The sequence below is a fragment of the Pongo pygmaeus genome, chromosome 8, assembly GCF_028885625.2.
Source record: "Pongo pygmaeus isolate AG05252 chromosome 8, NHGRI_mPonPyg2-v2.0_pri, whole genome shotgun sequence".
NCBI classification, from domain to species: Eukaryota; Metazoa; Chordata; class Mammalia; order Primates; family Hominidae; genus Pongo; species Pongo pygmaeus.
Genome location: NC_072381.2, coordinates 7880641 through 8168998, shown reverse-complemented (window position 1 = coordinate 8168998; position 288358 = coordinate 7880641). Strand labels below are relative to the sequence as shown.

Below are 288358 nucleotides of genomic sequence, written 5' to 3'. Positions count from 1 at the left end.
TGAGACGGAGTCTCACTCTGTCACCCAGGCTGGAGTGCAATAGCACAATCTCGGCTCACTGCAATCGCCGCCTCCCAGGTTCAAGCGATTCTCCTGCCTCAGCCTGTTGAGTAGCCGGGATTACAGGTGCATGCCGCCACGCCCAGCTAAATTATTATTATGATGATTATTTTGAGACAGAGTCTCCCAGGCTCAAGCAATTCTCCTGCCTTAACCTCCCGAGTAGCTAATTTTTGTATTTTTAGTAGAGACGGGGTTTCACCATGTTGCCCAGACTGGTCGTGAACTCCAGACCTCAGGTGATCCACCTGCCTCAGCCTCCCAAAGTGCTGGGATTATAGGTGTGAGCCACCGCGCCCGACCTTTTTTTTTTTTTTTTTTGTATTTTTAGTAGAGACAGGGGTTTCTCCATGTTGGCCAGGCTGGACTCAAACTCCTGACCTCAAGTGATCTGCCTGCCTCGGCCTCCTAAAGTACTGGGACTACAAGTGTGAGCCACTGTGCATGGCCTGATTTTCAAAGGTATTAAATATGTTGATAGTCAGGCCTTTTTTTTTTTTTTTAATAGAGAGAGACAGAGTCTCACTCTGTATTGCCCAGGCTGGTCTCAAACTCCTGGGCTCAAGCAATCCACCCACCTTGGCCTCCCAAAGTGCTGGGATTACAGGCATGAGCCACTGCACCCAGGAGGGCCTATTCTAATAATAATAGTCACTATCTATGGAACATTTACTCTATGCCATGCACTAGGTTAAATGTTCTACCTATGTTATCTCATTTAATTCTCTTTGCAGCTCCCATTTTACTGGTAAGAAAATATATTTTCTACAGTCTAAAAGTATGTGACTCAGTGATCTTCCACCCCTGCCCCACTCCCAACCAGACCTCCATGGCCCTTTGCTCCACTTCAGCTCTGGAAGCTTGGGGAGTTAAGTGGCAATTAGCCTTGGTGCCTAATTTTAAGAATATCTGAGTTTATGCAGCCATTAATTCTCTTTATGAAGAGCCACTCATATAGAATCTGCCACTGCTGTTAATCAGCACTAGCCACGAGTCAGTATGATAACAGGCAGGAGAAGCAATCAGACCTGTTTGTCTTAATGTGTCTGAATCATTTCTACTTAAATACTGAAGTCTTATGCATCTTTCATACCACTGGGTCACCACCAAAGGTACAGCACAATGTCTGGGCACAGTGGACACTTTATATTTTTATTGAATTTTTTTCCTTTTTAGGGCGTAATTGAATTTTTGTACATGCACTGCTGTCATACATGCACTGCTGTACATACACACAAGTCTGCCTTACTCACATGGAAACACATCTCCAGAAAGTGCAGAAGAGAAAGTATTTCTCTCCTCTGCCTGCCCAGGATTCTAAAACCTTCATATTTTAAGAGAGTCAAGAGATCTGAGTCCTACGTGACGGCTGACTGCAGCCCTGGCCTGAATGCTTTGGGAGACTGGTCTAGGTAAGAGGTCAGGGCTTGCTTGATTGGCCCTGAAACAAGGACCTAAGGGCTCTTCCCAGTCTCTCTGAGCTCCATGGAAAGCATGAGGCCAGCACCAAACAGAACAGAAACCTGTCTACACAACAGACAGCACACTCCCTACACCTGCCTCACCAAGGAAGAACAGGGCCCTGAACTTTTGGGGACCTTGTCAAAGCTGGTCTCCAATCCAAACTTCAGTGAATCAGAGTGGATCTTACTGCCTTTTTCCTACTTAAAGAAAGGGCAATCCTAAAAAATATTCTCGGCCGGGGGTGGTGGTTCACGCCTGTAATCCCACCACTTTGGGAGGCCGAGGTGGGCGGATCACGAGGTCAGGAGCTTGAGATCAGCCTGGCAAACATGGTGAAACCCCATCTCTACTAAAAATACAAAAATTAGCCAGGTGTGGTGGTGGGCACCTGTAATCCCAGCTAGTCGGGAGACTGAGGCAGGAGAATCGCTTGAACCTGGGAGGCGGAGGTTGCAGTGAGCTGAGATTGCGCCATTGCACTCAAGCCTGGGTGACAGAGCAAGACTCCATCTCAAACATATATTCTCTTCCCCACCCAATATTGAGCTTCAGATATCTGCTCTGATGGAAGAAGGAAAAAAATACAGGTACTAAACTAATTTAAATTTGGATTTGGAATGTCAAGGTGAACACACAAACATGCAAGCACTTGCACATCCATTGAGAAAGACACAGGTACACATTCTCCAGACATAAATACTCACTTTTGTAGCCATCTGCCATGTGACTAACCTGATCCTATTATTGGGGCCCAACGCCTTGATCACATTAAGCTATGAACTTTCTCTTTTCTTTTTCTTTTTCTTTTTTTTAAAAGCCAGGATCTCTCTCTGTCACCCGGACTGGAGTACAGTGGTGTAATCATAGCACGCTACAGCCTTGATTTCCTGGGTTCAAGTGATCCTCTCACCTCCACCTCCCAAGTAGCTGGGACTACAGACACTACCATGCCTGACTATTTTTTTAATTTTTCTGTAGAGACACGGTCTCACTATATGTTTCCCAGGCTGTTCTCCAACTCGTGGCCTCAAGCAACCCTCCCATCTCGCCTTCCCAAAGTACTAGGATTACAGGCATGAACCACCACTCCTGGCCCAACATTTTCCTTTTCTGAGGATCCCCTGAGTTCATATGGGGCTGATGTCCACACCACTGATATTCCACTCTGGATGCCAAGAGTACATTTAGATGTTGAGTCGAATAGCACGTTGCGTTGTGACATTTTTCAAATACTGTCCAACTATTTGACCTCACCCTAGGCTGGAATAACAACTCTTGTGGGGGATGGTCACAAAATAGGCCGCCATGGACAACATATTCTTATCAATACTCCCTTCACCAAAGATCCCACAAGCTATAATTACCATCGTATTCCACCTTCTTGAAAGGAGAAAACTGTAGCGCGAAGAAAGTCAGCCCCTGGTCTGGTATTGTGTAACAAGTGAAAGTTAGGACAAGGACGGTGAATCTCTCACGTTCTGCATATTTTCATCACTTTCTTTCATAAACCCAGTGATTCCAAGAGGAAGAAAAGAGAACTTGAAGGATCAAATCCCAGCCCTTGGCGGGCATCCATTTCTCTTAATAAGGATGATTTTCCTTCTTGCCTTTTTATAGCACTGACAGGTGCTATTAAAAAAAAAAAAATGACTTGTACCCAGCATTTCCCTACTCATCCTTCCAACTCTAGGGATTTTTTTATATTTTTAAAAGGAATTTCAGACACTCAGAAATTTGACTTTATTGATCTCATAAGTGGGAGCTGAACAATGAGAACACATGGTCACAGGGAGGGGAATGACACACACTGGGGTCTGTCAGGGGGTTGAGGGAGGGAGAGCATTAGGAAAAATAGCTAATGCATGCAGGGCTTAATACATAGGTGATGGGTTGATAGGTGCAGCAAACCACCATGGCACACGTTTACCTATGTAACAAACCTGCATATCCTGCACATGTATCCCAGAACTTATTAAATTAAATTAAATTAAATTAAATTAAATTAAATTAAATTAGAAATTTGACTTTATTGTCCAATTCCTGGTGGGTAGCAGCATTCATATTCCTGTTTATTGCCTTCGTATGACTGGTTCTTTCATTGTCCAGTAAATGCCTTAATGAAGTCCAATAGCCACCTCTCAGAAGGTAAGTTGTTTTGATCTTCATTTAGTTTTGCTTTGCTATAAATGCTTCAGTTTGTTCTGCCATCCCCTGAAGGATGTTACGTATAGTAATGACAGAGTGGGGCCACCAATTTTATGCCACACGGGAATGTTTGGTTTCACAGGGTGTGCTAAGTGCAAGAGTAATTCAGGACAGTGACTCCTAATACCCAGCCTAACCTTGGATATCACAGAGAGTTCATAAGTCTCCTTCACAACCCCTAAGAAATATAATGGGGGGCCAGGCACAGTGGCTCATGCCTGTAATCCCAGCATTTTTGGAAGGCTGAGGTGGGAAGATCACTTGAGCCCAGGAGTTCATGATCAGCCTGAGCATCACAGCAAGTCCCCATCTCTAAAAAAAAAAAAAAAAAAATTAAAAACTAGCTTAGCATGGTGGCAAGTGTCTGTAGTCCCAGCTTCTCAGGAGGCTGAGGCAGGGAGATCTCTTGAGACCAGAAGTTCGAGGCTGCAGTGAGCTAGGATCAGTCCACTACACTCCTGCCTGGGTGCCAGAGCAAGTTCTCACCTGTAAAAAAATTATTTATTTATTTATTTATTTATTTATTTATTTATTTATTTTGAAATGGAGTCTCTCACTCTGTCACCCAGGCTGGAGTGCAGTGGCACAACCACAGCTCACTGCAACCTCCACCTCCCTGCAACCTCCGCCTCCCGGGTTCAAGCGATTCTCCTGCCTCAGCCTCCCGAGTAGTTGGGATTACAGGTGCCCACCAACACGCTATAGAATAGAAATAATTTTTCTATTTTTAGCAGAGATGAGGCTTCACCACGTTAACCAGGCTGGTCTCAAACTCCTGACCTCAAATGATCCACCTGCTTCGGCCTCCCAAAGTGCTGGGATTACCGGCATGAGCCACTGCGCATGGCCGAAAATTTAAATTTAAATTTAAATTTTCAAAAAAACTTCTGTCTTCCTATTAATTCTGTTCAACCTCCAAAAGGGGGAGTGAGCCATCTAAGCCCACCACTTCCACTCCCCAAGACAGAGAAAGTAGGATGGGGTTCGCAGCGAAAAACAGACAAACGAAACATCGCTGCTTCTTTTCCTAGATCCATGAATAGTTCTAACAGGGCCAGTCATGCTCACTAACATTAATTAAGCAGTCAGCCACTCTCAGATCTGGAATGAAAGGCAAGAGGCATGCAGAGTGTACCTCTATTAATATTATTATGGTTATAATTATATCTTATGGCAGTTTCCCTACCCTCTAATGCTCAACACTGGTTAATTTCTCCGTCATAAAAAGAGGGTTCTTTTATGGGACGAAGTGTTTTGTGATTAGTTTGGTTTGAGTTTTACCAGCCTAGACCTAATTCAGGGTAGCAAGCCTCCACGTGGGGCCTGAAATCCGTTATGTGCTTAAGTGTGTGGGCAGGCAGGCAGTCTGAAAGGAAATGGCCACTCCCTGCAGTCTGTCCAATAGGAAACCACATCCTCCTTCAGCCTTAGAAGGGGATTTTCTTTTTTTAATTTATTTTATTTTTTTTTTTCTTAAGAGACAGAGTGTTGCTCTGTCTCCAAGGCTGGAGTACAGTGGCACCATCACGGCTCACTGCAGCCTCAGACTCCTGGGCTCGAGTGATTCTCCTGCCTCAGCCTCCCAAGTAGCTGGGACTCCAGGCATGCACCACCATTGTCTTGTAATTTTTTAATTTTTTGGTAGAGATGGTGTCTCTCTATGTTGCCCAGGCTGGTCTTGAACTCTTGGGCTCAAGTGATCCTCTGGCCTCAGCCTGTAATCTCAAAGTGCTGGGATTACAGGCATGAGCCACTGCACCTGGCTATGGGAGGGGGATTTTTTTTTTTTTTTTTAGATGGAGTCTCACTCTGTTGCCAGGATGGAATGCAGTGACATGATCTCCACTCACTGCAACCTCCACCTCCCGGGTTTAAGTGATTCTCCTGCCTCAGCCTCCCGAGGAGCTGGGACTACAGGTGCATGCCACCACGCCCAGTTAATTTGTGTATTTTTAGTAGAGACAGGCTTTCACCATGTTGGCCAGGAGGTCTCCATCTCTTGACCTCATGCTCCACCAGCCTCGGCCTCCCAAAGTGCTGGAATTACAGGCATGAGCCACTGCACCCAGCCAGGAGGGGATTTTTTTAAACCAGAGCTTCCAAATTGGAGATGATGCTAGGCTCCTCAAGCCTATTAATGACCAACAAGAGATCAAATCTAAACTTAACCCACTTCTGCCAAGAACATTCCCCAAGTTATTGCCTCTTCACAATCCATCTCTCGGTAAAACTCATGGATCTTAAAGTCATCATCCCACACGTAAGTGCCTACAGGAAAATAACCAATTTTGTAAAGGTGGAAGATCAAGCGGGTGTGGTGGCTCACGCCTGTAATCCCAGCACTTTTGGAAGCCAAGGCAGGAAGATCACTTAAGCCCAGGACTTAGAGACCAGCCTGGGCAACATAGCGAGAGCTTGTCTCTACAAAAAGTCAGCCGGGCATAGTGGTGCATGCCTGCAGTCCCAGCTACTCAGGAGGACGCCCAGGCCTGAGCACCTGTGGGTGTAAGTTTTCACCCCAGTGCTGATTTGCTTGCGATGTTGGGCAAATAACCTCTTGGGATGAAGGGTTTAATGGTCATGCTGCCTCACAAGGGAGAAACTGCAAGGCAACCACTCAGCAGAAAGGACCAATGGAAAATTCTCTACGGAAATCCAGAAGCCTGGGGACATAGGGCCTCAGGCTCCTTTTTCAGTTTCTATTTGAGGTTGAGGAGGGATGGCCTCCCTCAGTAGAAAGTAAAGGTGGTGGTTGGGTGCAATGGCTGTAATCCCAGCACTTTGGGAGGCTGAGGCGGGCAGATCACTTGAGGCCAGGAGTTCGAGACCAGTCTGGCCAACATAGCAAAACGCCGTCTCTACTAAAAATACAAAAAAAATAGCTGGGCGTGGTAGCAGACGCCTGTAATCCCAACTACTTGGGAGGCTGAGGCAGGAGAATCACTTGAACTCAGGAGTTGGAGGTTGCAGTGAGCCGAAATCGCACCACTGCACTCCAGCTTGGGCGACACAGGGAGACTTCTTCTTAAAAAAAAAAAAAAAGAAAGAAAGAAAGAAAGAAAGGTAGCAACACAGCTCTTCGGTCAAAGCTGCAGTCCAGCAATGAGTTAATTACTCAGTTTAGCTTCTCTAAGCCTCTTTGTCCTCATATGTAAAACAGGGATGATAAATAATAATACTTACATCATAGGATTGTTGGGAAGATTAAGTGAGAGCACTTATGACAGCACATGGTAAATGCTCAGAATTCAGGGTGGCCACTAAGTCTAGAAACATCAGGGGTACAGAAATGCTGTACTGATATTAATTTCCTTACATGATAAAATCACTTCTGTGTTTCCAGACTTGCTGGTCACCCTGCACATCAGCTGACAATTATTATTCAACAAATTACACTCTGCTAGGTGTCGAAAGACATCTCTGCCCGAAACTATTGTATCTCCCCTGGTGCCCAGAATTCCCACAGGATTCACTTGCTTGGTATAAGTTTGAAGGCATTAAAGGCTTCTTTTACATGCAAAGCTCAACAAAGAAGGATAACATTAAGCCATTAAGAGTCATCAATACCTTAGCTCAAAAGAATGTATCAGCTCAGACTTAGCGTGGAGCAGGACTCTGAACAGCTCAGGTTTATTCTGAGGGGGAAGGATCAGTTGACGAGGGCCCAGGGTACGGGGTCCTATTTGCATCAGGGTTCTGCAGCTGAATGAGGAAACTGTACCAGGGCCCAGTACCATTATGACAAATACCAAAATTTGTCGCTATGTGGGGGCCAGAAACTGGAAGATGGAAGTAAATCTAACTTCATCTTCTTGAGTTATCGCCTCTTCACAATCCATCTCTTGGAAAAACTCACGGTTCTTTTTTTTCTTTTTCTTTTTTTTTTTTAGATGGAGTTTCATTCTGTCGCCAGACTGGAGTGCAGTGGCAAGATCTCGGCTCACTGCAACCTCCACCTCCCGGGTTCAAGCAATTCCTCTGCCTCAGCCTCCCGAGTAGCCAGGACTACAGGCACGCACCACCACGCCCAGCTAATTTTTGTATTTTTAGTAGACACAGGGTTTCACCATGTTTACCAGGATGGTCTCTATCTCTTGACCTCATGATCCACCTACCTCGGTCTTCCAAAGTGCTGGGATTACAGGCTTGAGCCACCACGGCCAGCCCAAAACTCATGGTTCTTAAGGTCTCCATTCCACAACATAAGTGCCTACTCTACCCTGTCCACCTGCAGGAAAACAACCAATTTGGTTAAAAAAAAAAAAAAAAAAAAAAAAAAAAAAAGGGAAGATCGGCCAGGCACAGTGGCTCACGCCTGTAATCCCAGCACTTTGGGAGGCCGAGGAGGGAAGATCACTTAAGCCCAGGAGTTTGAGACCAGCCTGGGCAACACAGCAAGACCTTGTCTCTATAAAAAGAACTTAAAAATTAGCCAGGCGCAGTGTGCACATCTGTGGTTCCAGCTACTCAGGAGGCTGAGGGGAGAGGATTGCTTGAGCCTGGAAGGTCAAGGCTGCAGTGAGCTATGATCACACCACTGCACTCCAGACTGTCTCCAAAAAAAAAAAAAAAAGGAAAGAAAGAAAGAAAGAGGAAGATCAAGTTCATCCCCCTCTTAGCACGGCAGTCCAATTTGACAGTGGCATCAGAAGCCTTGGTGAGATTTCTGCATTGTGGCAAAGTTGCATTATCACTGGGAACCCATCTCAGTTACAGAGAAGGATAATCCTCCCCCTCCTTTGCATAGACTGTTAAGTATTCTGTTTTGTTTAATTACCTAAGACTTCTTTAAAGGGTCCTCTAGATGTTCAGCCAGGCCACGCCTATGCAACAGCAATAGACAGGGTGGGATCCAACGTGAAGCTGGAGCCATGGTAATTACAGGGCAAAAAGGTTGGTCTGACGGGGTTCGTGGGGTTTCTGTATTAGACATTTCATATTTCATGTGGACAAGTTTGATCCTTTAAGCTCTGAAAACACCCAGAGGGCAAACTGTCAGCAACATGCACAAGAATTTTGCCCTGAACAAAATGACCTTTGAGTTCTTAACTGGTTTCATATTTTCCAGGTCTCTGCATACATATTCCTCTTTGGTCACTCCCTAACATCTTAAATGCATTTATTTGCTGGTAGGGTTTGGCCTCCCTGGCCAACAGCCACTGATTAACATCTAGTCTGCAAACCATGTAGAAATGTAATCCTTAACAAAATGAGGGAAGTTCCCAGCAAGCCAACACATTGTATTGATTTGCAAACTTCAGCTCAACTTGAGCATCCCCTCTTACTAAATTACAGCTGTCTGTCTTCAGCAAAAATTCATGTTTGCCATTCAGACTCTAGGATCAAGCTGGAACTCTTACTGGTCACACCTTCAACAGGCATTAAGTTCCATCATACAAAGCACAATTCAAAGAATTTTAATGGGCATCCATTGACAAAAATGGGACTTTTTCTTTTCTTTTTTTTTTTTTGAGACAGAGTCTCACACTGGCACCCGGGCTGGAGTGCAGGGGCAAGATCTCGGCTCACTGCAGCCTCTGCCTCCTGGGTTCCAGTGACTCGCCTGCCTCAGCCTCCTGGGTAGCTGGGATTACAGGCATGCACCAGGACACCCGGCTAATTTTTGTATTTTTAGTAGAGACAGGGTTTCACTGTGTTGGCCGGGCTGGTCTCGAACTCCTGACCTCAGGTGATCCGCTCACCTCAGCCTCCCAAAGTGCTGGGATTACAGGTGTGAGCCACTGCACCCAGCCCCAAAAAAAATGAGACTTTTTAAAATGACAAATCAAGGTGACAACTTTTATTTGGGATATTTCTACCTAGATGTCAAACATCTATTTCTCAGTCCTAAGCCAATACAGCATTCCCCTCAAATTTAAGACTTACACTGTGGGCTTTTCTTTTCTATTTTTTATTGTTAGTGCTGAGAGCAGATATACCAACAGTCTCACAATCTAGGACAGGCCCTTGGGGACAAGGCTTTCTGTGTCCTTGGGTAACTCTGACACATCCCAGAGCTTCAGTTTCCGGGGGCATGAGAGAGAGGCCAGCAGTCTACCTTAGAGGACCGTGCTGATGGAAAAAATGGATTGATAGACGCCTCTTTTTCTCCTCCTCTCCTTTCACCTTTGGCCAGCCAGCTGGCTCCGAGGGCAGACATTCTGCCAGCACAATTCTATCTGGGGTAATGGAAAGCAGAGACACCTAATCCCCAAACTTCATCTTAGACACAACTGTAGTTTAAAACCTCTGCCTTCATCGGAGCTGCTGGTGATCTGTCCATGGAGCGGGCAGCAATGCCGCTGCCTCTCCTTCCCCTCCTTCATGGATGTGTGATGTAATGGAGGAGTGAGCTGACTCTGAACTCTATAAGGAAACCGTGCAACAGGGCCTGTGTCATGAACAGCCTGGACAGCCAGCCTCGGATGGAACTGATGGTGTGGGGTGCTGGCCAGAGCAGCAGCAAAGTGAATTAAGCTCCAAGTTCCATCCCTTCATGCCACCCACAGTCACGTTCTGAGAGCCCAAGTGGCAGCTCCAAGCCCCCTGATCCAATTAAGAGGCACAGCCCTCCTGTCTTCTGTTAGAGGAAAGGGATTGAGTGTCCCCACTTCCTCAACCAGTGAGCCAGAGACACATTCATGACCTAATTGTTCTCAGGCACATCTTGTCACCCCAAGGAGATTGTAAACCTCTTAAGGGAAGGGTTGACTTCACACATAGCTGGATTAGTTGCTCACTTACTTGGTATAATTTATTGGGAACTGAGAGAAAGCTGTTTCCTGCTACTCACCCACCATAGTCTCTGAAGTTTCATTCTTTTTTTTTTTTTTTTTTTTTGAGATGGAGTCTTACTCTGTGGCCCAGGCTGGAGTGCAGTGGCGCAGTCTCAGCTCACTGCAAGCTCCACCTCCCAGGTTCACGCCATTCTCCTGCCTCAGCCTCCCAAGTAGCTGGGACTTCAGGTGCCTGCCACCACGCCCGGCTAATTTTTTGTATTTTTAGTAGAGACGGGGTTTCACCGTGTTAGCCAGGAAGGTCTCGATCTCCTGACCTCGTGATTCACCCGCCTCGGCCTCCCAAAGTGCTGGGATTACAGGTGTGAGCCACCGCGCCCAGCCTGAAGTTTCAGTCTTAAAAGAGCCTTTCATTGGGTAGAAATGGTGTCATGAAAACGACTTCGTTTATAATTTTACAATTAAAAGGGGCAGAACAGCAGAAGTCCCTGTCATTTTCCTACACTCCACCATTACAGAAAGTCCCCATGTAGCAAGAAGCAATATAGAAAGAGGGCTTTCCTCCCTGCCCTGCTGAGAGATCTTGCATGAAGCCCTCTCCCCAACACATCTCAGGATGTTCATCACACAGTGACAAAGATCACACTCTCACCTCACCTTGGGGTCCAAGGGACCAGAGTCATCCTGACTCTGAGATTAGAAGACATGTATGAAACTGCCCTGGGCTTAGGTAAAGGAATTTCTTCAGTTTCTTATGTCTTTAACCAATACTTTGGTATTGGGCACACCCACAGTCAGTGAGGCCAAGTTCAGTTGATAAATGCCCTCAGCAAATACAGCCAAGATTGAGGGCCCCATCTCCAGTTGGGGTTCACTAGTGAACTCTGCAGAGGAGAAAAACTCCCCAACTTCACCTATCTCATCTGACCCCAAGGGCCCTTCCCCTGCTGTAACCTCTAAGCTGTATCTTTCTCCAGAGCGAAGGACAGCCAGCCCCTCTTTTTTGACAAAAGATGAGCAGATGTGATGACAGAAGCAAGAGGTTGGCATGACGGCAGGAAAGGCCCTGCACCGAGGAATGCAGGCCGACTCCAGGCGAGAGAAGGCAAGGAAGCAGATTCTCCCCCTGGGGCCTCCTACAGAAACCAGCCCTGCCAACACCACGACTTTAGCCCAGTGACACTGATTGCGGGCTTCTGACCTCCAGAGCTGCAAGAGAATATGTGGGTGCTGTTGGAGGCAACCAAGTTCAAATAACCATTTGTGAATGACAAGTGTTATTTACATGTTAACATGTTATTTAAATGTTATTTACAAATAATATTTGTTATTTGGAAATAACAAATAACCATTTGTTACAGCAGCTACAGGCAACTAACGCAGATGCTGACTGCATCGAGGCCTGGGACTGGACATTCCAGAAGAGTGTGCCTAGAAGCTGAAGATCTCAGGTTCTGTGGGTCTGTCCCCAGGCCTCTGAGGGTCTTCAGACACATCCTGTCTGCCTCGCAGCTCCCCAGGACCTGCTATCTAACAAGACTCGGGGGAGACTGGAAGCCACTGTTTCTGATGTGTGATTTCAGTTTCTCCTCCGAGAAAGAGACCTATTTGTGTTCAAAGCAGCATAACACTGGCATTCATGTATTCAACCAATCCTATTGAGTGGGTCTTGCCTGCCGGTCACTGTGCTCCTAGCAGGATTCTGGGAGGAGCAAAAGGGACCTGGCACCCCTCCTTATGTTGAGCTCCCGTTGGGGGCAAATTACTTATCCTTTCTATCCCAAGATTTTCCTACACATAAAATAAGGGGAGTAATCTTTCCACATTCCAGAGCTTTTCTGAGTCAAGTGAGAAAATCTCCCCAAAGGGTTCAGCACTGAGCGGGTGCTCAATGGAAACACCTGCTGTCATTTGCCGGGGGTTTGATGTGTTACAAGCTTGGTTTGTTAGCCTCTGTGCACTGTGTGATGCCAGCCTCCCAGCCCATTTTCTCAGGTGGATTCCTCTCATGGTCCAGGCTGAGTGAGTCCCAACGGTTGCACTGAACAAATCCATTCCCTTGTCTTTCTAGGATGGCCCCACGGGTCTACACAGTTGTCAGGAGTCCGGAGGTCTGGTTTTCAGAAGAGTGAGTCCGATCTGGGAAATGGAGAATTTGCCACTGGAGACCCATCTTGCGTCAAGGCACTTCCGGTCACTCTGGCACAAGGGAACCCGAAGATGTTCAAAGTGAAGAACAGGGTGGTTTCACACACCTGGGTCTCGAATTTATCAAAGACAGGCCAGCTCGTGTGCCTGGCCTGGGAACGGTCTACCTGGAGTGGAGGAAAGTCACAGAGCTCCTGGCTCGGGATCATCAGGTTGGCGATGGCGGGAAAGCCAGGCAGCGTCTGCTCAGAGTTGGCTGTGACTGTGGGTGGAGGCTGTCTTGGAAGCTGCAGATGGTTGTGGGGCGGTGTGGGCCACTTGTTGCCACTGCTCAAGCAGTCCCTGGGCTATCCTTGGCATGGCTGTAGCCTAGTAGACCCAATAAAGAGGAACAGATACTCCCCAACAGTAAGAAGAGAGAGGGTGGCCACAGTTTACGAGGTGGCTTTTACTTAACGACCCCTTCCAGTTCATGAGATGAACTTTTAATGACCCTCAAAAAAACAAATGCTATACGCAAGCTTCCCCCAACCCCCCCCCCCCCCCCAGAGGCCGTCAGGTTCAAGACAGCACTCAGGATAAACCCTTCCTGAGACTGCACTGGACGTGGCCAATTCAACAGCAAGGAGGAAAACTCTGCAGCTTCTTCTTCTTTTATTTATTTATTTATTTATTTAGAGACAGACTCTCGCTCTGTCGCCCAGGCTGGAGTGCAGTGGCACGATTTCAGCTGACTCCAACCTCCGCCTCCTAAGTTCAAGCAATTCTTGTGCCTCAGCCTCCCGAGTAGCTGGGATTGTAGGCGTACACCATCACACCCAGCTAATTTTCATATTTTTAGTAGTGACAAGGTTTCACTACGTTAGCCAGGGTGGTCTTGAGCTCCTGACCTCAGGTGATCTTCCCGCCTTGGCCTCCCAAAGTGCTGGGATTACAGGTGAGAGCCACCACGCCCGGCCCTTCTGTTTCTTTTAAAAAACAGTTTGGTACTTTACAAGTTTGGTCAATAAATTATTAACTAATTTTATAATTTTTTAAAAAAAGGAAAGAAAACAAAACTTTAATTTTTTGGAAGTGTCTTATGCCCACAGGCAGCCCACACCCAATCCCCTCAAAACAAAAAAACAAAACCAGATTGGCTGGTTTCCTTGCAGAGCACACGGTAGTCTGGGCATTGTGCAGCCCGCATGTCTGCAGCAGGGTCCTCTTCAGACCTGTTCTCTGAATGAGGACCTGGTCCTGGGAACTTCAATTCCCCCCACAACATCCCTGAGTCACACAATCCCCGGCCCCAGCACAAAGCCTCCTCCAGGTGTTTACACATCTTTCAGGCTCTTGCTGGGGACCCGGCCCTCCCACCAAAGGCAGGGATGAGATGAGTGCTTTATACGGCATGGCTTTTGTTTAGCTTGAGACCTGTGGGGGTAGGGAAGGACGAGGGGAGAGGGCCCACTCTCTAAATCCCTGCTCCAATGTGCAGCCTGCCGAACTGCACACAGACATGACAGGGGATTGTAAAAATGCACCACAGACAATGTAGCTAATGGACCAGGGTCCCCAGCACCGGAGCTCAAGGGCGTGTCAGGAAGTGACTCGGGGACACCAGGATCCAAACAGAGCATCCTAAAAGGAACCACTTTTCTGAGCACTGATGCACTTCCTCCGTTGATCCCCTTCTCCAAAGAGAAAGAGAGACAGGCGGGACAAGGAAAAAAAAAAAAAAAAAAAGACTGGACTCTGGCTATAGCCCTACAATAGCCTGTAAGCAATTCAGGCAGAATTTCTTTACACAATGGATGAGAGAAATATGAACCAGGCTGCCAAAATCAGCAGGACAAGCAAGTCCTGTGTATTCAGCTCGAGAGGGGCCTGGACACATTTCAGAAAGAGCAGAGACTCCTAAGACTGAGGTGCTGACTCCTATCCCGGGTTGACAGTCATAAAATACAAGTTAATTTGCAGTTCACAAGATAGCACTAAGGGCAGATAGAAGTGAAATTCCCCCAACCCATCTGGAATCTTTTATTTATTTTATTTTATTTTATTTTATTTTATTTTATTTTATTTTATTTTTAGACCGAGTCTCACTCTGTCATCCAGGCTGAAGTGCAGTGGCGGGATCTTGCTCACTGCAATCTCTGCCTCCTGGTTTCAAGCGATTCTCCTGCCTCAGCCTCCTGAGTAGCTGGAATTACAGGCATGCACCACCACACCTGGCTAATTTTTGTATTTTTAGTAGAGACAGCATTTCACCATGTTGGCTAGGCTTGTCTCGAACCCCTGACCTCAGGTGATCCACCCGTCTCAGCCTCCCAAAATGTTAGAATTACAGGGGTGAGCCACCACGCCCAGCCTCCATCTGGAATCTTTAATAGGCTACTCTCCCTTCAGGCTTTTCAAATACCCTGGTCAAAATTGTGGGCCAGGCGTGGTGGCTCATGCCTGTAATCCCAAGCACTTTGGGAGGTCAAGATGAGTGGATCACTTGAGGCCAGGAGTTTGAGACCAGCCTGGCCAATATGGTGAAACTCCATCTCTACTAAAGATACAAAACTTAGCCGGGCATGGTGGTGGGTGCCTGTAATCCCAGCTATTCCGGAGGCTGAGGCACGAGAATTTCTTGAACCCAGGAGGCGGAGGTTGCAGTGAGCCGAGATTGTGCCACTGCACTCCAGCTTGGGCAACACGGTGAGACTCCATCTCAAAAAAATAAATAAATAGATTAAAATATGGCTGGGGGTGTGAAGAATCTTTTCCTCAGAAAAGTTATTCTTAAAAAAAAAAAAAAAAAAAATTCCAATAGGTCTTAGAGAGTATCTCATCTAATTACATAGATAAGAAGCGTGCTCCCAGAGAAATCAAACAGAGGGTCTCACATCATCCTGTTAACTGGCAGCACAGCCAAGAACGAAGCCCTAGTTTCCAGACTCCTAGGACAATAGTCACAACATGTTCAAATGATCAATGAGTGTCTCAGAATTCCAGGGTTTTCCCCTTCCTGGGCTCTTTGCAAAGCATATGGACAAGTCAAACCTGATGATGTCAAATCTGCTTGAGCTAGAGGGTACAAAGAAAAATGAAGATGTTTTCCAGAAGTTTGCTTCATTTTGAAGGGCAAAAGGTGTTGGTGTGTTTCTCTGCTGATTTAGATAATGGCTAGCATTTTTGTTCTATGGATAAGATTATATGCCATTGTTCAGATGTTTTCTTTTGGTCTTTTAATTTCTCCTTAGCTTGGAAGTTGCAGAGGGCTCACCAATGTCCTCTGTCCAGGCAGATCACAAAAATGGCTCTAGGGGTGGATTTGGGGTTAAGGATGTGGACAAGGGAATGGAACAAGAGAAAATGGAGTAATAATACCTCTACATCTCCAAAATGTAAATAGGACAATTTACCATGAGGAGAAAAACATCCAAGGCAGGCAATGGATTGCATTGGAGTTTGTGGTCTTGAATTTTGAGAACAGGTGTTTCACTAAACTCGAGTCACATATGCAGTATCTGGAAAGAATCTGCACCCTTCGCACATTTTTAAACTTATGAAATACCAAAATGAAGTCTTGTGATGAGGAGTACACTTTAAAAACAACTTTAAGACCTTAGAAAGCTTTAGAAAGCAAGGGTCGGGTGTGGTGGCTCATGCCTGTAATCCCAGCATTTTGGGAGGCCGAGATGGGTGGATCACCTGAGGTCACAAGTTCAAGACCAGCCTGGTCAACATGGAGAAACCCCATCTCTACTAAAAATACAAAAATTAGCTGGGTGCGGTGGCGCACGCCTGTTATCCCAGCTACTCAGGAGGTTGAGGCAAGAGAATCACTTGAACCTGGGAGGCGGAGGTTGCAGTGAGCCGAGATTGCACCATTGCGCTCCAGCCTGGGCAACAAAGCAAGACTCTGTCTCAAAAAAAAAAAAAAAGAAAGAAAAAAAGGTTTAGAAAGCAGACACTGATCTCAGAAAGCAAGCTCTGGGTAACCCTAGTTCCATCACAACCTGTCTGCTTAGGGACTAACCCAGAGGCCCAATGAGAAGCTCACCACAGTTCAAGCAGTTCATTTTAAAGGGGAACAACAATGTAAATGTCACAAAGTAAGAATGACATCACTGGAATCTTGATTTCTCTATTTCCTGATCTGTCTTTTAAAAAATTAAAAAAAAATAAAAAAGGTCAACTTAGACACTTGGGTATTTGTTGAACAAATGAAAAAAGTGCTTAAATCCAAAAGCACTCTAGAAGAGTTTATAAATAGCAAAACTGTTCAATTCATATGTAATTTTTTCTATTATGTTGGCTTTTTAAATGTTTCCAAGAAATAACCCAAATCCTCAGATATTTTCCAAAAAAAAACCCCATATTCTCCTATAGATGTGCTAATACAACAACTTCAAAAGTGAGGTGAAACAGATTGGAAATTAGGAATACAATTTACTCAAAAATTTTTTAGCAATATTTTAGATCTGCAATCTTGTTCTACTTTTCTAGATTAAACCCTCTTTAGTATTGCTCCTCTACTGTGTCTCATATTTTTGAAAAAAGAAAAAAGAACCAAACCATTCTGGCCATTAAAATATATGATAATATTCCAAAGAAGAAACTGAATCGGCCGGGCGCGGTGGCTCACGCCCCTAATCCCCAGCACTTTGGGAGGCTGAGGTCGGTGGATCATTTGAGATCAGGAAGTCGAGACCAGCCTGGCCAACATGGTGAAACCCTGTGTTTACTAAAAATACAAAAATTAGCTGGGCGTGGTGGTGGGCGCCTGTAGTCCCAGCTACTTGGGAGGCTGAGGCAGGAGAATCGCTTGAACCCAGGAGGCAGAGGTTGCAGGGAGCCGAGACTGCGCCACTGCACTCCAGCCTGGGTGACAGAACCAGACTCTGTCTGAAAAAAGAAAAAAAGAAAAAGGATCTGAATCACTGTTATTATATATATATTTATATTTTACAGCTGTTGCATCATCTGCTAGAAACATCTTAGAAGGTTCAATCAATGCCCACAACAATGAAATGACATTTCTTTGAAGAAGGAATGGGATGAAATGTACCTAAAACAAAACGTAGCTGAGATACTGAGTTTGGGATTTTTCCACGTGTCCCCCGCCCCTTGTCCAGCCCTAAGAATGTCAAGAATTTGAACTCCCTGTTCTTAAGGTGAAAGGGCATTAACTCAAATCTGTTCATGAAGCAAAGCGGTGGCAAACTTTAAGACATTGGAACTATATGACAAAACCTCCCAAGTTTACCACGGCCAGCAGTGATTCTTTCCTTCAGTGTTTCAAAAGCAATTGGAAACAACAGTCGAGTTGTAGGTCATTAATTAGGAGCCAGAGAGAGCTCCATTTGCATCTCAGTAATGCTCTACACCTTTATTTCAACATTTAGCTTTAGGTTTAAAATATTTGCTAAGATAGTGCAGAGGCGATTAACAGAGATTTCATTTAAATGTGTGCTGTAGTTACACACTTTGTCCACAGGAAAAGAAAACTACACAGCAGAAGTTACAAAATGGTTATTTTGCGTTTCGAAAACATTCCAATAATCCCTTCACTGTGGTGTTATTCATTCAACAGTAGAAAAGCAAAACAGAAATGAACACAAGAGCAGCCGGCTCGTTTCCATCTCAAAGAGAACCTCGAGGAACGCATCAGCTGCAGTTCACGCCTGGGAATCTCGGCGTGGAAATCTTCCCAGTCCTCCTTCGATGGCAGGAGGAGAGCAGGAAGACACACTGCCGCTCACTAGGGGTCCCCAGATGTCACCCCCGGCCCCAGGATAAATTCCTCCAGGCCGCATGTATAACTCCAAATACTCCCAGTTCCCCCTAAAATAGACGTTGACTCTCTGGGGTTAGCATCGGTTCCTAGTGAATAACTTAACATGTCTGGTTGTTGTTTCTTTTAACTCCTTTCTCTGAAATTAGCTAGAGCTACCAGATTCTAGAAGAGCTCGGCCACCACGTGCATACGATGTCATTTTGTAGTTTTAAAATATTTTCACTTTATTATTATGCTTATAATATTATTCCAACAGACTGTATTAAAGGCAGTGATCACTAACACAGAGCACGACAGGGCGAAGAGGCAGCCGGGCCGCTTGCAGGACATGGCCTGTCGGGCTGGGGTCGCTGACATGCACGCTGGTAGCTCATACACTGCTACCCTCAGCACAGGCTGCAGGAACAGGGACAAGACAGATGCTGCCAGACTCTTAGAAGCTATTTAATAAATATCATCCAAAAACAAAATGGAAAAGAAACAAGAAACCCTCTGAGCACAACCACCTTAGGCCAACTGAATGTAATCTAGTTTATTCAACCAAAAATTGAGAGAGAAGGAAAATATTGAAACAAACAAATGAAAGAAAGCAGTTCTTAAGACTAGCAGTAAATAAATTTATACAACAATTCGGTCTGTATAATATGATGAAATAAATCTACATCTTTTCTTATTTTGGTGCTTTGAATTATACATACAAACAACAATTACAGGGACTTGTTCACAAAGCATGTAGGCCTACAAAAATGCTCTCTGAAACCCTCAATGGCAGCTGGTGAACAGTAACACTGATTGCCCAGAACTGGTATTTCCTTTGCAGAGGCCAACAGCTTTGAACGAATGATTCGCCTACAACTTTTTTCTTTTTTTTTCTTTTCTCTTTTTTCTTTTTTTTTTTTTTCTTTTAATGCATCAAACAACTGTGGCCAGTGAAAGGAAACAAAACTGGCAGTTTGTCCATTTGAATATCAGACCTAGTTTCTTCTTAATTTCCACACTCTATTTCTCCCATATTCCTTAAACTTCTTGGCATCCTTCATGCCTTACAGCTACCCAGATGCAATAAAGTCATTGTACAGTATTTCTTACAATATAACTTATATGTAATGTTCAGCATTTTTTTTTTCACAGCACTAGAGACCCTGTTAAATAGGGGATATGAGTCAGAATGGCTTATTCACAGATGGGGTCCAGATTCAGTGGTTGGAACACAGACACCACAGTGAGCTCCTTTGCAAAGTGGCAAACATAATTTTGCTTTCTGCCTTCAAAAACATATATCCATCGCGTTTAGGCTTCATGATACTGCTCCTGCAAAAATGCAAGTCGAAAGGGACTGCAGGGACTCTCGCTGGGGGCCCTGTGAGCATCGAGCAGGGCTCTAACCCATGGCGGTGACCATGCTGGAGGGGTGGTGCGGTGCAAAGGACAGGCTGGATGGCGGGTGCATCGGCGTGGGCGTGGTCAGCATGTGGCTGGAGTGGCTGAAGGGCGAGATGTGGCTCAGGGAGGACATGTGTCTGGAGAGGGCGGCCGGGTTAAACGAGCTGTTCTTGGGGAAGTCCTCCAGTGAGTCATGCACTTTTTTGCACTTTTTGGATTTGCTAGACATTTTTCGGTTTCTGGTCTGGATGCCTTCCTTCTTCATAGTCAGGGGTCTGTTGATCTAAACAAAGATCAATTTTTTTTTTTTTTTTACTTTTTTGCTGCCTCTGAAATGCACAGGCTCTCGCACACCAAGAAGGGTTCCACCAGCCGCCCCGGATCAAGGATCTGTTTCCATTTCAGCCGGCCCGTTTCTCCCTCCCACTTTCTCCTGTGTCCTTCCCAGGGACTGAAGAACTAAAACACACACAGTTACCAGATTAAAGCCCCATCTAGTACGATTGTATTTCTCTGGTAACAAAAATAGAATTCACTTGTCTTATTTCTTTAGAACTTCCTTAGACTATTTCATAAGAATCAAGGTAGTGAAGAACCTTCAGGAGGGAAATGCCATTTTGTCTACTCTGACAAATCTGCTTCAGAACTTGAAAAGCGCTCCCCAGGTCATCAGCCTCTAGGTGGTTAAGGCTGTCTGCCTTGAAGAAATGAGGACTGTACTGCTCTACTGAGTCACTTGCGGTTGCCGCTCTTCTACCTGGCCTTTAAGAGGTGCCATACAATCTTCCCCTAGAATTTATATGTAGCCAGGTTGTATTTTATGAAACCATGCCTTTCTTAAAGGTGATCTTTTTTTTTTTTTTTTTTTGAGACTAAGTCTTGCTCTGTCGCCCAGGCTGGAGTGCAGTGGTGCGATCTCGGCTCACTGCAACCTCTGCCTACCGGGTTCAAGCAATTCTCCTGCCTCAGCCTCCTGAGTAGCTGGGACTAGAGGCACCCGCCACCACACCTGGCTAATTTTTGTATTTTTAGTAGAGACGGGGTTTCACCATATTGGGCAGGCTGGTCTCGAACTCCTGACATTGTGATCTGCCTGCCTCGGCCTCCCAAAGTGCTAGAATTACAGGCATGAGCCACCGCACCTGGCCCAAAAGTGATCTCTTGCCTGTGTCACTCCAACAGCAGCTGCAATGGTTGCAAGTGCTATTTCCATCTAGCTCTGACTCTCCCCTTCTAACCAGACAAACAGCCAACCAACCAATCAACAAGTATTTAATAACCACCTATGGGGTGCAAAGCACAAAAGGGCACTCATCTTGAAAAGGAAAGACCAAGAATGTGCTTGAGTAAAGAGACTGAGACTAGACCCTACTCTCAAGATCAAGAGACTTCAGTCTCGGAGACATCTACCATTTCTCTCTTCTTGATAAACCTCATTTGCCTTTTAAAAACACATTTGCTTTGGGGGCCCAGAATCAAGAAAGGAAACTTTACAAAGTAAACAGAAGCTACTCCCCACAGGGAGGCAGAAGCAGATTAACCCCAATAGCAGACATCTGCCCGGAAGAGCAAACTCCACATCTGGCCATGTTCCCAGGGGACGGTGGCAAACAGACTCAAGGAGTGAATGTCAGTGTCCTGGCCATTCCTGACTTCCCAGGCTGAAAGCATCACCTTCCGCCACAGTTCTCAAGGGTGGAGAACCCTTGGCTCTGGGTTTTACCTGTCTGTTCCCAAAGCCAGAAAATCACAGCTAAGAAAGGAAGAATTCAAATGGCCAACCTGCTGAAAGCAGCCAACACCCAGCTTCCCAAAGCTGAGCTGGGAGAGGTCACCAGGAGAAGGAAACAAAGCCCCACACTGGAGCTGAGACTTTATTTCCCCCGAGCCCAGGAAGGCAACGTGACCGATGGCAGGAGAGCCCAGAAAGGTCACTGCCAGAGGAACATCTCCAGGTTCTTTCTTCAAAGTTATCATCAAGATAAAGATGCAGCCTACAGAGATGACAGGAATCTACTCCCACATCAAATCTTCACCAAGATAATGTCCAGATACACAGCTCTGGATGCCGATATCTAGCTATACATAGCCAGGTATCTAAATATAATATCTAGTTACACCAGTAGCCACACAACCCCAGATAACCAGTCACAACACCACTGAGAGATGCTGATACCGAGGTAGGCAGTTATCTCAACACCTAGATAAGAAGAAAGAGCTTATGGCATCCATGTAGAGATGTCTGGAAGGGCAGAGCAAAATGCAACGTGATGACAATGTTAATAGATTATTATCTCTTATTGTTCAATACACATCAATCGCCTCCTTTTACAAATTCCTGGTAAACCAGAGAAGACAGAAAAACCACTCTTGAGGATGAGGGAGTTTCTGTCTCCCACTCACCGGAGCCCAGCCATGAATACCAAGCTCATTAAGATTGAGCAGTTAGAAGTGAGCCATGGAGAGGATTCCTCAGCTTTACTTTGATTAGAGAAATTCATATTCTTCAGAAATATATGTATATATGATCAAACACAAGTGAGATCATATCTCATCCCAGCTAACTATTCAAAAAAACATACAGCTAGTTAATCTCCTGTAATTCCTATACTTCCACGGATATAGGGATGAAATATACATACACACACAATTTTTACAATTTCGTTGTACTCTAAAAAAAGACAGCATTCCCTTTCCCCTGGTTCTCGTCTTAGTTCTGACACTGCCAACCTCCCAGGAAAGCCTCCTGACTCTGAAATGGGCCCTGACTTTTATGCTTTCTCAGCCACGTTACCTTGTGCAAGCGACTTGCTTTTCTGAGTCATAATTCCTTCAAGTAAAACTGAAATAAAAACAATTTCTGCCCTGTCTACATCATGGGACTATCTCAGGCTCAAATGTAATCAAGTAACATGAAAGTTCTTTGAAATCCATAAATTACAGCCCAAAAATAACTTCAGAGGCAGTGCTGATGACTGGATAGCTAATAAACCCTAATGCTAATAACCTAATAGCTTATAAGCCCAAGTCTTCCAGATTTTAGTCACGAATCTCTATCTCTACTGCAGTCAGCAAGCAAATTCCCTGAAGGGAAAACAGAACTTGGATTTAATTGCTGATAAATGTATATAGACCACAGTCCCAGGACCTAAGGGAGAATAAGGGATCGTAGTAAGACTCTAGTTTCATTCACTGCACCAGGACCACAGCGAGAGAGATGGCACAGGCAGGGAAATGAGCATACAGGGCTCCTCGGAATCACAGCAACTTGTTCCCAAGAAGTGAAAAAGAAGCAGGGTGCTGGGGTCACCCTGAGAAGTTCTCTATGACTCAAAAAATCCAACCAGAAAAGCTTCCTCCCCAATTCCCAGGTATTCCTGAGTAAGATGAGTTCATTGCCAGAACCGCCGCAAGCAAAAGTCCCTGTCTCCTCCCTGTTCAGCCCCAGACTTTGCCAAAGACAGGTTGGTCAAGAGAATTTAGGAGAATCAGAAAGAGCTAAAAAGGAAGGAGAGAGAGAGCAAGACAGAGAGAGACCAAAATGACCATATTTGTCTTTAGAATTAATGTAAACTCGAAGCCTCACTAGGGTCATGGCCTGTGAGCCAGAATGGTTTCAGGAAAAAAAAACTGAAAAAAAAATTTGTGAGATTAAGATATATTACAAAATGAGAGGACTCCAAATGGAAAGATCAGAAATGACACAGCTAAACTCAGGTGACTGGCAATTACCATTCTGCTAACATGATATAAAAGGAGAAAATGACGGTTTCTTTACCCTGGTATGATAACTTCCCCCAGGCCAGCCACCTTCCTCAGGAGCTAGCTCTCTGCACGTGAAAGTTGGTTCGGACAAAGACATCAGATGAAATCTCTCAGACATTTTTTTCCATGTCTTTATACAGAGGATTCATTTCAAATTTATAGCACAGATTTAGCCAAGACTTTTTACCTCTCAGTAACCAAATGGGTCCTCTTAGTTTCCAGACCCTCTGCCACACGTTACAATTCTATTTACCTTTCTCTTTCATTCTCTCTTTCTGCAGAGTTTAAAATGTAAGTAAAAAACAAAATAGGACCGGTGGCTTTTTTTGTTTTCCAAAAGGAAGATTTTTTTTTTTCCTTATAAACCAGACAGGCCCACTCAGCACATCGGATTGCTGCATGGTATGTGGAGTGTCCGATGCATACCAAGGGGGTCGTGTGGCTGCCAGGCTGTGAGCCCCCTCGGCCTCAACACGGCTATGCTAGACAAAGTAGTTTTCCAAGCTAGGTCCTACTGCACCAATTATTTGGAGCCTGTCATCTGCCCCCATGGTGGGCGATTCACTTGGAGAGGATGGTGGTGACGCTGTTTGCTGGTCACCATCAGGAAGTGAGCCCTGTTCTTGCTGGTCCCAGTCCACTTACATTGTGAAGCTTGTAGTAGAGCCCACAGGCATTGCAGACAGGGTCCCCATTGGCGTTCCTCCTCCAGAGTGTGGTTGTGGTGGTCTGACAGTTCGCACAGGACGTCCCTGCTCTCCTGGCTGCAGACTGAGAGTGGGGAGAGAGGAGAGGGTAAAATCAAAACAAATGTTAAATGTATTGTCATCACTATGAAGACAGGCTTGAAAAAAAAAAAAAAGGAAGGAAGAAATTATCATTGAAATCAAAACTAGCAAGTGGCCCACATGAAAGTAATATAGATCCCCAAAAGCTGCCTCGAGAAGAAAAATGTCGCCACTCCACTGGAGCATGTCAGGATTGCAGTAACGTGGTCAGAATTTCACCTGCCGCTTCCCAGTAGGAGCAGGAAGCCGGGGCCTCCTCCCTGGCAGTCTCAGCCTCCTACCCTCATCCCACAAAGTACACCAGAGGGTTAATTTTTATGGGTGCAATTTTGAATTAGCCAGCCTCATTTTGGAACTGGGCTTTCCGTTGCCTTTTTCACCAAGTCCAGGGCCACTCTTGGTTTTCAAACACAACTCCCAAGAATATCCATCCTCAAACAGGCGCCGGCCATCAGGATGCACTCACAGCAAAGGAGACACAAAACCAAGCACCAAAAACACTCTGGATCCCAAATAAAGAAATGCTGAGTTATACAGAGAACAGTGTGCCAACACAACAGCAAATTCTGCAAAGAATGTCTGTGCAAGTGTGTGGCACGCACACATGGGTGACACACCTGAGGAAGCACCTAGTAGGACATCCTAGGTCGACAAGACCTCCTAAATTTATACAGCCTGCACTTTCTTTTTTTCTCGTTTTGAGATGGAGTCTCGCTCTGTCACCCAGGCTGGAGTGCAGTGGTGCGATCTCAGCTCACTGCAACCTCCGCCTCATGGGTTGAAGCAATTCTCCTGCCTCACACTCCCGAGTAGCTGGGATTTATAGGCACCTGCCACCATGCCCTGCTAATTTTTCTATTTTTAGTAGAGACAGGGTTTTACTATGTTGGCCAGGCTGGTCTTGAACTCCTGACCTCAAGTGATCCACCTGCCTCGGCCTCCCAAAGTGCTGGGATTACAGGCGTGAGCCACCACAGCCTGTGCTTTCAAGCTTGGTCACTTCCCATTCACAAGACAGCCACCCTCACTCTCTTTAGCTGGCTGTCACCTAAATTTGATTCACCAATCAAACAAACTCAAAAGACCAAGGAATGTTGCCACTCATCAGGAACCCTGGATCCCTCGGCTCCTCCGATACCAGTTCACCTTCATGAAATCAGGCATTTCCTATTTGCTATTCATGGAGTAGCATAGTTGCAGGTCAAAGGTCAGCCTCAACTTGAATTTTGATTCCTTGGTTGTGTTACTGCCCTCATTTCCTTTAAAAGAGAGATTTTTCTTTCACTTTTTGACATATTTAAATTGATCAGGTGACTATTCTCTGTTCACGCTTTTAAAAATTAAAACTGAAAAAACCATTGGAAGAAAATGGAGTTGGGTCACTTCTAATATAAACCTCTCTCTCCTCCTCATCTTCCATCACAAAAAGAAAATTTTAACTGCAAAATTATCCCCGTTCCTGGATCAAAAATATTATCAAAGGAAAGGTAAGAGAAGAAAGAGTTTAGCCTCTGTCTGTGATGAAGAAAATTCTGGTATGGTTATAAGAACACAGAACAAGAACTATAGGGATCCTGGTACAGTTCTGTTTTTTGTTTTTTGTTTTGTTATGTTTTGTTTTGTTTTTGAGATGGAGTCTCGCTCTGTCACCCAGGCTGGAGTTCAGTGGCACGATCTTGGCTCACTGCAAGCTCCACCTCCCGGGTTCACACCATTCTCCTGCCTCAGCCTCCCGAGTAGCTGAGACTACAGGCGCGCGCCACTGCGCCTGGCTAATTTTTTTGTATTTTTAGTAGAGACGGGGCTTCACCTGTGTTAGCCAGGATGGTCTCCATCTCCTGACCTCGTGATCCACCCGCCTTGGCCTCCCAAAGTGCTGGGATTACAGGAGTGAGCCACCGCACCCGGCCTGGGATCCTGGTACAGTTTTATATCAATATTTTATCAAGCAAAAAGTTGAAGCCAACACCCAAAGCCACCAGATATGGAGAACCCAGTGACAATTTTGAATTAACCTGAGTGACCCTTTTTCTTTCAAAGTTGCTAAATTGTTTAACAAATATGCTCCTGTGGGATGTAAATAACAGAGTATATTATGACCTTTTTAAGCAAATTATTTCTTTTCTGTATTCTAAGGAACTGGAAACTAAAAACTGCCCTGACCTATCATAAGGGAGAAGATGGGAGTCTTTTGCTGTCCATCTTGAACGTAATTCACATTGTCCATGAGTGCTGATCTAACCCCATATGTCTCTGCCCGACTGCCTTTATGAAACGTGGTAATTTAATGCTTAAACAACTGTTTCATTTGTGTACTTTTTGGGAGAAAGTACTACATAAAACCAGTGCTTAATGATTTTGACAATTAAATTATATGTGATTATTATCTTCCTATAGTGTTTTTTTTTTTAGAAGAGCTACTCAGATATAGCAGATTAATATCACTCAGGCACCTGGGTTTCCCAGCCCAGCAATTCTGAATGTATACAGTACAAGCATATAATGCCAACTGGTAAAGTCAGAGCTCCAGATGACAAGGTGCAGCGTGTAATCTTTTGCAGTCTATTGACAGCAACCTAAATAAAAGCAAAGGAAGATGCTTCCAGCACTACAAACTTTATGGGAACTTAGGGTCTCTCAAAGCCACACTGTTTGGGTCACTAGCAGGAGGTGCAGTATTATTAAGGCAAGCAGCTCAGCCTCTCACTAGTGGTGAGATGTATGAAAATCCTGGCAATGCCAGGGGGAAAAGAATCTATGAGTCTTCCCTTCAGTCATCTCTCCTATTTCCTGCATTAGTTTATTCAGAGTTAAATATGCATCTCACAGAAGAGCTAGCTATATATGGGCTGGGTGGTCTTCAGTGAATCTGCAAATGTATCAAACAAAAATAGCAAGCTGGAACTGGAATAAAGGGTCAGGGAGTACAGGAAAGAAGAAAACAAAGGGTTCCAGGTGTTCAGAAGTCAAATACATCTCAGGGCTAAAAAAAAAAAAGAAAGAAAGAAAAAGAAATCTGAATGTGTCCTGTGTTGCATCTCCCTGTAGCTTATGAATTCTATAGAACTAAAAACATCAAACCACCCAAGACAGATGATTAAGAAAGAAAAGACAGATGAAAATGTGACAGTCATTGAACTCTAAAATTCAAAGCAATTATTACTCAGAGTTCTAGAGATTTCCTATGAAAGGTGAGTGGAGACAAAATTGCATAAAATGGAATTACGATCCTCCTCTGCAATCTGACCAGACAGAGGAAGAAGACCCAAGAAAATGTCAAGTAAACTTTTGCTCACCAATCAGCCCATGCCTTCAGACTTTTAATCCCTCTTTTTCCTTCTTTACTTTTATTAGAAAAAAAAAAAACTATAATGGTACCAAGACACATTTTAACAAGAAGGTTTTTGTTTGTTGTTTTTTTCCTCTCTCTCTCTTTTTTTTTTTTTTTACTAAGGCCAGGTTTTTGAGTGATTCAAAACATTCTTTTGTGGTGTGATCATATTCATTCTGCACTAACACCTCTAGCCTTTTTTTTTTTTTTTTTTTCAAACACTTCTTGTTCTGATACGTTCAAACATCTTGGTGTTTAGGTTGGGGAAGCTGAGTTGTTGTTTATGAGTTATCTCCAGTGCTCAGATATCCGGCAGCTTTTTCCTAGGAAGTCAGCTTTGCACATGAGAGAAAGGAAAAAAAAAAAAAACCAAACTGCAGGAGGAGAGGTGGGGGAAGTTTGAGAAAGTTGGAGAAGGGGGCAAAGATCAGAAAGAATAAAGCCTCGATATCCAGGATTGTCAAAGATTAAAGTCACGTGGACATTTCCATCCCTAGAAAGTTTTCCTTCTTTGGCCGGGAGCAGTGGCTCATGCCTGTAATCCCAGCACTCTGGGAGGCCAAGGTGGGTGGATCACCTGAGGTCAGGAGTTTGAGACCAGCCTGGCCAACAAGGCGAAACCCTGTCTCTACTGAAAATACAAAAATTTGCCAGGTGTGGGGGCAGGTGTCCCTAGTCCCAGCTATTCAGGAGGCTGAGACAGGAGGATTGCTTGAACCCGGGAGGTGGAGGTTGCAGTGAGCCGAGATCATGCCACTGCACTCCAGCCTGGGTGACAGAGTGAGACTCTGTCTCAAAAAAAAAAAAAAAAGAAAGTTTTTCCTTCTTCAAAATAGGATGTGAAAGGTGTTGAGTTGCACTACATTCTGATCGGGAGGGCAAATAATTCTTTAAAAAGAATACAGAGGTGTTCTTTTTCCTTCCTTAGAAATTGATGGATGCTAATTTATCCATTAATCTGCATGGGGAAATTCCCCTCCTCCCATCTCGACTTGGTGAATGTCAGCACCACATAAAGCATTTTGATCTCTTAGCTGTGGCTAGAGTTGTTATTTGTCTGTCACATACATTCACTATTCAAACTTCCAAAGAGGAGCTTGCAAATGAATGTCCCCTATGAGTCTTCCTTATAAATGCTTGACAGAGCCAGGTTTTCTCAAGGATCCCTCATGCTTAAAAAGTTTTTTAAAAGAATAATGAGAGAGGAGAGAAAAAACTGTCACCCTACTGGTAGTAGTTTAAAGAGAAAATAAGACCAAATGCCAGGTATGAGAGGACTCACACGACGTTTCCCATAGGAATTGCCTGTGGAAAGTTCTCAAATGCTGAGACCAAGAAAGGAGGAAAGTGGCATTAGGCTCACTGGTTGCTGGTGAAGCCTCTGAAATTCATTTAATCAGCTCCAACCATTTTGAAGCATTAGCATAACAAATCCATCCACTGCATTGAGTCTGTGATCCTTCCTGGGAAGCCACACGCCACAACTTCAGGAACCCATTCTGGATGGTTTCTGGAACATTCCATCCTCATACTAAATGTCTCTATCTGTGAAACAGTGCTCATCAGTGCACTTAAACCAGCTGCTCTGGTCCAGTTCATACCATTGTTCTATTGGGGAATACACTGCAGATTTGATAACCAAGAATTCAGTGTCCTTAAAATGTTCACAAGCGACTTAAGAAACATGGATGGGGAAAAAGAGGGGAAAAGAGCTGTTCTGTGTATCAAATTTGAAAAAAAAGAAAAAAAAGGAAAAAGAAAGAAAGAAAAAGGAAAAAAAAAAAAACTGTCCCAAGCCAGCTGACATGATTGGAGGCTATCCTGTCAATTTCCTGCAGAAAGCTGTCCTTCTGGAAGAGAGGAAATGAGAAACCCAGAATGGTCAGCGTGGAATCCATCCCTTCCCGAGAACTTACCAGCCTTCGCTTGGGCTTAATGAGGGGCCGGTTCTGTCCGTTCATTTTGTGGTAGAGCCCGCAGGCGTTGCACAAGTAGTGTCCCGTGCCATCTCGCCGCCACAGTGGGGTCGAGGTTGCCCCGCAGTTCACACACTCCCTGCCTTCTGGAAACAAAAGCACGAATAAGCCACTTAGGGAAGGAAAACATGCAGGAAAGCTGACAGCATTTGGAACTGGGGGAGAAAAGTAAAATGGAGAACTTTTTTCCTTCTCCCTCCTCTTTTGGGGAGCGTGTCCACCTCCACCTCTTTCCAAGATGCTCCAAAGTTGAGCTGGGGAATGCTGTCCTGGCATGACCATTCCCCCGACACACATGGAGGCGCCCGCAGAAGGGGCAGATGCATCGTTGCAACAGAACCCTGTTCTTGGCTTGCCCGACTTGATGGAGAAGATCGGGCAGGACCAAGAAGGAATGCAGATTCCAGCTACAAATACTTCCCTGAGAAAATCCTGAGCCCTGGATGGTGGCAAAAGGCAAACATTCCATTCATTTCCCTCAAAGGAAAAAAAGGAAGACAAAGGTGACCCATTATCATCATGGGTCTGTCTATAGAGATTGATTAAATAATGATTAGGATGGGGGAAAGGAAGGATTCATCAATGGCTAGATAGGTGAACAGATAATAAATAGATGCATAAGTTGATCAATTGGCTGATTGATTTCACTAGCTAGGGTTTTAGATTTTACTTCCAATCAAACTGTAAATGTCCCTGGCTGGAAAGGAAGTGATTAGGACCCAGCAGGGGTTTCCATAGCTTTCCAGCTGCTGTTACAGAGACTGAAGTTAAAGTATGACCCCAGCCAGGGGGTGTAAGGGGGAAATGCAAACTTTAGGCAGGGAACCTGGAAGAGGGGGAGGGAGGGAAAAAGGAAAAGGGAAGGTTTGGGAGGACAGAGTGAAGCCGATCAGAGGAAGATCAGAAGAAGAGGCAAGTTAACAAAGCGGGGTGGCTGCTCATTAACCAAGGCCTGCCTACAGTTTCTCTTTTCCCAAAAACACAAACAAACAAAATAAACGAAAAACCGGCCAGGCCGGTAGGAAGTTTGAGCAGCATTCACTCCCTCAGCCCAGGCTGGAAAGCGACCCAGACCCACCCAGAAAGCTCCTTGGAAGAATCCCTTAAATTACCATTTCCAGACATGGGGGAGTTGGTTAACTGATTTCAACTTCTGCAAGAGGAAGAGAAAGATGCTTTCTAGGAGAATCTCCTTGGTTTTGGGGGACCCAGGGACACACAGGTCTCTAGTGCCCAGTTCTCTGGGTGCCCAGAGAAAGCCAGGACTCCCCTTCCTTGCAGGAACAGGAGGCTCAACTCAAGTTGGTCTCCCAGAGAGCGGAGGCCCAGAGGAGGACCCCGGAAGGTAGGTAGGGAAGAAAAATGAGCTCTGAAGACTGTTTTGTTTTAAGAGAGTAATTAATGACCTCCAACCTGCCTGGACCACTGGGGTGGAAGAAGAGAACCCAGTAGGGTGCTTGAGAATTTTGATTCCCCTAAAAGGAGGAAAAATCTGCCTTGGCAGATATGGGACCTATGGGGCGTTTGGAAAGCCTCAGATCAGGTAGGAGGAAACTAGGGGGGTTCACACTTGGGGGCCTGTGATCCTCTCCAGGGATAAGTTCTTCAGGAAAGTTAAAGACTTTTGCAAATGGAAGAGGGTCTTGCACCCTTTTCCATGAAAGTCAGGGATGGTGCCCGCTAGTTTTTGTCTACTTTGTTTTTTCCAAAAAAAAAAAAAAAAAAAATGAGGATGTAAGAGAGGTTTTTTTTTGCTCCACATTCCAAATGGTTCTTAGCCTAGGGTCCCCAGACAGCCTTCGCTGTGCCCCAGAACTCCTGAGATTAAACACAAACACGCTGCAGTGCGTGCCAAAGGCGCCTTCCTAAGTACCCAACGGCTCTTCTCAGTTCTTGAAAAAGGCTCAGGCCTGAATCACACCCAGACACCTTTCAGTTGGGGTCAAAAGCCTGAGGGATGTGGCAGACTTGATGTGGGGGAGGCTGGGAGGAAAGAGTGAAGGGTGAGTGGGTGAGTAACCGGCTGAAGCCCAAGCCAGGAGGCCGCAGGCCTGCCTTTTTGTGTCCCCGGTGGCTGCTGGGTCAGCCCCTTCTGGGGCAACACTGGCCCTGTCCCAGCTAGGACTGCAGGCCCACTCCCCACCCTGCCCAGACAGGGGACCCCCTCGGGCTCCTCCCCTACTTGGGCACTGGACAGAGGGCAGTGTGAGGAGAGGCCACTCTGGTTGGAGGCGGGGAATCTGGTTGCCACCCGGCTCCTGGGCACCCTGGCACTGGGGGACCTCCCAGCCTGACATGATCAGTCTGATTTCCTCTCATTTGCAGGGTGGTGGGGAGGGTGATAGCTTCCTTTTCAGAAACACCTTGAAAGCTAGCAACGGTTACCTCTTCAACAAGGTTCTGCACACTAGGGTAATTTTCTGTCTTGATTCACTCGGCAAGTTTGCCATTGCCTCCTATGAGCTTTTCTTCTTCTTTTTTCCTTGCTGCCTCTGGTCTGTGACTTCAGCAAACAGCCAATTTTCCTAATGGAGGCCCTGACTCTCTCCTGCCTTCTTTCCTCGCCTCTCCTCACCCCTGCCTGTTGTGAGCTGCTCAGGCAGACACCTCTCTCTTAGGTGACAAGAACCACAGAGCGGCGAGGCCTCTTGACATTCAACAGCTGCTGGCAAATGCCTCTTGCTCCGCCTTGGCCTGAAACCCTTAAACCAGGCTGTGGGAGGGGGTAGGGAGCAGGGCAGGAGCTCGATCAGAGGACAGTGGAGGGAGATGCCCAACTGGAAAGGTGGCAGGGGAGCTAAGAAGCGGCCCTGGACACAAAGACTCTGTCTTTTGTTTGCAAAAGCTTCGTCCCAGCCCCGAAAGCCCAGGCGTTAAGGCAGCAATAGGTGCCCTAACCACAACTTCAACCGTTTCCAGCGACAACCCCAAAAACTCTTTCTTCTCTGTGTCCTCCTTCAGCAAATGCATTTGCAAAGAAGATGTTAAAGAGGGAAAAAAGAGAGAGAGAGAGAGAGAGAGCGCAACCACTAAAACCAAGAGAATCCCCTCCTCAAGAATTCCCACCACCTCCAACCCCTGCACAAGGAGGGGCTTCTCGAAACTTCCCCTCCACACTCCCAAAAGTCCCAGCTCGCTCGCCGCCCCCGCCAGGTGTGCTGTTCTTGGTTTTCATGACTGTGAGAAAGGAATTAAGAAGGAGGAAGTAAAAAGGCCAAATTGAAATGGCCTCCTCTCCTCCTCGCCAAAAAAACCAAAATCGGTGTATCGGTATTCCTAGCTCTGGCTTAGGGAAACCACGGCCCTCTCTTTCTCCCCTCCATGTTCACAGTCCTACGGAAAGAAATGAGAGGAAAGAAAAGACTAAACTTAACGCAGAAAGTGTGCACAAGAGGGGGAGAAATCAAACACGGAAATGAGGGTAAAGAAACCAGAGTATCTTGGAAAAGTCACTCTGTCCCCTCCCCCCACACAAACCACTACCCCGGCCTCAGATACCACGAGCTCTCCCCAACCTCATAGCCTTGCCAGAAAAGAGAACTTAAAAAAAAAAAGAAAGAAAAAGAAAAGAAATCCCATCACAACCTCAAAATGCACAGGTCTGCTCTCTTTAGATTCGGCGCCCCAGCCTGTGTTTCTGAGTCAAGCTGCACCCCACTTCTTAATACTTCCCTCCACCCCCAAGCCCAGCCCCTCCCAGGCACCGCGGCCACTTTGTGCCTCCAGCTCTCCCGGCCTCTTGCTTTCTTTTTGACTCCACCAGCTAGCCTGCCTCCCTCTCCCTCCTGCCTACTTTCATGTACTGAACATGCAGGTCTGAGTTCTTCTGTCAGCCTAACCGCATCCGGACTCTATTAAAGTTCCTGGCTCGGGATAAACAATGCAACTGTCGCGTGCAGCAGTCTGAAAATAATTGGATTAGCTAAAACATATCAACTAAATAGAGACAGTCCTGCTCAGGCAGTCGGAGTGAATGTCACCCTGGAAAAAAATCCTGAAAACTGATCTCATGGTCACTGGGCTCCCAGAGTACTCCCTCTGAAGTTTTTCAAACCGGAGCTTTGGGAGCTCAGTTTCAAGGCTGCTCATCTCATCCCTAAAAGACAAGTGATTTCCACGATTGCTTTCTATATAGGATCTAGAGAGAGAGACAGCGGAAGCAAGATACCTGGAGCCGATCAGAGAACAGATACCCACTCTGAAATGGACACGCCTAAGGAGACATCAAAATCTTCACCAAACCCTGTCTAAAAATACAGTTAAATCCATATCAGAGAATCCCTAGCTCTCTTTTGACTCAATTACTTTGTTTAGAAATGGAATTGGTGATGGATCGATTTATTTTTAAAGCCAAAGTATTTTGTGTGGGTTTTTTTTTTTCATGCAAGTAATGACACCAACTGAATAAAAATGCAGCGTGCTGCTAGGCAGCGTTTGCATTTTGGAAAGGAACAGAGCACAGGAAGCTGAGATACACACCTGGAGCACTTTTCCGTTCCTTTCTACCTCCTCTGGCTGCAGCTCAGCCAAGCAATATGTCCTAATACGGCTTCCCGCCCCTGACTGCACTGAGAGCTCTAGGAGATGCTGCAGGTAACTAACTGGGCCAGGCGACGTTTGATTTTCATTCAACTCTGCTTCCCCAATGCAAAGCCACCGCTTTCTCCCAGTTCAGCTGACAGCCCCCTTTTCCACGCAGAGAACATGCGTGCAGCTTTGGCCAGGCTCATGCACACACACTTTGTGTCTACATGTCTAATAAAGGACTGTCCTCACTGCGTGGTCCCCTTTGAGCTGAGCGAGAGGAACAGTCAGAATGACAGAGGCCAAAGGGGTCATAGAGGGACCTGTGTTTGTTTAGGCTTGAGGAGGTTTCGTTTTAGCATGAAACACTCAAGATTTATTCCCTCGGCCTTACATTTGGTCTTGGAAACTGACTAAAGGTTACCAGCCGAATCCAGAAGTCCTGCGACAGGCAGAAGAGGGCATGACTTTGTTTTTGTTTGTCTTTTTTCCTTTCCCAGCTCATTGGGGGGTTTTAAATCAGATCCCACTTCCTCTCTGCTTCCGAGGCCAGGCGCGAGCTAGGGTGGGAGGACATGCAGTGCCTTCCCGGCAGGAAGAATGGGAAGAAATGGCATCTCAGCAGGCTTTGGGACAACCCGGCTCCCCTGAGGGGTCCCTCTGGGTGCGGCCCTGGATTGAGGAAAAGGGGAGGAGGGAGGAGAAAAGGCTCCAGGAGAGAGTTGGCTCCTACCTGTGCTGGACCGGGCCTTGGGCCTGGACTTGCATCCGAAGCCAGTGGGGGAGCCGCCCAGCAGGCTGCTGGGGGGGAAGAGTCCGGAGCTGTACTCGGGCACGTAGGGCGGGTAGGTGGTGATGGGGTGGTGGGCCGACGAGGAGGCCCCACCCAGGGCGGTCATGCTGCCACGAGAGTGGGACGACTCCAGCTTCATGCTGTCGGGCAGCGGCACCTGGTACTTGAGGCACTCTTTCTCGTCCTGCCGGGCCGAGCCGGCCGAGCCCGGGGTGGACAGCGACGGGTCCGGGGAGACGTCCTTCGGCGGGGTGGGCGGGAAGGTGAAGAGGTGCGGGCTGGCGTGGCCCCCCGACAGGGAGGAGGACGAGGCCGGGGGGTAGACGGAGAGGGGCCCCGGGGAGCCGTGGTGGATGGAAGTCTTGGAGAAGGGGCTGAGATTCCAGGGGGAGGCGGTGTGGTGGCTGCCCAGGGCTTTGCCGCCGTCCAGCCAGGGCAGGGATCCATGAAGCAGAGGTGGGCGGCACACCTGGCTCCCTGTGGGGCAACGGGGAAAGGGCAGGAGAGAGAAGGAGGGTGAGCGTGACCCTGGGAGGCCGTCAGGGACACCTGGGGACTCTCTACCTCGCACTGGCCTCCCTTTCATCAAAAGCCCGAGCTCAGGCCCACTCTCTCATCCCAGCTGTCCCCGGAGTACCCGCCTGGCACACCTAGGGGTCAGGCTGGGCACAGAAACCTTCACCCATCTCTCCCACAGGGATATCCCATCAAATGCAGCAGAATGAAGGGCCTGTGGCTGACACCCGAGAGGTTGCTGCACAGGGGGAGAAGGGCCCCTTTGCTTATTTGGCCTCTCCAGATACACTGCCTAAATCACATTCCCCAAGGTCTCTCTCTAGAACCTGACTTGATTTATGGGTTTCCTTCAATGGCCCTGAGTTCCCTGACTCGGACTTAATCCCAGCCAGCCTGATAAGAGAGCCGGCTGTGGGTGACGAGGCCTGAAGGATGGAGCCCGACCCCACAACTGCTCCACACCAGAAAACGACCCTGGAGTCAGGCCCAGCTCCCAGCACCAAATGCAGGAAGGAGAGGCCTTGGGACAGAAGTCAGGAGACTTTCAGGGTTAGTTCCCGGAAACCCAACTCAGTGCTTGCTCAGAAACGGCCAGGCTGCCCGCAAAAGGCCTGAAATGGGATTTGCAGGGACATTTTCATTGCTCGGGCTGTTGGAGAAAGTTCCCAAGGCTGGACCCTGGGATAGCCATTTTCTCTGCTTTTCTCACCCTCCCAAATCCTAAAGGAGAAGGAGATAACGTAAGCCCCATGCACCCTCAATAAAACTATGATCCCACCAGTGCCATAGGTGAATTTTCACCTGAGCCCCTAAGACACAAAATTCCAGTTGATGTGTCTATTTTAAATGAAAGATGACTCAGACACAGAGTCTGTTTAGCCTTCATTTAAAACACACAATCTTAAGGTAGCTGTAACTCATACACTCTGAGGGGTACATTTAAAAAGCAAGTGCAAATCCACACACTTCTTGATCTTTAAATCCGGTACCTGCCTCAGCATTTGACATTCGATTCAACCATTAAGAACAATACTGAAACTAAAATCTTAAGAGAGAGGAAGGGGAGGGGAGTGGAGAGGGAAAGAGAGTTCTCTGAACACCAAGGGTCAAGATTCATATTATGCAGGAAGTAGTATAGTAAATAATATTAAGTCTGCCTCTACCGCATTTCCACTTAACTGTTGATCTGCACAGAACGTGGGCAAAGAGCGCCCCATCCGCAGAAACGATTGTTTAAAACCTGGCGACAGCAGGGTAGAGGACGCCTGCTGCCGGAGGGGCTATGTCATCGGTGCCAAGGCAGGCTCTGAGTAGGGGGATCAGGGCCGAATTCGGTCTGGCTGGGCTCAGAAAGCCCCATACTTTTTCTGCCCAATGTTTTACCCCTGTTTCTTCTTTAGGAACAAACTTAGAGCTGGAAAGTGTTCGATCTTTTTTCCTCAAACGACACAGGCCTGGTCTTTTTTTACATTTCAGAACTCTCCTAAACTTCTCCAGGTGAAAGGGGGAAAGAGGTGGTACTGGAATTGCCTCTATTTAAACGGGGGTGTATCCTACGTCTTAGGTGGGAGGCTAATGGAGGGCAGTACCCAGAGACAGAGTAAGGCAAGAGTTGTAGGCAAGGAGGCAACTTGAAAGCAAAGACGCAGGAAAATTCTGTGCAGCCGGGAATCTGGGAAATCTCAGATGTCTCAAACTTAAGACAGGGGTCTTCCCCCCCAAACCCCTTCAGCATCAGAACTCCATTCCTGAAGCCAGGAGGTAGGAGACCTGTCTAAAAACCAAAGGCACTAGCTTTGGGAAAAGGTCAAGGAGAAGCGTGTGAATAAATAGGTCTCTGGGGCCTTTCTGAAAATGTGCGAATTGAGGGACGCTGGCAGAGGGCCCCCCCGCCTAGAAAGAGCTAGCGGGTAACAGGGAACGCCAGGTTTTTTGAAAGAGCCGGGTTCCAGCCGGGCTTGGCCGGCGCCAGCTACCGGGCCCAGAGAGCCTGGACCCGCGGAGGCAGAGCCAGGGCACCCCGCGCCTGGGGACATCCCGAGACACCCCCTCCCCAAAACCTGCAGCCGCGCAGGGATGGAGGGCTGCGGCCTGGCGCCCGCCAGGTGAGCGCCAGGCCCCAGGGCCACCAGCCGGGAGAGGCGCCTGCTGCGACTCTTTCAAAACACACTCTTGCGACGAGCCAGAGGCCTTCCTCGCCCATTTCCGGGCCCCAATTTTTTTGTAAATGAACCAGGAACGGCAGATGGGGGCTTTCGCTTGACCTCTCCCCGCCCTCAGGTCCCTCGCGACCTCCCCGAGCCGGGACGGCTGACGCGGCCTGCGGGAGCCCCCGCACCCCGGGAGCACTCACCGTGGTGGGTCGGAGGGTACCTCTGCACCGTGGCTCTGACCGAGTTTCCGTAGTAGGGCGGGACGTGGTTGCCTTGACCGTCGATGTTAAAAAGCACATCCACCTCCTCCGGCAGCGGGTACTGCGCCGCGTCCATATAGGAGTGGCCGAGGCCCGGGTGGTGCGTGTCCGGGTGCTGCCCGTTGAGCACGGCGGGGTGGTGGTGGCTCACCCAGCGCGGCTGGTCCGCCGTCACCTCCATGGCCTCGGCTGCGCTCGCGCCCTCTCGCCGGGCCCGGAACCCGCGCGCGGGGAGGGAGGGCGGTCCGCCTGGGAGGTCGGGGGGCTCCTGCCGTCGGAGGGTCGGGGGTCGTTGAATGATTTGCTTTCGGTGGGGGGATGGGAAGGCTGGGAAGCAAAGGTGAGCAAAGGAGAAGGTTTTTAAAAAATAATCTTGGAGGGGTCGTTTAGCAAAGAGAAGAAGGGGAAGACAAAAATCCAAAAACTGGGTACGGCAGGATAAAATGGGACCAGGTTGTAAAAAGGGGCGACGACTCTGCAATTCTGCGAGCCAGGCTCCTCTGCACCGGGGTCCTCAGCCGCTCGGAGGCGGAGTCCCTCCTCGGGTCACCTGCAAGGGAGAGAAGGGGAGACCTGCATGAGCCCCTGAGTTGCTGGAGTGGCACCACCTCCCCTCGCGCCGCCCGCCAGCCCAGCGCACCCGAGACCCGCACAGGAACGCGGCGCCACGACCGCGGAGTCCGCAGGTCTCTCGGGGACGTCCCTGCAGCCCGGCTTGCGGGAGCCGGGCCTGGCTGAGCAACTTGGAGGGCAAGTCCCAGGGCTGACTGTTACAACTTGGAGGACAAGTCCCTCCCTCGGGGACACCGGTCCCGGGACCGTCCTCCCAGCCCCTAGAAAACCTCCAAAAGAGGAGAGTTGAGTTTTTAAAATTGATTTAGGTCCTCCCAAGTGGTTGGGGGCAAAAAATCAAACTTAAAAAAAAAAGAAAAGTCACCAGTACCAACCTGGGTAGCGAAGAGCAGAGAGGAGGAGGCGGCGGCGGCGTACGACCTGCTCGGTCAGATTGCGTTGCTCGCTCTGTCTCGCTCTCCCTCCGTCTCTCTCTCTTCTTCTCTCTCTCTCTCTCCCTCTCTCAGTATTTTTTTTTTTTTTTTTTTTTTTTTTTTTTTTACAGGGAATGCATTCTTTCTGAAAGTATCAAGACGGCGCCAGGCAGCTCAGTGTTCGCAGACAGCTGTGGCGCGACGCAACTTAAGGAGGTTCTAGTGTCATCCGCGCCGAGGGGGGAGGAGCCTGGCGCTGGCGAGTAGGGGACAGGATCCCCGGCACAAGGAAACTGCAACCCAAACCCGCTCCAGGACTTCTCCCCCCGCCCCGCGCACCCCCGCCCCTCCTCCCGCCCCTCCACTGACCGGAAAGGGGCGCCGCAGAGGGCGGCCGCGGGCGGAGGGGCGGCGGGCAGGGTGGGCGAGGCCCGCGGGGCTTGGGGGCGGACGGGAGGGAACGCGCGCTCTGGCCCTTTAAATGTGGCCGCGGCTCCTGCCGATTCATTCGGGTCGGGTGGACGATTCCTACCCGGTGCAGCCAGCCTGCCCCATTCATGAAGTTCATTTCAATGGGCAGACTTTTCTTTTTCAGACTTTTAAAAAATAGGTACGCATGGATCATTATTAGGATCCAATGCAGGGTGTTGGGAGAGCGTATCGATGTGGGGAAACGTGCGCGTTATTAAATTGATCAGAAAAACAAAATGTTTCATGTCAAAGTACTTTGAGAATTGCCTCTCGGGCCGACTTCCTAAGAGGGCGAGGCATCAGGTAAAGGGGAGATGCCTTTGACTGGAGCGTCCGCGTCAATTTTGTTGTCATTGTCACCTCTTTCCCGAGCCTTCTGCGCTCTCAAGCCCCCAGAGTGAACACGCTCCAGCTGTTGCAGCTGCCCTTTCCAGACCTAATATTTGTAATCAATGTGTGCTTTTGACTTGAGTGGCAACAGTGAGGGATGAGAAGGGGGGAGGGGAGGAAAAGACTGGCTCTAACTCATTCCCCGAGTACGCTCAGTGTAGACGGACAGAAAGAACTCGGTCTTCACTCCAGGGACCCAACTTTTCCTTTCGCCCCGCCCGGAGCCCCACTTACTCCGGCTCCCGGCGTTTCTCCCCCAGTCGAGGAAACCAGCCCTCGGTCTGCACCGACCCCAACCCCGGCCTCTGGTCGGGACTCCACGGCGACCTTCCCCGGCTCGCGGGTCTCCAGGCCACGCTCTGCGCAATGGGCACCCCGGGGCGGAGGGCACGCGGCTCGGAGGCGCCCCAGCGAGAGGGGCGGGGCGAGCAGGGGCGGGTCCTGGAGGGGCCAATCAGCGGGCGAGGCTGCGGCCTAGCCGCGATTGGCCCGCCCCGCGGGCTCCAACCTGTACGGCCTGCTCGGTCCTTTGAGCCACTGCATCCCCTAGCGGCGCCCGGGTGGCTGCAGCCGCTGGCCCGAAAATGCTGCTCGGGCGAGCAGGGGTCAGGCGGGAAAAGAAGACTCCAAATCCACTCTCTGCTCGCAGGGCAATGCTGCGAGGAGAGGGAGTGGGTTCCCCCGCAGGCTATCCCACCGATGGGGCTGAGAGCTTAATTTGGGGTTTTATTTGAATTGGCGACATTGTTCCCTCTTCGCTCCTCTACCCCATAAAATTCCCTACAAATGCAAAAATTCGAGATAGAAGAAGCCGTCCCTGAAAGTAACTTCTGAAGGATTCCTTTCATGCGGTGAAGGAACAACAACAATATTCAACTTCACCTTGGTGTGTGAGGGTTGTCGTGTTTTAAAACACTATCCCTGTAGAAAGATTAGTGAAATGTATTGGAAGAAGTAGTGGAAACGTGAATCTTCCTAATCTTGCGTTTGGATCTTCTTTGGAGTCCTCACCTTCTTAAATCAGATGTTTGTTTGAAATCAGGGCTGAATTTCCATATATAGGACAGAAAGAAAGAACCCCAATTTTTTTAAAGAAAGCTCCCCCCCCCCCACGTTTCTCTTGAGCCCACTTGGTCTCCTGTTATTAGGCGGCCCAGTTAAGAGGCATCGATTTTCCTTTCGTTCTCTGACCACTCGTCTCTCCTGGGCCAGCCAAGCTGCCCGCATCTTCTCCTGCTCACAGCGCTCCCTAAACCTTTTAATTATTTAGTTGCTGTCTAACATTCACCGGAAACCTCTCCATAAACAAGGAGAAACGAACGCACACGCATTTTTGCTAAGAAGCCCGGGATTAAGATTAAGGATAGAAGCTGAAAGAAAAATTGAAAAATGCTTCTCCGCGCGTCAATCGAGGGGTGGATGCGCCACGCAGCGTGAGCCCAGCTCACAGCCACGCGTAAGACCAAGAGCTGCCCTGGGTCCTGCGCGCGGAGACCTCAGAGCCGAAGAGAGAAGTCCCCGCGACAGAAACGCTGCGGATGCCAGGTCTTGAAAATGCTAACTTCTGAGGCTAAGAATTATTTCAGAGACAAAAAGAAAAGACTGGTGAGGAGGCCTTCCGGTGCAAGGGCGCCCATCCGCTAATTTTGGGTGGGGAAGTGGGGATTATTCGTTTAAATTCAATCGCCAGCACCAAGTCGGACTGGCCGGGGATGGAGAAGGGCAACCCCCACCTTTAGAAAAATAAAAGATCTCGAAGGCCCTTCTTGGTCTGCGTGGTTTGAGGCTGGCAGAGAGGGGTGGGGGGCCTGGGGCTGGATGCCCCGGGTAATGCAGCCAGCCGGTAGGGGGTATTTAACATTTAATTCCCAGCCGGTCCGCCCCTGTTCCCGGACTGACAGTGGGTAATTGGGAGAGAGGACGTTGCTCTTTTGATGGCCCGCGCCGGCCAGTCTCGCCGACGCCACACTGGGTTTGACGTCACGGGCCCAGCCCCGGAGCCCGGAGCACAGGGCAGCGGGGGAGGGAAAAGGATGGGAGGGGGATACCGAGGAGGGAGGGCCGAGGTCGGCCTCGGGACCCACGGGGAAGGAAGGGGGAAGGGAGCGAGGCTGGAGAGGCTGCGGCGCGTGGCCTGAGGCGGAGAGCCGGGCTGCGGGGGTCCGGGCCAGGCCAGGCGCCGGCCTGACCCGCCTCGCCCGCAAGAGCAGGCCGGGCTTGCTCCTCCCTTGGCGGGCGGGGGAGGGAAAGGGGGCTCTGGGCCGGGGGTAAGGGGGGAAAGGTGGTCCTGATTCTCCCAGTGCCACCGCCACAAAGCTGATCCTGGCCTCCTGCGGAGAAGCCTGAGCGCCTTCCCGCAGACCTGACGCGACCCCCTCCCAGGTACCTGGGCCTCGGCCTGGTCTAGCGAGTCCCCTTCCTCCCAAGGAGCAGCCGGCGGGGCTCGGGTGGAGGAAAGCGAGGAGGCGACCAGGAGGATGCCGCCGCCGCCGCCTCCGCCGCCGCCGCAGGGCCCGGGGCTTCTGTAGGGCACAAGGCCTCCCTCACCAGGGTAAGGGGCTGGCGATCAACCTGGACGCCTGGGACCCTGGGAACAAGCATCCCGCAGCCGAGCAGACGACGGCGCGGCCACCGCCTGGAGAGGAGCCGGGGCCCGGGGCGGCGTGCGGGCCGGCGGCTGCTGGCTTGGCCTATCCGAAACCCCAGGCCTGGAAGCGGCTGCTTTAGGCGTCAAGTTGAGCGGGGTATGTGTGTCCTCTTGGGGAAAAGGTGAGAAATGGAGCCGGACTTTCTCCGCTCGGTAGGGGTTAAGCTGGAACCTACACACACCCCCAAACACATGTCCACGTGCAAGTCCCTCCCACCTGCCCTCCCAGGGGCGAAGAGACCCTGTCCCAGTGGAAGTGGGGAAACCCAGTTGGGTACAGAAAGCAGAGGCCATGGCGCAGAGAGGAGGCGCGGTTTTCTGGGGCTCAGCCCTAGGGCTACAGACCCAGGGCGCGGAGATGCTCGCGGCCGGCGCCACCCACCCGAGCCAGGCAACCCGTGCTTCCAGGCGAGCTCCGCGGGGCCGAGGTGCCGGGAGAAGCGGCCCCGGGCGCCCGCGCGCTGCCCGACCTGGGTAACAGGCAAAGCGGAGCCCCGGGGTCGAAGTCCTAAAGTTACTAATCCCGCGGAGGGGGAGAGAGCGTGCCTCGGGACGCCCGGGGCGGTCATTTGAGCGTGTTTACTTAAAGACTTTGCAAGCAGAGCGCGCGCGAAATCGTCAGATTTCCAGCGAGGCAGCAAATATTTGCAGGCAGGAGAAAGAAGCGGAGCCGAGCCGAGCCGCCGAGTCCCTCCCCTCGGAGCCCCGGCGCCGGCCTGGGCGGTCCCGGCCGCGCAGTTAAAGACAGAAAAGCAGCCGGGAATCTGCGGGGCTCGGGGGGCGGGGAGCGACACCAAAGGCCAGAAACTGCAGCACGGCCCGAGGCCCTGGCGAGCCGGGCCTGGGGGAGGAGAAGTCCCTTCCCATTCCAGCTCGATCAATCTTGCTGGGCTGCGATCGGTCAATAAAAACGGTGTGAAGCGGCCGCTGTCGCTGTGAGTCTGGGGAGGAAGTGGAGGCCAAAGGTGTCGAGGCCGGCGCCAGCACCCCGCACCAGCCGGGTCCGCGGCCCCGCGGTCTGCACGACGCAGGCGGGGGGCCAGAGCTTTGCCGGCAGCCGAGAGCGACCCGGCGGGGCCTTTAATTGGGTGTCTCCATTTTAATAGAGGCCATTGTTCGAGCAATTAGCGAAAGACAATAACCGCCCAGAGGCGTTTAATTCGAATCCCTGCGCCCGCCGCAGTCCGCACCGGGGCGCTCTGGAAGAGTGGCGGAGGCTGCGCGGAAGGGTGGGTCCGCTTGGGGAGGCGCCGGCTTCTTTCCTTGCTTGCTTTGCCTTCGGTGTGGGAACTGTAAAGGGCGACTGGGGCAAGATGAAAGCGGGGCGAGGGCGACCTGAGCCAGACCAGGGCCGGCCTCGCTAGCCCACGCCGGGCGTCCGCGGGACCGCCGCGCCTTTCGCGGCGCGCGCCCAGCTGTGGCCGCCGCGCAAGTCCCCAGCGCCTGTTCAAACGAGAGAAGCCGGAGGACCGGGCCGTGAAAACTGGCCTCCTTCCTCCTTAGCCCCGGGTCCCCATTTCGGTCACCCGAACCATGTCCCTATTTTCTTCCCTGTGGTGGGAGGAGGGACAAAGGAGAAATCCAGGGCAGTGGCGCGCGCACACCTCCCTCTCCAACCCAGCCAGCCTCACCGCCCCCTCCTCCGCCTCGGCCCCTGGATTAGGTTACCCTGGCCGAGCGAGGGTTTTTACTGGATAGGACTATAGCACAGGTAAAGCTGTATAAACAGCTCGCCGGCTGCCGGGCGGGAGGGTTATGCCGGGGACACGGCTCCAGGCGCCGCCGCTGGCCCTGGCTGCGCGGGCCACACCGCGGGGAGCCCGCTGCGGCAGGGCGCCCCGGACCGCGCAGGTTAAATACATATTATCTCTGCCTCTGCCACTCGGGCCCCCGTTTTCTTTCTCTTGCGAGCTGAAATGCGGAGAGTGGGGAGCAAGATCTAAAGGGGAAGAAAAGGCAGCCGGGCAGTGGGCAATGCTGGTTGAGGATCCCGGCCCAGCAAGGCTGGCTCTCTTCAAACAAAACCCAGAGAGCAGGCAACTTGGGGGAAAGCGGAGAAAGAGGGACCCTAAAACTCACTGGCAACGGGAAGATGATGGAGGCGGATGCGTCCAAGGGGCAACTCTCCTCGCGGCTCCCACGCCCACGCGCCCCGGGCCAGGAGTCTACCTTCCCCGTGAAATGAGCCATCGTTTTGGGGATGGTATGTGATTTGATTTACCCTTTTTTCTTTTCCTTCCTTTAGTTCTTTTTTCTTTTTCTTTTTCCTTTTTTTTGTTTGTTTGTTTGTTTGTTTTGCTTATTCATCTATCACCGTTTAAAACTCGGAAGGAAACCCGCCCAGGCCAGGAGGAGCCGCGAGCCGTGGGGAGAGTCAAAAAAGAGGAGATGCGCTGGGAGATTCCCCCCGCCCCCGCACTCCGCCCCCAGCCCGGCCCCGGCCTCCACTTCGAGGGATCCTGACCCTCCCACCGCCACTACCACCTTTTCCCCGGTTGAGAAAACCCCTGATTGTAGCGAGATAAAAATTGGGTAGGTAGGGGTGCAGCGGAAAGGGGGAGACAGGAAGGGAGAAGGCAGGGGATTTCTGCTTTCGGGTTTAACAATGCACACGTGAGAGGGGTGGCAACTGGGGGGAGCCCTGGGTTGGGTGGGAGAGAAGGAACACGCCTTGAGGGTGAGTGGAAAGGAATTGGAGTCACCCTGGAGGAAAAGTGCCCTTTTCAGCTCTCTCCCTCCCTCCTGGCCTTGGCAGGTGGGGGGACAGGTGGGTGCCACGGGAGAAATGGACGGGATGGAGGCAGCCCAGCCGGCGGCCCTGGGTCTCCCGGGCTTTGGACCTCTTACCTTGCCCCCAGAGGCATCAGTGACTCTTAGCCAGGGGCTTGCTACTTCTAGACCCGACCTCTCCTCCCTCCCAGGGGGCCCCTCAGCCACGCCGCTATAGCACCCAGGACTCCGACCCCTGCACCAAGGAAAGGCTCCAGGCTGGCAGAAATTCAACCATTTCAAGCCTTGGCCCACCAGGCCTTAGCATTGCCGGGTGCGGTGGGGTGCACGCGGTGCTCAGGCCGGCCAGTCGGAGTCACCTGCTCCACTCCCCCGGCCTGGTCACCCACATCCTCACAGCCACCCAGCTCCTGAGCTCCCTGGCCAACCACAGCCCCAGACCCCAGCGCTGGCCTCAGCCGAGTCTCCTCCGTCTGCTTCAGTTTGGCCTTTTAGGAGGAGAAGGAGGGCTTTATCTGGGGACTATTGTGTTTTGACTCATCTAGATTAGCCTAGGAACTGAAGTGTGATTGTAGCGGGACAATCTGGCAGGGGGTGTGTTCACAGCAGGGATAGGAAAAAAGGGGGAGGGGGACTCCGTTCAGATCTTGGAGAGAGTAGAGGCGCGCTTTTAAAAGCACAAACCGTTCTTGTCTTCCTTTGGACATGCTAGAGACCCCCTGGTTAAAAAAAAAAAAAAAAAATCCATGTTTGTGCCTGACTCAGAGGTGCAAAGGAGGAAGTTTGGCATGCGCACCCTTCTCCCGGCCTCCCTTGGTCCCTGACTGCCCCCTACCCGCAGCCTCTCCCTCCGGGCAGCTCAGCTCTAGGCTGCCTACCACCTCGCGGACCCTAAGCAATTTGTTATGTAAAACAAAACAGCAACCAGACGCATGTTCCTGTTCTTCACTAACGCCAGCAGCGTTAGTGAAGTCCATCCAACGACCGGCAGCGATGGATACCCGGTGGACCTCAGCCGGGACGCCTCTGGCAGCAGCTTCTTGCTCGCTGCCGCACCCACCTCTGCACCCCAGCTCGGGTCAGCCCAGCAGCCAAAGCAAAAGGGAGATTCCTCAGTTTGTTCCCTTGGAGGCTACAAAGCCTCTCTCTGGTTATTCCAACCATTAAGTTAAAAAAGAGGTGATGGGAAAGATTTGGTCTGCACACAAAGATATACCAGGAGAAGAATGCATATTTATGTGTAAAATGGCTCAGGCACCAAGAACGAGACATCACTTCAGTGCAGCCTAGAAATAGTTAAAAATAACCGAATGCTAGAGGACAGAGGTGGTTTTGGGATCTGCCCCACACTCCTTATCAGGATCCCTAATTCCCTGCCACCTCCTGTGGTTCCAGGACACAAACTGCTTTAACCTCCAGAAGAGGGGTTTTCAGCCACCTGGCTTCCACCTTCCTGCCGGTCCCCCAGGCACTCTGTGTGGCCCGGGGCAGCTAGACAACCCAACAGAAAACCCCTACCAACAATGCTCAGAGCTTCCCACTCCCGTCCCTTCTCTGCGCCCCTGACTGTCCCCACCTCGTTTATCTTCTGCAAGAAGGCAGGGTGCAAATGTCAAATAAAGAAAAATGCAGCTTGCCAGGTCTCCTTGCTTTTGGTGGGGACAGAATAGCCCCAGTGCTGGGGCTGGCAGAGATCTCTTGTGCAGAGTGGAGGATGGGCCCGTGGATTGCAGCCGCTCCGCATTTTCTAAGCACTGCGGCTTCTTGGGCCTGGGACTTAGGGCTTTACGGGGCAGCTGGCTGGAAGCTGCAAGCAGGGCCTCCTGCTTGATCCCACCGAGAGACTCCATAATCAGACCCCCTATGCGACCCGACACCCAATGCGGTCTTGGTCTGAACTGACACCACGCCCCGACTGGGTTCAAATGGGTAGAAAACAATTCCGTTCTTCTGAATTGCACAAACATGTCATGGTAAGCCACACACACACACACACACACACACACACATACACACACACTGCCAGCCATTTGGGCCCCCAAACATCTCATTTACAGACGCCTGGATGGACTCAACCTGCCTGGCTAGACCCCCAACCCACCCACTGCCACTACTACTACGTTCTCGGCAGCAGCCGCTAGGCAGAGGAGGCTTCGGAAATGCTACTTCATCATGGATCCCTTTAAAATTCGTAATCTCCCATCTGCGACCCCAGCATCCTGGTGAGCATGGACAATGGGGAGGAGAGTAGGACCAGGAAATATGGAAACCAAGCCGAGGGAGATACCGCGCCATTGGACTCACTTTCCCCCTGCCCTTGCCAGAATCACCCGTGTCACTTTCCTCAGGCACCCTGTTGGTATCCGAGAGAAAGAAAAGGCGTGTATAGCAGCTGTCCTGCCCAGATTCACTCCACTTCCTTGACATTTTAACATTATCTGTCTTCAGGGGGGAACTGCCTCTGAGTGACTTTTTGGAGGTCTGTTGGTCTGATGTCCTGGGAGCTAAGTCCAAATCTTGTCCTCTCTGCCCCTTCCGCGTCAGATGCCCCTGGGCACCCTCTGGGGAGGCTGCGGTTTTCTCACCCACCTCAGGGTGCTCCTGGAAGCAAAGAAGCTTCGGACCCCTAGCTTCCCGGGGGTATGCCAGATGCAGACACATCTGGGTTCCAACTTTATCTTACAGCGCACAGCTGTTTCTTTAATTATATGCAGAGACAATGAGCCTCAACACACACTTTTAAACAGAGGAAAATAAACATGAAATTGACACTGAAGCCACCTTTAGGAGAAGGCTCCTGGGCACAGGGGTTGTTTTCCCCAATCCTCTGCCCTCCTTGCAGTGGGAAACGTCTCCGGCCCTTTCCAAGCATTCCCACGGGCTCTCATTCTTCCGTTGGGTTTTTCTTCACATCCCTACTTCTACCAGCTCTTTCCTGCAAACGAGGACATCCACACACTCACACACCGTGCCCGCCCAAGGTCACCACAGAAACCCAGAGATTTCCAGTGACCAAAAAGAACAATAAGAACTGGGTTCTAGTTTAGTTTCTTTCAGAGGCAGTCTGCCCTTTGGAGAGGAGGCCTCCTCCTAATTCTCTCCACGTGGAGCGGAGAGAGGGAGTGCGGAGTTAGAGAGGGAAGAGAGTGATATTCACTGACCTGGGCAGCTTGCTCCCGAGGGCCAGCTGTTTTTTATTTTTTTTTTTCCTGACTCGCCCGGAGATCTGAAGGCAGAAAGGACAGGCAGAGTTCGCCACTGTGGCCGCCGCTGCCGTCCTGGCCGCTGGAACTGCTCACCGCATCTCAGGCGGGCTTCCAGCGAGAGGTAAAACCTGGGCGATGTGCGTTCTTCCTGGGAGCCTCCTCCCCTCCGCCTTCTCCTGCTCACTGTAGAGAGCGGAGCTCTTCCGGGTTGCGAAGAGGGAAAGGGAGGGAGGGAAGGAGAAAGAGCGAGGGAATGAATTTCACCCCCTTTTGCAAACAGGCAAACCGCACATCAGGGGTGTGTGAAACTGACAGAGCTGGCGGGGGTGGGGAAAGGCGGCCTGAAATGTGACCGGCCCCTGGCGCCTGCACAGCCCGCTGTCTTCTGGCAAGTATGGAATTAACACTATACATGTCATCAGAAGTGTTGACTAGGTCATTACCATAGGCATAAACCCATGGGTGGCATTTTCCTTCCACTTTTGGGAGCAGTGGGGACCCACGGGGAGCTTGTCTTGGTCCGGCCAGTGGCATCCATTAGCAGGTCAAAGGAGCTAGGGTCTCTGCCCTCCAGGGCTCTCCCTCTCCCTTCCGACTATTTCTCCTGTTTCTGTCTATGCTGACGCCTCCAAAACGCCCCCATTCTACTTTCATCTCTCCTGAGCCGTAGTGGCCCCGTAAAAGTTAGGAGGTGCAGGATGCTGGGTGATTGGCTGCTACCCCCTGACCCTCCTCGGGGTAGACATGAGAATATTTGGAGATGGGGTATCCTTGGGCACACATACTAGAGGTTGGGGGCACTCTCTAGGGGTCTCAATTCTTTTTTAAGAAGACTTCTAGGGAAAATCTGCCTTCTAGGAGAGTGAGATAAGAAAGCAGGAATCAGAGATCGCGCTGGAGATAAAATGTCAGAAAGAAAATGATCCCGCTGGGCCACCCATAGGGCCATGTAAACTCCAGCCCTCCCTGCAAAACCACCTCTCTCCGGTACCATCCCTACCCCTGCTGGTGAGGAGATCAAAATAATCCACGGAGAGAGAATCTGTCATGAATAAATTTTGGCAAGAGTAAAATGAAACTCCATAAACATTGGGGTAGAAAGGCCAGAGTCCATTTGTTTTGACAGGTAGCGTTTTCCCTTCACAATATTTATACAATAAGAATATGGAGACTGACTTTAAAAATAAATAAATCTTTGGGGAGAAATAAAACAAAATTTGTCTGTGGCTGGGCGAGGAAGTTAAGAAGTTTCTTGTGCTCCAACCGGTTGGGTAGGAAGGAGTTGCTATCTTCATGGGGCAAAGGGCTTGGGGGTGGCCATTTCGTGGCGGGGAGGCCGAGGCACTTGGTCCCTAGAGTCGGGAGAACTGGGGTGTGGACCGAGGTGGAGGTGGTTTGAGAGCGAACCCTTGTGGAAATGGGCATCAGAGAGCAGTTGAGTGCGATGCCCAGGCTGGGGGCACCACGCTAGGAGCCGGGCCGCAGCTCTGAGCGGTGGGCCCTCCTGCCATCTCCTCTGGTTGCATGGCCTGCCTCCAGCCGCCAGAACCCCAAACCAGCCTCCACCCAGGCGCACCCCAGTCCGTCAGCCAACCCCTGTACGCCTCCGCTGCACACCCTGGGGGCAGGTTTAGGCCGAGGGTCCAGGAAGAGGGATTTATGATTTGCCAAACTGGCCAGGTCTGTCTGCCCTCTGGGGAGTCCCGAAGTCCTTCCCTCTCTGCCCCCCGTCGTCATGAATGCAGCCCCTCCTCCACCTTCCTGCCCCGTGCCTCCCGCTTTCCGCCACCAAGTGGCAGAGCCACGTTCTTGGCGCGTTTCGAGGACGCAGGGAGAAGACCATCTCTTGACAACTTGCACCCAACCTGTTGCCCTGACGAACGAGGTCGGGGGGATAGGGGCTACCTGGCCTGTCCCCCAGGAAGGCCTCCGCTGCTGGGAAGAGAAGTGTCGCTGGCATGCCGGACCCCCGGAGGGTCCCAACACCGCCTCCTCCCTTCCCGCGTGCTGGTCCCCCGTGAGGACTAGGGCGGGAGCCCAGGGAGGGGGCATCGGTCACGAAGGCGGCGACAGTTGTCTCCTTGGCCCGGGCATTAACTGTACCTCAACTCGCCGTCCACTAGGCCGGAGGGGCCACTTGCGTCTTTGTCCAAGCTCCCCTCTCCGGCTTCTGGTCCTCATTCTCCTGCTCCTCCTTCTCCCTTCCCTGCCTTTGGCTCGCCTCCCAGGGGAAAGCCCTTTTCCCTTAGAACCTGCAGCCCGCAACAGCACCCTCTGAGGCCCAGGGCGGGCTCTCCTATCCCTCCTCCGTCCCCCGGGCCACCCGGGCCCTGAGCGCCGGCGACCCTCTCTCCGCCTGTTTCCCGTCGATCTGGCGGCCTCCCTCCCCGTTCCGTTTCTGCTGACGCGGGCACTTGCTTTTCTCGGGTCTAAAGTGACTCCTTGGTGAGGGGTTGTGAACTCTGATGGCCTACACACATCTCCCCATCACCCCAATTCTATCTTTAAGGGAAGATGCCTTGAAGGAAGGAAATTTGACTGCCAAAGAGACTCACGTTTTAAAAAGAAAATCCAAAGGGCTTAATAAAAATACAGCTGTTTTCCAATTTAACGGTCAGACAGGGGCAAATGCTTCCAGATGAACATTTCTCGCTGTCTCGATGGGCTTAGGGGTGGAAATCCTGCTGATCAGGGCGAGGTATTCCAGGAGAGTTGGGGCAGGTTTGAGGGTGGGAAGGAAGTAGGGGAGGAAGGAGAGAATTTATTCCGAGATGGAAGCAAAGTGAGAGAAATCCTCCCTGGTCAGTAGCTTGGTCGGACTTCCTGGGCAGTAGGGCTGAAGATTTATTTCTGACGAGTGGACATTGGGCCAGGCACACGGCAAAGATACTGCTTTAATGAAGCCCCAAGTCGCTTCCTGAATTTTAAAAGCCACCACTCTGGCTCACTGATTCATGGCTCCGGTTTCTGTGCATGTAAATATACTTGGGGGTGACAGAGGGCGAGAAGAGAAGAGAGAGTAAATGACATTCTGTATACAGGGACAACTGTCTATAACTTACACACTAAGGAGCAATGGAGCCCAGTTGCTCAGAACCCGCCCTAACCCAACATGCCTGAGGGGACAGGGGTGGCTTTGCTCCGAGGTTTTAGGACTTTCTGGAGGCAATCTTTTCACTGAAAAATTTTTGAGTGAGGTGCATGCCTAGAGTCCCAGCCCAGGCACGGACCCACTCACAGCCACACACAGACACGAACACCCACTGCTGGTCACCTCTTCCTCGCACTCCATGATGCTGCACCCTGCTTCAGGCCTCCCTGGCTCCATTTACCCTCCCTGAAGCACCTACCACCAGCCTTTTACCCCTTTGTCCCTGGGCGGGTGTTCATGCTTCTCAGGTGTGGATTCAGAGCTGAACCAGCTAGAGAGACGGACCAGAGCCCTGGTCCTGGAGTCACAGCTTGGCTTTGGGACTCTTCCTGAAGGCAAGCGCCTCATCCTAATTGGCACCGGCACCAGCCACTTTCAATCCTGTGGTACATCCTGAGAGTTTTATGAGACCACATTTCTAGAAGCTAAGGCATTTGATTGGATTTTAAATATAAAGGGAAGTCACCGGACATGTGGAGGTAGAAGACGGATCAGTAAATGACTGATAGATAATAGAAACAGTGTGTCCAGTTCTCCACGATGGCCGCATAGATATGAAGTTCACCTGTTGGATAAAGAAAAAGGAGATCCTGTAGGAAGAGGTAATCAGTGGCAGAATCTCCAATCTTCCTAAGAACGTGTGGCCACATAGAGTAGCTGTGTGTAGAGCTGCAGAACCACATATTTATTCATCCAGGTTTCCAACATCTTGTTTCTTTTCCCTAAAACACATAATATTTTTCTTTCTGCCCATCAGTGTTCAGCGTCACCCTCCCTTTTCAATTGTTCTACCCTCCTACAAATACTCAGATTGGTTTAGTTCCTTAAAGTGCACTCTGCCACACAACAACACACACCACCGGGTTTGAAAGTTCTAATCTTCCAATTCCACTCATTGAGATTTATTTTATTATAAATATGCGTGGGGGTAGGAATTGAGAGGGCATAAAGGAGGTATCACATGGGAACAACCCAGTTTTCTGTTTCTTCTTATAAAAGAACAATTTTTGTTAAACTCAACTTTCAGGACCGTGACTACGACTACATTTCCGGGACCAAGAACTGTAGCCCGGGTGGGGCGGGTGGGTGGTGGGGGCCTAGGTGATCTGAAACTATGGACATCGCAAATGAAAGTTTCAAAAGCAATGACTGGAAATTAAAAAAAAAAATCAGACCTATTCCACCCAGGCGCCCTAAATAAATAGCCCCGTTTGCAAATTCCTATCAATTATTAAGTGATGGGAAAAAATCCTATCTGAAAATAAAGCACGTGGACGTGGAGAATTTTAATTAAATCTTACTGTGGATATAATAACATGGAAGTGATTTTTCATTCGGCGCTTGCCTGCTCACCAGTGTTTTATGGCGTTTTCTTGCCTCTGACTTTATTTTAAAATATTAGACGAGGTGGAGAATTATAAACGACTCTTTCCTTATCTGTGCTGCTCACATATCCAGGATCAGAGGAGCTGATTAAGAAAGAAGTCAGAGGCAACGTTGGATTCATAATGATTTGGAATAATGAATCCTTATCTCTGCTTTCCAGATTATCTGCCTTTCAGCTCCCAATGTTTTGTTACATGGGATAATTTATTGCATCTAATACATCACAATGAATCTGATGGTAGAAAGTGATGGCCCATGTTGTGAAAAGGGGGCCCTTATTTTTTATCCTGGGGCAATGAAACTGCTTTTTGCAGTTTTTAATTGGGAAAATATAAGGTAGATCTGATAAAAAATAAAAAAAGAGCTGGGTATAATCTTGCCTGCTCGTGCTTTACCACGCTGCTCTTTAATTAGTGTGTCAATTTCAGGCTGAAATTAACAAGATCGACCTGAAACTAGTGCTTAGTTTCTCCCCAGCGTGGAGATCCTAATTTTTAACATGATTTATTTTTATGAAAAAGGAGACAATTAATCATAAACACTGACTAAAGCACAGGGCCAAGTTAAGATAAAATGCCATTTGCATCTTTATATAGAAAGATACCAATAATGTTAATTTTTCTGAGATTTTCTCTCTCCTCACCAGAGTTTGCCCCCCCCAACAGCTCCCACCCTAACTGCTGCCCACTCCAGCCCCATTCCAAGTAAACAGGAAAAAAAAAAATCAATTCCTGATTCCTCTCCATGTTTATTGCTCTTTTTTATAAAAGTATGCGTGTGTGTGTGTGATATATATATATATATATATATATATATATATATATATATATATATCTCCTGGCTTTGTCTATTAACACAGGCAGAATATGTATACTTTTCCTCTAATTAGATCACAAGAGTGGGAGGGTGCTCCTAGACCCCACCCCACATCTAACCCCATTACCTTCCCTCCATTTTAGAGTTAGAGAGAAGAGGATACACATCTCATTTAATGATTAATTAGGTCCAATAATTGGCATTTTTGTTTCTTTTGTCTTTTACCCTAAAGCCAAAGAAACAAAAGCCACCTCAACGCAACAGGCTTTACTCGCTGCGTCTTACAGGATGGATTTCAGAATCCAAGGCTGTACGGGGAGTCCCCTCCCAACCACTGACAACACCAGAATCTCCCGGCTTCAGGAAGTGGAAGGGGGCAGGAGTCATTGGTAATTTGCTCTTTAAGCTTTTTGTGCCTGTTGATTACTTTCTGGTTGCTTGGATTAAACAATCGTTGCAAATATGCAAAGCAGTGAGAGGAGATTCATAAATATTCGTTCTCCAATTTTTCCTCCTGACGTCAGACCATAATTTCCTGGTAATTGGATGGCTTGCACCGACTAATGCTCTCGTCTGAAATTCTCCACCTTTCCCTAGGTTGCAGCAGATTTCGTACTGGGAGATGGGATGAGGACTTTTTTTTTTTTAAGAATTATTTTCTGTTCACTGTAGTTCCCATTGTCTCCCTTCTCCCCTATACTTAAGAACATTTATTCCTGAAGTGTAAGGATCTGGAATTTATTTCCTGGGAGTGTCATTTCCCAGATAGTTCTTGAGTAGTTTGAAGAAGGTTGACATGGGCCAGTAAAGATGGAGGAAATGGGTCTGGTTGGGGCAGAGGCAGGGGTGAGGTTCCATAGAGCAAAGCACCCTGCCCTCCCTCTGCTTGGATCCAAAAGAGCAGCCTGGAGTGGTCACACCCGTCAGCCACGCAGTTTTCCTCCCCTGGGGTAACCCAGGTTTCTCATCTAAGTAACTCACGAGTTGAGTTCAGATCTCAACTTCTGACCCTCTCCTACACTCTCAAGCCAAGCAGGCAGCCAGATAATTATCGATTTATTTTTTTTAAAGCTTGAATCTTGATCATAAAGATATTTCAGGTTTTAGGTGGTGATAGAGGGAGACCCAGAAAATATCCCAGATTTTCTGGGATGTTTTTTCCTTTGTCTTCCAGTTCCTTCTGGCCTCAGCACAGTGGACTTCAGACTTCAGATTCCAACTCTGTATTCAATAATATGTGACTTCCCTCTTCTTCCTCTCTCTTCTTTTCTCCCTTTCCCCTCTCCCTTTTCCCCCATTCCTCTCTTCCGTCTCTTTATGACACATCACTCCAAGAATTTCAAGTATCAATTATAAGTAATATTAATTTCTCAGCCCCAACCAGTGAAGTGCGAATGATCTGATAGGAGCATAAAAACGGTGCTTCCCTAGATGAAACAGACCAGTGGAGCCTACTGGGCCGTTTCCCATGCCCAGATGAACATTCAATTTTCCGGCATTATCTCCGCACTTAAACTCGCTTTCTCCATTGCTGTGCCAAGATAAATTTGCATAATATTTGCAGCTGTAATTAGCTGATGAGCATCTCCCGGCCTCCCCCTTTTGTTTCCCCCTGCATTTGGTCTTCCATTGATGCTACGTTTGATCTTTAATATCACAGGATTCCCGATAGAGGATTGCATATCTTATCTTCCCGGCTCCAAAATCTTTTAAGAAGGAGAGAGAAAGGGAGAGAGGGGGCTTGGGGGAAAAGCGTGAGTGAAGAGAATGAAGCTTCTACTAATCAGAGTTTGGAAAGGTTACATTGGAAGAAGCTATGGGGAGTGACAGAACAAATAAGATAAATGAAAAGGAGGGTGGAGTGGGGCTGGGAGAGGCTGGACCAGCCTTTTGGAATGAGAGAGGCTGGGATAAACATGTTATTATTTAGAGACTGCGGGAGTGGGGTTAAGGGCGATTGGGAGCAGGGACTGGGCAGTGGACAGATGAGGATGTGGGAAGTGGGGTTTGTGGCCAGCATCAACTGCGGGGCCAGCCTCCCTTTCTGGAGCAGCATAACTGCCACGCTCTGAGTGAGACGTCTCTGTCCTTTGCTCCCTTTAAGCAGAAACTGGAACTTTTGAAACCAGCTGACTACCTTATCTGCTCATCTGTTTGTCTCTCGTTAATAGAGAGCACAGCACTCCCGAATTCCTAATATGCTACGGACACTTTTCATTCTCTCTAGCCCAGTTAAAAGAAATAACCACCCCCCCCCAAAAAAAAAAAGTAGGAGAAGAGAAAAAGAAAAATGATACAAGGAACTGAAGAAGAGGAGGCAGTGAGTCGGTGGCAGATGAATGGTGTCGCTTCCAGGAGTGGAGCAAAACCAGAAGACGTTCCCCCCCATTGCCCCCTCCCCGCGGCCCCGGCCCCGGCCGGATTGTCATTGTTGTTTTCTTATTTTTCTCCAGATCGAGAGTTTTTCGGACTTGGGTGGCGCCTGGTAGGAGGGGAAGGTGCATTGGAGGAGCCACTGGTTGGATTAGTATTTGTGGGAATCCAGAGGGGGAGAGGGAGAAAGGAAAGGAAAGAGGGAGAAGGAGGAAAAAAAGAAGACAAGAAAGAGTCGATTTTCATGCCAATCATTGGAACAAACAGCTAACATTTAACGTTTACACCCTCACTGGCGGCGCCCTGGCGCTCCGCGGACCCGGAGCCGGGCTAAAATGTCCCGAAAGCCTTTGGAGAAAACGAGTTTCCAGCTATCAGGTTCTCCCCGTCTCCCCCCTTTCAAGAGGCTTCGGTTTCAGGCTGGACTTGTCCAATGTCTACGTTACCGCTGCGAGCTCCTAAATGAGTGTCAAGGAGGCAAATATCAAATAGCGCCGGGGTCAGGGCGATTGAGTTAACCATTGGGGCCTCAAGACTGGAAACCTGTGTGAGACTCCTCGGGGAAGGGGAGGCGGCGGAGGGAGCGCGAAGGAATACATGAATGAATGAATAAAGTGGCGGAGGGGAGCGCTGGACACCCGGAGAAGAGGGCCCAGACTAAACTGGCCTGAGCCACAAGCCAGCCCCCTCCTCCAGTCCTGGCCCCTCCCCGGGCAAACTTAAGGCTCTCATTTTGAGAAAAGTTTCCTTAAAACTTTTTTTGCTGTCTTTTAAATAGGGCCAATTTTCCCAACCGAAGTTTAGAAAATTGGGCTCTAACCTCGTCCTGTCAATGGGAGGTTAGTAATCTCATCATCTCCAGGCCTCAGTTTCCCCATCTGCTAATGGAGAGAATTGGACAAGAAGATGGCGAGGTCTCTTCCTTTTGGGAAAAAGAGCAGGCTGTGGGCTTTGGCAGGAAATAGGGAGTGCGGGTTCTGCTGCCCCGACCCCTGTCACCTCGGGCACCTAGTGCCACCCCCAGCCTGGCCCTCGGGGGCTGGCCAGAAACCCGGGCAGAGAGAGCCGCTGAGCTTCCCCACCTCCAGCTGAACCCAGTGCTCAGCAGCTGGGACCCAGTGATTATTCCGGGGTCACCCCCCAGGGAGGCCTCCTTTCCCCTATTCCAGCAGACCCAGGTACTTATGCGTCCCTTCCAGGGTCTTGTGCTTCTCAAGTATTTCCAAGAGAACCATCTCTCTCTTTTTGGGGGACTGGAAAAGGGGGAGACCCTCTCTTGGGGTGGGGGGGCGGAAGCGGATTGAGGTTTATGTCAAAATTCCTGATTCAAGCGCCAGAGCGGAAGTCCAAGCGGACTCAGCCTCTGCGCGGAGGGGGTCACTGAGCCGCACCGCAGGCGTGTTTGAAATCGATTAACTAAAGCCCGCTTCTTCGCGCTGTAAGGTCTTTTTTTTCTTTATTGTTGAGACCCCCATGTCACGTGTGCAAGGTCTGCGTGCTTGGGCATGTGTGTTGGGGGGGTGCAGTTGTGTTACAACCTGGGGGAGGGATGTGCACCAGGTTCGATTTATTTCCCCAGCGCTGAGCGGAACATCGAGACAACCAAGGCAGGGGACAGCCTACAGGGTTTGCTGCCAAGGCGGCTGCTGAGTCCTCCGGGCCCAGGACCGGCCCCTCACTGTCCTTCCTCACCCCCTCTCCCCGCACCTTCCGCGCCCCCGGGGCGCAGCTCTAGGTCCCTTTAGGGCCGAGCAACGGGCGCGTGCCCCGCAGTTGGGTGCCGGGGAGGAGACGGGCAGCGGAAGAGGGGTCCCCCCCCGCCGGGAGGCAGGAAGGACCGCAGGGAGGGACCGAGAGGGGCGCAAGAGCGAGGTGCCCAGACGTGCTGGGCTGGGGGCTCCTGTCTCCTTAAATACCCCTCCTTTTTGTGATCCCTTCCCTCCCTCAGTGTAATTCTCAATGATAGTCATGAAGAATAATCACGATGATACTTTCCCCTTCTTTCTCAAATTAAAAAAAGAGAGAGAGAGGAAAAAATACGCACCCAACTCCACTACCATGCGGGTTCCGGAGAAATTCTCAAATAGAGCAGTGTAATTTCTCAGTTGATTTTGATTGACACACTGTCCCTGGGATCATGTGTTAATCCCTTCTTCACTCAAGCCTTTTCATAACTCATTTCTCTCTTGCTAGATGGGGACTCTGATGGTTACCGAGGCAACGATGATAGCACTAAGCTATTTCCCTCTCTGCAAGGAGACCATTATTCCGCATGCATAGGCCATTTGCAACAGAGGTCGTCACAAAGTCATCCACAACACAGCACACGTTTATTAAACTTTTATTCGCTTTTTTTCCCCAACACAGAAACTAGTTTGCACTTGTACGGGGGGGAGGTGCGGGGTATCGTTGTCCTGCTCTGTGTTGGTAAGGATTGCCCTGAGTGTCACAGTCATTGACACAGCGACACAGCAGGCGCGAGGACCACGGGTCTCTCCACTGCCCGATCCGCCCGTCGGGGTCTTCTCTGACCACCTCGGGATGGCTGGGACCTTCGGGATGAGAAGAGGCGGTGGCCACGTCTGTGGTCAGAAGGGACCCGGCTCCCAGGCCGCGCCATCTCTGCTGCGCGGGACTTGGTGACCCACGCCCCTTTCCTGGCGTACCTTCTGAAATAAAGCCTTTTGTCCCACTTCCTCAGAGGTCCCCCCACGAACCCTCCCGCAACGCAGTTTTTCCCCTCCCCTGCTTCGGATCTGCCGCCCACCCCCACCCCCGCCGACGCCAAGGCCCTCCCCGGGCGCCCGCGGACGCCAGGCCGGGTCCCGAGGCGCCGCCCGGCCGCGCTGGCAGCCCTGGCTCCGCAGAAAGCCACCTGCCGGGATCGCGCGGTTCTTAGGTTTCTTTCACCAGTTTGTCCAGAAAACAGGGCCTGCTGGTGGGGGCGGGTTCCTGGGAAGCGGATGGATGTGGTCCTCGGCTTCTCTGCGGAGGGTAGGGCGGGAGGGGTGGGTTCCTGAACATCAGGGGACGGTCGACCAAGAGCTTGCCAAGAGGCCAGTCTGAAAGCGAACATGGCAGACTCGATTCCCAGCCTGCAAGGCCACCAAAACCAAAGGGCAGTTATGGACATAGGCCACTGGTGGCCGAGTCCCCTATTTCCCCTCCAGCTTCTCTCAGTCGCCCGCACTCCCTTTTCAATTTCTTTCCTTCCACATCCTCCCCCGCCCCCGTCTTTGTTTTTTATGGGAACAGAGGACCCCCTGGGGCTCTGGGGCGCAGCCCAGGCCCCTCCGCCTCTGTGAACTTGACCCGGGAGGGTCCCCCTCGTGCCAGACCCCCGCCCCCAGGGACCGCCTTCGACGCCGCAGCAGCCCCCGGAGCGCCCTGAGCGCCCTGCTGTCGCGTCGTCTCGCAGCCAGGGGCACGACCTCTGCAGGCCACCCCGGTCGCTTGTCTGTGTGCCACCCGCAAGCCAGGACCAAGCCGCGGAGCTGGCTGGGGCTCCGCAGACACCGATTGGGACCGGAGCTGGGCTGGCCTAGATGTGTGGCGCTGTAGAGATGCGAACTGGGCTCCTAGGTGGCAGGTGGAAGGACTCCTGAGAGCTCCCGGGATCAGCCTCCCTCCCTAAGCCCGGGACTGTCCGTCGCCTAGGCTGTCGTGACCCCGCAGGCGGAGGGGATGCCACGTGCCCAGGGCGATCCCATCCTGGTCCTACCCCAAGAGCGTGGGAACCCTGAGTTCCGCCATAGAAACGAAGTTGGCTGCCAGCTGGGAACTCGCTTGGCTCAGAAGAGCCGGGGGTAGGTCCCCAGGGCCTCCTTCGCGGCGCCCCACCCCAGAGGCAGTGGCCTAGAGCAGGGGAGTTGGGAGGGAAAGGGAGGCGGCGAGCCTTGCCCTGGGAGTTAGCCGGCTGCTCTCTTTCCCTCATCTACAACCGTCCCCGGGAAAATAAACCAGAAAACAACGCATCGCCTTGGGGTTCGGGTGTCTAGAGCCTCCAGATCAGGCAGGGCCAGGCAGAGAGGGCAGATGGGTGGTGCTGGCTGCACTGGTGGGCACAGGGACTAGTGGGGTGTGTTGGTTTCTGACTCAGCTTTTTTAAAAGAAGCCCCCAAGCCCCTGGAGTGCAGATTGAGAGCTGGATGTGGGACCCGGAGGAAGCAGAAAGAGTTGGCTGCTGGGGTTCAGAGGGTCAGAGCAATGTCAAGTTCCTAACTGCTGTTGAGAAGATCTAAGACAGAGGTTCTGGAGACCTGGGTCTGTGTGAGTGTGGCCTTTGGAGAGAGGCCATAGATCTAGGAGGGTGTTGGGGGTGTCCCCACCGTGCTGTCCAATGGAATTTGAGCTTATAGGTGAATGGAGGTAAAGCTAGAATTTTTTTTTTTTTTTTTTTGAGACAGGCTGGAGTGCAATGGTTCAATCTCGGCTCACCGCAACATCCGCTTCCTGGGTTCAAGCAATTTGTCCTGTCTCAGCCTCCTGAGTAGCTGGGATTACAGGTGCATGCCACCACAACCAGCTAATTTTTGTATTTTTAGTAGGGACGGGGTTTCATCACATTGGTCAGGTTGGTCTCGAACTCCTGACCTCAGGTGATCTGCCCACCTCGGCCTCCCAAAGTGCTGGGATTACAGATGTGAGTCACCGTGCCCGGCCAAAATATAAATATTAGGACTCTGGTCACCTGGTGTCTTTCCTGTCAGCTTTAGATCTGATCAATCTGCATTTTGTGAGGTTTTTTTTGTTGTTGTTGTTAGTTTGTCTTGTTTTGTTTTGTGTGAGACAGGGTCTTGCTCTGTCGCTCAGGCTGGACCAGTGGCACAATCGTGGCTCACTGCAGCCTCAACTTCCTAGGCTCAAGCAATTCTCCCACCTTAACTTCTTGAGTAGCTGGGACTTACAGGTATACGCCACCACGGGCCGGCTAATATTTTTTACTTTTAGCATTTTTTGTAGCGATGGGATCTTGCTCTGTTGCCCAGGCTCATCTTGAACTCCTGGCCTCAGCCTACCGAAGTGCTGGGATTACAGGCATGACCCACCAAGCTTGGCCAGAGCCAAATGTCTCAAATACAGGTCTCTCCTCTGTTAATATATTCATGACAGAAAACATGTCTAGCTTTCGGCTAAACGAGAAGATTTCAGCTCTCTCTCCTCCCATGTGCACCAAAGAAAATATCAAAGTGCTGGGATTACAGTGTAAGCCACCGTGCCAGGTCTGCATTTTGTGTTAAGGCATCATATGCCACATGATCCTTCACCAAACTGAGTTATAATCTCAAGGGAAAACAAACTGATGGAAATTCTGCCTTACAAGAAAAGACCACCCAAATTACTGGAAGCTTAGCCACTTGCACCAAAAGGCATAATCATATACATATATGTGTATATATATACATATATATATGTGTGTGTGTGTGTGTGTATGTATATAAAAGTGCTGGGATTACAGGCGTGAGCCACCGTGCTTGGCCAATCATATTATTATAGAATGACAGTAACTGCATTCATCATAAACTAAGTAGGTTACAAGCATCATCTCACCCAATACTCGGAACATCCCCTAAGATAGGTGGATCTCACCCCCCACCCCCGCCCCTGCCAGTTTTTTTTTTTTTTTTAATAAGTGACACAGTCTCTCTGTCCACAGCCCCAGCTCTCACCACCACTCCTTGGATTTCCTTCTTTCCTTCCAGCAGATCTCAGTGTACACCTAGGCATATGAGTAGATTCAAGAACGCTGGTATCTATTCATCCATGATCCTTTCCTTCCTTCATCATGGTGTTGAATAGGCCCCCTGCCAATCTCTGAGACTACCAAGTAGGCAACTTTCTCTGTCCTCAAGATGTCCCCCAGGTAGAGTGGCAAGAAAGACAAATAGATCATTTTTGATGCAATAACTATGTGAAAAGTCTGGCCCAATGATGTGTGAGCCCAGAGGGAGTGTGCCAAGAGGTGCCCTCAAATGTTCCACCAAAGGGGCAAGTGTAGTCTGGCCCACAGAGGAGGCCAAGGAGCTTACAGAGCAGAGCAGGGACAAAGAGCATTCCAGGAGGGAAAAGAAAGAAGCAGTGGCACAGGGCAGAGAAAGGGAGAATGTGGCAGACCCCAAGAATGCCGTGTGTCCTGAGTAGCGGACAAGCAAGGGAGGCAGATCCATGCCGCAGTGACTTGACTTCATAAGTCAAGCTAAGTGCCTTTATCCTGCGGGCTGCGGGGACCCAGGGATGGGCTTTATACAGAACAGCAGCATGCTCAGAAAGAGTTAAAGAGGTAGAGATTCTAAGCCAGCAGCAGTGGCTCACACCTGTAATCCCAGGGTATTGGGAGGCCAGGGAGGGAGGATTGCTTGAGTCCAGGAGTTTGAGACCAGCCTGGGCGACACAGCAAGATCCCATCTGTATGAAAAATTTAAAAATTAGTCAGGTACATGGCATGTGCCTGTAGTACCAGCTATTTGGGAGGATGAGGTGGGAGGATTCCTTGAGTCCAGAAGTCTGAGGCTGCAGTGAGCTATGATTGTGCCACTGTACCCCAGCCTGGGCAACAGTGTGAGACCCTGTTTCTCAAAAAGAACTTATACATTCTTGATGGCATTCTGGGAACTAGCGTCTCCCCTTCCCTCATGCACACACCCAGTGTTTGTCTTGGTGCTTAAATTTTGTAAAATAATGGGTGGTGACATTGTTTTTGCAAAATGCTTCATGACACCAAGGCTGTGTTTCTCTGTTTTTTCAAGAAGACCACGTGGTCCTACAGGGTTGTGTACATGTGATGAGAAGAACAGCCCTGTTCATTGACTTTGTTTCAAAGTCACAGCCTTGCCTGGACCAAATGTACCCTGACAGTTTCCCTATGGCAAGGGGGACAAAGCAAAGCCCGGAAGGTGAGCAGAGACGCCACCTGGGAAACCACATCACCGTCCACCTGTCCGTGATGGGAGAGAGAAAAGAGGGCAGCGCGCTCTCATGAATATATGGCAGGTATCTACAAACCCTCCTGCTAATTGATGAGCTCTCTATATATCATCCTAGATAAAGGGCCACTGTGCAGTAAACGCTGATGTTTAGAACATCCTGATAGGGCTTTGTTAACAAGAAGATAACAGAAGAGCAAGATATGTTTGTTTAGCTGCCTATAGATAAACCCAATAGGTCTTTGTTAACTTTCCATGACTGATGGCAACCACTAACCATGATAAATACTCCTGGAATGGCGAACTTTATTTAAAGGGCTAGAAAGGGGGCCTACATTTTTAGCTTTTCTGAAAGAGGAAGAAGTATTTTCTGAGTGTGACTATACATGTCATTGTACACCAACATCTGCTTTTCTGTTAATACTTTTATTTTTAATTTTTTTTAAACAGGATCTCTTTGTGTCACCCAGTCTGGAGTGTAGTGGCGTGATCACTGCTCACTGCAGCCTCTATCTCCCAGGCTCAAGCCATCCTCCCACCTCAGCCTCCTGAGTAGTAGGGACTAAAGGCATTCACCACCATGCCTGGCTAATTTTTAATTTTTTTGTAGAGACAGTCTTTCTACATTGCTTAGGCTGGTCTTGAACTCATGGGTTGAAGGGATCCTCCTGTCTTGGCCTCCCAAAGTGCTGGGATTACAGGTGTGAGTCACTGCATCCAGCCTCTCTTAATAATTTTAAACCATCAGCTGAACCTCTGAACCAGATTGGCCCTTGATAGTTTTTCAGGGTATGCTATGTGCCTGTCACATGGAACCTAAGCCAGTCTAAGAATGGCATTTTATAAACAAGTCTTCAAAAGATTGGCAGAACCTTGAGAAATTGATGCAAATGTTTTTCTAGCAACTAGAAACAGGTACAAATATAAAAATATGCTTTTTTAACATTTGTGAGGTATATGAGAGCCAGAGGTATTTGTCCCTGCAATGTGGGAAGTGTAGTCTTACACCAAACAGATTGCTGATTTTTTTTTTTTTTTTTTTTGCGATGGAGTCTTGCTTTGCCACCCAGGTTGGAGTCAGTGGCAAGATCTTGGCTCACTGCAACCTCCATCTCCCGGATTCATGCAATTCTCTTGCCTCAGCCTTCTGAGTAGCTGGGATTACAGGTATACGCCACCATGCCTGGCTAATTTTTGTTTTTGTTTTTTGTTTTTTGTTTTTTTTGAGACGGAGTCTTGCTCTGTCGCCCAGGCTGGAATGCAGTGGCATGATCTCAGCTCACTGCAACCTCCACCTCCCGGGTTCAGGCAATTCTCCTGCCTCAGCCTCCTGAGTAGCTGGGATTACAGGCAGGCGCCACCACACCCGGCTAATTTTTGTATTTTTAGTAGAGACAGGGTTTCACCATGCTGGCCATGCTGGTCTCAAACACCTGACCTTGTGATCCACCGGCCTCGGTCTCCCAAAGTGCTAGGATTACAGGTGTGAGCCACTGCACCTGGCCCAATTTTTGTATGTTTAGTAGAGACAGGGTTTCACCATATTGCTCAGGCTGGTCTTGAACTCCTGACCTCAAGTGATCCACCCATATCAGCCTCCCAAAGTGCTGGGATTACAGGCGTGAGCCAGTATGCCCAGCCCCGATTGCTGATTAAGGACTGATTTTTAAAAGCTGAGGAGAGGCGAGGCACGATGACTCACACCTGTAATCTGAGCACTTTGGGAGGCTGAGGTGGGCAGATCACTTGAGGTCAGGAGTTCGAAACCAGCCTGGCCAACATGGTGAGACCTCATTTCTACTAAAAATACAAAAATTAGCTGGGTATGATGGTGCACACCTGTAATCCCAGTTACTCAGGAGGCTGAGGCAGAAGAATTGCTTGAACCTGAGAGGCAGAGGTTGCAAGGAGCCAAGGTTGCACCACCGCACTCCAGCCTGGCAACAGAGTGAGACTCTGTCAAAAAAAAAAAAAAGCTGAGGAGGTAAGTTGTTTGTTTATTTTGTTGTTGCTGTTTGAAAGTGATGTCTTGTCTACGGAGGCATGTCATTCCTTTAATGAGATAGAGTGACAGAGTAAGGCCTGCTATGCCCAGAACCTACCCAAAACGAAAGTCTCAAAGCACAGTGGAGCCAGCTGTTTCATGAATCCAGTTACAGAGAGAGCAAACTTTTGTGCTGTTGAAAAAAGTATTATTATACTGTTATCTTTAATGCCATCTTTTAAAAGAAGGCAATCATTTTTACTAAAAACATCATTTGAATTTTATCTTTGCTAAAACACTCAGGAGGAGGGAGGGGTTTGACCCGACCTTATAATCTTTCTGAACCTGCAGACTAATCAATTTTGATGGAAGAAGTGATATTGGGCCTCCGAAGTTAACCAGATTTGCCACCAGTAAATGGAGGTCCTGGGTGAAATGATGTTTGAGTTAATAAAAAGAATATTAAAATAAATTCATTCTTTTTTTTTTTTTTTTTTTTTTTTGAGACGGAGTTTCACTCTTGTTACCCAGGCTGGAGTGCAATGGTGCAATCTCGGCTCACTGCAATCTCCATCACCCAGGTTCAAGCGATTCTCCTGCCTCAGCCTCCCAAGTAGCTGGGATTACAGGCGCCTGCCACCACGCCCAGCTAATTTTTGTATTTTTAGTAGAGATGGGGTTTCACCATGTTGGCCAGGCTGGTTTCAAACACCTGACCTAAGGTGATCCGCCCACCTCGGCCTCCCAAAGTGCTGGAATTACAGGCCTGAGCAGCTGTGACCGGCCTTTTTTTCTTCTTTTTTCCTTTTTTCTTTTTTGAGACATAATCTCACTCTGTTGCCCAGGCTGGAATGCAGTGGCCTGATCTCAGCTCACTGCAACCTCTGCCTCCCAGGTTCAAGCAATTCTCCTGCCTCAGCCTCCCGAGTAGCTGGGACTACAAGCGCGTGCCACCACACCTGGCTAATTTTTGTATTTTTAGTAGAGACGGGGTTTCACCATGTTGGCCAAGCTGGTCTTGAACTCCTGACCTTGTGATCCGCCCACCTCGGCCTCCCAAACTGCTGGGATTACCAAGCCCGGCCAATAAATTCATTCTTTTTTTTTTTTTTTTTGAGACGGAGTCTCGCTCTGTCGCCCAGGCTGGACTGCAGTGGCACTGTCTGGGCTTACTGCAAGCTCCGCCTCCCGGGTTCACGCCATTCTCCTGCCTCAGCCTCCAGAGTAGCTGAGACTACAGGCGCCTGCCACCACACCCGGCTAATTTTTTTTTTTTTTTGTATTTTTAGTAGAGATGGGGTTTCACCATGTTAGCCAGGATGGTCTCAATCTCCTGACCTCGTGATCCGCCCGCCTCGGCCTCCCAAAGTGCTGGGATTACAGGCGTGAGCCACCGCGCCCGGCCAAATTCATTCTTAATGTTGAAAAACTTCTATTCCGAAAAGCCACAGATTAAACATGTTCTAAAGTACTAGGAAAAGGGTGTGTGTGTGTGTGTGTGTGTGTGTGTGTGTGTTTGTGTGTGTTTAAATGTGTCACAAATTAGCGGGGTGTGGTAGCACACACCTGGAATCTCAGCTACTTGGGAGGCTGAGGCAGGAGAATTGCTTGAACCCGGGACGCGGAGGCTGCAGTGAGCCGAGATTACACCACTGCACTCCAGCCTGAGTGACAGAGCAAGACTCTGTCTCCAAAAAAAAAAAAAAAAAAAAAAGTGTCACAAATAAGAAACAGCTATTGTAATTCAGTTCCCTTTTTGGTTGTCAGAGAAAACTCCAGTTTGAGTCATTCTGTGGGGCAGCTTAGTCCTAAAAGCATCAGGTTTGACTTCCTAGACTCCCTGGAACCACAAGTTCACCTCCCAAAGGGGCTGGGCTCAACCCTTCCTTCTTCCTATGCAATAATAGCATGGAAACCAGGTTATCTCTGTGGCCAGCTTTCAGGAAAGACCTTGAAAACAGAGAGGAGGGCGGACCTTAGTGACCACGTGGAGCTTCCCATCACAGTGGGAGTTTGCTGCAGGGGTGGCTGGAACTACTGGGGCCGGGCCGCAACTAAATGCCACACTGATCCCAAGAGATACCTCAACTCAGCTTTTTAATAGAAGTCCATTTAAAAGGCTGCGCTAGACTGCCGAGGGGAGCCGGCTCCACTTACCTTGTGTAAAGACATTGGGTGGCTCCATCAGATTAGGTGTGAGAGAGTCGGGGAATTTGGAATGTTGACTTTCATGGCCAGGATTGGGCGGTAGTTCTATAGTGCCTTCCTATCTTAGCACTCTCTGTTTTCTATCCCTGGTTCGTGGGTTAGCTCGGGTAGAACACGATTAATGGCTTATTTTGGGTGTTTGATTTTTGGTTTTGGTTTTGTTTTTTTGGCTCAAAGATCTGTCGTCCTAGCCTGAGTCTAAAAATTGCTGAAATTCTAGCATGCTTTTTGAAACCTTGTGCTGTTTGTTTGCATAAAACTGTTTCCATTCGCCTTCACACACCGTTTGCCTAATTTTGACATCACTCCTCTTAATATGAAAGATCAGCTTTTCTTGTGGAAAAAAAAAATCAGACAACACCAGTGAAGACAAGCAGACAACTGTGTAAAGGTGTGTTTTCTTTAGTGACGTGGGCTGTCCCCACACCGGAGCAGTGACTGAAGGGAAGAGGGGAGGGACTCATCTGGGCCTTTCCTGAGTTTTGCTCCAAAACTTTAATTTTTCCTCTGATGTTTGAGCACTAACGAAACACGATGAAGAACTTAATGAAAATTATGAGCACACTCTTATCAACCACACCCTTGTTTCTGAGTGCATTATACACACTGTAAATTTAGACATGTCGGCCACGCATGGTGGCTCACACCTGTAATCCAAGCACTTTGGGAGGCTGAGGTGAGCAGATCACCTGAGGTCAGGAGTTTGAGACCAGCCTGGCCAACATGGTGAAACCATGTCTCTACTAAAAATATAAAAATTAGCCAGGCCTTGTGGCACACACCTATGATCCCAGCTACTCAGGAGGCTGAGGCAGGAGAATCGCTTGAACCTGGGAGTGGAGGTTGCAGTGAGCTGAGATCGTGCTATTGCACTCCAGCCTGGGTAACAGAGCCAGAGACTCTGTCTCACAAAAAAAAAAAAAAAAAAAAAAAAAATTACAACCGTGTCATGTGACTTCTGTATCTGGAAACCACACAACTGCAAGAATTTCCCATAAATGTATAGAATATGAAGTGATGTCAGCTATATTGAGTGATTACATTCTGCATTTTTACACAAACATCCTTCACATGAATCCATATACACAAACGTAGGTATGCTTCTGCAAGACCGAGTGGGCAAGTGTCAGACATCACTGTTACTTGGGAAAGGGGGTGAATAACCCCTTATGGCATAAATACTATCTTCTGAATTCAGCCAGAATTCCTACTGCATTAAATTACTGTATTGTCTGTGACTATACACTGAAACACGGGGCTCGCTTTGTTCGGGTAGTCTGGTAATTTGAAGCTCTCAAGCAGGTTTTGCTATTTTGTAATCCAAAGGCAAACCTTCTCTATTGTTTTTAGTGATTTGAAACAAAGTTTATTGACAATGATTTGCACATAAAAACATTTGGGAAAATAACTAGCCGTTCAAGAAATGGAGTAGATGTTGAAAAAGGGCTAAATTACTTCCTAAATGCTAGAAACAGCACGGAAGCAGTTGAGATGCCCGTAGCTTCAGTGTTCATATAGGAACAAGGCAATCTATGTACACATTAATGGTTAAATCAAGGCAATAGAGAATTTTCACTACCGTTGGATACAAATCACTGACAACTGATACTTTGTATATAAGTGCGGGCTCCTGGATACATAAAATACACACTTAATGAAAAGTTGTTAGTAAGTTGAAAATGTCACACTATCTGTCCATTTCCCTTCTTTCATTTTATTGACAATAAACCAACAGAAATGCCTCTGTCCTGTTTTGCCCAGCCTTTTGTAATTAGAGACATGCCGGGGTGGAGGGATTTTTTAAACGCCCTCACTCCCTCAGCAGCTCTCAGTCATTCCACTTCCACCCCCAAGACAGCCATTTCTACAGCTGGAGACATTTCCTTCTCCTACTCCTGTTTTTACCTTCTGCTCTTGCAAGAGGTAAACAACCTGGGAAGGATGGCATATGTGCCCCCTTTTTGGAACCTCATTTTCTTCTCTCTCTCTCTCTCTCTCTCCCCGCTTGCCCCCTCTTTCTTTCTTTTTTGAGACAGGGTCTTGTTCTGTGGCCCCAGGCTAGAGTGCAGTGGTATGATCACAGCTCACTGCAGCCCCAAACTCCTGGGCTCAAGTGCCCCTCCTGCCTCAACCTCTCCAGCTGGGACTACAGGTGTGCACCACCATGTTGGGTAATTTTTTGTTTTTTTTGTAGAGACAGGGTCTTGCCATGTTGCCCAGGCTGGTCTTGAACTCTTGGGCCCAAGTGATCCTCCCATCTTGGCCTCCCCAAGTCCTGGGATTATAGGTGTGAGCCACCGCACCCGACCCTTATTTCTTTTTCTTTTCTTCTTTTTTTTTTTTTTTTTTTTTTTTTTTTGAGATGGAGTCTCGCTCTGTCGCCCAGGCTGGAGTGCAGTGGTGCAATCTCGGCTCACTGCAGGCTCCGCCTCTCAGGTTCATGCCATTCTCCTGTCTCAGCCTCCCGAGTAGCTGGGACTACAGGCGCCTACCACCACGCCCGGCTAATTTTTTTTGTATTTTTAGTAGAGACGGGGTTTCACTGTGTTAGCGAGGAAGGTCTCGATCTCCTGACCTTGTGATCTGCCAGCCTTGGCCTCCCAAAGTGCTGGGATTACAGGCATGAGCCACCGTGCCCGGCCCCTTATTTCTTTTTTGACTTTAAGCCTATTCTTTAATTCAACCAAATTCACATTTTAAAAAATTCGGGTAAGTCGATTCTGTGGTTCCATTCACGCCACACGCTTATCCCTTCATCTCGATTCCAGTTGTAACAGGCATTGGAGTCACTTGCTCTGACACAGAACTGATTTATTTATAAGTTTTCAAATCTCAAACACAGAATGTTATAGCTACAAGAGCATGGAGAGCTCACGTGACCTCTTGGTTTCAGAATCTAAGTGCTGAGGCCATTGGGAGAGTGAGGGTTAAATCAAGGCAATAGAGAATTTTCACTACCATTGGGTACAAATCACTGACAACTGATATTTTGTATATAAGTGCAGTCTCCTGGATACATAAAATACACACTTAATGAAAAGTTGTTAGTAAGTTGAAAATGTCACACTATCTGTCCATTTCCCTTCTTTCATTTTATTGACAATAAACCACCATGTGAGTTCTTCCTGGACCAGCCTCCTTCCTGGCCATGGGAAAGATGAGGATGACAGTGAAGGAGAAGGTGTATCTACTTTTGTGGCTGCTCTAGTAGTGAACTGTGCAGTATGGTAGCTCCTAGCCACCAGTGGCTGTCAAAATTAAAGTTAGGCCAGGTGCGGTGGCTCATGTCTGTAATCCCAGCACTTTTGGAGACTATGGTGGGTGGTTTGCTTGAGCTCAGGAGTTTGAGATCAGTCTGGGCAACACGGAGAAATCCTGTCTCTACAAACAAACAAACAAAAAAAGAAAATCAGCTGGGCTTGGTGATGCACACCTGTAGTCTCAGCTACTCGGGAGACTGAAGTGGGAGGACTGCTTGAACCCAGGAGGTTGAGGTTGTGGTGAGCCATGATCGCACCTCTGTACTCCAGCATGGGCAACAGGCTGAGACCTTGTCTCAAAATAAATTCTTTTAAAAAGGATAAATAAATAATAAATTAAAATTTAAAAAATTAAAAATCGGTCTCTCAGTGGCAGTACAGTGGCCACATTTCAAAGGCTCAAATCATCACCTGTAGCAGTGGCTGCTGATGGGAAAGTGTTGAAATTGTAGAGCACTTCCATAATCACAGAAAGCTCTGTTGACCAGCCTGAGCCCCTGCAATGAGCACAATGATTCAAACATAAAGATTTGGGCCAGGCGCAGTGACTCACACCTGTAATCCCAGCACTTTGGGAGGCCGAAGGGGGCAGATCACAATGTCAGGTGATCGAGACCATCCTGGCCAACAAGGTGAAACCCTGTCTCTACTAAAATACAAAAAAATTAGTCAAGCATGGTGGTGCACGCCTGTAGTCCCAGCTACTCAGGAGGCTGAGGCAGGGGAATCGCTTGAACCCGGGAGGCGGAGATTGCAGTGAGCCAAGATCACGCCACTGCACTCCAGCCTGATGACAGAGTGAGACTCCGTCTAAAATATATATATATATATATATATGAACATTTGTATACTGAACAGATCCCTAAATATCTGTCAGGGAGAAGGAGTGCTGTGATATCTCCTCTACTCTATAAATGAATGCATTCCTACAACTGGCCTACATTGAGAATGCTTTGAAAATCTCTCCTCATTTTAAGCATAAGTTGGGTTCTTACTTTATCTGACGCATTTACTGTGTGGGTTGTTTGAGAATGGAAATGCAAGCATGGACCTGCAGAATGTAGGGGAGGCCTACCCCTGGCCTTTTCTCCGTGATTTATTATTCCGTTTAGTCCTCAGAGACTGTTGAGTGCAGTGCTTCAAAAACACCATAGCCAAATCCATTCCACATCAACCTGCTGCCTGTTCACATTGGTCATGAGTCCTGCTGTTGGCTGCATTTCCTAGGAGTGGGGCTGTGCCGTGTCTATCCCTCTGCTCTTCACCTCGGTACCACACTGACATGTGTCACATTCAACTGGTTGCCCACTCAGAAGTGCACTGGGAGAAAGCCTCTTTCTTCTGGCCATCTCCTGTATCAAATCAGTCATTTGTTCATACAGACTGCCTAGTGAATGAATGTCTTGTGCAGCTTCCCAATCCTTGATTGTATATTAAGATCACTTATTTTTATGAAATGTTGAAATCTAGAATTGAAGACTCATGGAAAACCCGGAATTCATGAAAACATGGGGAAAAAAGCCACAATAGATACTATAGCTATTAATACCATTTATCGAGCTTTTACCACATGTGAAAGGCTTTTTATACGGCCAGGCACAGGGGCTCATGCCTGTAATCCCAGCATTTTGGGAGGCCAAGGCAGGTCGATCACTTGAGGTTAGGACTTCGAGACCAGCCTGGCCAACATGGTGAAATCCCATCTCTACTTAAAAAAAAAAAAAAAAAAAAAAAGGGTTTTATATGACCAAAGCTTTTTTTTTTTTTTTTCTGAGATAGAGTCTCGCTCTGTCACCCAGGCTGGAGTGCAGTGGCGTCATCTTGGCTCACTGCAATCTCTGCCTCTTGGATTCAAGCGATTCCCCTGCCTCAGCTTCCCAAGCTGGGACTACAGGTGTGTGCTACCACGTCTGGCTAATTTTTTGTATTTTTAGTACAGATGGGGTTTCACCATGTTGGCCAGGATGGTCTTGATCTCCTGACCTCATGATCCACCCACCTTGGCCTCCCAAAGTGCTGGGATTACAGGTGTGAGCCACCTCACCTGGCCATATTTATTTATTTATTTATTTAGAGACAGGGTCTCGCCCTGTCACCCAGGCTGGAATGCAGTAGTATGATCATGGCTCACCTTCAACCTCCTGGGTTCAAGCCATCCTCCCACCTCAGCCTCCAGATGAGCTGGGACCACAGGCGCGTGCCACCTTGCCCAGCTGGTTTTTACTTTTACAATTTTTTTGTAGAGATGGGGTCTTGTTATGTTGCCCAGGCTAGTCTCAAACTCCTGAGCTCAAGTAATCCCTCCCAACTCCCAAAGTGTTGAGATTACAGGCATGAGTCACCACGCCTGGCTAGATTGTTTTAATTGTAAAACAGCAAGCAGAAAAATGGCTAAAACTGATATACACAGTTTTAAACAAACAGATATAAAGAGAATCCTGTATAACACTGCCCAGGTCAAGGGGCAAGATGTTCCCTGTCCCCGGGAAGCTGCCCTGAGCTTGCTCACTCCTTCCCCATCAAAACTCCGTTTCTTCCTAGAGGCAGCCGCCACCCTCAGTTTTATTAGGAACTCTTGCTTTGCCATCTTTGCACTCATCCCTAAACAAGACAGTGTGGTTCAGTCTCTTTCAAAACTTTCTATACAGGGAATCCTAGGTATTCTTTTTATTCTCAAGATGGAGTTTCACTCTTGTTGCCCAGGCTGGAGTGCAGTGGCACAATCTCAGCTCACTGCAACTTCCACCTCCTGGGTTCAAGCGATTCTCCTGCCTCAGCCTCCCAAGTAGCTGGGACTACAGGCACCCGCCACCATGCCTGGCTAATTTTTGTATTTTTAGTAGAGATAGGGTTTCACCATGTTGGTCAGGCTGATCTTGAACTCCTGACCTCAGGTGATCCACCTGCCTCAGCTTCCCAAAGTGCTGGGATTACAGGCGTGAGCCACCGCGCCCAGCTGGAATCCTATGTATCCTTATGTTTAATGTTGCTTTACATTTTGTGCTATATCCTTAGTCTCATTGACTTACAGCTGAACATTGGTCAAACTGAAGGGAGAAACAATCGCCTTTCAATGCACTTCTGGTTTGCACCCACTTCTGAGGTGTGTCCTGCCTTTGGGTACGTAGCCTGTGACGGCTCTCTGCAGCCCCGGGGCACGCTGTCTCCTCCACCGCTGTATCCCCACAGTGCACAATGTGTCTTGCTCAGCGGATGGCTGATGAACATTTTTTAGAGAAATGTATGAATATGGGCCGGGCGCGGTGGCTCACGCCTGTAATCCCAGTACTTTGGGAGGCCGAGGCGGGCGGATCACAAGGTCAGGAGATCGAGACCATCCTGGCTAACATGGTGAAACCCCGTCTCTCCTAAAAATACAAAAAATTAGCCTGGCGTGGTGGTGGGCACCTGTAGTCCCAGCTACTCAGGAGGCTGAGGCAGGAGAATGACGTGAACCCGGGAGATGGAGCTTGCAGTGAGCCGCGATCGCACCACTGCACTCCAGCCTAGGCAACAGAGCGAGACTCTGTCTCAAAAATAAAAATAAAAATAAAAATAAAAAAGAGAAATGTATGAATATGGCTGAGTGTGGGACATCCTGGGCCTAATATTTGTTTTTGTGAATGTTGTAAATAACAATGTCAAAAGAAATAAAATGAAGGAAAGATGAAGAATTGGCTATCAAGAAATCAGCTGTAAAATAATTCACTTTTTGGCTGGGCGCAGTGGTGCACGCCTGTAATCCCAGCACTTTGGGAGGCTGAGGCAGGCGGATTGCCTGAGCTCAGGAGTTTGAGACCACCCTGGACAACATGGTGAAACCTCATCTCTACCAAAATACAAAAAATTAGCCGGGTGTGGTGGCAGGTGCCTATAGTCCCAGCTACTGGGGAGGCTGAGGCAGGAGAATCACTTGAACCCAGAAGACAGAGGTTGCAGTGAGCCGAGATCATGCCACTGACTTCCATCCAGCCTGGGTGACAGAGGGAGACTCTGTCTCCAAAGAAAAAAAAAATTCACTTTTTGGCCTGGTGCAGTGGCTCATGCCTAATTCCAGTACTTTGGGTGGAGGAGGCAGGAGGATCACTTGAGCCTAGGAGTTCGACACGAATCTGGGCAACCCTGTCTCTACAAAAAAATAAAAAATTAGCAAGACGTGTGGCACATGCCTTTGGTCCCAGCTGCTCAGGAGGTCAAGGCTGCAGTGAGCTGTGATTACTCCACTGCATTCCAGCCTGGGTGACAGAGTAAGACCCTGTCTCATAAATAGATAAATAAATAAATATTCACTTTCTAAAAGCTAGCAGAAAAAAGTTTAATCAACATCCCAAACAGTATAATAAGAAATAATCAGAATATAACTTGATAATGTTTTTGGATGATTTGAACTTCCTCTGGTAAGTACTTCTGATGCTCTAAATGAGTTAACTAGATGAGAACAAACATTTTCTTCAAACCGTTTAACTTGGCAATAGTTAACTCATTAAGGATAATAACAATGACATTCTTCAAGTTTGTGGTTTTTTTTTTTTAAAAAAGATAGTCCTATTCTGAACGTTTCATTAATCAAAAACAAGACCAAACCAAAAAAAAAAAAAAAAAAAAAAACCCACGAAACTTCAAAAGGTGAAAATACTGACTAGGTTCTAAGGATATGGTAGGAAATGATTGCTTAGGGCTATGTACCTACAATGAACTTCTGAAAGCCCAGCACAAACTTTGTGGTATATGTATCTATCTACATATATTTTCTCATATCATGTCTACTCTGCTAATTCCTAGGATAGTTAATGCAAACATTTGCTAAGCTCTTATTTTGTTATGAATGTAAAATTTAAAAGCATGAAGCTCTAGTAACATTAACAAAGTTGCAGTCTCAGGTGGATAGAAAGATTATGTATGGAAAAATGGGAAAAGAGTTAACATGGAATACGCTTAGAATTTGATGCAATACACTTTAATACATAGTATACTTTGGGAACGATTCCAAAATCATGGAGCCAGAGGAAGGGCTAGAGCAGCTCAGAAACCAGACAACTGGAAATGAACTTGGTTCTGATACATCACTGCCATTTCTATAAAATGTGCGTAGTAAATGTGGACTAAATGAATGAAACCATTTAACAATGTTCTTCAAACTAAATTTAAAACTGAGTTGCCCAGAACGAAAAAAATAACCAGTAGCCATTTTAATAACCCATATGTAGATTAAATGAACAAGCTGTCCACCTAAATATCTCATTTCAATGTCATCTACTGGCCTGCACACATGGATTAATAGTTACTTTATACTTTTTAGGCTGCAATGAACGCAAGATTTTCAAAGAAATAGTTTCCTAACAGAATGACTGATACCATTGTGGAAAGAGACATTATTCAGGACATTATCTGTTTCATTCTTCGGTCAAGGTAACTCATCTACTTTTAGGCTTACACTTCTAAAGAAAACTGCTATGATCTAAAGAGATTGTCCATAAAACTATTTGTATTGAAAACGTAGCCAGTGTGGCTTTAGTGAACTTTCTTCATTAGCATTCTTAGTGGCAAGGTTTCCATATCTCAGTGTTCATTTTATACTTTAATTTGGTTAGTAGGTCTTTGTTTAATCATCCCATTGAAAGGAGAACAAAGGCGGTTTAGGTGATACAAGAGAGTAATGCACTATATTTTATCTCTGAAAAAAGCCCGACAAAGTCAGAAGACTCTGATAGCCTCTGGTTTTCTCCAGGACATTTGGAACCACAAATCAGTCCGGGGATAAAGATCCTCACTGTGCCTCACTGTAGACACCTTTGGAAGAGAAACACCTTGTCAGCCACAGAAATTAAGCTCTGCCAGTTCCATCTGGCTCTGACGGCAGATTATCACACCAGAAGAGCGTCTCGGTTTCATGAGGTGAGGGTCTGTTTCTCAAATACCATCTCCCTCAATAAAATCACTAGTCAGGACAATCCCCGCCCCCCCGCCCCCATTACTTCTCTTTATAAAGTATTGATGCTATTCAAATGATAGTGCTGGGCTAAATTAAAACCGGTCAGGATTTTGCTTCCAACTGGAAAACTGCAAACCCTCTAAAGGGAAATACTTCTCATTCCTTTGTGTCTAATTCTGCTACAGTAGTTCCTCAAATTGCTGCTGTTGCGATTTCCTTCTCCCTTCTCCCTCAAAAGTCAAAACCCATTTTTTCCTAATGTTTGGATCCCTCAACTTTTTCTTCTGATCAAATCATCCTCCCACTTAACCCTCTCCCCTCTCACCCAATATAGGCTTTTCTTTTCCGGTTTTGCTTGACTTCATTAAGGAAAGTAAATTAATCTCCGTTTGTCTGTGGTACTTGTTAAGTTGCTCTTTTTTCTTCAGTATTACTTTCTGGAGAATGACTACGCCCAACTTTCTAACTTTTTCTTTGTAATGTGGATGTTTTATTTTCTAATCCACATTTCTCTTTGCAGTTTCTTGAACTTCCTTTGGTTGGTGTCACAGCCAGCCACCCAGTAGAGACTGAGACCACCAGTTCATTTCACACAGGCCACTGAACAGTCATAAGATGGTGACAACTTTTGGTCTCTAGTGACCTGGACTGGATCCGACTCACTGACCTAGAGGTGAAAGGCTCTGTATTCCATTACTAATCCCTCGAGCTCTCTAGCCCCCTGAAAATGATTCTTTGGTTTTATTATTGCAAAGACCATTTATAAAATCATGAACTGGATTTAGGAAAGCAACCATGAAATAGCAAGGGACAACAAACTGATTGAAATTCCTTAAATGTAGCATGGGCTGAAGTCTCTCAGACAGTGAGATTGGGGCGAAAGTTATATATAGGCACCTCCATTCTGATTTCAGTAGCGTGACCTGCTCACTTAAACGTGGCAACTTTAGATCACGGACCATGCCTCAAGGAACTAAATCCTAAATAAAGAAAATGGAAAAGCAAACTATGAAATAGCCAATAATCTTTATTTTGCACTTCCCCCACCCCTCACCCCTCTCCAAAAACCACTAACGCGCATTTTTGTGCATGTGAAAATATTGTATAAAGTATTTAGAATGATCTCAAATTAATAAAACAAAAAAACACATATCTCAACATAGATGCTTTGTTTCTTTGCGGGGATAGAAAAATTCTGGCCTCTTGAACAAGGAGGGCAATGACACCCTGCACTCCGAAGAGGTCGACTCCATTTCCACTGATTTGCAACTTAACATTCATGGCAGAAAACCGCATTTCTCTAACCACATAATATTTTAAAATATGACTAATTCGTACACTAATATCAATTTACTTGGCATTTAAAAAAATCACATTTTCTAGTAATATATTTGTATTAGGTTCAAAGCCCATATTCTAGCATCCAAGAGATCCAGCACATGGGCCTACACTGGGATTATTTCAAAATCAAGTAAAAGTCCGTATTTATCCCAAAGCTGCTAAAATATGCTAATAAAGTTAAATTTGATGTTTTTTTAACATTAAAAATAAAATATTTGGTTTACCTCTCAGACATCTATAACATATAATAAATAGTGGGCAGTATAATAATATAATAAAGTTTTGTGATACCCTGAAATTTGATGAGTTTTCTTAAAAAAATTCATAATATACTTCATTTCAGCCTTAAAGCACAATATTAATGAACAGATTTGTAGAAATAAAACAATATAAAGACAAAATGCTACAGTATATGTGGGTTTTTTGTTTTTTTTTTTTTTTTACTTTCATGGAAACTACATGTCCTTTTAGTAAAAGTCTGTCAAAGAAATTTACAAAAACAAAACAGACAACAAACAAAACAACTTCAAATCATAAACTCTAAATTTAAATTGCCTTGTTTTCCTTCCAACTGCTCGGGCCCTTTCCCCCACGATATTTTCGGGCACTGCACAGGCTGAGCTCAAGGGAAATTTCTCTGAATGATGGCTTTTTCTCTAGCCTTCTTTGTTTCTGTCCAGCGTCATTACAGACCTGGCTGAAATCACAGTGGATTTCAGAGAAAGCCAGAATTAAACACGATAAAAATTTAAAAAATAACTACTTCATAAATATTTATTATTTACATTAGGGGCAATCTTTTAGTCTGAAGAGTTTTTATACAAGTTGATGAAATGTACAAGCAGTGAGAAGAGACTCCAGCAGTTTAAAGAAGGGCAAAATTAGAATGCAACGAAGATATAAAATACATTAAACAAAAATAATTTGCACAAAAGCAAACAGGACATGATAGAAACCTTTTTCTTAAAAAATATAAGGTATTTCACAAAAGCCTGAACATTTTACATGTTAGTACTAAAAACGGGGGAAGGAGGGAAGCTTCATATATTCTTATCACAAAAATATTTACCGGTACTCCAACTGGAGTTTTCTTTTATGTTATTCTGATTATCTTACTATAGAGGGAAAGGGGCTGAAAACTGTATACAGACTCTATCATCCTTAAATTACAGTTGAGGCAGTTTGTACATTATCTTCTCATCTAATACCTCAATGAAAAGGCCCTGGAGAGAATAAAGGAAATCAAAAGGGAAGATGTACGCTCTTTATTAATAATACTTGTCACTGGTATTAGAGAAGTGGAGGAGGGGCAGCCCCCAGGCCACGCCTCTGCTCGAGTTTCCTTCTGTCGCACTGCCGCAGAGCCACAGGCCAACGAGGCTCGGGAGTGAACAATCCAGGTGCGCGGTGTGTTCCAGCCTCAGTCCTCCTGGGTTCTTTATCCACAGGCATCTGGGGGTGGATGTGACGGCAGAATTGCACCAGCTCCCTTCCAGAGGCGCCAGGGAAGAAGCCCGGGCTGACTCCGCTTGGTCCAGCCCCTCGGGAGCTGTCAGTGGGCTCGATGCTTCCTCTTCTTGTGCTTTTTGTCCTTCTTCTTGTTCGCACACTTGGGGCAGAACCACTGCATCTCTTCTGGGGGTGCAGTCATGATTCCAACACAGGGCCTGCACATGAAAACAAGCTCAGATAAGTAACTTTTATAGAGACATCTATTCTTCTCCCTTCTATGTTTTAAAGTAATTTTTTAAAGTCTATGACATGTTTACCCAAAATCAAAGCCAAGCAGCACTAACTTGTGTGTAGCACTATTGTCGGGCACGCGGACTATGGTATTACAGACGCTCCCTTTACAGGCCCCCTGCAGAGATTCATTAGTTCATTCATCCTCTCAGCCAGGAATAGAAGTCTTCTGAGCCATGGCTTTGTCTTTATCTCACAGATATCGTATATCATAACCGAACAGGTTGCTATCTTTTTGTATCTGACATTTTAAAGATAACACGAGAAGATTATCTGCATAAATTTTGGTTGAGCTTTTCGGTTTTTAGGAACCGCTGAAGAGGTCTAAAAAACAGATAAGCAGTCTTTAGCCCTGCAGTTTGTACCATCCTCACAAAGGGGCTGCCTCTTTGTGGTCCTGGCCAGTGCTACGGCTCCTATAGAACGTTACTGGAAAGGAAGGCCAGGGAAGCCCCTGGATCTCCTTTTAGTATTATTATTTTTAATAAGAAGGATAGATAAGCTAAGCAGAATATTCTGAATTTGGGGTGAATAACAATAGTCTAAAGACTCTTGGGTTTTGCAGTTAATTGCATTTCACAGGCTCAGTGATTTGACTCCATGTACTGTCCCTAGGACAGCCCTGGGTCAGTCCAAAGGCAGGAATCTACTCAGTGGATGCTTCAATGAATCTCAGGAGCGGCTCATGCTGCCTGATGAGTGTGGCCGGCAGGGCGCCCTGAGCACTCACCAGTGGTACCAATCATCGCAGTCGTCACAGCCAATCATGGGACTCCCATCGTCAGGCTTGTTACACCCAGGGCAGATCCAGATCTGATTGCCCCACTCATCTCGGATCTGATGTTTGCAAAACGTAGCGGCAAAAATGGAGGGAATGGGAAAAAAAAACAAAAAGAGGCCAGATCAGAATGATTCCTTTATACTGTTAACTGAATAAACAGGCATATTAAACTAAAAAATATAGTAGATCAGCACCTCATTAATGCCATGATCAGCATCATCACTGTTTTAGAATCGTGAAACAGAAAAACGCTAAGTGTTCAATGATAAGGCATTTCTAACGAATATTCTGTTTTCTTTTGTAAGTCATAAAAAGCATTTTATAATCATCTCTGTGAACAATATGATCTGTAACCCCTTTCATAAAAAAAAAAACTATAACTACATAAATTCTTAATGATTTGGGTCTTTATAAGGGTGGTAACAACTGATTTTTTGAAAGTATAGAGCTCCACTTTATATGTGGTTTTCTCAATCGCATTCATGGCATGGAATTAATATAGACAGCCAAATGTGCATGCACCACCTTATTACTTATTAGCCAAGCCCTTCTCCTGAAGGAGCTGATAAGATCAAGGATATAAAAGAGTTGTTACTAAGTAACTTTCCATTCCCTTTATGACATTTTTAGTAAAGTACAATCAACTAAAGGGCAAATGAAATAAGGGGATAGGGAGGCCACAGAGCTACAAGGTTCAACATTACTTTGCTACAAATATTGTGTACTCTAGAGTTGACTTTATTTAACTTAGCAGTTCTGAAGAGGGAACATCCTATTAACCACTTCCTCAAACTTCACATGAACAGAGCCAACCTGGAAGAAGTAATTCACTGATGGGCATTCAACACCAGCAATAAGAAAAAGGTAACTTCCAAAGTGTTTACAATAACGGAGCACATTATTGCATCCGGTGTATTTTGTAAGGGATAGTTCTTCCTAGACTTTCAAATACCACACTGACTAGATATGCTTTTAAAAAGGCTTTCTTTGTGTGTGACAGGTGCATTGGGGGTCCATATATGTTTCACTGTAGTGATAGGCTTCCTTTAAGGCAACTCTACAAAGGCAAACTACATTGACAGGAAAACTTCCTAAAGAAATCTGTAGGCAACTACATCTCTGACCGTCTGTAATTCCAGGAGAAAAAGTAACAAGGGGTGAGAACCAGCAGTCACCCGTACCCGCTGTCTAGAGGCTAAGGCTGGTGGAACATCCTGTGCCCTGAAGCTCCCATGTGTGGTCAGTCCTGCTGCTGGCTGACCTTGCTTGAAGTCAGAAGGCCGTGACTCTGTGTGCTGCACAAGAACTTCACCACAGCATCCACAGTAACTAATAACAAATACCTCATAGCTTACTAAATTCTTCTAAACATCTTATTTCATTTAATCATCGTAAAACAACCTCTGGGTAGCTTATGAATGGGGAAACCGGAGCTAAGGGAATTTAAGTGGCATTTCCAACATCACGCCATTAGGCAGTGACAAAATTTGCCTTTTTGCTCTCTAGCCTTTGTATGTCATCTAAATCACACATTTTGTCCTCTGACCACAAAGCGTCTCTCTTCATGAGGTAGAAAGCTTTTTTTTAATTTTAATTTTTATTTTTAAGATAGGGTTTCACTCTGTTGCCCAGGCTGGAGTGCAGTGGTGCAACCATGGCTCACTGTAGCCTTGACCTCAGTAGGCTCAGGTGATCTTTCCAGCTCAGCCTCCTGAGTAGTTGAGACTACAGGCACATGTCACCACGCCCAGCTAATTTTTCTACTTTCTGCAGAGATGGGGTCTCACTATGTAGCCCAGACTGGTCTCAACTCCTGGGCTCATGTGATATGGCTGCCTTGGCCTCCCAAAGTGCTGGGATTATAGGCGTGAGACACCACGCACAGCCAGAAAGCTTTCCATCTACACTGTCTATTCCAGCTGGACTCATCTCCAGGAAGTGAGTTAGCTCAAAGATCTACTGGAAAACCAGAACTTTCAGAGCTAGAACATGCCACAGAGATTACCAAATTTAACACAAACTCCTTAATTACAGATGAAGACACGAAGGTCAAGGAGGTTAAGTACAAAATCTTTCCTGATCAACACATTTGGGGGTGATGTTGCCTCAATTAAACACCTGATTGGTCCCCGAATGGACCAATTTGATGATCACAGTTTTAGAAGTTCCTTCCAAAACTCCTTTAAGGAAATTTAATAATAGGCCAGGCATGGTGGCTTACGCCTGTAATCCCAGCACTTTGGGAGGCCGAGGTGGAAGGACTGCTTGAGCCCAGGAGTTTGAGACCAGCCTGGGCAACACAGGGAGACATCATCTCCACAAAAAACAAAAACAGACAAACAAAAACAGCCAACAAACAAACAGCCAGTTGTGGTGGCAGGCGCCTGTGGTCCCAGCTACTCGGGAGGCTGAGGTGAGGGGACCACTGGGGCCCAGGAGGTCGAGGCTACAGTGAGTGGCATCGTGCCACTGCATTCCAGTATGGACAAGAAGAGTGAGACTACCTCAAAAGAAAAAAAGAAAACATAAAAAAAAGAAATGTAATATTGTACAGTTTATAACAACAAATACCATGAGTCCTACCCAGCCACTTTCCAATCATATTAGTACCTAGCTAGTTACAAGGTCAGGGCCACCAGTAGGCTAACACATCACAGTCTGCGGATTTAGTAGTCACAGCAATGGCAATGGCTCCACACACCTTAAATATTTCGTTGTGTGTTTGTGTGTTTAATTCTATAGTATCCAAATAACAGAATCTGTATAAATACTTTACTGCCAGAGTGTATTCAGGGTTTGAATAACACCTAATTCTATTAAGTAAGAGGAAAGAAACTAAAACACAGTCCCAGAACAACGTGGACTCATTGGACATGGTGGGATTTACAATTTTTTTTTTTTTTCTTGAGACGGAGTTTCGCTCTTGTCCCCCAGGCTAGAGAGCAGTGGTACGATCTTGGCTCACTGCAAGCTCTGCCTCCCGGGTTCAAGCAATTCTCGTGCCTGAGCCTCCCGAGTAGCTGGGATTACAGGCATGTGCCACCATGCCCAGCTAGTTTTGTTTGTATTTTTAGCAGAGATGGGGTTTCACCATGTTGGCCAGGCTGGTCTCGAACTCCTGACCTCAAGTGATCCATCCGCCTCAGCCTCCCAAAGTGCTGGGATTACAGGCGCGAGCCACTGCGTCCAGCCGGTTTTACAATTTGAAATCATGCTTGGATACTCAGGAGTTCTGTGGTCTCAAAGTTCATTTCCATTTAATATGCAAGCCCTGGCATATTCTGGATCATAGCCAATAAAATATAATTAATGCTATTATTCAGAAACACCACCTGGCTCATAATATCAGTGTACATTCTATAAATTATACTCTTAAGTGAATAACTGAATTTCTTGATCAAGAAATTCAATGTGAGATTTCAGTACCACTGTGCATCTCTACATTTACAGATTGATATTACTGTATATATGTATATAGTCATATCCCAAAACAATATAAAAACAAGCTTTGATATGATTTATGGAGGCTGACTATGTGAACATTGTGATGTAACTTTTCAGCCAAAAGCTTGAAAATGCAGTGAAAAACTGCAATGAAGAAATGCATCTTGGCTGGGCATGGTGGTTCACGCCTGTAACCTCAGCACTTTGGGAGGCAGAAATGGGTGGATCGCTGGAGCTCAGGAGCTCAAGACCAGCCTGGGCAACATAGTGAAACCCTGTCTCCACCAAAAATACAAAAAATTAATCGAGAGTGGTGGCGACTGCCTGTGATCCCAGCTACTCAAGAGGTGGGAGAATCACTTGAGCCTGGGAGGCAGGGGCTGCAGGGAGCAGAGATCGTACGACTGCACTCCAGCCTGGGTGACAGAGTGAAATCCACTTAAAAAAAAAAAAGCCAGGCGCGGTGGCTCACGCCTGTAATCCCAGCACTTTGGGAGGCCGGGGCGCGTGGATCACCTCAGGTCAGGAGTTTGAGACCAGCCTGGCCAACATGGTGAAACCCTGTTTCTACTAAAAATGCAAAAAATTGGCCAGGTGTGGTGGCATGCGCCTGTAATCCCAGCTCCTCAGGAGGCTGAGGCAGGTGAATCGCTTGAACCTGGGAGGTGGAGGCTGCAGTGAGCTGAGATCTCACCATTGCATTCCAGGTTGGGCAATAAGAGCGAAACTCTGTCTCAAAAAAAAAAAAGAAAGAAAAAGAAATGTGTCTGGCCAGGGGCAGTGGCTCAGGCCTGTAACCCCACCACTTTGAGAAGCTAAGGCAGGAGGATTGCTTGGGCCCAGGAGTTTGAGGTTGCAGTGAGCTGATTGGGCCACTGTACTCCAGCCTGAGCAACATAGGGAGACCCTGTCTCAAAAATAATTAAGTAAATAATAAAATTTTGACGAGAAATGCCTCTGAAATTCGATAGTGATTCAGAGCACACACTTGTCTTGATCTGAAAACGTCTCCATGCTAACCGCGCGGGCGGCAGGTACGCACCACGTAGGTGCTGACCGTCTCAGTCACCACGCTGCGCACGGGGGCTTTGGCATTGGCCCCGGAGGCGGCGGGACCCGGGGAGGGCAGCAGGGCAGGGCCCGCGGCGGCCTGGGCGAGCAGCGGCAGCGGCACGGGCGCAGGGCTCACGAGCACGGGGCCGGGGGCGGGCGCGGGGGCCGGCGGTGGGGTCTTCGGCCTGTTCTGCGAGGGCGTCGGCTTGGCCTCGGGGGCAGGGACCACCTTGCTGATGACACTGTTAACAAAAGAGGGGAAGGTAAAAGTCAAAACAGGATCATCATCGAACCACACCCGTGCTTGAAAACATGATCGCAAAATAGCTTTTCTTCCAGTAGCGAAATACTTCAACATCCAGAGGCGGCTCAAGAACTGAGTTCAGGCCCTGCATCAAGTGGCCTCTCCACTTACTCAGACGAATTTTTCATTTTCCCAAACTTCCCCTCAATGGCCAGATATTTAGAAATTTCTAGTAACCAATACACATGCATTGTTCACAGAAATATGACTTCAATTGTCTGTTCCTGTGCTGAGGCAGAAGCTTTGACAGCTTCAGAGGTGGAGCTCCCCAACCCCACCTCTGCTGAGTCCTCCAGGGGCCCAGACAGGGGCTGCTCTTTCCAGTCTGGCTCCAGCTGGAGAGGACCTGGAGCAGCCTGTGTCCCACACTGGAGATGGGCAAGAAAGACACATTTGCTGTTGGAAGCCCTTGAGATTTTTGGGTTGTTAATTACCATAAACCTAACCTGGCCTAAGGTGCTGGACAGAGCAGCTTAAAAAAAAAAGTTTCTATTTCTCTTCTCAATTCCAATGTTTCTTCTTAATACCTCAATGCCATTGTCAGTAAAACTGTGAAGACTTTCTCACTTCTGGGTTTGGCTTTGATTGCCAGGTTTTAAAGATTGACTGTTCAGGCTGGGCAAGGTGGCTCACACCTGTAATCCTAGCACTTTGGGAGGCCGAGGTGGGCAGATTACCTGAGGTCGAGAGTTCAAGACCAGCCTGGCCAACATGGTGAAACACCGTCTCTACTAAAAAATACAAAAAATTAGCCAGGTGCAGTGGCGCGCACCTGTAATTCCAGCTACTCAGGAGGCTAAGGCAGGAGAATCGCTTGAACCCAGGAGGCAGAGGTTGCAGTGAGCCGAGATCTCGCCACTGCACTCTAGCTTGGGCTACAGAGTGAGACTTCGTCTCAAAAAAAAAAAAAAAGATTGTTCCCAGAGGGGCTGCAGAGGTAAGGAGGAGGTAACGCAGCAGCAGCGCAGTGACAGCTTCTGTCCTGGTGACACTGCCGCAGGTCACTAGAGCTGTGGTACTGTGACCCTGCTCCTCCACTAACAGCATCCTCTTCACACAACTCTCGCCAGTGGAAGCAGCTCTGGACTTGGGGCCAGGACATCTGAGTTCAAATTCTACAGCCGCCAGAGATGAGACCTGTGGCCTTGGATTACTCATTTATTATAAAAAGCACTATTTATTGAGGACCTATAAGAAGTTAGAGGTTATACTAGGTACTTTACAAATATCATCTCATCCAGTCCTTATGAGAACATCAAAGAAGTAATGATTACCCCATTCTGTAGATGAGGAAACTGAAGATCAGCGAGAGAAAGGAATTTGAGTAAAGGGGTGGCAGCTTTTGAGCCAAAGTCTACTTGATTCCAAAGCTCGCTTTTTTTTAGCTTCTTTATTAAAAATAAAAGTATATATATATATATGTGTATATATATATATATATATATAATTTCACACACAGAGAAAACAACATAACAGACACCTAGGTAATAATCAGAGATAAAATATGTTAGCCTTTGCCATATTTATTTCAGATGAACTTCCTTCCCTGCCCCAGAGCAACCACTGCCCTAAGAAAGGTATGTTTTTGTTTATTGTTCTTGGTACTTTGTTTTTTTTCTCTGTACCTTTCCTGCCTTTGTAGATGTCCATAAACAATACATACTGCATTACTGTTTGCTGTCTTTTAACTTTTATACATACAATGTCACACTCTAGTTATCCCCTGCAACTAGCTTTTCCCACTTAGTTTTATGTCTCCTGATTTATCCGTGCTGACATATAGAGATCTATATTATTTAATTACTATACTGTATTCCATGGTATTAGTAAGCCAAAGGTTTTTGTCCATCATCCTACTGAAAGTAGGACACATTCACTTGTAAACTTACACACTGGCTCATAAATAGAACTGTTCAAGGATTTCTCCAAGCCCCATTCCTAGAAATAAAGTTTCTGGGTTGTGGAATATGGCCATCCTCACCTCACCAGGAATCGCCAGCCTGCGGACTGTCCCAGCCTGTCTCTTTCTACTATTCCACACAATTCTTTAGGCCTTGTTTTTCTCATCAACAAAGTGAAAAGAAATGCAGTGGCCTCAGAGGGTTGTAGTGAGAACCTCAATATGGAGAAACACTTCAAAAACTGCATCCACATGGGAAGTGCCGGCCCCGTGTCATGTTCACGGCTGTTGCTCACGACAGCCTCTGGCCTCATTGCTGCCAGCCTTCACGGTTCCACTTCCTCATAGTCCTAGTTTAGAAACCACTTTCACCAAAAGGCACTGACTCTTTGCTATTCTGATCATAAATTCATAAAACATTAAGTTACTTCAAAAACTTCACCGTTATTTCAGCAAATAACTTCATTACTGCTGTCTAATTGTTCTCTATTTGTTTCCTGCAAGGGTGATCATCTTCCTAACTTGGATACAGCCAAAGATCAAGAGAATTTAACACAGGCTTGTTGGTGCAGCAGACACTTGATAAATGCTTAACATAATAACCAATGACTATTTATTGAGCACTTACTATATGTCTGACTGTCCTAAGCACTTGAAAGCCAATTGTGGGCCAGGCACCACTGTGTTAAATATTTACTTGCCTTGCTTTATCTAGTTTTTTTTTTTTTGAGACGGAGTTTCACTTTTGTTGCCCAGGCTGGAGTGTAATGGCGCAATCTTGGCTCACTGCAACCCCCGCCTTCTGGGTTCAAGTGATTCTCCTGCCTCAGCTTCCCGAGTAGCTGGGATTACAGGCATGCGCCACCACGCCCAGCTAATTTGTTTGTGTGTGTCTGTGTGTGTGTATTTTTTTTTTTTTTTTTTTTTTTCAGTAGAGACGGGGTTTCTCCATGTTGGGGAGGCTGGTCTCAAACTCCTGACTTCAGGTGATCTGCCTACCTCAGCCTCCCAAAGTGCTGAGATTACAGGCGTGAGCCACGGTGCCTGGCCTCGTTTGTTTTTCATAATGACCACATGAGCCAAGCTATTATTCTGCTTTTTTAAATGAAGAAACCAAGGCACAGAGAGATTAAGTATCTCGCATAAATTAACACAGGTTACTACTACATGGCAGGGCCAGGATTTAAACAAGGCAGTCTCATTTTAGAGCCTGTGATCTTAATAAGTATATGAAACTGTCCCTCAATGTATACTGAGGTTTGCCTTACATAAAAGGCATGTAATATAGGAGTTCAAAGTTACTGCTATGGCATTTATATCCAGAGGGTAAGCATTCTCTATTTTTATGGTTAGACTAAAATTTTAAAACGCTATTTCTAGAGGCAGTTTCCCGTAATGGTTTAACACACAAGTGATGGAACCAAAGCTAAAGGAAAAAGCAGGAACCCTGAGAGGGAAGCAGAACACAGATGCTTTACCCTGAGGGCATTTACGCATTAGGCAAGTCTGATCTTTGGTTATGATGAAGAGGACGAAGTCTAAGCCCAGGATCTGCCCAAAGCGGAAGTCTAATAGAACTCCCTCCCGACACTAAGGATTCCCAATGGGCTATACCCATAAGGTAAAGATGCATGAGAATGTCATGAATTTTCACCTCTGATGTTCTAGGATACTTTACATTTAAAGTAATTTGGACTTGCAATGTGCCCAGCCACACAGCACAATCCTGAGGGGAAGTATCTTAAAATCTAGGTCTCATATTAATACAGACAATTATCTTTAAAAAAATAAGCAGCACATAATCAAAGATAATCAAACCTATGAGGAAGTAAGGTGGGATCAGGGAAAACTGTTAAGAAATAACAGCTAGTATGAAGAGACAAAGACCACAGATACAATAATTATCAACTACAAAACAACTTTGCTTACAATGTTAAAAAAATAATAAAAGGCAAAGGCTAGAAATATAGGTGGTAGGAAGTCACAGAGAGTGACCTGATCTAGTATATCTGAAAAGAACCAAACAGACCTTCTGGAAATTAAAAAATACAGTAACTGAGATTTAAAATTGAATGGGGGGATTTAACAACAGATTGGAAACAAGACAGAACTATCAACTCAGCATTAGGACAAAATAAATTTTTGGAGCATAACCTGAGAAGCAAAGAGAATACAATAAAAGGTCTAATTAGTGCATGTTTGATCATAATTCTAGAAGAAAAATGGGGCAGAGACAAATGTTAACAAAGAGTACCTGAGACTTTTATAGAACTGATGAAAGATACCAATCCACAGATTTATGAAGCCCAACACACCCCAGGCAAGATAAATAAAAATAAATCTATATCTAGGCACATCAAAGTGAAGTTATAAAATATCATAGATAGGAAAAATCTGAAAGGCAGCCAGAGGGAAAAAAGAACAATTCCTCTCAAAGAAGAAACAGGTGACAGCTGACTTCTTAATTAGCAATAATGAAATCTAGAAGATAGTGGAATAACATCTTCAATGTGCTAAAGAAAAATAAATTGTGTCTTTGAAAACATCTTTAAGGAATAAAGATGAAACAAAAACAGTTATAGGCAGGCAAAAACTAAGAATTTGCCACCAGCAGACATTTAAAAAAAATTCTAAAGCAACAATTCTCAAAATTTTGTTCCTAGGGCCCCTTTAAATTCCTAAAAATTATTAAGAACTTAAAAAATGTGCACTATATCTGTCAATATTTACCATATTAAAAATAAAACTGGACCAGGCACATTGGCTCACGCCTGTAATCCCAGCACTTTGGGAGGCCGAGGTGGGTGGATCGCTTGAGGCCAGGAGTGATTCACCATGGCCAACGTGGTGAAACTCCCTTTCTATTAAAAATACAAAAATTAGCTGGGTGTGATGGCGCAGGTCTGTAACCCCAGCTATGCCAGAGGAGGAGGCAGGAGAATCGCTCAAACCTGGGAGGTGGAGGTTGCAGTGGCCCGAGATCATGCCACTGCACTCCAGCCTGGGTGACAGAGCAAGAATCTGTCTCAAAAAAATAAAATAAAATAAAAACTGAAAAGTTTAAAAATATTTAGTAATTCATTTAAAAGTAACAACAATGAACCCATTATATGTTAACAGATAACATTTTTTTAAATGAAAATAACTATATTTTCCAAGACAAAAAACTTGGTAACGACTGGCAATGTTTTGGTTGTTTTTTCTTTGATAATGGCGTCTTGCTCTGTTGCCCAGGGTGGTCTTGAACTCCTGGGCTCAAGCAATCCTCCTGCCTCAGCCTACCTAGTAGCTGGGATTACAGGCGCATGCCACTGTGCCTGGCCAAGACTGGCAATGTTTTAAATTTTTGCAAATCTCTTTAATGTAGGCATATGTAACTAGAGAAGGGAGGAGTATTTTAAAAGATTTTTTGGATAATGATGTAAATTCTTCTTTAATGCTGCATTAAATGCAACAAATGATAGTTTAAGTTAGTTGCAATGTGTAATCTGAAATCATATCAACAGACATTCATATTCTGTTACATTACAATTTATTGCTCTGTTTAGCACTATGAATACAAAATTTACCCATGCATAATTTTATAATGTCATGCATTGGTCATTTGGAAAATGCTGGTTCACTGACTTATAAAGATCTTCCAAATGTTTACATAATTCATTACACAACATAATAATATGTAAGCCAGTAATGGGTAAACAGAGCTAAAGTATTTTAATGTCCCTCTATTATACAAAATGTAGCGTAAAGGTAGTGAATAAAGTATGGTAATTTCTAGGGTAATTTCACGCGAAAATTACAAACAAAGTATATTATGAGGAGAAAAGGAATGATCAAAAAAAACCTTGGTCTGATAAAAGAAAGGAGAGAAAAAAAAAAACACTGAACATTAAAGAAGTAGCACAAAATAATAAGGTAGATTTCAAACTCAAAATATCAATGATTATATCATATAAATGGTCTAAGTGATTCAGTTGTCAGGCAGTATAAACAGTGAAACCCAATATATTCTAACGCCCAGAGGAACATCTAGCAATAGAAGGGCTGAAAGTGAGAGGCTATAAAAAGATGTATACAAATACAAAGAAAAGTAATACCACACAAAAAGACTTTAAGGCAAGAACCATCAGTGATAATAAAGGCTATTTCCTGATGATAAAAGGTTCCAATTTGCCAGGAACCTTTAAAATTTGTATGTACCTAATAACATATCTGCAAAACATATAAAGCAAAAACTGACAGAACAGTAAGAAACAGATGAATCCACAATCATAGCCAGAGACGTAAGCATATTTATCTTCCTGCATAACTGACAGAATAAGCAGTCAAAAAACCAGCAAAGATATAGGTTTGAATATGAATAATGAAATTGACTCAATGGACATTTAAAAAAAATCTGTCTTCAATCAATGCAGAATATTCATTCTTTTCTAAAATATACTGAACACTGAAAGAAACTGACCCAATTTCATAAGGCTAAAAAACAATTTGAATAGTTTGTACACAGATTTGTTACCACTGCTATATCAGTAGTTCCTCAAAGGAACAAAAAACCTTTTTAATTTCTATGTCCCCAGGGTTTAACATGATGGTTATTAAAATAAAATGTGTTAGAATTCAAACTAAGAAACAAAGACTGATCCAGAAAGTAATAATTTTCCAGATGACATGATACTTTTAATGTACTTTTCTATCCATTCAAAATTATAGCTCCCCCAAAAAGGTAGCACAGTAATATGCTTTATGATGTGGGAAGGGATAAAGCACAGGTTAGAGAAATATGGGATATCAATGAAAACAGAAAAAAAGAAAAGAGAAGAAACAGAGCAAGTGAAAGAATTACAATTTTAGGTCAGGAAGCGTGAGGACAACCCAGGCATTTTCAGTTGTTGGTTAATGGAGTTAATTTCGGGGGCAGGAAAAAGAAAGAGAGGACAGAGGATGATAGGAAGAAGAAAAGAGAGTTGTGATCAATAAATATGACTGCAGGCAAAAATAAGCCTGAAAATTTAAGTTATCAACAAGAGGAGGTTATTCAAGGGAAACATCTTCTATCTTACAATAGCCATTCACAGGATCGATGGATGGGGCCTTAGAAAACTGCTTGCAAAGAATTTGGTTATCACTTTGTTTTAACTTTACTGTTTGCCGGCTGTTATAGTGGAAAATGTTTGTTGGAGGTAGAGACTGAAGCTATTGTCTACAATAATTTTTAGATGTTCATGTGCTTTACTATGCAATAATTATGCATGTGCAACTGAGAATTAGCTCAATTATGACTTGTTGGATGGTATAGTTAATTAAAAAAAAAACCCTCAAAATTGGAGCTGTATCACAAACCATAAATTCTAAACATCTTAAAAATTAGGTAAAAGAAAACAAAACCATAAAAATTCCCAAAAAAGTAAGTAAATATAGATGTTTTTAGTTTTGGGGTAGGACACAATTTCTAGCATCTCACCAAAAGTTGAAACCATAAAGGGAAATGCTGATTTGACTGCACAACAATTTTATATGGCATAAAATAACAGCAAAGTTAAAAGGCAAAAGACAAAATGAAGCAAACTACTTGCAACAATAAGGCATTCACTCCTTCTTATATAAACAGTTGTTCTGAATAAAAAAGAATTAATGTTCTTACTCAAACATGAACAAAGGAAACAGCAAGTAGAAAATAGAATAAAAAAACCAAAACCAGTCAACAGACAAGAAAAAATGTTCTATTTTCATAGTAATCAAAGATATAAACATGACAATACAATGCTTCTTTGGTAAAGATGAAAAAGATTGACAACACCTGGTACTGTCAGGCTAGGGGAAAGAGAGAGATGGTTGGTCCAGTATGTGCAAGCTCTTTACCAGCAATTCAATTCCGCTTCTAGAAATGTATCCCGAGGCAGTATTAGACAGCTGTGTAAAGGTATGGGGTAAAGAATATGATTTGTAGCACTGTCTATGGCTGCAAAAAATAAAATAAAAAAATAAAAACTAGAATAAATGCAATTTAAAATACCTTAGAATAGGAGATTGGTTACACAGATGATGAACAAAACACCATGTTGTTATTTGAAGTGGTGATACACATATGTGCACACACACAAATGATATGTTTATCCAAGAAAAAGGTAGGTGTAAGATGGAATTTTTCTAAGAAAATAAAAAAAGCAAACAAGAAGGTATGAGTGTATACTTAGAAAAAAGTTTGAAACAATATATACTAAAATGTCCAGCAATTGCCTCTACATGAAAATTATAGATGTTTTATTTATTTATTTATTTATTTGAGACAGGGTCTCACTCTGCTGCCCAGGGTAAAGTGTGGTGGTGCAAACTTGGCTCACTGCAACCTCTGCCTCCCAGGCTTATTTGATCCTCCCACCTCAGCCTCCAGAGGTGGGACTACAGATGCGTGCCACCACGCCTGGCTAAGTTTTCGTATACATATTTTTTTGTGTGTAGAGACGGGGTTTTGCCATGTTGTCCAGGCTGGTCTGGAACTCCTGGACTCAAGTGATCCTCCCATCTCAGCCTCCCAAAGTGTTAAGATTGCAGGCATTAAGCCACTGTGCTGAGTGGATGCTTTTTTTCTCCTTTTGATTTATCCGTAATTAACAAACATAACTTGTATTAAAAAAATGAAAAAGGCCGGGTGCAGTGGCTCACACTTGTAATCCCAGCACTTTGGGAGGCCAAGGCAGGTGGATCACCTGAGGTTGGGAGTTCAAGACCAGCCTGGCCAACATAGTGAAACCCCGTCTCTACTAAAAATACAAAAATTAGCTGGGCGTGGTGGTGCACGCCTGTAATCCTAGCTACTCGGGAGGCTGAGGCTAGAGAATCGCATGAACCCAGGAGTGAGCTGAGATAGTGCTACTGCACTCCAGCCTGGGCAACAAAGTGAGACCCCATCTCAAAAAACAAAAAAACAAAGCAAAACAACAAAAAAGATGAAAACGCCTGTTACAATGTATACGTCTAAACTGTTGCTAAGAATTTTTAAAGGATGGCTTGATTACACACTTAAAATTAATTCACTTTTCTGTGTGTATGTTACACTTTATTAATTTACTGGGGAAAAAATGATAGCTTGGTTAAAAAGCCTTCCAGACAAATGTTGACCATAGTCTAGTCCTACTATGAATTTGTGAAATTCAAAGCTCTGAGTGAGATCAAGGAGCTGCACAATTGAGTGCGTCTAAGTTGAGTGCATCATCCATAGCAGACCAACAAGGACAGGGTCAAAGGAGGGGGAAGAGAAAACCTCCTACAACGATGGTATTTTCGTACATAAAGTAATACATTTGGGCTGGGCACAGTGGCTCACACCTGTAATTCCAGCACTTTGGCAGGCCGAGGCAGGAGGATTGCCTGAGGTCAGGAGTTTGAGACCAGCCTGGCCAACATGGTGAAACCCCAGTTCTCCTAAAAATACAAAAATTAGCTGGGCATGGTGGTACCCACTTATAATCCCAGCTACTTGAGATGCTGGGGCAGGAGAATCGCTTGAACCTGGGAGGCGGAGGTTGCAGTGAGCCGAGATCACACCTTTGCACTCCAGCCTGGGCGACAAAGCGAGACTCTATCTCAAAAAAAAAAAATTCTTTCTTTCTTTTTTTTTTTTTTTAACAGCCTTTAGATATTAAGGTTGGTATGTAGTTTTGGGTCTTGCCTTTTCAAAGAAATACATTGCCCATAGTTGCTTTGTGTCCCAGTTGTGTGCAGATCTGTCTCTATCATCCACATTAAGCAGTCAATTTCCTAAGAGTAAGATTTGTATCTTGTCTTTGGATTACTTGCAGTATTAAACACAGCAGCTCAAGAAATATTAATCAGCTTTAAATAGAATACCTACTACTGCAGTGAGAATGCTTCTGTAACAGAATTATTTTTGCCTGTTTAAAATACTTTAAAATACAAGCCCATTTCCTCTGTTCTTTCCTCCCTGCCTACCTTCCTTCCATCTGCTTAATGAGTCACAGGACCGCTGAGATTTCTGTTTGCCAACACAGATTCCAGTTTCTCAGCCACCTAGTCATTCCCAACACCAGGTACAATCAGATCATGAAGGCTTTGCTCAGTTTTCTGGAAATGGTTTTACATTGTTTTCAGCTATACCAAACACATAATGAATATTATTTGCCTTACCTGACTCTTTTCCAGTGCCCTTTAATTTTCTCCCTACATTTATTTTTCTTCTTCTTCTTCTTTTTTTTTTTTTTGAGATGGAGTCTTACTCTGTTGCCCAGGCTGGAGTGCAGTGGCGTGATCCCGGCTCACTGCAACCTCCACCTCCTGAGTTCAAGCAATTCTCCTGCCTCAGCCTCCTGAGTAGCTGGGATTGAGGGCATGCACCACCACACCCGGCTAATTTCTGTATTTTTAGTAGAGACGGGGTTTCACCATGTTGGCCAGGCTGGTCTCAAACTCCTGACTTCAGGTGATTTGGCCTCCCAAAGTGCTGGGATTACAGGCGTGAACCACCACGCCCCGCCTCTCCCTACGTTTCCTAGATTTCTCCCTTACCTATAAGGCCTGATAATGGTGCCCATTAGAATGGCTTAAAATTAGCACTGTGGTCAACAGATAGAAACAGATTGTTGACCAATTTTATAGGTTAATAGTTAAAATCTCAGAAATGTCTGCTTGTGCATATGTTCTCATTTTTTTCAATTTAGAGAAATGACATTTGCTAAAAATAACTGTAATAATAAGATAATCCTTCAAAAATGCCTAACATTCCCAGTTCAATTACATTACCCCTTTTAAATTAAAAAAAAATATATATATATAGTTCTCACTCAAATTTTCTGAGTAGTAAAAGAAAAAACATTAAAGTGGCTACTCAGTGTTGACAAGACAAACTTTCATCCTAACTTTTTGTTTTCAAGGGGTTAGACTGGTATAGAGGCACTAAAGTAACCCATTTTTCCCAACTCTTTTGAAATTCAAGAGAAAATTCACCGTAGTTTGAAAGTTTGACTTTGAAAGTTTGACTTAAGCTAAGGTTATTTTTGTGATGACCGAAAACAGTTTTAAAAACAATCCTTTTATTATTTAATTTTAAACAAGAAAAACATTTAACAGTATAACATGATATAATTTTTCATCACTTATGAGATAAACTATCATCACTTAACCTAAATTGATGGTTGTAAAAATAATTTTGAATTCCTACTGGCCTTATATTGCCAACCATTATTTGTTTCATACTTGTAGACGGTGCTTTGCTTCTCTATATTTTTCTCCCTGAAGTATCACTTTTTCTCTGCTGTTTAACTGCATAGTAAGTTCTCGTCCAGAGCTTTCTGTTGAATAAGCAGTGTCTCACAGAGAAACCAATACCGCCCACAGCTGGTCCCACAATGGCTCCATGCTGCTAGCATTACAGCTTTTGGAGGATTTGATCACAGTGCCCTCACTGCTATAAACACTGGCGTTATTCATAAAAACGTGCAGAAGGAGGGATTTTCAGCAGGATTTCTTTACCTGTTTCCCCACCACAAACCAGTGACATAAATAGAATGGGTCATGAGCTGCTTGGCCTGTAATGCAAACTCACAGCTTGTTAAGTCAATAAAGAGCCCGTCCTCACCTCCCCAGCTGCACAGCCTCCAGGGTTAGCAGCAAACACAAGTTGGATATGTCTGCACAAGAAGTTTAATGATCCTCATTATTCAGCTATTGTGTGCAAACACGATGAAACCAGTAATCCAAATTATCAAAGTCTGAATAGCTGGCTACTAAACTGCACACAAAGTTCCTAAGTTCCCTTACAATGGCTTACTTATTTACTTCTAAAAGTGAACGGCCATTATTAAATGGTAACAAAATGATGCCACAGGTAAAAACTATTGCAACCACTTCCATGAATTTTACAGAAACTTTCTAACAGGAAGTTCAACATTTGGGAGGAAAATCATGTCGATGAAAAAACATATTGTTTACACCAAAACTTACTTTTCTTCTTCAGATTTCAGTTTTTGATCAATCTCAGAAATACCAACCACCTTGAGAAACAGATTCCCACGTTGTATTTTAAACTAACCCCCTCCTCGGCTGGGCCCAGTGGCTCACACTTATAATCTCAGCACTTTGGGAGGCTGAGGCAGGCAGACTGTGTGAACTCAGCAGTTTGACATCAGCCTGGGCAACATAGGGAAACCTCGTCTCTACAAAAATACAAAAAAAAAAAAAAAAAAAAAATTAGCAGAGTGTGGTGGTGCGTGCCTATAGTCCCAGCTACTTAGGAGACTGAGAAGGGAGGATCGCTTGAGCCCAGGAGGTGGAGGTTGCAGTGAGCTGAGATTGCACTATTGTACTCCAGTCTGGCTGAGACCCTGTCTCAAAAAAATCCCAGAGTGAGACCCTGTCTCAAAAAAAGAATACAGATACACAAAAAAAACCCTCCTCACAACAAATACAAAAAAAAAGACCATTGAAATTTCACAATCATATTACTATAAAACCTCATATCTAGATCAGTGATACACACATACACATAATCTTCATATTTTTGCTTTCTGATTTTTATGAAAAGCCCCAGAAATACTAAGCCCAAGTGTGGTGGTTGGCCTCCTGGTATTCACCCACTGGCACAGTTCCCTCACAGACTGGACAGGCTGAGCAGGATGGCTGGCAGCACATGGTGAAAATAACTACATGTCACCTCCAAGGCTAGGTCATAAAACAGGCTGTGGCTTCTATGCAGACAGCCAGCTACTCTGTGGGGAGGATGCTGAAGCTGCCTTATGAAGAGGTCCCTGGGGCCTCCTGCCAACAGCTGTGCGTGAGCTTGAAGGGGCTTCTCTACCCTCACAGAAGCCTCTGGACGCCTGTGGTCCCAGTCACCAGCTTAAAGACAGACCTGAGCCAGAACCACCCAAATCCCTAACCACAAGAAATTAGGAAGCAATTGATGTTTACTGCTTCAAATCACTAACTTTCAGGGTCAGTTATTATGTGGAAATAGAAAACTAACACACCAGGTGTTCGATTTTTCTAACTTAGGTATGTAAATAAATACTCAGAAATTGGAAGAAATTATGGTAAGAGTACCAGTCCTTAAGACGCCAAACTGTAACACAGTCATTTCCATATTTCAGATTGGATCAAAAAACACCAAATACCCAAAGACAATTATGAGAATCAGTTTTATGTTGATTCTTCAAGTCAATAGTTATTCCTTATTCTTCTTGATCCTCACAGCTCAAATTTTAGCATTCATCTAATTATAACACAACTATAAATGGATTTAATTCCTGAAGCTTGTGGCCTGCCTCTTGAATATTTACATCATCTTATAAAATGGTTATTTTATCTTGTCACAACCCAAGTACATATCAAATAGCAAACATCTGATCTTTTAATTCAGGCATGACCTGTTTGAAAAATGAAACAAATTGCATGAAGTAATTAGAGGAAAATATAGCCATCACAGAATCTCCATTTCCAAGGGAGATGCTTAAATGATTACACTTCTATTGTCAAATGTTCCCAATCGTAAAATCTCTAAAAGGGCATTAATATTCAGGTAAGCAATATATAATCCACATTTCCTCATATTTGCAATGAGATATACTAGAAAGATATAATAAAAAAGAAACCAAAGCGGCAACCTATAGAATGAGTGTAAAAGGCATAGGGAAAAGGCATGAAAGCAAGACTTCTCTGAATGTATTTTGTTATACAGCTTCCACTTTGGAGTTAGGTAAATGGTCCACATATTCAGAAAGCTAAGTTTTAGAAAAATTCCTTATGAATCAAAACTAGATGAAATGAATGAACCTCAATCTATATCAAGCTGATGACATAACCATGCAGAAACAAAAATAGTTACAAGTGACTCTAGGACAGCATTTTGTAAGCATATCCATAGTGAAATGTATTTTAAGAGTAAATGCTGAAAAAAAACCTTAGTCTTTAACTTTATTTAATAATCTTGGTAGTAGTAGTGATAGTGGTACTATTACTTTTAGGCTATTTTATATAATTCTTGTTGAATAACTCAAATAATTATAATAATGCTCTTAAGACTCAGGATTTCCTTTTTCTTTTCTTTTTTTTTGAGACGGAGTCTTGCTCTGTCGCCTGGAGTGCAGTGGTGCAATCTTGGCTCACTGCAACCTCCACCTCCTGGGTTCAAGTGATTCTCATGCCTCAGCCTCCCGAGTAGCTGGGATTACAGGCACGCGCCACCACACCCAGCTATTTTTTTTTGTATTTTTAGTAGAGACAGGGTTTCACCATGTTGGCCAGGATGGTCTCGATCTCCTGACCTCGTGATCTGCCTGCCTCAGCCTCCCAAAGTGCTGGGATTACAGGCATGAGCCACTGCGCCTGGCCAAGACTCAGGATTTCTAATGTGAAAGAAAAAATGTGGCTGGGCGCGGTGGCTCACATCTGTAATCCAGCACTTTGGGAGGCTGAGGTGGGAGAATCGCTTGAGCCCAGGAGTTTGAGACCAGCCTGGGCAACACAGCGAGACCTCATCTCCATTTTTTAAATAACAATAAACACGTAACAGTAATATTAAATCTGAACTGGAAACAGTATAAACTCATAGTTTTTTTTCTTTTCTTTTCAAACCCATCTATTTCCTATTTCTGTCCCTTGTAAAGGCCTAGAATAATGACATCCCAGTAGCAATGGGCATCTCTAGTGACAGATTATGATTCCTAAACACCATTCATCATCAGAAGGAACCAATGTTCCTTGGAGAAATTGCTAATCTCAGATCTGTGGAAATATACAAGAATATACAGGAAATATGCAAGATAAACCTGGAACTTTTTTTACCAGAAAGTAAGAAAGCTATCCAACACAAATGGGGTTGTGTCGAAATCCAGTAGGCAACATGAAGGAATTCACGTTGGTCAAGACCGTACAACATGAACATGAAAACAAAAGAGAAAGACAAAGAAGAAGGGGGACAAAGGAAGAGGGGAAGTGGGAGAGAGAAGAAGGGGTGGGGGGAGACAGAAAAAGAGAGAGGGGGAGGGATGGGAGAGAAAAAGAGACAAAGAGAGAGAGAGAGAACCCTTTCCCCTTTCCAAAACCCTATGCTCATCATTGGAGATAACTATATCAACTCCATCAACTGTTTTCACTGAAGACTGGCAAGTAAAAAAAAAAAAAAAGATTGTATATTTATGCTGCCTCTCCTGTATGAAGTATATTTCAGGGTCGCTGAAGTTCACCTTTAGGGATGAATTTCAGCTAATACATGTGAAAGGAATGACTAGATTAAAAAATAATTTCCCAATGAAATCATTCAATATCACTAAGAATGTGACAATCAGACATTCCATGCCTACTGATCTGAAGTAATAAGAAGTATATAGCAGCAAAATACCCTTTAAGAAAAAAAGATTGAACTTAAATCTAATCAAGTACTTAGGACTAAATGCCAATTACAGGGATAGAACAATAATTTAAATGACACTACAAAGAAGTAAACAGACAAATCCAGAAAGTGAGATATTCTGCTGAACAAAAGATCTGGTTTCTTCAACAAATCAATTGCATGGCAAAAAGGAGGGGGCTGGGCATGGTGGCTCAAGCCTATAATCTCAGCACTTCGGGAGGCTGAGGCAGAAAGATTGCTTGAGCCCAGGAGTTTGAGACCATCCTGGGCAACACAGCAAGACCCCATCTCTACAAAAAATAAAAACAGTAGCTGGGTGTGGTGGCATGTGCCTATAGTTGCAGCTACTTGGGAGGCTGAGGTGGGAGGATGGCTTGAGCTCAGAAGTTCGAGGCTGCAGTGATTATGATCATACCACTGCATTCCAGCCTGGGCGACAGAGTAAGAACTCATCCCCTTCCCCTGCAAACAAGGAGGAGGGGCGTAGGAGTGTGGATTAGAAATAACAGGTCTAGATTACAAGTCCTTATGAGATATAAGTCTGGTTTGAATCCTGGTTAAACTGTTGAAGATATTTTTGAGACAAATAAAGATATCTGAATATGGGCCAGGTATTAGACGGTAACAAGGAAAATGTCTGTATATTTTATGTATGATAATAGCATTGTGATTATACGAGAAAATAACCACATTTTTAGAGTTGCATACTTAAGAATATAGAGGTGAAATGATATTAAATTTTGAATTTGTTTGGAAATGCGTTAGGAATAAAAAGACAAAAAGAATCAAGTATGGCAACATTTTGATAACTGTTAAATCTATCCAAGTTGCCAGCAGATGAAAGTGTATCATTTTACTCTTTCCTGTTTGAAAATATTAATAAAAACATTTTTAAAAGTTGGTAATATGCATTCAATCCAGAATGATTTCAGATCATTAATCATAAAACTAGGGCACATATGAACTACTAGGTCCATAGAATACTATGGAAATTTCTTAGGGGAAAATGTGCATTCATTATTTCACTCCATACATCTTTGCTTTTATTTTTTTCTTCACATTTCTCCATTTCTAAATTTTACTCACCCTAAAGGGCTCTACTCAAATTCTACTTTCCTCAAACCTCTTTAGCCCTTCCTAGTTGGGAGTAATCACCTTGAACTTCTTTATAATTTTAGATGTATCTCTTCCAGCCTTTAACACTTCCTACCATCTACTGTGATATTTACTTATGCTCCTGAGAGAATTAACATCTGATCCAAATTCACTATTTTCAAGTCTACTGCCTTTGACATGGTTACATTATGTATATAATCAAAATCAGTATGTGTTAAATGCAGATCAACTTTGCAAAAATGTAAACCCGGAGAGTGTTGTCTGGGGTACTTCGAGGGTTCTTTTCAAAACCAAATTCTCTGGAGTCAGAACTTCTAAAAGATTTTGTGATTTCAGAAAGGTTTTGCTGCTCTGCAGCAAACAAGAGGGTGCTTTTACTAAGAAAAAGCAAAGCCAAATGAAATTGAACATTCAACATGGATGAAACTTTACTTTCTGTAGTCCCTGAGCCTACAGTCTATAGAGGAGGATGGGTAATTATTTAGTAAAAGATGCTTTCACATGAAAATGAATTTGTAAGTTAGACATAAAAGATACACCTTTACTTTTTATTTTTAGGATCAAATGACATCCCAAGTTATTTGAAAACATTAAAGGTAATAAGATGATATGCAGTGAACTTGAAAAATGAACAAGATTGTGATTAAGATTTGTATCTCACTGGAGAGTTATAAAATTCAGTTATTACTGAAGTCATGCTTGGAAAATCCAACATTACCGCTTCAAAATATATTAAAATCCAAAAAAGCTGCTAGGTCTTCACCAAAATCACCATGCTTTATATGAATTCTTATTGTACTTTGTAAATAGGATGGAAAAAATATAGTGTATATATGTTTATTTAGAGCATGTGATATAGACACACACATACATATACATATATTCATCTGTGTGGGCTAAGAAGTGACTATATATGTTTATGTATGCATGTGTGTATGTGTATAAATCTGTATCACACTCCTGACCTTTGTGCTGTCACTCTCCTCTGAGATTGCCTGTTTAATATTATATCTCTGTTAATAAACAAATGATCGTCCAAAATGAGAATGAAGAGGATTTTAACAATTTGTTTGGGAAAAAAAAACAATGGTGTAATAGTAACTGTAAAATATAAGATGAAATAAAATAATGTTTTTCCATTCTGCAAAGAAATAAATTAGTTACAAAAACATTAATAAATTATTTAATGAATAATCATTTGAGTTGCTTTAGAATTTAAATAATTTTTATGAAGATTAATTTTAAAAAAAGGTATCCAAGGGAGTTTGAAGCAAAACCACACACACACACATACACACACACATACACACACACATACACACACACACACTTATTATATATACATGCATACAGGTGTGTATGTATGTATATATGTGTGTGTATTTATACATATATATGTATGTATGTATGTACATAAGAAAGTTTCCAAAATTTTCTCTGAGGCAAGAAGAGACGACTGAAATTATTACACTGACTTTGGATTCACATTAAAGATCATTATAAAAGAGAAAAAAAAGAAAAGAAAAGGTCACTGCAGCTCCTAACCTTGAAGGTCTTAAAAGGGTTGAAGGCATCTGAGAGCTGCTTTAGGTCCTAGCCCTCTGTCTCCTCCAGGTTCTGCCTCTAACATCTAGGACCATGGAGAAGGGCTAGAGAAGTTTCCAGCCTCAGCTGCAGGGACATGACAAGCAGGCAGCACAGTGAGTCAGCCTGGTGTCTTCTGTGAGGAGGTCTGTGGGATAAGGGCTCAGAGCAGGACTCTCTAACGCACCTCCTGTGCTCCTCTTCCTCTTCACTCCACTCCCACCCATGTCAACAATACAGGCCCTGCAGAGACCTTTGAACTGATGGGGAATCTCTGAATTGTTTTAATTTAGATGTAAAGGGAGCACAAATAAGCAGAAGAGCCAAATGCCAGACAATCTAAAATGCATTTCTTATTTAAGAGCCACTTTTCTTCTTTTAATGTATTTTCTTTAAAACTATATAGTAACAGTAGAGCACATGTACTGATTTACAGATGTATGCATGCATACAGAAAAACAGTTCATGCTAGCAAGGTGAGAAAAAAGATGCAGTGGTCATTCAAAATTTACCCTGACCATGTACTTTGAAGGCAGCCTCCATATAAAGCAGATACAAATTTCCCTGTATTAAATTATAAGCCAAATAAACAAAATGACAAAAACAATAAAAAGGTAGCCAGCCATTGTGCCTTGCTCACTTGGCTGTGAATGGTTTGATGAGAAAAAACTAGAACACGGCCATCTACCACCACAACTGTGATTCACTCACTCTGCTCATTCCGTTCAGAACAAATAACCCTAACGGCATTAGCCACTCTCAAGGTTCCTCAGTGTTTCAGCAGAACTCACATATTCATATACAGATCAAGCAGCATTTCTCAGTTGGGTTATAACACACATTAGAGATATACTCAAAACCAGGCTAATATCGAACATTAGCCAGAAGTGCTCTACTAGTTAATCTAAACTAGAAACTAAAACAATCCCTTAAAAATATATACAGTTAATTTTAACTGGGTCTCTTAGAAAAAATATAATTTTAAAGGGAATTTTAAAGATCTTCTAATTATAATAAACTTTAGAAAAATATTATACTCAAGATGGATGTACACAGTTATAAAAATAAAACCAGGTAAGTATATGATATCACAGACAGAGGTGACATACATATACCAGGAACATTATGCTCCAAACTTTGGACAATGGACCAGTACCAGTCACCATCTCATTTTTACCTAACTAACAATCATTCTCTGCATCTGGAGTCAAAGGGTTTTATACCAAACGCTGAGATATTGTTAAAGAAATGCTGAAGCTTATGATTCAGCATGGGAAATATTGGTAGATCAGAATCTCCAGAAACTAGGATGTTAGCTTTTAAATATGTCCATACAGTAAGGTAACATAAATTTTGTAATTTCTATCAAAAGTTTTAATTTAGAATCTATGATGTATACAGCACCATGTGGGAAAACAATATTACATTTGACTATGCAATATCATGATACTTAAAAACGTATTTCATAGGAAACTTAAAACAGCAACACAATTTATAGAAGGAATGATTCACAAATAAATAATGCAAATAGATGTTTCTCAGCACCATGAAATATATGTAAATAAACCCAATGGCTTCTAGCATTCAGCATACCAGAGGTCTAGGCTCAGGGCATCTGCTGGGTTTGCCCGTCTCTACACAGCACCCATTTGCCCTGCCCCTGCCTTCAGCCCCCTCTCTCTTCCTTCTTTCTGTCCACGTGGTCTGAGTGGGCTTTATCCTACCTCTAGTTCCAAGCAACACATATGAGCCAGGCCAATCAGAGCCACCATGTCTCCACGGGTACAGTGATTGTTTGAGGCTGGTCACGTGATCTCAGCTGGCCCACTGAGAGCTTGCTCTGGGACTTCAGGCCCACTTCCTCTGGGTTGAAATCTTGGTAGATCACATGCTTGAATTCACAATAGACCAGTCCTGCCACCACTTGGGGCAAAGCTGAGTCTGATAAAACATATTTTATAAAACACCAGGAAAGAATCTATACAATGACTAAAAAACAGGCAACATATAGGACACACATTTTTTTTACACAAAAAATTTTTACTGTGATATTTATACAAAAATAAACTTTTAAGTGCAAAGTACAAACAATGTACCATTTTACACAGGGATTTATAATAGATACTTATTTCCAAAACAGAGGGATACTATAAAAAAATAAATAAATAAAATAAAAAACAAAGAAAATGCCTACTTGATAATCTTCATTTTTTTTTTTTTTTTTTTTCTGAGAGATAGTGTCTCACTCTATTGTCCAGGCTGGAGTGCAGTGGTGATCACAGCTCACTGTAGCCTCGAACTCCTGGGCTCAAGTGGTCCTCCTGCCTTAGCTTTCCAAATGGCTGGGACTACAGATGCACACCATTATATCTGGCTCCTTTTTTTTTTTTTTTTTTTTTTTTTGAGACAGGGTCTCACTCTGTTGCCCAGGTCTGAAATGTAGTGGCACGATCTTGGCTGACTGCAACCTCTACCTCCTGGGTTCAAGTGATTCTCCTGCCTCAGCCTCCTGAATAGCTGGGATTACAGGTGTAATTTTTGTATTTTTAGTAGAGACAAGGTTTCACCATGTTGGCCAGGCTAGTCTCGAACTCCTGACCTCAACTCATCTGTTTGCCTTGGCCTCCCAAAGTGCTGGGATTATAAGTGTGAGCCACCGCGCCCAGCCCCGGATATCTTTTTAATATTTTGTAGAGACACGATCTCGCTATGTTGTGCAGACTAGTCTCAAACTCCTGGCCTCAAGCGATCCTCCCACAGTGCTGGGATTATAGGCATGAGCTACCCTATCCAGCCCTGATAACCTTGATTTAATAGCAGTAACAACATCAAATATATTGGCCTTAAAAAATTGTTTTTAAAAATTGGTTACTTATAAACATTACTTACAAACATAAGTTACTTATAAATATTATGAGTAAATTCATAATATTTCCCAGTTTCCTTCAGAGATGAATTTCATACATGTACTCCAAAGCACAAACACTATCACAGAGAAGGCAATTCTCTGTAGTATTATGTTTACATGAGTCGTGCACTTAATGAAGAAAAACTCACTTGAGATGGAGCCAGCACCAAGGACCTACAGATTTCAGAAGAGATCTGGGAATAGCCTGAATAAAGATGTTAACTATTCTTCAACCAATAGCTTCCCCCAAAGAAGAAAGGATTTCTATAAAATGAACTCACAGGCCCATGAGGCAGAAGAATGGATCTAGCTTTTCATATAAATTCACTACTAGTTGCCCAGAGTCTTGTTCAATTTTAGAACAATAGGATTTCACTAATTCTTCTTAAATATAGGGTCATTTCATTCTCATGTATTGCTGGTGAGAATTTTAATTGGTATAGCCTTTTAGAAGATAATTTGGCATAATAATCTCTCAAACATTTTAAACGTTTACATTCTTTGACCTAGTAACACTGAATAAACAAAAATCTATATATGAGGATGCTGTTTCTTTATTTGTTATAGCAAAACCTTTAACAACTGAAATGTCCAAAAATTGGGGACTGGAAAGATAAATTATGATACAACAGTAAAATGAAATACCATGTCATACAGACATGGGAAAATGTTCATGATCTATTAGAGGGGAGGGGATAAGCTGCTGAACAGTATGTGTAAGATAATTCTAAGTTCTTTTTTTTTTTTTTTTGAGACAGGTTCTCACTCCTATTGCCCAAGCTGGTGTGCAGTGGCATGATCACGACTCACTGTAGCCTCGATTTCCCAGGCTCAAGTGAAGCCTCAGCCTCCTGAGTACTTGGGACTAAAGGCGCATGCCATCATACCTGGCTAATTTTTCTATTTTTTGTAGAGACAGGATCTTGTCATGTTGCCCAGGCTGGTCTTGAACTCCTGGGCTCAAGCGATCTGCCCGCCTTGGCCTCCCAAAGTGCTAGGATTATAGGTGTGAGTCATCATGTCCAGCCCCTAATTTGTTTTTATAAAAATTGCTGAAATACACACGGGACAGTCAGCAGTGATTAACTCGGGGGAAGGGTGAGATGGGGGGAAACTTCTGCTTTCTAGGTTACATATTTTGAAGCAGTTAATCTGTTCTTTGAAAGCCTATTATGTTCTGATCAGACTGTTAAGTGTTTTGCTTCTCAGATCTTCTTATGTAATCTTCATTTATTAAAATCCTAGCTACATATCCTTTTTTCCCCTGTTTCTTAGCTGAAGGTATCTTTGCTTGGGGTGAGTTATGGATCCCTATGAATAAGGATATGGACTTCTTTCTCTCATTGGCTGCTACTGACCTGACCATTTGTGTCTAGACAAGGAGGAGACAGCCAAGCTTGAAGATGTTGAGCAGAAGTTACAAGATGCTGAGAGTTCAAGTGAATATCAAAGGAGACTTCTAGGACAAGGCCTTCTCTTTCCTTGGTTTTGTTCAGTTTGGGAAACTTTTGGAGCTAAGAAGACATTTATCTTTGTTTTCAGGACATCCAGTCTGACATTATGACATAAAGAAAATCTCCCAGTTCTATTAGATAGTTTTTGCCTCCATTCAAGTTACCCTAATGCCTAAAATGGCTTGAAAATGGAGGCACTGGTCTCATCATCAACATATATGAAAAAGAAGGAGAAGAACCACGCTGGGGGAAATAATGCTGGGTTCAATTTTGGAAATGCTATATTTGAGGTGCTGCTGGTTCACCCAGGCAGAACTTTCCAGTAACTGGGCAGATTAGTCTGACTCTTGGGGGAGAAATATGAGCTGGTAATAAAGATATGGGAATCATCATTGCATAACAAACCTAAAGAGGAAATGAGAACATTTACGAAGGAGAAACAGAGTTAATGTACCAAGGGCAAGAAGAAAAGAAGGGGGAAAAAAAAATAAGTCCATAAAAGAAAAACAAAAGGAATCCATGGTAAGAGAGAATGAAATGCCGGGCATGGGGGCTCACGCCTGTAATCCCAGCACTCCGGGAGGCCGAGGTGGGTGGATCACCTGAGGTCAGGAGTTTGAGACCAGCCTGACCAACAAGGCGAAACCCTGTCTCTACTAAAAATACAAAAATTAGCTGGGTGTGGAGGCGGGTGCCCATAGTCCCAGCTACTCGGGAGGCCAAGGCAGGAGAATTGCTTGAACCCAGGAGGTGGAGGCTGCAGTGAGCCGAGATCACACCACTGCACTCCAGCCGGGGCCACAGAGTGAGACTCCGTCTCAAAAAAAAAAAAAAAAAAAAAGAGAGAGAGAGAGAGAATGAGAGACTGAGTCTAGCGTAGTATCACAAAAATCAAAGGAACAGGAAGTTTCTGAAAGGGCTTAGGGGACAGTGTCCAAATGGCAGAGGGGGTTTGTACAATAAGAGCTGCTGCATGTTCTCTGGAACTGGGAATTGGGAAGCATCTAATGGTCTTAACAAGAAGCTGTAGAAAAGTTTCTAGGGCAGAAACCAGAATACAGAAGGTTTAGGAGTGAAAGATTGGAAGAAAGTAAAACTAAAGAATAAGTTTTGAGAAGCAGCATGAAAAGCAGATGTTACATAGCCTTTTTCTCATACAGAGGGAAGGCTTGATGAAGGTGAGGAGGGTTAGCATGGGAGAATGAAATGCTGGACAAAAATGAGACAAAACAAGAGGAAGACACAGAGGAGAGGAGCTAAGAGAGGGAACAAAGTTCCAGCCGGGGCAGGAAAGGTGGGAATGGAGGCAGCAGCTGAGGAGGGCTGACCATAGACACATACTCTTTCCTAGAGCCTGGATGACAAGCCGTGGGGGATGCAAGTAGGTTTGGAACCCAAAAGGCAAGTCTAATCAGCCGGGGTAACGTGGCGAGGCAGTTCCATGTGCTAAGACTTGTGGCTACCACATTAAAAAAGACTGTGCATATTCTAAATGACAGCAGTCCTGCAGTGACGTGGATATCCACTCTAGAAGCTATGCAGGCAGGCGTGGGAAAAGCGAAGAGATGTTGCGCCATGCAGCTGCAATCTTTATGTAAGTATATGAACACAGTATAGGCCCATAACATAACAGGAAATAACAGAATGCAAAGGATTGAAATGTTCCATGTTCTTGGTAATAAAGAGTGCCTAAGTGTTTCCGTCTGTAGGAAACACATTCTTTTTTTAAATGCCAGAAGTGTGAGTAGTTTGATCTTTAGGAGAAATTATAATCACATAGCATCCAAAAGGTTTCCATGATACAGCTAAATTATCTCTGCCTGTCACAGGTTAAGGAACATTTAAATTCTGGAAGTCCACATCAGCTTTTCCTAGATAATGAATCTTAAGTACTTTCCTATATTCACTCAATTAGTGATCGTGGACCTTGATAACACTGCGGAGAGAAAGTTTCCAACTATCATTCAAATCATATCTAAAAAGGTGGTCATAAATATTTTAAAACCTAAGTGAACTAATAAGACCTGGACCCATTAAGGATAAGATCTTTAACAACAAATTAAATAAAACAATTTATTGAAGTCTGGACTCAAGATAAGCTAGATTTACTAGCTGACCTTTTATTCATTTAAAGAGCAAAATTAGCTCTAATTGCATTAGAATGGAATCCAGTAAATTTTCCTGAGTCTTCTAATGCGGCATCTATGTAAGAACTGCTGTAATTGTTTACAAGTAAGATGGAAATGCTTTGATTATAATCTCTCTACTTGTTTTACTGTGTAGTAAAAGTATTTCTGAAAACCTAAAGCCAGTTTTTCTGACAGTTTACTATTTTTTCTAGTAAACATATTGCATCTTTGGTGTTAATGAATAAACAGTATTGTGCCGGGGTAAAAACTAAATTTAGAGACTATGTCATTATTCTAGGTGGTAAAAATAAGAGAATAATATAAGGAAGTCAAAAACTCCTTTTCTGGAAAAATCAGAAAAGGGATGAAGATCTATGGGTTTGGGACTGCTGAATCTGTAAGTGCAGGAAGGTAGCAACAATGACGTATCAAACTCACAACCTATGTTGCAGTTGTTCAGCGCCTAGGAAATTTCACTGGTAATGTTAGCATCTTTCCCTAGCATTAAAAATAGGTCATTTGAAAATTTTAAATACAGTCATTTAAAAATGTTAAATGTCACTTGTGAACTTTACCACAGTCATTCTTAAAATTTTTTTTGTCATTGTTGTTATTTTGCTTTTTAAAAATTAATTAATTTATTAATTTATTAATTTATTTATTGTTTTAGAGACACGGTCTCACTCTGTCCCCCAGGCTGGAGTGCAGCAGTGCAATGACAGCTCACTGTAGCCTTGAGTTCCCAGGCTCAAGCAATCCTTCTGCCTCAGCCTCCCAAGTAGCTGGGAGTACAGGTGCACGCCACTACTTCCAGCTTATGATGTTTAGCTTTTAACGTAGGCAAAATACCTATGAAATGTTTCAGTTTCAGTAGCAGGTTAATCAGGGAAAAATAAAACTCCAACATTCTTTAATCTTTTTTTTGTGTTATTGTTGTTGTTTTTAAATCAAAAGCAGACAGTTTTATTAGGAGGAAAACATTAAAAACAGAAAAGCAAAAGGCCTTCCAAGTCTGACAGGATGACATTCTGAAATGTTCCCAAACGTTACATCTAAAGTATCCTTTTGTACACCAACTAGGTTTTTTGCCCTGCCTCCCCAGGACACTTCTATAAAAATGCAAAACTGACAGCCTTTTCCTAACTACAATAAAACATATAAATCGCCTTTGCCTGCCTCTTGCCCCTTATTCTGGTGTGAGCCCTCCTTTCCTTCTGGAACCTACCACTTCCCCTTCTGACAGGGCAGCCTCCCTACCACGGGGGCTGTTGAAGCGAAGTCCTTCATGGGGGCTGATAACGGAGGCCCAGGAAGCAGGGCTTCACCAGGGACTGTGAGCACCAAGAATCACATCAGCCTGAGTGGCCAGGACCACCTCTGCCACCGCAGACGCCAGATGAGAAGAGGAGGGTGGGCAGAGCCCTAGGATACTCGGCAAGCCTGCAGGTGGCCCCGCTGAAGTCACATCCACCTCTGCTGTTTTTCCCTCTAAGCCGATTTGATTTGGATTTCTGTTACTTGCCACCAAGAGTCTTGATTAACACAGTTCAGAAAAGGAAACAGGAGTGTTTCCACTAGAGATGAAGAGATGCTTAAGAGCTGTCAGCACTGAGCTGTTCTTTCATGCTTTCCTCTTGGAAAGTGTGCGAAAGTCAACAAAAAATGCCTTTGGGTCACCTATAAAAACTGCTGTGGAGGACATCGTCCTTGTCATCCGCTCCCACATAGAAGTTAATTTTTAAATTTACTGCCTTGAAAAACTCTCTCCTGAGAAAGTGAGACACCTTCCTTTAAAAAAAAAAAATGTATTTCAGTCAAGCAAGATTGCTCACACCTGTAATCCCAGCAATTTGGGAGGCCAAGGCAGGTGGATCACCAGAGGTTAGGAGTTTGAGACCAGTCTGGGCAACATGGTGAAACCCCATCTCTACTAAAACTACAAAAAATTAGCCGGGCATGGTGGCGCATGCCTGAAATCCTAGCTACTTGGGAGGCTGAGGCAGGAGAATCACTTGAACCCAGGAGGTAGAGGTTGCAGCGAGCTGAGATCACACCACTGCACTCCGGCCTGGGCAACAGAGTGAGGGAGGCTCTGTCTCAAAAAAAAAGATAAATAAATAAAAACAAATTAATTTTAAAAATGTATTTTTTTGCCCTTACTGCTAGGAAGGTATGATCATATTTGACCTACAATCATTTGCTTCTTTTTTCTTCCCTTGATCTTAGGGAAGAAGATCTATCTCTATTTCCGACTGTACTATATATACTCTCTTTCCTTTCCCCTAAATTTGTTTAGACTAGGAAAAAAGTTATATATGAATAAAAAGCACTTCAAGTATAGAAAAGAAAATGCAAAAAGTGGGATAAAAACCATTTACTATTATTTCTCTAAAGAATGTTTCACTAAAATACCACTGCAAGTTTCACTCTGTTGAATGTCATTTGGCTAAATCTGGCTATATTTTAAAATATAAAAGGCTTATTTTCCTTAAAAATATTTTAAATGATTATTTTTGTAACTGCCCATGATTATTCTCTACTACTATTGTCAAAAAGCATTAATTGGAAAAGTTTAGATCACTCAAAGACACATATTGATTTTAAAGATTAACAAGCGAAGCTTTAGCTCTCATTTTCATTGTATATAGAAAAAATTTAGACATTACAAGGATTAAAAAGCCCCCACAAGGCGTAAGCTAAACTCTGTGAAATGCAACAAAAAAAACTAAATGACATGTAAAGGAAAGCATCACATTCTCAGCACTTTTGTTAGGACGAGGACTGATGATGAAGTTACTGAATTGTAAGAAATCAATCCACTTGCCGCCAGAAATCAAAATGTCAGCAGAAAGAAAACTAATGCCAGAGGTAAAGTGGTTCCTGAAAAATATCTTGACATAATTTGTATATTTTGAAAAAGGAGTTATATTTGTTAAACAGAATACCTACTGTGAATTCTCAAAGGGAATTTAGAATTATCATTGATAGTAATATTGTTTTCTGAAAGGCATCTCAAAAGGTTCCTGTATCACCTGATCCATTATATTATGAGATATTAATTAGAGAAAACATGACCATGCATGATGGGATATCTAGAGGGGCCCAACCAGTCACCCCTTCTCTGGCACTTGCTGATAAAGGCAGGAGTGCTCTGAAAGCAGGAGGAGGAGGAGCTGCTCACCATGGACCTGGGCATGGGAGACCCGCTGCCCGAGGGCAAGGGCGGGTGAATAGATGGAAGAGGGCGGAGGCTTCCTCTTCAGTCCTTGGGAGAAGACAGCAGCAAAAGAGACATCTGAGAAATTTGAGGGGAAGAATGCTTATTCCTCTACCCTATATTCACCCCAAAATCTTTATGCAAATTTGTATTTTCTGTTAATACTTTACCAATGTTTCACCTTTTTTCACAAAGCTCCTTTACCTGAATTTGAGCTTTATAGAAGAGTTGCAGGCCCTATTCTGCCAAGTCTTTCTTGACAGTTCCAGCCAAACAGCCCCTGTCCCTAAAATCCATCACATTACCTTGCTCCTATTTTCTTGACAGAAATGAGGAAAAGGACGAACACTGTAAGTTAGCCAATTCTACCTACACTTGCTCAAAACGACCAAACTCAATACATAGTAAGATGGGGAGGACAAATAACCTGGTGCCTGCTTTGCTACCTGCCCTGCCCTCCATGGTGGCTGTCACACTCACCCTGCTCCCAGCCCCAAGTCCAAGTGGGACCTCAGGATCCCATCAACAGAGTTCCAGGCGGCGGCTCTGAGGCAAGCTGAAACTTACTTGCTATCCCAGCATCAAGGCAAGGCTTCTGCTAGGCTGGACCAGATATTTCAGCAATTCACTTGAATATGTTGTCTCTAGGTGTTGTGACTATAATTTCAGGGTTAGGTTTTGGTTTTATCTTCAATATAGACTACAGGGAACTCTGGATACCCATTACTGGAAGGCCTGTTAAAGGAATCTGAGCTCCTTGGAAAGTCATCTTGAATTTTAACACTATCAGGAGGAGGTCCTGGACTCACCACAGACTCCTTTAAAATACAGTTTCCAGGAATGTTAAATCAAGGGAAAAACAAGTTATTCCTGTCTTGCTTCAAGGAACGATAATAGGGAACAGAGGAAACAATCCAAGCTCAAAGTACTTTTCTGGATCAAGGGCAGAAGACATAACTGCTTTATTTAAGACTCAGAAACTAAATATTGTCTTAAAGATCTTCCAACGAGAAGGTATAATTTGAACCCTGTAAAGCTTTTTCATTTTTCCTAATTTCAAAAGATGATTCTGCCTGTTCTTCAGCAATAAATACCCCCCTGGACTATCCAAACTCCCCCTTTTGAATCCCAGTCTACTCATTAATTTCACTTCAAAAGAGTATTATTCTCCCCCAAGGTGTGTGCAAACTGGGTAACCACAGGCACAGTGACAGGAATCTGTCACCTCCCTCCCCATTATCACCATGGACTAAGCCATGTATCACGCTACAACCACGGAGGATCACTGAAATTTGAATGTTACATATTTCCATGTGTCATAATACATTCTTCTTTTAATTTTTTTCAGCCACTAAGAAATATAAAACACAATCTTAACTTGCAGGTCACAGAAAACAGGCAGTGGCCTGGATTTGGCCCATCATTTGCTGACCCCTGATTTAGAACCACGAGCTCCCCCCACCACCCACCCCACAAAAAGCACTTTACTGAATAAGTTTTATTTATTTTACATAAAATTCTATTACTGTGAGATTTAGTCCTCTTTCTTTCTCGCTCTATTTTAATTTAAAATGTAATCTATTTCACTTCATTTATCTCTTTGTTCATTATAAGCATTTTCTTGCATCTGCCTTTGGTCAAATGATTAATCCTTCATATAACATGGGGGTCATTACTTACATATCTGAAAGTTTACATGATATATAATATGCTTTCAAGGGCAATTTGTCTAGAATACCTGGGTATTATAATTTCCCTGATACTAGACATTTTGTTCTAAATAGGATTTCTCACATTTTTCAATATCTCAGGTGTATGAGTGATTTATTGAGGGGGAAAACAGAATAAATAATCAACAGAATGACTGAAAGACACTTAAAGGCAGGTGAGTTGAATATAACTATCAATGCCTTTTTTTTTTTTCATTTTTTGAGACGGAGACTCATTCTGTTGCCCAGGCTGGAGTTCAGTGGCGCGATCTCGGCTCACTGCAAGCTCTGCCTCCCAGGTTCACACCATTCTCCTGCCTCTCAGCCTCCCAAGTAGCTGGGACTACAGGCGCCTGCCACCACACCTGGCTAATTTTTTGTATTTTTAGTAGAGAAGGGGTTTCACCGTGTTAGCCAGGATGGTCTCGATCTCCTGACCTTGTGATCCACCTGCCTCGGCCTCCCAAAGTGCTGGGATTACAGGCGTGAGCCACCGCACCTGGCTGCCTTTTATTTTTTATTTTTAGAGACAGGGTCTGGCTCTGTTGCCCAGGCTGGAGTGCAGTGGGCACAATCATAGCTCACTGCAGCCTTGAACTCCTGGCCTCAAGTGAACTCCTGGCCTCAGCCTCCCAAGTAACTGGGACTACAGGCACGGCCTACCACACCTGGCTTTTCAATGCCTTTTAACAAATCTTATTCCTCCAAAGGGTATGAGCAAGCCAAACTTCCGTGTGGGAGTCAAGACTAAGTAATGGTGAGTTACTGAGAAATGGGAATAAATATAAACTGCAAGAGAAAAGTACTTGTTGAATGATGGATAACAACATCTTCCTCTTAGAGAAATGAGCCCATATGCAGAATTTGCATGGAGATGGAAGATTTACTTTGGTTGGGTCTTCTCTGAGCTCTACTGGTTAAGGGATGAGGACATTCTTCATGCTTCTGTAGGTAAGATAGGGGCACTAGGTATACCAGATAGCTGGTTTCAAAAGCACTGAATCCACAGGATTTTTGCTGCATTTCCTAGGTCTCTACTGGCACAACCAAAAAGAGTAATGTGGAAATTATCCAGAGAATTTAGGTGAGAAAAACAGAAGCCATCTGATTTTCTCCTTTAAATCTTCAGAGGGGTATACACTCCCCTGGAAACCCAAGTTGCCTCTCTGCTCACATTCATCAGAATCATGCTGGACTTTTTCTTTGCACTACACGTGGAATTGATAGAAGCAACAGTATCAATACATGTAACTTTTAAGATGAAATGAACCACTGAGAATACAAAGCAAATTTTCTGTCCTCTCCACTAAATAAATTCATGGCTCCTACTCTCACTTTTATGGCTAAAAATTGAATGTAAATGGAATGCCTTGTAAGCCTATTTTCAACACAATATTTGATTGCAATGTAAACTGCATTTTCAGGCTTAATGGGAAAAATAAGGTTGTAGAATTTTTATCTTGTGTATTTTATTTAAATGATGCATAATATGCTTTTAGAACAAGGAGAATGATTTTCAACATGAGTTACAAAAACAAAAATCAATGTTTCATTATCTTATTAGGATCAGGTAAGAGCACTGCTTCCCCAAAAAATGAATAAAAGAAAAATATCCAACAGATTAACTGTAAAGACAAGTGGGTTGATATGATGATTCCATGAAAATTAAGACAAACAGCAAACGTGGGGTTTACATTTCTAGGGCTTTCTTAAAAAAAAAAAGAGGGGACTAAGTCATCAGTTGTGACTATTACATACTGTCTCTCCAAGCCTGTGGCGTTTGTTTTAAGGTACAGAATAAAACCACGTGCCATCTGAGCAAAAAGAGCATCTTTGTTCTTTGTCATGGTGACAGATACTATGTACTTGAGAAAGTGTAACATTGCATCCACCTGTGTGTAATGTGGCAGTAAGTCCATTCAGTACAGAGTTTCTTATTTTTCAGATAACTGGGACCTTAAAGAATATGCAGAAATAATGTCAGGTGCTAGTCTTTAAAAAAGAGAAAAAGAACAAGAAAAAAAAAATCCTTTTAAGTCAAATAAAGCAGAAAGCATTTACTCTGTGAAAGAAACCAATGAAAACTTGAAAATGAAGAGTTCTAAAAATAAAGCTTGACCCTACAGCTTCATACCTGGGAGAAGCTTGTGGAGTTCTAAGTCCCTTAGGAAAGAGTAGAGAAGGTTAACTTTCATTTGTTTCACTCTGATTCAAAACGTTTATACTTACATCTTGTCTTGGCCAGCACCGACTCGGAGAGTTAATCTGGGGATAACTGGACTCGGGGCCAGAGCGACTGGTTCCACTTTTATCTGTGGAAGTTAGCACATTGAAGTTCAATATGGTTTTTCAACAAAAGTACCTCCTACCATTTCTCCTACTCTCCCACTCCCACAAACTGAGTTAAAAAGTTGAAGCCTTAAATATGGCTAAAATTTAGACAGAAAGACAATCTGGGCCATTCTGTACAACTGAAGGCTACCTGGCATCATGAGAAATTCTGCAAACTTTAATCATGTTATATAAATATGGTAGTTATTTCTATTTGTTTGGGTTAACTTTTGGACTTAATTATATTGTTAAAATTTTTAAACAAAAATTGTTACCTAGATCATTTCTGGTGGAGCATTTAAATAATTACCAGACTTAACATAAATAGAAAAAACTGCAATGATGTCTTCCCTATAAGATAAAAGCATCTGTTTATGGAACTTGACAAACATTAAACTCATCTTAAGTTTGCGTTATCAAATGAGAAAGTTGAAATACTAAGTGTAATTGTACCATTCAACTGTTCAATTATTGGCTGGGGTAAAACAATCTGAAATGCTGTAAAAGAAAACAAAAACAGGCAGGGCGTGGTGGCTCACGTCTGTAATCTCAGCACTTTGGGAGGCCTGAGGCAGGCGTCACGAGGTCAGGAGTTCGAGATCAGTTTGGCCAACATGGTGAAACTAAAAATACAAAAAATTAGTTGGGCGTGGTGGTGGGCGCCTGTAGTCCCAGCTACTCAGGAGGCTGAGGCAGGAGAATGGCGTAAACCCGGGAGGTGGAGCTTACAGTCAGCCGAGATCATGCCACTGCACTCCAGCCTGGGCAACAGAGCAAGACTCCGTCTCAAAAAAAAAAAAAAAAAAAATAGCCAGGCATGGTGGCGGGCGCCTGTAGACCCATCTACTCAAGAGGCTGAGGCAGGAGAATCACTTGAACTCAGGAGGCGGAGGTTGCAGTGAGCCGAGATTGTGCCACTGCACTCCCTCCTGGGTGACACAGCAAGACTCCATCTTAAAAAAAAAAAAAAAAAAAAAAAAGAAAGAAAGAAAACGAAAACAGATATTCTCTTTTGGAATGGATTTGTGGTTAAGGCAATGGCTGCCAAATAAGATAAAAACCTCAGAAAGATCTGACCTGTTCGTCAGAAGAGAACACAGAAACTAAGTCTGATGTTAAAGGGTCTCTTCACAATTGTTGGTTTGCAGATCATATAATCAACATTTTGAATTAACAAGCTAAACAAAAGCTCTGCATTTCCAAATTATTGTCTATCTCTGAGTCTTTTGGTGGGGCGGTAGGATTGGTATTTTTGGTGGGATGGTTCTTTGTTGTAAGGAACTGTCCCAAGCACTGCCAGATGTTTAATGTCACTGGTTCACTGTTAGTCACTGACTAGTTGCAACATTAATTTATGTATTTCAAGCTCAAGAATTACATCATAATAGAACAGTATAGTGGTTCTAAAGGGGAACACAGAAAATAATGATCAACATATGAAGTTAATATAGTACATGTAGATCAAATCTATTATTTTCTCATATGTATTTACCTGTCTCTTTCTAGAGTTGTTTTTCAAATCCCTCAGCCCATCAAGATCTACTGCTTCGACAGCTCCCTTGCATGGTGCCGGCATGCAGGAGATGCTTGGCAGACATTTGTCAAATTATCAACTTATCTTGCCCCAACCCTTTTACCTCTTAGTTATTCCACCATACATCCAGGACCAACCTAAAACCATTCCCCAGAGCACCGCGCGATACCAAAGAACATTTTTAATTCCAGCTTCATGTATGCCTCCAATACTAGCTGTTTACCAGCTAACCCAGCTAAGGGCAGAGACCATGTGCGTTTTGCTTACTGCTATTTTCTAGTGCCTGTCTCAGGATACGACACTAGTAAGTCTTAAGATAAGTGTAAAGCATGAATATGAAGCAATGATTTCAATCTTCAGCACTTTCAAGACTCTTCCCATGACCTTCCTTCCCTTCTACACATGCAACTCCACAGGAAATACCGGTGAGGCCACCAGTATTGAAGAGAGCTCCTTCAATTCCCTACAAACTTCCCTGTGCCCACTATTACACTAGCATCTGTCTTCTGCTGTCTTCTAAAGAAGCTTTCTCTACCATCTGCTTATTTACAGTATCTTCAGTCTCTCTGTTCCACGAATTATTTTCATCTCACTCTTTTTTTTTGAGACAGAGTCTTGTTCTGTCGCCAGGCTGGAGTGCAATGGCAATCTTGGCTCACTGCAACCTCCGACTCTCGGGTTCAAGCGATTCTCCTGCCTCAGCCTCCCAAGTAGCTGGGATTACAGGCGCCCGCCACCACGCCTGGCTAATTTTTGTATTTTTAGTAGAGACGGGGTTTCACCGTGTTGGCCAGGATGGTCTCGATCTCCTGACCTCGTGATCCACCCGCCTCGGCCTCCCAAAGTGCTGGGATTACAGGCGTGAGCCACCGTGCCCGGCCTTCATCTCACTTTTAAATGTGCTCCACTCCATCTTAAACATTTTCTTAACTTCTCTTCAACCTCTAGCTAACAATTTCTCACACATTTCTATCTTCACTTCATTGTCTGTTTTCTCACTTCTTCTTCATTCCTCAACCCTTGCCAACGTCCTCATGTCCCAGCATGTTTTCCCATTATAGGTCTTCTCATGCTCCTTCCTTCTTTACAAACTGCTCTTCTTTCACCCAACCTTACTTGGTCCTCTCCTCTTGTCATGCTACAGTTTCTTTAGTGATCTCATCCCTGCCCACAGTTTCAACATTAAGTTTAAAATATGTCTTCAAAATTTCTGTCTGGATTAGCACTGATTGACACTAAGGCCAAAATATGAAGTTGCCTATTAAACATTTTCAACTAAATATCCTATAAGTATTTCATCTCATCACACTGAAATCTTAACTTATCAACTTGCCCACAAATCGCCCCTTCCCCCTAGCCAACCTCACTCTTGGCTGATGTCTCCTTCATTTACCTGGTCCTGCAGACAGTATGGTCCAGGGTCAAGGGTCATGAGGGGGATGGGTGGCGGGTGGAGCAAGACCCATGCATAACTAGTTAGTGTTCAAGTCTCTCGTGTGTGTGTGTGTGTGTGTTTGAGAAGGAATCTCGCCCTGTCGCCCAGGCTGGAGATCAGTGGCACAATCTCGGCTCACCACAACCTCCACCTCCTGGGTTTAAGTGATTCTCCTGCCTCAGCCTCCCGAGTAGCTGGGATTACAGGTGCATGCCACCATGCCCGGCTACTTTTTGTATTTGTATTAGAGACAGGGTTTCACCATGCTGGCTAGGGTGGTCTCAAACTCCTGATCTCATGATCTGCCCGCCTCAGCCTCCCAAAGTGCTGGGATAACAGGCGTGAGCCACCGTGCCTGGCTGTCTCCAACATTTTTTAAATGAAGAGTTTTATATCTAAACAAATCTGAAAACAAATAGTCCAGTCTTATGAACTATTTAAGACTTCCTCATCTTTCTGTGTTATCTGTGGAAGAATAAACAAATATAACAAAAATAAACAAACATTTGCAAGCTACCTATAATTTGCCAGGCATTGTGCTTGGTTATATTCCCGATGTGCTCATTAAGGTTTTTAAAAAACAAACATGTAGGGTAGATAGTGTGGGTTTCATTTTACACGTAAACTGATCATATATGGAAAAACCATTTTTCCTTTCTTTTCCATTTTGTTTTCCTTTTCTGTTCTGAGGTCACACAAATAGCAAAACTGAGACGGAATGCAGTCTTTTTGATTCAGAAAATGAAAAATTATATGAAGCTCTTATATTCTTCCACTCTAACAATTTTAGGGTTACACAGTCATCAGTGATGAGGTATTAGAAGTGATATTTCTTATTTCTTCAACTGACAACACTAGCATGTACGCATTCCAATAACCTTTTCTTAAGCTTGATTTTAAAATAAAGCTGTTTGACGTACCTTTAAAAAAATTCTGCTCTACTATTACTGAGTTGTGTGTTTGGCCCATTTTTATTACCATAACACCCAATAATGATAACTTACACTTGTATAGCACTTGGTGAACTGTGTCCTATTTACATTATTCAACTCTATCTTCACAGCTCTATAGGGTAGGTGTGGATGGTGTTATTATTCCCATGTAAGAGCTCAGAAAGAGTAAGTGCTTCGCCTAGAGTTACAAAGTTAGTAAGTAAATGGCCTAAATCCAGGTCTCCTGACACCAAATTCATCCCCTGTTCACCCTACTGCTCCTTAACTCTCTGACGCACACTGTGAGTCCTTTTTCTGGTAATGTTGATGGCTTACATGGAGCTATTCACTTTATTTGTAAATATCTCTTATGATAAATGACACATATTTGTGAGATGGCTGGGGTTAGTTGTAAATTTTGTTCTCCATGGGAGACTAACTAGTTTATATGGAAACTGACATTAACCTTGGCCCTACCTTCACTCAACTAAACTAGCTGGGTTTTCAACACTGTCTTAAATGGCTTGGCAGGACAAAGGAATCAAGACATGGTCTGTTTATTATCTACTATTAAAAAAACCCTAAATAATACAATATGTAAAAATTAAGTAAACAAAAGTGGAAACACATAAGTTAGATTTAAAGTGGTATAAATGTGCCCTGAAGGCAACAGGTATTCAGTCAACTGGTTGAATTAATGAATGATTCACAACCTGCTATCTCGGCTCAAAGTTTCATCTGTAATTACAGTGGTTGTATCATCTAAACACAGATGCCTCTGACAGGAAAAGAGGGAGCTATTAATTATACCACATAACTGGGATTGTCCCAGGCAAACCAGGATATACCTAAAAACTACTTAAATACTTTTATTTCATTCCTAAAAACAAGTTAAAGTAGATTTAACTTGAGAAAATTCAAGGGATTGTAGAAAAAGATTAATGAGGATGCTAATAATACACATATAGAAAGTACAATTTCTAAATTAAAATTTCTTCCCGGATTTTTGTTTCCATTAACTTTATCTTGTGTGCTCACCAAAATAAAAACAGAGGCATTTCCTACAATCATAAAATAATTTCTCACATGCACTTCCCAAAAACAACAAACAAAAGGATGACTTCAATCACTTAGACGACATGACTAATGCCATCTTTTAATGGCATCAAGCCAAAATCTGGGGCCACGATGAGCTTTTAAGGGTTAAAATAAAAGAACAGCACTTTGGAGTAATGCTGAGAATTGGGGCACGCAGAAGAGCATTTACAGTGGATTACTAAGCTTCCCAATTCACCAAAGAGGTAAAGTCCAGCAATATAAGACTCCTTTGTAGCTAACTAAAAATACATTGTCAGTGGATTTGTCCAGTTTTATGTAGAAGCAATACTTCTTTCACCTGAACTAATACTAGTAGTCATATAAGCCCCTTATTGCCATGTGCTGCATTTTTTTTGTTAATCTTCAAGGATTTAGCTTCTTTGCCACATACCTCAGGGCACCAACTGATAAAGCTCTAACTCTCCATTTTTCCAGGACACCAGCAGTGCGGCCTTGCAAAAAATGAAAATCGCTCAAGAGATTTAAAGGGGAAATTTATTTTTAAAATCCTGACTTGAAGCAAAGAGGTGGATTTTTAAAAAGCTTATCTATGAAGAATCAGTTCAAATTTAAATTCTATCTTGGAACTCTTTCATGCATTCCAGCTTTAAAGTTTATCTTTTGACAGGGACTTTCTGCAAAGGTAATGGGCAGCTTTGTCAATATAATCTGTCCAAGGTTTTTTATTTTTTTATTTTTTTAATGTTAAACTCCTTTCATTCAAAAAAAAAAAACCCACCATATATGTATACTAGCTAGGGTAGCAGCAAATTTAGCAAGCACTAGTTCAGATTCCCATCTATGCCGGTATGTTAGAAAAAAACTCACAAATAGTACTGATGAAAGCTCAACAGAATAACCTAACATTTGGATGCTGAACTATGGCTGTAACCATCTTGTATTTCTCAGCAATTAAGGTCTTTACATTATTTCCATTTAGAAAAACAGTCTAAGTAAACTCTGATAACTATTTAAAATATTAAACAGAGTCAGAAGATGTGCAGTTGTGGTTAAGTATAACAAGTGCCATCCCATGTAGACAGCTGAGACAGAACATGAGCTTTCCCGTCTGTGCTCAGAGTGTAGAGTCAGAAAGGCTGGGAGCTGGCCTTGGGTAAACTACAAATTTAAATATACTCATTTAAACATTAAGTTTCTTATTTCCTCTTGGAACATACAGTTAGGAGAAACAAGAAGGAAATATTTCCCTCCCCTTTATTGGGTTTATTTACCAAAAAACCCTTCATTTCACTAATTAATTACAATAGCTGATGAGAAAAGACTTGGAATGAGACTACATTACTTTAAACGAAAGGGGAAAAGGATGAAAACCCTTCCTTAAAGGCACAAACCAATTAGATGATTTATCATGCTCTAAAGAACAAACCGTTTAAATTTAATAAAAGATTATTTGGGGGCAAATCCTACAAGACTTGGGGATAAAGAAACATTAAAATTTTTAATTGTTCTGATTGCTAAAGTCATCAAAGTGTAAAGGATATCCCTTTCCTGCTCTTTAAAATATGGCAGTTAAACAGGTGCTCTCTAAGGTATCTCCAGGAACTAACATTTTATAAAATCATGATGTCCCCTTACTGTCAAGCATCAAACCATTCCTATCCCCCTCATTTGCATTTGTCACTTAGGTCACCAAAGCAGACTGAGGTAAGTGGCTAAGAAGGCCGTTCTGGGCAGTAAAGAACACAGGCCTTGGGCAGACAGGCCTGGGCCCCCTCCCCTCACTGGCTGCAGCAAGGTACTCGACCTTTCTGTGCAGTTTTCTCAACTGTAAAACAGGAACCACTATACCAAACCCTCAGAGCTGTTGGGAGAATTAAATCATTGAATTCTGGCAAGGCCTGGAACCTGTAGGCACTCAAGAGGTGGTAGATGCTAACATCATTTACTATTGAGTTAGTTTGTTCAGTAGCCAAAGTTCAAATAAAACAATTCCTCAATCAACAGGATAAAAAATGTTGAGAATCCTTTCTAGAATTTATGGGCTTTCCATTATCGACAACTCCCAATTATGCATGGGTTGATCATCAACACTATTGGATATGTGTATGAAAATTCAGGAACTGTTATAGTCCTCTACTCAATTAAATGACACAAACTGCTCTCCATTTAGTGTTTTCTAAGAGAAGGCAGAAGAGAGAAAGCCTCTGAAGCCAGAATATTCTTCGAGAAGGTATGAAACTACTGTTTTTAAGCAGAGATAAAGTTAAACTTTAGAATGCTGCTGTCTCTTCCTAGTTTTGAATGGGAGGAAGGAGACGGAGGAAGGAAGCAGAGGGTCTGCGAGGATGAGAGGTTGGTGAATAACGAGTAAGTGGCAGAGCTGGAATTTCCACCCCGGTCAGTGTGGCTGCCAAAGCCATGCTCCCTCAGCCAGCACTGGACTTACTTATCTACAGATGGTGGGTGATGTCAGCATTTTTGGGGTGAAACTCTACTGTGCCTTTCCAGATCATATTCGAATGTAAAAACAGATTCTCCAATTTGACAGATGGATTTTGGCTTACCTTCTATTTAAGAATATAGGTATAACCATCCAGTTCCACTAACATAAATTTAAAAATGCATTTATTTTTTCAAAATGATCCTCCCTCCAAAAATCACTTAAAAGAACAAGAGGAAATTTTAATTAAAGTAATCCTATATACTCATCTAAACCCCAAAGATCCATGCAATATATACACCGACCCACACAGAAACAAAAATTTTAATAAAACATTTTTAAAAATTTTACTTAATCCCAAATGTGACAGTATTAACAACAATTTTAAACTGTTCTGAAATGTATTGTTAGATTTATCACTGCTACAACTATTATGGCTGTGACTCCAATTGGATGATATAAGTGCTCTTAACATGTCTTTTTTTTTTTAAGACAGGGTCTCACTCTGTTGCCCAAGCTGAAGTGCAGTGGTGCTATCCTCCCACCTCAGCCTCCCAAGTAGCTGGGACTCCAGATGTGCAACACCATGCCTAGTTAATTTAAAAAATAGTTTTCTGTTTTTTTTTTTTTTTTTTGGAGAGATAGTCTCACTATGTTGCCTAGGCTGGTCTCAAATTTCTGGCCTCAAGTAATCCTCCTGCCTTGGCCTCCTAAAGTATTGGGAGTATGAGCCACTGCACCTGGCCATTAACATGTGTTTTATAAAAAGTTAATGTGGTTCTATTTTAAATAAGTAACAGTCTAGAGTCCCAACCCTGACTAGGTGTCGGATTGCCCACAAAGGGGAACTAAAAGCTTGCACAACTCACCACTCTCTGGATTTATCATCATTAATAGGAAAACAATTTGAACTTCTTATAGTGAGTTACCAACCAAATGATTTCACTTATCCCATTTTAACATAATATAGAAAAGTGTGGTAGTGAGGACCATAAATTATAGCATCTGACAGCCTGGATTGAAATTTTGGCTCCTGTTCAATCACTTACTAGATGTGTGATCTTGGGCAAGTCTATTAATCTCTCTAAGCCTTAGTTTCTCATCTTAAAGTGATAATAATTACAGCATCTATCTTAGAGGGTTGTGGTAAGGAATTAAAGTGCTTAGCATGGTGTTTAGCACATAGTAATTACTCAGTGTTAACTATGACTGTTTTGCTGTTTTTAGTGTTCTTATCATTATCTCTAAAGATGAAATACTTAAGGATTAAAGAAGCTAAAACACTTGTCCTGGATCTTATTCCAGGTCTGCTGGATTCCAAAGCCTAAAGCTCTTTCTACCTACCATGCAAATTCCTTTTTAATCAATCACATCTTTATTGGTTCTTGGTATTGGCTTTATAAGCAGGTAAAATAAATGTGGAGATTGAAAAATTTAAACAAATGCTCTTGCTTGCCGATCTGGGTCAGTGTCTGAGAGAGTTGCTCTTGGTCAGGATGATGAGAAGGGAAAATGAGATTGTGGCCTTCATTCTTTTGGCTGAAGACATTTTCTTGGGGCAGCTTAGATATGTCTCACTTTAGTTTAACCTTTGGTGCCTTACTTCTGTAGATCTGTAGGAAAATTCTTGGACCATATGGAACCGCATTTCAGGTGTATTTTTGTTCACTCATATGCCGTGGTGCTTAGGGGATTTAAATGGGGTTGAAGAAAGGGAAGTCTTAACGTTTATGTTACTATCCCAATTTCTACTCCTGGTCAATGGCATTTCCATGGGTTGTCCTAACCTTTATCCTTTCCTATTTGTATCAAGGGCTAATATTCCAAAGAATGCCAAGGAAGTAGAATAATTTTTAAAACCTATTAACAGCTGACCTGCCCATCTTAACACAGGCTAGCTGATACGGTCCAATGGAGCAGCAATCTCCAGGTTCCTACATTTTATTGTTTGATTCAGAATGGAACACCCTCTCCATCTACTGACATTTATGCATCAGATATGGTACTAAGCACGCCCTGTATGTTCTCATTTAATCCTTATATAAATGACTTGCCCATTTTACAAAAGTCAGGATCTGAACTCAGGTCTAACTCTATAGACATTACTATTTATTATTTATAAAGGTCTTATAAGATAGCTGAATTTTCTACATTTTTATCTTTTGCCATGTACCTGCTCCATAGCCCATCAAAACTGATCCAAGAACGTGTATCTTTCTCTCAGGTGGACTCTGTGCTTCGAGGGACTGAGCCTTTGCCTTCCACCAAGGTGGTCTGAGGGACTTTTCTTCCCTAAGGTCAGGTAGATGCTGTAGAAAGGCATGGGACTGCTGTTACAAACCTAATCTGATGGCTTCACTCAAATTCATAATGGCTGTTGAAACAACTCCACTGACTTTCCAAAGTGAAGATGGTGGTGAAAGCAACAGTCCCCTGTTTGATTTACTGAGGGCTCAGCTGCCAAGTTACTAGGTACACGAGGGATAAATGACTAACTGCTGTCAGGCAATATCTCTAACAACAAACACCTCACCATGTGAAGTCTCTCTGCAGTGTAACTGACCTGGCTCTTGCTAGCTGTGTCATCCTGATCTTGGACAAGTCACTCTCTCAGGCTCAGTTTCTCTTCCATAAATATCGATGATAATACCTGCTGGACCTATGTCACAGGTGTGTTAGGAGGAGAAAGTAAGGTGTATGGATCTGCTTTAAAACCTGACAACTACTATATAGAAATTGCATAATAATATAATAAAATGATTTTTAAAATGGAAATAAGAGTTGGATTTCTGTGTCTTGTTAATTTGTCAATGTTCAGTTATTGATATCAGAATTCCCATTTCATTTTTTTATATTTTAGGATAGCCAAAGAGAACAAAGAAAGAATCAAGGTAGGCAGAAAAATGGGAGTTGCCATTACTGCTGTCAACTACACTCATTTTTCTAGGTAAGTTTGAAGTTAAAAATACTCTGAATTTATTGGTAATATATCTGCTGCAGGTCAAACACATCAAATTTTATCATATGAAAAAAATTACTGGATATTATTTTGTGGCCAAGCTCAAAGAGGATAACTTTTAGGGGGCAGGGAAGGGATCATTAGGAGCTCTGGGGTGGCACTATGAAGAGATACTTTTTCAGAAAGTTTATGAGAAATTTTCAAATAACCCAGCCGGCTGCTGTAATCCAAGAAACCACGGACTGAAAAGCAAAGCCGGGTAAGCAGAGGTCACAGCCCAAGGACTGAGGCCCCAATGCCTACAAAACTGCGGGGTTTCTATCACTTTCTCTGGCTGTACGCTATGAAATGAAGTCTGACTTACTGAGATGGTCAAACATTTCTGCCATGTGGAATTACTTTCTGCCTACTCACCAGGCTGCCACATCAGCCTAGATACTCAGAAATGTGCCCTTATCTTATTAAAGCAGAAAACGGAAGGAATAAAAGATGCTACGGAAAGTTCTGTAGACAGCCATAATCCTAAACATATGCCAAAATGGCTCACCAAAAAGAAAACCAGGCAGTGGTCCTTCCACGGGCCTTGCTGTCCTCTTAAAATAGTGCCGTGGTTTTGCATGCTTTTAGAAACATGGATGCTGCCTTTCTCAATATTTGGGTGCAACATATAATGCAGTAGACTTGATAATTCACATAAATATTATTCACAATTTAAGAACCCAGATTTGTTTTTTTTAAGCTGCCCGAGATCACCATAGCTAATAGAGAGTTTATAGTCTGCGATTAGATGCCTCTTAGGCTATGAATTTTTAACATCTGCTAGTGTGTTGAGGGCTTGATTACAAGTTTATGGGTTTTAGAATTAAAATCAAATTTTGTAACCTCATTATAAACATATTTCCACTTAAGTGATAGGTGATTTACACCCAGAATACAGATATAATTGTGGGCTTTGTTTACCTGTGTTTCTCACTAGGACTCTGTTCAGATAGGGCCAAAAATGAGAAACTGCTTACTTTTTCATGCTTGTGTTTCTCCTTCTCTTTTTCTCTCTTCTCTCTCTCTCTCTTCTCTTTCTCTCTTTCCTTCTCCTTCTTCTCCTTCTCCTTCTCTTTCTCCTTCTTTTTCTTCTTCTCCTTTTTGTCCTTTTTCTTTTCTTTCTCCTTCGGCTTCTCTTTCTCCTCAAACAGTTTTTCTGGAAGCACTGGCAACAAAGATGGCAGCATGGCCGGGACCCTGGAGGCTGTGGCAGGGCTGAACAAGGGCAGAGCCAACTCTTTTGGGGGCAACACCAGTGGGGGTGCTGGGGCTTTCATCTTATCTTCTCTTCCTTTATCTTTCACTTTTTCTTTCTCTCTCTTATCTTTATCTTTCTTGCCTTTCTCTCTATCTTTCTTCTTATCTTTATGCTTCTCTTTCTCCTTCCTCACAAGCCCATCTTTCAATTTCACTTTGGGATCAACATCTTCAAATTCTTTGATTTTAAACTTGTAGGGATCTGCCTCTTCCTCTTTAAGAAATTCCTTCCAGGGATACTTTGTTTCCCTGCCAGCTTCCTTGTCTTTCTCTTTCTCTTTCACTTTATCCTTCTCCTTACTTTTGTCCTTGTTCTTGTCTTTTTCCCTCTCCCTATCTCTCTGCTTTTCTTTCTTTTTCATTTTAGTCTTTAGTTCCTTTTTCAACTTCTTCTTTACCTCCACAGAGGAAGGCAGCTTGGTTTTCTCCTCATACACCTTGTGGAGAGGTTCGGGAGTGGGAGGAGACACTGACGGAGAAGAGATATAAGGAAAGTTGGGGGGCATATTCGAAGGTGTTCCCAGTTTTGCTTTACGTACAACCTCATCAATGGAGGCATCCATTGTCCATGAGTTATCGGAACTTGAGGTTCCACCGGAAAGAGGCAGAGGAGTGGATCCTGACTTTGTGAAATTGTTCGTGGAAGTGGAAGCTTTGGGAGTGGTACACTCCGGGCCTGAAATTCTCTTAGGGCTAGTAAAAATGTCTCCTTCAGATTCTGATCCAGAAGAAAATTCGAAAGGATCTGGCTCTCGCTCAGCACAGGCTCGTGCAATCACAGCATCGATAGAGGCCTCAATCGTTTTATCTGCTACCACAGCCTTTTTCGGCTGATTCTCACTGTTCAGTTTCCCAGCATCAGGGGGTGTCTGTATTTGTTTTACCTGGATAGTCTCTTTACTGATTTTTTCACTGAGTGTAGCTGAAGGAGTCCTGTTGGGCGTTTCAGGTCTCACAGGTGTTTGGGGAATATGAGTCGTGACCTTGGGGCTCTTGGGACTCTTGGGGCTCTTGGAACGTCCAGGTGATTTCTTTTCTTTGGATACAGTTTTTGGTGATCGAATAGGACTTCCGACCATTGCTGGTGACTGGGCGGTTTTAGGTGATTTAGTCTTCTGTCCTGGAGAGCTAGTTTTAGTCTTTGTTTTAGGCGTAAATGACTTTGTTTCTAATGGTTTTGCAGTTGGCATTTGTGATTTTGCAACTGGAGCCAACATTGGCGGCTCGGGTGAGGGAGGGGCCAAGTCTGTACTGTCCTGTGTGTGGACTGGAGAAAGCATTGGCGGGATCTTCTGAGTATTTATTGAGCTGAGTGGCTCTCGAGCTTCCAATAACACAACATCTAGTGTGTCCCCTTTAGTGCTTAATAGCCGAGGCCGCTTCATGGCTGGCAGTTCTTCAGCTTCCGGACTATCCAGTGGTCTCTTGCCCAGGAAATTCTCATCATTAATAATTTCTTCCTCCTCCAATTCATCATCTTCTTCCAAGGGAACCTGCATGGCTTCTGCTGATGTGCCTCCATCAGTGGGCACCTGCTCTTCTTCTTCTTCTGGTAAAGGAAGAAAAAGGAAGAAAAAAATAAATATTATTGGAATGTAACAAAACCTAAGAAATAAAAACAATGCTTCAAACATGATTTCTTTTTTCTTTCTTTTTTATTATTATACTTTAAGTTCTAGGGTACATGGGCACAACGTGCAGGTTTGTTACACAGGTATACATGTGCCCTGTTAATTTGCTGCACCCATCAACTCGTCATTTACATTAGGTATTTCTCCTAACGCTATCCCTCCCCCAGCTCCCGACCTCCCAACAGGCACCAGTGTGTGATGTTCCCCTCCCAGTGTCCATGTGTTCTCATTGTTCAACTCCCACTTATGAGTGAGAACATGCGGCGTTCAAACATGATTTCTCAAAAAAAAAAAAAAAAAAGGAAATTATTGACAGCGTTTAAAAAGTAAGTTAGTTTTCAAGGATCTTCCAAACATGTGCGCCATCATTCTTAAAAGAGTGGCAGTCAGTAACAGCAGATGTACAAATTGATCATTGTCCTTTCACATGGTCTGGCCCTAACCTCAGGATCTGGAAATTGCTCGGTATTTCCAGTTGGCCTTCTGTTGTTTCCTGAATTAATTCTTTTCCTAACCAGTAAACGCCATCTTTCTCTAACCTCCTTTCATGCACATAGAAGCACATGTGCGCACCCACACGCCCTCTAAAAAATCAAGAGATGGATTATTATAGGACTTAATATGGATTATTATTATTATCAGGAATGACAGAAAGGTATTTTTAGGACTTTTATAACAAATTCATATACTACTTATGTCTTCTATTTTGCTTGCTTGATGTGAGCCACTTGGAGAGGGAGTATGGTGCAATGAAATACACTTGGTTTAGGCACTTGACAAATGGTTTTTCGGCTAGAGTTATGGCACTAGAGAGCAACCAGCCTTAGGGACTCTCTCAACCTCTCTGAGCCTGTTTCCTAATCTTTCAAAAAGGAGCCGATGTTACTTGCCCTGCCTACTTGGCTGAGTTTTTCTAAGATCGGATTATTTCTCCCAACACATATTAACTAAGCATATAATGCACAACGATGAAGTCTAAAAGAGCCACTGAAATAAATCAGAAATAAATCATAACTAAAAAAGCTCACAGTTTAGTGCAGCAATAACAGATGTGTCTAGCCCACAGAAAGTGATCAGTGCCACAGACAAAGTGCTACAGCAGGTCAAAGGAGAGACAGATCTCAGCGAGGTCGAGCATGCAGAGGAGGCTTAATTAATTATGCAGTGTTTGGGATACTTGGAGACTGGAAGTGGTGAAGTCCAGGACAAAGGGTCAGATGACAAAGAGATGAAGGTGAAACACGGGGAGAGTAAGAGAAACAGAAAATTATTTGTCTGGAAAGTAGAGTGCAAGGTGGGGAGCAGTGGGAAGCAGGTTTAGTAAAGTTGCATCCAGATCCTAGGACTTTTGAATTCCAGAAAAAGAAATATAATCTTTATTCTACTGGTAGTTTGGACCTAGAAGGATTTTAGACAACAGAGAAAAACGTGTGGGGTATGTGTTGGGAAAAGTCACACTGGCAGGAACACGCATGATGGATGGGGGTGGGAGGTAATGGGTACAGAAGGAGAGCAATAACATGGGTTACTGAAGTGATGTGAGAGGCAGTAAGGGTCAGAGCTAGAACAGTGGAAACGATTAGGAAGCAGCAGAGGTGAAGGATATTCTGAGGATAGAATGGATAGAATCTGATAAATGATTAGGGTATAAGACTTGAGCAAGGACTCAAACACAGTTTCAAAGCTTTGAGCTTGGTCAGGCATGGTGGCTCATGCCTGTAATGTCAACATCTTGGGAGGCCGAGGGAGTAGGATTACCTGAGCCCAGGAGTTTGAAACCAGCCTGGGCAACATAGTGAGACTCCATCTTTACCAAAAAATACAAAAATTAGCTGGGCATTGTGGTGCGTGTCTGTAGTCCCAGCTACCTGGGAGACTGAGGTGCAAGGGTCACCTGAGCCCAGAAGGCTGAGGCTGCAATGAGCCATGATTGCGCCACTGCACTCCAGCCTGGGCGACAGAGTGAGACCCTATTTTTAAAGAAAAAAAAAAGGGAAAGAAAGCTTTGAGCCTTGGTGAGTGATAAATGTAGTGATGAACAGAAACAGGAAATAAGGAAATAGAAAAGGACAATGATTATTAGCTCAATCCCTAGACACAGAGTTTGATGAACATTTAGTCTGCGATGCCTACTCGGCAGCTGAAATATAATACAGATGATCAGAAAACAGGACAGAGTGCATGAGAGAAAGAGCGTTGTTGAGATAACTAAAGTCACCATGATGGATGATACGAACAAGGAAGAAACAAGAGGAAACAGGTTCAGGTATTTTGAGGAATACCTATACATAAAAAGAAGAGGAAGAAGAACTGAAGAGATACATGGAGGGTCAGATGTCAAAGAGATCAAGGGAGCAAGAGTTTTAATGCAGACGGCAAGTGAACAAAGCCAAATGCTTAAGACATCAACGAGGATGAGGCCAACAGCAGAAGCCATGCTGCAAAAGCATGAAGGATGCACAGATAGAGAACACGTGAGATGATGCATGGAAAAGTACTTAGTAAATCATAAAGAACATCACAACCTCATCAATTATGCTACCGATTCACGATAATGATGGCATCACCCACCAGGTCCCAAGTCAGGAACCTGGGGTCATTCTAGATTCTCTCCCATCTTCTCCGCCAGATCTGAATTGACAGCACAAGTTTTCTACTCTATTTGCGTTCATATGCTTTCCCCCTGCTTCTGTCTTCTTAATTTCAATGTTCAGCACCTCTTCTCTGTATGGCTGCAAGGACCTTCTACCTAGTCTCGGCCTCCAGTGCAGCTTTCTCAGAACCATCTCTCACGTTGTCTTATGGTGATCTTCTGAACACGCAAATCTGAGCGTGTGGTTCCTCATCTTAAAAACCTTTTATTGCTTCCTTCAGAAGCAGTTTGTAAAAGGCATCCCTTGGAAATTGAGGGTTTGTAGAACCCCTTCTGAGGCTACTACACAGAAGAGACGGCTGTTCTTTATTACATGGAAGAGTTATGCCTCGGGTTATCTATTTTACATGCAGAGCTTCCACAAAAGCTTTTGTTGTGAGGCTAAAACATGTTTGAAAATCACTATTCTAAAATACAAAAATCCTCTCCATCTGGGAAATTGGAGGAAAAAATAAAATATAAAAATCCAATTTCTCCAGTATGACTGACAAGGTGCTCCCTCTAAGCTAGGGAAGTAACCTCGTCATTCACAGTGAGCCCCTGCATGCTCTACCCATTCCAGCCATGCTAACTTATCTGCAATCCCCAAATATGTGGTCACACTCCTGTACCTCTGCACATGCGATTCCCCGTGCCTGAAATGTCTTTTCCTTCCTAACATGTTGGCAACTTCTAAGGCTCCCAAGTATTATCTCTTCTGTAATGCCTTCTCTTAGCAACTAGAAATAACCACGTACTCTCTTTGGGGTCTACTGTGTTCCAGTTATACATGCAACAAAGAAAGCCTAGAATATTTACTATCCAGCTCTTTACAAAAAAAGATTTGCTGACCCCTGTCCTAGACCTACCACATTCAGCTCATCTAAACTTTTCCCTCCCTCGCTCGCTTTTGCTATCAGAATGACAAGACGGACTTCAGATCTGCTCAACTGCCAACAGATAAACATGAGAAAATCAGAAAGAAGACAGCTTTAGGGTATTCTGAAAGTGAATGAACATTCACTTATTAATATTACATTTCTAAATTTCAAAGAACCTCCTCCTACTCCACAGAGGTTCATAAATCCCAATGATGCCAAAGCAGAACGATAAAGGTTTGGCTTAGGCAGGATAACCGGTCTTTAGAGTATGTTATGGTGCATCCTGCTCTTCTAACTCTGGGGACTAATCTGGATATAGCTCAGCTCTAACAGTGTGTGTTCTCCAGGGAAGGCCTTAGGGATACTGGGAGACCAGAAGGAAACTGCTCTACTCTAAGCATTCCCTAGAAAGGGACTACAGGGGATACCCAGGACTACTAGTAAGACAGTTTCAAGTCTTCTGGATGTAAGCTCTGCTTTATAGTTAGAATAACTTGAAAATTTGGATTTTTCTGTATAGTAAGATATATTATTTTACTAATGTGCAATTCTATCAGATTAGAACTGGCAAAATGGCTACAAGATAGGCCTCTGAATGAAGGAAGAATGTGTGGCTTGGCTAGGAAAACTGGGATGGTTTCATACAACTACTTTAGAAAATATATTGGTTTACTTTGTGAGCTCAAATAACTCATAAGGGTATCAAAAAATTAATGATGGTTGTTTGTATTTCAGTAAAAAAAAATTAACATTAAGCTTGATTTAAAGTAAGACTCCACAAGCTAGGTTTATTCTGTTTTTGTTATTTTGTTTTTACTGTTTATTTTCACTTTTGTTTTTCAAGTTCCTACTGCAAAAATTTATATTCATTCCTTTATGTTACTTAATACTGCAAAAACTTGTATTCATTCCTTTATGTTATTTAAAGGAATATAAATGAATTATAAAACTAAACCACTTCAAGCGTTGGTTTTAGGAATACTTAAAAATACAAATGTTTTAAAATAGATTTTTTTTAGAACCAACAAAGGTTCCTTATTTTTATTAGTTTAATTTACACTTTCTTATTTACTTAAGATTTTATAAGAAAGCTTCAACTGCAGCATCAAAATCAATTAAAATGAACAAAGGACTTCGTCAGAAGAAAAAGCCTGAAACTTTTTTTCGTGTGTGTGTGTGTGTGTGTGTGAGACGGAATCTCGTTCTGTCACCCAGGCTAGGGTGCAATGGCACGATCTCGGCTCACTGCAAGCTCCGCCTCCTGGGTTCACGCCATTCTCCTGCCTCAGCCTTCCAAGTAGCTGAGACTACAGGCGCCCGCCACCACGCCCAGCTAATTTTGTGTGTGTGTATTTTTAGTAGAGACGGGGTTTCATCATGTTAGCCAGGATGTTCTCTATGTCCTGACCTTGTGATCCGCCCGCCTCAGCCTCCCAAAATGCTGGGATTACAGGGTGAGCCACTGCGCCTGGCCAAAAGCCTAAAACTTTTAATAAGAAAAGGACAAAGTGTGAAGATACTTAAACAATTTTTAAAATTAGAAATGATCTGATACCTACCAGCAGGAATAAGTAACGCGCATGGAAGTTATGAAGCATAATAATCAGTGAATACCTGATACTCAGTGAATACCTGCGAGGCCATCGCCTGCTTCAGAAGAGCATGAGCAGGGCCCTCCCAGTCCTGTGGCTCCTTTCCCACCCACCCCTGCTTTCTCCACGCCTACCCCAGCCCCCAGGGAACTACTAGCTTGATCTTCAATCTGTTTCCTTTGTAGTTTTACCACATTTGTAGGTAGTTTGCTTGTTTTTGAACTTTACATAAATAGTATGATACTATCATGTTCTTTTTTTTTTTTTTTTTTTTAATTTTTACCCAACATTATGTTTCTAAGGTTCACCCAGGTTGATGCAGGTAGCTGTAGTTCACTTATTTTCACTGCTGCAGAAATGTCCAATGGTAGCTAATCCATTCTCCTGGTATAAAAGTTTTCCACTTGAGTGAACATATTTTATTTTAAAAATATTAGAATTTTTAAAATTAAAACAAATAAATACAGTTGATCTAGCTTCTGCCTGCTCAAATGCAGACTTGGTTGATGGTTACACATAATGAGTATCTGGCTTTTTACTACATGAATAATTTTAATTCTATGTTTTAAGTGTTTGGAATAAGATAAATGTGTAATGGCTATTGAACTGTTTAGCCTCTACCACTGGTAAAGGTGAATTTCAGTTTCATAATAATTGAATGGCAACAAAGTATTCTTTGCATGCATGTGTAGAATGATCATAATTTATTAATAATCTGTAAAATATCCTACAAATGTCTTAAAAATATTTTCCTATACTAATCTGTGGAAGCCTGTGTATTATAAAACTGCAAAATTTGGTCAGCATAAGCTTAATATTACAAGATATCTAATCTTGATATGTTATTGCAAAAATAATAAAAAAAATTGGGGTCACAGGCCCTTTCTACTTTAACACAAATATAGACATAATAATAATAATAGCTGTGTTCCAACATTGAGAGAGAGAGAGTGCTAGAGAGAGCGTGAGACAGACAGCATGTGTATATATGAAATATTTCAAAGATTTTTATTTCCAGAGAACTAAGAACTCATTTTCTGTTATTTTAGTGTTCTGAAATGGGAGAAAAGGACTCTTCTGTACATATGTGAGAAACAAATATTGAAAAAAATAATTTAAAAAATCGATTGTTAGTTGTAAGTTTTTACACAAGTTCTTCACCTTCTTAGCACATTAGTTCCTTGATCAACAAGACCAGTTCATTAGCACCATTTATCTTGAGAGCATTCTGAAAATTAATCACTAAAGGTAAGTATTCAAACTTCTAAATAATAATACCCATAAATAATAGAGATATGCCTTGGAAAGTTAACCTTGTAACCCTTTTGAGAAGATTAAAAAAACAAAAAACAACTCTCCTCCCCGTAATTTCTGTAAAACCATCCAATAGCGGCACACATCCAGAGTTAGCATCCATGGGTGATGTGAATTCACCTCAGCCATCTGCCCTAATCTCCCCATCGCTCCATGAAAGCCATCGAGGGCTGTTGGGGAAGCTTTGAAGGACAGTGGGTATTTAACTAAGGAAAGGTAGTTCTGGATAGGTATTAAAGCTCATGTCCCTAAAGGCATAGTAAGGATTATTCACAAAAGTGGTGTCACCTTTTCTGCTTGTGCTAAAGTCTGGTTAAAGTTTATAGTGATATGACTTTTGATTTGCTTTTCCCATGTGTAAGAATGTATTGAAAATTATGTGTTACAATTGATTAAACTGTCATTCATCAAAGAATCCCATAAATTATTATATAACCCCTATAGTTCTAGTAGAAAAAAGACACTAACAACAACAAAAACTAAAGACATGAAGAATCACACCTAAACCAGTGTGGTAATAATACCTATTTTCAAAAAAATCGTAACTAAAATTCATGTCCCCTCTTAACAACCCTATTTTTTCATGTTTTTCACAGTCACTAAAATGTGAATGCTATAATTCAAAGAAGAAATGGCCACAGTAAGAAGGAACTCTTCATTCTGCCAAATGTTTTGCATGTCTGGTATGCTTTTTTCACCAGACCAAAAAGGGAAATGATGTGAAATCATGAATGACTCAGCACAAATTCATCACCACAGCTAGAGATTCACTTTTAGACGGATATTTAATTGGTAGCTGGGTATCTGATCATAATGTATACAAAAATAGGGAGACAGAGATGCTTTCTAAGATATCTTCTTGTTTAAACAATCAATGGTTCCAGGTCAACATTTGACTGTAAAATTATTTTAAAATTATTATTATTATTATTTTTTTTTGAGACGGAGTCTCATCTGTTGCCCAGGCTGGAGTGCAGTGGCACGATTCCGGTTCACTGCAACCTCCACCTCCCGGGGTCAAGCGATTCTCCTGCCTCAACCTCCCAAGTAGCTGGGATTACAGGCACGTGCCACCATGTCTGGCTAACTTTTGTGTTTTTAGTAGAGACGACATTTCACTATGTTGGCAGGCTGGTCTCAAACTCCTGACCTCGTGATCTGCCCACCTTGGCCCCCCAAAGTGCTAGGATTACAGGCGTGAGCCACCGTGCCCGGCCTATTTTTTAATTTTTAAATTTGAAATAATTTCAAACGTAGAAAAGTTGTAAGAATACTACAAAGAATTCGTGAATACCCTATAACCTGATGCATTAATTAACATATGTATTATATAACTACATCTATTAATATAATTACATAATTATAGTATAATTTTGGAAAACTTTGAGAATAAGTTGTAGACATCATGATCCTTTACCCTAAAAGCATCAGAGTGTGACTGCAGAACAATTGTCAAATTCCTTTTAATCACATAAAAGCAACAAAATGTATCCATATTAATTCCTATCTTTCAAAAGCTTTACAAATGTTGATGGGAGCAGGACACCACAAATTCCATTTCAATTTCCCTTCATTAATAACACAAACAAATAATCCACACTCCCTACATTCTCCTGAGGAATAATGAGAAAAACATGCTTCTTTTCTAAACTTCTCAGACAAAAACAGAACAAGGCAATAAGGTCTGAACACACCAAAAGGATTTTTGGGAGGTTAATTCTAAGCTACTATAAATATTGACTTAGAACAAAATATCTTTTTAACTAGAATAGTAAATGCCTTTAAAGAAACACTATAATCTAAAAAGTTCATAGACATTAGGAAATAAAGGGAAATTGTTTGCACATGGCATAAAAGCTTTTTATCTGACTAACTACACAGACGCATGCAACTTTAAAATTCAGTGGCATGTTCTCCAACTAAGCAGAAAATATGCTTGTATTCTTAAACTTTAAGCAAAGGAACAACAAAATGCTATCTGCATATATTTCATCAAAAATTAAATGTATTTAAAGCTAGACTTCCTATGATTGGTTAAGTGTACACACAATCTTGTGTCAGAATCTGTAAATGAAAAATGTATGTAGACGTAGAAATTAATTTCTATAACGATGCACAAACTTTCCTATTAGTCCATACATGTCACTGTTTTTATAATAGATTCCTCTTTTACTAGCAAATGAAAGGATCATTTAAATGAATGCTTAGACAGCATGGGAGAGGTGGGGCAGAGAGGTTGAAAAACAAAAAAGCATACTTTTTTCAAAAAATACCTTTCTATTCATCTGAATTTAGGTATATTTATTGCAACCAGTTCCTTGAAGTGACTCAATGCCACTAAAATTCATTCATTCACATATGGAGTGCACTCTGAATCTCACTACGGAGAGCTCTGTGTTAACTGGGACTAATTCATTCATTCGCCTATGGAGTGCACTCTAAATCTCACTATGGAGAGCTCGTGTTAACTAGGACTAATTCACTCATTCACCTATGGAGTGCACTCTGAATCTCACTATGAAGAGCTCTGTGTTAACTAGGACTAATCCACTCATTTGCCTGTGGAGTGCCCTCTGAATCTCACTATGGAGAGCTCTGTGTTAACTAGGACTAATCCACTCATTTGCCTATGGAGTGCACTCTAAATCTCACTATGAAGAGCTCTGTGTTACCTGGGACTAATTCATTCATTCATTCGCCTATGATGTGCACTCTGAATCTCACTATGAAGAGCTCTGTGTTAACTGGGACTAATCCACTCATTTGCCTATGGAGTGCACTCTTGAGTCTCACTATGGAGAGCTCTGTGTTAACTAGGACTAATTCATTCATTCATTCGCCTATGATGTGCACTCTGAATCTCACTATGAAGAGCTCTGTGTTAACTGGGACTAATCCACTCATTTGCCTATGGAGTGCACTCTAAATCTCACTATGGAGAGCTCTGTGTTAACTAGGACTAATTCATTCATTCATTCGCCTATGATGTGCACTCTGAATCTCACTATGAAGAGCTCTGTGTTAACTGGGACTAATCCACTCATTTGCCTATGGAGTGCACTCTTGAGTCTCACTATGGAGAGCTCTGTGTTAACTAGGACTAATTCATTCATTCATTCGCCTATGATGTGCACTCTGAATCTCACTATGGAGAGCTCTGTGTTAACTAGGACTACAAAGACAATTAAGACATGATTGGCTGTCCTTAATCAAACACATTTTATGGCCATCAGTTCACATGGTAGGCAGGAATCTGCACAAGGTACACATGGAGCCACATCAAGGGGTATGAAGGCAGGAATGGAAATGTTGGCTGGGCAGAGAACCTAACTGAAATGACACCTGGGATCTGTTCACGGAGCCAAGTTCAACCCAGCACAGCCCATTTCACCTCCCAAGACCTAAGTTTTCTCATCTGTAAAGTGTGAATACTGGCATCTGACCTCCTCCTTCTAAGAGATGAAGATCTTTATTATTAGGGCCATCTCTACATGTAGTTGGCCATGTGTGTGGGATGATCTAAAGGGCAAGACAGAGCTACTCCTGCCCCTAAATATCTCACTGACAAACAAGCAACAGTTCTTGAAACTCTATCACTTGATTTATGTGTTTGGGTAAAGGCAGTATCTTTAAAATGTTGCTGTGAAAATATTTTTAAGACCATGAAACTAACAAATGAACAACTGTATCCTACTTTTTGAAGTAAGAAGACTGGGAAAATGGAACCGAAGTGAAACAACGTGATGGAATGTTGAGGATTAGGTGAGTGTAGAACACAGGGTATTACTACCAGGAAGGTCAGGGTCAGGCCCAGCTGGGAAGCTGCCGTGAGGAGAAGAGGTTGGGGCAGTCAGGAAATAATAGGAAAACAGGCACTCGATGCTGGGAAGGAAAAGAAGGGCATGACGTCAAAAACAATCATAATCCACTTCATCATTATATCTTCCAGTACTAAATGAGGCTAAAAAACAATTCCATTGACATCTCCTTATAAAATATTTTAAAACTGTCCTGTCTATAATGTAACAGATATCAGACCCTTAAAACACAACTCAACATGTGTAAGTGGGTATGTATTTTTAAAATAAACCTGTTTACTTAAAAAATGAAATTACTAGCAAAGACAAGACAATTAGGCAATGACAATTCATACATTACAACCAATCAATAACACAAGAAATTAATAGTAGAGTGAATATGATGTGTTATAAATACCTAGGTACACACTGACCTGTAAAAAAGCACTATTTCACTAACATTCTGCACAATAAAAAACTAAAATGCTATATAAGCAAGCCAACCTGAAATGACACCTAGTATTATAAATGGCCTAATCTATATGTTAATACTGTTGTATCACATAACTGCAGCAAGACTAAGATAACAATATGACTTTGGGGTTTCTATGGCTACATCCTGGGCTAACGTGCCTGAAAGGGCTGGCTGCTGACACCACACAAGCATTCTGAGTGCTTCTTTTTGGTTATTTATGATATGATTTATGATAACGACAACATCTCCTATTTTCTCTCCTCCTCAGATACAATAAATTGCTATCGTTAATCACCCTTCTTGGTTCAACTATGATTACAATAGCATAATAGGGCCTGGCTATGGTAATATTGTGGATTTTCTTTTTTTGCAAGAAATAAATACAAGTAGATCTCTTCAGACAATGTCAATATCTCTAATATTTTAATCATCTTCCTTTAAGTCTTTCAGGATAAATTCTGTTACAACTGAGATTCCATATCCAGGATGTAGGCCCTTTGTGCAAATCAAATTTATAATCAAACACCACACATTCACAAATCACTATCATCATGACTTTCCTAGACTTAAAATAGTAAGACTATGCATAGGATACAGTTTATTTTACAGACAATAGTATTGTTCTGTAGGGATGAAACTAATCTCATTGCAATTCCTTTCCCCACCCCAGGAATAAGACAAATTAGGCAAATTAGCCATTTATCTATCAGAAGGCGAAACAGTAGAAACAGAATAAAAACCCTACAATCACAGAGACATGTATGATGTGCCTCTGCCAATTATTGGCTATGTGGTTCCTCCATCCTTCTGAACTTCAGTTTCTTCTTATGCCAGTTTAGGTTAACAGAAAGTACTACCTCTTTGGCTTTTGAGTAACAGTAAGACAAAGTACGTAAAAAATGAGTTTGTATGTAAACGACTTAGTATGAGAAGTATGAGTCAGACTGTAAAAATGAATAGACATTCTTCCCCTCCCTGCATCTATGCCCTTCCACTGGGCTTCTACAGCTGTTCTCATCAAGAGGTGGACATGATTTTGGGTGGCCATGTGACTTGCTTTGGCCAATGGGCAAATGTGTCAGAAGCAGAGGCATGGAAAGCGGCTGCACACTAAGGACTTGCCCTCCTGCTGCTCTTGGGAAACCTGCAACCACTGCCACAGGAATGAGCCCAGGTTAGCCTGCGGGGTGATGAAGTGTGTGGCCCAGAGCCCCAGCCAAAGCACCAGGCATAGGAGCAAAGCCATTGACCACCAGCCAACAGTAAATTGTATGGGTGATCCCAGCCTCGTCCAGCAGAAGAGCCGCATGACTGAGCCAACCCAAAATGCAAACTCATGGAATTGTAAGCTAGTAAATGGTTGCTGTTTTAAGCCGCTAAAGTTTGGGGGTGGCTTGTTACACAACAGCATGTTAGCTATGTATTCATATGTACACATACAGTCACTTCTTGTTATCTGCAGTAGTTATGGTAACACTGAACTAACAAATACTGAACCACTGCTCTTAAGAGAAATACAGGGTTAGGTTCCTATAAGTCTCTGATCACAACATTTTCATCAGCTAATCGATGCATACCCTTGTTTTACATGTGCTTCTGCTTAAAGACACCTTATCTAAGATATTAATGATCCATTAACATTGAACTCCCAGTGTACAGCACTGTAACTCATGCCTAGAAGAGGCTTATGTAACACATGCATTTTCTCTATGAGGCACATCACAGCCTCTGGCACTGGGACCACTAGACAGGACTTCAGCACTATGCTTAGGGGCCATTTTAAACACAAAATCACCAACAAAAGCACAGAACGAGAAAAACATGGTACTACTGAGATGGTGAAAACCACACTTCCTTATAGTGCGAGAGCTGACACTGAAGGCAGAGTGCTGCCTTATTCGACCTCAACTGGGAACAGGCAACGCACGCGACTGAATTTTTGCTGCTCTGCATGTCTTCAAATGATCGTGAGAAACAGAATCTGTGCATAATGAGGATAACTGTATATAACTACATGGATATACACTCATCAACATCCAGTCAAAAAACCATTTAAGAAATTTGAAGTATTTGTTCTATGCAGTTAAAAAAATGTTTTATAGAAGAAAGAATTGCTTCGCAGTCTAATTGGCAATGTTTTGGTTTTGTTTGATTGTTTTTACCTTAGTGGTACATAAATGAATGGTGTGTCTTACAACTGATATCTCAGGATCAACGGAATTTTACAGTTGTTTCAAGTTACTATTAAATTCTTACTGTGCTCCTTCTATGTAAAATGAAGACATTGTTCTAGTTATTAAAGCTACATGAAAGTGGACATCCTAAAATCCAAGTGTCAAAGAAAGGAGGACTTACATAATGCGATGCAAAGGGAAAGGCTAGGACAGGTGGGGGTCTGCTTGGCTGTTGCCCTAAGTGCTCCATTCTTTCCCTTCTTGTATCCACTTGTATATAAGACACCCAGGCATCCATGAGTAGGCCTGGTACACAATCCTGTCGAAGAGGCTGACTTGCCTGCCACATGGCCTCTGTCCTGGGGACAGTGCTAAGCAGCACACTCTTTATTTCCGGCTGTGCTTTATTATTAAGGCAGCATTTCGTTGCAGTGGAAACAGCAAAGGACAAGTGGACTCTGATTTACAGAACCAGCCCCTTCCTGTTTCTCTGTGATGGTGAGCACAAGGTTCTTCATCTGTGCACACACAGACACGCACACAATAATGCTGAGCCCACTTACTTCACAGGATCATCATGAGCAGTCAATAAATTAATGGGAAATCATCCTGACACTGTTGACACGCGAGCGGCTGTCAGCAGCGGTGGCAGCAGCTGGGCACAGCTCTTGCCCCCCTCCCGCCCAGCACCTCTGTGCGCCAGTCCCTCTGGGGAAGCTGTTCCTACACTTGCTTTTTTCCCTCCTTCCCCCAACTATGCATGTATAATCCTGGAGATTTTAACAAAACCATTTAATAAAGAAAGCTCAGTATAATGACACAATGACTGTTAGGAAGCAAGATGCGAAAGAAAAACAAATTTAGGGTGACTCAAGTTTGAACTGGTAAGATAAACATTAGTTCAGTACCCAATGATAAATTTGATAGGGAAAAAGATCAGTATTTAAGCTTTTGGTTGTTATATATCTATCCCTGTCTCATTCCAACAACTCCAAAGATCTTCCTATTTAGGAGACAGCCTGTAAAATCTGCTGCTAGTCTCTCAGAATTTGGTGAGTCAAAACCCCCAACACACTAGGAGACCATCCATATGCAAAAGCCACAAAACAAGCAATTCAGGATTTAAAGATTATTATGAGAAAAATGCTATGAAATTACAATCAACTCTTTCCTGGCCTGGATGAGGAACCAGGGAGAGCAGCAGAACAGTTCATCCATCTATGAGTAATAATAGAAAGTTATCACATCCATCATATACAGAATAAACATTCTTAAAATCAGAGGAAGACTGGGCGCACTGGTTCATGCCTGTAATCCCGACACTTTAAGAGGCTGAGGCAGGAGGATTGCTTGAAGCCGGGAGTTCAAGACCAGCCTGGGCAACAAGAAAGACCTTCTCTCTAAAAAAAAAAAAAAAAAAGACAAGAAAAAAAAATTTAGCAGGGCCCAGTGGTGCCCATCTGTGGACCAGCTACTCGAGAGGCTGGGGTCAGAGGATTGCTTGAACCTAAGAGTTCGAGGTTGCAGTGAACTATGTTCGTACCACCGCATTCCAGCTGGGGCAACAGAGTGAGACCCTGTCTCCAAAAAAAGAAAAACCAGAATCACAAAGTACTATATTTAACAATAAAACCACTTGAGACATTTTAAACTTTCTTTAATAAAAGGTATGTCAGGAAGTTATAGTGTGTCAACATAGAATTGTGAACATCATTTCCTGTCTGTACATGGGTTAAATTAGTTAGACTGTTGGCTAAGAAAATGCTAAATATGACCGCTGTTTCTTCACGTAAGGCCATATGATGGATGAGGCTGGAATTGACTCTCCAACTCCAAATCCTAAATCAGATCATTTCCCTGCTCAAAAGCCTCCAGTGCTTCCTGTCACCACTGGAATAAAGCCCCAGCTTCTTGCCATGGCCTCTGAGGTCTTGGAAGGTCTGGCCCCATCCTCCTTCTTAGCTGCCTTCATCAAGCCATGCTGGCATCTTCGATGCTTCTCAAACTCACCAAGCTTCTCCCCAACGCTCTCGCAGCAGCCCCAGTGCTATTCCTCCAGGTCGGCTCACAGCGGCTTCTCTTGTATTATTTGGCTCTCTAATGTCACCCCTCAGTGAAGCCGTCTCTGATCACTGCACATTGCAATCAACTCGCCTCCCAGTGGCTTTACTTACCTGGCCTCATTGCCACTGCACTCCCTTACCTAACACCACAGAATGTTTGCTTAGCTATTTTTTGTCTCCCTCACCAAAACGCAATAAGCTTCATGCTGGAAGGAACTATACCTTTTAGACTATTCCCAGAGTCTAAACAGCGCCTAACCCAGAGGAGGCCCTCACAGCTGCTGATGGAAAGCTCTTAACCACTGCACTATCCGGCCTGCAGTGGGGGCTGGAGGGGCTGTGCATGCAGGAAAGGTGGGCCTGCAGAATGCACAGCAGAGCAGAGAACCAAGGGCAGGATTCTAGGGCTGCCAACATTTCAATAACAGCAGAAGAGGGGCCGGAGGAGATGGGACAGCCAATGAGTTGGAGGAAAATCAGAAAAGATTAAAACAACAACAATAAAGAGAAAGTATAAGCAAGTATAAGAAAGAAAAGTTGTGGCCAGGCAAGGTGGCTCACACCTTAGCACTTTGGGAGGCTGAGGTGAGAGGATCTCTTAAGGCCAGGAATTCCAGACCAGCCTGGGCAGTGTAGTGAGAATCCATCTCTAAAAACAAATAATTATTTTTTTAAAAAAGAAAAGTTTTAACAAGTAGGGTAAGTATTCCATTGTGTCCAATATTAGAAAAGCATCAAATATACAAAAAAGGTGTTATTATAATTGTGATACATGCTTTGAAATAAACAGGATAAAGGAATAGAAAATAACAACTGGGAAGGTGGTGGTGATGTAGAGTGCCACTTTCCTTCTTTTCTTTTTTTTTTTTTTTTTGAGACAGGGTCTCACTCTGTCACCCAGGATGGAGTGCAGTGGCACAATCACGGCTCACTGCAGCCTCCACCTCCTGGGTCCAAGCGATCCTCCCACCTCAGCATTCCAAGTAGCTGGGACCAAGGACATGTGCTACCACGCCTGGATAATTTTTGTATTTTCATAGAGATGAGGTTTGGCCATGTCGCCCAGGCTGGTCTCAAACTTCTGAGCTCAAATAATCTGCCTGTCTCGGCCTCCCAGTGTGCTGGGATTACAGGCTTGAGCCATGGTGCCTGGCCCACCACCTTCTTAAATAGAACGAAGCAACTATGTGAATACTGATTAATGAAACTGAGATGGGAATAACCCAAACAGCCGGTCAGAGACAAGCCAGGGAAAGTACTCCAGGTGCAGGGACAGCACGTGGGCAGCCACACTGCACAATGAGTTTTGTGTCTGAGGCATGGGAAGGAGCAGGTGAAGGCAAGAGGAAAGGAGGTGGGTTGGGTAGGTCAAGAGAGCTTCATGGATCATGGGAAAGAGTGTGAACTTTATTTGAAGGGTATAGGAAGTCACTGGTAGTTTTAAAATAGTTTGATCTAGTTTTGAGAAAGATGACTCTAGCAGCTGTGTAGAGGATGCAGTGAGGTTATGGATGACCTGAGACGGTGGCTTCAGCCCCATAGAGGAGGCCAAGGCAGGAGGACAGTCAGGGTCAAGTGTGCATCACAAGGTCAAGGCAATCTCATCCATCCATTCATTCAACAAATATTTGTTAAGATCTGTGTCTGGCTGGCAATGCGGAGGTTAACAACAAACAAAAGACAAGGTTTCTCTATTCATAGATTTTACTAGCAGGGCAGATAGGCAACAACATATACAAAGGAAAATTCACAGTAAGTGCTAGGGAGACAGTAAAATGGGATAATGCGTGTGGAGAGAAAAAGGGCGACTTTAGACAGGACAGTCACTGTCTAAAGATGGAGAAGAGATGTTTCAGCTGAGAGCTGATTCAGGAGGAAGACTAGCTGTGTGATGATGTCATGAACAAGCATTTCAGGGGCAGAGGAGCAAGGGCAGAGCCTTGCTGCTGGGACAGCCTTTTCAGGGTGCAGCCGGGTGGGTAGTTATTGTGGGGGTGGGAGGAAGTAGGCGGCTGCAGTTCGAGGGCAGCCCTGGCCTCCCTGGGGCATCTAGAGAGTGTCTGTGGCCAAAGGGAATCCACTTAACTAGAAGAAGGGAAGATACCAAGGAAGGCAGGTAGAGAAAGCTGAGGAAAGGTCTTAAAATGCTCACCATGCAGATAAACAAGATAAATTAGGTAAGTCAAACAAACAAAAGAACTGGAAAATAACAGTTTTTTTAATCCACTAATGGGAAAAAATGCCACAGTAGTAAGTAAATAAGATGACTGGTCAGATTTAAAAAAACCATACCCAATAGGAAATCAGTTATTCTGTGAAATGGCACACAAACAAAAACTCACTAAGCAAACAGGATCAGCATCCCTCTGTTCACCTTTCATAAGGTGAGACAAACTGACCTAACTCCAAAAACTGCAATCCAGTCCTCTAATGCCACAGGTGCCAGAGGCCAGTGCACTTCAGACTGTGCATCGGGAAAGGCTGCCCATCTCTGGGACAAAGCCTTATCCTATTTTGTGCAGTTTACTACCACAAAAAATGAAAACAGAGTAAAAAATTACAATTACAGTTATGTAGTCTGATGCTATGTTTTCATGCTGCCCATATTTCTAGGTAGAGACTAATATATATATACCTTTAACCAAACCTTTATTCTAATGTAAGATTATCCTAGTGCTCTAAATGACCTTGACAAAATTCTGGAAAAAAATATCTCAAGACCTGGGGCTCTAAAGCTATTTTAGAATTAACTCTGAATAATTGTCCCAAAATATGAGTTTCTTGATTAATTGCTTAAGATAAGGTCTCCCTTTCCTTGTGGCCTCCAGTGGCTCCCTCTAGTTCCCATAATCACTTTTGTCTCATTCTTCTAAACCCTGGAAGGCTAAGAGAAAAATCAGAGATACACCAATTCCATTACTTGAGGATTAGCTAAGAGATAACCCTTTGTATTCCATTACTGACCATTATTTGAGTAATTATTCAACAACTATGGTACATTTGAAAGATGCACTAATTGTTTTCTGAGGCTCATTCCTGCTCTATCAAAGACAAAGTTAGACCTGCTATGTCCTTTAACATTGCAAATCTACATTTGGGTTACATGAAAAAAATGCATAGTAACTTTTACTGCGTTTCATTTTTTATTTCTTTCTCTTAATAAAAAGTAAAAGCTAAAACAAGAATAATTAGTCTGTTGACGGTCTTACTGACTAACTAGAAAATTAGGACTCTATTTTTGACCAGATTTATGTCTTACAGGAGTCAAATTTCTGCATAATTTAGACAGAAAATTGGCAGGGGATGGCTGTTCCATCTAATTTCAGCAAAATTAGCATTCAGCCACCTGAATTTTTGGCAGTATTCCAGTATGTTTATCCAACGCAGTAAGTAGACAGAAAATAAAATTGACAATCATGCCTAAACAAGGTAGTTTTTTATCTACCTTTTCCCTCCCCCCACAACACACACACATACACACACACACACACACACACACACACGTACACACACATACAAGAATGAACATTTTAAAAAATCAGTGAATAATTTCAAAAGTACATTTCATGAATGGATTCATGGTTTTGCATTCTTCCTCTTATGCATATCAGTTGCAGAAAGAACAAGAAAACCCACCCCCTTTTCAAAGTATAAAGAACTCTATTATAATGAGCTAACTCAATCTTGGTTTACTAGGGGTAATGATTTTTTAAAAATTGCTCATCCTCCAAATAAAGCAAATCAGTTATATCAGCTCCTGACTATCTGTGCTAATAGATGGAAATGATAGTGACAGTAATTCCAAATTCATTAGTAATTTGCTTTGGAATACATCCTAATAAAAAGCTGAAAACCCACACAACCAATTTTTGCTTACCTTTCTCTCCTTGTAGAATTCTATTTGGTTGGTACAGAAGTGAAAAAGCCAAGAGGCACAAATTATGCATTTAGTGTGTACTGAGCACCTACCATCTGTACGCCTTGAGCTCAGAGGAAATGACAAGTATTTATTCTTCAAGCCCATCTTAATTTGTGTCTAGCAGTGTGCAAGTTTGGTGGCTCTCAGACACTCCTGGCAGCTAGAACAGAACTGGCAAGGACAATGAAGCATGGTGTGAGGTTTGGAAGCCATGGTTTTAAGGCTGGCAAAAGAGGGGCTCCCACTCAGCAAGTGTATCTTGTACACCTACTATCAAGGTGTACTAAGGTGCTAAGTATCTTGTACACCTACTATCAAGGTGTATCAAGGGTGCTAAGAAGGCAAATACAAAAAACACCCTCCAAATGTTTACCCAGGAAAAACTTACAAACTAGGAAACAAACGTATCATCTGAAATGTCAGAGTTTGCATTGCTAAGGAGCAAGCAGAATGTGATGCGTTGGAGACAGAATCAGAAGACAGAAGCCAAGAATCCAAGCAAGGTGAGGCCAACATTGAGCGCCTGTTTCATTCAAGGCAACGGCGAAGGCAGTGCTGGAGGCCTAGTGGAGTTCTTAGAGTTTCACGGAGCTACAGGGAACCACAGGATCGGACTCCTTTGATCTGAGCAAGATCACAATAGCTGCTAAGTCAGGACAGACTTTCGGGAGTAAACAAACACAGACACAGAAAGAAACTGGATTGGACGGCAACTGTAGCAACTCAGGAGAGATGACTGTGGTTGAATGGGACAGTCAGGGCTGTGATGAGGGTCAAATTCCTGTTAAGAGCAGAAGACCTGCACAGACAGCCTATGGCTGAAATCCAACCTGCAAATGTGATTTTTGTGTATGTGGGCGGCACAATGTTCTAAACATTTTAAATTCACTTCTAAGAGTTAAGAGCCCAAAAACGACAAAAAAAAAATTTTTTTTTAACTGTATTTCCTGCCTTTACTAAAACATCACAAGATCTAGAACTCCGCGCCCACATGCCTCGGCTGCCCACTTGGGATGGGGCCCCTGGACTTCACTGTCACCACATTCCCCAGCTCTTCTTGGGATCTGTGTTTGCAACCCCTAACAAGAGAGCTGGAAACGGACCTAGCCCAGGATTTTCTCAGTCAGCAATGTCCTAGGACTCACTTGGATTCCCTCAAGTTTTCTCTGGGAAAATCCAGCAGATTTTGTTTCAGAAAGCAAAGCTTATAATTTTATGGGCAAATCAGCAAGACTGTGTTACAGTACTGTTACTCACATAAAGCAATGTCATATAAATATACAAGTACATTTTGAAATGTTTTGGCTGAAAAAAATGTATTATAATTTTCAGCTGAAAAAAACCTGAACTACTGGAGATAAGTTCTATAAATAAGCCAATGAAATTTAATTAAAGCAGATGCCTTAAAATATGTTTGATAAAATATTTACCCTAAGTATCTTTTCAGATAAGTAATATTTATATACTCATTCTATATGGGAAGCTCGACTGAAATCGACAAAAGGCAATTTATGCATCGTCACGGGTGACTGCCAGACTGACTCTCCTTTTCCCCGGCTCTCACAGAGGGATGTCTTCCAAATCAGAATTATAAGAACATAACTAATAGAACATTATAGAACTTAATAAAAATGTCAACTTGTCACCTCTTGAGATATAACTGAAGTGGAGGCACATGATACAACCCCACTTGTGAAGCAAAATAATTGACCTCAAAACAAATATTCCTGACTCCTTGAAGCTGTACTAAATTTGACACTTTGGGAGAAAATGACAAGAAGTCATTGAATATAAATTATTAAAAACAAAGAGAGTTCCAAAGTAAAATTTTACTGACTTTAAGAAACTAGGACCCCAGAGCCAGATCCAACACAAGGATGTCTCTCCCCTGTTGCTGACACACATGCTCCAGGCTCTCTATGACCAAACACCCACGAGTGTAAAAACCCAGCTACCACAACCCTGCCCTTTTCCTCAACATTGCCACACAGTTCAAGTAAATAAGTTCTTGTATTTACTGACTCCATGAGAACTTACTGTTTTCCAGACCTAACAGACACAGTCAGAAGGAAAGGATTTCACGGCCTCGAAGGCACTGGCGCAGCAAGAAGGATGTCCAGGATGATGAGGATACAGTGAGGCAGTAGCGAAGCAGAGGGCAGTGGCTCTTCCTCCTTTGCCAGATTGTGCCAAAGAGCACATTTGCCTTGATTACTCTACTTCACAGCCCACTCACTCTGAAACTCTTCACTCTCTGACCTGCCCCAGCCATTCACTGGAAACACTTTCCCCATGGTCCCCTGTAGCATCCTCATGTCCAGTTACAAATAATCCCCACCCTGATGACCTGTATCTAGCAGCAACTGCTGATCACTTTTCCTCTTTCTTGAAATTTTATTATTCATTTGAAGTTTAATTCAACAAATATTTACGTATGCCTATTCGATGCCAAACAGTAAAGAACTACTAGAGAGGAAAGACATTCTACCTGTCAGCAAATTTGATCTAGCAGGCTAAACATGGTCACTCAGCTTGCTGGATTAATCCTCCTGAAAGACAGCTCTCCCAGCGGAAATTTCTCAATGATTCCCATGCCTTACCTTCAGCTTCATATTTGTGGCTCTCTATAATATGTTTCCAACTTAACTTTTACTCTTATCTTCCTTGACTTTTCTTCCTTCCAGCAGCACTGTACCACTTCAACAGGTCATGAGCTTTCCACTTCTGTATTTTATATTGTTTTCTTTTTCTTTTCTTCTTCTTTTTTTTTCTTTGTTGAGACAGGGTCTTGCTCTGTCTTCCAGGCTGGAGTGCAGTGGTGTGATCATAGCTCACTGCAGCCTCAAACTCCTGGGTCCAAGCGATCCTCCTACCTCAGTCTCCCAAGTAGCTGGAACAGCCGTGTGCCATCATACCCAGCTAATTTTTCTATTTTTAATTTTGTGTAGAGACAGGGTCTTGCTCTGTTGTTCAGGCTGGTCTCAAACTCCTGGGCTCAAATGATCCTCCCATATCAGCCTCCCAGAGTGCTAGGATTCCTGGCATAAGCCACCATGCCTAGCCACTATGTTATTTCTTAACTGGAATGCTTTTTTTCTCACACCTGCTTATTGAAATCCAATCTACTTCACAAGAACTGTCCCAAATAATAATTCCCTTCATGAAACTGCTCCCAATCTGATTTGCACTATCCATTCCTCAAATCTCCATGGCAGTTTCTAACTTTATGAGAACTGCACACTGTTTTTTATACAGTTGTTTATCTGAGTTATCCAGGATTAGGAAACTATAAGCTTATCAAAGGCATGGACTGTGTCTTAAATCATTTTTGTCTTCTGAACCTTTTAATTTCAATCTATAAATATTCATCAGATAGTTATTATATGCATGGCATCATGCTAAAAATATAGTGGGTGCTTAAATATCTATTAGATTTAATTAAATTTAGACTGAATCATCTGGTAGTTTCCTGATAAGAGATGTATGGGAAGTAAATGTTTTCAGACTCCACATGTCTAAAATGTCCCTATTCTACCCTCTGACCTAACAGCTTGGTTGAAAATAGAATTTAAGGTTGAAATTATTTCACTCAAAATTCTGATGGTATGTACTACCGTCTTCTAACCTTCACCACTGCTCCTTCGTTCTGACTCCATTATGAATTGCAGTCCTTTGTATGTCACTGGCAAGCACGTATAATTTCCTCTTAATCTCTGGTTTCCTCGAATTCGCAATAATGTGCCTTGGTATGCATTTTTATTCAGTCATTGTTATGGGTACCTTTTAGACTCTTGTAATACAGATTTATATGTTTTTCTTCCGAAAAATTTTCTTGTGTTATTTCTTTGATAATTTCATTTCCTTTAGTTTCATTGTTCTCTCTTCTTAGGACTCCTTTTAGTTGGCTATAGGACCTCATGAATTAATTCTGTAGTTTTCTCACATTTTTTTCTCTCCTATTGTCCCTCTCTTTATCTAACTGTTCAGGTTTCCTTAACTTTATCTTAAAAACCCCTCTATAGAACTTTTTCTTTTGGTTATTATATTTTTAATTTCTAACTTGCTCTGGCTCTTTGACAGCTTGTTCCTCTTTGACATTTTCTGCTCTTGTCTCTTGGAAGGGGTGTAGGTAGGGGTGTGTATGTGTGTGTGTGTAGTTTTCTTCTATTTCCTACATTGTCTCTATTTCTGAGGTTTCAGCTTCTGCTTTTCATGTGGGATACCTTTCATGTCTGGTAGTTACTGGGTGCTTAAGCGTGAGTCACTGGACGCTCTATATGTAAAATGTTTGGGACTTTGCTAACTGGCGGGCTTCATTGTAAGATAATCTGGCTCTAAAATGTTATCGTCAGTATGTATTTTCCCCAGGACAGCTCAGTTTTTTCAGAGAATCCTCCAATTTCCTGCACAGTAGGAGTCTGATGGAGAATAGGGAGGAAAGTCTCACCTGTCAGTGTGGAGACTGACACCTAGACTGCATTTCAGTACTGAGCCCAACTCAGTACTTGGCACCCAATGTTTAGCCAATAAACTAAAATGTTGAGTTTACTAAAAATTCAAATGTTTTTGCTAATAAACAAACATGCACAAACAGACTTTTATATCTTTTACATCCCTGCCTTCTGGAGTTCCTGATGACCCCTGTTTCTGAACTCTTGGAGAGCAATCATCTCGTTTCCCATAATCTTCTCCTCTGCAGGCTGGTATGTTTTAGCTTCCTCTACTCTGCTAAGTCAGTTCCCACTTTCCATCTCTTCCCTTGCTCTCTTACCCTTACGGCTTTATATATTTTTTAATATCTTCCTATCATTGTAGTGGGGTTTAGGAAAAAGCACAAATGAACTCATGGGTCAATCCACAATGACAAACAGAAATCTCTGCTCCCTCAGGATTTAACTCCACTGTTCCTGAGGTTCAGTTATTGATCAACTCGCAGTCTCTTTCAACACTTAGCATTCGGCAGTTTCATCCCTTCTCATGAGCTTAGCTGTCACTTTAATGTTGCTGACTCCTAAATCTTTATCTTCACTTCTTTCCTCCTCTCTTATCTCAGTTTCATTTGCTTTGATTTCCTACTAGGCATCTTGGCTTGACTATTTCACTATCATTTCAAATTCAACAGGTCATAAATTGGCCTCATTATTTCTCTGTTAAAGGAGGCTCACGTTTTCTTTTTTTTGTCTGACTGGCCGTTCAAATTCTCTCAGTCAACTAGAGACATGAGTTTTCAAGCCTTCCCACTCACCATCCATATCTAGTCACTAAACAAGTATTATTCATTTCCCTTCAAAAAATCTCCCGTAATCACCATTTTCTTTATTATTCCCATTTGCTACCTCAGGTGAGGCCGCCCATCACGTTGCCCCTGAACTAAAATGTAACAGCCTGATAACCATCAACAGTCCACCTCCACCCTGTCCTCCTGCACAGTGGGGCCCATATTCTGCCAATGCTGTCTTCTTATCCCCACACACCTCCCCATCCCTAGCCACACCAAACTCCCAAGGCTCTCCACTGCCTCAAGTTAGGGATTTTTAAACTCCATGAATCTTTAGGCAGGGATGCCACAAATGATTTAACCTACCTAAAAATATGTATTTATTGTTTTAAATCATAGGACTCTAAGTTTTATTTTGTTGAAAAAATGTTTTATTAGTAAAGACATTTATATTTCACATCTAAATACAGGTATCTTATTCTGAGATTTAAAGCACTAAACAAGCTGGCCACCATCTATTGCAAAGTCCCCTCTAAGCGGCCCTCAATATAAACCCCACTTTCCAAGCAGGATGTTCCACTGACTGGTCTTAAATGCGAGCTCTGTTCCTTCCAAATTATGCAACCTTGCGCACTTTATTTAACCTCACTGTTCCTTCGCCGACACTTCTACAAAACAGCATAAAAAAAGCACCCCTTTTCTAGCTAAGAATAAACAAGTTAAAGCATGTAAGAGTGCTGAGCACAGGGCCTGACTCATAGTAAATGCTCTTGAAATGTTAGGTGCTGTGACTATTACTATTCCCTGTGACCTGTGTGTGTGATTCCCTCTCACCTGTTACTCATCCTTCAGGATGGCGCACAACTGTGAGGAGAAGACAAGCCACAGACTATGAGAAAAATATATTCAAAAGGCGTATCTGATAAAGGACTGTCACCTAAATATACAAACAAACTTTTAAAACTCAACAACAAAAAAATGAACCATTCAATTTAAAAATGGGCAAAAGACCTGAACAGACACTTTACCAAAGATATATACAGATGGCAAATAGGCACAGGAAAAGAGGAAAAGATGTTCCACATTATATGTTATTAGGAGAATGGAAATTAAAACAACAATGTCCCACTACACACCTATTAGAATGACCAAAAGCCGAAACACTGCCATCACCAAATCCTGAAAAGAATACAGAGCGACAGGAACTCTCATTCACTGCCAGTGGAAAGGCAAAATGATACAGCCAATTAGGAAGACAGTTTGGCAGTTTCTTACAAAACTAAACATACTCTTACCATAGGATCCAGCAATCACACTCCTTGGCATTTACCCAAATGAACTGAAAACTTGTGTCCCCACAAAAACCTGCAAACAGATATTCAAAAAAGCTTTATTCAAATGCCAAAACTTGGAAACAATGAAGAGGTCCCTCATTTGGTGAATGAATAAACTGTGGTACATTCAGACAATGGAATATTATTCAGCACTAAAAAGAAATGAACTATGACGCCATAAAAAGATATGGAGGAATCTTAAATGCATATTACTAAGTGAAAGAAGCCAAACTGAAAAGGCCACATACTGTATGATTCCAATTACGGCATTCTGGGAAAGGTAAAATTATGAATACAGTTTAAAAAAAAAATCAATGGATGCCAGCGGGTACAGGGAGGGAGGGATGAAGAGAAGCAACAAACAGGATGTTGACAGCAGTACAACTAGTCTGTATGATACTGCAACAGTAAATACATGTCTTTATACGTTGTCCAAACCCATGGAATGTACAACACCAAGAGCAACCCCTAACGTAAACTATGGTCTCTACTGACTATGATGTGCCAATGTAGTTTCATCAGTTATAACAAATGTGCCACTCTGGTGGGGGATGTTGATAGTGGGGGAGGCTGTGGAGGGAGCAGGCAGTGGGTGAATGGGAACCCTCAGTACTTTCTGTTCAATTTTACTGGGAACTCAAAACTGCTCTAAATAATAAAGTCTATTAAGAAAAAAAAAAAAAGATGCAGCTCAGGTCCTACCCTCTTCTGATATGCCAATCCATAGAAATCTCTGCTTTTTCTCAACTCTAAAAGAACTTGCTGACATTTGATCCTTAATCGTATAATGCTTTAAACTGTAAGAGAGATCCTCGTCTTATCTCTCCAACTAGAAGCTCCCAGGGATGACATTTTATAGCTTTTGACAGACCCCACAATGCCTAGTAAATTACAAAAAAGAAAAAGAGAAATGAAAAATTTCAATTAAGCAAGGATTGTTTTACTTCAGGAAAATATTATTACTGTGCTTGTTTCATTCCCAGAGTCTTGGAAGCAACACGCACACAGCTAATGCTCTGTCTTCAGGGCCCGTCTTCCTTGTTGTCCCCTGGGTTCATGTGTTATTTGAATACTGTGGTTAGAGTCACGTCCTCTCTCTGCACGATACAACCACACTAGACCAGGACACCGCCGTGTCTCTTAGATTATCCCCACAGCCTCCATCAGGACTTGCTGCTTCCCTCCGTGAGCCCCTACAATCGGCAGCCCGAATGAGACTCGAGAGTGCTCTACTCCTCCACACAGGGCTTCCCCGGGCTTCCCATCTCCCAATCCTACCTGAAGCCCTCGTCGTGGTCTATAAACGCCCTCCGTACTAGGCCATTTTTATCTCCCTCTCCCTCTCCCTTGTTCAGGTCCAGTCGCACTTTTCTCCTGAATCAATGAGAAGTCTTCAGCCTGAAGGCCTGGAATCTGTGCTTCCTCTCTTTGGAATGTGCTTCCCAAGTGGACCTGCAGGGCCTCTCCCTGATTCCCGCAAGTCTCTATTTAATTCTCACTTATCAGAGCCCACTTCCCTGAATATCTAAAATATGAAATGAACCCCCAGTATTCTCTGGCCGTCTACTTAGCTTTAGCTTGCTTGCTTGCTTATTTATTTATTTATTTGAGACGTATTTATTCATTTATTTATTTATTTATTTATTTATTTATTTATTTATTTATTTATTTAAGACGTCTCGCTCTGTCACCCAGGCTGGAGTGCAGTGGCGCAATCTCGGCTCACTGTAAGCTCTGCCTACCGGGTTCATGCCATTCTCCTGCCTCAGCCTCCCGAGTAGCTGGGACTACAGGTGCCCGCCACCACGTCAGGCTAATTTTTTGTATTTTTAGTTGAGACGGGGTTTCACCATGGTCTCGATCTCCTGACCTCGTGATCTGCCTGCCTCAGCCTCCCAAACTGCTGGGATTACAGGCATAAGCCACCGCGTCCAGCCGCTTTATTTTTCTTCTATTTATTTATTTATTTATTTATTTATTTATTTATTTATTTAGAGACAGAGTTTTGCTGTTGCCCAGGCTGGAGTGCAGTGGCACGATCTTGGCTCACTGCAACCTCTGCCTTCCAGGTTCAAGCGATTCTCATGTCTCAGCCTCCTGAGTAGCTGGGATTACAGGCACGCACCACCATGCACACTGATTTTTGTATTTTTAGTAGAAATGAGGTTTCACCATGTTGGCCAGGCTGATCTTGAACTCCTGACCTCAAGTGATCCACCGTCCTTGGCCTCCAGAAGTTCTGGCATTACAGGCATGAGCCACTGTGCCCAGCCTCTTCTTAGTATTTATTAATATTTATTGTTTTATGTGTTTTTTCCCCCAGAACAAAGCTTCATGACGGTACAGACTTTGGTTTTCTTCACTGATGTATTTTCAGCTCCTAGAACACACGCCTGCTGCATGGGAGGGGCTCAATGAATATTTTTGAAATGAATAGGTTAGGTAGTAAACTGATCGCATTTGATGTTTACAACTGCAATTATTACTGCTCTATATCATAGTACTTTTAAATATTAAAGGAAGGGAGGCTGGGTGCAGTGGCTCACACCTGTAATCCCAGCACTTTGGGAGGCCAAGGCAGGCGGATCACTTGAGGTCAGGAGTTCAAGACCAGCCTGGCCAACATGGTGAAACTCCGTCCCTACTAAAAATACAAAAATTAGCTGGGCGTGGTGGCAGGTGCCTGTAATCCCAGCTACTTGGGAGACTGAGGCAGGAGAATCGCTTGAACCCGGAAAGCAAAGGTTGCAATGAGCTGAGATCATGCCACTGCACTCCAGCCTGGGCGACAGAACAAGACTCTGTTTCAAAAATAAATAAATAAATAAATAAATAAATAACAATAAAAGAATGGAAGGACATTAAGATTTTTATATAAGGACGGAATGCCTACCACATTTCATTGAATCTAAGATGTCATCAATTATAAGACACACTTATTTTACATGCCATTAACGAAAAAACTCCTGCCAATTAAATTTTGACAATGCATTTTTATCACTTAGGATTTTATTTTAGACTAACTGAACACTAACTTAGATTTTCTTAATAGATCACTCATCTATACATTTAAAAAAAGTGAAGTAAGTTGGTTAAGGTAGTCCCAAAAGTTCTTTCCTTTCAGTTTCTAATTCTTCTGAACTATTTTTCAACCTTGAGTGGTCAGAATTTGTGCCTTGCCACACAGTATCAATCTCTATGCTATCGAGAGTGTTAGAAAGGCGGCATTTTGTGCTCAATGAGCATCTCTGGGATTTTCCTACAAGCCACTGACACTCATTCTGCAGGTTTCGGTGCATGTGTGCAGGCGGTGACGACCATGTCGTGACAGCTGCCAGGCAGTGACTGTGAGATGCATCTGGATTTCAGAAATGCTAAAACTGGGGGGAAAACGTGCATCTTTGAATCCATAAAACATGTTTTATTTTCCTCCAATATTATAATAGCCAAAGAACAGGCTTAAGATGTTTTCCATAATTTCATAGTCTATACTGTACATTCCTTTTCTATATGGGCTTTTCTCTTTTGTCCCCTGCCCCTCTGAGGATTGAGGATTACAGCACAAAGAATCATCACTAGAGATCTATGAAAGACAGCACTGATGTGTATATGTGCGTGTGCAAACGGTGAGGACATTTTCACTATCACTTCACTACTGTGAATACTGTCCTACTTTTCTTTCTACTTGGATTTGAGGAGGAGGGAAAGAGACAGGATGAGAAGGAGAGACAGGAAACCCAGCACAGAAACTCCCTTAAAGATGTTATCACAACTCAAACAGTCACCTTCAGTCACACATCTGCTGTCCAATAGCCCAAGTGAGGTGTCGCCAATGGTTGCATCAGAGCTCGCCGTGCAGCCTTTGGCTCCACACTGGCTATTTCCCTTCCTCAGGTGGGTGCCATGCATGAAGCTGCTGCTCTGGGGAGATGCAGAGTGAGCAAGATGTGATCTATCTCTTTCCACTATGTGCCTCTGATCTGGAATTTATTTCATGTAATCACTTGTATGTTCAGTGAGCTGACATTTTAAAAAGCAAAATGCCATAGTGTTTGCATTCCTACAGTGAATTTCTATGTACATGTTAACTGTTTCAATAACATGAAATATAAAGGTAATCTTGAAGAGAATATAATACCTTCTTATTTCAAAGTAGCCAGGTATTTTTTTTGGTTTGCTTTATCTTATCCCCCCTTAAGGCAGTAGGCTATCATATCCAACTATAAGGATTCAGGCAGAATTGGGTTTCCTTCTAGTCTTGCTCATTTAATATTAAGTGGAACATAGGCTGGGCACAGAGGTTCACGCCTGTAATCCTAGCACTTTGGGAGGCCAAGGCGGGAGGATCACTCGAGCCCAGGAGTTCAAGACCAGGCTGGGCAATATATTGAGGCCCCCGTCTATACAAAAAAATTTAAAAATTAGCTGGGCGTGGTAGTGCATATCTGTATTCCCAGCTACTCTAGGGGCTGAGGTGGGAGGACTGCTTGAGCCTGAGAGGTTAAAGCTGCAGTCAGCCACGACTGTGCCACTGCACTCTAGCCTGGATGACAGAGCAAGACCCTTTCTCCAAAAAATAAAAATAAAAAAAATAAGTGGAACATAAATCAACATCAGCTACACACTTGTATTTTGGACTAAGAATGGGGTTAACACAACTGATCTTTACATTGGGAGTACTTCAAGTTAGAGAATAGAGGAATGCTTTGTTTTGATTGGTGATTCTGGTTACACATTTAAAACATGACCCCAGACTCATAATCCATCTCTCTCCTCCCTCTCTCACTCTTTCTCTCTGTCTGTCTCTTGACCTTTGGATATTTGCTGCAAAAAACACTGAATCAGTACTTCCGGCATGTGTGCTATCTGCTGGAATACTGGCTAGTGGAGATGCCATTCCCTCTCTGTGGTGGACTCTGCACACAGTATTCCATGAAATTTTTGTGTTTTCCAAGAAGTGGGGAAAAGAGAATTATCTGACCAGGTGAAAACTGACACTACCCTTTAGTGCACAGATCTATTCCTTATACTATTTTAAACAGGATCAATTGTCACACTGACTGATATAGGTAGCATGTTCACCTCCTTTTACTTTTTAAAACAGGGACTATACTCCCAGTATTGAATATGCTCCGAGTTAAATTTCTAAGACTCCGTTTTTCCAAGAAGTAACTAAAACATAAATCCATAGGGGATCTCTGCATTTCTGTATCTCCATATAGGGTGGTATAATAATTTTCTTGAATAAAAGTAATTATAGGAAAATATATTCTGGTTGCATATCTCTAGCACTTTGTACTCCTCAAGACCCAGTACATTTCTATTATTTCATCTGCCACATTATATTGTAATGAATTCATTTCTGTTTTTGTCTTATCCATGAGGCCAAAGACAACAAAACAATACTTTGAGCAGGTAGGAACTGTCAGTCATTTCTGTATCTAGTCCTTTACATATAGTTAACTGCCCAGAAATGTTTGTGGATTAAATGAAATAAGCAATCAGTATTAATACTTTTGCCTGATTGATTACCCAGAACTAATTTACATAATAAAATTGCAGAACATACAATGAGATTTGAAAACATGGGCTTTTTATCTAAGAAATCCATTTAAGACTCTTCAAGGTATAATTACCATTTTCTTGCTTTTAGAACCTTCAAGAAAATCTGTGGTCTGTTTATTTTATAGTCTCATTATGTCAGAAGTGTAAAATATTGAGAACCTGTCCCTGTGGTCTACCAGACTTAAATGATGGGCTGAAATTCCCCAAGATGCAATGTTACAATTAACAAGAATTTCAAGTATCCATGGAAAATCTATCGCAGGGGAAAATAGTAAGGGAACTCTGTCATAATGAATTTCAGGGTCAGCAGGAATATAAATATGGCATAGTGGTTAGGAACAGAATTTCTTGGGGTTCAAGGATCAAGTTTGCCATTGATCAGCAGTAGCACACACACAAGTTACCTGACTTCACAGTGACTTCATTCATCATCAGTAAAATGAAGATAGTAACAAAACTGACTCTGAGTTACTATGAGGGGTGAATTAAATGAGATAATGTGATACATATTAAACACTCAATGCATTTTGACTACAATGCAGGTGGATTAAGTATAATATCTAAATAAAGCAAAAATTAAAAACACCAGGCAGTATTACTATTATTATAGTATTAGATGCTTTTACTGGCATCAGATGGCTACAGACTTCACTGGTACTGTAGAGTCAAATTAAGTTCTTCTTGTTCTATTTATAGTGTGCAGCACAGATTTGGTAGAAACAATTCTGGAAAGACAAACTTGTGGGACTTATAAAGATCCTTTTCCTTCTAGAGATATTAACATCTTATAGGTGCTACAAAAATATAAGCCCTTATATTTTTATATACAAAAGTATAAAAAATATATATTATAGATAGCAATATCCTGTGCTACTTTTGTAGTGATAACAGAAAAAAAAATGGATACCAGTATCGGGTATATCTATAGAACTGCTGACTATAAATTAATCAAAATTATTTTCTCAGCTGTATTCTATTTCTTAGGGAATACATGACCTATTCTGATCAAACGGCGCTTAAAAATGTTGATGACTGTACTCAGGTACTTTTCCCTTAGTGTCCAACATAAAATAAATTTGACTGCCAGCTACTATATAGAATTAAGTTCCCATTAACTAAACAAAAAGAAGAAATTGTACTGTAGTTTAATACACTCCTTATAGCTTTAGAAAGGCACTGAACATACACATTTACCTTTTGTTCCAGAAGATTGTGTTAGAGGAGCAGAAAAATCAATTTGTACTCCCTACTCTAGAAATAGGGCTGGACAAGTCTATATACTAAATGGTCTGACATTTAGCATTACTCACTAATAACCTATTCATGGATGGTTAAGAATTTGTTATATATAATTCAAGTAAGTATCTATTTCTCTTTTTCCTCCCTTTCTACCCACCCACCTCTTACCTACATATGTATCTTGCTTATGTAACTGCTAGCCTTTTAGGATTTCTCTTAGGCTGTATCTTTTTGTTTGTTTGTTTTGAGAGGGTGCTACTCTGTTGCCAGGCTGGAGTGCAGTAGCACAATCACGGTTCACTGCAGTCTTGACTTCCCTGGGCTCAAGTGATCCTCCCGCCTCAAGCTCCTAAGTAGCTGAGACCACAGGTGTATGCCACCCCACCTTGCTATTTTGTTTTTGGTAAGGTCAGGGCCTCCCTATGGTGCCCAGGCTGGTCTTGAAGTCCTGGGCTCAAACAATCCTTCCACCTCAGCCTCCCAAGGTGCTAGGATTATAGGTGTGAGCCACCACGCCTGGCCCTAGGCTGTATGTTGAATACTTACACAGACATGTAATTTCTTACTTGGACCCACTCTTACTGTTCTCTTTTCTTGTCATGCCTGGACATTTTTTTTCCATCTTACCACTTTAGAACCACTGTAAAATTAAAGCTTAGATCCAAAATGAGCAGAAAGAGTATTTCATATTCTTATTTATTGGTAATGTTGATTAAATAATATAGCCTTATTATATTTTAAAAGCAAAAAATACAGATAAGCAATGCAAACATTAAAAAATATATAGGGCGAGGCACGGTGGCTCACACGTGCAATCCCAGCACTTTGGTATGCTCAGGTGAGTAGGTCACTTGAGTCCAGGTGTTTGTCTATAAAATTACAAAAATTAGCCGGGTGTGGTGGCACACGCCTGTAGTCTCAGCTAACCTGGAGGCTGAGACAGGAAGATCACTTGAAGCCAGGAGATGGAGGTTGCAGTGAGCCAAGGTCAGGAGCACTCCAGCCTAGCTGACAAAGCCAGACCCTATCTCAAAAAACAAACAAAAACAAAAACAAAGCCCCCAAACAAACAAAAACATCCATAATCCTACCATCCAGAGGTACTACTTCCTTGTATGTATCTTACTTCACACAATCATTCTTTAACTGTAAAGAACTGAATTGATAACAGTAGTCTATTAATAGATTTTAGAAGACTATTACCAAAAAAAAAACAGAAAATAAATTATTCTCTCAATTAACACAAATGAAGAGATTTTCATAATTCTAGTTACAGTATAACTATAGTACAGTATAGTTGAAGACCTGTCTCTGTATAACACATTTTCTAATATTTAGAAATTAAATCCTTCTAAGTGGATAGAGAACAGTCTGGAAGGCAAAAGCCTCCCTTAAAAACCAAACCTAAAATACAGTTATTACATTAAATTCAAGTTTCTGCTAATTTTGCTTTGCAACAAAAGAATAAATATTCTCTTCAAGACTCCATTTCTAACAGTAGGGGCAAATGCAGAACACTTAAAAAAATTCTTCTGTGGAGATGCAAATTTTGACATAAGTACCATGCTTTCAACTACACAGTGTAACCTACTTTATAATATGCCTACTTCTCCAGAGGTCAGTCTTCAAGAAGTCTCAGTATTTCAGAATATATAGTTCTCTGAACCTGAAAACAAAAGCTGCTAAATGACAGCTACAAGTCCACTGTATTACTTGATAAGAGAAAGGGCCCCGGTCTTAGGCCATTACCTAGATCATTGTGAGTAGAATGACAGAAAACCCCAGAAGGAATAGAAAAATTACAACATTCATCCTTATCTGTTCTAAATTGCCAATACAACGTTCATGATTATTAACACAAGGGCAGTCCTACAAGCTTCACTGGCCCACCTAGGAATTACAGTAATTATTACTGATAATGACACCCTTGAGTCAACAGGCAAAATATGTTTGAAATACTCTAGTTAGGAAATTCATAAAACCTATGACACAATTTGAAGATTTCCATAAATGCATTAAAATGGCATTTTTTGACACAAAAGGTAAAATTACATGAAAAACACATTTATGTGACCCACTCAGTTACCTAAAGATGCAGGATTAAGGTAATTCTGCTATAGTGTAACAATTTCAATTAGCTCACTCAAAAAATACTTAAGTACTTCCTATGTGGCACTAGGTATCAGGTACTGGGACACGGCAGTGAGTTAAACAGGCAAAAATGCCTGACCACTGGAACTTATATTTTAGTGGAATATACAAACCAGTAAGAGTAGTATTTACTTCCTTGTCCTTTCATTGGAGAAGGCCAAAGGTCTCTAAATCAGTGTTGTTACTCCCATCTTATAGATCTAAAATAGACACAAATGGAAGAGCTCTTAATCCTTTGTTTTACAGCCAAGTTTTAAAGACTAGTCCCTTTCAAAATAAAACGTTAGAGGCCGTAAAACAAATAATTCTTCATCAAACATTCAGAACTCCAAAAAAAAAGAGGGGGAGCCAAAAAACAATGTCCAGGTTTTGAGAAGAAAATCTTGACCCTGTGATTCCAAGGGTGATGACATTTTTAAACATATCCCGTTATTTCTGCAACTTCCTTGTTGCTGAGAAGAAAGAAAAGGCAACAATGCCTCTTCATAAGCAAAACATGATTATAACTCTTATTTTATTAACATAATTTTTATACTTTCTTTTATAAATCTGGTTGGGTGGTACCTATTATATTATCAACTACATATATTATCATATTTATTTCATCACAATTAAACATCACAATTTAAGGAGGAAGGGGTTATAAGTGATTTTTATGAAGTAGAGTCTGAAAAGATTCTGGGCATTATCTGACGTTAAAATATAGAGCAATTATTTTTGTAGATTAGTTGTTAGGCAACTCATAAAATATTCTGATGCCACATTATCTACAACCAACTATGGAGAAACTGAGATACTGGTGGAGGAGGGAAGAAAGGACATTTGCGGAAGACAGTGGAGGGAACAAAAGAGAGGCAGAGTTGGGAAATTCTCTTCCACATTTTCAAGCCTAGGCTTTAGAAGTGACAATTCTTAAACATTTAAACAACTAGCAAAGGACTACTTGAGTGACTTCCAACCACCAACATGTTGGAAGATGTTCAGAAAAACACGTAGAAAAAGGTCAATGTGAGTGGAGAATGGAGAGAAGAATGAGAATGGCAATTACATGGCCACCATGGACAAAATAATTGGTGCTCATTATCCTCCCCTTTGCAAATTTAATGACTCAAAACCATTTGAAATTAATTTTAAACTCATGGACATGAAAGATGAGTATATAACATTAACTCAGAAAGTGTTCTCTGAATGAGGACTCTCCACAATACTTGGGCATGACCAGTGCTTGTTTCTTTATCATTTGATAAGTCACCTAGTTATCCCATTGTCATGATCTTATCGTTTTCTGTGTTTATCCCCCACCCCATGTGTAATATTTTCCACGGTAGGCCACTTTCATCTTTGGACTCTCAACCTCTAGAATACCACTACTGATAATATACATACACGTTGAACCAAATTGTGAAATACTCTTAATTCGTTCTGACATTGTTAATACTAAAATGCTACAAAAAGTTGTTATGATAAAGTAAATTTACCCATGATTAAATAGCAGCAAAGTTTAACAACCATTGCTTACTAATCTTAAACTTGACAGAGAACTGAAAATTTTATTTTAGATATAATGGGCTCAAATTCAGATTCTAAAAAGGAAGAAAAAAAGAATTACTGAAGTAACAGTATTAGTGGATAAATTTTAAAGACATATTTTGTTTTAATTTTCAACTGACCAGAGTAATTATACAGATTTTAAAAGAACTTATAGATGTAATGCTGAACCTCCATAGTAAACAGACAATAACTCATCTAAGCAGCAGCAACAATTGCTCACATATAAAAAGCTAATCTCATAAAGTCTCATAAGAACATTTTGTTCTTTTAAACTGTAAAATACAAGCACTTTGCAATTCTGTTTATACTATATGGACCTGGTAATACTTTTTCCTAATCAGATATTTGAAAAGGGATTTTTAGCCCAAATGAATCATCAAAATTCTGAATTAATGAAGTTTAACTTTTACTCAATCAAGTATGGCAGGACTTACTGAACATTCACAAAATGTACAACATCGTAGTGGCCAATCCACTTCTTCCTTGGCTTAATAAAAAAAAAGTTTGATATATTAAAATATGAACCAATAACCCATTGAGGGAGAAAGTAAAGAGGAAAATATCATATGATTATTTAGGTCATTCAAAGAACACCTACAAATTAATTTACCCTTTCTCAGTCAGATCAGTAACATCAAAAGTTAATTTTTTTTAAAGATCAGAGATCTTCAATATTTATAAACAACAAAATCCTTTCTAAAAGCAAAACTTTATACATAATTATAAAAGGCAGTTGCCCAGGCTGCTCTTGAACTCCTGGGCTCAAGCAATCCTCCCGCCTTGGCCTTGGCGTTCTCAAGTGCTAGGATTACAGGCGAGAGCCACTGCACCTGGCCTTACCAGCCTTAAGAGATTATCACAATCCCAGCATATTCTTCAATTAAACTAATCGAGGTATTGAAATTGTAAAAAATCTTACTTTTCCTTCCTTCCTTTTTTCTTTTTCTTTTTCTTTTTTTTTTTTTTTTTTTGAGATGGAGTTTCCTTTTGTTGCCCAGGCTGGAGTGCAGTGGCACAATCACGGCTCACTGCAACCTCTGCCTCCCAGGTTCAAATGATTCTCCTGCCTTAGTCTACCAAGTAGCTGGGAATACAGGCGCACCACCATGCCTAATTTTTTGTATTTTTAGTAGCAACGGGGTTTCACCATGTTGGCCAGGCTGGTCTTGAGCTCCTGACCTCAAGTGATCCACCTGCCCCAGCCTCCCAAAGTGCTGGGATTACAGGCCTGAACCACTGTGTCTGGCCAGAAATTTTAGTTTTCAAAGACCACCATGTAAGTTTGTTATAAATAATCAAAGTCAGACAAGAAGCACTCCATGCTTCTAAAAGAGGTTAACACCTCCATATTACCACTGTCACCAGGACGAAACGTATTCACATGCATTCACTTGTTGCCTACAACTAAGCCAAGGTGACTGCAAAGCCAAGGTGGTAAGTCAAGGCTGAGCCATTATGGCAGAGCCTCGCCTGACCTGCCAGAGGGTCCACACACATGTCCACACCGATGTAAGCTTTCTGGTTCCATTTGATGAGTAAATGTGTAATGAACATAGTTATTTAAAAGATCAGCAAAGAACTACAATTCTAGTCAAGTACACATTTTTGAAATTTAAAAATAGACCTTTATCCCAAGGTTCACAGAAAACTGGTGAGGTTGCCAGTATTAGTTAATACCTCTGTGGTCTCCTAAGGGTTGAAATTTGGTACCCTACCCATTTGAAAAAGTGAATTAAAAAATTATTTATATAGTTTGAACCTTACAAATCTAGAGTATTTCTCACTTTAACAGCATGAAACAGCAGTAAGGTATGAGGAAACTAAACTGACATAATTACCCCAGAAGTAGAACCCTTAGCCATCTATACTTTCTAAATAACTTATGTTCTAAGTGAGATATGAACATGTTTGTGTGATATGATAAAGTGAAACAAATGTGACAACCAGAGAACTAGAGTTTACATTTCATGTCCCTCTCTCACCACAAGGAAAAAAAAAAGCACAGATGGTGTTCTGTTGGGGTGGTGAGATTATGAGCGTTTTTCTTTTTCAATTTTTCTGTAATGTTACACATATTTAAAAATAAAAAAAGAATAGATTTTTAAAGGATATTTGTTCACTCACAGGATCACTACCAAGATAGAGCATTCTTAACTTCTACCAAAAGAAATAAGCTCCGTGTTAGGAAAGGTTAAAGAGAAAATGGTAGACATGCCCACATAAAGATGTGCAAATGACCTACACACTTGACTTTGATGTTTGTTATTGTTTGATAGGCAGATTCCCGGACTTAACAAGCAAAGCTCACAGGGAATTTCAAACTCCTAAATGAAAAAGCAAGCATAGACACTTACTAAGTCAAAACAGCTACATTACAGAACAAAAAGCCCACACTACTCAGACGACCTTCTAAAATCAACACATGCTAGCAGAGAACCACCGCTTTCTTTCATGATTTTGTACCAATATGCTTTCTCGTCGGGTTAGCACAAAATAAAACAAACTTGGTGTACTCTACCAAAAAAGAAGTTTTGGCTTTCCATTTCTCCCTCACACTTTCTCAAATACCCTGGCACCACATTTAGAACAGTCAGTCACAAACACTGTCTAAGAATGATACATTCAAACACAACCGCGTCAATAGTCAAGACCTTGGAAGCATTCGTTTGAATGGCATTGGTGTGTGCAAAGAGAATCTTACCATAATGAAACGATGGCCTAAATACTGTCAACTACAGACTTCAACTGTCTGAAATTTTGTTTCTATCAAATTATTAACAATTCAAGTACAAATTATCCTTATACCTTGGAATACTCCTTTATTTTCAAAATGAAATTGAACAGTTCCATTATAACTTCATATCAAATGTTAGCTTTATACAAATTTCTTAAGATATCTTGCCTTGGTTTCTGTATTAAAAAGTCAATTATGTGCAAGAATTCAATTTTTCCCCATTTATTCTAATACAATGGATGATCAACTATAGCAATATTTGTATAGTTACTCAAAAAATTGGGAGGGTCCTTTTTTTTTTGTATTTAAAAGCAGGGAGGTACTCTTTTTAAAAAAGTTTTGCCATCATGTATCCGCTACTCTATTGAATACAGGATGAAAACCAAAGCAACTGTTGGGGGAGGGGGGCTTTTTTTTTTTTTTTTTTTTTTTTGCTATACAGCAAATACAGCATTACTTCAAAACTAAAATAAAGCCAGAAAAAAGTGATTAAGCTCTTTCTGAGATATTTTAAACATAAAGATATGGCACATACTGGAAGAATAAAAGCATTAGTTTTCATTTAATATTACAGAATACAGATATTAAAGTTCCACCCCACCCCAAAGGACAAGAGTCCATTTTCATAACACACACAAAACCTACAACAAAAGGTAATAAACAGACACATAAAACACATTTATATTATTTCAGATGTGAAACAAAGCAATTTTAAATTACATCTGACACTCTGTTCTTATCACTACTCTATTTTTTTAAAAATATTTTTTTAAACACTAAGTTGAATGAGACACCACTCTATTTCTGTTCACATACCAGGAATTGAGGATATAGAATGTTAGCCTCCAACATGCGTGGTTTTGCTATTGGAGAGTTCTGTCATATTCATAGTAGAATGTAAATATGGTTGCTTATATTTAATGACTTTTATTTATTCATATAGAAAGAAAAAATTTGTAATAATGATAGCATGAGATAATTAACTGTTTGGTAGGCAGACCAGAAGTCCTATATAGATGATTTATAATACATTAAGAGAAACTAATGTTATTAAGTGGTTTAAGTGTAGAATCTGGAAGATACAAGTTTTCTAATAAGCCTATTATTTGTGACAGATCAAGACACTGATCCAATTATGCATTTTAACTGCTTTTGTTATCTCTAAAGTGATAAGGCTGAGATAAAAGGAACTCCAAATGATTTCTAAATATTTCAAGAAGTAGCATTGTATTGAAAACAGAACACCTTTTATACGTTCCAGTATGTAAAACTGGCAGTTAGTAATGAAACACCAATAACTTAGTAATAAACTATGATCAAGGGATTGCCAGCCATCTGTTTACAAACCTATTATTTAAATGAGGACAGTGTACAACAGAGTCAACAATCGAGTCTCAATCACCAGGCAGTCATCTCAACGTGTTATGCTTTTATTCAAATAGTTTTACTTAACATAAGAACAACTTACTTTATTAATCAGCACATTGTAATTTGCAATGTCTTGGGATTTAAAAAGATATTGAGGTATCTGTTTGCTATTTGGAATACCACTTGATAATCATCTATGTTTTACAGAAAAGAGAGGCTTAGAGAAATTGAGGAATGAGATTAAGACAGTACAACATTCACAGTGGAAAAGTCCCACAAGTTTCTAACTCACAAATTGGTCCTCTGATTCTATGAAACAGCAATAAAGAAATCTACCACATTAGGACCCAAATAAAACCTAGTCTAAAACCTTTTCACAATTAACATTAGTTCAGTGATAGTTTGTTTATTCAATGAGCAAAAACAAATTCAAGTAGACAGAAATACTCAATTATAATAAGGCTTGAGAAATCTGACAAGATTCCAGAGGCAAATATTTCTTTTAAAAATTCCTTCGAGTTTGAATACTGAGAGTTGAATTTATTAAGTAAACAGGCCATCACTGTTAAGGAAGTAACATAAAACAAATATGAACATAATCTATTCCAATTCAAGTCTGACAAAAATTTGTGATTCTTGGAGAGGGAAAATTATACCTTTATATTTCAATATATCTATTAACTAGCATATTCTTAATAAATGTTCCCTGAAATAAGAGAAATATGATTTATCCTTAGCTCTGGCATTTAAGCTTTTGATCATATGACAATGTCAGAATTAGAAAAGAAAAATCATTTTAAAATAAGTAGCTTCTTAAAAAAAAATCCAGTCTTCCAAATTTTCTTCTACAATATTCAACTAACAATAATATCAGCCATTTGGCTGAAATCTCAAGATTTAAAAATGCAAATCCTTGAAAAAAGAATATACAACCTTACCTGAAATATTCTCTGTAGTGATCATTTTCAAACTTTGGTGGTGACCCACAGTAAAAGGTATTTTACACTTTTCAATACAGATTCACACAAATATATCTGTGTAAGTGCAACAAAAGTTGAAATAATACCTTGTCTTACTAGGAGCTATGTATTATTTAATTTTTTAAAATGCTGGTTTCAACTCACTAAACTGATTTAACAACCATTAATGGGTCATGACCTGAAGTTTGAAAAACACTGCTCAGAAAGTTTAAACGGGGGAGGGGAGGTATCAAAGAAAGTTGATAAAGTACTTAATTTAGCTTTGAACAAAAATATTTTGGCTAAGTCATAGAAGACTAAAAAGTGAGAATTTTTAAAGGCAGTAGGGTAATAACCTCACTCTCAGTAGCCTACATACTACATTATATTTCTCAGCAACTAAAGTGGAAAGGATAGAAAAACTACCAAATAAAACTGCTCTTCCCTTTTACTTCAAAGTGAAGCTAATTATGTATTTTATTAATTAGATTTCAGATACTAGACATTATTAACAAAGCCAAGGAAGAATTAAGAAATATATAATATGGCATTGCAGTAAAGAAAAGTAAAAAAAAAAAAAAAACTTAAAAAAGAAATATATGTCTGAGGCAGCTTCTGGCCTAGAAAAGAGCTCCTGAGAATTATCTAGGGATTCCAACTTCCCTCAAACAGAACGCCACTAATATCCTCCAGATTGGCTGGCCCAACCCCTAACCACCTCAAGAAAATGTTTACATTAAAGCTAGGTTCAAATGGAAGGTCAGTTAGCTTTAAGATTTGGGAAACCAGCAACAGCTTTTTAGCTACAGTATAAATCACTGTTAAAAAAATCATTAACTTTCTAAATTGACAAAAACTCTATTTCATTGCTACCAAATTTCCTTCAAATATTTGGTAAGATAAGCTTTATTTCAAGAATGTTTTACCCACAATTCAAAAAGCTTTTCAGATTTAGCCATATTATTTTAAAGAATGACAACAATTAACTGTGATTTTCATCTCAATTCTGACTTCTAAAATGGCAGTTTATATCAAGTAAACAAGATAAGGGATTTATATCGTACAAATTCAGATTTGTTCTTTAGAAACTGTTTCTGTGAATAATACAGAATAGATACCAGAAGATTATTTTCTATTTCATTATAGGCTACACAAAAATCAACATGACTTTATTTGGAATAAGACGACCAGAAATGTTTTTATCATTTAAATTGCAGAACAAAATGCAAAGCATAAAAAGCTCAACTTCAGGAACAAGATTGAAATGACACAACACACCCATAGCATTCATCTAGTGGGGGAGAAAACTCAACACATGAACCAAGCATTTACACACACACACACACACACACACATACACGTATGTTTAAATTTTTTAATTTTTAAAATTAAAAAATTATTTATTTACTCAAGAAATAAATAAATTTTGTCACGCAGGCCGGAGTGCAGTGGTGTGATCACATCTCACTTGCAGCCTCGATCACCTGCACTTGAGAGATCCTCCCATTTCAGCCTCCCAAGTAGCTGGGAATACAGCCACATGCCAACATGCCCGGCTAATTCTTATTTTATTTTTATGTTTTGTAGAATGGGTCTCCCTACGTTGCCCAGGCTGGTCTTGAACTCCTGCGCTCAAGTGATTCTCCTGCCTCACCCTCCTAAAACACTGGGATTACCGGCATGAGCCACTGCACCCAGCCTAAGTTTTAAATTATTTGACACTAACATTAACAAATGAAAAACTCATTACAGAATATGAAAGGGGACTAAAAATGTATACAATGTTTTTCTATGTACATACAAGGGAAAAAATGTCATGAAGCATACACAGTCAGCCCTCCGTATGTGTGGGTTCCACATCTGTGGATTCAACCTACCGTGGATCAAAAATATTTGAAAAAAATAAAAAGTAATAGCAATAAAAACAGTATAAAGACTACAGCATTTATACTGTATTAGCTGTTATAAATAATCTAGAGATGATTTAAAGTATATGGGAGGGTATATGTAGGTTATATGAAAATACTACACCATTTTACATAAGGGACTTGAGCATTTGAGGATTCTCTATGGGGGGTCCTGGAACCAATGCTCCACGGTTATGAGGGACCACCGTACTATAACCCTGTTCCCATTGGTGCTCTGTATGCACATTATCATTTAAATACCTGCACGGCTAGTATTCATTCTAATTCTACAGGTGAAAACATCAAGCTTGGGAGGACCACAGAACTTGCTCACATGTATAATGAACCTAAGTAACACCAGGACAGCACACCCTGCAAGATTTCAGCAAGGACTTGGTAGGACCATCCCTCTCCGGGCTCAATATTGTCCACTTCACCATCACAAACTGCTTAAGAGACCAAGCCCCAGATGGGGCCTGCAGAAAACTGAGTATCACTTTCCCCTAGGAGATAATCAAGACCAATAATCACATTTTACATCCCCCATTACCTTAGCCAGAAGCTAGGCCTCCTAGGACACCCAACTGGATTCTAATTCTTACACGGTTTCCGGCCGCTAGTCGCACTCAATCTCCCGTTTTTTTCAGATTCTGTGCCCTCCGAAATGCACAATCTGTCATTAGCAAAATCTCCTCTACGTCCAGGGGCTTTTCTAACTGTTCCCTTCACCTTCCTGTTAAAACTCTGAGGAGTCTACCTCCATCATAGCCCCCCTCAACTGGTAGCAATTTCTTCTTCTGCATACCACGCAGCAAGTTGTCTGGAGGGGAGGTGAGTGCCTCCTTGCTCTTCATTTTGCTTCTAGACTATTTTCCCTCCTTCCTTCCACCTGCTATCCCTCCTTGTAGGAAACATCTTGGAATGAAAGGGTTATGCCTCTTCCTTTTTTGAAGACTTTAGTACCTGGTTTACTGTTCTCTCCACTTCTACCCAAATGTTCCCAGGCAACAGATAGAAATATGGTAGAGATACGGTCTACGGAATATAATACATCCAAAACCTAGCTAAGCTTCAGGCTGAGTGCCTGTGTCGGAGGTCCCAGCTTGCCCCTTCCTGACTGATGTCTGGAGGCCTGCCCCCTGGTGCATCTGCTTCTATATCAGCAACAGGAGGACAAGCATAGAATCAGGCCCAACTCCACCCCAGGACCCACATTCCCATCATGCTCCCAGCTCTTGTTCCTGGCTGTGCCACAGACTGAACTTGAACCAGCTCACAGTCTCTCCCTCCCATGTGCCTCTTCCTCAACATCACAGTCACCTGGCCCAGTCCCAATCCTGGTCAAATCCCACTCTTCCCTTACTCTAAGTCTACATGTGGCGCTGCATTGGACCCTCTTTAAACACAGAAACATACATTCCAAATGGGCCCACAGCACTGCCTGGCAATCCCACCTCTTCCCTGGATCATTCTCTCTCCCACTCTTCATGAAGACCATTTCATACCTTCTCGTCTCTCTTCAAACCTTCATCACGCCCCTTCTCCTTTCCTCACTCCCAGTCCTTAACTGTTTCTTGTTTTACGTGTTTCATTAGTAAAAACAACCAGAACTACCTCTTCCGAAGTCAACCAACGTACTCAACGCCTCTGTTCTTCCACTTATCCCCACGCTAACCATCCATAAGCATACAAACATGCCATAATATCCGAATCCTAAAAACAAAATAGAACTAACAAATGCCCCTGGCCCAGCTACCTTCCTGTGTCTGCTCTTTGTCATGTCTAAACACTGAAAGTGCCTGTACCTGTTGCTCCTTCCTACCTTCCACCCCTCTCCTCGGTCTTCTCCAGTCAGACTTTTGCCCCAACCATGCACTCAAATTGCTCTTGTCAAGGTCCACAGTGGCCTCTCTCTTGCCAAATCCAATGGTCCATTTTCAGTTTTCGTCTTATATAACTTCAAAAGTATTTCCTTCTTCATTCCCATCTTTCCTCATTTCCTCTCTTCTCCTCGCACCCCATATCTAGTCCAGTAGCACAACTGCTTGTTAGGCTTTCACGGCCACCTTGGTGGGGCAAACCCCCATTCCCCCATCCGGTGACAGCCTCAGAACTCGACCTATTCTCCAGAGAGCAGGCCAAGTGCACTTGTTAAAAGAGAAATTAGATCATGCTGCATCGTTTACCAAAACTCCTTTTAGATTAGAAAAAAATCCCAAGTCCATTCCATATCATGGCCTCTAAGGCCCCATAGGAACTGGCCCCTGCCTCCCTCTCAAATCCATCAGCCGTTCCACAGTTAACCTCCCACCATTCTCTCTAGATTCAGTCCTGCCACAAAGCTCACTCCCCCTCATGCACAGCTGGTTTCTGTGTGACAGCATCTGTACTTGCTGTTCCTTGGGCCTGAAATGTTTTAACCTGAGCTATCCATGTGGACTTTTTCCCTTCCATTTGCTTGAATGCCATCCTGATGGCCCCACCAACTGCAACTCCTCTCCGACACTCCATCCTCACTCCTTTCCCCTCCTTGCTTCTTCTCACAGCACTTATTACTGCCTGAAATTGTGTCAAATGTTGACGTTTATATTGTCTGTCTCCCCAGCTGAAATGTAGGTGGCACTACACAAGCAACCTCGTTTCATCCACTGGAATATCTGCCATGTCAAAGGACTTACTGGTACTTATTGAGCATTGAGATGTTCTCAATGAATATTCGCTGAATGAATAAACTTAGTAAGTAGTGGTGAGGCTCTGAACCCAGATCCTTATGAATCCAAAGCCCATGTTCTTTCCAGCACACAACAGACAGTCTATATTTCTGAAGAAAATAATTGAGTATGAACCCAATTACATTTCTTTTTGTCAATTAACTTACTTCAAAATTATTATGTATTAAGATAAACAATATGGCTCAGATAGGAAGTAAACTGAAAAGCACCATTGTTGAAAGAAGAAACCTACTTACACTCCTGGGTTGGGTTAAGGCAACAAGATATATAACCATCCACATTTATACATAAAAATAAAAATGATTTTTAAAAATATTCCCTTAAATATCAAGTTGTGCTAAAGCAGTTAAGCCAGGATTTGATCTACAAAATTAAATATATATACATATACTTTATTTTTAAAAGCTCATCTATTATTAAAAACATGTCTTTTCCAAGTTTAACTGCCTTGAAATTTCCATTAAAAAGAAAATTATGTGTTAAACATGATGTTAGTTATTATAAACAAAGCATAATAAAATTGGGAGACATGTAGGTATATTAGCAGATACATTGACATATTTTTAGAATGAATTCAGTTTTTGCATTCTTAAAACTAACAGACATATTTACCCAAGTTCATTGCTAACTAAAATCTACATGTGATGCTGATGAGTTACAGCAGGGTGATGGTGCATAAGGCTAATCACATGATTCATTCTACTTTTGTATATGACAGTTTTATGCATGTATGCAACTTAAAACATGGTCAAAAATAGAAATACATACATTAATTACCTGAAGGAGATTAAGACAAAGACATAACGTAATAATCCATTAACAAAGGAAAGTGTCTAGCTCACTGAAAGCAAGGTTTCTATCTTCTAAAGAACCTGAACAAGTCACTCCTGGGTAGCATCCAAACCAAACACTTTGGGTTAAGAGGTGGAGCTACACTGAAATATTTACAATCCATTCACTCCTCTGACACAATAAATACAACAGACTGTTTAGACTCCTAACAAGACTGGGGCTTTAAAAACTACACGGTTTTTTTTTTTTTAGACAGAGTCTTACTCTGTCACCCAGGCTGGAGGGCAGTGGCGCAACCTCAGCTCACTGCACTCTCAGCCTCCCAGGTTCAAGCAATTATCCTGCCTCAGCCTCCCAAGTAGCTGGGATTACAGGTGCCCACCACCAAATCCAGCTAATTTTTGTATTTTTAGTAGAGACGAGATTTCACCATGTTGGCCAGACTGGTCACAAACTCCTGACCTCAAGTGATCCGCCCACCTCAACCTCCCAAAGGTGCCAGGATTACAAGCATGAGCCACTGCGCCCGGCCTACATGGTATTATAAACCTAGGGTGCCATGATTCTTTAGGAGCCTAAAAAGCCCTCACCTATACTGTGAGACTTTGCCCCTCCGGCAGTACAGGAAGAGAGCAAAGGGAAGAGCGCAGGTTCTTCATAAAAGGCTGGGGAGCGGCCAGGCGCAGTGGCTCATGCCTGTAATCCCAGCACTGTGGGAGGCCGAGGCAGGCGGATCACAAACTCAGGGGATCGAGACCATCCTGGCTAACATGGTGAAACCCCGTCTCTACCAAAAATACAAAAAAGTAGCCAGGTGTGGTGGCAGGCACCTGTAGTCCCAGCTACTCAGGAGGCTGAGGCAGGGAGAATGGCGTGAACCCAGGAGGCGGAGCTTGCAGTAAGCCAAGATCGCGCCACTGCACTCCAGCCTGGGCGACAGAGCAAGACTCTGTCTCAAAAAAAAAAAAAAGGCTGGGGAGCAGGGAGGCTTTCGGGGGCATGAGGTGTGGCAGGCACATGTGGTCAGATGTGTTTATCATATACAAGGAAAAGGCTAATGGGTCAGTGATTTAACAATATACCTTTCACTCTACCTGCAAGACTAATGACAAGTGCCAACCACTAAAGAAACTACTATTTAAAATGGGTCATATTTGAGTTCTTAAGAATAAAAGCTTAGGAAGCACTTACTACCCCATCCCTCAGAAAAAGGTATACAAAGAAACTAGACATTTATAATACATTTTATTAATAATTTACAGTAAAAGTCCAAATATGGAAACATCAAAATGCAAACATCATATGAAATAAAATTTCTTCTCATACACTCTTTTGAGATGCATTTACTGAGAACCTGCCACAGGTCAGCAGTATACCAGGCTCTGAATGTAAAGTGGGCAACTAGGGATGGCTTCTGTCCTTCTGGAGTTTATAGACTGAGGTAAGAAAGACAATAGATAAATTAACAAAATACTCTTACCGACAGATTATAAGTGCTGTGAAACAAACCAACAGAGTGAAATGATTGAAATAGGACGGGGAAAACACCTGCTTCAAAGATCTCCACCAAGGGGGTAACATAAGCCAATGCCTGAAGGATGAGAAATCAACCATTTTCCTCTTACCCCGATGTTGTTTAACACAAATCTCGGACATCAGATTATTTCACCAGTAAGTAATTCCATATGTATTTCTAACAGAAAAGGTATTTTAAGAATATGTATAACCACAATGCCATCATCACACCTAGCAAAATTAATGACAATCTTAGTACCCAGTCTATATACAAATTTCCTCAAAAAATTGCAAAAAAAACTCCCGACATTTTTAAAGTCAGTTTCTTTGAATCGGTATCTAAAAGAGGACCACACTGCAATTGGTTGATGTCACATAAGTGGTTTTTGAACAATCATGGTTCCCCCCTGCTCTCTTTTTTTCATGCCACTGATTTGTTGAAGAAACCAGGTCATTGCTTTGGCAGAATATCACATTCTGGATCAAGTTGTTTCCCTCCTCCTGTGTCACTTAATCTCTATCTGCTGTGTTTCCTATAAGCATGTAGCTGGATCTGAAGTCTTGACTGCACTTCAGGTTCAATGTATTTGGCCAGAACAGTTTATAGGTGACGCAGTATACCTCTTACTGTATCCCTAAAAGAGGCACAAGTATCTGCTATCTCACTTTCAGCGATGTCAAGATTCATCAACGGGTTGATGTGAGCAGAGGACAGAAGAGTGTCCCTGGCACAGCGACCACAGTGCATGACTTAGACAAGGACTACTGGCGAACGAAGAATGCCAACAAGCTGGAGAACACACGTTGATACAGATAGGTTTGCCAGGTTGGGTGGTGAGTTCCCCATCCAAAAGGATTTTAAAAATTAATCTTAAAATACTGTGGCATAATAAATGGGTTGGCAATCTTTTAAAAGCAGGATCAAGCTTCTGACTTCTCTATTTCTATTATTTATGAGAAAAGGGGGTAGAAAAAGGCTGCAAAGTATTGCCTGGATCAAGCCTGGGCGAATGAGAGCTGGAGTGGCTGCTGTGTGACTTGGGCTGCTTCCCAGGCACATCCTGCATTTCAAAGAAACCCTGGTTTCCTTTTCACTGCCATCTGCTATGAACTCAATCATGTCCTCCCACCACTTCATACCTTGAATCGCTAGCCCCCTGTGTGCCTGTATGTAGAGACAGGGCCTTTAAGGAGCTCATCAGGGTTACATGAGGTCAGAATAGTGGGGCCCTGATCTGATAGGACTGGTGTCAATAGAAGAAGAAGAAGAGAGACATCAGGGGTGTGTGTGCGGAGAGGAAAGGGCCCACGAAGACCCTTGCGTGAGAGGCGCTCACCTGCAAGCCGAGGAAAGAGGGCTCAGGGGAAACCAAATCTGCTGACCCCTCGGTCCTAGACTCCCATTCTCCAGAACTAGGAGAAATCAACTGTTTTTGCTTAAGCCACCCAGTCTGTGGCATTTTGTGATGGCAGCCCAAGCAGACACCAACAAAAAACCTAACAGGTGAAGGTAACCAGTGGAGGGGATTCTGGGGTCCAATTCAGAAAGGAAAAAAAAGCACTGGTGCCTCACCAAACAGCGTTTCTGCAGCCACAGACGACCTGGGTTGACAGATTAAGCCACTGGCAATGAACCATTGAACTGGACCTGGATTTGTAGGGAAATATTAAATGATTTGTTGTACTAACTCTGATATCTGCGAAAGTCTCTAAACAGTAAACCTACAAATTCCCAAAGATTTCTAAAGGTCTCTACCTTCAGAATTACCAGGTATTTCAGAAATTAAGAAAATCATAGTTTTTTATAACCAGAAGGGTTAGGTCTTGTTTTTCAGTCTTACTTTTATAGATAAAACCAATATCTACTGGTTACTGAAATGTAAAACTAGTTAGTCACATGACTGTTCCCAGAAAAAAAAAAGTATCCTAAATTATTATCTTTTCCACTATTCCATGTTGTTTCTTACCCATAAAAACTATCATTTTTGGCCAGGTTCAGTGGCTCATGCTTGCAATTCCAACGCTTTGCGGGGCCAACGCAGAATGATCGCTTGAGCCCAGGATTTTGAGACCAGCTTGGGCAACATCGTGGGACCCTGTCTCCATTTTTTTTTTTTTTTAATAAAAAAACTAAACTACCATTTTACAATTTTTTTCTCCTACTTGTATTTGGTTTAGTTAACATAGATGGCTTCAACTTCATATTTTGTTGTAACTATTGGCTCTTTTATTTTTCCATTTCAATTATTCAAAGACATCTTTCCTGGATGATGAAACAATGAGGATAATATGTTTCCTATTCTACATAAAAAACATCTCCCAAATTACAATGACATAAAAGCAATAAATAAATCATGAATAATCATTATGATTTCAGAATTCTGGATGATCCAAAAGTGCATATGACTCGTTGTGGCAGCCTGGGCATAATTTAAAGTAGGGGCTTTAAACTTAAGCGCCTTTAGGGACCAGAAAAATGAAGCAAACAAGTAAAGCAAGCGAGGCCCATTACAGAAAGGAGTCCTGACAAAGGAAAAGAGAAAAAAAAAGTCTTGGCCCCAGGTCATTGTGGCCATCGACCAAAATGGAAGCTCAATGTTCCCAAATCTTCAAATTTCTAAAGAACGATGTAAACACTGGTTATTTGGTATGTAAAATTTTTCCAATTTAAAATGTTGGCAACAAAATCAGAATTCTAAAATACACAACATGAGACAAACTAAGCGTACGTTCAGGATGAATGAAAACTGTGTCCCACAACCCACCTCCTTTGCAACCTCTGGTAAACGTCCTGCTGCTGCCAGCCACTGAAATCTATCAAACAAAGCTAAGGATATTTCCAAAGTATTTTTGTAGAATAATACGACACAAGGTATGTACTATCACACTAAGTACACCCAGCCATTTCTTAAAATGCATTACTTTATTTCCTTTGGGTCTGCTTCTCTGCCATGTGGCAGAGGACTTGCAATCTTCCATGAAACTCAGAAGCAAGTGTTCACTTTTCTACGCAAATAATTTCAGTAACTTAAGTATTTTCTGTTAAAACTCTAAATATGTTTTCTTAAATGATAATAATTACTGTCCCAGATTAGGCCAGATTTCACTGACTGACTAAATATAATCAAAATGCCTCATGGGTTTGAATACTCAATCCCTTCCTCATGTTTGCTTGTTGCCATTTCTATTTTCTAAAGAAGTGGGTTTTGATCATATCAATAATTAACACACACTTTTTTCTTAAAGTACCTTCTTTAAAAGATCTAGATAGTAAGACTACACTTTCAGGTGTGAGTCTTCTCCCTCAAAATCATACAATTAAAGTCAAAATACCATCTGCACCCCAATACATACATTTCATTTAGTACTAAGAATGTGGCAAATAAAATATCAAAGACACTTAGAAGCTAAGGTTAAGCAGGTCCAGAGCTCTACATCACAGGTAAAATACCATTCTCAGTCAGATACTATTTGTTTGCATTTTGTTCTTATTTCACAACTTAAGAAAGCATGTATTATTTCTGGCTTGAACTTATTGATCTATTTTTTAAAAAATCTAGTCTGGTTTGTGATTCAGTATACAATAAATAAATTCAGTTTAGAGCTCACCGAATTATTCCTATCTTTTAGTTAGTAGCCAGGTTAACATCCTTGAAAAAATAATTTTAGCTTTATACACAGAATTAAACATGTTTAAAATTTATAAAGCAGGCTGGGTGCAGTGGCTCACACCTGTAATCCCAGCACTTTGGGAGGCCGAGGTGGGTGGATCATTTGAGGTCAGGAGTTGGAGACCAGCCTGGCCAACATGGTGAAACCCTGCCTCTACTAAAAATGCAAAAATTAGCCAGGCGTGATGGTGGGCACCTGTAGTCCCAGCTACTCGGGAGGCTGAAGCAGGAGAATCACTTGAATCCGGGAGGTGGAGGTTGCAGTGAGCTGAGATTGAGCCACTGCACTCCAGCCTGGGCAATGGAGCAAGATTCTGTCTCAAAAATAATAATAATAAATAAATAAAATAAAATAAAATTTATAAAGTAGAAATAATTTCAAAAGTCCTGACATTTAGATGTTTGTATGTTGTAGCAGTATTTTCTATTTGCAGTACGTCACACTATACATCTTTATTAGACACTTCATACTTAAATAAAAGTAGGAAAATTTCAGTGTTTACAAATACTAAGTGCTCAGTATAAGGAGGGACTGAAGGACTCTAAGAGTTCAGGGAAACAGCTGGCCTCTGTACCCTACCTACAGGCTGTGTATCCTTGGACTCGACCAACTGCAAATACAAAATATTTGAGGCGAAAAAAGCAATAAAAGTAACAATACAACAATAAAAACCTATAAAAATACAGTATAACAACTATTTACATAGCATTTATGTTCTATTAATTGTAAGTAACCTGGAGATGATTTCAAGTATCCAGGAGGATATGCATAGGTTATATGCAATCAGGGACTTGAGCAATCGTGGAGCTGGGTATCCGCAGGGGTCCTGGAATCAGTACTCCACAGATACTAAGGGACTTCTGTAACCATCGCTGCCAGCGACTGGGAAGAATAAAGGTTTCAATGTTATAGGCTCAACTCCTGGCTCTGTCAATTCCAGTTGATTCCTATTCTGCAAATAAAGATACATTTATAAGGATATAAAGTGGTAAATCTCCACTTTGCTATGAGAATCAAATGGGCCTAAGAAAGTATCTGGCATACATTAGACTGTTAAGCACTATAGTTTCCTTTTGCCCTGGATTCATTGCTATCAAGCACAAGTAATATTTCTAAACTTTAATTCAACACGCTTTCTAAATATTTGGCCCATCCTTCCATCTTCTGGCCTTCTTTGCTTTGACTCACTTTTTGAAATTAAGTTGTTAACAGATGCAGCAGTTTATCCAATGACACTAGTTTATCCAACGGCACAGTGAAGGCCAAGTAAGCTTCTGGTAGAATCAAGTCTTTAATTTGGCAGAAGTGCTGTTCTGAAGGGCAGACGGTGGTGGCCAAGTGCTGAAGGTAGTGAATATGGTTCTATCCATAGGTGGTTTCTTAAGCTGGCCTCCACCTCCTGACTAGGGTACATGTACACCAACAGTTCTCAAACTTCAGCATGTACAAGAATCAACTACAGCCCTCTCAGAAACCCAGAGCCTGGGCCCCAGAGGCTCTGATCCGATAAGCCTAGAATGGGTTATGAACCTGCATTTATGACAAGCTCCAGCTGAGGCTGATGCTGCAGGTCAGAGGCCCACACTTGGTCTAGACGACCAAACACATTCCAGCAACGGCCCCTGGCAGGCCTCCAAGGGAGAGGTGACAAGCCCAGCGATGGCCGGTAAGGGACATGTCTCCCTCCTGGCCTTTGTAACTGCTAACCACCAGCACAACAATTATTCACTGTGGACTTCCAGCCCTTAGTAGCATAGCAGCATCACCTGGGAACTTGCTAGAAATGGAAATTCTGGGCTCCATCCCAGGGCTACTGACTCAGAACCTCTGGGGCTGGGCCCAGGCACCTGTGCTTGGACAAGGCCTCTAAAGGCTTCTGATGCACTGAGAAGCACTGCTCTGGGAGACAGGCAGCTCTTCAATAACCACTTCAAACACAGCAGATCCAAACTAATCTGTCTTACATATCAGGTTTCCCTGTAAACGTTTGTTGAAGAAAGGGTTTTGTGGCTTGAAAAATGTTTGATATCAGCTTCTGCCTCATTATGTGCTTTGTGGCTCTGGTGGCATAGGGTAAGCTGGATGCTTTATACAGATAAAGCTCTGTGCTACTTTTCTTCAGAAGCTCTCAGTAACCTAGATTTAGAAGAGGAGGTGGGTATGAGGGTGAGGACGGTGACCATGACGGTGCTGGGTAATGCCAGATGACATTTATAAGGTGTTAGGTCTATGGCCTTTCATTTATTAACCCCTTTAATCTTCACAGCCACTCCCATGAAACAGCAATTGTTAGAATTTAAAGTTGCCAATGCTTAAAGTTTAGGAGATTTTAATTAATTATATGACTTTCCAATTTTTAATGTTAAAATGGAAAAACCTGGCAACATAGGGCTTGCATTCCTGCACGGGAAGAGTCAGCTGAGCTAAGCAGTAGCCGTGGCCTTCAGGCAGAAAAAGCCCCCTCCAGTTCAAAGATCCCCACCACTAGGCCCTCTGAATCAATGTCTGAATGCTTGGTTCTGGAAGGCATCTGAGTCTGTGACTCCTGTTCTGCAACAAATGTACATGTCTATGTACACGCAAGAGGAAATGGCAATGGAGAAGGCAGGGAGCAGTGGAATGAAAGCAGGTTGGAAATGTGGAATAAAGGACTTGATGGGAGATGACCCAGAGCTGTGGGCACAGGGCGAATTCCATAGGCTGCTGAGCAAATCTGCACCACTGCTAACTTCTACATATCTCCTGAACTGAGCCTCTTCTTTCTATTCCTGCTGCTGCCGTTCCAGATTCAGTCCCCATCGACTCCCATTGGTTGTCACAGAGCCAATTTCACCAGCTCCTGCCCTCTCGGCTTTTCCAGCTTCAACCCACCCTCTGCGCTGCCTCAAGAGGAGTCTTTCTAAAACACAGATCTAATCATTGGCCCATTCACCAAACACCTTTCATGGCTCCACATTATTATAATAGCAGCTTTCATACTTCAAGACACAGAATCCTCCCTTGGAAGAAAGAGCTTACCTGGGAGATGCACGTATTAAAATGGGCAGGGCAATGGATGAGGCATTAAAGGCTCTGCTACAAGTCACCCATCTAAGCCATTTCATACCAAGTCAGTATTGCCCAAACTTCTGGCTATTGTATTACTCTCATAATTTCTTTGCAATGTCAGCATGACATCTGAATTCTTTATTATCCGTTTATTTCTCTTAAATTGGCTTATTTTTAACACTCACTTTACCCTTGTTCTAAGCAGTAATAGCCATGAACTCACTGGATCCTTGAGCTAATTGCATTTTTTCTAATATAAATTAAATACAAAAAATAAATCTAAATGCCCATTTGTTTTTTATCTAAAATTATCTCATCTGCCAGCGGGGATAGGAATAGCACACTTTGGGCAACGACAGATTTCAAAGACCTCATCTGGCATCACAATTCTGAGATCTAAGTCGCACCAATGACAGCCCTGCAGAAGGGCTGTGATTCCAAAGGTGTTGCGAGGCTCTGATGCAACTGCACCCCAACGCAGGTGTGGCTGTGCCCATGCTTTCAACTCCGGGAGATCCAGCGTGTGCTGCTGCTACTCCATATGTGCCAGACCTGGCTTTGACATTTTACAAAAATTGCTGTAAGTTATTCAATCCTATAGAAAGCTAAGCCAGGTGGCCCTATGAACACTGTCCACCCAATGACAGTCACCTGAATTTCAGCCCAAAATGAATGGGAGAAAGTAAGGGGTCAGGGAAGGCTACACTTCACATGCAAAGTCTTAGATAAGAATCATGCTGTTGGGTTAGGAATGTCAAGAGGCAAAAAGAGACCAACAGAAGAACAAGGTGTACGCTGGGCATGGTGGTGCACGCCTGCAGTCCCAGCTTCTCGGGAGGCCAAAGCAGGAGGATCAGTTGAGCCCTGGAGTTTGAGACCAGCCTGGGATCAACTGATCCTCCTTTACAAAATAAAGGCATATGGTGCCTATTCGTAGAATTTCAAAACTAAATCTTACATGCTGCTTGCGCTCTTGTTTAATTCGTTTGGTTCCTTCATTACTTTTGTAGGAATAAATTTCAATATTTTCCTGTTTGGGGAAAGAAAAAAAAAAAGCATAAGGAGCCTTTGTCAGTGTCACATTTGTTCAGGTCCATAAAGCAAATTAATTGTGTCTTAGCAGAAACCTCTAAGGTTTCGTAAAACAGCCACCCTAAATCTTTTTGTATTTTTCTGGCTTTTCTCCTCTGAAAGGAGAAGAGAGGTTTAGAATAGTAATCTTAATCAGCAAATTGTTCCCCTCCCCAATGCAGCAGCAGGTTTTTCCTTTGAATAAGAATCATGTAGCTGTAGTTACCACCTGTTTCTGATAGCTTTGTCACTAAGCAATGGATATTGAATAATCCAGTCCTGCTCTATTTAAATGTGGGCATTATCAGATATCTTGTTTGTTTCACTCTTTGGTTAGGAAGAGGTGCCAATAACTTGAGAGAAATGTTACCATCCAATATTGAAATTAAAGACAAGACACTGAAACTATAACTTCAGTAGGAAAAATAAAGGAAAGTTGAGTTGGAGGAGAAAGAGGAATTAGACAAGAGATGAAATATCACATATATATTCTAAAATACTCAAGTAACAAAAGAAAACTCCTTTCGTAGGATCAAGTGTTATCCACGAGCACTTTTAATTATCCTGACGCAATTCACTAAAGCACATTCTATTACATTTCCTTTTGCCTGATCAGCAGTTGCCAACAAACTTTTGAATATAACTTTCTACCAAAATTGGTGCATTTACCATATATTTGATAAAGTACAAATACATAAAGCAGAATCTTTGCTAATTTTTTTTTTTTTTTTTTTTTTTTGAGACAGATTCTTGCACTATCGCCCAGGCTGGAATGCAGTGGCATAATCTCAGCTCACTGAAACCTCCACCTCCCGGGTTCAAGCAATTCTCCTGCCTCAGTCTCCGGAGTAGCCGAGATTACAAGTGCCTGCCACCACGCCCGGCTAATTTTTTTTTGTATTTTTAGTAGAGACGGGGTTTCACTATGTTGGCCAGGCTGGTCTCGAACTCCTGACCTCATAATCTGGCCGCCTCAGCCTCCCACAGTGCTGGGATTACAGGTGTGAGCCACCACGCCTGGCCCTGCTTAAGTTTTTAAAGGAGTATACCGCCTTGCAATGTTTTTACCCCTTGACTTGTAAATTTCATTAAAAACACTCAAAAAATGGGCTGTAACACAGCTATGTCCAGCCATCTGAACTTGTTACCCAAACTAAAAAAGTGAATGAAGTTGAATAGCAATAATTACTTACATTTTCATCGTATATGAAAATAAAGGTTTTGTCTAAAAGAGAGAAAATACTTAATAATTTATTTGAATTAAAATTAAGAAAAACTCTAATGTCAAAATCATTGGCTTCCCCTGAACCAGGTGCTTCTCTAAACTTTGCTATTTATATTCAAGGCAGCGGGTGTCACTCTTCTGTTTACCGCTTTATCTCTACTTGTCAGTTTCTGTACGTCTACCTCAGGGGTCTCAAACTCTAACGTAGGGTGTATTTCATAAATAGCCCCCCTTGAGTTGTATTCTTACCATAGAGACACTTTATTTGCATATTAAAGACTAAGAATATTCTTCACATTCTCAAAGAAAATGCCCTCCTACTACTTGGAGCCTTTCAGTCTATCTTTGGTTTTTCCACTTCTCAAAGAGACACGGATACAAGAAACGTTTCACTCTTCCTCTCACCTCTAGCGAAAGAAAAAGGGCAGTGTGAGGGGAAGGATGAAGGGCAAAGGAGAGCTCAGTGTGGAGGAGGAGTGGGTGGTGAAGGAAGTACGGGGAATTGGGGTTCGTGTATGCAGCCTAAAGGGAGCACAGCCAGCTTCCACGAGCTCAGCCAGTTACGGTCGGCCCCGTGTCACCAGATCTTCCAGTTTTTCCAGAGAATCTGGAAAAAAACCCAAGTTTCAAATGCTGGTAACTATTCCAAATTTCTACTAAATATCATGAAAGCCAGCGCTGTGCACACTACACGGTTCCAGCCCACCCACCTGCCAGCTGCAATGTGTGCTGGGGCCCTTCTCTCCTGTTTATTCTAACTTTCCCCTTCACTACTATCTACGTATCAGCTCATCTGTCCCTTCCTTTATTTATTCCTTCCTTTGTTATTTCACTCATTAATTTACACACTCATTTATTATTTCTCATTCATTTAATTATTCAACAAATATGAGATAAATGCTGTGTATCAGGCACTAATAGACTACTAGGTGTAGAATATGCAATGATGAACTGGACAGACAACGTCTTTCTCATGGCATTAACAGTTAATGGGGGTGACAGGCCTTAAAGAAAAAAATACATCAAAGATCATTTCATTTCAGTTGTATTAGGGATACAAAGCATAAATAGAAAGGAACCAGTCTTCCTTGGTTAGGGAGGGCTCATCAGAGAAGCAACACTTCAGGGCCTCTGGAACTCTACTGTATGGGCCACTACCATACTGCCCAAGACAGTCTCTATTTGAGATAACCCACTGCCTCTGAAGAGCGTGTCCCAACCTCACTATGCGAAACTGAACAGGCTCTCACTGCTGCTGGAATTGAGAACAAACTCAGTCTGAAGTTCAAGGCCTCTCTAAACTGGTTTCATCTTATTTCTAGCACTTCTGCCGCTTCCCTCTGTGGCCCTTGTTTCCAAGTACATTGGACTCTGCTCCAACTCAGACACACCATGAAACTTCTGAGACACCCTGACCCAGATCTGCTCTCTGTTTTCCAGATCTGCTCTCTGTTTTCCAAATACCTACAATACCGTAAAATATTCTCACACTTACTGTAGGTTATCTCACGTTATAGATCTCTGAATACTTGTCTTATGTCCCTTATGTCCCCTAAGAGACTGTAAGCCCCTGAAGGGGAGGATCTATATCCTACTCATTTCAATACCCACAGAACTTCCAAGCAAAACAATACATATTTCTTAAACATGGGCTAAATAAAACATATTTATGTCTGCCTGGAAAAGATGATTAAATTCAAAGGAGAAGACCAACACTTTGATCTCTCCTTTAACTGTAGTCTCCTGAAAATCGTGCTTCTATAATTCTAATTTTTTATATATGGTGCAATGCTAAACTGCATCAGCTAAGCAATTCCAAAGATGAACTAATCAAAACATTTCCTTGTTTTATAGGTAAGAAGTTATTTCCTAAGATAAAAACATATTAAATCACAGGCTTACAATACAGTTAAACACCGTTGTCCTTATTAAAAATTATAAATTTTGCTAAATACCATTTCCTCACTAAAAGGAGGTGGGCTTCCTGGAGAAAGAGTTGCTTCCAAGGCTGAGACAAGGAAAGGAAGTACACAGTGAGCTTGGGGCTTCTTGTGCCAGAAGAGTAAGAAAATGTTCAAAAGCTGAGATGGACACTTGTCAAAGGACACAGGAGTCACCTGTAAGAGCCTCTCGTTTGTCAAATTTGGGACAATTTGAGCAGCAGCATACGTGATGACAGAAATGGATTATTACATTTTTGTGAGATAGTCTTGCTCTGTTGCCCAGGCTGAGGTGCAGTGGCACAATCACCACTCACTGCAGCCTCGATTTCCTAGGCTCAAGCGATCCTCCCGCCTTACCCTCCAAGTAGCTGGGAGCACAGGTGTGTCACCATGCCAGGATAACTTTTTCTTTTCTTTTAAGAGATGGGGTCCTACTATGTTGCCCAGGCTGGTCTCAAACTCCTGGGATCAAGCAATCCTCCTACCTTGGCTTCCCAACTAGCTGGGACCATAGGTGAGCACAATCACGCCTTTATTATTTTTCAACATTAAATAAAAAAAGAAACCTGAGTCTATTCTAATCACTAAAAAAGGGTACAGAAGTGGAAGAGAGACAATTCTTTTTTTCTTAAATGGAAGAATTTCAATACAGAAGTGATAGAAAATCAACATTCTACAACCACAAGTATAGTAACAAGAATCATCAATAAATGCTAAATGAATGTGGAGGATCAGAACATTCGCAAAGTCTCACAGTATCACTCAGCCTATTACTCATTAATTATAAAGGGAGAAAGTGACCTTTACATGAAAAACATCTGATAGACACCATCTGAACTACACAGTCATCCCCCAGCACCCAGAGAGCCTGACATTATACGCCTCCTGATGCAACACACTGAAAAGGAAACAACAGCACCTATGAAATACCCTGAGAAACGTTTTTCCCCTGAGTTTCGTCACGAGGAAACATCCACATGCAATCAGTATTGGCCTGGACTCTTAATAACATCCCGTAAGAAAAGATTCTTTTTTTATTATTATTTTTTAAGACGGAGTTTCGCTCTTGTTACACAGGCTGGAGTGCAGTGGTGCAATCTCGGCTCACTGCAAACTCTACCTCCCAGGTTCAAGTGATTCTCCTGCCTCAGTCTCTCGAGTAGTTGGGATTACAGGCATGTGCCACCAGGCCTGGCTAATTTTGTATTTTTAGTAGAGACAGGGTTTCTCCACGTTGGTTGGGCTGGTCTCGAACTCCCGACCTCAAGTGATTCGCCTGCCTCGGCCTCCCAAAGTGCTGGGATTGGATATGTCCAAACTGAATGTTGGACAGTGATGTTACATTAATGTTAAAGTCCCTAAATATGTTAATTTGTGGTTATGGAGAAGAAATGTCCTGGTTCTAGGAAAACACACACGCTGACGAACGTGGGGTACAGCATTAGTGTCTGCCAGGACTCTCAGTGGTTCCGAACATAAAGTCTGGAGGAGCGTCCATGTGCATGCACACATCTGTCAGTTCAAAGGGAAGAAAGCCAATGTGGCAAAATGATAAGATTATCAAATTTGGAATATACCTTCCAAAACATAGGAAGGAAACATCTGCAAAATATCAGAAAGAAAGGCAATGAAAATACCTATTTTCTGAAAAAAAAAAAAAAAAAAAACTTATTTAAATGTGACCGTCACAGCCTTAGTCATGCAGCTGTAAAGTGCTTTTAATACTATTGTATTTCTGAAGCGTCTTAATATAAAATATTAATTTAAGAAGTTTACTGGGTATTCCCAATACATTTTAGATGTTAATTCCAACACTAAATATACAAAATAACTGTGCTCAACGCACACCTCACAGTGAGTCTAAAATACAACAAGCCATTGAATTCAAAGATCATGGGAAAAAAGCTGATGGCCAAATGGAACTGGCCATCTAAACAGCCACACATAATATTGTTTTCTGCTCAAGCCCAATTTCAAAGGAAAGTAGTTTTCAATGGTTGGTTGGTCAAAAACAACATTAAATAGCAAGCACTAAAAAGTTAATTGAATGTTTGCCAGAAAGAGTAGAACTTGTTTTCATACTGGATAATTAATTTCTTTGTTTTTATAAGAATTTTAAAGAGTGACCAACATGCACCCTGTGGGTAATTAACTTCATTTGAGAAAGACCCCTTACTTCTGTGGCATGGACTATGCGGAGGTTTGGAAACATTCCAAGAATGTATTTATGTATTTTAAAGTTTTCTTTTTAAAGTATTTTCTTCATCTAAAGGATATGCATTATAGTTTTATGTTATTTAAACTTAATTACAAATAGCTTTAATAAAATCATTGACAGCCAACACCTAGATAAGTCCCCATAAAAGATACAGGTTTATAATATGAGGGCATTTAAAAATAAATTATAATCAAATTCAGTGGATCTCAGTAGCTTCACATGTGTAACCAGAAAACTAATTTTTGGATGATGAGTCTAGGTTTAAAAAAAAAAGTGGACACCTGGAAAGATTCACCATAAGCACACCAGAAGAAATTATAAATATCTACATACACCACTACTTCAAGAAGCACCCATTTAAAAAATAATTTAAAAGATTAATATGGTATCCTAAACATGAATTGTTTTGTGATAAATTTACTATGATTTTTAAAAAGTTTTATGATCTGCCAATGTAGGAGAAAATCCATGTGCTTCTAATCAAAATCTTTACCTTCTTAATATGAGGCCTAAAGAGCAAAAAGTTCAGTAAAACAGTGAAACACTACCCTACCCTATACCTTCCTTATGTAACCTCCTCCCGAATTGGGAAAATTCCTACTTAAATGTGTTTTAGAAATAAAAATTTTTATAAAAATAGTTTTTCTATAGTAATTAAAAGAATCTGAATCATTTCATAACTTTCTACCTTTTCCTAGTTGAGATTCGATTTCATGCCCCACATTATAGGGGCACAGGAGTTTTCAATGATGCCAGCATTGGTGTGTGCTTGTTTTCTTGGATCCTTTCAGGACCACACAATAGTGGCTGGATAGCTGGGCCTCTGAGCTCTCTCCAGCCATCCACTGAGGAGTAGCAGTCATGTACAAAGCTGTCACCCATTTTATCTCCAATTTCTAGCTACCGAAATCATTCCAAACTCAAGAAATAATACATTATCATATGTTTCTTTATAAGAATGATTTTGAAACAAATGCCTCTATTAAAAGTATAATTTATCAATAATTGCTACAAAACACTATTTGTATTCTTCTTCATTTCTTGACTTTTTTAAAGAATAGAAGACTTATTTTGGCAATAAGAAGTAACAGAGAAAATGGTAGGAAGTGGCTAAACTATGATATTCAAAGCCTTAGGAAAAGGCAAAAGTCCTGGTATAACTATCCTAAATTGTAGCAGTCACTGGATTTTATACCATTCGGTGCAAGCTTTACACCATTACACAGGATGGATATCTTTTCAAAATATTCTAACAGACATGTAATGGGGAGGTAAATAAGGAGTTGGATATGAGTGGACGCCGGCTAATGTGTCCACTGAGGAAAATGAAGGGAAAGGCAATCTTCACTGTAGTTCAAAAGATACTTTCCTTTAAAAATCACCATAACCCCATAATCTAGAAAAGTCACTAATATTGCAGTTTACATTTTCTTAGTATTTTTCTGTGCACGTATATATTCATTTCCCTACATAATGGAAATCATACTAAACAGTTTATGTTTATTTTTACAACATACTATAGAGCACATCCCTAACGTAATCTTCAAAAACATGATTTATTTAATGAGCACTCAATAGTCTATCATATACATAAATCATTTTATTTAGTAATATGTTTACTGTGAACATCCAAGCTTTTCCTCTGATTTCTTCCTTTGTGTTCTTCAGTATTAACGGGAATGGAAGCTTCCTGAGCACACAGACTGACTTAACCTCCCAGTACCAAGCACAAAGCTGCACATAGAATATAAATAGAGAGCAATGTTCTAGAAGATGCAGAAGGGGTGAATGGGTGGGTTTAACTGTAGAGGGAAAGAAACACCGCAAAGAGAAATGCAAATGTGTAAGTAAACTGTTCCTCAGAACAGAATCATGGAGAAGTCTGGGGATCAGAGGCGCCAGGTCCCTGGGAAGATGGACATGGGACTTGCTGAATGTGTGTGCTGGAAGCCAGCCACCCAGATGACCATCGCAACCTCAAGTAGCCAGGCAGCGATTCCTTCTTTCCTTGGGCAGAAGACATCTGGGGAAGGGAAGGAGGCAGGAACAGATGGATGGAGGGACCGAATGAGAACGGCTCCAGATCGAGGGAGACTGCGCACAGGCAAGGATGTAGGTGAGGCCCAGGACTGAAAATCGCAATATTGAGTAAAGCTTCAATCTGATCAACAAAAATATCAACCTTCTAACGCCAGTCTCTTAAATGTTCTCTTAAAAATGCTAGCAGCCAGTTACAAGAATCCCTTCCTTCCAGGTAGATTGGGGGAATCTCACCTAGAATAAAAGAAAAAAACCTACAGGAACTGACATTAATGGTTTCTAAAGAAAAGGCCAATTCCCAGTCACCCTGAAGTTCAACGCACCACGCGCCATCCCTGACCGTGCACATGAAACTTTCACTTGGTTTCTGAGTGCCTCAGTCGCAAGTCTGAAACCACACCCAGCAATCCGCAACATCTGAGACTATCTCCACCAAAAGAGAAAAAAAACTCAAAGAAAACAAAGACAATTTAATAAGAGAGTTTCAAAAAACAACACAACATTCTCAGAGTGAAAGGAAAAAACATTAATTGTCTGAAGAGCTTAAAAAGAGTCCACCTCTTTCTTTCTGCTTTTGCACAGCGGTTTTAGAAGAACCCAGTGCTTCAAGAGCCTCAGACATCTTACAACTGAGAGGGAGACAGAGGCTGTTATGCACCAAGAAAAATAAGGAAGAAAGATGGAAGAGTTCTTTTTTTTTTTTTTTTTGAGACAGTCTTGCTCTGTTGCCCAATCTGGAGTGCAGTGGCGTGATCTCGGCTCACTGCAACCTCTGCCTCCTGGGTTCAAGTGATTCTCCTGCCTCAGCCTCCCAAGTAGCTGGGATTACAGGCACCCGCCATCATGCCCAGCTAATTTTTGTATTTTCGTAGAGACAGGGTTTTACCATGTTGGCCAGGCTGGTGTTGAACTCCTGACCTTAGGTGATCCACCCACCTTGGCCTCCCAAAGTGCTGGGATTACAGGCATGAGCCACCCCACCCGGCCTAAGAGTTAGATTCTTCATGACACTGTTGAGTCCCTGTGTCAATTTTGGGAACATAAATTCCTCAGTCCTATTTATGTTTAAAAAATGAATTATTACTGTTGAAGCCATTTGTACTTCCGTATTCTATTACTTGGAGTTGAAAGCATACCAGTTGATACAGAAGAGTTGATAGATAAAATCAAGAAAAGCTTTTGAAAAGAAGAATAAAAGGCAAAGACATAATAAAAAGAGAAAAAAATAAGAATATTAAAAGTTCAAGAGATTCAACATCCAACCAATAAGAATTCCAAAAGAGAAAATAGGGACCGGGTGTGGTGGCTCATGCCCCTAATCCCAGCACTTTAGGAGGCTGGAGATGGGAGGATCGCTCAGCCCTGCAGTTGAAAACCAGCTTGGGCACCAAAGTGAGACCTTGTCTCTACAAATAAATCAAAAAGTTAGCCGGGCATGGTGGCACACGCCTATGGTCCCAGCTACATGAGAAACTGAGGCATGAGGCTTGCTTGAGCCCAAGAGTTTGAGACTGTAGTGACCTGTGTTTGCACCACTGCACTCAACCCGGGTGAGAGTCTCAAAAAAAAAAAAGAAAGAAAGAGAGAGAGAGAATAGGAAATAGGAGAAAGGAAGTTACGCAAAAATAAAACAGGTAAACTTCTAAGAACCGAAGGGTATGGATTATCAGATTAATAGAGCCCATCAGTTGCCTTAGTGGTACCATGAAAAAAACAAAACACACATGAAGGCAAATCACAGTGAAATTTTAAAACATGGCTATAAAGAGAAGAATCTAAATTTGCTAGAGAGAAAACTCTGACAGTATACGTAGGATTGGGATTCAGAATGGAACAGAATTTCTCAAGTAGACTATTCAGTGCTAACAGATAATGGAATAATTTGCTCAAAATTCTATTGCAAAGTAAATATCAACATAAAGTTCTTTATTCAGTCAAATGAGCTGTGGTAGCCAGAATGCTAAAAGTGACCCCCCCGTGACCCTGGCTTAAGTGTGATCCTGTCCTCTTTGGGTGTGGGTAGACCCTGCGAAGACGATGAGGTGTCGCTCCCAGGATGATGATGCACAAGGGAGACTTGCCAAGCGGGCCTGATCTCTTCACATGAACCTTTTAAGTGCAGAGTCTTCCCTGGCTGGTAGCAGAAGTAGTTGGGGATTCAAAGCATGAGGATTTGACAAGTCACTGCTGGCTTGAGGATGGAGGGACCATGTGGTCAGGAATGTCGGCAGCCTCTGAAAGGTGAGCACAGCTGCTGGCTCACAGCCAGCCAGGAACAGGGACCTCAGTCCTACGGATGCAAGGAACAAAAATCTACCAATAAAGAAGGTTGGAAAAGGGCCTTCCAACTGGGCTGACATCTGGGCTCAACTGGGCTGACATCTGACTTTGGCCTCGTCAGACCTTAAAGAGAGAATCCAGATGAACCACAATGAATTTCTGTCCTACAGAAACTGTTGATAATAACTCAGTGTTGTGTTAAGCTGCTAAATTTGTGGTAATCTGTCATGTGGTAGTAGAAAACTAACACACTTATTAATCAAGTATTTTGCTATTATATATGCTCCTCTTTTCCTAAAAGCTCAATACTGAAGGAAAAAATATCTACTTTATGAAAGACCTCTGTCTCACTTACTGCAACTTAGCTAAATCTGTCCCCAAATGAGACTGTTGAATGAGAGGTTACAGAACATGGCATGCATGTTGTGTGAGGCTATGGCAACTATATGAAGCAAACATTCCCAGCTGGCTGAGTGGGTGGCAGGAAGTGGCTGGTGACAAGCGGTGGTCTCAAATACAAAGTTGAAAAGCCTCCTCCTGTCCTTCTCCCTTGTCGTAGGATCTCCTCCAAGTTCCTGGGAGTAGTTGCACAGGACAGCATTAGAACTTACAACCATCCCCAGAATGAAAACGGTTCTGGCAAGAATTGGTTTTGGTCTACGTTTTCCCCCCATTCACGGAGGCACAAGAGTAAAAGATCTGAGAAAAAGAATATAGAGAAGGGTTATTATTTTATTAGAAAACTGAAAGGTTCAAACAGAGTTGTTTTTTACCTTACTAGCATACACAATAGAACAAGGTTGCAATATTCCATTTCAGGGCTTGGTAAACTGAGGCCCAGGGACCTATCAGGAGCAACAGATGCAGCTACCTCAACTATCATTGGTAACCCACTCCTTTTCCTTCTCTGAATTCTCGTATTCCATTCCCACTCCTGCTACTCATACATATTTTACTATTTATACTATTTACAGTCACTGGCCCAACTTGGGATTTCCACCCCCGCATGGTCAGCTTCGGTGTTCACTGAAGGCACTTGATTCCTGTCACGTGATGACTAGGCGCAGGGGTGGGGAAAAAGTAACCCTGACATCGGTGAATGCCTACTGAATGCCAGAAAAACTGCGTACATTTTCTCATTTTATCTTCACTTCACCCCTAAGAAGCAGATACTGTCATCCTCATTTTGTAGATGAGAAAGCAAAAATTCTATAACTGTAGACAGAGGCCACACAATTAGTGGAAACAAATGTGTGCAATGGAAAGTCTCATTCCAAAGCCCAGGCCCTTTTCAATTAGAAACATGCCCCAATTTCCCAAGACTCAACCTGGAGCCCTCTGCTTTTACCTATTTCCTTGTGATTATAAATAAGACTCCTATACTTATGATCAAAAGTCATACTGACAACTCAGCAGCATAGACGTGGCAGGCCAACGTGTTCGTGCCGGGACCACGATGTCAGTAAGAAAGTGTGATGCACTGCTTTCAAAAAAAGCATTGTCTGTCTTCAAAGTGCTTAAAAACAGAGCCGTGGGATGTCTAAGGAAGAGATAAGAACTGTCTGCTGGCTTCAGAAGAGAAATAATTGTCACAAAATATAAATTTAATGGGAAACTGAAGCCACTGCTGTATAGATACAGCAAAGAATTTTCCAGAAAAGTTGAAATCACTGAAAAAGAAGGCACTCATGTTCTAGGCAGATGTCCAATGGGCCAATAAAAACAAGGGGTTAGGACTCACTAAAGCTGTTATCAACTTACCAAGGAAACTGCCCCTCATTTAGGATTTACCTTTCAAAGAGAGGTAGACTGTAATCCCAGCACTTTGGGAGGCCGAGGCAAGCGGATCACCCGAGGTCAGGAGCCTGGCAAACACGGTGAAACTCTGTCTCCACTAAAAATACAAAAATTAGCCAGGAATGATGGTGGGCACTTGTAATCCCAGCTACTCAGGAGGCTGAGGCAGGTGAATTATTTGAACCCAGGAGGCAAAGGTTGCGGTGAGCCAAGACCATACCACTGCACTCCAGCCTGGGTGGCAGAGTCTCAACAAACAAAAATCCACAACGACAACAACAAAAAAGAGAAGTAGAAGCTTGAGCACATCAAATAAAAAACAGAAGAGCAAAAGCTGGAGGCATCTTCAGTCAAAACACCATCCATCCTGTATTTAAATAAAGTCTTAGCCTACGCTCCAGCCCAGGGGAAAGCATACTAAAATAGTCCCATTAGTTTTGTTAAATATTTGATTTTATTTATTTAACAAACATATATAAAATTTTCATAGATGATTTTGGCATTTATGGTAAGTGTTCAATAAATATTAATTGGCTAAAAAAAAAAGAACAGAAAATAGGTTCCCAGAAAATGAATTCCAACTTCAAACAATGACCAATTAAAAATCATCGTTCTACTTTTAACAGTTCAACCATCTAGGTCCAGTCACCATCTAGGAATCGATCAGGTCACTGATGCACCACACTACACTTGCTAGGATGAAGATATGGATACCACCTCTCCACCAGTGACCTAACTTCCCCAAACCAGATGGCGCTGAGACGTAATGTAGGCAACGAGTACTTAATGGATTTTGATGTTCTGTATAATACCCGTCTACCTTAGGTCGTCATTTTTTTCACATTTGCTCTGTGACCAGCTGTGTTCCCTGAGGGCCGACTGTCCCTGCTGACAGTAACTCCGTCATGGGAGAATTTGTATTGGTTAGGGGGAGGAGAAGTGGAAAAAATGTGCCACATTCCAAAGTCAAATACAGAGAGGGACTGTAACTTTGGATTACAAACCACTGCTCCCATTAGAATGGCTAACTGTCAACTGAGAGCTTACTGCAAGACAATATAAAAGGGGAAAAGAAAAAGGATAATTTTAGTACTAATAAAACAAAATGTGCAATTCCTTTGATGATACAGGGTAGAAGACTACAGCCGGAGTAACTTAAGTTTTGTACCTACTCTGCTGGCGAAAACATTAAGTTAAAGAAACGAGAAGAGAGAAACAGACTGGTTCTGCCTCTTTCTGTGTTTCTTAAGGGGTCTTTTGAGAAGGATGATGAAATGAATATGGGTATATAGAAATATTAAAGGAGGTGGTAATTAAGAGGATCAATTTATGTAAGAAGGATCCTAACAAAGATAAGAGAATAGCTGATAAAATATGGATAGGGGCAAAACAGAGGTGAAAAGCTGAAGAAGGAAGGGCAGGGGAAAGAGGGAACCTTGATGAGCGTACACAGACAGGCCAGGCCTACGCTAGAAGCAAAGGGACGATAAGAAGGAACTGGCAAGACTCAGGGCAGAAGACACTTGGACAGATCTGGCTACGGGAGTGAAAAAGATGGGACAAAACGTGAGGTGGAGCAACTAGCTACAGCAACAAAAGCCACAGACAGGCAAAGCACAGACAGAACAATACCTGAGGATATGAACGTTTGGTCCAGTAAGAGGAAATCTTATAAGGGATTCTGATGGGTCACGACGTAGACAGAACTTGCAGAAATTTACCAATTGCATGGCTCCTCCCTGCTGCTTCTCTGTTTAACTGATCCTAAAAGCAACGTATCTTTTAAGTGATAAACTTACCAAATCCAAAGCCACAGATTTAAAACAAAGTTTCTCTATTAGGCTTGTACTAATTCATCATTACTAACTCATTATTAAATAACAAAGCTTTCTTTCAGGAATCTAGGGCTTTACATCATTCTTTTAAAAGATATTAAGTTCTAGAAGTAATTTGCAATTTTCCCAATATATATCCCAAATACTCAAAGACTGTATGTTAAAGTCTTTTTATAAAATAAATTTTAAGAAAATATATTGAAGCTGGGCACAGTGGCTCACACCTATAATCCCAGCACTTTGGGAAGCCAAGGCGGGTGGATCAACTGAGGTCAGGAGGTGGAGACCAGCCCTGACCAACATGGAGAAACGCCATCTCTACTAAAAATACAAAAATTAATGGAGTGTGGTGGCGCATGCCTATAATCTCAGCTACTCAGGAGGCTGAGGCAGGAGAATCACCTGAACCCAGGAGGCAGAGGTTGCAGTGAGCCGAGATCACGCCATTGCACTCCAGCCTGGGCTACAAGAGGGAAACTCCGTCTCAAAAAAAAAAAAAGAAAAGAAAAGAAAATATATTGAAATAATGAATCACTAGTTCTATTTGGGATTCTTGGAAATTTCAAAGTAAAGATGGATAGATAGACTAACTGACCAACTAACTGGCTGACCAACCAAAAATACTGTTGGAATTTTTCTAAGAAACAGTGTGTTTCAAAAACCAACCCAAACTTTACAGCAGAACTGATAGAGATAATAAATATTTTCATTTTATAATCTGACAATATATTCTATTTTACCAGCTTAAGATTTACCATGTTAATATATTGAAAGATATAAAATGCTATATGCTGCTTTTTAAAAAATCATCACATCTTATTGTAACAGAAGAAAAACTAGAGCACCCCAGCAAGTTTTCAATTGCTTTTTGACTATGTTTACAAAATTTTGTAATCAAGTAGAACAAAGAAAAGTACATTATGGTTCTTTCTTATGAAATCCGTACTTGAAAAAAGGAACATACATTCCATGAAGCTGAAAGCTCCTCAGCAGCTCACCCACACTGAGCATGCTTTCTAGCCCCCAACAGGCAGCACATGCTAAATTTGCTTATTGATCTTTTCAGTTAGTTCAATAATCTATTTCCTAACCAAGTCCTTATGAAATAGACAAAAGAGCATAGAAAATTTGAAACTCTTCCAGAAAGAAGTAAAGGAGCAAAATAAGCATTCATAATATGAATCTGAATTTTGTAATGTATAAAGTTGTAAACACACTAATTACTCAATAAATATTTAATAAATGAATAATTAAACATCTGCGTTTTGAAATTAAATTTTTAAAAGAAGAAAATCTCCTATCTGTTAATGAAAATTGGTCATAAGTTAACTATCAGCAAAAGTCATTCACTGTTACAATTTATATACATATTGTAATACTATATAACACTATTGTACTTGAGTTAACAAGCAAAGTAGATACTCCATTTATATTGGCAATGTTCCACAAACAACAAAGCTAAGTCCGGTAGATACAACATTTTCAAAATGCATGTAAACTATTTAGATGAATTCTTTCTGCTGACAATCCCAGAGGAGAGAAGAGAAAATGATGTGTTTTACCCTAAGAGCTCAAAGCTCTCCTGGGAGGTAATTCAATTGAAATTTTACATTCAGTCTAGCCAGGCAGTGATAAACAGATGCTTAAATTAGCTGCCTTATACCATAATCAAATGTCTTAAGAAAAAAGTTTCTAACAAAAACATAAGAAGGTAAAGACAGAAAAGAGGGAAAATAAAACATTTTTTTAAAGCTTACTGGTATCTTCAGAAAAAACTGTTTTCATAAACTCTTGTGTAAGTGGTATGCCATAGGACTTAACCATGCCTTTCAATACATTTATTGCTTAGTTTGGACCATAGTGCAAGTCAGCACACAAATAATCATTTAAAAATGACTACCTTTTTCATATTAAGTTTTTAAAAAATGATATAATTTATAGGTTTTTTAAAAAAGTGGCTATATGTACAAAATTTAACTTGTATCTGTGTCTTTTACTATGAACACCTTAATCATTCCTGAAAGTACCTGAAGGTAAAAGCAAATAAATCAATAAAAGATGAAAGGTTGAAACAGACTCAGAAAATTACTCCTTTATATCAAAATGGGTAAACTGTAAAATCAGCTAACAAATATTAATTATACCAGCAACCAATGGGAGATAACCTATATCAAAAACCTGCAGCTTCTGTTCAATTGACTTACTAGATTAACAAATGTCCTCTCCATTTTTCTCTAAAACACATCTGCTGTCACTCACTGCCTGCTGCAGACATGCAAAGGGCGGGGCCCCAATTCAACGCTTCCATGTGTACTGGCATCCGCAAGTTCAGCTACATGCTTAGCAAAAGTCAGTTACGCTGTTCTCAAACTAGTTTTTCCCAGCTGGACTTGTTACTGTAATTGTGTTACTTAATTAAATATTAACCAAGGAAATATGAATGTAAAAAGAGACTTATTTCTAAGGAAACCTAAATTGAAAGCTTTGGAAAGAGCTGATATAGACTAATCACTTGGGAAAAAAATGTATGACGTAGGTGTGAGGAAGTATCTTAAAAATAAACCAAAAAAATTAGAAGTTAAAATTTGAAGAATTCTGCACTGATTGCTTTGTAAGCTTTTAAAGTTCTAATTTCACTTAAAAGAAACTGAAACTGGAGATCACAGATGATATACTAGAATGTGTTTTATGCAAGAAAAGCAAGGTTAAATTCTAATCAGACAATCAACACTCACAGAAAGAGTCTTGACTGTACTGAAAAGATAGATGAATGCACATATTTATACATCTTAAAATAAAATGCGTAAAGTTTTTGTACTATGAATCTTTTCTTCTTTAAACAATTGCGTGCTTAAACTTCTTTTCTGCGATTAACCAACTCTAATAGGATAAGAGGCTTCTACTCTACTATGATGGAACGTAGACTACAAACACAAGCTGCTCACTACCCAGTGGGCAAGACAATTTAGCATGATAAAGGGCTATACCAGGAGCATCCAATTAGGCTTGGTACCTGGGAGAGGATAAGGAGAATCTGAAATGAACTGAATCTTAAAAGGGATACAGAAGTTTAGCAGGCAGATAAGAAGAGACGGTCCTTCCAGGCACAGAAAAGAAAGGCAGGCAGGTGAGAGCCATGGTGAATTTCAGCTGGCTGCAGTCTGGTGAAAAAGAGAAAAGTCCCAGGGAAGTGACTGAGAGTGAAACTGGGCAGAAGCTGGTTCATGAAAGGTCTTACCTGCCATGGCCGAGTGTTTGATTTTTATCTGGAAGTCAAAATAACTGGAAAAACTATAAATACAGCAGTAACCAAATAGATTTCTGTTTCAGAACTGTTGCTCTGGCAGCAGGATGAAAGATAAACTAGAGAAGGGAGGAAAACGACACTGGAAGAGGGTGTAACTGAAAATTCGAAATCCAAATCAGAACAGGACCTGTGGCATTAGAAAATAATATGAACTTAATATTTAGGAGGTAGAACTGACAGGAATTAAAGGCAGCTGATGAGACGAGTGTGAAAGAGAAACAATTAAGAGGCCACCCAGGCTTTTACCACAAGAAACAAGACACAAGACGAGGCTATTTCACAAGATAGGGATATAGGACGGGACCAGGCCAATGGAAGAAATAATTAATTCCTTCTTGGGAAGAATAACTAAGAGGTGGAATTTGCCCAGTAAGCCACTGAATATGAGTCTGGACCTCACAAAAGAGGTCAAAGCCTTGAGGAAGGGACAGGAGGCATACATTAGCCTTGCCCAAGAGTGGTTAAAATCAAGGTTCCTGGAGTCAGAGTGGCTGTGAATCCAGTCTCTGCCATTTACTACCTCTATGAGCAAGGGCCAATTATTTACCTTCTTTCTGCCTCGCTTCCTCACCTGTAACAGACAGATGTGAATAGTATTTGCCTTATAGGGTTGTTGTGAAGATTAAATGAGTAGATGTGAAGTGTTTACAACAGTGCCCGGCATGGGGCATGTTTTACTGAATATTAGTTGTTGTTGCTTTTGTTGTAACCAAAGCTATCTGTACAGCTGAGATCACTCCCCAAATGTGGAGAGTGAGAAGAGAATCAAAGACAAAACCCTAGCAGTACTAAGATTTAAGAGGAGGAAAACGCAAAGGCTGGAGCAGAAGAACGAACAGTACTGTCATGGAAGGCAAGCAAGTCTACAGTTTCAGAGAAGGGAAAAGTCAGTAATGTTGACGTCCACAAGGATATGAAGTAAATAAAGTTCTGAAAGTGTGGATTCGAACTGGGAATTAAGCAATCACTGGAGATGTTAATAAAAGCAGCTCCAATATCCCACGTGTAAAAAAAAAAAAAAAGTGCCTCAACCATCCTGTCTATGTATCCTTATAAATTATAGCGTATGCTGCAATCACAGGCTAATCTCTCAAGACACAATATACACCAGAGGAAGTGTGCATACACCAACAATAGAGAAGAAAAACTCTACTTCAAATAGTTTTACTTAGAGCCTTGAATCTGGCAGGCCAACTTCTTGTTAGGTTAGATGAGACAGTCATCTTAAAAGCACAACGTGGCTAACAACGAGCAGGGGCCAGGAACAGATGCGAAAGCTCTGTCACTGTCTTCTTGGTCAACTGTCTTGCATTATAATTAGTATAGTATATTCGACCAAAAAAGCTTTTAGGCTAGCATCTTTTAAAGACCCTTTTCCATTTGGTGAGGGCACTTACATAACCTGTAAATGCACCTAACTGGGCGTGGATAAACTGTTACACGTCACTGCAGACTGAAAGCAAACCAATGAGTGAATGAGCCCTGTCAACCCTCCACACTGCAGACCTCTGCATCTTCTTTAGAAGATCTCATGCCTGTGATACGACCCGAGCCTTTTACTAATTAAGGGGTGTCAATGTTTAAATGTATTAAAAGTAAATGAATGTATCAAAATATTCATGAAACTTTTTTTTTTAATAAATTTAGATAAAAATAAATAGAAGTTAAACACTTTCTCCACTGTCTCAATGAATCATATTATGTGCACCACTCTGGAAACCATTGTTGAAAAGGTTAGAGTGAGGAAAGCTTAGGAAGGTTAAGGAGTAAAGAAGCAAAAAAATGTGCTTGGACAGTGTTTTAGGAGGCTTGGTTGTAAAACCAGGAAGGGGTGTAGATCCTGGCCTAGAGGAAGACAGTGTTCAGGAAAAACTTCAAACGTTTCATATGGGAGAGATCTGAGTGCACTTGCAGGTGAGAAGAATGAGCCAGTGGAGAGAAAGAGCTGGGATGAGAGTTGATGGCTGGCTGCAGAGCAAGGGAACCTAAGCTGGACAGATGGGTGACATTCACCACAATGGCAGCGGCGGCAGGGGCACTTTAAATATGAATTCAAGGGCTTGGAAAGTTCCATTAAAAAAGCTCCTCGACTTATTCTGATACTGCTGGTCTGTGGATTGGAGCTGGAATCGCTGGCCTGGAGCTCAGATAAGCTTCCAATGCTTCACTTTTCCAACTCTATAATTTGTTTTGGTGTTCTTTTTTTAAGTGGCCAATTAAAATTACAAAGAATTTTAATAACCCAAAAGGTATAACCAGGGATCTTCCTCTCTATCCTTAACTTTCCTTTATCACCCCCGATTTTAGCTTGGATTGAAGCCTTTTCTTGAGGTTTGTTCTCAGACTTCAGATGATTCAGCATCAAAACAACACTCCCAGCGGCTCTTATCTGTTTCAGTCCCAGGCAGTCAATTCATCTTGCCTAAACAGTTCACACTTATCACTAGGAAAGTCTTATGTTGCATTTTCATCTACTCTGCTCTCTCATCTCCGGCTTCCTTTCCCTACAAGCAGCAGAAGTGGGGAAAGAAAAAGAAAAGAAACAGAGAGAGAAAAAGAGAGAAGAGCTATATCCAGAGTCTCTTGATGGTAAGGATAAAGCCTTTCTTGACTCTTTGCAATCACAAAAAGTTCTTTCCACACTTGCAAAAATTTCCTAAGCAAAATTTCAAGCTGGGTTCACAGGTCAACGATTGTACACAGCAACCCTTTCAACTACAGCATCAGTTCATAAACTGCTTTAGATTCAGTTTTCCTAATCATTTCCTTAACCAGCTTTCTTTTTTTTTTAAATACAGAGTCTGGCTCTGTCGCCCAGGCAGGAGTGCAGTGGTGCGATCTCGGCTCACTGCAAGCTCCGCCTCCCAGTTCAAGCAATTCTCTGCCTGTCTCCCGAGTAGCTGGGATTACAGGTGCCTGCCACCACGCCCGGCTCTTTTTTCTTATTTTTAGTAGAGATGAGGTTTCACCATGTTAGCCAGGATGGTCTCAGGCTCCTGACCTCGTGATCTGCCTGCCTCAGCCTCCCAAAGTGCTGGGATTACAGGTGTGAGCCACCATGCCTGGCCCTCTTAACTAGCTCTTATCACTTATATATAAAAGATAACATTTCAAATAAAATTTAAAGATACTCTTAAAGATGATATTTAAAATTTTTCCAATTCAAGATTAGTCTATATTTTTTCTATTAATTTTGTAAGCATAAGTTTTGCTTCCTGAATACGACCTAAAAAAGTACAGAAATACAAAAGTACATCTCTCTTGAAGGCAGAGGTCATGTTGTAAGTGTTGAGGTTAAAATGCGTATTAGGAGTAAGGTGTGCAAATGGGAAGGGACTTACTATTTATTGGATGTCAGCTATGTGCTATGATGTATATATGTTATTTCACTTAGTTTTTACACTAACCCCATGAGATATTATTACCCTCATTTAACTGATAAAGAAATTTCAGATCACAGGTCTTAACAATGTCATATAGCCACAACGTGGCAAAGCTAGAATTTTAAAGCCAAGTCTATAAATGCAAAAACCAAATTTTTCTTTGGTTATTATATATTTTGTGTAAAGAAAAAATAGTTACATATTCATGATTAAAAAATAAAAGCAAATATGGAAGAACTGTAATAAAGGACAGAGGTGAGAGAAAGAAAATGAAGCACATGCAGAAGGGGGTTTGGAGAAGGACCAGGTCATGCCAGTCCTTCAGAAGGGAATGAAACACTTGGTAAACATTAGGGAGCAGCTGGTTATGTCAAATGTGGCTGACTCATCTCAAAGTGTCAACAGGGCCAGGTGTGGTGTCTCACACCTGTAAATCCAGCACTTTGGGAGGCCAAAGTTGGAGGATCACTTGAACCAAGGAGTTTGAGACCAGCCCAGGCAACATAGTGAGACCCCCCCACCCATCTCTACAAAAACAATTAGCCAGACATGGTGGTGGACCCCTGTAGTCCCAGCTACTTGGGAGGCTGACACAGGAGGATCACTTGGGCCCAGGAGGTTGAGGCTGTAGTGAGCCATCATCACGCCACTACACACCAGCCTGGGGAATAGACTGAGACTGTCTCAAAAAACATAATTAAAAAAAAAGTATCAACAGAGGAAGATGTGGCCCAAACGGGATTCTCCAAACTTAAAACCCTAAAAACAGGTAATCAAAAATAATAACATGAAGGCAAGCACCCACAAAGAGCGGTGGGTCAGCTCAAGGAGCCTCTATTTAGAGAAAAGATGGTGGTGAAACTAAGGCATTGGCTAACAGGAGAGAACATGTGCGTGTTTATCCCTGTAAGGAAGAAAGGTTGATTATTTGGGAGATAATGACAACTGTGTGGAAAGTAACAAAAAGGCACAGAAAGAAGCATTTGAATTAGAGACATGGATAATTGAATATAGATGCAAGGGAGAAAATAAATCTGAAAGAGACAGGAAGGATAAAGCAGAAACTAATGAGACTGGTTGCCTACAGCAGTGGATGGGGCCAAGTGGAAAGGATTCGGTGAGGAGGGAAATGGGGCAGATAAAATGCAGGAGGGACACTTCTCTGAATATACCTTTTTTGTATAATTCTGACTTTTTTGGAGCCATATTAATATTTTACATAAGAAAAAAACTCAAGCCTGAAAGCCTAAAAAAGAAATATAAATGGAAATAAACAAATCTAACCATATTTCAAATAAATAACCTCACTAACTACACTGCGGGTAGGGGAAGGAATTAGTCACTTTGTGTGTGTGTGGGTGTGTGTGTGGGTGTCAAAATCTATATAACATAAAATTTGCTATTTAAAATATTTTTAAGTATGCAATTCAGTGGCTTGATTATTTTCACACTGTCATGCAACCATCACCACTATCTATTTTCAGAACTTTTCATCAACCCAAACAGACACTCTGTAGCCACTAAGCAATTACTCCCCATACTCCATTCCCCACCCCCAGCCCTTCCAAGTGTCTTGTGAACACAAAGTTTTGACTATATACTTTCAAACTGCAAATTAAAAAAAAAAAAAACTGAACAAAAATTGAACTCCAGATATATCGGTATGGATTAGCAATTCTGAAACTGTTTCTGTATATTCTAGAATTACACAGATAGTGAGCTGTATGATATTAAATCAGAACTGGAATTATTAATATGAAATCATGCTTTTAATACATATGGAGATATTATTATGGAAATAGACATAGATGTATGTATGGATATGGATAAATGCACCCTAGCTCTGCTAAGGTGAACTAAAAGCAATGACATTGTAATAGCAATGACCAGTCCTAGGGCCCTGGATTCTAGACTCTATTCTTCAAAAAAAGGAGGCAGGCCAGGTGCAGTGGTGCACGCCTGTAATCCCAGCACTTTCGGAGGCTGAGGCAGGTGGATCATCTGAGGTCAGGAGTTTGAGACCAGCCTGGCCAACATGATGAAACCCCATCTCTACTAAAAAATACAAAAATTAGCCAGGCATGGTGGCGGGTGCCTATAATCCTAGCTACTCAGGAGGCTGAGACAGGAGAATCACCTGAACCCAGGAGGCGGAGGTTGCAGTGAGCCGAGATGGCACCACTGTACTCCAACCTGGGCAACAAAAGCAAAACTCCATCTCAAAAAAAAAAAAAAAAAAGGAGGCAGAGCTCTTTGGAGAAACGGCTGCTTTCAGGGCTAAAGCTGGAAGTATAAGAAGAGCCTGGATCATCTTCTTGGGCCAGAAAGTAAGGGACTGTCCAAAGAATAATGACAACATGCCTAAGGACATAGGAGGGAGCTTGAGGGGCTCCCAGGAGCCAAACCAGGGACAGCTGAAGCAGTGAAATAAATACTAACAGTAAAGGAGTATGCTACGGTTTGAATGTTTGCCTCCTCCAAAACTCATGTCGAAACCCAGTCCCCGGTGTGGCAGTATTGAGAGGTGGGGCAGTTGACAAGTGACTGGGTCACGAGGGGTCTGCTCCTGTTACTGGGCTAATCCACTCACAGATGAATGGGTTATCATGGGAGTGGGACTGGTGGCTTTCTGAGAAGAGGATGGGCCTGGGCAAGCATGTTAGCATGCTCAGCCCCTTGCCATGTGATGCCCTCCCTGCGTTGCCTGGTGACTCTGAGAGTCCCCTCTCCCTGCCAGCAAGAAGGCTCTCACTAGATGTAGCCCCTCTACCTTGTACTTCCCAACTGCCATAACCATAAGAGATAAATTCCTTCCTTTATAAATTACTCAGGTATTCTAAGCAACAGAAAATGGACTAAGAGTATAATATACTGAGTAAAATAAGTATCTGCGGATATCAACACATGAATAAATAAGTGGGAAGGAGGTGAAAATCTTCCATAGAGTAGAATGCCAACTGATAAATGTAGAAGGAAGAATGGAATTAGAAATTTACCATCCAGCAACTATTAGGAATAACTAATATGAGTAAAGATCACCAATGGATGATAAACTAGTAGGTAAAAGTTTGATGAGAAACAGAGTATTTACATAGTCTCAAAGTATCTCTCCACCAGATAGCTATCAATGACAAAGGAGAAAGTAATAACTTGACATTGGAGAAACCTGGAAGTCACCACTTTAGCCAAATAAAATTACCATCAAATCAGTATCACAGGACTCATCACATGAGGCATTAGAAGAACACACCACCGTCTACGGTATTTCTGATGAAAATAATCACCCTGAATTTGATGAGGAAATATCAGACAAACCCAAATGGAGGGGACATTTAAGAAAATAACCAGTTTGTTCTCTTCCAAAGTGGCGAGGTCATGAAAGGCAAAGACAGGCTGAGGAACTGTTCTAGATTGAAGAACTAAAGAGAAAGGCTGACTGAATGCACCACGGGACTCCTAACTGAATACAACCAGACAAACTGTCCTTTCCTTTTGCTACGGAGGGTATTACTGGGACAACTGATATAATCTCAGTGTAGCTTGTGGATTGGATGACAGTATTGTATCAATGTTAATTTCCTTATTTTGATAACTGTTCTGTTACACATGAGAAGCCACTCATTTTTAGAAAGTACCCACTGAAATATTTAAGGATAAAGGAGCATCAGGTCTGCAACTTACTTTCAAACAGTTCAGAAACAAAAAATAACATGTATCTATACAGAAACAGCACAGAAAAAGCAAACGATGTAAAGTGTTACCATCTGGGGAATCTACATAAAGAATACCTAGGAATTCTTTGTGCTATTCTTGTATCTTTTCTATAAGTCTGAAATTATTACAAAGGAAAAAATAAAGCTCAGGTGTATTACCCCAGTGGTTGCGTACTACTTTCTGCAAAACCCTCATCAAGTGATCACTTTGCAAAGCTTGCTCATTGCAGGAGTGATCTTACTGCTCACTGCCTTCTGATATGAGCACTCCACCTTTAGACACTGACTGTTGGAGAATTCTTCCTTATGTTGAGTCCAAGTATACCCCTGAGTAATTTTCATCCAATAAACCTACGTGTCTTTTCCTGTGGTTACAATGTTATTTCCCTAAAACCTTTCAAGGGCTTTCCATCATCCTAGGTTTAATTGTAACACATTCTTTTTTTTAACGACCAAACTTCTCCCTCTCATTTCTTACTTCTGAAGATTCCTTTTCTCATCCCTGTAACAATTATTTCCTCTGTTATAAAATGAAGTAGATGGACTGGATGACCTCTAAGATCCTACTGAGAGACTGAGTTCTCAGAGGCAAGGACTGTGAAGTATATGTATGTCTTGCACAAACATGCTGTAAATGAGGAATACACGTTAGATTGACCAAAAGTTCCAAATCTAACATGCTAAGATTGATGCTTGACGGTCTCCAATAAGATGATCTCTGCACTAAGCCACAGATTAGATAAAACTTTCCAAAATTTGAATAAGAAAACATCTTGAAATTTATAATTGTTTTCCCATAATTCAGTACAATTTATAATGCATCAGTATAGGAAATAGCTGTGTTCATGAAAACTCACAGACAAATCAACTCTGCTCAGTTTAGTTTTGAACTCACTGTAGGTGCCCAATCAACACCTGTTTAACTGCACTTACTAGTTCCTTATGTTATTGATTCCAGGACACGCTGGTGAATTTACAAGAACAGCCAGTGTGGAAGTCCATCAACATATAACATAAAGTCGCTGGTGAAATCATCTCTGCTCAAGAATCACAAAAATCAGTTATCCTTTTCTTTTTAATGAGTTAACTAGGGCCCAGAGAAGGTAAGCAACTCCTCCAAAGTTACACAGTAAAGGAAACTGAAAGTTGGAAGAACTCAAGCTGGAAAGCTCTTCTGTCACAGCTCTTTCTGCTACACATCACTCTACCAGCTGAATGCTAACATGCTTCCTCTAGGTCAATTTTTTCATTACATCTAAACGCGTGATTGTTACTCTATCAAATTTCAAGGGGCTCCCTAGAAATAGAAGGTGTCTTGCTCTTTTTATTTGTAAAACATATACCTATTTGATATAAAAAACTTATTACGTTCAAGCTTCATTGCTAAATTTTATACTAAACCTGCTATCTGGTGTGTGTGAGTGTGTGAGTGTGTGTGTGTGTGTGTGTGTGTGTGTGTGTGTGTGTTCAAGAGACAAATGTCTTTTACTTGATTAAGCTATTGTCCTTTTAAAGAGAATTTTGAAGTTTTCGTATACTGCTGACTTGGAGGCATTAAAGGCATATGTTAAGGGTTAGGAACCTAAGATATAGAAATATAACTGAAGATTCTCAAGATACAGTAAAGTATTGCAACAGATGGTGGAAAACAGTATATTAAAAGAGTTTGTGGGTTTTTTTTTTGTTGTTTTTTTTTTGAGACAGGGTCTCATTCTGTAGCCCAAGCTGGAGGGCAGTGTTATACTCACGGCTCACTGCAATCTTGGCCTCCTGGACTCAAGTGATCCTCCTGCCTCAGCCTCCCAAGTAGCTGGGACTACAGATATGCACCACCACACCTGCTAATTTTTGTATTTTTTGTAGAGACGGGGCTTCCCCATGGTGCCCAGGCTGGTCTCCAATTCCTGAGCTCAAATCAGCCTCCTGCTTCAGCCTCTCAAAGTGCTGAGATTACAGGCATGAGACACCATGCTTGGGCTAAGAGAATCCTTTTGTAATGTGAATCATTTCTCTCTTATTTCTGTTTGTTCCTCTAAACACAGATGTGCTGGATTTGCAGAAAATTAGATATGCTAATATTAGTAGGTATATCATTTAAATATACATCTGTTGCACGCATCATCAAAACTAATCTTTGCCAAATTACAACGTAAATGGCTTAGTGATGAGTAGGTAAGGAGTTGATTCTGATAATCTTGGTGGTCAGAATAGAAACTACTAAAAAAAAATCCACCTAGATGAGGGACTTAAAGGCATGGAAAGATACAACATGTACCGTGTAGAGTAGCTTATTCTAGGAATATAAATGCATTTATAAGAAATGGCCCTTAAAGGAAACAACGTCAGCAGGATGATGCCTATCATACAGGCAGAGAGTGGGGTAGTCTAAGAAAATTCCAATACAGGTTTCTGTTACTTAACTACGGCTCACTTCTCTTCAATACTGTGGCACACTGTTTGCTCGGGGTGCTAGTCAGGATAGCTGCATATTTTTTATTTCTCACATCCACCAATTACCTCCAGACTATCACCTAATATATTAAATCTCATAACAAGTGATCATATTAATTCAAAAATAGTTTTTGTTTTCAGATGTGCAAAAATCTGTCAAATGAAGGCATTCTGCTAAATCAAAGTTATTTCCCCAAAAAGTCTAAGGAGTAAACTACTTGGGTTTTATTTTTAATTTTTTCCTAGACAAGGTTTCACTCTATCACCCAGGCTGGAGAGCAGTGAGTGATCATAGCTCACTGCAGCCTAGAACTCCCAGGCTCAGGTGATTCTCCCACCTCAGCCTCCTGAGTAGCTGAGATTACAGGTGCGTGCCACCAAGGCCACTAATTTGTTATGTTTTTTGGGTGGCCAGCTAATTTGTTCTATTTTTTGTAGAGACAGGGTTCTGCCATATGCCCAAGCTGGTCTCAAACTTCTGGGCTCAAGTGATCCTCCTGCTGCAGACTCCCAGAGTTGCCAGGATTACAGTTGTGAGCCACCGTGCCCAGCCAGGTTTTATTTTATTTACTAGGTCTTGTTTCTCCCAAACTAGGAAATAAAATACATACTTGGAATTTGAATAATGAATGTTAAAAATCCAAATATGTATTTTATTTAATTGCATCATCCTTTTTAATGATACAAGTCTATCTATAAGACTAAGAAATAAGGCCAAAATCAAAACAATATTTTAAAAGCCACCCATAAATCCAGAAAGGTAAATAACTATGGCCCATCAGATGAATAAAGTGAGTTACCCAACAGGTAGAGAACAAATACTAAATATCCTAAAAACCATCTCCCGTCATTTCTATGCTGTCTGAATTGTCTCACAAAAAGAGCCTGTGTTTACACTTTCTATTTCAGGAGTCCATATTAGGGCTTATTAGTATAATAAATTTCTAAATGTTTTCTAAAATAATGCCATGTCATTTTCCAAATAAGACAGTTCACTGTTGCTCCTTTTAATCTTGTACAAAGATGAGGGTGGGTATCATTATTTCATTTCATGTATAATAAAAATAGTTCTGACTCAAAACCTTATGAGATAAAATATATAATCAATTATGCATGAGTATGTTACCAACTGAAACCATACTTACGTTTCATTAATAGTGTACAGCTCCAAAAATCTTTCATAGGTAAGTTTGTAATTAATAATCTACCATACAGTTTAACTATAATTGGTGAAAGTAATTTTATGACAAAGGTATAATCTCTCAAAATAAAAAGGGCAAATAGAACATACAAATGTCTTATTCTACTATTTTAAAATAACACTTCAAAAAAACCTCTAAACATGGCCATATTAAACATTTCATAAAATTATAAATTTTTAAACTCTTAGCTTCAAAAAGGTATCTGTATTGGAAAGAGCCTAAATGTGTAGTAACCCTAAATTGGTTGAATTTGCCAGGCGCGGTGACTCACGCCTGTAATCCTAGCATTTTGGGAAGCTGAGGTGGGCGGATTGCTTGAGGTCAGGAGCTCCGGACCAGCCTGGCCAACATACCGAAACCCCGTCTCTACCAAAAATACAAAAGTTAGCTGGGTGTGGTGGTGTGTGCCTGTGGTCCCAGCTACTTAGGAGGCTGAGACAGGAGAATCTCTTGAATCCAGAGGCAAAGGTTGCAGTGAGCCCCAATCATGCTGCTCCACTCCAGCCTGAGCAACAGAGCAAGACTCTGTCTCACATACACACATACATACATACATACATACATACATTGGTTGAATTAATTATAGTGCATCTAGAGAGGGAATTTCCTATAAGCTAGTGGCCTCTGGGTTTCTCACTTACAGGACTCCCTTCCAATATAGCTGATTTAAATACTCTTGTTAAAGTATAATAAACACACACAAAGTTAATATACCCTAAGTGTGTGGCCTGATGACTTTCCACAAGCCGAACACCCTCAGATCAAGACAGAGAACATCACCTGTACCCTTACTCCTCCCATCACCCCTCCCTCCCCCGGACCAATACTCCAAGGCAACCACAGCCAGTCTTCTAAGAGCAGAAGTGCTCTGAGGGCCTGGATTCTTTCACTCAATTCAATGCAGGAGAGATGTTTTTCACACTGTGTGCAGTTGGAGAGCCTTTTATTCATCGCTATATAATATTTCACAATCTATTTACCCAGTCTACTACTGACAGGCCTTTGAATCTGCTTTTGCATTTGCTATTTTATATTACTTTCTTTAAAAAGGCTCCCAAAATTGTACAAGCTTTAGGCTTCACAAAATCAGGATCTGCTCCTGGGTACATCCATATGATTAAATGTATTGTTCTAAAAACCATGTTTTAGAATTAATAACACAGGAAGGTCAGATGCATAATACCTGTTCCCTATTATTTTGCATGCCAGAGGCACATGGTACATATTTTAAAAAAAAGTTTACTGAATAAACGCCAAGTTGGAAAGTACACGTCTACTGAAAGGACACTGTGACAGGTAAGGTGACAGAAACATTAGCTCCAACATATTTGAGGTCTGAATTGTCGTCACAGTATAGAAACTAACGAGTCCCTTCTGAAATTAACACACACAGTGTATAAACGGCGCCAGAAGCAGACAGAGGACACAGAATTGAGCACGTGGTTAAAAAAAATGGAGTAAGAACCAAGAAACCTTGCTCTATATGTCTGTCACTAATGAGCTTTTAAGATCTTGGCCAAGTCACTTCATCACAATGGGTCTCAGTTGTCTTATTTTTTAAATAGCAGGGTTGTAATCTCAGAGGGCACTTTAGCTCTAAAATTCTTAGATTCTCTTACTACAAGATAATGATAAATGGAAAGCATTTATATTATTCATTATATAAAACAATATTGGAAAATTCTAACAATAAATGCCATATTCTCATTACATTCTCATTCATATTCTAAATATTTAGGAATTAAATAACAAGGTGCTTTCTACGATAATTTTTTCTATGTGTCTTAAAGAACGGAGCAAGAAATTCCAACTTTCGTTAAACATTTGCGGGCTATTCTGGGCTAAGAAATGTATCTACTTATTTTACACACAGTTTGTAAAATATTGAGAAATTATTATGTGAAATACACTCAAATATGAAAGAAGAAAAACCTCCCAGATTTCCATACCACCATTCTCACCACCTCAGTCCTTAATGATGATCCCCAAAGTCACAAATTCAGGTAGCTTTTTAAAAATTATGAAATCAGTATAAATTATTTCTAAAGACTCATGGAGACTGACAATTTTCTCACTTAAGCTAAGCAATTATCACCTAAATTTGTGTTTACCAAAAGGAAGTAACAGATAAGTTATAAAGTAAAAAGTATTTTAAAAATCCAAGAAAGGACAGTAACAGCGTAAAAAATAAACCACAGATGTGGAATCTCCATTAGGTTAAAAAAAAAAAAAAAGTAGTGAGCAGATAGGAAAGTGGGCAATTTGAGTAAAGGAAGTTCAAAGAGAGATTTGAAAATCAGGATGACAGTTTTATTTAGATTTGCTAAAGATAAAGGCAGCAAATCAAAGTACAAGTGATAGGTCTGGCACTGTCCTATTTCTAGTACAAGAAAAGAGTCTGGAGGAAGAATCATGCACTTCCCAAAGTTTCAACAATCTGCTGGGGGAAGAGGAAAAATAGTTTTAATAGATGGAAGAAAATGTAAGCACAGATGACAACTTCAGTGGAAATACTGACTTTGGCTATGTTCCAAAGATAAAGATAATTAAGCCAAAGAACTTTCCTGACTTTTAGGACAATATAGCTGTATTTTCAAGTAAGCTGAGTAAACACACAAAATGTTACATAACCACTGACCCCCGTGATTCTGTATACGGTGCTCACCTACAGGAATAGGTAAGACTGCCTCTCTCCTCTTTCTCCTGTGTGGACAATAAACTCATTTCCAAAAACAGCATTAAAGGAACTCCTGCTACAATAAATAAGTTGTTCTTTCATATTCGATTCTTATATAACCAACAAGAAAACTTTTAGAAAACAATATGTACTTTAAAATACCTGCTTATGGCTCATTTCATTGAAAATACCTCTTTACAAGGGTCCCTAATTAATTTTCGAGAAAACCAGGCCCACAGTCTGAAATACGAGGACCTCTAAATGTGAAGCTAAAGTATTGCTTTCAGGTAATAATTAATCTTGTTAAATTTAAAAACTGCTTCACAATATTTCAGAAAATTAACCCTAAACAATAATCCAGTCTTTCTCTTACTCAAATAGTCGATTTCACAACTATTTGGGGAACAAAGAAAAGAAAAATATAAAACACCGCACAAAATTAATTTATCTATGTACAGATTTGTTCTTTTGGTCATTAAGTGTCTCCCTTTATTATAGACAAGATAAATTATAAGTAAAAAGGAGAAAAACAAACTTCCTTTTTATAAATAGAAATTTAAAAGTTTAATAGTATAATAAAAAAACTTAAAGAGAAAAATAAAATAAAAGTTTAATAGTAATATAAGATTACTATCACTTGTTTGGAGTTCAATTATTTTCTGTTGGTAAAATTAGTTGCACAAGAAAAAAATGAATACTCTTAAAATCTGCTTTTATTGCCTTCTGGATTAAAACAGAATTAAAATGTTTTCCATAAAAGTAAAAACTTGCCACTTTTTGCAATTTATTTTTCTGCTAGTAAAGATTTCTCCTCTTTCTTTTCTTTTTTGAGTAATTAGACACCAGAGGCTTTGGGGGGTAAATTCACTAAACTAGATATATTTTAAAAGGACCATTGTTCTGGTTTTTAAAGCTCTAATTTTCTTAATATTGCATTAGGACCACCACACAAAGATAACTTTTGAAAAGAGGCAGTCAACTTCTCTTTCATGCTACTTTTCAACTGGAGGCCAGCAACCCCTTCGTGCCCGCTGGCTCTGGAAGGACAGCATCCGTTTTCAGCGGAGGTTTCCACACGTCCTTCTGTACCTCTTGGTTTTCTCTTTCTTATAACACAATCAATCTAATCCAGCAATAAAATAAATTGACCTAATGTTGAGGAAAAATTATCACTCTTCAGCCAGAAAGAGAAATGGCTAAGTAGGTGGAAATGTAGACCAATATTATAAAGATTAATAAGCCAAAGGCTCAAAGAACGTCATTTATAGGACTTTAAAAAAAAAAGTTTACAATTTCCAGAAAGGATGTCATGTGCTTATATTACCTGCAACTTAAATGGTTAAATAAATAATGTATGGAGACAGAAAAAAAACATCGAAGAGGAACAATTATGACAGCAATGGTGATTATTTACTACCATATAAACAATGACTGATAAAGAATACATAAAATCAACATGAAGATTGGTTTCAGTCTCCTTATTTCAATTATCAGCTAAGATAAGAAAGCTTCACTTAAAACAAGAAAAACCTACAAACTTCTATCTCTAATTGAGTATCAAAAGAAAAACAGCACAATTTGAAGAATTAAAAAGCACAAATACAAGCAGGCACCACAAAATTCCAAACTAGAAGTCTAAAAAGTTTAGAAAGGATTTTTTTAAATGGCAGTACTGAAGAAGGAAAAAACCTGAGCTCAATACATAATTTCTTTAGTTTATGTGTTTTGAACAGTTACGTGATACATATAGCTAAGAAATCGATGAAAAAACTTTTCCAAGTAATCTGTATCTAGAAAAGAAAAGAAATGCAATCTACATTTCACCTAATGTTGTGGTCACGTTTTGGGCCACAGAAAATTAACTGAAAAAAAAACTAAGACAAAACATATCTGTTAGAGTCCATATTTTTAATATATTAATTAATATAATCCATAAAAACTATTCTTTTCAGTAAAAAAGAAAACAATCAATGAAAATGTTTAGGTATTTTTGGCTTTAAATATATAGAGCTTATAGAGCTTATTTATATATGTAGGCTAGAACAGAAATTCTAAAATAATGAAATACTCACCATCATCCCTTGGTAAGTATAAAAGATCTTTTTTTCCACACTGTTCCCCACCTGAGGAAGCAGAAATCTGATTTATGCAGGAAAGCCCAGGGGTAAGATATATATAACTTCAAAAAATGATTATCTTAACAAGTAAACTCGAGTTATATTTGTAATTTATAAATGCTGTCTACTAGCTGTCCTTTTGCATTTCTTTAAAAATAATTAGCCTGTAAAACTTCATCAGTACAAGTTTAAATGCAGAGCAATTAAGGATTTCCAAAAACATTGCTTTAATCTGTCCTTAAGTTTCTTTACTCTTTCTTAAAATGTCTGCAAAATTAATTGGACTCCTGAGCTCCATTCAGATAGATAAAACAATAAGAGGTATATTTTATATGACAAGCTCACAGCTTTAAAAAATCATGAAGAGCTTGGCAATAATATCTTCAGTGCATTTACTATTACCTATTGATCCTAATGCACTTGACTTATCTGTAATGATAAAACTTATCTTGACCTTGCTGAATACAAATAGCCCAGACTAAAATCTGTGATGGCCTCTCGAGGGGAGACACAGCGGTAATCATGACCAAGATGATACAGGGAACCTAAGTGCTCAATACAAATGTGCCAACAGAATCAACATTTGTTTCAGTCTCACTTTGGTAATAAGAAATGAGAAAGCAACAGTTTTCTATCTATAAACAGCATTAAGTTCTTTTCTCTAATCAACCTTACACATTTTAATCAAGGAACTAGGACAGCCTCCGTCATGTCCTCCTGTTATTTGGCTGATTCTTCAAAACACCTGGTCCCATCTGCTTTATGATGTACCCTAGGGACAAGGGAGTGGGGGACTCCCCTCAAATTCGACACCCCCTCCTGATAGGAGGAGGGGGAGAGAACTCGGATGTCTTCCCTTGGGGACATCCATAACACCAGAGAAACTTAGATTAAAAAAATGACACTTTGTTCCAGTTCTACTAAACTATTCTAAATTTGCACCTACAGTGACTAACGCATAAAAGATATTCCTAAATGTTTTTCTTAAATTACATGACAGGTTCCTCAACCATCTCGTTCATCTCTCAAATTTTACCCTACATTTTTATTGTCAAAGTAAATCACCAAGTAAACATTAAATTACCTGCTTTCCTAAGTCTGTGCATACAAAGTAAGTCAACGAAAGCCGTTTTCCACCTTTTAAAATAGGTCTGTTAGAGAGAAACACAATTTCAACAGAGCCAACTTTTTAGCTAAAGTATTTCATAAAGTTAGAAAAAAAAAATCTTGAAGAAAATACTAATTCCCTAATTTGACATGGCTATTGATTAAAGATTTAAAAACCCTAAGATTCCAGATTCTCAAATATTTTACAAATATTAAAGCACAGAATGAAATTAATTATAAACATATTAAATTATTACTTATAATTTTTTCAGTTCCAAAAAATTGTATAGCAAATAATCTATAATTTAGTTGAAATAAGATTTGTTTGTTTTAAAACTACTTATAGAGACTTTGGGATTTACGGATAAATTATAACTTCATGAATTACACCTCTGACAACTCAAAATTCAGGCTTGGATTCTCTCTAAACTCCCTGCCCTCAAATATTTCCCAAGGCAGCCAGGCAATGAATGCACATTTAATGTCATTTTATATAACATATATGTCTTTTAAGAAAGAAAAAAATAACTTTAATTGTGCTTTAATACTATTTTAGTAGTTTGACATCTTTATCAAAATTGTATGATTTTAGGGCAGCGTGAAAAAGAAATTATATAAAGAATTTGCTAAGTAGATCAGTGGCTTTCTTAAGCAGTACACTAATGCAGATACAGTTTTGAAAACCCTGTAAGAATCAGTTGTCCTGTATTATTATTCTGGGCACCTGAACGCAAGATATTATAACTATGGCACATTAACTCTGCTATTTCTCAAGATAGAACCAGGAATTTTAAACGTTCCCTATTGAGTAATTTGCTCAGAGCACCTAAATGAAACATACTGTAATTTTATATATTTCCATCTACAATATTGCTTAGTGCTGATAAACGGCAATATAACTTGCTATATTTTAATAGGCAACAGTTCTGGCATTGGCTATAGACGAGCACAGACTTAAATAATAACACCATCCACAAACTCTGCCACAAAGAATCAGGCTCCATTGCTAATTATACAGGGAACTGATTTTAATTACACAGAGAACATTGCTTTTAAAAACACTTTCCAAACTGCAAAGGCGGAGGGGCGGGTAGCTAGTGGGAAGGAAAAAAAAAAAAAAAAAAAAAAAAAAAAAAAAAATCAACCCAACACTTCTACCATGTTGCAACAGTGCCCTCTACTGGTAAATTGGAAACTTTGCAGGTTAAAAAAAGATCAGAAAAATTAGAAAAGCCAGGAAGAACAAACTTTAATTATGGAAATTTCGCTGACTTTCTTTAATATAAATAATGAAATTCAACTTGTGTCACTTTAAACCTAAATCAATATTTAACTTGACATGTGAAAAGCTTCCCGATTAAATTTATAGTTTTGAAGTAACTGAATTTCAGAAACGTGGTTTCCCACTATACATCATCTGGCTAAAAGACAAATCATGTTTAAGTGATGAACAAATATTAGAAATATTTGGATAGTTCATCAATATTTCTTAATCTAAAATTCACATATTTAGTAAAAGAAATTAAAATCTAATTCATTAAATGTATGAATTTTCACTTCTCAGGCTGTCATGCATATAATGTCATGTCAAAATAGCAATAGTTGGCCTGGTGTGGTGGCTCATGCCTGTAATTCCAGCACTTTGGGAGGCTGAGGTGGGCAGATCACCTGAGGTTGGGAGTTCAAGACCAGCCTGACCAATATGGAGAAAACCTGTCTCTACTAAAAATACAAAATTAGCCAGGCATGGTGGCACATGCCTATAATCCCAGCTACTTGGGAGGCTGAGGCAGGAGAATCACTTGAACCCGGGAGGCGGAGATTGCAGTGAGCAGATATCACGCCACTGCACTCCAGCCTGGGCAACAAGAGCAAAAACTCCATCTCAAAAAAAAAAAAAAAAAAAAAAAAAAGCAGTAATTGTTTGTCATCAATTTAGATTCAGAGAAAATTTACTATCGATTTATTTTAACCAGTAAATATTTCTTTAAGCCAATAAATATTTCTGTAAGAATATCTGGTTTTAGTAACAATTAATGTATGCTTAGCACACAGATCTCAATAATGAAATAGCCATCATTACTAATATTTCCTTTGAAGTAGAAATTCTACTACATATGCAAGTCTGATTTACAAGAAATAACAATACAAGACTTCCAGCTACATGTATTTTAAAATCTTTGAATTTTATATTGTATGATAGGAAACTTTTAAGTGAACTAATAAAGTTTAAGAACAAGTATATCAAACAACTGACTACAGTGTATTACTATTTTTAATCTCTAGCAAAAATAAACTGTTATGTCTAGACTAAAAATTTTGCTGTCTTTCCTTATACAAAAATAATTTCTATCACAGATACATACAATTTAAGTCATGAAAATTGCACTTCTGAAAGCAATATAAGAACTTAATAGCTTTACAGGAAATGAATTTTTTTTCATATTACAAGAAACCCTGAGCTTCAAGAAAGCTAAGGCTTAGAATACATTCTTTTAGCATTTTAAATATGGAGTGGGGGTGGCAGGGTAGAAGAAGGGATCAGGAACAAAATGGCCCCAGCGGAGATTGTCAGGGAAAAATGTTAAGTGGGGGCAGGCATGGGTGTTAAGACACTCAAGGAAAGGACTTAGAGAAGAAGTGAAGGAAGGCGAACTCAGAAGTGTGTGTCTGAGTTCTGCTGCTCATTAAGGCCTAAAAACTCAAGTCAGGAGTCTGTAGAAGTTTAACAAGTTACCATCCTATCTCTTCAACAACAGACCGCCATTTTTCACTAACAGTTACAGTTTGCAATTGTATAATGGAAATCAATAGAAAAATGAAGTTTACATTAAAAAATGTATTTTATAATGAACTACCAGAAAGTATCTTCCATCAGGCAACACCCATGTAAATAAATTATATTCTAACTGACCACTGGAAGAAAAGAAACAAAAGTAATTAGGAAAGTAACAGAGAATTAACTATAAGTAAAAATGGAGAGAACATATCCTGATGTATCTGAATTTGTTTTTTAAACGATATACTCCCGGAAAAGTGAGAATTGGTTTCTAATATATAGTAGTTCCAAAGTACAACCAATGACTGATGAGAATTTCATGCTCAAAGAAGGAGGAATGATGGACTTGGGGTCAGAGTTTTATGATTTCCTACTCATAAGAATGAGTTCAAAGTTAAACCTCTATTCAGTAATGTAATGGGAAAGACACGTCTTTAGAGCGAGTCCTTAAAGCAAGTTTTGTTTTATGCCAACACCTACATTACTATTTGTATACTATTACAAGCCGTTTTTATTTCTCCTAATTATCTAATTTTTTTAAAGATGCTCACCTGAAATCCCTAAAAATAAATTTAAATATGCAAAACTTGGGGCCGAAAGTAGTTCAGTAGTCTCTGGGCCAACCAAAACCCAGGAGTCAGGCGTGATAAAAGAGGCAAAGAATTTTTAAAGAGCAATTTATAATGGAAAAAGTACAAATAGTTTATACACATAAATATATTCATTGGTAATCAAAGGCATGCAAGATAGAACTATTTTTCACCAGTCTGCCAAAGATAAAAAAGGATAATATGCACTGCAGATGCAGGCAGAGGGAAGGAGGCAGTCCGTGCTGCTGCAGGGGTGCATGCTGGGACAGCCTTTCTGGAGGGCAACTGAAATATGTATCAAAAGCTTAAAAAGGTGACAATCAACACCGCAGTTCTTCCAGGAATTGCTCTTAAGGACATTATAAGAAAATGCAAATGGATGTGTGTGATTAAGAATGTTAATAAAAGCACTGTTAAAATAGTGAAAAATTCTAAACCATCTAAACGTCATAACAGGGAACTAGGTAAATTCATGATGGTACACACATGTAATGCAACACTATGCTCCCACGAGGATAAGTTAACAGACATGGAAAGACCTTCACAATAAAATAAGCTGGGGAGAAAACCCAAATCAGAACACAGAATATATGGTGTGATCTCATTTTGCAAAAAGAAATCAACATCTATGTATGTATGTATTTACATGTGTGTGTGCGTCTCTACACTCCCGCCTCCACTCCACACACACACACAGACACACACACAGACACACACACACACGGTAGAAATCAGGAAGGATTATTCTCCATGGGATTATATGTGACATCTTTCTTTTATCTTATCTGCAAACATTTTTTATCTACATTTTAAAATTTTTCTAAAGTTACTATCTTTCTTCTAGAATAAAGTTTTTATTTTTAAAATAAGTAGAATATAATGTGAAATCTTTAGATTAACAAGCAAAATAGAGAATTGTTCTATGATGTATTGTTTTACACTCTGAATTAATTATGAATCCAATGATCTAACTTCCAATCTTGGAAGGACCTTGCTAGAAAAAAATATGGAGTTATGATTAAAAGCATAAATTCTGGAGTCAGACCTTCATAAGTTTAAACCCTGCCACTGCACTTCCTAGGTTTGTGATCTTAGGAAATTTAGAGTTCTCTAAGTATGTTTTTCATCTGAAAAATGGTGATGTGAATACTTGCCTTATAAGTAAAACTTAACAAAATCATAATTATTATATTAAATGTATTACTGTTCTTGTTTACTTGGCACTTTCTAGGTGCCAAAAGACGTGGCACTAGGATCTTTATATAGATGATCACTTCATCTTCACTACTACCCTGTGATGTGGGTACTATTTATGATCTATATTTTCCATAAGAGGAAATGAGATCTGGAATGCTTAAGTAACCCACCCAATAGAACATGGCTACTAACAGGCTGCTCCAGGATGAGAATCCAAGATTGTGTGCCTACAAGGCACATGGATTAGCCACTGTGTCACACTGCCTCCACTCCTGATGGTCACTAGAGCTTGACCACTGTGTCACACTGCCTCCACTCCTGAATCGTCACCAGAGCTTGACCGCTATGTCACACCGCCTCCACTCCTGATAGTCACCAGAGCTTGACCGCTATGTCACACTGCCTCCACTCCTGATAGTCACCAGAGCTTGACCGCTATGTCACACTGCCTCCACTCCTGATAGTCACTAGAGCTTGACCGCTATGTCACACCGCCTCCACTCCTGAATGGTCACCAGAGCTTGACCGCTATGTCACACTGCCTCCACTCCTGATAGTCACTAGAGCTTGACTGCTATGTCACACTGCCTCCACTCCTGAATGGTCACCAGAGCTTGACCGCTATGTCACACTGCCTCCACTCCTGATAGTCACCAGAGCTTGACCGCTATGTCACACCGCCTCCACTCCTGAATGGTCACCAGAGCTTGACCGCTATGTCACACTGCCTCCACTCCTGATGGTCACCAGAGCTTGACCGCTATGTCACACTGCCTCCACTCCTGATAGTCACTAGAGCTTGACTGCTATGTCACACCGCCTCCACTCCTGATGGTCACTAGAGCTTGACCGCTATGTCACACCGCCTCCACTCCTGATAGTCACCAGAGCTTGACCGCTATGTCACACTGCCTCCACTCCTGATAGTCACTAGAGCTTGACCGCTGTGTCACACTGCCTCCACTCCTGATGGTGACCAGAGCTTGACCGCTATGTCACACCGCCTCCACTCCTGATAGTCACCAGAGCTTGACCGCTATGTCACACTGCCTCCACTCCTGATGGTCACTAGAGCTTGACCGCTATGTCACACCGCCTCCACTCCTGATAGTCACCAGAGCTTGACCGCTATGTCACACCGCCTCCACTCCTGATGGTCACTAGAGCTTGACCGCTATGTCACACTGCCTCCACTCCTGATAGTCACTAGAGCTTGACCGCTGTGTCACACTGCCTCCACTCCTGATGGTGACCAGAGCTTGACCGCTATGTCACACCGCCTCCACTCCTGATAGTCACCAGAGCTTGACCGCTATGTCACACTGCCTCCACTCCTGATGGTCACTAGAGCTTGACCGCTATGTCACACCGCCTCCACTCCTGATAGTCACCAGAGCTTGACCGCTATGTCACACCGCCTCCACTCCTGATGGTCACTAGAGCTTGACCGCTATGTCACACCGCCTCCACTCCTGATGGTCACTAGAGCTTGACCGCTATGTCACACTGCCTCCACTCCTGATGGTCACTAGAGCTTGACCGCTATGTCACACCGCCTCCACTCCTGATGGTCACTAGAGCTTGACCGCTATGTCACACCGCCTCCACTCCTGAATCGTCACCAGAGCTTGACCGCTATGTCACACTGCCTCCACTCCTGATAGTCACTAGAGCTTGACCGCTGTGTCACACTGCCTCCACTCCTGATAGTCACTAGAGCTTGACCGCTATGTCACACTGCCTCCACTCCTGATAGTCACTAGAGCTTGACCGCTGTGTCACACTGCCTCCACTCCTGATGGTGACCAGAGCTTGACCGCTATGTCACACCGCCTCCACTCCTGATAGTCACCAGAGCTTGACCGCTATGTCACACCGCCTCCACTCCTGATGGTCACTAGAGCTTGACCGCTATGTCACACCGCCTCCACTCCTGATGGTCACTAGAGCTTGACCGCTATGTCACACTGCCTCCACTCCTGATGGTCACTAGAGCTTGACCGCTATGTCACACTGCCTCCACTCCTGAATGGTCACCAGAGCTTGACCGCTATGTCACACTGCCTCCACTCCTGATAGTCACTAGAGCTTGACCGCTATGTCACACCGCCTCCACTCCTGATGGTCACTAGAGCTTGACCGCTATGTCACACTGCCTCCACTCCTGATGGTCACTAGAGCTTGACCGCTATGTCACACCGCCTCCACTCCTGATGGTCACCAGAGCTTGACCGCTATGTCACACTGCCTCCACTCCTGATGGTCACTAGAGCTTGACCGCTATGTCACACCGCCTCCACTCCTGATGGTCACCAGAGCTTGACCGCTATGTCACACTGCCTCCACTCCTGATAGTCACTAGAGCTTGACCGCTATGTCACACCGCCTCCACTCCTGATGGTCACTAGAGCTTGACCGCTATGTCACACCGCCTCCACTCCTGAATGGTCACTAGAGCTTGACCGCTATGTCACACCGCCTCCACTCCTGATGGTCACTAGAGCTTGACCGCTATGTCACACCACCTCCACTCCTGATAGTCACTAGAGCTTGACCGCTATGTCACACCGCCTCCACTCCTGAATGGTCACTAGAGCTTGACCGCTATGTCACACTGCCTCCACTCCTGAATGGTCACCAGAGCTTGACCGCTATGTCACACTGCCTCCACTCCTGATAGTCACTAGAGCTTGACCGCTATGTCACACTGCCTCCACTCCTGAATGGTCACCAGAGCTTGACCGCTATGTCACACTGCCTCCACTCCTGATAGTCACTAGAGCTTGACCGCTATGTCACACCGCCTCCACTCCTGAATGGTCACCAGAGCTTGACCGCTATGTCACACTGCCTCCACTCCTGAATGGTCACCAGAGCTTGACCGCTATGTCACACTGCCTCCACTCCTGATAGTCACTAGAGCTTGACCGCTATGTCACACCGCCTCCACTCCTGATGGTCACTAGAGCTTGACCGCTATGTCACACTGCCTCCACTCCTGATGGTCACTAGACTTGACCGCTATGTCACACTGCCTCCACTCCTGATGGTCACCAGAGCTTGACCGCTATGTCACACTGCCTCCACTCCTGATAGTCACTAGAGCTTGACCGCTATGTCACACCGCCTCCACTCCTGATGGTCACTAGAGCTTGACCGCTATGTCACACCGCCTCCACTCCTGAATGGTCACTAGAGCTTGACCGCTATGTCACACTGCCTCCACTCCTGAATGGTCACCAGAGCTTGACCGCTATGTCACACTGCCTCCACTCCTGATAGTCACTAGAGCTTGACCGCTATGTCACACTGCCTCCACTCCTGAATGGTCACCAGAGCTTGACCGCTATGTCACACTGCCTCCACTCCTGATAGTCACTAGAGCTTGACCGCTATGTCACACCGCCTCCACTCCTGAATGGTCACCAGAGCTTGACCGCTATGTCACACTGCCTCCACTCCTGATGGTCACCAGAGCTTGACCGCTATGTCACACCGCCTCCACTCCTGAATGGTCACCAGAGCTTGACCGCTATGTCACACTGCCTCCACTCCTGATAGTCACCAGAGCTTGACCGCTATGTCACACCGCCTCCACTCCTGATAGTCACTAGAGCTTGACCGCTATGTCACACTGCCTCCACTCCTGATAGTCACCAGAGCTTGACCGCTATGTCACACCGCCTCCACTCCTGATGGTCACTAGAGCTTGACCGCTATGTCACACTGCCTCCACTCCTGATGGTCACCAGAGCTTGACCGCTATGTCACACCGCCTCCACTCCTGATGGTGACTAGAGCTTGACCGCTATGTCACACTGCCTCCACTCCTGATAGTCACTAGAGCTTGACCGCTATGTCACACTGCCTCCACTCCTGATAGTCACTAGAGCTTGACCGCTATGTCACACCGCCTCCACTCCTGATGGTCACTAGAGCTTGACCGCTATGTCACACTGCCTCCACTCCTGATGGTGACTAGAGCTTGACCGCTATGTCACACTGCCTCCACTCCTGATAGTCACTAGAGCTTGACCGCTATGTCACACTGCCTCCACTCCTGATAGTCACTAGAGCTTGACCGCTATGTCACACCGCCTCCACTCCTGATGGTCACTAGAGCTTGACCGCTATGTCACACTGCCTCCACTCCTGATAGTCACTAGAGCTTGACCGCTGTGTCACACTGCCTCCACTCCTGATGGTCACTAGAGCTTGACCGCTATGTCACACTGCCTCCACTCCTGAATGGTCACCAGAGCTTGACCGCTATGTCACACTGCCTCCACTCCTGATAGTCACCAGAGCTTGACCGCTATGTCACACCGCCTCCACTCCTGAATGGTCACCAGAGCTTGACCGCTATGTCACACTGCCTCCACTCCTGATGGTCACTAGAGCTTGACCGCTATGTCACACTGCCTCCACTCCTGAATGGTCACCAGAGCTTGACCGCTATGTCACACCGCCTCCACTCCTGATAGTCACCAGAGCTTGACCGCTATGTCACACTGCCTCCACTCCTGAATGGTCACCAGAGCTTGACCGCTATGTCACACTGCCTCCACTCCTGATAGTCACCAGAGCTTGCTGTTCTTGTTCTTCTTGTTGTCACTACTTTTGTTGGATGATGACTTTCTATTATTCTTATTTCAGAACATCTCACTTATCAAACAATACAGTTGACCCTTGAACAACATGGCTTTGAACTGCACATGCCCCCTTATGTGTGGATTTTCTCCCGCCTCTGCCACCCCTGAGACAGCAAGACCAACCCCCCAACCAGCCTACTCAACATGAAGATGACAAGGATCAACAACTTTATGGTGATCCACTTCTACTCAATGAATAGGAAATATATTTTCTCTTCCTTATGATTTTCTTAATAATATTTTCTTTTCTCTAACTTACTTTATTGTAAGAATACAGTACATAGTACATATAACATATGAAATATGTGTTAATCGACCGTTTACGTTATTGGTAAGGCTTACAGTCAATAGTAAGCCATTAGTAAAGTTTTGGGGGAGTCAAAAGTTACACATGAATTTCTGCACAGGGGTCTGTGCCCCCAACTTCCATGTTGTTCAAGGGTCAACTTTGTAATAAAAATCTAACTGTTCATTTTGGCTAACAAATACATTAATCTTGCTTCCTATTCAAAGCTGCGCAAACTATCCTCCCTATCAAAAACTGCCAGTAGCCATCCTGTCTCCACAATATTGAAATACCATACAGGATGAGTGTGTACCTGTCTCCTCCATATTGAGACATCAGACAGAATGAGGGTGCCCCTTCCTTACATTCTACACATCCTCCAGAACTATACTGTGGCTCTCCTAAAGGCAAAACAAATACACACCCTCCAGAACTACACTGTGGATCTCCTAAAGGCAAAACAAAAACACATTCTCCAGAACTATACTGTGGATCTCCTAAAGGCAAAACAAAAACACATTCTCCAGAACTACACTGTGGATCTCCTAAAGGTAAAACAAAAACAAATGGGCTAATTCAGAGCCAGGGTGTAATTTTTAAATGAGTCAGGAAATATTTGCAAGCTGTAATTTAAACACTAGGTTTCCTAAAATCTCAGCATCAGCATTAAAATTCTAGAAGAAACAAATGACTAAGTACTAATTTCTTCCTCTAAAATACAAAAGAATTTTAAAATGCATACTTAAAAAAAAATCACATCTTTTTTTGGTGTTTTTTTTTTTTTTTTTTTGGTGAGACAGAGTCTCACTCTGTTGCCCAGGCTGGAGTGCAGTGGCATGATCTCGGCTCACTGCAACTTCTGCCTCCTGGGTTCAAGCGATTCTCCCGCCTCAGCCTTCTGAGTAGTTGGGATGACAGGGGTGTGCCACCATGCCTGGCTAATTTTTGTATTTTTAGTACAGATGGGGTTTCGCCATGTTCGCCAGGTTCGTCTCAGACTCCTGACCTCAGGTGATCCACCTGCCTCGGCCTCCCAAAGTGCTAGAATTCCAGGTGTGAGCCACCACGCCCAGCTGAAATCATATCTTTAAAAACTGCTTTCCTCAGTTTGGAATTTAAATTGCACATTGATCTAAAATTAATCTTTTAAATTTGGAGTTCCCATTTCAGGGAGATTACTTTTTAGAGTGTACCACAAAAACAAATTAATAAACCACTTCTCTTTGTTTTCAACCTAAGCTTTATTTAACCTGATGCATCCAACACTGCAGGGTTTTCCTGACACTCGCCTCTAATTGGGCTTTCTAGGGTCTTTTTCCACCCGGCAACTTTGGCTTTTTCTATAGCTCTCCTTTCTAATATCTTAAAACTCTTCAATGGTTTCCCACTGCACTTAAAACAAAATCCTCATTCTTCTCCCTGATTACCAGATAAGCACTGACCTCTGCTTCATCTTACGCCACACTCCCTTAGTAGATTCTAGGCATGTTGGCCTTATTGCTGTTTCTTGAAAACATCAAGTTGACTCTCACTTCAGAGGTTTTGCGCTCACTCTTCTCTGTCTAGCACACTCTTCTTCGCTGGTCATGATGACTGGCTCTCATCACTGAGCTATCAGCTGAAGTGCTCCCTTCTCAGAGAAGTACTGCCCTGAAATTCCGTGGTCAGTCACCATCACAGGCCCCTACGTTCATTCTCTTGTGCATCGCACTCAGCCTCATTTCTCATCTTCTTATTTGGATGATTAGCCCACATGAGAATGCGAGCACCATGGAAGCAGAGCCTGCCTATTTATTGACTGCTCCATCCCCAGTGTCTGGAAGAGTGATGGGACAGAGTGGACATGTGCTGAAAGAAGGGAATTTCACTCCATTTACTGATGATAAAAGGAACATATGCACACTGGAGGAACTTACAAAACACAGGAGAGTTTCAGAAATTACTTTACGATCCAGAAAAAACTTAATATTAAGTGTTTCCTTTATCCATCACTAAGATGACTCTCAAATATTCTTACCTACCAACAGGAAAAAGCTACAGGATATGCTATTGGGTAAAATGAAAGTCAAGGTGCCGAACACGGTGCACCACATGCTCCAGTCTATTACACACGACGGGGAGGATGAAGTATGGTCATAGCTGCTTTTCTCTGCATGAATCAACACTGACAAGATGCGAGAGACATAAAAGGGAGCAGCTAGAAGGAGCAGAAAGGAAGGAAATGGAAAGGGGAGGTGACAGGAGAGTCCTTGTCAGTGTCTATCCTCTGCTGGTGTTCTGGGTTTGACCTCAGCGCAAGTACTGTCCATTCAAGAGAAGCACATTTACTAAGCAACTTTCTATTTTTCCTTCACTCCTGCCTGTGAAAGCCTGACTCTAAGAATGAACCTAGTTGCTACTTTCCATGTGGCTGCATCCACACTGCCAGGGGCTGCTAAAGCCAGTGACACAGCAGGCCTGTTACTGCTGCCCACCTCCAGGGAGGCCTCACACAGCTCAGCAGGCACCAAGGGTTTCTAGGCAGCTTGCTCCCCTACTTTCTGTTTTGTTTGTTTGTTTGTTTGTTTGTTTGAGACAGAGTCTCGCTCTGTCACCCAGGCTGGAGTGCAGTGGCACGATCTCGGCTCACTGCAAGCTCCGCCTCCCAGGTTCACGCCATTCTCCTGCCTCAGCCTCCCGAGTAGCTGGGACTACAGGTGCCCACCACCATACCTGGCTAATTTTTTGTATTTTTTAGTACAGACAGGGTTTCACTGTGTTAGCCAGAATGGTCTTGATCTCCTGACCTCATGATCTGCCCACCTCGGCCTCCCAGAGTGCTGGGATTAGAGGCGTGAGCCACCATGCCCGGCCCCTACTTTCTGAACCACTATTCCCTGCCCTCTCCACTTCTGAAGCTCCTGACCCCCAGGCCCCACTCACTTCCCTCTGAAGCTTCCCATGAGACACCACTGATGAGGACTCCCTCCTCAACCCATCGCTCTATCCACAAATCCACCGGCATCTCTACCAAGCTTCTCCCATAGCAATGGAATTCAACAAATGGTGCAGGGATCCTTTGACATTCATTCTCCCACCCACCCACCCCAGCCACCCAAAACCTAAAACTATAAACTTCTAGAAGATGACATAGGACAAAAACCTTTGTGATCTTAGGCTAGGCAAAGATTTCTTAGGGCACAAAGAGTACAAAACATAAAAAGGAAAAAAAAAGATAAACTGTATTTCATTAAAACTGAAACATTTACTTCTTGAAAGAAACTGTTAATAAAATGAAAAAACAAACCACAGGCTGAGAGGAAATATTTGGAAAACACATAGATGATAAAAAACTGATGACCAGTATAGGTAAAGAACTTTCACAGCTGAATAATAAGACAAACAAGCCGTATAACCTCACCATTCTACTCCTGGACATTTATCCAAGAAAAATGAAAACACAAGTCTACACAAAAACCTGTACATGAAGGACACATCATTAGTTAGATAGGAGGAACACATTTCAAGAGATCTGTTACATAGCAATGTGACTACAGTTAAGAATAATATACTGTAGTATTTTTAAAAAATGTAGAGAGTGGATGTTAAGCGCCCTTACCACAAAGAGTTAACTATGTGACACAATGCATTTGTTAACCATTCCATAATGCCTATATACTTCAAAATGCCATGTTGTACACAGTAATAACATATGATGATATCTGTCCATTAACTTCTGAAAAAAGTAAAACTATGGAGCCAATAAAATGATCAGTAGTTGCCACAGGTTAGGGTGAGGGAGGGAAGAACAGGTAGAACACAGAAAAATTTTAAGGCAGTGAAACTACTCTGTATGATGCTATAATGGTAGATATTTGTCATTACACATTTGTCAAAACACATAGAATGTACAACATCAAGAGTGAACCTAAGGAAAACTACAGACTCGGTAATAATAATGTGTCAAGGCAGGTTCATCAGTGCACCTACCACACTGGTTTAGGATACTGACAGTGGGGAAGGATAAGGGGATGAAGGAACAGGATGAATCTAGGAACTCTGTACTTTCTGCTCAATTTTGCTATGAATCTAAAACTGTTCTTAAAAATATTAAGTCTATTATTAAAGAAAAAAACTATGTATGCCATGTAAAACATTGAAAATATGAAATATTTATGGATAAAGTTTATAAATTATGTATGAGATGCACTGAAAACTATAAAACATTATTGAGAAAAATTAAAGAAGATCTTTAAAAAATGGAGAGATGTGCCATATATATATTTTTTTTAGAGTTTTGCTCTGGTCGTCAGGCTGGAGTGCAGTGGGGCGATCTCAGCTTGCTGCAACCTCCACCTCCCAGGTTCAAGTGATTCTCCTGCCTTAGCCTCCTGAGTAGCTGGGATTACAGGTGTGCACCACCACACCCAGCTAATTTTGTATTTTTAGAGAGATGGGGTTTCACCATGCTGGCCAGGCTGATCTCAAACTCCTGAACTCAGGTGACCTGCCTGCCTCAGCCTCCCCAAGTGCTGGGATTACAGGTGTGACCTGTCATGCCCAGCCTTATATTCTTTAATCAGAAAATTCAATATTGTGAAGATCTCAACTCTCTCCAAATTGGTCTATGGATTCCATGCAGTCCCAATACAGATCCCTGCAGTCTTTCTTGTAGATGATACATTGATTTGAAATTTTATATGGAAATGCAAAGGACTCAGTGTCAAGAACCATAAAGGGTCTGAAATGCTGTCCTACTTCCAAGAAGTTAGTTGCCACAGTTTCTTGGATTTTCAAAGAAGACATCAGACTCCTAGGTCAGAGATAAAGCATAGCTTATTGTTCACAGCCATTCCATTCCTGGGTATTTATCCAAGATAAATGAAAGCATAAATGTTCATATCAACTTTATTTGAAATAGTCCAAAACAGTAAAAAACCCCAATGTCAATTAACAGCTGAATGGATAAACAAATTGTGGCATATACACACAATGGAATAATACTCAACAATAAAAAGGAGTAACTTATGGATATTCGCAAAATATCCAGAATTTTGGATGAATCTCAAAATAATTATGTTGGAGAAAAAAGGCCAGACCAAAAAACAGTACATACCATGATTTCATTTATATAAAATTCTAGAAAAACGCAAATTAATCTACAATGACAGTAAATAGGTCAGTGGTTGCCTGGGGATCCCCCTGGGGAGGAGGGAAGAGGAGATATGGATTGCAAAGGGCTTGAGGTAACTTTTCAGGGTGATGGATATTTTCATAATTTTGACTGTGACAATGCTTTCACAAGTATATACATATGTCAAAACTTAAAAATTTTATAAACATGTACAGTTTACTGAACATAAATTATGCCTCAATTAAGGTAGAAAAAAATGAAGATAATATTCCAGAAAATAGACACATATACACACACAAATCAAAACCTAAGCAGATTTCTGCTGCTGCCCAACATAGGAAAAACAGTTTGGAGTTTGAGTTGAGCTAAGGTAACTTCCTGCTGAAACAAAAAACACACTCATCAGGAAAACAGCAGAATCCACCTTCTCTACAAACTACATTCACGATGTCAAGAACATAATCCAAAATTATTAGACATGTGAAAAAACAGAAAACTTTGATCCATACTGAAGAGAAAGGCAATCATATGAGACCACCACTAAGAGGAGCCCAAGAAGCTATTATTACTATGTTCAAGAACATAAAGGAAAATATGTTCACTGGCAATCTCAGGAGAGAAATGGAACTATAAAAACAAACCAGATGGTAACTCTACAACTGAAAAATATTATATCTGAAATTCAAACTTAACTGCATGTGTAGCGGAAAGCTCAGTGACCCTGAAAATAGATCAACATAAATTATCAAATTGGAAGAACGGACAGAATAAAGACTGAAAAAAATAAACAGAACATCAGTGACTCTATGGGACAATATCAAAAGGTCTAACACAAGTTTAACTGGAGTCTCAGAAGGAGATGATAGGGAAAAAATATTCAAAGAAATAAACAGCTAAAAACTTTCCAATTTGGAAAAAGACATAAATACACATAAAAGAAGTTCAGTAACCCCCAAGCATTGAGAAAAAAAAAGAAAGAAAACCACACCTAGGCACATCCTAGTTAAATTGGTGAAAGCCAAACATAAACAGGAAGGCCTGAAAGCAACCACAGAAAAACAGCACATGAGATCCATGGAATAATAAGACAAATGACATCTGACTTCTTATCAGAAACAATGGAGGTTATGAGACAGTGGAAAAATATCTGTAAAGTGCTAAAATGAAAAAAAAATCAGTACAGAATTCTATAATCATTTTTTATGGACTTTTTTGAGAAATGGCTGAATTCAAGTCTCAATCATGACATACACAAGATGAACCTGACTTGTCCCATCAGATAACAAGGAACCTGTATCAACAATCACTAGGATCTAGTCAAAAGGAATAGAAGCAAAGATGAAAAGGCTCCTGTTGGCCCGGCGCGGTGGCTCATGCTTGTAATCCCAGCACTTTGGGAGGACAAGGTGGGTGGATCACAAGGTCAGGAGTTCAAGACCAGCCTGGCCAAGATAGTGAAACCCCATCTCTACTAAAAATACAAAAATCAGCTGTGTGGGGCTGGGTGCAGTGGCTCACGCCTGTAATCCCAGCACTCTGGAGGCCAAGGCGGGTGGATCACGAGGTCAGGAGATCGAGACCATCCTGGCTAACACAATGAAACCCAATCTCTACCAAAAATACAAAAAAACATTAGCCAGGCGTAGTGGCGGGTGCCTGTAGTCCCAGCTACTCGGGAGGCTGAGGCAGGAGAACGTCATGAACCCACGAGGCAGAGCTTGTAGTGAGCCGAGATGGCGCCACTGCACTCCAGCCCAGGCGACACAGCAAGACTCCATCTCACAAAAAAAAAAAAAAAAAAAAAAAATTAGCTGGGCATGGTGGTGGGTGCCTGTAATCCCAGCTACTCGGGAGGCTGAAGCAGAGAATTGCTTGAACCCGGGAGGCAGAGGTTGCAGTGAGCTGAGATCGCACCACTGCATTCCAGCCTGGGTGACAAAGCGAGACTCTGTCTCAAAAAAAAAAAAGAAAGAAAGAAAAGGCTCCTGTTAGCTAAAGACTGGGCAACTGGACTCCAATATGGACAAGAATTGAGATGGATTAAAACCCACTAAAAATGTTTAAATCAGTAAGTTCATAATGATATAAAAATTTAATTGGTAACTTTTGTAGGTGACAATGAGTCACTCTGTTAAGTTGAAAACAATGTATAAAAGAAATCAAGCATTTATCCTTTTTGTTTTTTTCTATATGAACTACACCTCTGCGCAACCAAGTAATACATGAGGGGAAGTATCTCGAAATAATTCCATAAAATGTACAAACACACTCATAAAATAATACATATAAAATGTGTGCACTAAAAGTGTAGGGGTTACTTTTGGAGGAAAGAAGAGGCTGTGATTGGGATGGGGCAAAGGTACAACTTTATTCTGTCATAGATCAGCACTGTGCTCCTATCATACCAACCATTTATAAAAATTAATTTTCAAATGCTTAATAATTCATTTCTTGAATTTTTCTTTTTTTTTTTCCAGACAGGGTCTGGCTCTGTCACCTACCCAGGCTGAAGTGCAGTGGCGCGATCTTGGCTCGCTGCAACCTCTGCCTCCCAGGCTTTAAGCAATCCTCCCACTGCAGCCTCCCAAGCAGCTGGGACTGCAGGCATGCACCATCACACCCAGCTAATTTTTGTATTTTTTAGTAGAAACAGGGTTTGGCCATGTTGCCCACGCTGGTCTTGAACTCCTGAGCTCAAGCAATCTGCCCACCTTGGCCTCCCAAACTGCTGGGATTACAGGCGTGAGCCACCACTCCTGGCCAAACCAGAATTTCAAAACGTGAATTTCAACATATGTAACTGCCATTAGTAGCCATATTTAGGATGAGATGGATTGAGAGGCACGAACCAAGGATGCATGATAATCATTATGAAATAAATAATAAGTTATCTGGGAAACGGCCATTTGTCCAACATTTACTAAGTGCCTACTAGGCACTGTACACCATTCTAAGTGCTAGGAATGAGACAGTGCATAAAATTGACAAAAATATCTCTTCTCGTGGATTACATTCTAGTAGAGGAAGAAAACAAACTAAATGAGTAAAATAAAGTGTAGCCATAAAGACCCGGCAGAAAAGTGGAATACAACACAATGGGCAGATGAACCGTATCCTGTTCCCTCACTTCATTCTCAAATGGAGGGCAAATGGAGGGTGTCTAAGGTTCTTTATCAACAGCAAAGACATGGGGTAGGAATGGAGGAGGTGAAACCCGGCCAGTGCCCAGTGGACAGCCCTATCTCAGACTTGACTTCAGGAACTGGGGATGTTGGAATATGGGTCCCTACTATTCTCCTCCAATCTGGAATGGACTGAAGAAAAGGCCCATGTCAGATGATTTCAGAAATCCCTGCTGCCCTCCTGGAACTCAGAATCCACATGGCAGGATCTGAAGGCAGGATGTGTATATGTAGAAGAGGCATCACACTTCTCTTTTTATTTATTTATTTATTTATTTATTTATTTATTTATTTATTTATTGAGACAGAGTCTCGCTCTGTCGCCCAGGCTGCAGTGCAATGGCATGATCTCGGCTCACTGCAAGCTCCGCCTCCCGGGTTCACGCCATTCTCCTGCCTCAGCCTCCCGAGTAGCTGGGACTACAGGTGCCCATCACCATGCCCATCTAATTTTTTGTATTTTTAGTAGAGACGGGGTTTCACCACGTTAGCCAGGATGGTCTCGATCTCCTGACCTCGTGATCCGCCTGCCTCGACCTCCCAAAGTGCTGGGATTAGAGGTGTGAGCCACCACGTCTGGCCATCACACTTTTCAATAAGGTGTTCTAGAAAGGCCTCGACAAGATGACATATGAATAGAGCCCAGAAGACGCTGAAGAGGCCAGCAGTAATGGAGGATACATGCACATGTTCATATGCACACACGCACACTCATACGTACACTCAGTGACATGCATGCACACTCACACACAGACACACACACACTCGCAGCAAAAGGCTCTGGTGTCATCACCAAGTCTCTGGCCATCTTAACTTAAACAGGAGAGAAAGGACAATTTTTAGAACCCCTATGCACCCGCAATTGTCATTCATACTTGTTTGCTGTAAGATTAATTAAGAAACAGTAAAAACAGGGACCTGGGCCACCATACAAGCCTGGCTTTATAACTCGGATCTCCCATGTAGGAAACGTATAAGTAGCAGAGCCAAACTCACAGCTCCACCAGCATTCTCATTTCACTCTTCCACAAGTAAAGTAGTAACCTGGATGGCTTAAAAGCAAAAACAACACACACACACACACACACACACACACACAGAGAGCCTATAATGTACCAGTGAAATCTGATGATGATAATGTTGACATTAAAATAATCCATAGCTGCTAACATGTGCTAAGCACGTGAATATGTCCTGGCCACGTTTCTAAGCATGTTATACACATTAAACTCACTGCAATCCTAAAGTAAGTTCTCATTAACAGTAGATGTATTGAGAGGCAGAACAAACAAAAAGACTGAACTTAGTTAATAATCTAAGACAATGTTCAACATGACACAGGTACGAACTTGCCAATCAATGAGATTTTTCTGCCTCCCAGTTCAGAAAGTACCTAATCAGCAAGGTCCGGAACTAGTGAAAAACTAGTTAAGTATAGATGCAAGAACAACCCCTGTTAATGATCATAATTGTAGCCTAGCTGACATAAACGATTATATCATCCAGGAGGTTCTAAAGGATCAAGCGCCAGGAAGAAAAACTAAACATACAATTCAGGAACAGAACCAGAATCCAAGTCCAAATGATACAATATTACTGGCAATTGCTTGTAACATCACTCACTTCTTTGATGACCTGCAAACCAGTGGCTTTAGAATAAAGAGGAGGATCTTAGAATAAAGAGGAGGATCTTACTATTCTATCACAAAAATTCTTTGGAAAAAGACAGTGATTCTTAACAGCCAGGCCAATCGTTATTTTGATTATATATTTTGAACTATATCCCATAGTTCTTTTACTATGGGATATAAGAGAAAGCAATATGATTTCATGTCCCTATTTGTAATAAAACAGAGCCCAAATGTTAATATTCTACTGAGGCCATTCAAACCTCTTTGTAAGCTGTCAACTCCATAAATCCTCAAATTCCACTCTTCCCTACTCCTACCTCCCCCAAATAATTGAACTGGCAAAGTTTCTGAGAAATCCCTAAGGTTAGCAGAAAAAAAAAAAAAAAAAAAAAATCAGAAATGTTGAAAAGAACCCTGGGGTATGATATAGCTGAAAATCAAGAGAGTTGCTTCCCAATGAATTTAGAAAGCTAATAGTACTTTCATAACTTCTCTAATTTTCCCCTGCCTTTTTCTTTCTTAACCTTAACAAAAACATCACTTAAGATATTGAGGTAAATAATCACATAAAAAAGCTGACAGAAAGCTAAGAGCTTTTCTTAGATATTTATACCCGTGTGAACGAAAAAAGTCATTATTTCCCTCAAATCAAAATACAATTACCCTTTCATGAAATAACTCACAAATAGGATGAAGAATGCAAGCAACATAAAATCAAAATGCCCATTAAAACATTAGAATAAGTCTGAGTAGAGGCTTGTGACATCCACAAATGATACACTACCCAGTGTCCACCTCCACACTCCGAAGACTGTGTGGCACCAACCCCCTTCCTCTCTGGGGGTACCCATGGCTACTCTGCAGGTGTCCTGCCAACTCCTCCTCCAGTTCCAGAGAACTTTCTCCTGGACAGACTGTTCAAGGGGGCAGTGGGAAGAAACTGCTCTAACTTGCTAATGGGATAAAACTATGTACCTGTGATAGGGAAGGCAAAGTTTCAGAAATGTTGAAAATGTAGATTACATTTATAAGTGAGCTGTGGCTGTTCCATTGTGAAGAACACAAACAGCTGAGGAAACATTCTTCCAGTATTCAGAAACTAGTATCCAATTCAGCAAAAAAGTCACTCATATCGTTAAGCAAGGAGGGAGGTTTTGACATTCGTATGTATTGTTTCACTTTTGTCTTCCTCATTAACATAAAGGAAAATATCAACCAACATTCACATTGGAACTATATTCGTCTGTCAGTTGTAACAGTGGTTTGCTTACGGACATGAGAGTTGGGAAAATTAATAAAAACATTCTCTGAGAATCAGTTGGCTACATGGAATTTACTACAAAGGATATTGTTTATCTCATTAGTATTTGTAAATGGTTTACTACACATTTTTATGTTAGTAAAATAAACTTGTGAAGCATTCTGCCTTTTTTTTTTTTTTTTTTGAGAATCAGCTGTTAAACATTTACCAGAACACCAGTGAGTGGGACCATCTTTAAATTGGCTTTGGAGTCCTTTAGATAAAACCCTAATCTTTGGTAGCTTCCTTGCTACTTGGTATAACAAAATGTTCCAAGTCACTTTGCAGATTTTCTGCCCCAGATTTGGAAAAAGCCATTTTTCTAAGGAGCCCTTGTTCCTTTTAGAGGGAAATAAATTCAAGGCAACAATCTGGCTTTATTGGTCCTCAGTGTCACACGGATGGTCACCGTTCCTAGGCTTCTGCTCTGAACTTTTGTTATTCAGACATTAGACTTCCTGGACTGGTTCTATAATTTTTTTAAAAATCTTTTCTCTTTTAAAATCTATTTATTTATTTATTTTGAGATGAAGTCCTGTGTTGTCCGCCCAGGCTGGAGTGCAGTGGCATGATCTCGGCTCACTGCAACCTCCACCTACTGGATTCAAGTGATTCTCCCGCCTCAGCCTCCCGAGTAGCTGGGATTACAGGTACACACACACCACCACTCCTGGCTAATTTTTGTATTTTTAGTAGAGACGGGGTTTCACCATGCTGGCCAGGCTGGTCTTGAACTCCTGACCTCAAGTGATCTGCCCACCTTGGCCTCCCAAAGTGCTGGCGTGAGCCACTGCGCCCAGCCAAAATCTTTTCTGATTCTGCTTTTTCTAGGATTTCCTTACCTTTGTTTTCTAGTTCTCTACTCCATTTAAAAAAAATTTCTGCTGCCATGATTTCCCATGTCCAAGAGCTCTTTTGGCCTGGAACACTGCTTCTGTGGCTTCCCCTTCTTCTTTTCCCCCATTTCCTCTTTTAAAATAGCACCCTGCTCTTGCTTCCTGGTTATCTTTTCTTGTCCTCTCTTAGAATACTAGTAAAGAACTATTAGCTTATTTTTTTTTTGTCTTTTTTTTTTTTTTTTCCTTTTTGTGGAGAACAGGGTCTCGCTATATTGGCCAGGCAGGGATCAAACTCCTGGGCTCAAGCTATCCTTCCGCCTCTTACCTCTCTGAGAGCTGGGATTACAGGCGTCAGCCACTGCGCCCGGCGTAAAGAACTATTTCAAATTAATTCCTCTTGCATGACTGTTTCCTCTAAGTTGCTTTTTAGTTGGTTTTGTTCTCTTTCATATCAGAGGTTTTCTTCCTTTGCCTGGTAAGCCTTTAGAATGGAACTAAAAAAACTGGCTGGGAGCTCTGAGTATGTCAGTGGGACTTAGGGCTTGGGAAGTGGGGACTCCACTGTAGAGGAATCGGATTGAGCTATTTATTTGGGAAATGCCTACCATCAATATCTTTGGGTATTTTATCTTGGCTTGGTCAGAATGCCTAGAGAAATCTCGAATCTCCTCCCCAAAGGATGAAGAAATGGCTGCCAGCATCTCAAATGAAAGGAGGCTGGACAACTCGGCATCCGGTGTATTCACATTCCATGAATTCTCCCTTGTTTTCAGGATGCCATCCCTGTCTTCTAGTCTGGTGTGTTATCACAGGCCTCAACCCACGGTCCCTTTGTTTGGCCCTTTGAAGTCAGTCTTTTCTAGAGGCAGTTGCTCAGCTACACCAAACCAGGGAGGAAATCCATGTATCCATTTGCTTCTTAAACAGATTTTCAACCATTTCTCTCCCTCACTTCCAGAAGTACCTGGAGCCACAAAGCCTGGGGATCTGGATGGGCCTTAGGTTTCCTCATTGCTGGCTTGGGATTCAGTTGTATTGGGTCTGCTAAGTTCTTTACCATTTGACCCTCAACTTTCCAGTTTCAAAAAATGTGTTACTCTTGCCTTTTATCCCATTCTATTCATTTTTTTAGACTTACAAACGTAACAACTACAACAACAACTTAAAACCCCTTCGCTGTAATTTTAGCATGGTGATATAAAGGAGCTTAGGTGAATACATAGATTTAATTCTCCATCTTCAACCAGAAGTCAAAAGTGTTTTACAAATTCCACTTTTGCTGTCTCATTCTGTTCATCAACAACACTCAGTGGTTCAAAAGTTCACAATACGATCTAAACGTTCCAAATGGCTTCCATGCTACTGTAATATACTACCGATCTATGTACGGATCTGAATCCTTACTGTCCTTCACAAACCAGGACGCCCCCTTCGAATACACACAGAAATGCACACATTTTCTTCCCTAGCTTCCTGATTTCCTAGTGAAGCTACCCTCCCCATTAGAGGGCTCTTTTCAGTTCTCTTCACTGAAATTTAAATCTTATCCTTCAAGGTCCAGATTCAGGTCAAGATCTACCTCCTCCACAGGCTTCTTCCAGTTGCTTAACCACACAGAAGTCTTTCCCCATTCTGAATCCATACTATACTCACTGCAGTAATGAAAGTATTTTGTATATGTTAGTTTTGTCTCTTTAGTATGTTAACTTCTTAAGAGCCGAAAATCACATATAGCTTCAATGTGTGTATCTCGCTGCGCCTCGCATAACAGTGTGGACCTAGAAATTGTTTTGGGGCAAATATTTCCTTCCAGTTATCTTACGTAGGCAGTTTGGGGGCTGCTATTGCTAGAAGTCAACAACTAACTTAAAATATAAACTCTATGCATGTTTGCAAATACGTGTTGGCTGACCAGAATTCTTGTGCAGCACTAAATTCTCATGAGCCTTGAATATATTATCCCTGTAAACCTGATGGTTCTTACTTCTTATTCAATTTCCAAACATCTCATTCAAAGGGTTGAATCATTTCAGTAATGAAATCGGTCACTGGATCTGATTGCAAGTGTATCGAGAGATATGCTGGTAAATGTTTAACAACTGGCTGAGTGGGGCGAATGATTGTGTGTGTGTTTCTTGTAAGTTTTATTGATATAAAGGATGCACAGCACATAATTTACAAATAAAAAGAACACTCTTTATTATAAATTCCATGCAGCCAATTGATTCTCACAGATGTTTTTATTGATATTTCCAAAACTTATCTATCAGTGGCCAACCTGTGGTTGCAACTGATGAATGAATGCAGTTTGGCATGAATGTTGGTTTAGACTAGAGAAGAGTACACTTATACTTAAAGGACCAGATGGTAACTATTTTAGGCTTTTGGGATATACGGTCTCTGTCACAGCTCATCTCCGCCATTGTAGTGCCAAAGCAGTCACCGATAATATGTAAAGAGATGCGTTCCAATAAAACTTTATTTACAGATTCAGGCTGCAGGCCAAGCAGTTTGCTGACCTCTAGTTTAATCTAAAGCAAAACAAGGAAGGGGTATGTCAGAATTTCACTTGTCAATGATATGAACAACTTCTTTGCTGAATCAGATAACAGCTGAAGAATATTTCCTCATTTTTATACCATTTTTGGTATTACTTACAATGAAACAGCTACAGATACTATACATTTTGAAGTTTAATCTACATTTTTCACCACCACCTCCTGACATCTAGACAATAAAAAAGACAATAAATCATGCCATGATCTGTAGCATTTGCTGACTGCTGTAATGTAAACACTCCTACAATGGCCAATTTCAAGCTGCCAATGTGATGCCCCCACATGTGGAGTTGGGAGGTGTTCAGAGGCACAGTTATATAGTATTTTCACCCAACTATACAATAAACTTAACCTCAAAAATAAGATAACTAGAAAGTGATGGAGTTTGAGCACCTTTGCTTCTAATATAACTTATTTAATTATAAGTTTATATGATTTTGTTTTTAATAAAGGCTGTGTTTAACAACCAGCCTATAAACTGACTGAATACTAAACAACATTTGCCAACTGACTCTCAAAAATGGGTATGAGCCAGCTCCAACACACCACTGGTCTCATATGCCAAAGATGGGACAATTTGAACATCAATGGATAATAAATGGTATAATATCTATCAAATCTGTTTAAATCCATGAGATCATAATGATACTTTAAAAAAGCATATGCAAAACTAGTTGGTGACTATCGGAAGAAGGTAGGAAACAAATTCATTATTTTGAAAACTGATGAATGAAGAAAAGGGATCAAGCATTTATCCAGCTTTTCATATACAAACTCTACCACCAGGAAACCAAATAGTAGATGATAGGAAGTTTCTCTTTATAGAAGCACTCCAGCTTGTGAAGAAAACAGAATTAGACTGTTACCAATTTGCAACTTCTATTGACTTAATGGTTCAATGTTTGCTAAAATCACACCCACACATTCACAAATGATATTATGTTGATATTATGTGTACTCTGACGGAGTTACACACTCCCAACTATGAAGCAGTCTTGCCAAAACAATTGAACATGACATTTCATCAAGCTCTTAGAACCAACTATACCAATTTATGGGATAAACAGAGGACCACGTGAAACAAAACCATTAGGATGCCATAAGCAAAATTCAGACTATAAAAAACTCTACAGGACAAACAACGCAGTTTCTGCAACAAATATGAAAATGTAAAAGGGAAAGAGACAGCGAATGAGAAAGAATGAGAGAGGGAGAGAGATCAACCAGTCACAATGTGTGGCTGTTATTTGGATCCTAATTCAAAAAACAGTACATAATAAACCAACAAACGTTTATAACATTTGAGAGAAAATTTAAAATGTGAAAAGACTGGTTATTTGATGACATTCAAGAATTAGTGGCTGGCGAGGCGCCAGGCATCTGTAATCCCAGCACTTTGGAACGCTGAGGCAAGAGGATCTCTTGAGCCCAGGAATTCGAGGCTGCAGTGACCTATGATCACACCACTGCACGCCAGCCTGGGCAACAAAGTGAGACCCCGTCTCTGGGAGACAGTGGGGGAAAGGCTGGGCATGGTGGCTCAGACTTATAATCCCAGTGCTTTGAGATGCTGAGGTGGAAGGATCGTTTGAGCCCGAAAGTTCAAGACCAACCTGGGCAACATGACAAGACCTCATCGCTATTAAAATCAAAAAAAAAAAAAAAAAAAAAAAGCCAGGCATGGTGGCTCACGCCTGTAGGCTCAGCTACTCAGGAGGTGGGAAGATTGCTTAAAGCCTGGGAGTCTGAGGCCGCAGCAAGCCAGGACTGCACCACTGCACTCCAGCTTGAGTGCCAGAGTGAGACCCTGTCTTGAAAACAAAAGGAAGAAAAAATAATGATTAATTTTAAGGGTGTGACAGTACTATTGTAGATATGTCAAAAGTAGTTATCTTTTAGAGTTACACGCTTAAAACATTTGTGGGTAAAATAAAATAAGGTCATCGGGCTTTTCATCAAGTCAACATGAGAGGGGAGAAGGGAAAGGGGCGTAGATGAATAAGACTGGCTGGGAGTAGATATGGGTGAAGCTGGGTGATGATGCAAGTTAATTGTTGTAGTCTGTTTACTTTTACAGGCTTGAAAATTTCCTATGATTAAAAAAAAGTTGTTTTCACATGAAAATGCTTCAATTCCTCTCACTGAGAGTAAAAGTCAAACTCCTGCCACATGGCCTGCCGTGATGATCTCCGGTGCTACCTCTTGATCCCTCCTCTCCTAACACTGCCCCAACCACCCCTGTTCCAGTCACACTGACCTCCACACTATGCCCAAACACCACAGCCATGTGCCCTTTTGTGAGCCTTACACTAGATCCTCTCTGCTTGAAGTGCTCACTCCCCAGATGGCCTGCCTGGCTATCCCTCTCCCCTCTTTGAAGTCTTTGCTAGAATGTTGCTTTCTCACTAGTTCCCCTGACTAGCATATTTTTAATTGCAACTTTCTTTCCCACACTCCAGCATTTTTATTTCTCCTTCAAATGCTCTATGTTTTTCTCATAGTACTTATCCTCTTCCAAGCATACTATAGAATTTACTTCTTTGTTATGTTTATTATTTCCTTTCTGTTCCACCCACAGAAGGGTAAACTCCACAAAAGCAGAGACTTTTTATCTGCTTTGTTCACTTACATATTTTCTGTGTTCATAATAGTGACTGGCACACACAATCAGAGAACAATAAATATGTGCTGAAAGAACTGAATAAAATGAATAAGTACCATAACATACACATGTACAAAGCACCTTAAACATAGAGATGACAGTACAGCTAACTTAGATGTTTGGGCGAACTGGAAAATAAACCTGAAATCCTAAAGCTAAACTTTTCTCTCTTAAATATTAGAATATGTATTGTGAGGCTGATATTTTAAATAGTATTAGCGTATGTATGTATATGTGTGTGTATGCGTACATATATATATATATATATACATGTACATATACATATATACGTATATATATATATATACATATATATATATATATACAGTTTTTTTTTTTTTTGAGATGGAGTCTTGCTCTGTTGCTGGGGTGCAGTGGCACAATCTCAGCTCACTGCAACCTCTGCCTCCTGGGTTCAAGCAATTCCCATGCCTCAGCCTTCCAAGTAGCTGGGATTACATGCATGTGCCACCATGCCCAGATAATTTTTGTATTTTTAGTAAAGACAGGGTTTCACCATGTTGGCCAGGCTGGTCTCAAACTCCTGACCTCAAGTGGTCTGTCTGCCTCAGCCTCCCAAAGTGCTGGGATTAAAGGCGTGAGCCACTGCTCCCAGCCTTAAATAGTATTAGTTTTTAACTTTAAATTTACGTATGATATAGCTTTTGCCTCTGACATATGGCTTCTCCAAACTGCCATCATGAATTGTCCTATCCATCACAGAATAAAATGAATGCAGCATTTTCTCATTCATGAAAGCAAATCAATGAAAAGAGTAGTACCTGTCCAGTTTGCTTCTTTATTAAAACATAGTAAAGATTTAATCCACAGGTACATCACTAAGAAAATAACGCTAAGTTTTGTTGCTATTGGCTATGCAATTTACCGTGGCCCAGATAGAGAGGACTTATCAGGAAATATGAGGATCCATATTTTAAGCAAAGCCTGTAACTTGCCACTCAATGAATCCCAACAATTTTTAACAAATAATATTCCCTATTTTTTAACATCAAAAGTTTTCATGAGGCCAGGCATGGTGGCTCACGCCTGTAATCCCAGCACCTTGGGAGGCCAAGGTGAGTAGATTGCCTGAGCTCAGGATTTCAAGACTAGCCTGGGCAACACGGCGAAAACCTGGTATCTACAAAAAATACAAAAATTAGACGGACATGATGGTGCATGCCTGTGGTCCCAGCTATTTGGGAGGCTGAGGTGGGAGGATCGCTTGAGCCTGGGAGGCAGGGGTTGCAGTGAGCCGAGATCGTGCCACTGCACTCCAGCCTGGGTGACAGAGTGAGAGACACCGTCTCAAAAAAAAAAAAAAAAAAAAGTTCGCATGAACCCCCCAATAGTTGTTATAATTTTAATATATGTTAATTGGGGGCAATAATAACAGAAAGCTATGAACTAAGCAATACTAAACGAAGTTTAATTTTCCAAGCCACAACTATAATGCACATTTAAAACACAATTACATAATTTTTTAAAATTTAGCCTACATACAATGCTTATGCAACATAAATTAACACATCCCATGCAATAATCCTAAATTGTCCCAGAAGTGCAAGATCCACAGGATGACACCAATGGCATAACGTATCCCAAATCTTCCTTATGGATCACTGAACCTTTAGGATGATGCCTTACAAACAGGAATATCACTTATAGTAATAGAATCTAAAGACAAAAATAGCTCAGTAATTTTTTTTAAAAAGCTCTTTAGAGTCAAACTGCCTGAATTCAAATCCTAGATCTACCAGTTTCTAACATACCTTAAAAGTTATCCCTACACCTTATTTCACTCATCTGTAAGAAAAAAAAGATAATACTAGTACTTCCTTCACAGGATTATTATGAGGATTCAGTGAGTTAATTTGTGTAAAGCACTTGGTACCTAAGGAAACATGTAAGTGTTGTTGCGGTTCATAAGTTTAATTCTAGAGTTTAGCCTCCTGTCCCTCAAAGTGTGATATAAACTCACCATGTTTTATTTCCTTTTGTTACTACCATTCAGAAAGACAAAGCTGAAAAAAGAAAGTCTCAAAAACACCCTACTGGGAAACATTAGTTAAACTATAAACATATGTTTACTAACGGGCTGTACTGACACAGTAGGCTACATACCACTTTGGCAGGCCTGACAACTGTGCAGTATTTATAAGAAGAGTTATGAAATGTGGCATATAGATATGTAAAGGCATATCGGCATAAAGTTTATGCCAAACTTTAGGCATAAACTTTATTTTTTCCAGAGCATTTTTCTTTAATACCACTGATGACAATTCTAGCTGCCCCTTCCTTTCCAACAAAGCCAGCTTCAATAAAAATGAAAACACTAACAATTTCATTTGAGGCTGAACTTTAAGAAATCCTTTAAATGCAAAATTAAGTCCATCCCTGCTTCATATTTAATTTGTAACAGGATATCTAGCAGCTGTCGAGGGACCTGGAAGGGGTTGCTGGCTGATGACTGGGTGCCTGCTGAGATGGGCTCCATATACAGGTAATACTCAATTGCAGACAAAATCTTAAGACCTACATCTCACTCTCCTTTAAAGTTAATCTGAACACACTGTACATGAAAGGAAATGAAAAAGGAGTTTTTCTCCTTTACCATGGCATTGGGACTTCCTGAGTTTTTCATTCCATTACTGATTGGTCCAGAATGATTTCCTTCTAACTATTCCCAATTGTGTATGTCAGACATAATTAGGACTGTACACTAGAGAAGTGTTAAAATGTAATAATGCCATTAAATCTGAGAAATATTTTTTACTTTAATCCTCAGTATATCAGGAAGAATAGCCAGTACCAGTTAACATCTGGTTCCAATGGAACCTTTATATTGTTAAGCCATTTAATGAAGAATGCATACAAGTATGAATAAAAAGATAGTGAAAACAATTTTATTAGAAATATAGGCTGGGCACAGTGGCTCACGCTTGTAATCCCAGCACTTTGGGAGGCCGAGATGGGTGGATCACCTGAGGTCAGGAGTTTGAGATCAGCCTGGACACCATGGTGAAACCCCGTCTCTACCAAAAATACAAAAATTAGCCAGGTGTGGTGATGGGTGCCTGTAGTCCCAGTTACTTGGGAGGCTCAGCCTCAGGAGAATCACTTGAACCCAGTAGGTGGAGGTTGCAGTGGGCCCAGATTGCGCCAGTGCACTCCAGCCTGGGAGACAAAGCGAAACTCTGTCTCAAAATTAAGAAAAACAAAGTTTTAACAAGAATCTAAACACGCTAGGCATGGTGGCTCACATCTGCAATCCCAGCACTTTGGGAAGCCAAGGTGGGAGGATCACTTGAGCCCAGGAGTTTGAGACCAACTAGGGCAACACAGCAAGACTCTGTCTCTACAAAAATAAAAAAAATTAGCTGGAAGTGGTAACACATGCCTGTAGTTCCAGCTACCCAGAAGGCTGAGGCAGAAGATCCCTTGAGCCCAGGAAGTCAGGGCTTCAGGGAGCTATGACTGCACCACTGCACTCCAGCCTGTACGACAGGCCAAGACTCTGTCTCAAAAAAAAGAATTTAAACACATGTAACCTTTTGTATCAGGTAAATTTTGGTGCTTAACAGCATAAAATATTTTTAAACTCTCATATATTCTTTCAGAACAGGATGGTCTGGGTTCTTGTCACAAAAATATTATTGCATGATAAAGCCCTTTTGAATGACTAGATGAGAGACCATATTTCTTGTGTGTTCTTAGAAATATGTCAATTCATATTGACAAATATGAAATACATCAGATGTCACCCTAGAAGAATTACAAGAAAATTCCTCTAGGATGTTGTAATCTGAACACCCAGAGTCTGAAATTTCACTTATATGGTCAATTCCATCATAATCCTCATCAGCCAGAAATGCTATCTCTTTGCATTTATTTTGATTTGTTTAATAACTGTGAAACATGTCAATTTTTTTCTTGTCCATTTTAAGCTGAAAATGAAAAATTCTAAATTTCAACTGTATTCATATGAAAGCTATAAGCAGACTAAAAAGAAGGTGTTTCCAGTCCTTTTTAACGTATTCTTGAAATATAATGTTCTGGGTCTCACACAGCAAGAAAATGAAGGACGACAATCTATTTCACTATTGTATCATTATTATTTAGGTGATTTCATCATTCTTCCCATTATTTTAGTCTTTTTTAGCATATTTGGAAATAACTGATGAGTAATGATGAATGATAATAATTCCTACAACGATAAAATAGTAAAATGTTTCAAGATGCAGGAAATATGATCCCTGAAGTCTCATCATGTCTTAGATTTATAGGAGGTCCAGTGGACATTTGGTGATAGCAAAAGAGAATGAATTTTTTTCAGTTTTTTTAAATGATCAGTTTTCTCCTTGTTCTTTTGTTAGCCTCTAGGAAAGAATAAAAATCATGAAATGCCAATCTTTTCAACTAGTCAAAACCACTCAAAACTGTAATAGTTAAAACTGTTCAAAAACAAAACTTGAAAACTAAACTGGAACCAATGGACCCAAACAGTACGCCAAGGGTTAAGAACACTTTCCTCAAATTATGTTAAATGTTGGTACCAGAAGAACTAAAAATCACAAATGCAAATAAAGCAACTATCAAATTAGAAACATTATTTTAAATGAAAGGACAGAATATAATGGGTATTCTATATTACCAGTAGTACTGTAAATTAATACAATACTTTTTGAAGAAATTTTATCAAAAACTATTTTTAAAAACTTCATCCTTTTGGCCGGGCGCGGTGGCTCATGCCTGTAATCCCAGCACTTTGGGAGGCCGAGGCAGGCAGATCATGAGGTCAGGAGATCGAGACCATCCTGGCTAACACGGTGAAACCCCATCTCTACCAAAATACAAAAAATTAGCCGGGCATGGTGGTGGGCGCCTGTAGTCCCAGCTACTCAGGAGGCTGAGGCAGGAGAATGGCGTGAACCCAGGAGGCGGAGTTTGCAGTGAGCTGAGATTGCGCCACTGCACTCCAGCCTGGGTGACAGGCGAGACATTGTCTCAAAAAAAAAAAAAAAAAAAACCACAAACTACTTCATCCTTGTAAACTCAGACATCAAACTTTTTCAACCATAAGAAATAATCTGTTGCCTTCAATGCGTTTGAAAAGAAACAAATAGAAATAAAAATTAAAAACAAAAAATCTGAAATGTCAAGAAAGCAATGGTATTCACATAAGTTAAAAATCAGAAAAGACTAAGATGCTCAATACTAAGGAATGGCCTTTCACACAGCCAACTGAAAATGATGCTGAGATTATACAGCCATACGGAGTAAGGCTCTTCATCTTCATTTCAGATGAGATCTCTCACCTTCACTCTAAATCTGATCAGATACTGCTATAATACTCACAGATATTCACCAAGCAAGCATTTAAGATAAAAATATTTCACAAACTTAAATATTTTCACATTACCACCTATCTCAAACACATTCTCGCTTCCATATACCCTTTCGTGACTAACAGAACCACCCAAACCAAATCATTTCAGTGCATTTTATGCAGTTTGGATTCACTCCTACCCCTAGCACTGCCCAGCAAATAGAAATTAATGACTAGCATATAGTAAGTGACTTAATTAAATGAAAAATGTGGGACATAAAATTCAACACTACACTTAAGCTATGCTAAAGCAGGAACCGTGTGCCCACACACACGCACACACACAAAGACCTGGAGGGCGGCGTCAAAAAAATAACAGCAGTTATATTCCAGTGGGAGATTTTTTTTTTTGGTAGTTCCCACATTTCAACTAAAAATTTTAAAACAAAATGACACACCTCCCAAATTGTTTAATCTAAGCTAGTAAAAAAACAATACACTTTGAAATGCTATTCCAGGGAGACTGCTGGGACACTGATGTAATCATACATTCATTAGGGCACTGTAAACTGATACAACTCTTTTGGAAATCAATAGGTAATATGTGTCAAAAACCATAAATGTGTTTATACCTTTGACCTAAAAACTTCTACCTTGGGAATTTATCATAAGGAAATAATATAAAAGAAAAACATGCACAAAGATGTTTGATGCAACACTGTAATATTTTAAAATATTTAAAATGCCCAACAATAAGAGATTGGCTAAATAACTAATGGCATATTCTTTTAAAAATAGGAAATACAAAAAATACACAGGAACAAGGAAAACATAACAAATGATATGTTAAAAAAAAAAGCAGAACATAAATAACGCTGAATAAAAAGAGCAAAACTAAGTTGTGTTAACTGATCCAGCTAGCTAAATATTATGTTTGTAATGGAAAAAGAGAGGCACAGACGAAAAAGAAGAAAAGCTGGCCAGGCACGGTGGTTCATGCCTGTAATCCCAGCACTTTGGGAGGCTGAGGCAGGCGGATCACAAGGTCAGGAGATGGAGACCATCCTGGCCAACATGGTGAAACCCCATCTCTACTAAAATACAAAAAAAATTAGCTGGGTGTGGTGGCACACACCTGTAATCCCAACTACTCGGGAGGCTGAGGCAGGGGAATCGCTTGAACCCAGGAGGCGGAGGTTGCAGTGAGCCAAGATTGCGCCACTGCACTCCAGCCTGGTGACAGAGCAAGACTCCGTCTCAAAAAAAAAAAAAAAAAAAAGAAGAAGAAGAAAAGCTGCTGTGTCAGAATGAGATAACTGTGTTAACGTTTTTAAAGTATGTTGTACTAGGACTCTAGTAATAATGTTTAAAAATCAAAACATGGAAGGAAAATGGACAATAATGGACAGTAATTTAAATTTCTGAATAGAAAATCTAGTTTCAGATAGGATATCACAAAGCCTTTATTAAAAGAAATTCTGTTTTAGATAAATTTCCTCAAGGCAAATAAATATTAAGAATATTCATATGTAACTGTTCTCACAAAGTTCCAGAGACGCTAAATTATGAACAAACTGTTACTATCCTTTCTAAAACAAGGCATCAATGACTTAAAGTTGTATGCTTTTTCTCCAAGATTTTAAAACATTCTTTGACATTTAATTGGATATTCATTAACACTAACAGAAACTGAAAGAGTGCCACCTACTGAATTGTAATCACTTCCATATGAAAGAGTCCGTTTTCTTATTTATACGGCAAAATTTGAAGTCCACAAAGAGTAAAATGGATGATAAAATATTACTAACAAGAGAAGAGTGTATTTAACCATTATATTTTCACTACATAATATGTAGTGGAAATGAATTATAAATTTAAACCAAGTCTGATTACATGGGAGAAATAATCAATTAACGCATGTTAATTGTACGTGTGACATAAGCACAAAATATCAATAATTAAGCAACACAATTATCCAATGACTGATCACAGTGCTCAAAAAAAATAAAAAAAGAGAGAGAGAAAGAGAGAGGGGAGACACACAACAGGGAGAGAGAAATATTATTATACTTTTTTCCTGTGGTAAAACTAGATATGAATAACTACATTTAAGTAGTATTTTAAATAAAACATCTTAAATATGTCTAAGGGTTCAAAAAAGATTAAAAGTTACTTAAACCTGTAGATGACTACAACTAAAAGCAGAACAAAAAATGATGGAAGACAAATGCAGACATTTAAAAGATGACTGTAAGCTGGGAACGGTGGCTCATGCCTGTTATCCCACCACTTTAGAAGGCTGAGTGGGGAGGATTGCTTGAGCCCAGGAGTTCAAGACCAGTCTAGGCAACACAGCAAGAGCCCATCTCTACAAAAAAAAAAAAGTTAGCTGGGCATGGTGGTGCAAGCTGGTAGTCCCAGCTACTAAGGAGGCTGAGGTGGGAGGATTGCTTGAGTCTGGGAGTTTGAGGCTGCAGTGAGCTATATGCACTCCAGCCTGGGTGACAGGGCGAGACCCTGTCTCAAGAACATATTCACAAGGTCTGTCCTGTGCAGCTTCTGCGCAGTTCCGTGGGAAAGGCAGAGGAGAGCCTCACTTAACCAGAATGCAGTAAAAGCCCCAGACAGACACAGACTACGCCCTAGCAGGTGCACAGCATGTCAGAATTCCCAGATTAGAAAGAATTCCGGTGGATATTATTACAAATGCATATATTTACTGTACTGTAAGTGTTTCTTCAGAAAACATAGTATGACAACCATTATACTCAGTGCTGAGATTTTTCAGGAACAGGCTATAAATGTGGGCCTGCCCTTGGAAAATCATATCTAAGATCTGTAAAAATATATGACATTTATATCTAATTTGATTATAATAATTATCCAATGGAGGTTATTATTCCCGTTTTACAAATGATGGAATTAGGGCTTGGAAGAGGAAATAACAGATATACCTTATTGGAGAGAAAGTTAAAACATGGCTTTGAATTGTCACGCTTCAATGACATACCAAGCTGTTAAATTTTTGGTAGACATAACAATAGTGACCATTAGGTATCATTGGACACACATATATATATATGGCTTTAAGCCCTCATCTAAAAAATGTAAGGTTACTGTTTAATCTTTTAGAACAAAACTGATTTTAGTTCTTCTTTTACAGCAATTCTGTTCTAGGAACTCAAAGAATATTAATTCAAGGCTGGGTGTGGTGGCACACACCTGTAATCCCAGCACTTTGGGAGGCCAAGGCTGGAAGACTGGTTGAGCCTTGCAGTTTGAGAGCAGCCTGGGCAATACAGTGAAACCTCTTCTCTACAAAAAATTAAAAAATTAGTTGAGTGTGGTGGTGCATGTCTGTGATCCCAGCTGGTGGTAGGACTGCTTGAGCCTGGGAGGCAGAGGTTGGAGTGAACTATGATCGTGCCACAGCACTTCAGCCTGGGTGACAGAGGAAGACTCTGTCTCAAAAAAAAAAAGAATATTAATTCAATATCCTACAATGACAAACAAGGCCATCTTTAAATAGGGTGCTCACGCCACTCAATGAATGACAGGAGGTCCTCTGCCTCCCACATCGGGCGTGGTGCCTGGCCAACATAGGCAGTCATTTGGTAAAAGCCCACTGTCCACCTGATTTAAAGCAAGTGTACCTGCTGCCCTTAACATAAGCAACCAAGTCTGCCCCAGGTACCAGGTTCGTGTCATGTTTTATAATCCTGAGCTCTACCTGATTATTTTAAAAAAATAAATAAAAAGTTTTGTTAGAGGATTGCCTGCAGACTATAAGGTCCATTCTAAATTCTCACTCCAGATCTGGCCAGTCTGTTTAAGATCTGGATATTTAGATATCTGATTACCCAGCCAATCTCCCAAGCTTGAAACCTAGGCTCCTTTCTGTAGCAGATCCTCTACAATTTATCTATCTCCAAATCCTGACCATCCAATATCTCCCAAATTTGGTCCTTCCTATCATCTGTCCCTTGGGTGACTACCACAAGCTTTATCAAGACTCTTCCAGTGATATCTCCTCTCACGTCCATCCTTCTCAGTACCAACAGAATTTATAATGAAATCATCCCAACCCCCTACTTAAAAAATATCCATTGATTCCCTTATTCCTGTAAGCATACTAGGTTAGAGACCTCTGATATTTATAGTACTGGAGCACTCTGTTCTCCTTTAAGAATCCCAAATTATAATTTTAAACAGTATATAAACATGAGTCCAGCCCTTCTTTCCCCAAGTAGACTGTAAGCTCTAGGAAAGCAGGGAAGGACCTCTATTTCTTCACCTCTCTCTTCAGAAGTAAGCAGTGAGCCTGCAGACAGCAGGCTCTCCACAGCTGCTTGATGAATGAAGGAATGAAACAATTATTTTGAATTTCCTTTTGGCACCAATGGCACACCATCAGTATACAACCACCGTAAAAGAAGCAAATAACTTGCTATTATTTTATCTGAAATAGGAAAGCTCTAGGCCAGGCGCGGTGGCTCACGCCTGTAATCCCAGCACTTTGGGAGGCTAAGGCGGGTGGATCACCTGAGGTCAGGAATTCGAGACCAGCCTGGCCAACATGGCAAAACCCCGTCTCTACTAAAAATACCAAAAATTAGCCAGGTGTGGCAGTGTGTGCCTGTAATCCCAGCTACTTGGGAGGCTGAGGCAGGAGAACAGCTTGAACCTGGGAGGCAGAGGTTGCAGTGAGCCGAGATCACGCCATTGCACGCCAGCCTGGGCAACAAGAGCGAAACTCCATCTCAAAAAAAAAAAAAAAAAAAGAAAAGAAAAGAAAACATGAAATAGCAAAGTTCTATGTAGCAGTAAGCAGTCATTAGCTAAATAAAAGGTAATGAGTATACTGTTCAATTTCAGATTCAAATTCAGGAAAGCAAGACAAAGTGAGTCCTAACTTACAGCAAAAGTACTAACTTTGGGGTCTTACACTGAGCCAGCCACAAGCATGAATTGCCTGCTCCTCCTTGATATTCCCGTCTTCCCCTCACACACATAGGAAAAATTCCAAAAACCGTAAGCGCAGATAAAGAAATATTAAATTTCCGGGAAATTCTAAATTTAGAAAAAAAAAAACAAAAAAAAAAACTTTTTTTTTTTTCTGTTCTGGATGCCTAGAAGACAGAAGTAGACAAATTTGGTGTTTATAGTAAATATCAAAACACTCATTTTTCTAAGATACTTCATAGAATTACTTTGTTAATTTAGAAACATTAAAACTTTAAAAAAAATTTTCAATCCCTTAAATACTCCCCCATCCAAAAATCTCTTACTATAGCATTGGAAATGTGCTTCTGCTTTTATAAATCCAGATAAATTAAAGGAAAAACTTTTTTGAAAGGAAGAGAATTTTGGCAAAGTCCATTTAAATTTGTAAAGTCCCTCTCAATCCGTGTATGCTAGGACTTCTACTCTCCATGCTGACTGCTGACATGTATACACCTCCGCTGAGGCGCTAAATCTTGCTGGCCTGAATGTAAAGCAAGAGACACAGAGATTTCTAAAAGATCTACTTCAATCTTTACGCTGTCAGTAAAACATCATTCCTGAGGATAACAAGAATAAGCAGAAAAAGTAACCTGAATAGAAGAATAAGATGTTAACAAAACACAACTAAAAAAAAAATAATTGTACTCAAGAAACCAATTTGAAAGGTAAAGAAACAAACGAAGAGCCACAATACAAGCCTTTGTTCTTCTATCTGTGCCCTTGAGAATAATGCCAGGGCCATGAATGATACACAGAAGATGGGGCCAAGACTATGAAACCTAGGATCCCACTGTCACCTCTATCACTTCGCAGCCATGTGACTTTGGACAAGCTAATTTTTGCGACTGCTCCCCCATTATTCTGAAAAACTTTCCCTAAGAACAGGAGTCAGTAAGTTTCTCCATGTTTTGAATTTAACTCTCATAGAGTAGCAGGACCATAGGTTTTCTGCAAAAAAAATGGTGAAAGGGAGAATGAGTGTAGGACTTAAAGAGAAAGCAAGACCTGGGTAAGTTACAGAGGCAAATAAAACCAGCAATTATAACAAAATATGTGAAGTATGATGGTAGAGATATATATTATATGGGTGCTCAAAGAAGCCGGGGTGGGCATGGTGATGGAGGAGAACTCCAGGCTAGCATGAGCTGACCCAGGTACATGGTTATTTTTGGGAAACATCAGCAGTTTAACGATTCTGGAAGGTAAAGCACGAAGCAACAAGGGGCAAGAAACTAATAAGTCAAGTGGGCAGGAGTCCGATCACACAGGGCCCTGTAGGTTTATGCTGAGAAACGGTGTGCTGAACACCACAGGCATATCCCAACATCAGCCCTTGGTATGATTTCAGCTGCAATTCTCTGGCTCAGATGCTGCTGGATTTAAAAACAAAACAAAGCAAAACAAACAAACCCCCCCCCCAAAAAAAAAGCAATGCCTCCAGACAACTTCCCTAGATACACAGAAGGAACGTTCCCCAGACCGTGGAACTCCAGCCTAACAGGGTAATGAACAGGACGGTATCTGAGAGGGCCAAGAGAAAGGCAGCCAGATCCTTAACTAGGAGGCTGGGTGTGGAGGAGGCTTGCAGCGTCGGATGTTAGGGGGCCAGAAGGTATTCAAGAAGCCTGCCCATTAAGAAAACCTGCTTGGCCAGGCACAGTGGTTCATGCCCATAATCCCAACACTTTGAGAGGCCTAGATGGGTGGATCACTTGAGGTCAGGAGTTTGAGACCAGCCTGGCCAACATGGTGAAACCCTATCTCTACAAAAATTACAAAAATTAGCCAGGCATGGTGGTGCACACCTGTAACTTCAGCTACTTGGGAGGCTAAGGCAGGAGATTCGCTCAAACCCGGGAGGCAGAGGTTGCGGTGAGTCGAGATCATGCCACTGCACTCTGGCCTGGGCAACACAGTGAGTGAGACTCTGTCTCAAAAACAAACAAACAAACAACAACAACAAAAAAAAACAAAGAAAACTGGCTTGGTAAAGGTACTCTTCTGCTTAGGACAGTCCTGGCCAAGCAGGGACTTCCAAACAACAGCAGAAAGGCCAAAATGGGGAGAGAGGAATATCTCACTCATCTCTCTACATTCAACACCAGTTCCTCATGTAGGATCTGACTCATGGCAGGTACCCACACACACAGCACTGAACGGAGTCAACTAAACTAATCCAGCTTTGCTCCCAATTCCCAATGCAACACGAGGCAGGTTAATTCAACTATGATTTTTAAACTTCCATTTCTCCTTCCATAAATGGGAATGATAGCAGCATCTGCCTTTAGGACCTGTCTCAAAATTAAATGAGATAATGTTTATGAATATATTATGTGATATAAAGGATAAATTATTTGATAGCTGCTTTTACATACACAAACATTATTTTAGCAACTGAAAGCCATGCAAATATCTTCATTAACATTCCTCTATTAAACCAGTAAGTAATCTTTGTTGTAAGAATAAACATCTTTTCTCTTGAATAACTACAGCTATTCCCTTTTTATTTTTATTTTTTTGAGACAGGGTCCCACTCTGTCACCCAGGCTGGAGTGCTGTGGTTCACTGCAGCCTCAACCTCCCAGACTCAAGTGATCCCCCTACCTCAGCTTCTGAGTAACTAGGACTATTCAGGCTTACACCACCAGTCTTGGCTAATTTTTTTATTTTTTATTTTTTCTGAGACAGAGTCTTGCTCTTTTGCCCAGGCTGGAGTACAGTGGTGCAATCTCAGATCACTGCAACCTCTGCCTCCCGGGTTCAAGCAAATCTTGTGTCTCAGCCACCTGGGTAGATGAGATTACAGGCACGCACCACCACGCCCAGCTAATTTTTGTATTTTTAGTAGAGACGACGTTTTGCCATGTTGGCCAAGCTGGTCTTGAACTCCTGGCCTCAAGTGATCCGCCCGCCTCAACCTCTCAAAGTGCTGAAATTACAGGCATAAGCCAACTCATCCAGCTGACTTTTTTTTTTTTTTTTTTTTTTTTTTTGCCCAGACTGGAGCACAGTGGTGCAATCTTGGCTCACTGCAACTTCCACCTCCCCAGTTCAAGCAATTCTCCTGCTTCAGCCTCCCGAGTAGCTGGGACTACAGGCCTGTGCCACCATGTCCAGCTAAATTTTGTATTTTCAGTAGAGACAGGATTTCACCATGTTGGCCAGGCTGGTCTTGAACTCCTGACTTCAAGCAGTTTGCCCATCTTGGCCTCCCAAAGTGCTGGGATCACAGGTGTGAGCCACTGCGCCTGGCCAGATTTTTAAATTTTTTATAGAAACAAGGTCTCACTATGTTGTCCAGGCTGGTCTCAAACTCCTGGGCTCAAGCGATCCTCCTGCCTTGGCCTCCCAAGTGCTGGGATTATAGGCATGAGCCATCACACTCAACCAAAGCTCTTTTCATTTTGATGCAAAAAAGAAAACTCCTCTCCATAAATATTTTTGGTAACTGTAAGCAGTTGGAGAGCCAACAAAGTATTTTATACTGTGGGATGTGTTAATTTTTTGTCTAATAGTTTCGTTTAGAGGATAAGACAAGAGATAAAGGTTTAAACAAAGGAAGTGATGGAATAATATTTTGGAAATTTTTTAAGAAAGAAAATTAGCAGAATTAGAGATTGGGAATGAAGGAGAATGAGAGAAGAGGTCAACGCTAATTCTCACGTTTCTAGCTTAGGTGACTGAGTAGAGATGGTGCCACCAACTGAGATGGAGAACACAGGTGTACTCAGGGTAAGAAAATATGGAAATGGGCCAGGCGCAGTGGCTCACGCCTGTAATCCCAGCACTTTGGGAGGCTGAGGTGGGCAGATCACCTGAGGTCGGGAGTTCAAGACCAGCTTGACCAACATAGAGAAACCCCGTCTCTACTGAAAATACAGAACTAGCTGGGCATGGTGGCTCATGCCTGTAATCCCAGGTACTCGGGAGGCTGAAGCAGGAGAATCGCTTGAACCTGGGAGGTGGAGGTTGCAGTGAGCCGAGATTGCGCCATTGTACTCCAGCCTGGGCAACAAGAGGGAAATACCATCTCAAAAAAAAAAAAAAAAAAGAAAGAAAAAAGAAAAGAAAATGTGGAAATGGCCAACTGCAAATGGTTGCAGGGTCTGAGAGGTGGATGTGGAGGGACAGTTTGGGGAGGCATCAGCGTACAGATGGGGGTTCAAACTATGAGAGTAGGAAAGTCAACTCTGAAACTAAGTAACATGAGAAACATAGTAGGTGAAGGATAAAATTTTAGAAGCACCAACGTTTTACCGGTAGGAGAGCCAGGGCAGATGTGCCCAAGAAAGGCCCCAAGACGGAGCTCATCATACAAGGAGAGTTAAGTCAGTACGACGGCGCTGAAGAAAAGCAGCTTCAGGAATTGCCCAACAGTGATGAAAGCAGCAAAAAGCTTCAATAAGGGGAATCCTGGGAAGAAAGTGGTAGCTGGGGCAAGGTAGTTTGTGCATCTTCCCAACATAACCAGGTGACAGAGTATACCCATCAGTGCCAAAATACACGCAGGTGAGAACATGCCACCAAGAGCCATGAGACCCGAATATGAGGCATCTATGCAGGGGAAACAGTGAGAAGTGACGGCAAGACTGACCTGAAACAGGAAAACCCCAAAAGGGCCACCAGGCCTCTGCTGGAAAGCCTGGCAGGCCAACCCGAGAAGAGCGGCTGAGGCTGGGAAAGATGGGACCACTTCAAGTACAGGGAGTACAGGGGGCTGAGTGAGATCCACTGGGGCTGGAAGTTGAGCCCAGGAGCTTTCAGACTTGATCCTGGCTGCTCTCTGCCAGGACAGAGCCTCGCCGAGAGGACACAGCTGGCAGTGGAATCACAGCTGGCCAGAAAAAGGGAAAACTGACACGAAGGAAAGAGAAGATCCAGGTAAAAGTGGTGGAGGAAAACAAACAGAAAATCTCAGTGAGCAAGTTCCCATGATTGGAACATTCCACAAAAACCACAGAAGAGGCAGGACTGCAAAGTCAGAGGAGCTACCCTGAATCTCCTTCTAAAGCAAGCTTGTCCAACCCACGGCCCACAGGCCATATGTGGCCCAGGACGGCTTTGAATGCAGCCCAACACAAATTTGTAAACTTTCTTAAAACATTATGAGATTTTTTGTGTGTGACTTTTTTTTCTAATTCATCAGCTATCGTTGGTGTTAGTGTATTTTGTGTGTGGCCAAAGACAATCCTTCTTCTTCCAACGTGACCCAGGGAAGCCAAAAGATTGGACACCCGTGTTCTAAAGGCTCAGAAAGCTAACTCACATATAGTTTCTATAAAGAAAAGAAGACTAAATAGCAAAACATCCCTCCAGACAATGAAAGTACAAGAGAAACACACACTCGAAAAAACTGATGAACATATAATGTTCTATCTTAAAATGATCTAAAAGACATGAAAGAATATAAATCAAAATCAGAAAAAACTCAGAAATTAGGTAGCAGAACTCAAGACAGTAGCTATATGATCTGACAAGATACATATGGTAAAAGGATACAGAATGAGCAAAAAAATTTTTTTTACCTGTTTCAGTAATCATGAATGATAGTATCAGTTGCAATATTGTATGTGTAATCTGGGATAAAGCAAATGAATAATTATGGAATATTCTAATTTTATCATCTTCTTTATTCCTGAGAACAGAATTCTCAGTATGGATGAAAGTATTTATGGATGTAACATAAAAAATAAAAACCTTGTAGTCCTAAATATGAATTGGAAAATCTGCATGAACTGAGGAGGAACCCTATCCACCTATCTATCTATTCACACACATCTACATGTATATAAATATTTATTTACTTATTGCCTAGAAACAATGAACAACCGAGTTATATATAATAAGTATCCCTTAGCACCAAGACTGTGTACTTGAAATGCTATTTCCCAGCGTGGAGACAACTGGATATCCATATGCAGAAGAATGAAATTGGATCCTTATCTCATACCACTTACAAAAATCAACTCAAAATGGAATAAAGACCTAAATGTAAGACTTGAAACTACAAAACTGCTAAAAGAAAACATAGGGGAAAAACTATAAGACATTGGCCTGGGCAATTATTTTTTATATTTGGCCCCCAAAGCGCAGGGTGACAAAAGCAAAACTGAACAAACGGGATTCCATCAAAATAAAAAGCTTCGGCACAATAAAGGAAACAGCAGAGTGAAGGCACAATCTGCGGGTTAGGAGAAAATACATGCACCCACACATCTGACAAGGGGCTCACATCCAAAACATGTAAGGAACTCAACAACAACAAGAGCCACAACAACAACCAAAAAAAAAAAAAAAGACAAAATATATAAGGAACCCAAACAACTCTATAGAAAGAACAGTCTGGCTGCTGTCCTGCGCCGGAGGGCAGCAGGCAGCCATGGTGCCCAGAGGGAATGGCAAGATCTTGAAACCCCACTTCCACATGGACTGTGTAGCGGCTGAAGGGGTACCGCTCCAAACTCATCCTCTTCCCCAGGAAGCCCTCGGCCCCCAGGAAGGGAGACAGTTCTGCTGAAGAACTGCAATTGGCCACCCAGCTGCCGGGACCAGTCATGCCCATCCAGAATGTCTATGAGAAGGAGAAAGCTCAAGTCACCACTGGGGAGAAGAATTTCAGAGCCTTTGCTAGTTGCTGCATGGCCCGTGCCAATGCCTGGCTCCTCCACATATGGACAAAAAGAGACATGGAAGCTACAGAACAGAATGTTGAAAAGAAAAACTAAAGCCCTCTTGGGGACTTGTAATAAATAAGCAGTAATGCTGGGTCCCCAAAAAAGGAAAAAAGAAAACCCTATAGAAAGAAATAATCCAATAAAAAACGAATAGACATTCCTCAAAATAAGACATACAAACTGCCAACAAATATATGAAAAAATGTTCAACATTACTAATCATTACAGAAATAAAACCACAGTGAGATATTACCTCACACCTGTTAGAATGACAACTATAAAAAAGATGAAAGGGAACAAGTGTTAGCGGGGATGTGGAGAAAAGGGGGAATCCTTGTACACTGTTGGTGGGAATTTAGATTAGCAGTCATGGAAAACTATGTGGAGTTTCCTCCAAAAACTAAAAATAGAATTACCATATAATCCAGCAACCCCACTCCTGAGGATTTACCCAAAAGATTTGAAAAGATTATGTTGAAGAGATTCTGCTCTCCCAAGTTCACTGCAGCACTGTTCCCAATAACCAAGTTACAGAAATAACCTGTGTCCCTTAACAGATGAGTGGATAAAGAAAATGTAATATATATACACCACAGAATACTATTCAGCCTTTAATAGCACAACAGGGTGACTAAAGTCAACAATAATTTATTGAATATTTTATCTCGATCTCCTGGCCTCAAATCATCCTCCTGCCTCGGACTCCCAAAGTGACAAGATTACAAGTGTAAGCTACTGCACCCTGTACATTTAAAAACAACTAAAAGAGTATAACTGGAATATCTGTAGCACAAAGAAATGATAAATGCTGGGCCAGGTGTAGTGGCTCATGCCTGTAATCCCAGCACTTTGGGAGGTTGAAGTTGGCAGATGACTTGAGGCCAGGGGTTTCAGACCGGCCTGGCCAACATGGTGAAATCGCGTCTCTACTGAAAACATAAAAATTAGCCGGGTGTGGTGATGGGCACCTGCAATCCCAACTACTGGGGAGGATGGGGCACAAGAATCACTTAAACTTGAACCCAGGAGGTGGAGCCTGCAGTGAGCCGAGATCACACCACTGCACTCCAGCCTGGGTGACAGTGCGAGACTGTCTCAAAAATAAATAAATAAATAAGAAAGAAATGATAAATGCTTCAGGTGGTAAATATCCAATTTAGTCTGATGTAATTACCACACATTGTGTGCTTTTATTAAAATATCTTATGTACTCCATAAATATTTATACTTACTGTGTACCCATAAAAATTAAAAAGTATTATTATTTAACCTTTAAAAAAAGAAGGAAATTTTGTCATTTGTGACAACATAAATGGAATTCAAACAATTCTGCTAAGTGAAGTAAGCCAGGCACAGAAGGAGACATACCACATGTTCTCACTTATATGTGGATGAAAAGAACCACATTCCAAGAAGCAGAGAGTAGAACAGTGGTTACAGAGGCTGGGGCAGGGGATGTGGGGATGCGGAGATGATAGGCAAAGGGTACAAAGCCTCAATCTGACAGGAGGAGTACTTTTTTTGATATATTGCACAGCATGGTGAAAAAGAAAAATAATAATGTATTACACATTTGAAAATCATTAAGAGAGTAAGTTTTAAATGTTCTCTCCACAAAAAACGATAGGCATTTGAGGTGACAGATATGTTAACTAGCTTGACTTAATTATTCCACATTGTATTTATAAAACATAACATCGCTTTGCACCCCCCAGATATATACAAATATAACCTGAAATTTTATAATTAAAAAAATTAAAATTAAAAAAAGAAAAGAAATACTACTTTCCAAGAAACCAGGGTTTCCTGGACAGATAATTTATACCAAGCATAGAACATGATTATACATGCTGAGTCTAGAACATTTTGATACACCAGAAGGTGAGGACGTCACCAAAGCCAAATCGGGTCATGTCAAAAGGACTCAGAAGCAAGAGTGAAGAAACTGCCACTGGCCAAAAATGCAACAACTGAAGCTACAATACAGGTAAAAAACTGTAATGAGGCTGGGCGCAGTAGCTCATGCCTGTAATCCCAGCACTTTGGGAGGCCGAGGCAGGAGGATCACGAGATCAGGAGATCAAGACCAGCCTGGCCAATATGGTGAAACCCCGTCTCCACTAAAAATACAAAAATTAGCCGGGCATGGTGGCACATGCCTGTAATCCCAGCTACTCGAGAGGTTGAGGCAGAAGAATCCCTTGAACCCAGGAGGCGGAGGTTGCAGTGAGCCGAGATCGCGCCACTGCACTCCAGCCTGGGCGATGGAGTGAGACTCCGTCTCAAAAAAAAAAAGTAATGAATGAAATCTGTCAAGTATGTTTAAATCTGTGAGTTCATAATGATAGAGTATTAAACGAAACTAGTCACCTGTTAAGGACAACAAGCAACCAATTTATTCTCATGAAAACTGGGTATACCATATGAAAAAAATCAAGCATTAACCCTGCATTCCCTATATAAACTATGCCATCAAGTTACTAAATAGTGGATGAGGAAAAGGATTTTCTTATAAAGTTATTCCAACTAAAGAATGAAATAAAAACAAAGTGATAGTATTATCATTACTTTGTAACCCCTAATGAATTAATGGATCTAGGCACTGAGCATCAGCACTGCTAATATCAACAACAGTGAAAACTGGACATCATTAGCTGATATCTTGCCAAACCTAAACCTGGTCAAGCCTCAGATTCTTGCTGCCAATTTTGAGAAACACATTGAGCTGCATTATGAGTGCACAATGCGCAACATCCAACTGTGGGGCACTCTGTAGATCAAACAACCCAGATTTCTAACAAATAAACTGTAAGACAAAGAAAGGAACGGAAGGAGAGTCACAAACTAAAAGGTAAATGACATGGCTGGGCGGGGTGGCTCACACCTGTAATCCCAGCACTTTGGGAGGCCGAGGCTGGCGGATCACTTGAGGTCAGGAGTTCCAGACTAGCCTGGCCAACATGGTGAAACCCTGTCTCTACTAAAAATACAAAAATTAGCCAGCCACGGTGGCATGCACCTGTAATTGCAGCTACTCGGGAGGCTGAGGCAGGAGAATCGCTTGAACCCAGGAAGTGGAGGTTGCAGTGAGCCGAGATCGCGCCACTGCACTCCAGTCTGGGTGACAGAGCAAGACTCCATCTCAAAAAAAAAAAAAAAAAAAAAAACATGTAAAGTAAAAAAGGGTGTGCATGTGTGAAGAACATTAAATTAATGTGTCTAGGGATATGCATTTGGCTGATAAAACTATAAAGCTAAGAAGTAATTCCTATAAAGTCAGGACAGTGGTTGGCTATTTTTGGAGGGAGGGAGGAAGGGGCTGGGGTGGGGTTGGGCACATAGAAGGTATTCTGAGATAGCTGGTAAAGTTCTGTTTCTTGAACTGGGAGAAAGGGTTTAAATTTCCTTCAGATCAACCATTTAGATAGTAGTTGGCGTTCACAGCAAGAACTGCTTCAAGAAAAGGATGGCAGGAGCTTGAGAAAGAAATGGCAGGTATTGAAGTGGACATAGATTCTTGAGTCCAAGGAGTGCAAAAGGTCACACGGGAAGATGCAGAGGAGCCCCATCTGCCAACTAGGTTATTCTTGGGAAGGGGGAGGAAGGGAAGTGAAGAGACACTTTCACTTCATAACGAATTCACTTGGCAATATATTTTTTCAACAAGTTTGTATTACTTTTGTTAATTTTTTCAAACATGTAAATGTTTACTTTTTAAAGGGTTTCATAATAAAAATAGAAATCTTAGTGGGGAAAGAGATAAATCCCCATGCAGAAGAGTTCCTAACAACGTATGCAGATATTCCACCTTCAAAGCGGGACACATAACTCCCATTCCTTAAGGGCGGGCTACGTGGAGTGACTTCTTTCCAAAGAGCACAGTAGGAGAAGAGGGGATAGAAGAGAAACTTTATTGTGGAGAAACCAGATAAACACTACCCCAGCCATGTGATCACCATCAATATCAACAGTGATAAATTATGATGACAGGGTAGACCTTTGATATGATGTGATAAAAATGGCCCTTGACCTCTGTGGTCTTTCTCCCCAAGATCTCATAACCCCAGTCTAATCATGAGGAAAACATCAGAAAAATTTCACTAGAGGGGCATCCTACAATATACCTAACCAATAATCCTCAAAACTGTAAAGGTCGTCAAAAACAAGAAAAGTCTGAAAAACTGTCACAGCCAAGAAAAATCTAAGGAGACGTGACAACCAAACACAATATGATATCCTGGATGGGATCCAGAAACAGAAAAAGGACATCCAGTAAAAACTAAGGAATGTCAATACAGTGCAGGCGTCACTTAATAATAACATGTCAATATTGTTCATTAATTGTGATACACGTACCATAGTCACGTAAAAGGTTAATAACAGAAGAAATGGTTCAGATATGAGTGAACTCTCCATACTAACTTCTCAATTTTTTCTGTAAATCAAAACTGTTCTAAAAAATAGTCTATTTTAAATTTTAAAAAATAGAAACTCTAAAAGTGGCAACCTCACAGTATCTTTACCAAGTTTAAGTTGAGCTTGGTAAGTTTCCTGCAAATAAGTCAGGGTACATGGTTTATATTCCTTTTTTTTTTTTTTTTTTTTTTTAGACAGAGTCTCACTCTGTCACCCAGGCTGGAGTGCAGTGGTGCGATCTCGGCTCACTGCAACCTCTGCCTCCCGGATTCAAGTGATTCTCCCATCTCAGCCTCCCGAGTAGCTGGGACTACAGGCGCGCACCACCACACCCAGCTAATTTTTGTATTTTCAGTAGAGGTGGGGTTTCACCATGTTGGCCAGGCTTGTCTCGAACTCCTGACCTCAAGTGATCCGCCCACCTCGGCCTCCCAAAGTGCTGGGATTACAGGTGTGAGCTACTGCGCCCAGCCTATATTTCTTTCTTATGCAAATATTTTGAACCAATCAACAGACCCCCTCAGAAGACCCTCATTGACCAGTGATCTAGAGACCACACTGTGAGAACCAACAATGACTTTGGCATAGTACACTGTACTATTTTCAGACATTCCTCAGCACAATAAAATAGGAAGCAAAAAAATATGGTATTGGTGTGAATCTGAAAATATGTATGGCAAGCTGGGGAGAGAACGTTCTTGGATAAAACACACTGGGTACCAGCCATCAGAACTGTAACAGTCCAAGCAAAAATATGCATGTATAAAATATTTTCAAAGAGGTCTCACTTCTAAACATATAATCAGATACAGCAGGCAATAACTCCTTCCACATCATCTCCTGATCTGTCATCTTCACACTGCGGATAATCACACAGCTCCTCAGTCAGGTATCTATCCAGCCCAGCTAGTAAGTCTGTTCCCTCAGATCCTCAGCACGTGATGGTAACACTACTTTACATTTATTCGTCTCTTTTTTTCAGAGACAGGGTCTTGCTATGTTGCCCAGCCTGAAGTGCAGTGGGCATTCACAGGCTCAATCGTAGCGCACTACAGCCTCAAACTCCTGGGCTCAAGCGATCTTCCTGCCTCGGCCTTCCAAGTAGCTAGGACTATGGGTGTGCCACTGAATGCAGCTTGACACCGATTCCGCTTATAGCGTGACTTCTCTAATGTATATTGTATTTCAATTCAAAAGTAAATTATTTAAGAGCAAGAAAAGAAAAAAGGAAGAGAATATTCGCTGTTATGTGTTTTATTTTTTTTTGAGACAGGGTCTCGCTGTCACTCAGGCTGGAGTGCTGTGGTGTGATTGTAGCTCACTGCAGCCTTGACCCCTGGACTCAAGTGATCCTCCCACCTCAGACTCCGATAGCTGGGACTACAAGCGTGCACCACCATGCCCAGCTAAGGTTTTTTTTTTTTTTTTTTTTGAGACGGAGTCTCGCTCCGTCACCCAGGCTGGAGTACAGTGGCACAATCTTGGCTCACTGTAAGCTCCACCTCCTGTGTTCACGCCATTCTTCTGCCTCAGCCTCCCGAGTAGCTAGGACCACAGGCGCCCGCCACCACACCCAGCTAATTTTTTGTATCTTTAGTAGAGATGGGGTTTCACCACGTTAGCCAGGATGGTCTCGATCTCCTGACCTCATGATCCGCCCGTCTCAGCCTCCCAAAGTGCTGGGATTACAGGCGTGAGCCACTGCACCCAGCCAAGTTTTTTATTTTTAGTAGAGATGAGGTCTCATGACGTTGCCCAGGCTGGTATCAAACTCCTGGGCTCAAGCTTCAGCCTCCCAAAGTGCATAAGCCATCACAACTGGCCCACTGTTATGTATTTTATATGTTAAACACTGTCCAATTTTATATAAATGTGTTAAAAAAAAATTACTTGATTCTCCATTTCCCCAATGTGGTAGGTGTTATTACACTTATTTTACAGATGATGAACATAAAGTTCAGAAAGGTAAAGTGACTTGGGAAGACTAGAAACTCAGTGACTCGCTGAGTCATGTCTCAGTGATGCCGTGAGGTCCATGCTGTGCCTCTCACAGCCTGCTGCCCCTTCAGGCCTTCTATGTGTACACACTCGCCAGCTCCAGCTGCTGTGGAGGGAGACATTCACAGACTTTTTTGACATGAACCAAGCTGAGTGGCTGATAAGAGGGAACCCCATGGAAGGACCTTGCTAATAATATTTTAAGACCAAAGTCTAGCCTGTTTGTGGCTCTTAAGGAAGTAAAAGGAAAATAAAGAGCATGGTGAACGGTATCATTATCAAAGGGGTTCACCTCTGTACCTCACTTTGCACCACTAATCAGAATACCAGAAACTTTCTAACATGCGGTACCCACGGAAAAAAAAAAAATTTCAGATTGTAAATGATAAGAAATGGTCTTGTATGGTTATATTTTTAAATGGTAACCAAAGAATTGCATTTTATATTCTTTGCTTATGAAGAGGAGAACGTTTTGACAAGCATCTTACTGTACTGCCTACCACTTACTGCATCCTTATAAACCATATGCATATCTTACAAATCTGCAATATTTTTCCTTCTTAATCCACACGTTAGATAAAAAGTGAAAAGTAGTGTTCTCAAGATTTATGTTATTTTCCTTTTAAAATGTTTATAATTTATATTGTTTGCACAAAACTAAATGAGATTCTTTTTTTGCTTCAAATAACCCAGAAAAGAAACCCAAAAATTTACAGTAATATAGTAATTTCAGCCAGAAGTCAGTATCAAAACAAGACAAAACAAAACAAAAAAAACACTAAATTGTTTTTCATACTTCTTCACTACCTAATCTAAATCTGTTATCTTAGTTACATTTCCTTGCTAGCATTTAAATATGATAACCATAGCACTTTAAGAGAATTTTATTATGGAATATTTGCATGCTATAAAAATAAGACAAGGAGGACCAAATAGTTAAGTGTAGATTATGATCAAAGTCCTAGTTTTGGTTCTGGGCTGTCAGTATGTTAGTATCATTCAGTAGAACCCACTGCAGCTAAGATCCAGAGCGCCTAAATGATGAGCCACCGGTTTACAACAAATCCCCACCACTTAGGTCCAGTATCTGTCCAGTTTTTCAGATGAGGCAACCCTGACACACAGACTGTAAAACAACTTATGCCAAATTTAAACATAGTTCCTGAGACAAATAGGTAACACTTCAAAATGCTATTAAAGTAGAACTGATTCTAAGAAATGAATTGCAAGAAATTGGAACCCTTGGGCACTGCTGATAGGAAGGTTAGATGGTACAGCCACTGTGGAAAACAGTGTGGTGCTTCCTCAAAAATTAAATAGACAATTACTATATGATCCAGCAATTCTACTTCGAGGTACAGACCCAAAAAAAAACACTTGAAAGCAAGAATTTGAACAGAGATTTACACATCAGTGTTCACAGCGGCATTAATCACAAGAGCCAAAAGGTTGAAACAACCCAAATGTCCACCAGTGAGTGAATGGATAAACAAATGCGGAACGTACATATATTATTCTGCCTTAAACACACACACACACAACGAAATCCTGACACAGGCTACAACATGAATGAACCCTGAAGACATCATACTAAGTGAAGTAAGCCAGTCATAAAAAGACAAATACTGTACAAGCCCATTTATAAAAGGTACCTAGAATAGACAAATTCACAGAGACAAAAAAAGGAATGGTGGTTGCCAGGGGCTGGAAGTGGCGGAGAATGGGGAGTTATGTTTAATGGGAACAGTGTTTCAATTTGGGAGGGTACAAAAGTTCTGGAGAAGGATGGGGATGATGGTTGAATAACAATGTATACTTAATGCCACAGAACTGCACACCTTTACCATGGTCCATTTATGTTATGTATATTTTACAACAGAAAATCATAAGTAAAAGTAATTGCTGGCATCATTTGCATTATCCTGAAGTATACAGGTTTTAGAATTTTTTACAAAATGAAAGAACTTAATTGCAACTTTTCCAACTCTTATAAGAAAAAATATTGTGTACTTGTGTTAGAGACCACAAATTACTTAAATATCTCTTTAGAATCTTAGTGAACTCAGTGATCAACATCTAAAATTATGCAGGAAAAAAGGGAACTCTGCAATGGGACTGACCATTGTACCTGATTAGCTATCATTTTATAATCAAAAGTTCTATATGATCAAATAATAAACATTGCTCCTCATCATAAAAAACAGATAGAAGTCTACACAATGTCACTGAATACTCACGATTCACTCACTGTTTCCGGTATAAAGCCACGGCATTCAACTCATGGCCTGAATAATACGCAAGCTACCCCAATTTTTCTTTTTGTTTCAAAGGTTTTCTAATTTACCTAATATCCCATTCTCATATAATAGGGCTGTTGAAAGGCTTCTCTTTGGCTTCACTGTTTTCCTCTAATTGAACTTTACAAAGGAGATAAATGCTTCAGACATAACCTTGATTACACCATGACTTGGCTTGGTAATGTCAGTTGCAAGTTTGTTGGTTTAAGGGTTAGAATAATTTGTAAGTAACAGTAAACGTTTCTATTGTGTTTCCAGAATTTATAAAGTTGACATAGCATGGAAAGCTAAGAGGATTAAAAATCCATTAAAATAGTCACTAACATATGAAGAAGAAACACTCACAAACCTTCTTGAGAAGACACAATGGGTGGCAGGTAATCAGGAATGTATTCTTTTCTTTCCTCGGCATCTTTACTTCCAGGTTGAGGAAACTGAAGTACATTGTTCTTGCTAACAGGAAATGACGGAATTTGGTGTGGGAAGGTGACAGGCTCAATGTTGTGAATATAGTCTTCTAGTTCATGTAGACTAACCCCCATCAGCTGGAAAGCTTCACCAACATCATCCAAAATTGGGTCTGTTCGGCCATCTGAAACAAAGTCAAAAGCAAATCAAATTATTTGAAGAAATCCCACGAATATATTTTTAAATATTAAGAAAAAGTAGTAAGTAAATATGCAGCTCAGAATCAAACATTTTAACCTAGTTATTGGAAAGAATTTAATAGATTTTAAATAGAGTATCACAGAATCATGTTTAAGCTGATTATTAAAGTCAAGTTTAAATATGATCAGACAACTAGCCAGAACACCACAGAAAAATCACACTCATGATCAGCTATGATAGAACAAATTTCAAAGTAGTTTACAGATGATCAAAAGCATCTGGAACAGTGCCTGACACACAGAAAATGCCCCAAAAATAATAATAATAAAATCGTGTTTTGTCTTTTTTTTTTTTTTTTAAGAGATGGCCTCTTGGCTGGGCGCGGTGGCTCACGCCTGTAATCCCAGCACTGAGAGGCCGAGGCGGGTGGATCACAAGGTCAAGAGTTCAAGACCAGCCTGGTCAACACAGTGAAACCCCGTCTCTACTAAAAATACAAAAATTAGCCGGGCGTAGTGGTGCACACCTGTAATCCCAGCTACTCAGGGGGCTGAGGCAGGAGAACTACTTGAACCCAGGAGGCAGAGGTTGCAGTGAGCCGAGATCGCACCACTACACTCTAGCCTGGGCAACAGACCAAGACTCCATCTCAGAAAAAAAAAACAGATGGCATCTTGCTTGTTGCCCAGGCTGAAGTGCAGTGGTATGATCACAGCTCCTTGCTGCCTCAAACTTCTAGGCTCAAGCAATCTTCCCCTCTCAGTCTCCTGAGTAGCTGGGACTATAAGCACATGCCACCACGCCTGGGTAATTTTTTTTTTTTTTAATTTTGCAGAGATGAGTTCTTGCTATGTTGCTCAGGTTGGTTTTGAACTCCTGGCCTCAAGCAATCCTCCTGCCTCTGCCTCCCAAAGTGGTGGGATAACAGGCATGAGCCAATGTGCCTGGCCTTTTTTTTTTTTAAATCATCAAATAAGTAGTGTGCTGTGCTGACAAAGTCAATGTTGGTTACATTTCCTCTGTTGTTCCCTGATGCATCTGCAGAATCTTAAACAGTGGCTGGCACATAGCTGGCACTCAATAAATACCTATTAAATGAATTATACCATTAAATGAATTTTTAAAATCTAAGAATATTTACAAAGAAGGCTTAGATCATAAAAGTTTGGTTTTTGTTTGCTTTTTGAGACAGGGTCTCACTCTGCTGCCCAGGCTGGAGTGCAGAAGGGCAATCATGGCTCACTGCAACCTTACCTTCCCAGGCTCAAGCCATCCTCCTACCCTTGCCTTCCGAGTAGCTGGGACTACCAGTGCACCACCAACATGCCCAGCCATAAAGGTAATTTATCTATAAATTTTCAAATGTAATTAGAAAACACCATATAAAACAGAGATAAAAAATTAAGATATAGATATTTTTTCTTTATAAAAGCAAGTTTTTCTTATACCTATTCTTAGCAGAGCTTAAGGTCTCTACATCTTTAAAAATGTCTACGAAAATTCCATTTTCTGATTTTCAATAGCCTAAAGGATTTAACTGAAATCCTGACTTTTTAACTGAAATCCTGAAATTTGATCACTTCAAACTCAGTATGTCTGAAATTAAATCACACTGTAAAATGAAAAAGAATCCAAATATTGCTAGAATTGGACGCATGTGTAGTAATGCATACAGAAACGTCTGGAAGGATATTCAGCCAATGGTTAACAGTTCAAGGGGATGGAAGCTGCAGTAGAGGAGAGGGCTGTGGTGGAAGCAGGAGCCTGACTTCTAACTCCACATACTTCTGCAGTCTTTGATTTTTTTTTTCTATAAGTATGGGTTACTTCTGTGATGTATAAAAAAAAAGAAAATAAATAAAACGAATACTCTTCTCACTGAATGTAAACAGGCATTTCAACTCTTCTATTCCTATTAAAGCTATTATTACTCTCTCAGTCTAAAAAATATAATAATCTTAAATTCCTCCATATGCTTTGCAGCCTCAAACCAAAACCTGGTAGTTTCTAACCCTGTCCCCATCCCCTTCGGCCATCTTTTTTTTTTTTTTTTTTTTTTTTACCATGATTTCAGATTGTTTCCTTTCTCTCTATTCTTACTGTCACTATCTCAGTATAGTCTCAAGTTCTGCCCACTTCAATCTCTTGTGCACATCACTGTCAGTACAATTTTCTTAAAATACCACTTTAATCATACTATTCCCCCTACTTAGGAGTATGCAATGTTTTCCACTACATGTTTTAATTCTTTTGTCTAGCTTTTAAGTCCTTCCATAACCTGATTTCACTCTGTTGAACATTTTCCTCAGACACCCTTGGAATGAACTAGCTGCATAGGGAGCTGAACACCTTACTGGCACTTTTATTATGCTTAATCTCACCTGGACAGCTTAGTTTATGTGATTCTCTAACCTGGAATACTCTATACCTTTATACAACCATACTTCATAGCTCAACTCAAATCTTATCTTTTCTGTGAAGTAATCCTACCCCAGAATCCATAGCCTACAGCCATCTCTCCTCTTATCCCTTTTACATTTACTCCCTGTACCATGCAAAAAAATATTACAGTACTAGTGATGAAGAGTCAGTCTGAAAGATTTAGCACCTGCTTTCAGTACATGCCAACATATTTCATATATAATGTGACACCGACAGAGACATCTGCCCTTGAACGCTTGGAGAAATTGTTACCCTGAGGCAATTCTGAAGTTCATTTTTGTTCATTACTTGAATTAATGGTAACTTCTAATACTTGCTTTAACTTGAGAACATTTCTTTTAGAAGAAACAAACACCATCAGTTTGTTGTTTCCTGACATTCTCCCACTCTTGAACACACCTTATGGTCAGGGATTGTATCTTAGTAATTTTATGTCTCCAATGCCTAGTACAGGGGTTGGTTCATAAGTGGTGCTCAGTAAGTGTTTGTTAAAACAACAGAAAGGATTTAAAGGAGTGGAATACAAGATTCCATAGTGGTAACTTGGAGCTACAGAATTTGATTTTAGAATAAGGCTGGTATAGAAAAAAGAATCTAAAAATATCTAATAAGTATACCAAAATTAGCATTAAAAAAAAGTCACCAAATTACGATGGGGAATAATGAACCTGACAATCTCATTCTCGCTGAAACCAAGAAACTGGCTACAGAAATTAGGTAATTAGGAACAAGGTATACACTGAAGAGCTGCAGTGACCCCTGGATGACTCTGGAATACCTAGTCACATGGAGTGCCAGCTCCCTTCTGTTTTGTATAAACGGCAGTAAAGGTAACTATGTATTCAGGAGACATTTTGAATATCTAAAGATACATGGTAGCAAACATAACCTGGACTATGCCTGGCCTAGCCTAGCCTATCCTATCAGTAACAGTATACTCAAGGACCACTGCAGCAGAGGCCAGAGGAAAAAGAAACAAAAGCCAGAAGAGTAGTCAGCTGGTGATGTACTTTCAAGATAAAAATGCACGCATATTACTTTGTGGTTCCACATTCAGATGTATCAGTGAGCTGGGCATGGTGGCTCATGCCTGTAATCCCAGCACTTTGAAATGCTGAGGCAGGAGGATCACTTGAGCCCAGGAGTTTGACACCAGCCTGAGCAATATAACCAGACCACATCTCTACAAAAAATAAAAAAATTAGCCAGGCATGGTGGCATATCCATGTAGTCCCAGCTACTTGGAAGGCTGAGGCGGGAGGATCACTTGAGCCCTGAAGTTCGAGGCTATAGAGAGCTAAGATCGCACCACTGCACTCCACGCTGGGCGACAGAGATCCTGTCTCAAAAGAAGAAGAGTAATAGAATTACCAGTGAAATCAAGCATTCAAAACATACACATTTTTGGAACTCAATATGTAAAGTCAATAAGTGGCTTTTAGGGTAGTGGTTTATCAGTTCATTCATTTATTCAACAAATATTTCTCAGGTGCCTATTATATAATGGCCCTACAGGTTACGAAATACAAATATAATCAATTTTTCTCCTGGAGAAGGGAAAGAGACATACACAGGCGATTACAAAACAAGATGACAAATAATATAAAAGAAATATGCACAGAATTATGAAAGCAGATAACATGAGTTCCCTAGAGCAAGTGATAAGTGCATCTCAAAATAAAAGTAGTACTATTGGTGGGCCATGGGCAAAGGACACTCTAGGTAAGAAACAGCACGCATGTAGGAATGGACAGCTTAAAACATTTTGGAAAAGGCAGGTAGCTCAGCGTGGTCGCAGATTAGCATGGCAGGCTGGCAAAAGATAAGCAAAATGCTAGCTCACAAAGGGAACTGTGTACTGCTAAGAGTTTAGATTTTTAGCCTGTAACCAACGAAGTATAGTTAAAATGCTTTTAAGAATAATGACAGGATCAGATCTGTGCTATGGACAGATTATTTTGGCAGCCCTGTGGAAGCGGGAACGAAACTTGGGGCCTAAGAAATACAGCATGTGTCTGTGAGTCTCAATTTTTCAGTATAGGAACCACTTTAACAAAACAAAATATCCTATGAAACACTTCATTCAGTTCTCCAGCTCACCACCTTAAACATCATGACTTGAAACTAAAATGAGTGGTAGTTTCCTCTCCTCAACAAACACACATGCAATGCTTCACATCAACCAGATAATGTGGAGCTTCTATTAAAATATTCCATTCCTTCCATTAAATTATTAAATACCACTAGCCATAGATATTACCAGACATTCGCTTAAAACCCGTAAGTACTGTAGCCAAGATTACCTGGAGAATCTTGTCAACTGCCCACGGTCCCTCTATCCTACTTCGATAACCACTGACATCTCACTGGTAACCGAGACGTAAGTGAAAGTACATCTAACCAGCGAAACTGACAAAGTCAGCCTTGGAAAAACAGTAAATGGAGATGTCGTTCACGAAACGAACAGATACAGAAAGATGAGGCAATGTCCCTAACGGAGCAGAGCTGTCAACGAGTCTATGTAGTTAGGAGCTCAGGAATGGCCAGTCTTGTAAGAAACGGCCGGTAGACGGAGCGCCTGTGACAACTAGTTGTAGTAGTTTGCGGGCAAGGGAGAAAAAGGACCGAGGTAAAAGAGGGTGTAGGGCACGCTGGGGGTGGATCTACCCGCAGCAAACAGGAGACAATGAGAGAGATCCAGACACATTTCAGAGCGGAGGAGCGGTAGGAGGGTGTGGAGCTGGGAGCGAAGACCCGGCTCCCAGACTGGTGGCGGGAAGTTAGCGGATGAGGAAGAGGCACCCGAAGGATGACTAGAGTTTGCAGGGGCAGTGGAATCCCAGGGACGTGGGAGGCCGAAGAGACAGCAGATCTCGAGGCGGGGTGCGGGATGCACACCCCGGGGACGCGGAGGGACAAGGAGAGCGGAGGTGTCACCCTTGACTTGCCGGGGCAGCCCTCCCGCACCCAGCCCGGTACTCACAGAGCTCAGAGTACCGATGGCAGCCCCGGCCCAGCTGCTGCAGATAGCGCTGCAGCACGTCCGTGAGGAGGTGGCAGGCGCTGAGCTGCACCGAGTCCCAGCCCAGCGCCTGGCAGATCTGCGCCACCGAGACCCTCAACAACGACCTGGAGTAACTCTCGCACATCCCGCTGCGTGGACGCCACCGCAGCCCTTGCTGCCACTGCTCTCCAACCCCACCGCCAGACCTTAGCAGGGTCCCCGATTCATCCTCTAGGGCTTCCGCGGCGGGGAAATGGTCCCCCGGACCCTCGGCGACCACCTCAAAGCCCCAGCAGCACGGAGCGCGCCAGCCTGAGAGCCGCCATTTTGGACTCGCTCCGCCTCCCGCTGGACGGCCGCCGGGGCGAGGCAGCATGAGCCGAATGCCGAGCGCGGCGATGAGAAAGCTCCGCCCCGTGGGAGCGGAGCGATTCCTCGGGATCGCCTCTGAGGCCTGGAAGCCGGCCGGAAGCGGGCGTGGGGCGCGCAGGTGGAGGAGGCGCCCGGGGCGGCAGGTGCTGGGGCGCTCACCTGGGGGACAGCGGTGACGAAAACGCCAGTGTTTTAGAGGCAAACGAGGGATCTGGGATACGACATTGACAGGTTAGAGAGTTAGCATTAATAACGTTAGTCATATTAGAGGGTTATGTGCTAGAGAGAAGTTTGGGGCGTGGGAACTTACGGAGCTCGCCAAACGCAGACCTGCGCTGGTCTTGCCTCTGCTAAAAATCTGTATATTGAGCTGCTTGCCACTGCAAAGATTAAATAAAGTCCAAGCTGTTCCGCATGCCCTTCAAAGCCCTTCGCAATAGGGCAGGAACTAGGAGGAGGACTCTGTGCCAAATTAATGGGGGCCCCAAAAAACTCAGTCATCAAGATCGATAATATTTTAACAGTTTTTTTAAAAAATCCAAATCCATGCCATAAACTCCTGACTCACTCATGTCATTCTAATCCCAGCCCTGGTTCCAATAAAACTTTTTTTTTTTTTTTTTTTTTTTTTTTTTTTTGTAAAAACCAGGTAAGCTGCCTGTGGGCTGTAGTGTGCGATTTGCGCATCGCGGCTGTGACTTATCGGGGGATGGGGACCTCGGCTGCCCACAGAGGCCAAACCAGAGCCTTAAACCGGTGTCGCAGGCCGAGTGTCGTGGGAACGGTTGCCTACCCCAGAGCCTTCTCCCAGCTCCAGCCAAGTATTGCCAGAAATCGGGATTTAGGGATAAATACCTTGATTTTTAAATATTGAATTGGGAACACATCTCAAAAGCCAAACTGATCCCACGGTTAGTCTAGATTAAGCCTGCAGGTCGCCCGATTGTAGTGGCTGAACTATGCGGTTTCTTAAATATGCCCTTCTGTACCTATCACAGTTTATTTAGCTTATGTGCTCCTCCAGTAAATTGCGAGTTTATGAGTGGCTCTGTATTCCTCCTACAGGGACTATTCCAGAACTTTGAACATGATATTCACATTTTTCAAAGTCTGGGAAACTCAATAATAGAACTGAAATTATGGTTCTTCAGCTAAATGACGATCTGCAGAGAAGCAAGGTACTAGAGGGCAAGGTGCCTGTATTTACTCCATGGACACTCTGTCCCCAAGTTATCAGGAACATTGTGTTGCTAATTCTATGAGACATTTTTCAGTCCTAGCCTTACTTGATTATTTTGTAGCTATTTGATAATGTTGAACGCTTCTGTAACATTGAAACTCTCTTGCGCCTTGGATTTCACAAATCTGTCCCACTACCGCCGCCACCCTCGGTGTTTGTTCCTCTTCATTTGCCTTTCTGTGTATAGGGGAGGGGATTTTATTTCGGAAAATTTCAAACCTACAGAAAAGTTGAAACAAAATCATAGACTCCAGTGTACACTTCATCTAGATTCACCAATTGTTAACATTTTGCCAATTTACTATATCTTTTGTATTTATATATGCACTCAGGTATTTTTTTCCAGCAGTTTGAAAATAAGCTGCAAACTTCATGACACTTAACCTCACCACACCTCGACATGTATCATCCCAAAACAAGAACATTCCCCCACATAACTACATACAGGATCATATGTCACAGGCTTGGTTCCCCAGGAAGTCAACTCTGAAATAGAGATGAGTCTGCAGAAAGTTCATTGAGGAATCCTCCTGGGACTTGGGGGAAGGCGTGAAAGCCAGGGTGCAGTGAATTCCTTGGCAAGGAAAGCCTCAGCCAAGCCAATGCCATAGTGTGCAGAAGCTGGAGTGGCCCTTCAGAGCTTCCCTGAATCCAAACAAGAAGGCTGGACCTTTATATTCCCATACGAACAGGTCACTGCATGAGGGCTACCTGGGAAAGGGTGTGTGCTCTCAGGCAAAGGAACTCTGCAGCTGAGTCCATTCAATTCCAAGGACAGCTGAAGTCCTTCAGTCCTGAGGGGCTCTGAGCAGTGGATTACAGCATTCATCACAGTTCATCTATTTTACCCTCAGAGACACTTATTGGTTTGAGGAACAACTCCTCCAGGATTCTGGAGGGGGCCCTTTCCCTGGGGAAAACATTAAAGAGGAAGGTCAGGAGACAAATTAGAGCCCCGACTGCTGCAGCCAGGCCTCAGCTGATACTCAGTAGTCTCCTCCTCAGGCCTACATTTCTCTCACATCTGGTCTCGGTAGCTTACTTGGTGGCATGATGCAGACCCTCTTGTGCAGGTCTGAGCCCCTGATTTCCAGGCCCTTTTCAGACCGGGTGCTGAACTCATCCTTGTACCATCAGAATTGGGGAAGAGAATACCCAAAATTGGGCAAGAGGCACCCAAACAGACCATCTGGAAACCAAACCCTCCACCTTGCCTCCCACTCTGTAATAGGAGCCCATCCCCCTCCTGAAGATGACTCCTTTCTTAGCTGCAGTCTCAGTGGAAGTGCCCAGGCAGCAACTGTAGCTAATGTTTCAGTGGGACTCCTGCTAGGTCCGCTGGTGAAAGCATTCCCCCTTTTGGAAATGGGATCTGTAAACCTGGAGAACCCAGCGTGGCAGGACAGGAAGAACAATTTCCCAGGTGGGTCCCTGGGAGTGATGTAAGTGGAGAAACCCCAGTCTCCACCCTGTGTCATCTACTTATTGGGAACCCAGCATCACAGAAGTCATTAACTTGGTGGGGCACAGTGGCTCATGCCTGTAATCTCAATACTTTGGGAGGCCAAGGCAGGTAGATGGCTTGAGGCCAGGAGTTCAAGACAAGCCCTAGCAGCATAGTGAAACCCCCATCTCTACAAAAAAAAAAAAAAAATATATATATATATATATATATAGAGAGAGAGAGAGAGAGAGAGAGAGAGAGAGAGAGAAATTAGCCCCAGCTACTCAGGAGGCAGAGGCCAGTAGATAACTTGAGCCCAGGAGTTTCAGGCTACGGCGAGCTATGATCAAGCCACTGCACTCCAGCCTGGGCAACAGTGAGACCCTGTCTCTACAAAAAGAAAAAAGGTTGTTGGCTTAAAGAGTGCACAGCAGCCTAGGGGATCAGGCCCATCCTCAGAAGGTATTGCCTGTGTGCTGGTGCTTTCACTGTGCCTAAAAAAGGCTATTTCATTGCTCTGCCAGGCTGACAGCTTCTGAGTGGTGTGGTGTGTGATATGATCAGTGGGTTTCATAGCCTTGCGCCCACTCCCACATCTCCTTTATTGTAAAATGGGCCCCTTAGGCTGACATAGCGTGATATGGGAACCCAGTGGCTCAAACAAGATGAGCAGGAAAGGCAAATCCATACTCAGAGTGTATGTCTATTTCTTATCACAATGAATGTTTACCCTCGTTATCACATGGCTGACTAGGAATTGTGGCTCACAGCCTCTGTCCGGCATCATGAGAGAACATGGTACCACATATTGCTAGCCTGAGAAAAGATCAAAATTCAAAGTGTGGTTTCTACTGAATGCATATTGCATTTGCACCATCGCAAAGTTGAAAATCATAAATTAAACCATCGTTAAGTTGGGGACCGTCTGTGTATGATGACACAGGGTGAGAGAATTAACACAGCTCTAGGACAAGACCAAAATGTATACTGTTGTCTGTTCCAACTGAACAGAAACTATTTCTGATCCTTTCTGTTTGGGATGGAAAAGACAACTTTCACCAGCCAATGACCACATGCCATATGCTTGAGACAATGTTTATCTGTTCTAGCAAAGACACCACATCTGGCACAGCAACTGCAACCAGGGTTACTACTTGGCTAAGTTTACAACAGTTCACTCTCAACCCTTCAAGATGCATCTCATATTTGCAGGAGCCAGACTGTCAGATGAAATGAAAATATAGTGACCCACTGCCTCAGCATCCTTTAGGTCATGATTTCTGCCCACCCCGCCCCAGCTGCAGGGGCAGTTTCAAAGTCATCTCCTCAGCCCTCCCATGCCCAAAGTTCTTACCTATGGGCCAAAGAACCAGCGTAGGGGTTGGGCCAACATCCCAGTATGTCTGTTCCAGTGACACATTCAGTAATCAGGGAATTGGCCACTGAGTGGGTCTAAGTGTGAGCTGAGCCTGGGCCAAGACTCCAGGTGCCACTTGGCCTCAGATGCCCCCACTCTGACAAGGGACTCGTGATGACTCCGCGTCTCCTGGTTTCATTCTCAGCTTCCTCAAAATGTGTGGGTTTCCCTTTCCCCAGTGGACAGTTACCTGAGTAATGGCCGTAGGTTCTTTTGCAAAAGGAGTGGGGGGATCATTACCTTCGCCGTTTGGTGCTGCAGCATTCTTCTTCCTGAAGACTCAGCCTCTTCTTCAGTCAATAGGGTTTCCGTCTGAAAGCTGGCTTGGATCCAGGAACTGGGCATGGAATCATGACTGGTCATGGGAGTATCTGCCCTCACCCCCTGATTACCCATCCTTGAATTATTTTGATGGACCAGATTGAGTAGCCCACGTGTTGGCGTCCATCCATTTCGCCCAGGGACCCCTTATTCTATGAACCATCCCCGTAACTCACCAGGTAAGCCCACACCCCTCTGATTGCTCTCACGCATAATTGCATTCACTTGGCTTCAGACTGCTAAATAGTTAAGTATTGCCACCTGGTTTCTATGATTTTTTTGGGGTCCCATGAGCTCCATATTTCTCAAATATCTCATACATTCATACGTTGTCCCAGCTTGCTTCCACTGTTTTACCACCCTGTTAACCCCTGGTGGAAGTTTTAAGACTTGCATATTCAGGAACTGCTACCTTGTGTCAGGTGGCACCTCTGTGCTCCATCCACCACCCATTCTGAAGTCCTCACCGCCAGCCAGTGGGGGAATCCAGCTCCAAAATCCCATCTTGCATCTGCTGTCTCAGACCCCTCCGGCACCAAATGTCCCAAGCTGGACTCGCCAGGAGGCTGTCTCTGAGATGAAGATTAACCTCAGAGGAGGGCTCTTGGGGTCACCGCCTGGCAGAGAGAAGAGGAGGGCAGGCAGGAAGCAGGACTAGGGAAGGGCAGTGTTGAGAAGGGAGGGGCTTGGGGAGGGGAAGGGATGGGGAGAGGTTGAGGAGGAAAGGTGGAAGGGAGAGGAAGGGGGATGGGAAAGGGGGGGACGGGAAAGGGGGGGACAGGAAAGGGGAGAGAGCAGGACTGGGATAGGGAGACATGGGGAGGGGAAGGGATGGGGAGAGGTTGAGGAGGAAAGGTGGAAGGGAGAGGAAGGGGGATGGGAAAGGGGGGGATGGGAAAGGGGGGGACGGGAAAGGGGAGGGAGCAGGACTAGGATAGGGAGACATTGGGCTGCAGCTCACAAAGGCCTCAGTCAAGCCCACAGAGAGCTGTAAGGCTGGAATGGCCCTTTGCAGTGTCCTGAGCCAGGCAGGGGGTCTTTATACTCTCATACTGATCAGACACTGGATGTGGGTGCTTCCGGAGGGGGCCATGACCTTGGGCAAGGTGATCTCCAGCTGAGGCAATTCCAACGAGGGTTACCAGCTGGGGGTTGTGTGCTTCCACCATTCCCAGTGGAAGGTCCTTCTGAAGGGGGATCTGGATGGTGCACCACAGCTCCCACCTCCCCATAATACCATGATCACACTCGGCAAACTAAGATTGACACAATAATATCCCACAAAATAAAGTGCATGTTCAGATTTTCCCATCGTCCCCAAATGCCTTTTATGGCTTTAAATTTTATTTATTTCTTTCTTTTTTGAGATGGAGTTTTGCTCTTGTTGCCCAGGCTGGAGTGCAATGGCGAGATCTTGGCTCACTGCAACCTCCGCCTCTCAGGTTCAAGCGATTCTCCTGTCTCAGCCTCCCAAGTAGCTGGGATTATAGGCGTGCACCACCACGCCTGGCTAATTTTTGTCTTTTTAGTAGAGATGGGGTTTCACCATGTTGGCCGGGCTGGTCTGTAACTCCCACCTGCCTTGGCCTCTCAAAGTTCTGGGATTACAAGGCATGAGCCACTGCACCCAGCACGGATTCTTTTCTTTAGCTGGTGTGTCATGATCCATTACCTTCGTGATTCTCTTGCTGCTTAAATTGTCCCGTATTTGGCCATTGGGGGACCTTTCCAGCCGGCCACGGTATTCTTATACTGTGTCACCATCATTCATGGAGGACTTGCTACTTGGTGCCAGTAGATTTTCCGGGCTCACCTTGTGCTTCCCTTGCTCTAAGCTTGGAAGTAGCCATCTCTCTGAGGAGCCCTGGTTCTTCTTAGAAAGGAATATTATTTAGAACCCAGACGTGTGCTAGCTGACCTTCATTACTACAGGGAAATCATTGCTTCGGGGCCCTTGTAGTGGAAAGAACTAAAAAATATGTACTTTTTTTTTTTTTTTTTGAGATGGAGTCTCGCTCTGTCACGCAGGCTGGAGTGCAATGGCTGGTCTCGGCTCACCACAACCTCTGCCTCCCGGGTTCAAGCGATTCTCCTGCCTCAGTCTCCCGAGTAGCTGGGATTACAGGCGCGCGCCACCTCGCCCGGCTAATTTTTTGTACTTTTAGTACAGATGGGGTTTCACCATGGCCAGGCTGGTCTCTAACTCCTGACCTCAGGTGATCCGCCCACCTCGGCCTCCTAAAGTGCTGGGATTACAGGCGTGAGCCACTGCACCCAGCAATATGTGTACTTTTGAAGTGCAAAGTACACACAGATGCCTCTAATTCAAGTCTAAAATTACATATCCCTTTCCTCCTCCCATGTCCTATTTGCATATCCTGTCTCTCCCAAAGTGAGAAACCTGGCTTCAATATCATAGATTTGACTTATCCTGCAATGTCTTCGCCTTTTATTACTTTTTTGTTGTTGTTGTTGAGACGGAGTCTTGCTCTGTCACCCAAGCTGGAGTGAAGTGGTACAATCTCAGCTCACTGCAACCTCTGCCTCCCGGGTTCAAGCGATTCTCCTGCCTCAGCCTCCCAAATAGCTGGGATTACAGGCATGCACCATCATGCCCGGTCACAGATCACTGCAGCCTCGACCTCCCAGGTTCAAGCAATCTTTCTGCCTCAGGCTCCTGAGTAGCTGGGACCACAGGCACATGTCACCTTGCCTGGCTCATTTTTGTCTTTTTTGTAGAGACGGGTTTTGCTATGTTGCCGAGGCTGGTCTCAAACTGCTGGGCTCAAGCAATTTGCCCACCTCGGCCTCCCAAACTGCTGGGATTACAGGCATGAGCCACCACGCCTGGCAGCTTTTGTCTGCTTTTACAGTGTGTGTTCTCTTTTCATAGGATTCACCTCAGTGGTTTCATCATTAGCTGTATAAAGATGACTCCTTAATATAACGCTTTATCTTGGATTGTTCCTGAGTGCTATACTAGCGTAGCTAACTGCATCTAATGACTAATGTCTGCTTGGATGTCCAATATATAACTCAAATGTAATTATGTTTGAGGGATGTCTGAAACAAAAATCATTCTCTTCTTTGCTGTATACTTTGCGGGGGTGGAGGCAGGATCTGTGTTCATCTCATTCACTAGTAAATAGTACCGAGCAGTTAGTCATATTTCAGTAATGCCTTTTAGCACAATTCATCTTGCAGTGATACAGAGTGGATTAGAGCACAGCTCTGAATATATGAAAAACCACTGAGTGGTACAATTTAGAAGGGCGAATTTCATGGCATGTGGATGATGTCTCAGTGAAGCCACTATTTGAAGAGTAACTAGAAGTGAACAGTGGAGGCCAGGAATCAGGGACCTGTTCAAGAGCAGGCAGGAGTGGCAGAAATGGAGAGCAGCTGCTTCTTTAGCAGTGAGACTGCACACAGCTTAGTGGGCACGAGATCTGTAGAATGAAATTTCATCCTGAGATCAGAGCTCAGACTCACCCAAGAGGCCTGATCCTTATCATTCTGTCTTGGTGGACGAGGAAAAGAACCAAGAGCAATGTGGGAAAGGCGAGTACTGGGGTGTAGCGGTCAGTGCTGACGAGGGTTACAGTTGAGGACCAGTGAGCCCAACTTCAGCCAACGGCAGCACTTTTTCTTCAGTTGGTGCCAGGAGCTCAGTGACTGCACAGTTCTTAAGCTTCATTTAGACAGTTTTGAATGATAATCAAGTTTCTGAAAGCTTCAACTCTTCCGTATTAAAGCACACAGAGAAAGTTTCCTAAAGGGCACATTATAGACAACAGCTGTAATGATGGAAACTCAATCCTAGACTATTAAAATTAACAGACCTAGCCCTTTAGGTACCGTGTAGGTGTTTGCAGAAAATAGGATAGCCAGGAGTAGTGGCTCACGCCTGTAATCCCAGCACTTCAGGAGGCCAAGCCAGGCAGATCACTGAGGCCAGGAGTTCGAGACCAGCCTGGGCAACATGGCAAAACCCTGTCTCTACTAAAAATACAAAAATCAGCCAGGCATGGTGTAGTCCCAGTTACTCGGGAGGCTGAGGTGGCAGGATGGCTTGAGCCCAGGAGGTGAAGGTTGCAGTAAGCCAAGATCCTGCCACTGCACTCCAGCCTGGGCGATAGAGCCAGACCTCATCTCAAAAAAAAAAAAAAAAAAAAAAAAAGCAGTTTGAATTATGTAATAAACCTTTCCAGTGGACAATTATCACTGTAATTGCACTGTGTTATGCCACTTAGCAAAAGGAGAGGACAGAAGTTGGGGGAAAATTTCAAGCTTACTCTTTGATTCCTTCCTACATGTCTAAACCACACAGCATGGTACACTCACCTTTCCAGATTTCTCTTGCCTTTCTCGTTCTCTGTATTAGCAGTTTTCAGAGTGTGCATTTGAACAGATTTTGGTCTTTGCTTTTTCTGCTTCCTTGGCCGGAAATGCCTCCCCTCCCCACCAGTTAGCTCTAGTAGTTTCATTTCTACTGTTGGTCACTGGTCCTTGAGGACGGTTTAGACCCCCCTTCCTCCAAGCTGGACGGCCTTCTCAGTCCCCTTCATCTCTTCCCAAATTGAGTCAGTGTCCCTCCTGTGGCTCACCAATTGTAACTTACCACATTCTGTCATTTGCTTGTGTTCCCTCCAGACTGTAAGCTCCTGCAAGGAGGCGTTTTGTTATCATTGTATCTTCAGAGGGTCAGAGTGCCAGTACACAGAAGAGCATCACTAAAGGCTACAGGGAGCTGATGATTAATTTTACATAGAGCAGACATTTAACCAAGAATATAGCACTTACTCCCTGTCAGATTCTCGATATTTTAAAATATTAGCTCATTTAATCCTAACAATCCTTTAATCTCCATCTTATAGATCATAAAACTGAGAGATTAAGTAACTTGCCCAAGGTCACAGCTGGTAAGGGCTGAGCTAGTATTCCAGTTCAGACATCAGATTATTCTTACTTATGTTGACTGATTTCAAATTCCTGCTTTTCCTCCTTCCATGGTATCTAGGACACTCCATTCACCCTCACAAATGTGTTCTGCTGTCCTGGAAACTGGAGGCGGGTCAAGCCAAGCTTAGAAGCAAAATACAAAACAGGATGGGCATGGTGGCTCACACCTGTAATTCCAGCACTTTGCAGGACTAAGGAGGATCACTTGAGCCCAGGAGTTTAAGACCAGCCCGGGTGAAATAGCAAGACCCCATCTCTTAAAAAAAAAAAATTTTTTTTAATTAGCCAGGTATAGTGGCGTGCACACACACACACACACACAGCCTCCAGAGGCATGTGGTTCGTTGCTAACATTCCCAAAAGGTATCTCGTACTGGTTCACACTACACCTCCATCTGATACCTCAGTTGTGAGCTGTTTCTTTCTCCTAGCCTCAGCCACCAACCCCTTCAGATGTGGCTCCTGAAAACTTTGAGGGGAGTTAGAAAATGACTTTGAAGCTCTGGTCAGTTCACTAAACCTTTTTATTCGTTACTATGAATGTAGCTGTAAATATTTAAAGAATCCATTCTAAATACATGCATTCATTTGTTTTTAAAAGAGGAGCTTGTTAAGAATGGGTTTTATATTGTTTATAATTTTATGTATTTTGGAATTTATATATTACTTTTGTAATTAAAAAAAACCTAAGTTCTCAATTTTAAACAAATAGGGAAAAGCCTGAAATTTTGGCATGGCCAACTCAGAGTGGGGAGTCAACGCAGGCATCTAATCTTAATTGTGATCTAAATGTGAGTATCGTACTTTTCTCAGTGTTTAGAAAAGATGTTTTAAATAATTTAGAGTAAGTATATGCTTGCAGTTTTGTATCCAGAATTCCAAGCAAATGCCTCCTGTGGCATTTTTTTTTTTGGAACAGAGTCTTGCTCTGTTGCCCAGGCTGGAGTACAGTGGCGCGATCTCAGCTCACTGCAACCTCTGCCTCCCAGGTTTAACCGATTCTCCTGCCTCAGCCTCCTGAGTAGCTGGGATTACAAGTG

The 288358-nt window shown here is 42.3% G+C and overlaps 3 protein-coding genes across 10 annotated transcripts; 1 reads left to right on the top strand and 2 right to left on the bottom strand.

The window, feature by feature from the left end:
* Positions 1 to 18894: 18894 nt before the first annotated feature.
* On the bottom strand, positions 18895 to 48516 carry GATA3 (GATA binding protein 3). Of its 6 annotated transcripts, none has more exons than XM_063669536.1 (6): positions 48262 to 48516; positions 37817 to 38426; positions 34888 to 35424; positions 29571 to 29716; positions 24181 to 24306; positions 18895 to 20053 (listed from the first exon to the last, which is right to left on the bottom strand). In XM_063669536.1, the coding sequence occupies exons 2-6, from the start codon at positions 38055 to 38057 to the stop codon at positions 19769 to 19771; spliced, it is 1335 nt and encodes a 444-aa protein (XP_063525606.1). In that variant the 5' UTR covers positions 38058 to 38426; positions 48262 to 48516; the 3' UTR covers positions 18895 to 19768. The 6 variants fall into 6 exon arrangements, with proteins under 6 accessions (XP_063525606.1, XP_063525608.1, XP_054292293.1 ...); XM_063669538.1 differs by having other exon boundaries at positions 29571 to 29713; positions 48262 to 48495; XM_054436318.2 differs by lacking the exon at positions 48262 to 48516 and adding an exon at positions 39958 to 40140.
* On the top strand, positions 40252 to 43295 carry LOC129006394 (uncharacterized). Its single transcript, XM_054436000.1, has 2 exons — positions 40252 to 41328; positions 42151 to 43295. The coding sequence occupies exons 1-2, from the start codon at positions 41278 to 41280 to the stop codon at positions 42448 to 42450; spliced, it is 351 nt and encodes a 116-aa protein (XP_054291975.1). The 5' UTR covers positions 40252 to 41277; the 3' UTR covers positions 42451 to 43295.
* A 28830-nt stretch (positions 48517 to 77346) lies between the features above and the next one.
* Positions 77347 to 277936, bottom strand: TAF3 (TATA-box binding protein associated factor 3). Of its 3 annotated transcripts, none has more exons than XM_054503453.2 (7): positions 277542 to 277936; positions 271857 to 272099; positions 128092 to 129920; positions 116615 to 116697; positions 84691 to 84943; positions 80154 to 80260; positions 77347 to 79347 (listed from the first exon to the last, which is right to left on the bottom strand). In XM_054503453.2, the coding sequence occupies exons 1-7, from the start codon at positions 277705 to 277707 to the stop codon at positions 79233 to 79235; spliced, it is 2796 nt and encodes a 931-aa protein (XP_054359428.1). In that variant the 5' UTR covers positions 277708 to 277936; the 3' UTR covers positions 77347 to 79232. The 3 variants fall into 3 exon arrangements, with proteins under 3 accessions (XP_054359428.1, XP_054359429.1, XP_063525605.1); XM_054503454.2 differs by having other exon boundaries at positions 128092 to 129917; positions 277542 to 277908; XM_063669535.1 differs by lacking the exon at positions 277542 to 277936 and adding an exon at positions 164470 to 164556 and having other exon boundaries at positions 271857 to 271986.
* Between the last annotated feature and the right edge of the window lie 10422 nt (positions 277937 to 288358).

Bases quoted from the DNA above. Each gene is read 5' to 3' on its own strand.
- GATA3 (XM_063669536.1), bottom strand. From the start codon at position 38,057: ATGGAGGTGACGGCGGACCAGCCGCGCTGGGTGAGCCACCACCACCCC. The intron at 35,425-37,816 runs GTGAGTGCTCCC...GTTGCCCCACAG, and splicing joins GTACCCTCCGACCCACCACG to GGAGCCAGGTGTGCCGCCCA. The intron at 29,717-34,887 runs GTAGGAGCCAAC...TTTTGTTTCCAG, and splicing joins CAAGGCCCGGTCCAGCACAG to AAGGCAGGGAGTGTGTGAAC.
- LOC129006394 (XM_054436000.1), top strand. From the start codon at position 41,278: ATGCTAACTTCTGAGGCTAAGAATTATTTCAGAGACAAAAAGAAAAGA. The intron at 41,329-42,150 runs GTGAGGAGGCCT...CTTCCTCCCAAG, and splicing joins GAGACAAAAAGAAAAGACTG to GAGCAGCCGGCGGGGCTCGG.
- TAF3 (XM_054503453.2), bottom strand. From the start codon at position 277,707: ATGTGCGAGAGTTACTCCAGGTCGTTGTTGAGGGTCTCGGTGGCGCAG. The intron at 116,698-128,091 runs GTAAGCAGTTTC...TAACTTCCACAG, and splicing joins AGAAACACAAGCATGAAAAA to ATAAAAGTGGAACCAGTCGC. The intron at 79,348-80,153 runs GTGAGTGCTCAG...TTTCATGTGCAG, and splicing joins TGCGATGATTGGTACCACTG to GCCCTGTGTTGGAATCATGA.